The 206,199-nt window shown below is 34.6% G+C and overlaps 7 protein-coding genes across 12 annotated transcripts in view; 3 read left to right on the top strand and 4 right to left on the bottom strand.

Annotated features, from left to right (window-relative positions):
• The first annotated feature begins 3,376 nt into the window (after positions 1-3,376).
• On the top strand, positions 3,377-74,589 carry LOC128988579 (beta-arrestin-1). 3 transcript variants are annotated; one of them, XM_054409981.1, is made up of 14 exons: positions 3,377-3,683; positions 47,833-47,936; positions 48,787-48,817; positions 49,223-49,283; positions 51,081-51,274; positions 54,767-54,945; positions 65,442-65,577; positions 66,061-66,145; positions 67,065-67,137; positions 67,908-68,051; positions 68,716-68,859; positions 70,646-70,732; positions 71,563-71,706; positions 72,196-74,589. In XM_054409981.1, exons 2-14 carry the CDS (start codon positions 47,896-47,898, stop codon positions 72,281-72,283), a joined length of 1,407 nt encoding a protein of 468 aa, XP_054265956.1. In that variant the 5' UTR covers positions 3,377-3,683; positions 47,833-47,895; the 3' UTR covers positions 72,284-74,589. The 3 variants fall into 3 exon arrangements, with proteins under 3 accessions (XP_054265956.1, XP_054265957.1, XP_054265958.1); XM_054409982.1 differs by lacking the exon at positions 67,908-68,051; XM_054409983.1 differs by lacking the exon at positions 68,716-68,859.
• A 9,193-nt stretch (positions 74,590-83,782) lies between these two features.
• On the bottom strand, positions 83,783-94,750 carry LOC128990563 (viral IAP-associated factor homolog). 4 transcript variants are annotated; one of them, XM_054412988.1, is made up of 6 exons: positions 94,687-94,750; positions 91,741-91,780; positions 90,334-90,463; positions 89,512-89,740; positions 86,554-86,762; positions 83,783-85,821 (listed from the first exon to the last, which is right to left on the bottom strand). In XM_054412988.1, exons 2-6 carry the CDS (start codon positions 91,744-91,746, stop codon positions 85,697-85,699), a joined length of 699 nt encoding a protein of 232 aa, XP_054268963.1. In that variant the 5' UTR covers positions 91,747-91,780; positions 94,687-94,750; the 3' UTR covers positions 83,783-85,696. The 4 variants fall into 4 exon arrangements, with proteins under 4 accessions (XP_054268963.1, XP_054268965.1, XP_054268966.1 ...); XM_054412990.1 differs by lacking the exon at positions 94,687-94,750 and adding an exon at positions 94,588-94,670; XM_054412991.1 differs by lacking the exon at positions 94,687-94,750 and adding an exon at positions 94,573-94,642.
• A 1,959-nt stretch (positions 94,751-96,709) lies between these two features.
• Positions 96,710-119,195, top strand: LOC128989955 (probable actin-related protein 2/3 complex subunit 2). Its single transcript, XM_054412127.1, has 7 exons — positions 96,710-96,903; positions 105,301-105,394; positions 107,820-107,919; positions 109,799-109,985; positions 111,622-111,842; positions 114,973-115,174; positions 116,090-119,195. Exons 1-7 carry the CDS (start codon positions 96,830-96,832, stop codon positions 116,115-116,117), a joined length of 906 nt encoding a protein of 301 aa, XP_054268102.1. The 5' UTR covers positions 96,710-96,829; the 3' UTR covers positions 116,118-119,195.
• A 3,432-nt stretch (positions 119,196-122,627) lies between these two features.
• LOC128991058 (tubulin gamma-2 chain-like) lies at positions 122,628-143,164 on the top strand. Its single transcript, XM_054413780.1, has 11 exons — positions 122,628-122,763; positions 127,225-127,337; positions 127,932-128,021; positions 128,657-128,803; positions 129,637-129,773; positions 130,393-130,587; positions 131,273-131,384; positions 132,540-132,671; positions 134,802-134,984; positions 137,738-137,932; positions 141,706-143,164. Exons 1-11 carry the CDS (start codon positions 122,715-122,717, stop codon positions 141,730-141,732), a joined length of 1,380 nt encoding a protein of 459 aa, XP_054269755.1. The 5' UTR covers positions 122,628-122,714; the 3' UTR covers positions 141,733-143,164.
• Positions 142,702-180,676, bottom strand: LOC128991057 (fatty-acid amide hydrolase 2-like). The gene is made up of 11 exons (XM_054413779.1): positions 180,583-180,676; positions 164,184-164,362; positions 152,611-152,830; positions 151,616-151,833; positions 151,017-151,128; positions 150,239-150,396; positions 149,645-149,788; positions 147,646-147,747; positions 146,716-146,883; positions 144,720-144,902; positions 142,702-143,468 (listed from the first exon to the last, which is right to left on the bottom strand). The coding sequence occupies exons 2-11, from the start codon at positions 164,352-164,354 to the stop codon at positions 143,379-143,381; spliced, it is 1,566 nt and encodes a 521-aa protein (XP_054269754.1). The 5' UTR covers positions 164,355-164,362; positions 180,583-180,676; the 3' UTR covers positions 142,702-143,378.
• Positions 180,677-183,460: 2,784 nt separating this feature from the next.
• LOC128989081 (uncharacterized) lies at positions 183,461-185,842 on the bottom strand. The gene has a single exon (XM_054410938.1). It carries the CDS (start codon positions 185,840-185,842, stop codon positions 183,461-183,463), a length of 2,382 nt encoding a protein of 793 aa, XP_054266913.1.
• An 11,124-nt stretch (positions 185,843-196,966) lies between these two features.
• The window catches only part of LOC128989080 (E3 SUMO-protein ligase NSE2-like), a 12,893-nt gene continuing 3,660 nt past the window's right edge, over positions 196,967-206,199 (bottom strand). The window contains exons 2-7 of the mRNA XM_054410937.1: positions 206,025-206,171; positions 202,609-202,715; positions 201,352-201,500; positions 199,709-199,808; positions 198,709-198,868; positions 196,967-197,961 (exon numbers count right to left, since the gene is read on the bottom strand). Coding sequence (XP_054266912.1) covers positions 197,859-197,961; positions 198,709-198,868; positions 199,709-199,808; positions 201,352-201,500; positions 202,609-202,715; positions 206,025-206,171 — 766 coding nt within the window. The 3' untranslated portion in view covers positions 196,967-197,858. The remainder of the gene's footprint in view (positions 197,962-198,708; positions 198,869-199,708; positions 199,809-201,351; positions 201,501-202,608; positions 202,716-206,024; positions 206,172-206,199) is intronic.

Genomic DNA, 206,199 nt, shown 5'->3' with positions numbered 1-206,199 from the left:
GAATTAAAATTGTAATGCTTCGAACGTCAACTAATCAGCTGATCAGCTGATCAGTTGACCAATTTAATTGTTGATCCGACTTGTTCATGTTGATACTCACGTATTCTTAATTAAGTTGGTGGAAGTCCAAAAATAAATGAAATATTTGCCGAATTGTACCCGATACAATATTATTTATGGTAAGAATGCTGCTAGCAATGTAATATTTAACGAAGTTTAACAAACACGTAATTACAGGAAATCAGCTGATTATACAACAAGTCGTTGCATCACTTTCAGTGGCAATGACAATACACGAAAACATAACCTCTCTAAAAAGTTATCATTAGTGATTGTTAGTAATTAAATCCAGATTGATAGTAATTAAAAAACGGTCGTAGGTAAAGTAGTGTACGCAACTCGCGTTAATAGTCTTTACGACACTCGTAGAAATTTTCTACTCGTGTCGTAAAGACCCACTTAACGCAATCGTTGCGTAAACTACTATTACCTACGACCGTTTTTTAAAGTAGCCATTTCAGTCCAGTTCTTAGAATTGAAAAGTTTCACTTTACAGCTGTTTACTTTCATATCCGCATAGTTTCATTTCATATCCGCATAGTTTTCTCATATCCACACAGGTAACGGACCAATGAGGTTCAAGTATTGAGAGAAAAGAATTAAAATTGTAATGCTTCGAACGTCAACTAATCAGCTGATCAGCTGATCAGTTGACCAATTTAATTGTTGATCCGACTTGTTCATGTTGATACTCGCGTATTCTTAATTAAGTTGGTGGAAGTCCAAAAATAAATGAAATATTTGCCGAATTGTACCTGATAAAATATTATTTATGGTAAGAATGCTGCTAGCAATGTAATATTTAACGAAGTTTAACAAACACGTAATTGCAGGAAATGAGCTGATTATACAACAAGTCGTTGCATCACTTTCAGTGGCAATGACAATACACGAAAACATAACCTCTCTAAAAAGTTATCAGTAGTGATTGTTAGTAATTAAATCCAGATTGATAGTAATTAAAAAACGGTCGTAGGTAAAGTAGTGTACGCAACTCGCGTTAATAGTCTTTACGACACTCGTAGAAGTTTTTAAGGCACTCGCCAATGCTCGTGCCTTAAATTTTCTACTCGTGTCGTAAAGACTCACTTAACGCAATCGTTGCGTAAACTACTATTTCCTTCCACCATGGGCTCTACCATAGTTATTGGCAACTTTATTTCAGAGCCTTGTACACCTAAATTCAAAAGTCAGTGGAAGAGGGAAGTTAGTTGCTGAAATGCCCACATGAGTTCTCTGTACTTCAGTGTGTGTTTGGTTATTTCAGAGGCCATGCTAACCTGCACAGAAAATTTTGTTCAAAAGCTAAGCAGATTTTTATTGATTCTTCTCATTCCCTTAAGAATCTGACAAGGACTTAAATACCTGTTCATTGTTTACTGTTCAAACTGAACGTTAAAAAATAAGTTTTCATCATTTCATTATTAGTATTAGCATTGAGAATAAGTGGTATTAGGAAGGACTGATCTGTCTATTCCCGCCACCTATATAACTTAAAATTACCAAATATATGAAGGCGCCAACAACTGTGTCTAAAATATGTACTGATTTTGTTATTGACGGAACGCTTTGGGGCAGTTGGATTAATAAGTATCTATAAAGTTAAAGTATTGAAATGCTATGGGAAGGGAGGGAAACAGGTCCACGACATAGGAAGTGGTGAATGAAGTAGTAAAGGCTAGCAGTGCATGCAGAGTGTGGGAACGCTGTATGACAGTTACATCAATGTATCTACAATACTAAAATGTTATGGGAAGGGAGGTAAACAGGTCCAAGACGTAGGAAGTGGTAAAGGAAGTAGTAAAGGCTAGCAAGTGCAGAGTGTGGGAACATTTGAATTTTGTATTATATCTAAGATATATTTTCATTTATTGCTTTAACACCATGAAACATGATTGCTCCGCTCAACTGGCCTTCATTGCTATGAAAGCAATCCTAGTCCTACTTAATCCTACTAATATTATAAATGAGAAAGTTTGGATGTATGGATGTATGGATGTATGTTTGTGACAAGTGAACACGAAAAATACTGGTCGGATTGGGCTGAAATTTGGCATGATGATAGCTCACATTCCCGATTAACATATAGGCATATTATTATTTCAAAAATCCTTTCGGGCTCCGCCCCAGTGGCTCTGGAGTTTCCCATGTTAACCTTATGAGAAATTGAATTATTGAATCTTAACAGCTGTTTCAATTAAACAAGTTGGTTCTGTTCTATGATGTTCAATAGCATTAAAGTTACAAGGATTACCAACAGGGTGCAGCACTATTATTTCTTTTACATTTATGACAACAGCTAATTTGCAACCAAAAGGTGAGTGAGCGTAGCGAACGAACTTCAACCTGGAGGCGAGTTAGCGTAGCGAACGAGCTAACCTGAAGGCAAGTGAGCGCAGCGAACGAGCTCCAACCTAAAGGTGAGTGAGCGTAGCGAACAAACTTCAACCAGGACGTGATTGAGCCATGCGAACGAGATAATCTTGAAAATTAAGAAGTTAAACGGGGCAAAGCCCGCGGGTTACAGCTAGTAATATTATAAATGAGAAAGTTTGGATGTTTGTGACAAGTGAACGCGAAAAATACTGGTCGGATTGGGCTGAAATTTGGCATGATGATAGCTCACATTCCCGATTAACATATAGGCATATTCTTATTTCAAAAATCCTTTCGGGCTCCGCCCCAGTGGCTCTGGAGTTTCCCATGTTAACCTTATGAGAAAAGGAATTATTGAATCTTAACAGCTGTTTCAATTAAAAAAGTTGGTTCTGTTCTATGATGTTCAATAGCATTAAAGTTACAAGGATTACCAACAGGGTGCATCACTATTATTTCTTTTACATTTATGAAAACAGCTAATTTGCAACCAAAAGGTGAGTGAGCGTAGCGAACGAACTTTAACCTCGAGGCGAGTTAGCGTAACGAACGAGCTAACCTGAAGGCAAGTGAGCGCATTGAACGAGCTCAAACCTAAAGGTGAGTGAGCGTAGCGAACGAGATCCAACCTAAAGGTGAGTGAGCGTAGCGAACAAACTTCAACCAGGACGTGATTGAGCCATGCGAACGAGATAATCTTGAAAATTAAGAAGTTAAACGGGGCAAAGCCCGCGGGTTACAGCTAGTTAGCATATAATTTGGGCCAGCGACGTAATTTGTTTATATCTAAGATACATACAGTTTCTGTTCTAATATTCGTGCGCCTTACTCAACTTTGACTTTGACTTTGACCACCGCCACCACGATCGTCGATTACGCATCATGATGCACACAGCACACACCACACACCACCGACGAGTCTTGTCATGGACCACCACCACTCCGCCAGTAAACTAGTGAAGTGAATAGAAGAGAAGTGAGGAGAACGGATTAGTTGAATAGTCTGCTTCATTGTCTTAGCTTTCTGCTGTGTTGTGATTGTAGATTTCGAAATGTGATTGTGTTAAAAATCTTGCAATTATTTGTTTATATGCAAGTTCTGCAGTGTATAAGTCCACATTTGTTTGTATATGTAGCGTAGATAAACTGAATCTTAATGTCAATCGGCACCGAAGAAAACGTGATTATTGTTGTTTGGATTTAACTTCAGGGTTGAATTCTACCAATTCCCACACAACTTGAATCAGGTATGTCAAACTTTATCCTTTGATTCTATAGGCTACTAGGCTTATTTTCCTTCTGTAAATTAACTTTTTCCATGCTGCTGAAAATGTAATGTATTGTGTTGACAAATATGATCTCCCTAGGCTAGGCTAGGCTACTGTACTGTAGTCTATCTTTAACTTAGTATCTTTTGGTAACTTACAGGCTAAGGAAGGTTTTGAAATATTTTACTGTTGATTAGGCCTATGAATATTTTCAATTCTATGTAAGTTAACGTTCAGAACCGTGAATGTGTTAAGTGCACACAGTTCGCTAATAAGTTAAATCAGTTGTAGGGTAATTCTATTCATTTCACTTAAAGTTCTGATTGAATGAATTAGGCTATGCCTACATACTAGGCTTGGTAGGTCTTAGGTCTAGGGAACTAATTTACAAACAGCGATACACCAATACAAATATTACAAATCTGATTATAATTGAAGTAGGCCTTACTGTGCCGGTAACAACATAAAAATTACTACCGTAGGGGTAATCTTACAAAATACTATATCTTAACAAAACAATTGCCTAGTTTCCCATAGCAGTGAGACTGATTGAATCTTATACCTTATCATTTTAAGTGATATGCAATTAAAGGAAAGGTCATCATTTCAATTTTAACCATTAACATTACTGGAAAAATGGTTATCGGGTTGCATAAACTACCGGTACTTGTGACGCTCGTAAAGGTGATTATATTCTATTTAAAATCAATTATGTTAAAGTAGATTACATATGTTGGTAATTTTTACTTATTTCTGACATTTTTTGCCTTTTTGAGGTTGAAATGTTGAAACTAACTTAGTTGCCAGAAAGCAACAAAGGAGTAGGTAGCTACTATATGCAGGTAGGTGTTGTAACTTTTAAACCATTTTAAGTTTGACATTTCGACTTAATGATTAACTTAGATTTTGACTTTGACAACTTAAAGTGGTCAAAATCAGCTTAGGCCTAGTTTAAATAACATTTTGGAAAAGAGTAGAAAGTTTTGAAGCGTTTTGCAATTTGTGATTATTTAGGACGGTTAGGCCTAGTGTTGCTTAAACTGTTCAACTTAAATTTGAAATACTGTAGGCCTACTGTAACATGGCTACTGTGCAGTCAGTCAACTGTGGATGGATTCAAATTTAAGAATCCTAGTAGACGTCGGTAATCTAGTGACTAGGATATCATGAAAAGTAAACACCTTGAAAAAGCTTAAAATCCAGGGAGTTTAGGATCTATCAGCATTTTTAGCACAGTAGGCCTAGGCCTCATTGATCAAATACTAAGATCACAGCCCAGCCCCTAGGCCAACTCTTGCCCAATGTGCTAAGCTTTCGTGCGTAGGCCTACTTCGCTTGCTGACGTTGTCTGTACAATCCATCCTGCTGAACCAGGCTAACGTTTGGGCCCACATTTCATAGAAGCGTTGCTATCGAGACCCACTCTCCAGATATTTAGCAACGAGGTGCTTTGCATGTCTGCTGCATGATATTGGAATCTGTAGCGGTTTTGATTGCCAGGGTTCCTGCATTCCCATTTCATCTTTCTGCCGACGAGAGACAGGATATTTACGGTACCGACAGAGGACCGATGTTAGATCTTAGCGTTGTTCACTGGCAGCACGAATGAGATGCTGAATTGAGAAGATGTTGGACCTACCGGCTCATTCCTTAGATACAATTGTGGAAAAGTCGATTAGGCTTACTTTGTGGTCCAGTTTCTTTTGGGTCAGTGGTTGGCTCCCAGGATTATATTGTTGTGTTCCTGGGTCGATTTAGGAACTACACCAGCTGTTTTTTATTGTCCTGGTACAACAGTCACTGTTGAGCATGTCTTATTTGCTTGTTAAAGGTGGCGGTACTTTCCTGTGAAAGGGAACATTCATCATTATCGATGATTTCTTATCGATATATAGCTATTTTATTTTTTATTCAATAGGCTATATTGATATTAACAAATTGGTACTTTCCTGTTAAGGGGAACATTCATTATCATCGATGATTTCTTTACGATATATATCAATATTTTTGTTTTCCTTTACGATTTATATTCCATCTGTTTTAATATCTTCAAACGCATTAAAATTACAGAGAGACAAACAGACATAGCATGTCTAAGTTATAGCATTGTTATACTTGGTTCAGTAACCGAGTTATTGAGTTATACCCTAGCTCGTAAGTTATTAGAGAATAGGATTAAGAACTAATCTTGTTTAGGTAAAAATAATCTAGCCTATATTGGATTAAGAAATGAAACTATTCTAAACTAACCTAACATAACTAACCAAACTTTCTGTAGTACAGTTTCAAAATTACGTTTGATAATAGAAAAGGCATATTGGGAATAGGCTATCAAACGGAATTTTGAAATGTTGCAGGAAGTTTGGTTAGTTTAGAACAGTATACTATCAATTTAATAGGCCTATTGTTTTTATTGTTTGTTGATACTGACCAATATTTATTTATCGTAGTTGTCAGCTGATAAGTTTCAATTTGTTAATTCAATAAAAAAAATATTGATATAGCCTATATAGAAAATAAATCATCGATAATAATGAATATTCCCTTAAACAGGAAAGTACCAAGGTGGCACACCCATCAATCTCCAGTTGTGAGAAGATGGAAGTTGTCTCACAACATCATCATGTTGTGTGTCATCTTCATGTTGGAGTAAATCAACTGCCTCCTGAGTCCTGCCTGAAAGAGGACACTTACAGTTAGTTAAGAAGTGTTTTTAGCGAATTTCCTATATAGGGAATAAGCTATTACCGTAGGTCTCATGGTAAGACCTAGGCCCGGGACCGATTTACTTTTTCGTTTTGAGGTCCCCAGAGGCCAAAAACACCATCCGTTCAAATTCATATATATATATATACATATATATATATATATATTTATATATGTGTCCTTTGCGCGATAACTCGAGCAAAAATGATCCGATTTTGATGAAATTTGGTATAAACGTGTAAACCTACATTTATTCGAACGAGTTCGCGAACCAGCATGATCGGACAATTGGAACAGGGATTTATGGGGTAAAAAATGGGTTTCTCATTTTTCACCCTGAAAACATAAAATTTTGCTATTTCTTTCCAAACCATTTTGTAGAGCTCAAAAAAAGAAATAATTTGGTATATTGAAGCATTGTTGCATGCCTAACGGTTACAAAAAAAATCCCAAAATAGTGTAAATTTAAAATTACCATGTTATCCTTATGGAGAATAAATACACTGTTGTAGCTTGCTTGTCTATAGACATATTTTAATGAAATTTTGATTACGTTATACTCAGCTATCAATATTTGAATAAAAACTCCCTATTTTCTTCCCTGTAGCAGCAAACCTAAGTACTCAATTAATATTAATGATATTTAAATAGGAAATAAATCTGCCAATATTAAGGAAATAATTTAGTGGAATTCCAGCCAGGTAGATGGAAATTCGCTTAGTCTGCAGGTTTGCTGCGGCGGGGGTATTTAGTCCATAATATAGCGTAAAAAGTCTATCATGGTCAGTTTTTCTCAGCATACCCCTTCATGGAAAGCCATCAAAGTGGCTTTATTTAAAGAAGTATTGTGCTGAAGGGCTTCATAATAGTTTCCTTTTCTCAGGAGATGAGGGTGGGGTTAGTGGATAGGACTTTGGCAACTCGTCCGTAAAAGGATTCCTACCTTCTACAAGTAGTCTACATTTTAGCAGGTTAAATTGTGTGACTGATCTTGATGAAAGATAAAACCTAAATTAAACATTGTGCTATTTAGATAGAATTTTGAAGGAAAGATGGTAGGCCTAGATATATTCTATGTAAGTCATGTCTTTAATTGGGCACTTGTCAATTGTAAAATCTTTTTCTTTACCCTACTGTTTGCCTCGCCCATCAAAAACTTGTTTTTCTCAAAAATGTTATTTTTTCTTTATGAGATCAACTTTACTGTCATTAAAAGCTCTACTAACATTCCTTTTATCTAAATGACTTTCTTCTCTGCGAGGGACCAGAAACCAGCTGTTTACCGTGAAGTGTTGTGAAAGGCCTATTGCTTAAATTCTGATTTAAATGTTAAATTCTATTTTTGTTTGGTTTCAAATCTATAAACATAGCCTATTCCTAAGTTACCGGTACTTATAGCATAGAATAAATAAACACCATAATTTATATTACTTCATCTATGCTTATAGTACGGTATATTTTTGTATCGTTAAAATATATTTTCAATCCCATAAAATTGATTAAGCTGTTGCTGGTATTGCTTGTGAAATTAAAACTTTGTGTTTAAGTTATTAGTAATTATTGATACAAATTTGATTACACAGTAAAACCACAATATAGGGAAATATCCTCAAAATTGATTACCTACTGTCAGCCAAAGCTCACTGCTCTCATACATATTTATCATGCGGATGAACGTCATTGATTGTTCATCTGGAATTCATTGGGAAGGCTAATGAAATGTGCAAGCTAATTGAGAAAACAAAGTCATAAAATGTATACGGGTGACTGATTTGGCCAGTGAATATATCTGGCTAGTGATAATTAGGTAGGAAAGGATTCTATTGTATAAAAAATGTATTGAGCTTGGAGGTTTGATTGATTTTCCATCAAACGTGTCATACTTAATTGCTTTTATCTAGTTTAAGTTATTCCTCGTTCAACTAATAGGCCTAACCTTTTTGGCCAGAATAAGGATTATTTTGCTTCATATCTTTTACTCTATACTTTGTCAATCCTTTGAAAGATATTTTATATCAACAGCTAATAACAGGTTAAATGTGTTAAGTCATTGTTGATGCTGACTCTTAAAAATGTGCAAGTTATCTCATTATTTTGTCACTTTATTAAACCTTTAACTTATAGATGGGCTATTATATGACAGTGCGTATTTACACTTGCTCAATTGTACCCCAAATAATAGTGTTGTAAAGTGGTTTGTATTTTATGAGTAAATAAGTATAAATAAATTGGCAATTCTCAAAAAATAGGGCTATAACCAACATATATGTATTTAAAAGTACTTTTATAACACTTAAAAATAAATACTATTTAAGTTAGGTACTCAAATGTTTTCAGTGTGATATTAGTATTTAGGACTACAAATTTTTTGGGGGTAAGTCTGAAATGTCCGCCTTATTAAAACTTGTACCTAAAGTTTAAAATGAATTTTCTGTTTTGTTGTGATTTATTTATTTAAATTTTAACCGTGTAACACCAATTTACAATTGAAAGCAAACTTAGATGGCTAACAAGAGAAGTTGAAAATAACATACAATGCTAATACAAAACTATGACTAATATGGACTGTTCAGGAATATTGAAATGAAAACATGCAGTAACAACTATGCCGCAGTGACAGTTCATGCATAACACGATGACAAGATATGTGAGACGGTTTCACAAAATGATTTGAAAGAACATGGGTGTAAGCTAATAATAAATGCAAAAAATGACAATGTTAACAAAACATTAATGATGACAGGACTGTATGATCTAGTGTGACAGCAATGTATGTAATAAGGCAACAGACTAAACTAAAAAATATTGATTTAAACACTTGAATTACAAAAATAGCTCTACAGAACTTTACAACAAATGTATTACTAGCACAGGTTACAGCAACAGCTATTATATCCCCACAAGGAGTACTAAGTCAAGAGGAAAGCTGCCTTCAGACTTCTGCTGATGTTGTGGAAGAAGTCGTAGTCCTCCGAGATCGGGTTTCCGAGCCTGTGCAGACGCGGTATGGTGCTATTTAAGTTGTGGTTTGTAGAGCACGAGGGATGGCAGAAGAGATCAGTGGAGCGGGTTCGGCCAGGAACTCTAAGGTTGAGCAGTTGAGGAGAATCTTCCAAAGAAAGACCAAGTCGTACAGCTGCCTTCTTACCAAGAGGTGACTCAGGCCCAGGGACTCCTCTACATGCTGAAGCGGTACATTCAGGTAGTCGTAGCCAATCTTCACTCCCACGACACACACAAATCTGTCCAGGATCTTTTGAAGTCTCTGGATCAGTCCAAGTTGGTAGGGGAACCACTTGACACTTCCAAATTCCAGCACAGATCGAACCGTCTTCATGGCTTCAACACTTAAACCTCTCCTTGAAGTTCTTATGATGAATCCCAGCATCCGAGACGTCTTGAACAATTAAATTTATGTGATCGCCAGGGCTGAGGTTGCTTGTCAGGATTACTCCCAGATCGCGGAACAATTCAACCCTCTCCAATGTAGATCGAAGCAGATGCATGAAGACGAACGATGAAAGATGATTATCTGAAACTTTTTTGGGTTCAACTTCATGCAGTTCTAGGCGCACAAATCACAGATCCTCTGCAAGCAGGTTTGCAGTCTATGGCAGTCTTCGATGGAAGCGACAGAGGAGTAGATCTTGATATCATCGGCAAAAAGCAGACATTCAGCATCAGGGATGATTCTATCAATGATATCGTTTAAGAAGATACAGAAGAGAAATGGACCAAGATGGGAATCTTGTGACATTGACTAATATAACTACAAGTATTTTGAAGGGAGTTAATATTCACTCACTGTTTTATAACAGTAATCCACTTTTGTAAAATGCCTGAGGATAAAACTGTACCAGGTGTCCTGAACAAATTAGATGATACATTCAATAAGCCTACAGGTGAAAGGCTTGAGTAATCATTTGTGAGTACATATAACTTCCCCTCTTTCTGCTACAGAAATAGCTGCCAACATAGTCAAGGGAATAAGTAGTAAAAGTCCTTAATTGTATACAAAGGCTTTTAATTGATTTCCCCTTTTACTGAAATATAAACTTACACATTAGGAGAAATTACATGAAATAGACAGTGTCTTAAAAGAATTAATTTATATTGCAGTTTTTCCCGTAAGTCTGGGTTTGATGATAGGCAGGATTGCTCATTAAACTTGCCTGAATCAATGGAAATGTCTGAAACCTGTTGACAAATTTACTTTGATTACGGTAAGTTAAGATTACGGAAGTTTTAGTGATGTGATAGAACTCTTACTAGGAAACTTACTAGGTAAATTATATTCTCCAGTACGGTTTAGCCACTTTACCATTTTAAATCATCTTTCAGTCGATATATAGAAATTTTTTTTACCAACTACAATTGTAATACCAAAATAGTCTTTCCTCTCTAACTAGTACTGTATAAGACAGTGCTATTATGTCCCTGTAGGCCTACAGGATAACTCCTGATATTTTAATCCTTAAATGTGTTATTTTAGAGACTTGTAAAGGTGTGACATACAGGGTGAGGCAATGAGAACGCCACAATTTGTTTTAGCTGTCACATGTTAATTGTTGCAACAATGAATGATCAGCTGTGCTTATAACATCAATTGAACTATGCCATTTTAGTAAATATTATGCCTGAGGCTATTAACACTGAGATTTTGATGTGGAAACCTATTTTAAAAATAGTGATTCTTATGCAAAACCCCAGAGATTGTTTGGTTCACATTCCATCCTTGGTCAACATGGTGCTGTTCCAGATTGGAAAACAATGGTCCTGTTAAGGATTAACGCTTAAACCTTAAAAATAATCGGTGGGTGCCGCAAAACTCTTTGTACACCAGCAAATGTTGAAAGAGTGCGAGTCGCAGTAACTCAAAGTCCAAAGGGATTTGCCAGGAAGCTTTTGTTGTTGACAGCTTTACGCTGGCCCCTTTTTTGGGAGGGAGGAGGGGGTTGTTCTAATAAGCTATTTGAAGTTCGAGGTTTTTCAAAGTCGCCCTACAGATTTGCTTGAACTGAAGCTAAGAATCGTCCAAAAACTAAAGTGAACCGTGAACCTGAAGAAATGCTGGAGGAGTATTTGATAGAGTTTTCAAGTCCCTTAAAAGGAATGTCAAGTAGGTCAAGGACGTCACTTACAGGATTTTGTTCTCAAGAAATGGAAAAATGACTTTGTTAAGTTAAAATGGCAAAAGATAAGCTGTGTTTTGATGTGCTATTTACATCTATAGGGTGAATATTATTGAGTTTGTACAGCTTATAAATTGGGGTGCTTTCATTGCCCCACCCTGTATAAGTTACATTGCAAATAATTTTACACTGTTTCTTATAATCAATTAACGATTCCCGAAGTATTTAAATATTCTTTTACAACTAAGCATTGACTATTGGATACTGAAGTAGACATCCCATCTATATGGACCAGCGTAAAACCAAATCAAATTGTCAGAAAAATTGGATAGATAGGCTATATTTAAAAAAACTACTTAGGGAACATTTGGAACTACTTTAACCTTATTCAGTTAAAGAATTATTTTTGTAACGTTCTAACGTCACTCTTTTTTATTATATTTTTTAACTTCTGACCTAATTTTTAATAAATAACAAAAAAATAAAATGTATAATAGGCCTATACCTAATGTTTTTTGTTGTAAAAAACTTAAGTATCATGTTTATTAGTGATGTATAATCATTATTTAAATTCCATGTGACGAATCAACTTTTCATTTCAGTTATGTGAACCAGTCACAGAATGCGCTAGTGTCAAAAATTCTATTTTCTACCTTATTTTTTTTTTTGCAGATCCAAGTAACGGGTCACAACAGTTGCAAACTCACAATAAGTTATTCCATTAGTTTGACTAAGTTAAAAAGTCAGTTTATTTTAAACAAATCTATCTATATTATTAATACGATACCTACATGAAACTTTATAAAAAAATAGGATTTTTTTTAAATTTTTAACCCCACATATTATATACCGGTACCAAAATGTTCGTCTAGGTGTGTAGATTTGCAAACTGACCTTACATTAAAAAAAGTCCCTTGGAATCTGCCCCAGTGGCTTTTAAAGTTCCCATGTTATCCTTATGAAGAACATATTTGTTTACATTATGATCAGCTGGATAATTTAATTGCTGTTAATATTTTAGGTCGCAATTTAAGGAAACGTGTGATACAAAGAATATTTAACATATTTCTGGATTTAATAGTACCAAGATAGGTGCACATCTATTTAAACAGAAAAAAATTAATTCTACGAATCACTTATTGTACATTGTATAATTTTATCCGGGCAAAGCCGGGTTCTGCTGCTATAGTTCGGCCGCTTAGAAAGCGACCTCCTCTAGCATTGGTTTAGCCTTAGCGCGCAGGTCGCTTTCTAAGCGGCCGAACTATAGTTAGTGATTTAGATTAGTAAATCTGTTAGTGTTTCACATCAACTGCAACGATTTTGATTCAAATTGGGATAACTTTAACATGGGGATGGGAATGTCTAGTTGTATTAATAGTCAAAGACCTAAGTCGCTTATTTCAAACCACTCCTTAACATACAAGTAGCTCTAAGCAGTTTGTTTAATGCTGCATTTTCATTAAATGTCACATTCTTTGTTAAACTTATAATCTTAGAGAGTTTGGTTTGTGTTTGCTGAATGCTTATCATACATCTGCCTGAATCAAATCAGCAGTTTGAGTTTATGGGAGAGAGCTGTGATTGGACAATTTCCCCTTGTTTCCCCCCCCCCACACACACACACACACACACATGAACACATGACAGATACAGGCTGAAGCAACAAATAACTCTATCACTCTGTTGTTTATCATTTCTTACAGATACAGGTTTCTAAGTTTTTTATTTATAAATTATTTTCTACTTTTTAGTTTTTAATGTGTGTGGATGTTAAATTTATTTCAATCATCGATATCAGGTTAAGACAGAGGCATGTGGGAAATCTAAGGTTTATTTGAGTTTCTTTTCATATAAGTATGTATTAGATTGAATGTATGAATGACCTACCTTCTAACTATAAATATACCAATCTATTTAATTTATTGTTTACTTTATAGAATCTATCTATACTCTATACTTACTATTATATAAAAATCTAATGGTATCTGTCTGTATGTGTATTACTAATAGGTGCAAAAACTACTGAACCAACTGGGTTTAAATTTTACAAAAATATAGCTACCATACCAAGGACCATTATAGGACTATTCACGTTTCGATGACCGTGGGCTTCGCCCCTTTGGCTTTAAAAGTTCCGAGTTGAGGATTTTAAAAGTAAATATTGATTGGTTTGGAGAGCCTTGGAGGGCTGCAATAAGAATACTCACAATGTTTACATTTAGATTTGCTTTGACATTTCAATGTAAACAAGAAGTACTACCAAATTGCATATTTTATTTTACAATTTAAGACAGCTGATCCAATGAAGTTAAATATAATAGTTCACACAATTATGTGGTTGAGTTATTTAATCTAAAAATTTATCAAAGATGATTTATTCAAAAACTACGTCAATGATTATAGAAATAAAAAATATATTCTAAAAGCATTGCTGTATCAACACAGGCTCTGCTTTCGATTTTTAAACTGTCTTAAGTGTTATGAAAATAATGTTATTGATATATTGTCATGGAAACAGTAAGAAAATAAAAATGTATAGATGTTTTGTATGAATTTGGAGGCTACTTTAAATAAATTCGAACTGCTTAACATAAGTTAGATTAAACTAACATAACTTGCACAACACATTGTTTTTTTTATATGTATATTTAGGTAAATTTAGGTATTGTGTTTTGCTAAACCTATGCTTAAATTAAACTCAAAAATATCATCAATAACTAACTCACCGGGAACTTGGTATAAAATTGATTGCTAAATTTGTACCGGACAAGAAAGTGAGTTAATAAAAATGTTTTAAAAATGTATAGCCCCTTATGTCTTTGCTTTTTAGTGGGGAGGAAGAATTACAATTTTATTATCTTAATTTTATTTTATCTGCCGCTTTACAATCAACAAAATATTTTCCAACCTCTAAATTGGCTTTAAAAATAATAGGAATAAATTGTTTAGTACCACGTTAGAAAACTATGATGAATATTGAAATTCCCCAAATAAAATAATAAATATAAAATAAATTAACAATAAATTATTTTTGTAAGATTATTTATATATTAATTAATAGTAATTTGTTTCCTACCGCGTTTGAACTCTATGATGCATTATTATTTGTATTGGATACTAGCAGAATACCCGTTCTTCGTACGGGGTTGGCGAAATGCTTATTGCAGTTATACTCTATCTTTCCATTTGCAATGGGGAGTATAAGAATTGAGAGAATTTGGTTCTTTAATTTTACGGTATGCTGTAGTAATACAGGTATAGTATAGTATTACACATCTACCATAGCCATTCAGTTCTACCACTGCAACACCTCGTTTTGTATTAAATTAAAAACATAAAAAAATTAATGTAAACAATCCTACTTTGACAGTTCTCATTGTGTATCACAGCTTTTTGATGCTGCTTACATCAAATTAGCTGTTGTTTATTGCAAAAAATATAATAGTGCTGCACCTTGTTGGTAAACCTTATAACTTTTTAATGCTATTGCATATCATAGAACCAACTTGTTTGTCGAATCAGCTGACAGAATCAATTAATTCCTTTTAAATTTGAATACCCATAAAATTTACATGGGAAACTCCAGAGCCACTGGGGCAGAGCCTGAAAGGAGTTTTGAGATAACAATATGCCTATATGTTAATCGGGAATGTGAGCTATCATCACCCCAAATTTCAGCCCAATCCGACCAGTACTTTTCACGTTTACTTGTCACAAACATACATCCAAACTTTCTCATTTATAATATTACTAGCTGTTGTACCCGTGCTTTGCAACGGGAAGAGAACACGAAATGGAAACATTTTGATCTTTACATCTGTTGATAAAATAGTTACACATAAGACTTTTAAAAACAAAATTTTACTTTTATGGCATTAATAGGATAGCTGTTGTCATATATGTAAACAAATAATAGTACTGCACCCTGTTGGTAAACCTTGTAACTTTTTAATGCTATTCAATATCATAGAACCAACTTGTGTAGCTGAAACAGCTGACAAAATTCTTTTATTCCTTTTAAATACGATTACTCATAAGGTTAACATGGGAATCTCTAGAGCCACTGGGGCGGAAAGAGCCCCGAAAGGACTTTTAAGATAAGAATGCGTCTATATGTTAATCGGGAATGTGAGCTATCATTACACCAAATTTCAGCCCAATCCAACCAGTATTTTTCGCGTTTACTTGTCACAAACATAGGCCTACATCCATCCATCCATACATCCAAACTTTCTCATTTATAATATTATGTAGTAGGATAGTAGGATGCTACATGGTTTCTTAACATTGTAGCAAGTACCTTACTGTATAACACTACAAGTTGATTTTGGAAAAACAATGCGAATACTTTACTCTCACAATTCAAATGTTATCCTGGAAAGTATGTTCAAAATAGTCATATAATTGGTAAGATGTTTTTGATGTGGGAAAGCACAGAGACGGCGGAACTCAGTAAATTGTCAATATCCTTTATGTTTGTCGCACAGCGTTGCCGACAAATACCTGTCTATCTATACGTTCTCTAGTCCTTTATGTATAATTCATGTAATATAATTGGGAAATATCTAGCTTTAGTGTGACTATATGGAGGGTTTTCAACTGATTTTGGTCTATCTACATTTCTTTTCCAAAAGGTATAATTTGTTGACCAGTTGTCATCCGCGACGATGCAAATTGCTGAAAATAAACATAGTTATTGCTTATCAAACGTTGTTATTTCACCTGTGACCTCATAAAAGTGCTTGAGCATAAGAACCCCTTGTGAATCAAAGCTTCCCTAACTGTTTGAATATTCTGCAGTGTCCTAACAGTTTTTTGACAAGCGGCTTCTTTAACAAATAGATCCAATTACTCTCAAATTTTTAATTCAGCTGAGAATCGTATTTTTACTGGAAACGAAATCATGGCACAAAATTGAACTAAGCAAAAATCGTTTCCCTGCCGTAGTAGGTTCGTCATTTTGCACACTCATTATACAGTGTTGTATCGTCTAATGCTCTATGGTAGCTAAAATGGCATAAAATGAAGCAAAAGAAAAACACCCGTCCCCTATCGCTGCAAAAGATAAAACGTGTGTGCTACCCATTAAAAAAAACATCTTGTTTCTGTCGGTCACCCTTTATACAGGATGGCTGAAAAGTAACTTGGCCCACTAATAACAAAATGGTGCCCTAAAACGTATCGAATCTAAATAACCATGAAGGTGGCTGAAAATTAGCTTGCACCCCCCTTATCTTTTTAACTATTTGATATATTTATAATCGGTTTGCAGGAACCTGTTTGGATATGAAGAGCTACAATAATGATGGTTAATTTTAAAAATTTTGCCCGTGGGGGTTGGGGATTAGCTTAACATTTTCAAACGGGAAGTATGGTCGAGTTTGGTGTAATTTTACAGGTCTTGACATAACTAAACTATGAACATAAAGAAAATAGAAATCGGACCATTAATAACAAAATGGTAGCTAAAAATGGTTAAGACAATGGTCATTGAAAATAATTTTTAACTGACATTTGGTTTTTAGTGGTCCAATTTCTATTTTCTTTATGTTAGTTGTTTAGTTTTGTCAAGACCTGTAAAATGATACCAAACTCGACCATACTTCCTATTTGAAAATTTGTTGCTACACCCCCACCCTCACTACCCCTAAAGGCAACAATTTTAAAATTTACCATTATTATTGTAGCCCCTCATATCTAAACAGGTTGCCGCAAACCTATTTCCAATATCTCAAAAAGTTAAAAAGTTAAAGAGGGTAAAAGTTAATTTTCAGCCACTCTCTTGGTTATTTGGATTTGAAACGTTTTAGGGCAACCATTTTGTTATTAGTGGGCCGCTTTATGTCAATTGTTTTGTTTCGTCAAGACCTGTAAAATGATACCAAACTCGACCATACTTGCCATTTTAAAATTTTGAGCTACCCCTATCCCCGCTATCCCTAAGGGCGAAATTTTCAAAATTGACCATAATTAATTAATTATTGTAGCCCCTCATGTCTAAGAAGGTTGCCGCAAACCGATTTCAAATATCTCAAATCGTTGAACATTTAAGGGGGGTTGCAAGTTACTTTTCAGCCACCCTGTATGTTGATATTGTTTTTATCACAGGCCTAAACAAAATGTAAACTATGGCGAAATTTAAGCTTTATGGCTGACTTAGAGTCAAACCTTTTGTTCCCACTACTAGACAAAATTGTCTTACTGAAATTTGAGGTATTTTAATCTCTTGGTTCATAAATTTGTCCAATCATTTAAGAGCTTTATTCCCTCGTGCAACTTGTAAAAAGTCGATGATAAGCAGGAGTAAGATCAAACAGCGATTGCCGCAAGTTTCGGGATCCTTCAAAGTTTTGAGTCTAACTACATGGTTGTCACGAGAAAAGCGAAGAAGCAAAAGTAAATTCTGTAGCTTGAGGCAACAGATCCGATAACTCAATACAGTGCATCTCCCCTCCATCGTGTTAGTGTGAGTGGTTTGTGGAACCTCCGTCAAGTCTCATATGAGCATGAGTGAATATTGTATAGCCTAAGGAAAACTTAATTAAGAAATCCAAGCATCAGTTCACTTACAGTTTATAAAAACGTTTGGAAAATGTTGTGTTCATACGTTAGGCTAAAGGTATATTCTACATAATTATATTTCTACGTTTTCATGTCGATCTACGTTTATTCGAAAGAGTTCGCTGGCATGACCGGACTGTGGAAACGGGGTTATGCAATAAACAATAGTTTTACTCAATATTTACTATCAAAATGTACTTTTTCACCAATTTATTTTGTAGAGCTTAAAAACTAACAATTTACTACATTGAAGTGTTCTAGTAAGCTTAACTGTCATGGAAAAAACGAAAAAAAAACCTATATACCTAAATTTAAAATTATCATGTTATCCTTACGCAGGGGTCTATAGAGAATTAGTAAACTGTTGTAGTTTGCTTGTTTATGACTATATTGATCAAATGTAACAAATTTAGATGATCCATTCTATATTATTTAATATTTCTGTAAAAAAAAAAACACACTTTATTACCTTCCATGTAGGATCAAATCTAAATACTGCTCTTGTTAAACCTATTGTAGATCGGGAAACAACGCTGATTTGCATAACGAAATATTTAAGTGAGAATTTGCTTAATCTGCAGGTTTGATGCAGTGGAGGTATTACTGTACCTCGTATTTCATTATTTACCGCGACTAACGTAATTTGTCAGATGTTTCCAAAGTTTTTTCCCTTCAATTACACGTAGTAGAATGTTGAAATATTTTTATTCAGTATTATAACGATTTTTTAAAATAAATATGACAAAGTACATTTTAAATAGTCGCCTTAGCTTAAAAAAATATAATAAAGAGGTTGTTTAAAAGTTTGAGCTGTCTAGTCATCCACATTTATAAATTATATTCGCACTAGGATAAGAAGCGTTCGTGATATATGTTTGAGGAAAAATATTTATTTAAAGGAAGAATTCATATGGTCAAACTTCTATCTAAACATTTTTTACGAGGCTTAATTAATATATTTTTTCAAGGTTATTTAAATAACAAGATTCCGGTGAACACCAGACCGCAGTTAACAACGTAATTTCCGTCTTCTGAAATAATAAATACCAGCATTTACATAATCCACGAGGAAGTTGTTATGAGCCAACGACTGTACAGCGTAAACAAATACAGCTATGCTAAAAAGAATGTTAGGAAGGAAAGTGTCTTTATGTAATGTTTTCCATCTCTAAAAGTTTGGCGCCGTCAATGTATACGATTCTTTCATATCCCCGTTAAAACGTAGCCTCTTCTAACACAAGGCCGCGGCGTTGGCGTTTGGCAACGTCGCACCGGCCGGCCTATATCCATGGAAATCGGTAATAGCAAACGTGTAAACATAAACATTGCGCAGACGCAGTGTAACAGCTGTTTCGGCCGGGACTGGGGTGTTGCTACTTTTGGCCTCGCCGCGGCCTTGTATCAGGTCACGCTAACAAGCGGCTTGTACTTACACAGCTATACAACAGCTGTTGTGCGTGACGATATAATGATGACGTCACCAAGATGTGACACTAACTAGGCCTAATCAGAAAGGTTTGGTCGACACGTTGGTTTTCCTCGTAGCATTGCCATAAATCGTTCTTGGCATGGGAATGTTAATTGGCGCGTGAATTCTTCGTATCATTTAACTATAATTGATGTGACCAATGGATTTTGAGAAAGGAAGTTGTGTCTAATTGGCTTTGTTGGTTTTAAGTAATATGAATCTTTGTTGTTCATTGTAATAATTCGCATCTCGCCTATTGTTATATGGATGGTATACTGTGGAGATAACATTCGACAGGGATGAGATCTATGTAGATTGGGCTTCAATCCGAGACAATCACGCGGGAGGCTTCAATCATCGCTGGAAATAGATTTGTAACATTCCATTGCGAGTAATCAAAGTCGTCGGCGTGCATCAAAACATCACAACAGAGATTCACATTCTGGTACTTCTACCGTTGGTCGTTCATAAGGGTTCCTTCAGTTTGAGGAAATAAATAAAATAAAAGTACAAAGTATGTGACGAGGGTAGTAAAATAATAGGCAAGAGGTTTTCCCATTCCCAAATGATGATCCTAAGGTACGTGGATTTTTACACCCAAAACCATATAATTATAGCTATAGAATGATTTAAAATGTATATTCTTGTGTGACAGTTCCATACTGTCAGATACTCAGTCAATACTGAGAGGAGTCAATTGTTTTAAAATGAGGTAGTATTTATTGTTATGTTCACTTGGTCTATTAATGTGCGTACAATTTGTATTTCCCCTATCTGCTTGGTAGCAAACGCAGAGTTCGTCTAAATATAAAGATATACACGTCACCGAATTTCTACGAAATGTTGGCGAGTCAGTCGATATAATTTTCTTATTCGTGTCACGTTTACATTAGGGCGTACACAAATATCATGCTATCATTAATTATGATTTTTATTATTCAACGATGACAACTCACTGCACGCAAAAGCTTTTTGTAATGAATAAATTAAATATTCATAAATAGTGGCGAGATTAAAAATATAACGCCACCGGCGATGACCACGTTACAGTCTAACGAACCAACAACTTTCATTTTCCTCGATAAAGTGTCGACTTTTTAAGCTTAACTTTTTTGCTGGCTAACCTGATACTTCGGGGTTGAGCATTAGTTGTTTTGTTTAAATTAATCTAACGTATAAAATATTCATAATTTGTACGTACATAATTACTCATCATTTAGCCAGTTTGTTAGTTATTATTTGTTAAAATGTTGTAGGCGTTTTGTGCTGCATTAGTTATAAACTATTTTTGTGTATATTCTCTTATCTCTCTACAAAGGAGGGGTTTTGCCGAAGTCACATTGCCTACATTAACACAGCAAAGTGGTGTTTACAATGCGAATATCGACGTAGAAGAATGAAATTTGCTTGGAATGAGAACGAGGGGATTGAGTGGAAGAGATGAGCATTTGTGACAGTTTTAGCATTTAATGCGAATCGGACCAAACACGTTGTAATCACGTATATTGCAACGTTAAAAAGGTATATCACAAGATCTGTAAAAGGCTACGTCTATTTTAGCTAATTTACAATTCCCATATAATGAGCTTAACAAGAGTTAATTCCAACTTGCCTTCTTGGAGTGGGTAACAAAAATAACTATCGCAGTAGATTAGTTTATTCTTGGCTTTGTAGCAACATTTGTATGTTTAGTTACTTTGCATTGTAACTCGTGATGAGTAGATTTACCAATGACGTCATATGAGTGTATCATTGACCAACCTATTCTAGGGAACCGTACTCGCGATATTTATTTTGTCTACTTGCTGCATTTTTACCCAAAGAGACGGCATTTGATGTTGTGGAGTGGAGGATGTTATGTTTATGTTAACTTCGATTGTTGGTTAAAATAATATTGTGCATGATTATTTCAAACAGAACTTGTATCCTTATTACCTCGTTTTGTATAGTTGGCCCAGCTGTGTTGTAACGTTTGAATTATGATCCCACTAATAGTATATTTCTTCACTAGGGCCTAAATTGACTCTCATTTAAAAAGATACTCTCAAAACTACTAGTTTGTTTTCAAAATAATTTGCTATTGAAAACAAGCAGCTGTTTAGTAAGTGATTTAATATCGTTTCGTCTATTACGAATGTGTTAGTGTACATCTTATCATACAATCGGTATGCCGAACTATTTACAATAAGACAACAATAATTAACTACACTCAATTAAACAATCGATACGTACTTTCCACACATGAAACATTTACAATCGAAATTTACAACTGAGTTGACAACAGCTTATTATAATCCCTAGGGGCTAAAAACGATTGAGGGAGTAAAAATGCTTCTTTAGACCCGCAACGCATGCATTTAAAACGCCCATTTGTGCCGCAGTATGACGACAACTCCTTTAAAAAGAGAGACGTAACTGAATTTTCTGTCGTTGGTCATCTTAAAATTTTCCGATTTCAAACATTTGTCCGAAAATACGTGTGAAAACTCACGTACTACATAAATGTTGACGATTTTTGTGAAATGTTAGCGAATAAATCGCATTTTGTGCAACAGTAAACAGTTTAAATGTAGCGTTTAGAGAGAGAACCGGTGAAAAGTAGCGGACAGTTGAGGATGTTCTTTTAACTAACGGGAAACAATTTGTCGCGTAATTATGTTTTGGTCAAGGCAAACTGCTCCGTCGTGTTATACATGTACCTCATTATCTCAGTGGCTCTAGACAGTCTAATGTATAACCGATTACATTGTGTGTGGTTACGCATTTAGGTTTTAGCACGGTGTTGTAACTATTTATTCGGTGACTTTAGTAGGAACAGGTTCGGTGAAAAACTATTTCATCTCCTAGCTAAGGGCGTATAGTAGGTATGCTTGAACCAACGATATAAACGAATATAAACGACTCAGTTGTTGTAGTTCTTTACATCGTTGGATTGAACTTGTTTCCTGATGTTCCGTCTATCTGGTAACTAACTGGCCAATGGTTTTTAAAGCTCGGACCAGTCCCAGGAGGGCCAGGAGACAAGTTCCATCATGCAGACTATAGTCACGTGTAACTTCTTTCAAATCGGCTCTTCATATACACAGCTTTATTTATTGGAATTGAGTAAATTTATTTTTATGTTTGATAAAAAATAAACTTGTGTTACTGTGGTAAATCGCAACCTGTGGAAACTAGAAACAGTTTTCAGGTTGTAAAAATTGTGTAATTGTATTACAATTTTTGTTGTCTCTTTCGCAAACAGGCAAAAAAAATTATACAGGTACATTTTTTATTAACTCTATCAATTTCTTTATTGAGGTTTCTTAGAGAAATACAATATTGGTATATACAAATTGTAATTTGAATTTTCATCTTGATTAACAATTTTGATCGAAGAATTCCTTTTAGTGAGTAGTATGGTTAATCCATAAGCCAGAATTTAAGCTTTATCTTCAGGTCTTGATTTCTTGGGGTCTTCAAATGGTTGTTGGGCAGGCTATTGAAAATCCTTCGTCCCATGAAGGAAGGCTTCCGGGTGTATTGAGTTGTATGGCGGCCCTTTATAGGAAACATAAGTGGAAAAAATGGTTGACCCTTATCTATTACAAATATGTTAATTTTTGCAACTTTCTTTCAGATCGATTCAGTTGTCTGAATCGACAAAATTCTGTTGTCAGATTTTGTTCAAATTCTGTTGTCTGTGTCTTTTCACATCGCATTAATTCACGACGGTACGGGATCTAGAATCTGGCTCCAAAACGTTGTTAAACTTGTGGGTATCGGCCTATTAACAGTTTTTCCTAAGGGAACGGTCCAAACCCTGGTCTTGTCACTCCGGTGACGTGTACGTGGACGTCCTCGTTCGTCACAACCATCCCATATCCGGAGAATCTCCTCCGCACACGCTCATCTGCATCGAGCAACATGACTATCTAGTTTAAGTAATAAAGTGGCGATACTATTACCTTCTTAACCTTTAAAACATTCAGTGAGTCCCAACTCTAGATTATTACGGTATCGAGGTGAAACAAGTTATTTATTGGTTGTGGTATAAAGGACCACAGTGAAGCTAAAATCATGTTGACGTTTGTAAAAGAATTTATTTCATTCTTGGACTATAATTATTTACTAGCTAGTTTAGTGTTGGATCGAAGCCGAGCATTTTAGCTGCGTTTACTGGTTTAAAAATAAGTATAATTTTCCTTCACTATCCTCATTGGCACGGTATCAAGTTTTGAACACGGTTTAATAATTAAATGCCATACTTTAAACTCACCTAGTTAACGAAGCAGCGTCAATAAGTTCATTAAATACGTATTTGACGTCGAAGTATGTAGGTGTTTTTTGTTTGTTTTGGTAGGTGGAAAAAAACAATTGTGTTTATAACTGTAGTAGGAGATTATCCGTTGAGATTTGTCTTGTTTGCTAGAGGGCGGTTCCAACCCCGCCTCCCGGTGAAAATGTGCAAACAGGCTTAGCTGGAAACGGTGAAAATCGTATTTCTTCAACACACATACTATATCACGTGTTTTCCATTTTCACATCCCAGGATGATAGGTTCTAGCCTGGAACGGTTTTACACATCACTTCAGTTTAGTCCTAGAGGGTTGGGGCGTTATTAGCATGTCATAGATAAAATTCATTGGTGATTGGCAGGATTTGAACCAATGACCTCTGGCTCCGAAGCCCCCATCTCTACCACTAGACCAGCTCGCTATCTATTCAGACTACTTATACCACACATACCACGTATATACTACAGTACTATACTCTTAGCAAAATGGGAGTGCTCCTGAACGTAAAATCCTACGTAAATGTTCAGAAACACTCCCGTATAGCTAAGTTATAGTACATAGATGTGTTGCTCGAAAACGGAGAAAAGCTCTAGTTCAGGAACTATGTCAGTAATTATTGGTCACATAACCAGTAGCAAGCCGTATTGAACCAGTAGGTCCCTGGTTCAACGCTGTGAAAAGTCAGAAGTTCGTCTTTGATCAGCTGACATTTTAATAAATGGTCCTTTCTAAATACATAGTGTAGTGAGTAAGATCGCGTATTTAGATTAAAACTAGCCGTTACCCACGGGCTTCACCCCGATTGACTTCAAAAGTATTAATAAAACTATTGATTGGTTAAGTTAAGCTGAAATAAACAAAACAGAATACAGTAATACAAACAAATAATCACACGATTTTAATCATACTATCATCTAAATATATAAAAGGCAAAGCCCTCACTGACTCACTGACTCACTCACTCATCACTAATTCTCCCACTTCCCATTAACTTAGGAGGCTGAAATTCGGTACACCAATTCTTTGGGCATTAAATAGGAAAACTAAGTAGTTTTTATTCTGATTGGGTTTTCGGGCTCCGCCCCAGTGGCTCTGGAGTTTCCCATGTTAACCTTATGATTTTTCATATTTAAAAGGAATTTCTTAACAGCTGCTTCAATTAAACAAGTTGGTTCTGTTCTATGATGTTCAATAGCATTTAAGTTACAAGGATTACCAACAGGGTGCAGCACTATTATTTCTTTTACATTTATGACAACAGCTAATTTGCAACCAAAAGGTGAGTGAGCGAAGCGAACGAACTTCAACCTGGAGGCGAGTTAGCGTAGCGAACGAGCTAACCTGAAGGCAAGTGAGCGCAGCGAACGAGCTCCAACCTAAAAGTGAGTAAGGGTAGCGAACGAACTTCAACCAGGACGTGATTGAGCCATGCGAACGAGCTCACTTATGAAGTTAAACGGGGCAAAGCCCGCGGGTACAGCTAGTCATATTATAAATGTGAAAGTTTGTGTGTTTGTTTTTTTGTTTGAAGTTTAAATCACGCTTTAACTACTGGACGGATTGGACTGAAATATGGTATTATGATAGCTCACATTCCCGATTAACATATAGGCCTATTCTTATCTCAAAAATCCTTTCGGGCTCCGCCCCAGTGGCTCTGTAGTTCCCCTATGAGTATTCATATTTAAAAGGAATTGAAGAACTTAGTCCCTATTTGCCTTCCCGTCTCATCTATAAGAGTGAGTCGTAGCGCACTGGCACGTCTCATAACTTATGCTAATTTAGTCTAAACTTTACTCTAGAACGGCTGTAGGAAATAAAGTATCAAAGTTTAGTTTCAAGACTAGCGTTTCAAAATACCAGCGCATTTGAAAAGCCTCGGTTTTTTGTAAACGATCCTCGTAGAATATTATCTTGCTTAAACGTGATCTGCTCTATTTTTTGCAGTAGTATCTTCATGAACTATTACACTTGCTGAGGAAATTATTTGTTTAAGATTACCTTACGAAATTCAGCTATATAAATACTAGGCCTACTTATGATATGCTTTGTTGTTACTAATCCACTATAATTCGTTATATGAATATATTCAATTTGTCAACAGCATTGTTATTGGTACTTCATTGTCCCTTGTCATGTAAACTCACTAAACTCAGTATCTCACCTCACAACAAATGTCGTTGATGTTGTTTTCTAATTTACTCGGTAAGTAGTGTTGTTTTGCAAACAGGTTTGAGTTATTTGTTAATCATTTCTTTGAAGAATGGATGCATACTCTGTATGATACATTTATTCAGATTATATTATTTTGTGTCTGTAATGGAAATATAAACGGTATCAGCAAAACGACACTGACACATACTTTCTCCCATTAGTCTGATATTAAAATTGAAAATTCTATTACTTTTATGAAGAAAAACAACTACTCTAATGCATAAGTGGAGGGTGTAAATATTGGTTTTTACGGGGGGAATTCCAACAAGATCAATGATTTTAACTGTAATTTTACAGAATTGGGGATTGGGGGTTTTGCCATTTTGTTTAAGATAAAGGTACTGTAAAGTACTAAATTTTAATCAAAATCCGTTTGGGCCGTTATTTAGGAAATCATATTTTCTTTAAATATATGGTTTTATAGGAAATCACCATTAAAAAATTCAAATAAATTAAAAATACCTGGTGATACTATATATTGTACCCTTACACCAAATTTCATCAAAATCGGACTATAGGTTAAGTCTACTGACCTGTCTCTATACATGCACACAAACACACTTTTTTGTTCAGTTGAACTAAAAACGGATATTTCCATCAAAAACTCAAAAATGTTTACGCAAACATGATTTTCTCCAAATACTATGTTCAGGGAGAGAAATTAAAAATGGAAATTAATAAAGTAGAAATAGTTATTTGTGCAACTAGTGAGAAAAGTGAGCAATTGACTCACTTGAGAGAAATCCTTACTCACGGCAGGAATGGTTTCTCGAGTGAGGCAATTGTACTTTGAACTCGAGTTGCACATTATACTTTTCCTACAGTTACCATAAAACAAATAAATTTGTGAAGAAACATAACCTATTTTTACACAGCAGTGAACTTTTAATTTAACATTTAATGTGAAGTGACAAATACAACAGTACAACAGCTGACCAGCTGATTTACAGCCAGTGCTGCCAACGTATTTCGCGCGCGTACGACGTTGCCTGCATGTTACGCGCTCACTATTTCGTGCCTTCACGTTGCAAATCTGGAGTGAGACAAAGTAATTAGAGTGAGACAATGTTAACATTGTCTCACTGATGAGCGAATTGGCCACTTTGCTTTCTCAAATCAGTGAGAGAACATGTACATTGTTAGGTAACTGTAGGAAAAGAACCTTTTTTACCCTAATCGCGTTGAGAGAACAACGCTCGTTGCACTCACTCGTCAAGGCACGGCAAATCTGAAAGAGATCGCGCTATTTAATTATTTATCCGACTGTCGAATTGAAAAGGAGGGGAGGATTGAGATCAAAGTGACAATAAAACAAAGATGAACTTGGAATAAAGGACAAGTACAGGCGAGCTTGGCCCTTGGGCGGCGAGCGACGAGTCTTTTGTCTCGCTGCACGGCACGGGGAGGGATTCTGTTTTGTGTTGTTTCGAGTTTAGAAACTTCCCCCAACTCTGTTTCGTCAACCCTGGCGGTTGTAAGGTGGTTAGTGAACTAAACCAACCACTGAGGTTAACGGTTCATGATAGGGTTTGAGTGGATTTGGAGGGGGGGGGGGGGGTAGAATTTTAGTTACCAGTCTTGGAGTTATTAAATGTATGTCTGGTAGTATTTTTAATAAGTATACATATATTTTGCAAACATATAGATGTAATAAAAGTTTTGTGTTATACAATTTCTGATCGATAATTAAGTAAAATTGTGCTATAGCATTGGATATTAATTGGATACTGAATTAGACACGCATCTTTATGGACCAGCTGCCACAAAATTTTAAAAAAGAACACAGTTCTGTGAGCCAGTCACAGAATACGCTAGTGTCTAAAATTCTATTTCCTACTATTTTGTTGCTGACCTAATGGGTCTTAACAGCAGTTCAAAATAAGTCGGTCCATCAGTTTAACTTGGTAAAAAAATGTGTTTATTCGACAGAAATTTGTAGGCCTAAATTAGATCAGCACAATCAACTACGACGATTTTGGTTTTAAAAACTGGCGACAACTTTAACTTGGGGACGGGATAGCCAAAGGTAATAGTTCACCCACAGTCGTATAATTAGTTTATTTTTATTCAGCAACCAGGAAGTTTTTATATGTAGTCGTGGTTATTTTTTGTATAATTTATTAACCGGTTTGTTGTTGACCTTGTCTGTAAACGTGCTGTTATTCAGTTTAGTGAAATTAACTAAAAACGGATTGTATTGATTTATGTCTAGAAACTAATGATGCTTGTCGGTTTTTACTGGAACGAACAAAAATGGAGATTCATTAACTATTTATTATCATGTTTTATTATTAACTTGTTTTCCGACTTTTTTGTATTTTGATTCCAAGGACAATAAATATTATTTAACTAAATATTTATAATCATAATATATATATAGTATTTTCAAAATCTATTTAATGATATTGTTGTCAACGGGTTTATGATAAAACCTCAGCTATGGATGTTGACGTCTACGACGAACGTCATGAAAGGAACGTCAAAATAACGTTATCTGTACCTAGTGTATGTCAAGGCTACTTACTAAGTTTGCGATTTTACAGTGTACTTAAACAATTAACATCCTGGTTGTGCTGTAACAAAAGTACAGTATAGTGTTTCATTCATGGGTTGTCTTCGAAGGATACAAAACGCAGCGTTTTATGAGGCATGGGAATAATTTTTAGATCAGAGTTGAAGCGGAGTGGCTAACAAAGAAATTACAAAAAATGTTTGCAAAATCTATTTATTTCCTTCGCTATTTTATTGGCTTCACTCTAGAAGTTGAGTAATATTTTGCTCAAAGCAGAGCTAAAAGATAAATCGTCTAGCATAGGCTACATTATGGTGTTCTTACCTTTTACACATGATCGATCAAAATTCAACACTGGTAAACCGTTTTCTAAGATACAAACCTGTTTTTCACTCAAGTGTTTTAAATTATTTTTAATTCACCCTGTATAAAGTAAATGGTGGAAGTATTGTTTTCTTCAACATTTTTGAGTTTGAACTTCAGGTTGAAATATCCGTTTTGGGTCCCCCTGAACCCAAAAAGTGCTTTTAAGCCAGTCATGAGAACGTTATTAAGCAAAAATTAACAAAACGTGAACTAAAAAATCTCGTATGCCCATTAAAAACTATGATGCTATATTTGTCACTACCAGTTCTAGGACAATGAAATTCACGAACACTGTAAAAAGGTAATATTGGTAATACAAAGCAAAAGATTCTTGGGCTTTTCTGATATTTATTTTCGGAGTAATGTCTATGTGTGTGTTTCTGTGTGTGGCTGTTTGTGTAGCTACACCAGTGGTTCGATTTTGATGAAACTCAATATGTGTGTACTAATCATGTAAAACATGTATCCCCGGGCATTTTTCATTTATTCAAAAATTTAATTTTGACGATAAAAACCGGACAATCGGATTTTTACCAAATGATTTTGATTCAAATATATAAAAATATATGGTCCTTCTCTTAACAAAATGAAGAACCAATCCCCAAAGCTGTAAAATTACGGATCAAAAGCTATTGCATTTTGTGATTTTAACCATAAAATATCACAGTACTCACGCTTACATTTTTGCCATTGTTTTTGTGAAAAGTTAATGGGTGAAGGTATGTGTCAGTTTGCTGATACCGGTTGTTTTGAAGATCTACAGAAAACCTTTTTAACGTTAGTTAAATGCGCTGTCAGAATCAGATTGTTTAGTTCTGAGAGTAGTGTCTCACTAGAGAGAGGTAGAGTACAAGAAGTGATAACACAACCAAAGCTAATCTCCTGTAGTAATGAAGCTCGCCTCACGTGTCCCAGAGCGTTGATACTTTTCATTATTTTGTTTTCAATTTACTCGTGACCTCACTCAAAACCTTGAAAATACGTTTACTGTCCAAACCTGACGTGATATACAGTAAAATCTCGCTGATCAAATTAGTAAGATTAAATTTTGCTCTAACAACCTAGGCCTATTTAAAAGATTTTTTATTATATTGTGAAATCGCTCTTATACAAATTAAATCGTATCAGACTACTAAAGTACACAATAGAACAATCCTCTCATAAAATGCCCTTTTCTCTTACAAAATAGTTTGACCTGCAGTTGTTTCGTGGTCTCTGAACCACGTGATTTCAACAGAGGTCAAAGCCATCCCCGTGGCAGTTGGCAGGGTTTACACCTGGCAAGGTTGACAGTTGGCAGGGTTAGAGTTGAGTTGCACCTTTCGAAGAAAACCCTCTTCACATGAGGATATATGAAAGAAAACCCTATTAAAACGGGTAAACGTGTACAATTAGGCCCATATTGATCCCATAGTATTTTGTACCAGTGAGTTGAATTGATTGAATGAATACAAGCGCAAACTATGGATAATCAATTAAGTTATTGCTGATAAACAAGCCAATTGCACACTTAAAACTCTGACAGAATGTAACAGAAATTAGCGCTGACATCGCGCTTCGCATCATTCTTGTCAAAAGAAGTTTTGATGGAAATTTCACGGCAAAGTTGCGTTAAATTATGGAAATGTCAAAGTTGTTATCTTCTTTAACTAGTTACATCATATACTATGTGACTTATCGTGATTGCTTTCATATTTATTTTCCTTAAAGGCTAAGTTTGTAAGGTATATTGTTACTAATTATCCTCTGATTCAGGAGTTGGTCTAACTTTTTCGTTGTTTTGGAAAGACAAATTAATAATTAGATTTTGGTTCAAAATAATTACAAACGTTTAGAAACGTAATAACTCTCTGAAAGTCTAAGTAAATAACCTACACTGTTACAATTAATCCCCTGATTTGCTAGTTGACTAAACGTTTTCGTTGATTTGGAAAGACAAACAAAATAATGTTTGTTTGAAATCAATGCAAACGTTTTGAAACTATATCGCTCTATCGGGAATCCATTATTTATTGCATTTCTAATCGGTGAAGTGAATATGTTTGTTGCACCGATCGAGCTTAATTAAACGCATGTTATTGAAATGAAACCGCTATACGAGGCTTCAACGACCTAAAGGCACTTGTGGAGTGATTCAGTGATTGGCAATACTGTATTAAAAACAGATCGCACTAACATTTATTAGCTTTGGAATAATAAACCCATGGCCATTGTTCGTGGAATATTGTAGATTAACTGGATGATTGATTTTTAATTAGGCCAATTAAATACTTATCAACCAACAACCCTGCCATGTTTGAACATTGTTTGGACATTGTTGTTGTTTGGACATTGTTTGAGCCCTTGGAGGCTAGCGGCCATTTTAGATAATTTCAAACAGTTGCTGAAGAGTTACTTATCGTCCAAAAATTTTGTTTTCAAATACCAAAGTGATTGTGATTTAAATATCTAGTTAAGTGTGAGATTAATGTTCTTTGTAGTTTTTAATTGTTCTCTAAGGGAGTCCATGGAAGTTAACGGCCATCTTGGATTTTCAAGACCATAAGAGCAATGTTAATTTCGCTATTTTCAAATAGCTGCTGAAGAGTTATTGACCATCTCAAAACAGTTTTTCTAACACCAGAGTGTGTTTAATTTAAATATCTATTAAACTGTGAGAATAGAAGTTTTCTTTGTAGTTTTTTTACATTGTTTTACGAGTAAGAACGTCTTGGCCCCAAGGACTCTTCAAGTCAGCTGACTTTTTTGTTTTGTTTTCTATTAGCGAATTTCCTTTATAGGGAATAAGCTATTGACCATGAGGTTTATTAAGTGTATTAAAAATGGACTTTATTACCCTGCCTGTAGTATCAAACCTACGTACCCGTTAAACCTAATGTTATTAATATAGATTTAATTGAAAATCAAATCAGGCAAATGTAAATTTGCTTAGTCTGCAAGTTTTCTGCGGCGGTGGTATATATTTTGTTTTATAGGTTTTCACCTATTAATGAGTTCAGTTATATTTTATTAGACTAATTCACCTAACAATTTCTGTATTTTTCAAACTAAAAAATACTTAAAAGCTGAAAATACGTAATCTAACTTTTTTAAACATTTTTGTGTCTATAAATTCCAGTAATTCCAAAATGTGTGGTTTAATGCATGAATCATGACTTGCAATTGCACAAGTCTTGCAGGGTACAGTCCAATTAAATTTCACAAACCTTGTTATAGCAAGCACCCGTGGCCGAATAACTCTGGCGCCAAACTTCACATACAAGCTCTATACATCTTGAAAGTATGCTTAGTGAATTCTCTTTTTAGTTATATTAGTTGTACCGGTGCATATAACAAACTGAACCTTAACATAAACGGAATACATTTATTTATTTCCCACAGTAAACATATCAATATATTCATCGTTGCCCTTAAGAAATCTAAACTGATCACTTTAATAAGTAGTGTGACCAGTACAGAGTTGATAATCTATTACTGTAGTAGATTTATTTTTGGACTTAATACAAGTGTCTGTCCATTTTATACTTGTATACATCTTAGTCAAGTAAAATTATTCTTTTCTTTCTTCAATAAATCATCTAAAAAGACACAAACTGTGTTTCCGTATTAAATAATCTATTGTACTGGGTAGGCCTATCATAAATTGCGTTGTACCTCAACTTAAATTACGATTTTAAGAATAAATCCACGGCGGGAATATGACAAGCAGTGTAACGCCGTTACCGCATAATCCAATAAAAGTTGTATCCGAGCGGAAAAATTCAATTATGTGCAACTCTGAAAGAGAGCGTGAAATTAAATTAATAGGCCCACAACCCCGCGCTGGTGCGGCCATGTCAATGAATATATCTGTCCGCGACAACGAAAGTCAATAACTGTATTAATTTCACTTTTGAGACCAAACTGTATTATTTATTGTTTACCAGTTGTGACGTGTCCATAGACATCAAATCGTTGAATATATTTGTCCCTGTGTTGATAGAACGGCGACAACGAAAGTCAATATTTTAACTTTTCAAAGTGAAATGTATATTATTTATCGTTTACCAGTTGTGAACTCTTGTCTATAGACATCACATCGTTGAATATCCCTGTGTTGATAGAACGGCGACAACGAAAGTCAATATTTTAACTTTTCAAAGTGAAATGTATATTATTTATCGTTTACCAGTTGTGAACTCTTGTCTATAGACATCACATCGTTAAATACCCCTGTGTTGATAGAACGGCAACAACGAAAGTCAATATTTTCACTTTTCAAAGTGAAATGTATGTTATTTGTCGTTTACCAGTTGTGAACTCTTGTCTATAGGCATCACATCGTTGAATACCCCTTTGATGATAGAACGGCAACAACGAAAGTCAATATTTTATGTTATTTATCGTTTACCAGTTGTGAACTCTTGTCTATAGACATCACATTGTTGAATATCCCTGTGTTGATAAAACGGTGACAACGAAAGTCAATATTTTAACTTTTTAAAGTGAAATGTATATTATTTATCGTTTACCAGTTGTGAACTCTTGTCTATAGACATCACATTGTTGAATATCCCTGTGTTGATAGAACGGCGACAACGAAAGTCAATATTTTAACTTTTCAAAGTGAAATGTATATTATTTATCGTTTACCAGTTTTGAACTCTTGTCTATAGACAACACATCGTTGAATATCCCTGTGTTGATAGAACCGTAATAACGAAAGTTAATATTTTAACTTTTCAAAGTGAAATGTATATTATTTATCGTTTACCAGTTTTGAACTCTTGTCTATAGACATCACATTGTTGAATATCCCTGTGTTGATAGAACGGCGACAACGAAAGTCATTATTTTAACTTTTCAAAGTGAAATGTATATTATTTATCGTTTACCAGTTGTGAACTCTTGTCTATAGACATCACATTGTTGAATACCCCTGTGTTGATAGAACGGCGACAACGAAAGTCAATATTTTAACTTTTCAAAGTGGAATGTATATTATTTATCGTTTACCAGTTGTGAACTCTTGTCTATAGACATCACATTGTTGAATATCCCTGTGTTGATAGAACGGCAACAACGAAAGTCAATATTTTAACTTTTCAAAGTGAAATTTATATTATTTATCGTTTACCAGTTGTGAACTCTTGTCTATAGACATCACATCGTTGAATATCCCTGTGTTGATAGAACGGCAACAACGAAAGTCAATATTTTATTTTTTCAAAGTGAAATGTATATTATTTATCGTTTACCAGTTGTGACTATAGACCTCAAATCGTTGAATATCCCTGTGTTGATAGAACGGCAACAACAAAAGTCAATATTTTAACTTTTCAAAGTGAAATGTATATTATTTATCGTTTACCAGTTGTGAACTCTTGTCTATAGACATCACATTGTTGAATATCCCTGTGTTGATAGAACCGTAATAACGAAAGTTAATATTTCACTTTTGAAACTGAATGGTATTATATTTTGTACGTTACCAGTTGTGTCCTCGTTATTTTATGTTTATGATAAGACATTTTAGTGACTTTGGTGATTAAAACTTGAGTGTAGATAATGTTCCTTTACTACTGCAATATACGGTCGTTTTACCCCTCCTGTATTGCCAAGTGTACTTAATACAACACAAATTATATAGTTCTAGAACTATAACATTAATTGTCCTTGTGTATAATGAATTAATACCTTTTTGCTCATCTGCACAAAATACCTATAATGTTGTAAAGAAGATTGTACAGCTGAATTCCCACCTCGATCCTAATTATATTTTCAATTTCAAATATACAAATTCCTCTCAAAGATAATATTGTTGCTTAAGTTAAATTACCTCTTTATATGAAATCTGATTAAAGATACCGTAAATAGTTATTATCAAATTATAACTCGAAACTAAAATTTTGCCAATAGTTTTCCATATAGGCAAGACTATATATAATGATTATCTACCAGTATCACATACTTATGGTTGGTTTAGTTTTTATACTTCAAAAATGTTTACACAACTCCACGTATAATGCTGGTTATGGGTAAAACCATCATTTAGAGACTTGAGTAAGATTCTAAATAACAACAAATCGATTGCAAATAAACTTACATATGATAATTTAATCTTGAATTTGGTATTCGTACTAGGTACCGTACTTGCTTTTCCACCTGGGCCACTCACGACACAAATATCATAACTAAACAGGAACACAACACTTGAAAACACTCGACTGCTCTCGAGTTGTTAAAACGTTTTGTTTTCAACACAGATTAAAGTTTAATTGTTAAACAAGGTAGTTTAAAACTGCCAGATGCATCTCTTCATTAAATACACGTTGGGTAAAACATGTATGTACAATGTTGTTAAGTATGTTATTGTTTATACTAATCGCATTCTACTGCATTTTAAAACATCTAAATACAACACGTCATCTACTACGGGTTTTCAAATAGTATATATTTTTTCATTTTTTGTGGTGTTCAAGTTCCATTTACAGAGTATATGAAAAATAAAAAGGATAAAATACCTTTTGATGATTTGTGGTGTGTTTTTTGTTTATAGCCGAATTTTACAATGTGTTACCATAGATTAGACAAAATCCCTAATGACGTAGATACTTGGGTTTTTTTCATAAAACAAAACTGTAATCTTCTTCACTCTTCCTATTATTTATCATTCATTTACTAGCATGTTATTAGACCTAAGTGTGATCGAATGTCTGTTTCCCTTTAAGCATAATCGAACGTCAATTTAATCGTTTTCACGGTTTTACAATGATTCTTTATTAATATTATGAATTCTCTGATACACTTTTTTACTTAAAAATTATCGTATGATTATACTTAAAGAGATATTTAAGAGAGAGATAATAGAGACAACTACTGTCGTTGACTACGAGACTTATTGAAAGTCAGAACTACACCAGTATAAGCTTCGGCCACCAGATTCCAACGTACTGTAAATCTATATAAATAAAATTAGAGTTTTGTCTGTACATTGCTTAGAATAATGAACTTTTTGGTTATTTTTACATTTCATAGGTCAGAGAAACCGAATCAAACCTTATCTCAATTTCTGTCTGTCTGTCTGTCTGTCTGTCTGTCTGTCTATCTGTCATTCTCTTGGTAACGCTAAAATACGCACTTTATTACAACTACTCCTCAATAACTATAGCACTGTCCCGCCTGAAACTTATTTTCCAAATACTATACATATATGAGATGGTTTTAGACGTATTTCATCGAATATGAGACAGTTAGATATTTAACAGTAAACCCTTGAAAATCAAGTTTTTGTCGATTTTTGACGTGGAATTTCTGGAAGCCCATGTTAACCTTATGAGAAATGAAATTATTGAATCTTAACAGCTGTTTCAATTAAACAAGTTGGTTCTGTTCTGTGATGTTCAATAGCATTAAAGTTACAAGGATTACCAACAGGGTGCAGCACTAGCACTATTATTTCTTTTACATTTATGACAACAGCTAATTTGCAACATGGAGGCGAGTGAGCGTAGCGAACGAGCTAACCTGAAGGCAAGTGAGCGTAGCGAACGAGCTAACCTGAAGGAAAGTGAGCGCAGCGAACGAGCTCCAACATACAGGTGAGTGAGCGTAGCGAACGAACTTCAACCAGGACGTGATTGAGCCATGCAAACGAGATCAGATAGTAAAAATAAAAGTAAGCCTACCGTTATAGGATCGACCGGCAGACACAGAGGTAATTTAACCTTTTATTGATTGTCATACCGATCCGGAACAACAAAAAACAACATAAAATGAAGCTATGTATAATAGTTTGGCCAGCATATCTTAAAATATGCAAACCAACTGCTGTTCGTTATATAAGAAGGTTTCAACTGAATATTATAAGATCCCCGTGCGTAGAACGGGTACACAGCTAGTGCATTATAAAATGCTATTGGCGATTGACTGTATTTAAACTCGCGCCCTAAATTGACCAGCCGCGTGTTTACTGTTAACAGCTGGTTTGCTGTAAATTTTAACAAAATACTACAATATCACAATAACAACCCCCAGGCAGATAAAAACTAAGTACAGATCGTGTCTTTGGGTTCGATGTTTTTTAATCTTTACGGGAACATCCAAGTATTGTAGCATGTTAGAACCACTAGTTTGTTGGAAAAAATAGGATAAAATTGAGTAAGAAAACATTTTGGATGAGTATTTTTAACAATGATCTGTGATGATTATATATTACCTCCTGAGATATTACTATGCTGTGATTTCGATCACTAATTGTCATTATCGTCGACCAAACTTGTTTAAATGGGCTGTAAAAAAGTAAAAATACCCCCGCCGCAGCAAACCTGCAGACTAAGCGAATTTCCATTTCCCTAAATGGATTTACACTAAAATGTCTCCTTAAAAATATCACATTTATTCCCTATTTAAATAGAATCAGTTTAAAACATACTTAGGTTTGCTGCAACAGGGAGGGTAAAAGTGTTTTTTTATGTAAAATGTTAATAGTTAGTAAGAAATAAAAACATTTTCCAAATTTGGGCAAAATATGTTTATAAACAAGCAAACTACAACAGTTTACTTATTCTCCATAAGAATAACATGGGAATTTTAAATTTACAATTTTTTGGAATTTTCTCCGTAACCATTAGGCGCATTATAACGCTTCAATATACTAAATTATTTGTTTTTTTAAGCTCTACAAAATAGTTTCGAAAGAAATTGCAAAATTTTATGTTTTTTGGGTCAAAAATGGGAAAAACCCATTTTTACCCCATAAAAGCCCCCATAAACCCCCGTTCCCATGGTCCGATCATGCTGGTTCGCGAACTCGTTCGAATAAACGTAGGTTTACACGTTTGTACCAAATTTCATCAAAATCGGATCATTTTTGCTCGAGTTATCGCGCTAACGGACACACATATATATATATATATAAATATATATATATATATATATATATATATATATATATAAATATATATATATATATATATATATATATATATAAATATATATATATATATATATGAATTTGAACGGATGGTGTTTTTGACCTCTAGGGACCTCAAAACGAAAAAAAAAATCGGTCCCGGGTCCAGGTCTTACCGTGAGTACTACGGTAATAGCTTATTCCCTTTATGGGAAATTCGCTAACAGTGTGACAAACTTTAAAGAACGGCAAACCAAACAAATATTTGTTTTTGACATCTTAAACATAAAGGGTTAAATTTTGTTATTAGTTGCAAGACAACAATTTCACACCTTTACATCGGACGTTCTTCAATAAAATAGTTGCATCACAATAGTGATTTGCTTTTTAATTCCCAAGTATTATTTAGCTATAAAGTCACCCGTGTTCGACGTCGCCCCACTGATGGCTTAACAGGTGTTAATCATGTTTAGGTATGTTATGGGGATGAAGGGACGGTTCGCCAGACAAGGTGTTGGCTATGGTATCGATCTCTGCCCCCCCCCCCCCCGCTGCAATACTACTGTGGGGGCATGGACCCCCGCCCCAGACGTTCTCATAACATACACACCAAATGTATACAGACACCCGTGGCTATGTATTGAAATTTAGATTGTGTTTTCTAACAAAATATTGAAAATTATTTTCTCCGGATCTTGCGATTTTGCCTCATTTTGTTGTGTTGCGTGTGTATTTTCTCTTATAGTTGTGTTGGCATGAATAATAATCATCTTTTGCTAAACTGATATAATCTTTTCCTTAGTTATAACTTGGAGATTTTTATTAAGTTTATGTTGTTGCTAAAAGATTTTTCATTAGGCTGTTTTAATGTCTTTCAGAAAGGTTGGACTTGAAATTAAATCGGTTACACACATTTTATATGTGTTTATCAACCATCTACGCAATCAGCATTTTGTTAACGCTCTGAAAGAGAGCGTTCCAAACCCTGGTCCTGTTACTTTCTAACGTCGTCTTCTGTTGTACATTTCGGGAGTAATAACATACAGGGTGATTGATATAAGTGTGCCAGCCGTTTTATTCGGAAACTATAAGAGATACAAAAAAAAGTTAAATAGTAAGTGCCTTGGATTTTTTATTTTAAAAATTGTAGTCAAGTCAAAAAAAATATTTTAGCCGCCATTTTTCCAATATGGCCGCCAACTTTGATTTTTCTTATGGAACATCCTGTATTTTATGATGTATTCCGGTAGAAAATGTAATTTTAAGACGATTTTATTCTTGTAATTTTTTTCATAAACCGAACCGTTTCAAAGATAATAATGGTTAAAGTTTTGAAATTTCTGCATGAAAAAGAGTTTCGATAAAGGCCTGAGCATTGAGCAAGCATGCCAGCTGTTTTATTCGAAAACCATTCAAAATTTCACAACTTAAACCATTATTATCTTTGAAACGGTTAGGTTTATGAAAGAAAACACAAGAATAAAATCGTCTTAAAATTACATTTTCTACCAGAATACATCATAAAATACAGGGTGTTCCGTAAGAAAAATCAAAGTTGGCGGCCATATTGGAAAAATGGCGGCTAAAATAATTTTTTTTGACTTTGCTACAATTTTTTAAATGAAAAGTCCAAGGCACTTATCATTTAACTTTTTTTGAAATCTCTTATGGTTTTCGAATAAAACGGCTGGCACACTTATATCAGTCACCCTGTATTTAGAACTTAAACGTATCAGTGTTGTTTTACTCCTTTTTTCTATTATAAAAAATGTTGTTGCTTTATCTAAACATTTGCCAATAATTTGTGATTTTTTAAATGTTAAATTACATCTTTGTATGTCACAAATTTTACCATGTTCTAGAACGTTGACTTTCATTGATGCCACAAACTGGCTATACTTTTTTACATTAATAAGATTTTGAATACAATTTTCTATTGCTTTCAGTGGTTTTTGCATTTTTAGTCTTAAATTATTCGATCTTAGTTGTAGTGGTATCCCGTATAATTTGCACTGTAATTAAGAATTTTATGTCAATACTGTAGTAAATTACCTTATTTTGTTTTGAATGATTCATATTTAAGAAGGAGTATTTCTTTTAGTAAGGTTTAAGGGAAATGGAAAATTAGTTCATAAAACATCCTAATCGTGTACTAGGCCCTTATACATTTCTTGAAGAGTACATAAATAACTTTTACTGTTATACCGTGTTATGTAAACGAACCATTTCTACTGATCAAATGATGACTTTTATAAGGTATAATATAAGTTGTACGTAATATATAATATAATATAAGTTGTATAAGATATCATCAATGAATGCATACTTAGTTATATAGAACAAATCTACCCAAGACATGCAAGTTTTAATATACGGTTATGAAAAATAGTATAATGTTTACTTAAGACAACGTCAAGAAATTTACATTTCAGGTTAACGAATATAAGATTTAACGTCTTTTGCTTTTACTTCACCGTTCCGCCGCGTAAAACTAACAGGATTTTCTTGTACTTGGTCGGAATATAATACAGTATTGCCAAACTGGTGCGAAGACTCTTTTAAGACTGAATCTAAATCTAAATGAATAAAAGATATAGTACGTAGCACATTGCGTTTATAGTGTGTACAATTTTTTATTTTGTTTATCTTTTGATGAAAGGGGGCTGCTGATAAAACCAGCAATGTCAGCAAGCCAACTTCGCCGCGTCGTGAAAAAGATGTTTGGCGTTTCAAATAAACAAATACGCGCGGATGTGGTGAAGCTGATAAGCTCACTACGGGCGTAACTCGCCACTGATAACAGGATGTGGATCTGTTGGTCACCAACAACCCTGTAAATAGGGGATTGGCGGTGTGTTTATAAAATCCCCCGCCTCAGCAAACCTGTAGACCGCGAATTTACAATTGTCTGATTGGATTTTCATGGAAAAAATTTCTCGAACATATCAGATTCATTCCATATTTAAAATACATTAAGTATAATGAGTATGTAGGATTGCTGATAAAGGGAAGGAATTAAAGTCAGTCATCAGTGAAATGTTAATAGTTTAACATAAAACAAATAAATTGGCCAAATTTCGTTAAAATATCCCCGTGAACAAACAATCTACAACTAACAGTTCACATATCCTTTGCTAGAATAACATGAATATTTTAAATTTGAACTGGCAAAAATTCGAGGAAAACTAACTGGTGTGATCGCTACCTATGAAACAGAATATATTGACTTTCCCTTTGAATTCACATTTTGGGAGGGAGCCAGAATGTCGGAGCGCAAATTCAACTAATCTGGAAACTCTGAAACTCGAGAAACTGTTCTAAAAACTTACTCAAAATACTTATCACATATCAAGTACAATATGGATTTTGTTTATTGAGAACGCTCGAATGACATGCAAAGAACTTGGAACTAAACTTACGTGAGTTATTGAGATTATTTGTTTGTTACTCGTCGATTATTTTACTTAAAGCAGTTTATCTTCAACTCGATCACAGTTTTCTAAAACCATTCGTAAAAACTTACCTATTATTTCTGAATTATTTAATAAATTTACAATAAAACAAAAATTACAATATAAAATATATTTTCATGAATCAACAAAATAATTTAAAGACACAAATTGTATAACTGATGTGTTTGTACTCAGTTTTTCTACAGTGTTCAGTCAGTCAATCTCGCCGCTGTATTGAAATGTGTCCCCCTCGGCTTGCTGATTGGCCTTGAAATCTCAATTGACTCTGTTTACATTCACGACTGATGCAGAAATAGTACTCATGTACAATACAACGACGTCACTGAGTACAAACACAACAAACAACAACAAACCCCACATACAACAATACAAACACGCAATACAATAACATACAAAAATTATATGTAATGTTTCTTTTTCTGAATAAGTTAAATTGAATTGAATTTTCTAGGTGACCTATTACGGTATTTTTAAGTGGTGCTGATGCGTGTTTTAATCACTTAAACTATATGATTTAATTTGAAAAGATACGATTATAAAGTACTTCATTTTTTAAACCTTCTTATATTTGAAGCACCATCACAAAACTCGTACTGGAGACACAACAAAGATAAATCAGCTGTTGTATATTTATCATGTTTGACGCAAGACAAACAGTTTGGACAGTGTATTTGTTACCAGCCCTTCCTTCCCCACTGTTGTGACCCTTCTTTATCTTTGGTTATGAATTAGGAGGGTGTTTTCCTCTCTGAGGCGGTATCTAACTAGCCATATTTTTCGTCCCATTAACGATTCCCTTTTTGTTTTTATGAGTTAATTTTGATATTGCTGGAATTTAGAGTTTGATTTTAAATAATAATATTATTTCTGCTACCAGTTGAATGTTTTTAAAATGACACTCCTATTGTAATATTGGTTAAGTGGGGCGGGGTTTTAAGGCATGTTACAGGGAAAACGCTATTAAGTATACAGGCTGACATGTCGAGAAAATAATTTTCGATTATTAATTAAAGCAACATGATTATGTATACATGAAATATAGCACAGAATTGTGTGCTACAAAAACAGGTCAAACAATATATCATGACTAGGGTTGTGGCAGTTTATAAAACCCGCTTGAATTACTAGGGCTTAAAATGCAAATGATGACAGACAAGATACAATTCTACAAAATAGAAAATTGTTTTTTATAGTCTGTCAATCAAGGCCTAACATCTGGCAGTGTGCAATATGATTCACTGCTGTCGTGTTAGTAAATGTTGCCCTATCACTCTGATATCGGCATTTATAGTGGTTATAAAATACTATTGCAAAACTCCAATTTGTAATCTATCAGCGGATGTGTACACTTAATGTTTCTAAGTTTACCAAAATCCATTTGGAAGATTTTATAATTTTTCAAACTAACAACCACTGCAATTTTTAATAGGTTATTTTGATTATTATACCGAAGAATAATACAAAAGAATAAACTAACCTCAGTTAGCTGTTATGTTTTTTATATATGTTCAGTATAAAATAGCTTCTTTCATCATCGTCCTAATGTTGATTGATTTTGGTTCACCCTGATTTTTTAAGTTGATTTCATCTTATTTGTACTTTGTGTCCCATTATGAATCTAAGACCTTTGCCACAGGAATCAGGTGTAACTATTTCAAGTTTCCAATTAGCACTAGATTTTTTTTCTTTTTTTAACTTTTGTGTTTATTTTCTTTCTATCGTTTTAGCGAATTTCCCTATAGGGTAGTAGCTATTACCATAGGGGGCACGATAAGACCTGGAGCCAGGACGATATACTTTTTTATTTTGATGTACCTAGAGGACAAAAACACTATTCATTCAAATGTATAAAAAAAATATACTTATCACCAGATACTGTGATCATGGCCTTAGTGTCAAAATACGTATAAGTTTAAATAAAAATGAATTTCAGGGTACTCTAGTTTTTATTATTTTGCTTATTAATTGAAAAAGTAGCCCTAAAAAGTGAACAGAACTATAATATATATATATATATATATATACATATATATATATAAATCCAATAACTTGAGTAATTTTTTTCCGTTCTTGATAAAATTTGGTTTGAAGGTGTAAGGCAGGATAAACTTGAATAAATTCGCTAACCAGCTTGATCGAACCATGGGAACAGGGTTTTACGGGGGGTTTTATGGGGTAAAAACTGGTTTTTCTAATTATTGACCCTCAAAAAACAACATTTCCCGATTTCTCTCTTTAGACCATTTTAAAGAGCTTAAAAAACAAATAATTTACTATATCAAAGTGTTTCTGTACGGTTATTGGTTACGGAGAAAATTCAAAAAAGTGCAAATTAAAATTCCCTTGTTATTCTTATAAGAAATATTATAAAATGTTGTAGTTTGCTTATTTGCGGAAATATTTTTATAGAGTTTTGCAAATTTATTTATTTATTTTATAATTATTTATTATTTATTTTATATTAAGCTACTAATATATCATTAAAAAGTGTTTAGCCTCCCTGTAGCAGCAAACCTAGATAGGTACTTGTTAAACCTAATGATATTTAAATAGATTGAATTTAAAATAAATTCAGGCAAATGGAAATTCGCTTAGTCTGCAGGTTTGCTGCGGCGGGGTCATTTTGTGTATTGGCCATACATAGAAATTTAGTTTAAATGGTTAAAAATCGTATAATAGAGGGATATATCTATTATTTACAGAAAGTAATAAAAATAAATCTAATGACACTTTTAACATATATTTATACTTACAGTGTTAACTCAGAACTCACAAGTAAATATATAAGTTGGTAATTGGTGATTGTTTTTATGGGACACTCCAAATAGGCACAGGTGGGTCTGATGATGATTGGAGTGTCCAATCGAAATCGATCACCATATATAACCTCATATATATTTACCGTCTTGAGAATTAACAGTATAAGGGTTAATATGTTTCATGTGTTAGTAGACATATTTTAATTTACTTTCTGTAAATTTAATAACACGTACCTACAATACTAATTAAGAAGTTGTATATTAGTTATTGTGACCTGTTTTGCTGAACTCTGAAAAATATATAAAAGTTTTTTAGTACACACTATTCTTGCTACGTTAGTTGTTGCTATTAAGGGATCTGTAAGCCTTCTGAGTAAAGTTTTTCCAATGTTTATAACCTACATTATTAAAAATATACTGTATCTAGAACATTAAACTAATATTTAAAACTTGTTGTCCTTGTCAGCATTCAACTCTATTGTGCTAAAACAACAGAAACTCTAAAAGCTGAAGTTGTAGAAGGGACTATGGTACAATAAATTGGAAGCTTAGGATGAAGTTTGAACATAATTTCTGGTTGAGGCATTTAATTATACAATGTGATACCAGAAGTAATAAAGGGTAACAAGCGATAAATTTAGGTCACCATAATTACATCAGTTGGGGCTAATGCATCAAAGTAAATAATGCTTGGCTCAGAACTTGATATGGGACATAATGTCAAAGTGGCTCTCTGTCTAAAGCCTATACAGGCTTTTGTCTGAAGTAATATACAAAATTATTTTATTAAATGCATAATGTATTACATGAAATGAAGAGGATCTGTGTTGTTTCAAATAAATCCAACTAATGTAAATAATTAACCAGAAAAACATGGAAATATTCATAAACTTTTCTTAAAATTTTATTCCTAAGTGAAGAAAAATAATACCGGTGTTTGATTGATAAAAACATAAACTATTTTAATACTTTTTACTAATTTATTTAATAATTAATTATATCATTGTGCTGTTGCTAAAAATATTATCATAGTAGGGGGCTTAAGCTAATCCATGTGCTGAATATTCTGCCCAAAATGTTTACCACTAAATATGCATGTTACATGTACCAAAAGACTAAGTATTTTAAAGAATCTTCCTTGAATAAAAAATTGATATTTGAAAACCTATGTCGTAAAACTACAGTAATGTTTAAAAAATGCCAAATAACACTCTGATGGATCACATAGCCATGTTAAATCTTACTTTGTAAAATAAGATAAATGTATTTTGCTAAAGATCAATGTAGTTCAAATTGTTTACCATGGAACAATTAACATACTTCTCCTCGGGACCTTTTTTTAACTGAAAAAAAAAAAATTCAATACGTTATTTAATGACATTGGCTTAAAACACTACTGTTTTGATAGTTACTTACTTACTTTCCGTGTCCGGAAATCAGACTTTACTTTTCCAAAAATTAGCTACCGATATGGCTTTGTCATTCGCATGTAAAAGATCATCTAATGTGCAAGACTGGTCTAGGCGTGGGCAGATCAGCAGATGGCCAGGATCCTGAACAGCACCACACGCGCACAAGATGTTTCCTTCGTCTGGTAAGAGACCCCATTTCTGCATGTTTGTCTTTGGTTGTGCATTTTGGTACCTCGACCCTAATTCGATTTAGGGTCTTCCACACCGTGTAGTGAAGGCCTCCACCAGGAGCCAGTTCCTCCCTGGCTGGTATGGGAGGGTTAGTCAACAAGCCTCCCACCTTGCCACCCGAATGCTTGAGAGTGATCCATCCAAGACTCGTGTCCGTGATAAAAAGCTCTTTCTGGACCGAAGCCGTAGCTCTGCAGGTTGGTGGCCGTGTAATGGGTGACGAGGGTCTGTCTCTTGCTTAGTCCTTTCTGCGTCAGCAGCGACATCACGTCGGATTGATGGAGGGGCGATCCCTATGATAGGATAGAGTTTGTGTACTGGGGTTGGTTTCAAACACCCAGTTACAATCCGAGCCATGTCATTGACTGCAATGTCAACCTTTTTTGCATGTGACGATGCATTCCATACTGGTGCAGCGTACTCCGCAGCCGACACACTGAGCGCTAAAGCTGAGGTTCGGAGGACATTAGGGTTAGCACCCCAGCATCTGCTGGTGAGCTTCCTGATAATATTATTATTCCTCGCTGAGACTTTCTCTTGCCGCAATACAATGCGCCTTAAATGTCAGTGTGCGGTCCAGTATGACACCAAGATGTTTGGGTGTAGGACAATGCTGAAGACGGTCTCCCCGCCACCTTACATTCAACTCACGGCCTGCTTCTCTATTGTTTAGGTGAAAGGCACAAACTTGGGTCTTAGCAGGGTTCGGGTTGAGGTGATTTGTGTCATAGTACTGCAGCTTCTGTTCCACCTCTTCAAAACTCCTACCTTGTGCCGCCACCGCCGTATCATCGGCATATATATACTGACGTGTAGCGTTTGGCAACGGTTGGTCGTTAGTGTAAATGTTATAAAGAGCTGGGGCTAAGACGCTACCCTGAGGCAATCCATTTCTTTAATTTCTCCATCTACTTTTCTTGCCTTGAAGGGACACGAAAAACCGCCTGTTATGAAGAAAAGTGCCTATCAGTGAAGTCAGCTGATAGTCTTTGGTAATACTGTACACTTTTCCCAAGAGTCTTCGATGGTTTACGGTATCGTAGGCAGCTGTTAAATCTACAAAAGCGACACCCGTGATCTGTTTTCTCTCAAACTCATCCTCAATGTGCTGGGTCAGGTTTAAAACTTGGCCACAACAAGACTTGCCTGATTGAAAGCCTGCCTGTTGTGGAATGATCTTTTGTTCCAGAAAATCGCCGATTCGATTGAGTATCAGTTTTGATAGTTAAAAACCAGTTTGTGGTTGGATTGTAGTAAACTAAGCAAAATCCTTCTCAGGTGTTGAGAAAGAGTTTTCGCAACTTGCAACAATAGACAGTAAAGTTTGCTTTTACATAGATGACAAGATTCACTGCGGCACCTTGATTACCACAATAAACTGAAATTATTAAACTTGCAGGTCATTGAATAATTTTGTGTCTTGAAAAAGGAAATATCTTTGTCTTATAAAAATAAAGGCAAGTTTTGAATCACTCTAAAATTGGCATTTTTGTCTGATGGTTCTACTGCATAATACATAATTTTTGCCATCTTTTAACTATTCTTTTCTAATTTAAAATGCCTCGTTCATTATAATAAATTGATTGGCAGAAAATATTAATTTTCTGTTTTAATTAAATACGCTTTAGTACATTTGGAAAATATTGTTTTTGTGTAATCGCAAGACGTAAAAATAGTACCTAGGTTTTTTCACTGCAAACTAACGAAGTTTATCATCACCATTCAGCACCCAAGCATTTTTTTTTTTTACTCCTAAGCAAACATTGCTAAATGAATCTATGTACTCTAGTCTCTCACAACGTCAAAATTGATTTTTCTCTACAAGTTTTCTGAACGATAAAATATGTTGTAGTTCACACCATAATAATTCGTTCTTTCATTTTTTAGTTGTAGTAGTTATTTAGTCTTGGCGATAAAAAATTGTGAGGCCTATATAAGACCAAAAACCGGATTTAACAGCAGCGTATTCTGTCTTTGGCTCAATTTACCTACTTTGTGATGTATTATAATAAAAAACTACTGTGTATTGTATACTTCAAAAGACAGTTTATGTCTACTTCACAAATCCTCTATGAAGATTGTGCTAACTGCTGTGTGGCTGATGTATAAATTTGTTTACAGATAGAGTGAAGGGGGTTGAGACCCCCCTCGACAGTGTAACATCATTTGTTCATTTCCCACACCATGGAGGGAGAAGACGCTAGCGGTAAACGACAAGCAACGAGGTTAGTCTAGTTTGACTAATATTGATTTTGTTTTAATCTTTTATGTGCATTCGAGGTTTCCGTGTGCAATTTGCACATTTAAATAGGTATGGAAACTTGATTCAAAAGCAAAATCAATAATGGAATACCGATTTACTTTGATTATGTCGGTTTCAGATAGTTATTAGGTGAATAATACTAACTACAAATTTACACTATACTTTATTGAATTTGTTGCTTTTAAATCTACACCTTGTAACGCGTGATTTACTTATCTGAGTCAGGTCAATTATCGAAAACTTGTCTATTTAAAATCCATTTTCATTAACTGTTTTTTTACAATTTGACTGTGGTTAAACATTCAACTGAAGGGTCTGCTGTTCACGTTCAAATTCATCAATTATCAATCAATCAATCAATTATTTAAGATGGGACACATACTCAAACTATCATAAAGAACCAGGTCATCATCACTGAATCTTTGAAAGTGAACACTAGAAATAAATCAAATGCTAGGGAGGCTAAGCCCTAAAGGAAATTAGAAATTATCTTTTTAGTTACCAATCGTCATTCTGCTAGATCATAAGCTTGTGAAAATGACACGTCAATTGTAAAAATCGCTAAAGTAAAACAGCTGAAAAAGGGATGTAACTGAGAAAACCTTTATTGTATTTAGTTTCATAGAAGTTATGTTGATGATAACAAAACTACGTTTATTCTTGCTCATTGCACCTCTCAAGCCTATATCACTGTTGTATTGGGTTTTTATGAAGTATCAAATTTAGAAATAATGATTTCGTTCAATCAATGTCATAAATGTGACAAATATTCTCTTGATATTTTTGATTTAAATATGTGTTTATTTTTGCAGGGTATTCAAGAAAAGCTCACCTAATGGAAAGGTAAATGTTTTATTTTTATGTTTCGACAGTCTTAGACTTAGTTGATTGTGAAGAGCTACACATTTGTTTAACAACACAAACTTATAACAGTTATATCATCTGTAAAAAAATATTGTTAGGTACTGAAATTTTATTTGGATTCAAATGTGTTAAAATTGTCTACCTGCATAATTTTTGACAAAGAAATCTTTCTAATTGAGGCATATGATTTAATTTAATATATCTGAACTTAATTCTAAAAGCATATTTTTTACTAATGGAGTAAACCTACGTCAGCATATGATAGGGAAGGTCTTCAGGTTTCTCTATTAATACAAATTTTAATATTTAAAATTTGTCAAAAACTATTTTTTTTAATACCTCAACTGATTTTGAAATTCTTATGACCTAAATTTTTTTTTACAGATAACCGTTTATTTAGGGAAAAGAGACTTCGTAGACCACATAAGCAATGTGGATCCAATTGGTGAGTGTTTCTTTTTTAAATTTAAATTAAAAGTTAATGTTCTTAAGCATTGCACAATAAGCTTTGGTGGACATGCCTAAACCCAGAGTCGACCTATTTCCTTCAATCCATCAATCATAAACATCAGAGTATACCTCTTCTACTAAATGAAAAATATTCTGAATTGTTTGTAGCATTTTCTTGTTTAAACCGTGTGAGTGAAATAGAGTCCTTGATTTGTCCCACCATAAGGGCAATGTTAATTTCGGTGTCCTGTAAATCGTGACCAGTGAAAATTGCGCCCAGCACAGTCTCTATCTAGAGTTCAAAAAGTTCGACCACACCTAAAACATGTGAAAAATAAAAACCTCTAAGTATATGAATACATTTTATTTTCATGAACATTGTTGAGTGTGCTGGTTTGCCGCAATGGGATATTTATGTAGAAGTTAAACAAACTTCTACATACTTCTACATGCCTATATCAGTCGGTAGCGTCGCGGACTTCGGGCCCAAGGCAGCGATGTCGTGGGTTCGGATCCTGGTCACTGCCGATTTTATCACATTTTATCAGTACAGTTCACCTTTGTACTGTACCAGCTCACTCCTTGCTTTGCTGTAAACGATCCACGCACGGGCGCTTAGTCTATGTGGACGGGCAAATGCAAGGTTTAAAGAGGCCGCCAACCTCTTTAAAAACGAAAAAAAAAAAAAAAAAAAACTGATTCCCATCACACTTTTTTCATGCTTTGGGCTGGCTAAATGACAAACGTAATCTTTTGACATTTAGGCGTGTTTAAAATCAGCTTAAAAGCATTGTCAATATTTTGTTTTTCTTTTTTATATTTTTTTTTTAAATTTTGTCACATTTTTACCTTAAGATAAAGATTTTTATCTAGTTTTTGGATGTGGGAGATCATTTTTAAACAAGCCCTGATGTCACCATCTTCCTTGAACTATTTTACTGTTTTTTTTTCAGTCAAGTTTCATATACTTTGCCTTCCATATTCAATTCTGATGTTATAGACACACTCGGTGAGTTTTATGATTCTTTCTTCATACAGTCGATCACATCTTTGATTTTAGGGTTTGGTTTCCTCCCAAAGAGTTTTGTTAATCTTGATGTGCCAGTCTCGAAAGGTAGACACCGGTTGCAATTTGCACACATTCCTGAGTTGATTTTCACTGGGCGCTATTTTCACTAGGCACGATTTTCGTATAACCGTTAATTTCATTCTGGTACTGAAGAGCTCCATCCCAAAATATTTATTATAAATTCCAAAATTACTGTAATTTAAATATTTAGGGCGGTGTGAGATAAGAAATTTGTTTGTTGTTTTATTAAAATTCATTGTTGAGCCCCTGAGCTGTAGATAATTATTGTAAGAATATATTACTTACGTCAATTCAGCTGATTTCACCATTCATAATTTTGAGCTGAATTGAGGTAAGTAATATATTCTTGTTGTTTTGTAATTTTTATTGGTTTATGATTTGACACGGCTTTGCTCCAAGGGAAACCTTGAAGGCTAACGGCCATTTTGGATTCACCCGCTTTAAGAAAAATGTTAATTTTAAACAGCTAGAATAGTAATTGATAAAGTTAGGAAAACAACATTGGTTTCAGATTTAATCTGCCTGGCTTGTTTGCAACCAAAGCTTGATGGAGACCTTAATTTACTGACAACCCTAATTTTCTTTTTTAATTTGCTTTTCAATCTGACTAATCTCTGCTACAACTACAGATAAATCTAGAAAAACTAGTCGATTGCAGAAGTACAGACATTTCTGATTATCAAACAAATATTTGTTTTCCAGATGGAGTGGTCCTGATAGACCCAGACTATGTGAAGGAGAGGAAGGTGTTCGGCCATGTGTTGGCTGCGTTCCGCTACGGCCGCGAGGACTTGGATGTTCTTGGACTGACGTTCAGAAAGGACTTGTACTTGGCCGCCGAGCAGATCTTTCCTCAGGACACCACCACCTCTAAGAGGCCACTCACTAGACTACAGGTAGTGATAACTTCTTCAACTTACTCTCTGCAGAAGTCCTATATCAGTAAAAAAAAGTCAGTAGAACTCCCAAGTATCAAGATCAATCTGGAGAGTAAAAAAATATAAAGTGTAATGACACTAGACAGATGACTCATTGCCCCCTGCAAGTTACGACACTTTCTATAGAATCGACCAATCATGCATTGAAATATGTAAGGGGTTACTGAAAACTGCAATGAACCCTATTTACATGGCCAAATTGATTTATTTTTTGCTCCTAAAGGTATCTGGGAAAATGGCTATCTAGATGATTGGAGTTCTACTATATCAGTTGTATACTATATTTAAATTACATAGATTTTAATCGAAGTAATATTCATTTGTAAATATTTTTGTGGCCTTCACTCACCATTATAGAGTAGAACCTCGCTAATTCGAACCTCGTTAATCTGAAAACCTCTATAGTTAGAAATGATTGTCTGCTCCCCTCAGAAAACCAATAAAATTCAAAAAATAATATACCGATAATTCAAAGTGATTTTTACGCTTTATGCAGCCTCTACAATTTGAATTTTGTTGCCGTAATTCGCACTGTTACCTCCAAAATTCAAAGTCAACCTCTACAATACGAACTGCCTTACCGTAAGCCTCTGTAGTTTTAATTCAGGAAAAAATACGCCTGTTAAAACATGAACTGGCGCTCTTATTGATGTTCATTAGTCTCCGTTCTCTCAAACACTCTACACTCCATAATTCAAATTGTATTTATTCTGACCTCTATAAATCAAACTTCCCACTAACTACTAAACTATATTTCAAACTTCCCATAATTCGAAATATGTTGTTTTTGAAATATATTGTTGAAATATATTGTGTGTGTATATTGTTGAAAAAAAATATATATCTATATATATAACTAGCTGTGTACCCGTTCTACGCACGGGGATCTTATAATATTCAGTTGAAACCTTCTTATATAACGAACAGCAGTTGGTTTGCATATTTTAAGATATGCTGGCCAAACTATTATACATAGCTTCATTTTATGTTGTTTTTTGTTGTTCCGGATCGGTATGACAATCAATAAAAGGTTAAATTACCTCTGTGTCTGCCGGTCGATCCTATAACGGTAGGCTTACTTTTATTTTTACTATCTGATCTCGTTTGCATGGCTCAATCACGTCCTGGTTGAAGTTCGTTCGCTACGCTCACTCACCTGTATGTTGGAGCTCGTTCGCTGCGCTCACTTTCCTTCAGGTTAGCTCGTTCGCTACGCTCACTTGCCTTCAGGTTAGCTCGTTCGCTACGCTCACTCGCCTCCAGGTTGCAAATTAGCTGTTGTCATAAATGTAAAAGAAATAATAGTGCTAGTGCTGCACCCTGTTGGTAATCCTTGTAACTTTAATGCTATTGAACATCACAGAACAGAACCAACTTGTTTAATTGAAACAGCTGTTAAGATTCAATAATTTCATTTCTCATAAGGTTAACATGGGCTTCCAGAAATTCCACGTCAAAAATCGACAAAAACTTGATTTTCAAGGGTTTACTGTTAAATATCTAACTGTCTCATATTCGATGAAATACGTCTAAAACCATCTCATATATGTATAGTATTTGGAAAATAAGTTTCAGGCGGGACAGTGTTATAGTTATTGAGGAGTAGTTGTAATAAAGTGCGTATTTTAGCGTTACCAAGAGAATGACAGATAGACAGACAGACAGACAGACAGACAGACAGACAGAAATTGAGATAAGGTTTGATTCGGTTTCTCTGACCTATGAAATGTAAAAATAACCAAAAAGTTCATTATTCTAAGCAATGTACAGACAAAACTCTAATTTTATTTATATAGATTCTGTAAGACCAAGTTTTTACCAGAAAATTGTGGACGTCTGGTAAGTCGCAGAAAAGTGGGAGGGGTCTTAAATTAAAGGTCTTGACCCCAGGGACTCGGGAAAAATAGCAGAATTCCCATAAAGTTACCAGAAAACGAGATATAACGTAAAATATCCACCATAAGAAATGCATGGGGGCTGAAAAAAGTCTGCATTCTATCAGCTGTTACTTATTTACTTGCAATGTTTACATTTATTCCGAAAGTCAATGTTGGTAAATAATGTTTAAAATGAATTGTGATTATTTTTTTATTTTTTTCCGTTTTATAATGAGTGAAGTAACTAGACAGGGTATGGGAAGACCTGCAAGACGTGGAAGAGTGTCCAGGAATTCAACAGACTTAAGAAATGCAAAAGAGAATGTCATGTAGGGCCTAACTGTGAAAGAAATCCAGAAGCTGTTTTAAATACAACCTGTCTTTTGAAGAACGCTGGAAAATGACTTGAGTGTTGTTTCTCACAATCTAGGTCCTCTTAAAGCACTTGCATGCATTGTGGCACATTTCAATTCGCAGAGAAGGCCACAATGGACATGCCACAACCACAAGTAAATGACGTACTAAAAGAACTGTTTTTACATGATTCGAACTTCATAAAAAACATAAGGCAAGACAACAGTGCAATGGCTTTTGCATCGCTTTCCGCTACACAAAAAGAGATTCCGGGAAATGGGCTTTACTGTTTTAAAATTCAGGGACAAATTCATAGATATATTTCTGACTTACTACCGTGAAATGGGGAGTTGCCTTCATAATAATTAATAATAATTTTAACCTTTACATTTGCATTTGGTTCTTAATGGAAACTATAACAGAATTCGTAAGATCACAAAACAAATCTTCAATTTTAAACTAGAAAAGATGTGCAATGTTTGGCTGTATGATTTCAGCTCTGATTCGTCGTTCTCCGGGCTCAGGCCAAACCGTGTGCACGTTTCCTTTGTTAATATGTTGTGTTATTGATTTTATCATTATTTTACAATTGTATTTCATTGACACATCAGAATCAACTAATATACGACTCCAACGGAAGGAAAACCAAAATATAAAACAAGAAACACCGTTAATTTTAAGTAAACATAAAATTGATAATTTTAAAAACATATTTCGAACACCTATTTGTCTTTTTATATACGGTTTTTTTTATTGTATGTAGTCTAAATTAGGGGCTATGGCCCCTACAGGCCACTAGTATATATATATATATATTGTCTTTCCTCTGAAATTTAAATTCTACTGCCTAACTTATTATCTGGGAGTTACTCAGTCAATAGCAAGATTGAAATCTGGTCAAATATAAGTCTTTGACTCTATTTCAAGTAGGTGTTTGATGTATAAAACAGAATACAAATGTTTTGATTGATTAATTAATTAAAAAATTTGAAATTAAAAAAAATTCTAGTCAAATATTTATAAATTTTCAATATATACAATTGGTAAGTCACACAACGCTATAGTACAATGTGCAGGTATTAGTTTACCGAGACTGGTGGCTGACTAATGTCCACAAGTAGCGCAGCGTTATCTATCAAGGGTGAAACTTGAACCTAAACAAACTTGTTTAGCTAGTAAACAATTAATCAGACTGTTGAAATAATGTTTGATAACACAGGAACGACTGATGAAGAAGCTAGGGCCTAACGCTTACCCGTTCTACTTTGAGCTGCCTCCTCACTGTCCGGCCTCCGTGACGCTACAACCGGCCCCCGGAGACACGGGTAAACCTTGCGGAGTGGACTACGAACTGAAGGCATTTGTCGGCGAAACCCAGGACGACAAGCCACATAAAAGGTATCTGTGTTTATAAGATTAATTTTAATTACTTTGTAGAATGAATTTTTGTTAGTTTTATTTTGTAATAGATTTGTACTAAGGTTGTGTGGATCAAAATACAAACAAACTAAGGCTGCAATTTTGGTGTGGAATAACACCACCAAAGGGTGGAATTCTTCTTGGGGAAATAAATATTAAAACATTTAAAAAATAAACGTCTTTTATTTTGTCTCAAAATACCTGTTAATCTATTAACAGGAAAGAATTAAATTAAAATTGCTGTTCATGGCACTCAATTTCATTTTATTTACAAGCTGTTACCCAAAGTATATGATTTATCATAAAAATGACATTTACAGGATTACGTTAACATTAATCGTAGATCCTTACTACTTACATTATGAGTCCATTTACACACGAGTAAATTTTGTATGATGGAACCTCTCTCCTGACCTATCTTATCAAGTAGGTTCAGAATCAGAATCCATTTATTGTCATTTGTCAACATTACATTGCTACATACAATGTCAAAGAATATAAGAAATAAAGTAATATGCAGTATAAAGAGAAATAGTACAATGTACTTGTCAGACTAACAGATATAACAGAATAAAGCATAACAAAGAAATAACATTCAGCAACAAATTAATATAAACTATGAAAATAACAATAAATTAACAACTTCTCACCAAAGCAGTTTAATATTAAGGTCCACCCCTTAAATCATTGGCCAGTCCACAGGTGGGTCAGGAGACAGGTTTCATCATACAGAGTGTAGGCCCAAGGGTAGAACCATAGACTAAAGCCCCGTTCACACAGGGCGAGTTTACAAGCTACACGCCGGCTTTTTTACACGTGGCTAGTAAAATAGCTCAGTGTGAAGGACGTACTCGCTCAAAAGCTGCTTGTAAAAAAGCTCTGGAAAAAGTTGACGCTGCCGCTACTTTACACGCCAACTCGCCAGCTTTTGAGCGAGTAGGCGTGTAAATTAGCCCAGTGTGAACACAGTTGCTTGTGCTTGTGCGCGTGTTACTCAAAGATGTTGGAGGATTTGGTTCAAGCCAGCTACTGAGCGAGTGGAAAAAGCATCGTGTGAACGACTACAAGCGCACTCGCCGACTCACCGGCGTCTTTCTACACTTCTGCGAGTTGGCGAGTGGACAAGCTCCGTGTGAACGAATACAAGCACACTCGCCAACTCGCCGGCTTCTTACACGCTGGCGTGTAGCTTGTAAACTCGCCCCGTGTGAACGGGCCTTAACTAATACAAGTAGACTTCTCATCCCATTGTAAATTTTGAAGCTTGTTTTTCGTGTCTAGTTCATGTACGTGACACTGGGCACTAGTGTCGTCAAAATTTTGATTCTTTTATTTCAGGAATAATTTCTTAACTTGTGCTTTACTGTTAGGTTATATAACTAGGAGACGAGTCATTGTTTATGATTAGATTGTTTTATTTGGTTAAACAAGGTTTTAAATTACTAAAATAACAAAAAACAAATTGTAAACAAAACACAACCTCTTTAGTACACCGTACAGAACTAACAATAAAATCGTCTTCAGCTGTTTCACAAGGATAAAAAATCTACTAAGGGAGTACCTATGTTTTATCTATGGTAGAACTTACACTTGCAATTAAATTTGTCAATCCAATAATTTTAATATTGGTAGTGTGTGGGTAAGATAAGAAGAAAAATAAGAAAAAAAGGAGAAAATAATTATAATATTACCTGCTTTGCTTCATAATAAATGCTGTACCATTAAATTGTTAGTTGCTAAACAATTTAGATAGGTCAGATTAGATAGTAATTCAGATCACGGTTGAAAAATCCGTCAAATAGGAGCATTTGCTTATGAAAATGTTTATTGTTTGAACTTGGACCTATGACTACAAACTATCTGTACAAAATATGGACGTGTAGCAACCCTAATTTTTATGGTTTCTTTAAGAATGTGGTTTTCTTTTAGACAGTAAAATTAGACAATTGATGTTAAGGCTGTAAACAACCTACTACAGTCAGAAACTTGTTTTTTTGTTTAAGATCCGGGGTTAAATGCCAGTACTGTACATCTGTGGATCTAACAGAAGTTTTAAGTAGTACATCTATGATAAATGATTATTTCGTAAATTTTGTTAATGTTCTAAAACCAATCAACAGAGAGCCTAACATTAGTAGGTCTATTAACCTGGATACAAGCGGCAGTATTAAAACTGCAAGTTTAGAATTGTTCGGTTGATAACTAAAAGTTACTAACTCACTTGTTAGTATTTTACAGTACGGAATAGAGTTTTGGGGCGTCACATCTGATGGGAGTGTTGCACGACGTCCAAGTGCCACGACGTCCAATAATATTTTTCCAGTGCCACGACGTCCAAAACATAATTTTTGAGTTGTTGCACGACGTCCAAGTGCCACGACGTCCAAAAGTACAGTAACTGCCAAAAATATAGTCTTTCTACAAGCTTTGGACGTCGTGAAACAGCGCACTGTAGAATTGTAAAGAAGTATCATTTGCACCACGTCCAAAGCCTCTGCCAGTTGCACGACGTCCAATCAATATTTCACTGTTGCACGACGTCCAATCAATATTTCACTGTTGCACGACGTCCAAGTGCCACGACGTCCAAAGTGCCTGCACACTGTGAACACTGTTTGCCGACCTCAGTGCATACAGTTCGCATTGCAATTATTGAAGGCAACTAGTCCTAGTCAACTGTTTGAAAGTTGTCAACCGCTTTGTCTTAGATTAATGTTTAAATTATTCAATATTCAATGGTTCTAATTGAACTAATTATTGTGTTAGCTTAAATTTTTTATATGTAAAATAAATACTATGTCACTGTAAAATGTAATGATGCAGTATTTCTGTTGTTATGATTGCATAATTGATTTCTACAAAATAGAGCTATGTCATAGAAACGAAATAAATAAATGACTACACTATTCACTATATTGTATGATTAATACAATAAATTAATCACTAGCCCAAAAGTAAATATGGTTGGTTTAATGTGAGTAGTGGTAGAATTCTAAGTACTGCAGTAGAATAGAATTGTCATACTATATCAATTGGTAGCAAATTTACTCGTAAGATAAAATGTATGCACAGTTTTATAACAGCTGTAAGACTTCCCATTTAAGTACCGGTATCATTGAAATTGTATAACTTCCATTGAACAGAAATGAGATAAGTAGATATTGATACACAGATATATGAATTTTCATACACTTATAATATGATGAATTCAAAAAAGTTTTATCCGTAAAATGTGCTAAATATTATCTAAACTATCAACTTTTTAAGCTTTAATGATGTTACTACAATGGTTAAAAATGTTTCCTGTGAAACAGTGGGAATAATTCGTTTTAAAAGAAATCATTCATCATGGATATAGGAAATAATTAAGATTCTATAATCATTGCCCTATCAACCTAGGCCCTTTTCCTGAGTGTTATGAGGTTTATGTTTTGATTTATTTTTGTGTAAACCGTAATATAATCCCCCTACCACAGCAAATCTGTAGACTGAATTTCCATTTGCCTGATTATATAATTTCACTAAAATATGTTAGAAAATTACCCTATTTTCCATATTTATTTATATTTTCCTATTTTTCCTATTTGTCGGTTTGAAACTATTGTGGTAGCTTTTTGTATACAGTGCAAACCATGGATGTATGGATGGACGGATGGATGTTTGTGACAAGCAAACGCGAAAAATACTAAACCGACAAGGTTGAAATTTGGTATGATGATAGATGACATCCCCGATTAAAATATTCTTACATCAAAAATTCTTTCAGTCTCCGCCCCGGTGGCTCTGGCTCTGGACTTTCTCTAGTTAACCTTATGAGAATTCATATTAAAAGAAATTAAAGAATATTGTCAGCCGTTTCAACTGTACAAGTTGGTTCTATGATATTAAACAGCATTAAAAGTTATAAGGCTTGCCAAACAGGATGCAGCACTATTATGTTGTTCGTTTGCATTAATGACCACAGCTAATTTGAACCAACTAGCAAAAAAAAGTTGTGGTACACAATGAGAACTTTACTTTTTTCCATGGTCTAGGTGCAGTGGTAGAACATCAGGACTTTGGTAGATGTGTGCTACTCAATAGGATACCGTATAAATTAAAAGACCAGTTTTTTTTTGTTTTTTTTTATCGTGTCCTCTCCCATAACTGCAATAAGCATTTATACTTATATGTCAACCCCGTACGAAGGACGGGTACTCTGCTAGTAACACAATAATACAAATACAGTATACTAATACAATAATACTGTAGGTTTCCGTAGTCTGTGGCCATAGGTTCATCTGAACTGTCAATCAATTCTGAGAAATTCACAGTTGTAAATTCTTACTAGTCTTTTTCTAAGTTCACGTCGCACTCGCAATTAGTTCGCATGTTTTATCTAGGAAAGCAGGTATGCCCTAAGTCAGCATTTGTAGGTTAAGTATAATAATAACAAACATGCTTATCGTAGGTTTGTAGGCATACTTGTTCAAGAATATGTCTTGGTAGGTTTTGTTTATAAATTTTATTCTTTAATTCTTGTCTAATGACGATATTGATTTGTATTAGTGCGAAAATGTTAATTTATTTGTCAAGGGCATGAGCGGCCCTCTGGTCTATGTATGTTACATGAAGCACAACATGAAAAAGAATAAATTAAAGGAAGGTAAAAAACGGATTAGTTGCTGAAGGTCTAAATCTCGGAAGGTCTAATCAGACCTTCGACACACATTTTGCAGTTTGTACTTGATGCTGAGGATCCCATGAATCCTGTACAAAATTAAAAAAATGTTTCATTCAAACTACAAGTTTATTACTTTTCCGAGAACCAGCCTTTATCAGGACTTCCGCTCCCACGCTAGTTGGCAACATCAACTGTGCTATATGAAAACAATAAATCTTGAGTAAATATATTGTAATGTTAAATGTTGAGGTTGTGGTGTTCCTTCGTAAACACATTCAATTATAATCTTGGAATATGTAAATTTATTGTTATACGTTAACTTTGTTGATATTCGATTCACTACAGTACTATTAAACCTATAACATTTTCAATTCATGTGCGTTGTATTTTAGAGTTGGGGAAACAAAAGAACCCTGTGTACAACTTATTTATATGATACTAGCTGTGTGCCCGTTCTACGCACGGGGATCTTAAAGTAGTCAGTTGAAACCTTCTTATATTAAGAAAAGCAGTTGGTTTGCATATTTTCAGATATGCTGGCAAAACTATTATATATAAACCTTTGCAAATACAGTATCTGACAGTTTAAAGCCAAAACAAATGCTTCGCAATTAAATGTCACCCGGATCGTGTTGGTCCATATGTTAAATCCAATGATTAAACTAAAAAAAAGCTTTATAGGCCTAGATCTATGAGGCATAGCCCTAAGGCCTATAGTTGAAAGTTGCTTCCCACAATGGTTAAAGGTATTTATTTAAAGTACTACCTCAACCTCACCATTTAACACTTTATTCGGGTTGACATTTTCATTATCAAGTGCTCTTGTCCTTTTCGTGACACTGAGAAATAAGTACATAAATGCGTTACCAACAGACATACACACAAAAATACAGAACTTAATTAGGGAATTTGCTACGTTTTAAGCATAACAAAGTACATATAAAATTAGAATTTGAAATCTTTGTCAATGTCATCAAATTTTATCATAACAATTTATATTTGCTTGGACCGAAGATGACGCGAAATGCTGACGAAATGACGGATTACTTTATAAAATGAAGTACTATAGACAATTTAGATTGGTAATTTAACCTATAATAAAAATTACCAAAATAGGCCATGAACTATTGATACATAAACCAGGGGCGGACTGGCCCGCCGGCCCACCGGCCAGTGGGCCGATACGCCTTCTCAAAAGTCCCATATTTGCGCCCTCGTTAAAGGAAAAATTCATATTAAAAAAAAAAAATGAGACGAGACGTATTTTTGGAAAGCAAGAGTAAAAACTTCGAGTAAAAGTTTCAGCAGTAAATAGGAAAACATAAAGTCGGGTGTGAGACCTGAATAGACACTGTCGACAAGCGAGAGCAAAGCAGCTCTTCTCTCTCGTACGTGTGGCCTACTCCGAGTGGAAGGCACTTTAATCTGTGCTGTGGTCTGAGCTACTTAAAAACAGCTGTCCTCTTCCCGCGTCATTTTACGCCGAACCCGAAAAAAAACTGCACTGGGACTGCATCCGACATCGGTCTCGGTCGGTGTCACGATGTATTGTCGTCTGTGGTAAACAACTAGTGAAGATAATTTAATATTATTTCATATTTGTTATAATATTTAATTATTGCTCACACTTTATCTATTTCACTTTAAGCACAGAAAACATACTACTAGTATGTTTTCTGTGCTTTAAGTCACATTCAATTTTTATCAATGTCAACTCAACTCTTTTGTAAAATGGCGTTTGCCGTGCATGTAATAAATAAATAAAGAGTGTGAGCTGCCAATTAAAATGTGTCTCTCTTTAGTGAGTGTCTAATTTGTGTATCTGTGTCGAAAGCTTCAATTTATTTTTATATTCTTTACCTACACGGGAAACATGAACGAATGTAGTATTGTAGAATCACTACTTTTACAAAATTAAAATTAGATTTAGTGACAGTGTATTTGTTAACTTAACCATTACACAGTAAAGGTTAAACAGTAAACAGTATTTTAATATGTGGCTACCGCCTATTAATTAATGATTTGAATATGCACTATGGCACTAATTTGGTCAACTTTCCTATTTTACTCACACATAGCCAGCCCAAAATACCTTCGTAGTTCTCTCTAGGCTATGGCTTCCATTTCGTTTGTAGAAATGGCTTAGGTAGGCCTACTTTAGGGTTACAGTTTTGACTTAATGTAATGCTAAAACAGTTTTAGTCAATAAATTGGGTTTTTTTCACAGTGAAAGCATATATTGTTTGTGTTAAAATAATTTCATAGAAATCTGAAATATATAACTTCTGTTATTTACAGTGCCAAAAAATACATCAGTTGCAGGTTCGGGTTGTAAACAGGAAGCACATGATTTATATTGTATGCATGCAGCAAAGTCATGCAAGGGAAAATAGTGAAAATACACAAATATAATACGAAAGAACCTAAGAAAATCGTTTGTATTTTTATTTTTGTTAGGATATTTACTGTCAGAATAGCGCCAAGTCGTGTGGGTAAATAGTCTAAATTTTGTAAACCAAACATTGACCAATAGTGTCAGTGATCAGATTTCTGATTTCCACTGTTAATGACTCTAGATTGCCTAAAAATGCGAGATTACAGGTATAATTTTTAAAAAATTTCCCCTCTGTACAGGGGGGTATTCCATACCCCCCAGACCCCCCGGTTGGCGCCTTCGGGCTAGTCAAGGTTTACGCCCTAAAAGAGTACCCAGTCCGCCCCTGACATAAACAACGTAAATCGTAAACAATTCATAATGGTTTGCTAAAAAAACGTTTTACTTAAATGAGTTATCATTTTCTTAGCATAAACTAACATTTTGGAATCCAGACAGAAAAAGCAAAACTTATACAGTTAAGACATCAATTAAATTGAATAAGGCTGTAATACCACTGTATAAATAAGGTGCAACACCAACGATAACTAATTTGTAAATTACAGTGATGTGTTGGTACGTAAAAATGATTCTTGCTGCTACCAACGGTTCTAAGGGAAAAAACCAGTACCAAAAACCAACGTTTACAGTTAAGAATTACGTCCGACAAATAAAATGCGTTAATCAAGTCCCAAGGTTATTGATTTCTTGGTTTTGGATTTTTTCGTGAAAAGTTATCGGCAATCAAAATTATTTCCCATTAATTGCTTTATTCGTAAACAACTTTTAATGTAAACTTATTGGTGTCAGTTTGAAAAAAAAAACAACTGTTTGTTATTTAATAGATTACGCAGGCCTATTCTCTAAACAATGATTGGTATATCTTTTAACATTAGAATGAAATGTGACCAATGCTGTGACCAATCACGCAATGCTGGGTTTTTGGACGTTTGTAATTTTATTTCTTAAGTAGGGAGGCCGTGTATTCTAGGGAAAAGTACCGGTATCAAGGATCGTCGTCGAAAAGGTTGTTATGAATAATTGGGTAGGCGTAAGTACCCAAGAGATGGGCTATGGGCCTATTGGCTGTATCGTCCAGCGATTGCATCATACGGTGAATAGGAACAGAAAGTAACACATTGGAAAAGCGAGTTTAGCATCATCCATAAACCGTAAACCTCTGTTACAATCACCCACTGTAGTTGTGATTTTTTGCTTTACACTTTACACTTTACACAACCACCATTGAAGCGCCGTCAATGAGTTAGTAAGCTATTGGCGACGATCATTAATAAATTCAAGTTTCCCAGCCCTATACAACACTGATTCAAGGTTATCAAAACTCAAGAACAATTTTATATACAAAGAATCTCTGGTTCCTAACCTGGATGATGTTATTAAATTTCATTTACGGTTACACTATATTATTCCACTTGCGATTAATTAAATCCGTTATGTAAGACAACGATTTTAATCTCACTTGGATGGGCTTTGCCTTGAAAACGTGATCGGAAATGGTTGTGGTATTTGTAAACATATCAGTGACAGCGAGAAAAAAATATCTTGATCCGAACAGCTGTTCGTTATTTCATAGATCATTATGTGATAAAAATTGGAAGAAAACTTGACAAAAATCGCACAAAACTGCATTTTTGAACGTCCGTAATGTTATTTACTAATTATTGAGGCCATATTTTAATGGCTAAAGACACTCTCGCCAATCCAGTGAATACATTAAAATGACTTGGATCTTGATAGGTACTCTCGTTTTCCTGGAGAAGATTGTGTAAAATGCCATCTTGAGTGTTACAGAAAGACAGAAAGACAGACAGACAGACAGGAATTTAGATGAGACTTGTTTCGGCTTCTTTAAGTATAAAACGTAAAAATAACCTACAAATGAATGATTATGAGCAATGTACAGACAAAACTCTAATTTTATTTATATAGATTCTCATTGGTTGCAATTTAATAAGTGGTGTAGCAAAACACAAACACAAAATTTATTGAAATGAAATTAAGTCAATGTTAAGTGAATACTATTAATAAACATATTTACGACATAAAGACATTTAATTGAAGCCTAAAAAACCGTTCGAAAAGGCATTCTATTCTTTATACTAGTAAAAATTAAAATGAGGGGATAAAAAATAGTTTTCAAAGATCATGTTGATCAATGTACCTATCAATGTATCTAGTCTTGAAAAAATAAGTAGGCTATTTAAAAGCAGACTCCAAACATAATGAAGTTGATCGGTTGTTAACAAAATGTCATCATTTTTCAAACCATGTAAACCTTATAGTTTTCCAACTGTTGCCTTGTTTATTTTTTTCTTTTTATGTTTTTTTTTACTTTGTCATGTTTCAATTAATGGTTCAAATATTCATAGTATATATATTTCTGAACAAGAACATATACCCATGTATATATAACTAATAAACGTTCCATAAGCATTTTACACGAGAGAACACTATTCGGCAAGTAGCCGGTCATCATGAAGGAGCTTGGACGTCGTGCAACAGCGCTGAGCTATATTGGAAGTCGTGCAACAGTCAAATATTTATTGTACGTCGTGGCACTTGGACGTCGTGCAACTGGCAGCGACTTTGGACGTCGTGCAACACTCCCGCAAATGTTACTTTTTTACAATTATATAGTGCACTGTTTCACGACGTCCAAGTGCCACGACGTCCAAAGCTTGTAGAAAGACTATATTTTTGGCAGTTACTGTACTTTTGGACGTCGTGGCACTTGGACGTCGTGCAACAACTCAAAAATTATGTTTTGGACGTCGTGGCACTGAATAAATATTATTGGACGTCGTGGCACTTGGACGTCGTGCAATGCATCCCATCTGATTCGTATCAACTTTTTAAACTTCAAAAAAGAATACTTAGAATTATGACTTTTAAACCCGTAAAACATTCTTGCAAACAACTTTTTAAAGAACTAAAGATTCTAACCGTCCCTAATTTGTATATTCTTAAATGTTTATTGTATGTGAAATCAAATTTTGAAAAACTCCACAGTGAAAATAATTGGCACAATTATAACACTAGATTTCATACAGATTTTCAATATCCTATACACAGATTAAATCTTGTGGAAAGGACACCTTCTTATATGGGTAAAAGATTTTTTAACAATTTGCCTGGGTACTACAAATCTATAATAGGATTAGTATCTTTCAAAGAAAAATTTTTTGAATTTTTATTGGAAAAGAATTATTATAGTATTGGTCAGTTTCTTGAAGATAAATCAATGTGAATTGTTTGTTTTGTTACCTACTATGTATTTATTTTTACCAATATAAGCTAGTTTATTTTTTAGTATAGTTTGACAATGTCACCTGTTTTGTCTGGCTGTGCCAGAGCATAAAAAAAAAACGTTTTGTGACAATAAAGATGACTTTGACTTTGACTTTGTTTCGTTTACAGGAATTCAGTGAGATTAGCAATAAGAAAAATAATGTACGCTCCGAGCAAACAAGGGGAACAACCTTCTGTGGAGGTTAGCAAGGAGTTCATGATGAGTCCAAACAAACTACATCTTGAGGCTTCATTAGACAAAGAAGTGAGTGCTAGGTTATGATAAGGCTAGAGGGCTCTTTAGGACTAATCTGTAATAGAGGGATTGACATTTTCTGAAATTGATTTGGTACACTGATTTTGGATTATTCTTAAAATGTGGTTCCTTTTGCCTTAATAATCAAGACAATCTATTGTTTTAATTTTACGTTAAACATGTTTTAAAATTGGGGTTTCCTATTAAAAGTAGTCATTGGTTTTCAACTTTAGTAAATAATCACATTAAGTACAGTAGAAGTAATACAATTTTATTTAGTACAACTAAATTACTATACTATAACACTACTAAATCCTGTTCAGCCTGTTCAATAATTTTTTCTTTCCATGTTACTTTGTGATGCAAACTTATTTGTTCAGTAAAAGATTTATCTGTAAGAAATATTACTATTCAAACTATTCTTAAAACTAATATACTAATGTCAGAATAAATAGTTTTAAAAAGTTTAGTTACTTAACATGTGTTTTTCAGTTGTACCATCATGGCGAGAGTATTGCAGTGAACGTTCATATAGCAAACAATTCCAATAGAACGGTGAAGAAGATCAAAGTTTCAGGTAGTTTTTTTATTTGTCTTTAATTTTGTGACAAACATCAATAGAATTAATTTTTTAAATGGCATTTACTAAAATCTTGAATTTTGATACTGAAGTTGAAGTACCATCTGAAGTAACTGTTGACAATTTGTTATACAAGAAGAGCATATTTGAAAGAACCACTCATAGAGGGTGGTAACAGTCTGAAACGCTTCTATTTATTTGCCTGTGTTTTCTTTACTATGGTGGTTTATATAACATATAAAATCGGCTATAGCTTACAATAAGTTGACCTATTAGTTTGGTTTAGTTAAAAAGGTGGTGTAATCGATATAAGTCAGTACTTAACAATAACATCAGGTTGGTTGATGGCTCAGTCAATGACGTCACGTCCAATTGTTTAACTTTGACTTGCTGAAAAGATCATAGCCTAACCAGGATAAAATTAACGATGAATAAAGTCCTAACATTTTAGAAACTATTCACTTTTAGCACATACATATTTTCAAATCATTGTTAATTTTGAGAATGGCAATAGATTAACTCTCATATCTGAAAAAAACGTTGAATCAACTATTTTTAAAACAAACGTATATTAGTAACATTCAAGTCAGTATAGAAAAAAACCTGTTAACATTCCAAAACAACCAATATTTATTAATAGTAGTTGACTCAGCCCCCAATTATAATTCAAAAACTTAGTTTACCTATAATCTATAATATAGTAGAGGAAGAGTTTCAATTTTTAACTCACTGGTGAAAAACTATTTAAAATCTATCAGAAATTGCAAAGCCACAATTTTTTACCCCAGTTTGTAATCAAAACTAGATTCATACAAACACGTCAGAAAATAAAACTTATTCTACCAGATTTTATGACTGGCAGTTCTTGTTTGTCTGTATGCACATGTTATTTATTTACTGTAATTGTGTTTTCCAGTTCGCCAGTTTGCAGACATCTGCTTGTTCTCGACAGCTCAGTACAAGTGTACAGTAGCAGAAGCGGAGAGCGAGTGAGTTACTAGGATAGTCTTAATAAAATAAACAAAATAGTCTTACTATGAAAGAATTAGCGTTTGGAAGGAAAATGAAAATTTTGAAATAGGAAACCATGATCAGAAGTCAATCCTCTAAAGAAAGAAGTCCTTGACATAATAATGTTATAGTAACAGTCTCCTACTAATGATGTTTCTCACAAATTCAAACATTTCTAAAACTTTTTTTATTTAAAATATGTACGGTACAAAAATTAGAGAGGGTTTTCTAATTTTTAATTAAAAATATAAATATTTCTTACAACTGTTTTGATATTTTTTCGGAGTGTTCTGTATCAACGCAGATGATACAGACAAGATCTTTCAACATTTAAAAACTGTAATTAAGGATGTACTTATTGTGTTCATTTACCAAACAGTTGGTAACCTATGTACGGTAAAGTACTCCTAGCCATTTGATTTCCTATGATATGTTCAAATATGGCAGATTCAGTAGTGATTAACAATAGCTTTAATCTTTATCTTTGGGTTGCGTGGTATAGTGGTAGAACGCTGGACTCGGTCTCCGAGGTCCCGGGTTATAATCCTACTAAACAATGGATTTGATCAAAATGAATACCACTACCTCCTCTAGACCTAGCCTGAAGTAATGTGGAGACCAATTTAGGGTTAAAACCTAGAGGGGAAAAATCATTTTTGCCCCTAATATCTGTGCACTATGTGTTATTTGTATATTACAAGATAGTTGCAGTTGTAGTGGTGATTATGTTGCTGTTGTTGTTATTCAGAGCAGGGTGTCCGGTAGGACCGGGTTTCACTTTGTCTAAGGTTTACACAGTGACGCCAACATTGCAGAGCAACAAAGACAAGCGAGGGTTGGCACTGGACGGCCAGCTCAAACACGAGGATACCAACCTCGCGTCGTCGACAATGTGAGTTGTAACGTAGCCGCTAGCCGCTGTTGACGCCAGCATGTGGGACTAGAGAGGCGGTGGTTGGGTCTCTTCAGTGTGGGGCAAACTTAGCAGCAATGAAAAGTGTAAAATTATCGGTGAAACATTTCGGACCCCGATGGTGTGCTTCATTAACCACTAACAAAGAATGGGTACTAACTATGATGCAGGTCAAAATTAATTTTGGAGGTTATTCGTTAACTTTTTTTTAGAAAATATGTGGTGAATTAAAAGAAATCTTGTAAAAATAATTATTTTTGCAAATAAGACCCTGTAAAGGGGTTTTATGATTTTTTATATAGCAGCTGACTTTTCTCCAATGATGAGGCCTAAATGTAGATAAATATACACCAATACATTCCAATATTAGGATTCTTAAAAACTTGTTATGAAGAAAACAAAAAAGATGTAAGAAGTATTATTGTTTTCACTGGCAAAGGTTTTTAAAATTTTAAGTAATCAAAATCTTAGAACTTTTGATGTTTTTTTTTATAAACGCCTACATTGTTATCAATATCAACCAGCTGTTTCTTTAAATTAAAAGTTTGATTACTCAGTTTGTCCCACCTGAGAGTGGCCGCTGCGGTATTTGGCTTTTCGCACTAAGTAGTGACGTTCCAGTATTGTTTGTGGTGTGTTCTAGAGAGGGTTGCCCTATTGGTCCGGGATTCACTTTATCTAAGGTATTCACACTAACTCCTCTACTGGCCAATAACAAAGACAAGTGGGGCTTGGCGTTGGACGGTCAACTCAAACACGAGGACACCAACTTGGCGTCGAGCACGTTGTGAGTGGTGTTTGGTGTTAGACCCTTCGACATCACTTTGCATCTACAGTAGAGAGTCGATTATCCAAAACGATCGGAGATTAGGGGTGTTCAGATACTGATTTTCACGATAACCAACTGTTGACAGAAAAAATTTGATTAAATTAACTTTGATAACATTAAAATTTGTATTATATTTTCTAATGACAAATCTAAGATAATATTATATCTTTACTCTCAAACTAATATAAACGTTTTGTGATATAGTCACAGTTCTTTTTGATGCCAGATAACTCACAGCATTTCAACTTCCTTAGTCTGAGTTGAACTCGATTAATTTGCACATTTTTTTTTTGCTTCAATATCTTAAGTTTGTCTACAAACACATGTGTTTATGTTTAGACAATAAAGTCAGTTAGATTCAAAGACAACATAATTGCTTACAAACTGTCAAAGAAAAATACCCATAAATAACAGGAAATGAGTGAAAGTGGCGGGAACGGCCTCAACTCGAGGGTATTCATTGACCTAAGCATCACTTGAGCAGCGATCGCTCGCTGGTCTTGTGATTGGCACGTTTTAGATTTGTTGTTTCTTTCTCCCTTTTGGTTTACCGACATTTGAGATGACTGGGCTTTGGATAATCAATGCTCTACTGTGTAAATTTTGTCACCCTTTAACATCTTAGCGAGTCAAACAATAAAATCACATATGTTGAACCTTTAAATAAGTGCAAGAAATTAGGATAAATAGATCATTTCTGAAAGATAAAAACTGTGTGCAACTGTAGAGTATACCTCTAAACTAATGTAAATCAAAATATCCGTTTGATCCAAACTAGTAAAAACTTTTAACACAAAATTTAAATGGATTAGAAACCATAAAGAACCAAAAACTTCCTCGACAAATCTATTCAAATTAGCTAAAGGGAATATTTTTTTAATTATTCTAGTTTTCTGCTATATTGCCTATATACAGTGGTGTACTACAGTTATATTATAACTCTAAGGTATTATTTTAGTGAAATATTACCTAAGTCTTTATGCTTGCTTGTACCTGTAGAAATAGCAAATATTGTCAAACCATTTTCCTCGACTCCAACTGTTTTTATGGTAGCAGTGGTCTTAAAAGTAATTTCCTCTGTTTCATTGTCATATTTTCATTCTCAGATCTTACAATACTAACTTTCTCTTTACATTGTGATAGACCTGGGAAGCTTTGCTTTTAAAAACAAGTTTAACCATCATTAGTAAATTGGTTCAACTATGAAAAATTATGCAGTTCAGATGGTGCTAGAACAGATAAATAACTAGCTAAAATCAATAAATAATTAAAATGTAGTAATTTCTGTTCTTTTAATAAAAAATATGTAGGTATTATAATTACATCGTATCGTGGCAGTATGTTCAGGTATGGCCATCAATCTTGCCAGTAAAGTGGAGTTCAGTTAGGGTTAGGATTTATTAATAAAAATTTTTACTAAACGATTTTGGATTTAGTTAATAATTTCCTTTCTTACACGTCCATTAGAGTTGTAATTTGGTAATTTGCATGTCTTTGGGTTGAAGGTTCCAACAAATTGTTTGGATAAGGTTTTTAATAGTTGTGCATGGGTATACCATTAGAAATATGCATGGCGTGAAATGAAACAAGATGCTCACTTTTGTTAAAAATAGTTATAGTGAAGATTTAAAACATTAAACAATTCAAGATTAGACGTTTTTAAATGCTTATATGTTTATATTATTGATGGTTTGGATTGTAAAATGTAATTTGAGTGTTATTAATTACTTGCTTTGATTTTCAGAGTGGCAGATCCATCTCAGAAGGAAAACCTAGGCATTATTGTTCAGTATAAAGTGAAAGTAAAACTTTGCCTTGGCCCGCTGGGAGGGTAAGTTGAATATCTTTTGCCATAATACTTTATTTTTTTAAAGTGATTTAGTTTATAAGTTAGTTTTAGTGGTTTTCTAAAGTGATTTTGAAGAGTTTTCAGTTTTAATTTAATTGGATCAAATAAAAAATTCATTCAGAGAAAAAGTTGGATTAGGCCTACGGCTTTTAAATATAACTCTGTAAATATCAACAAGCTATTATTGGTTTGATTGACTCATTACATTTGATTGACATTATAAGCATTATTTTTTTTTTACTCAAAATTAAGCCTCTCATAAAGTTATCGTCTTAACACATTAGGTATCTTTTCAATAAATAGTACTGTAATACCCTCATAGCTTTAAGTTACAGTTAATATCGATGTAATTCATGTATTAATATACTTAGGGTTGAATTGAAACCTTTTTATATTATGTATAGGTACTGTAATGAAATCATCTTAGATATTTTAAATAGATTTAAAAAATAAAATCTAAATTATCCTTCCTCATAAACCTGTCACAATCAACAAGGAAAATATAGATAGGGTTAAGTTATCTAGGGGGATTAGAGTTCAAGGGCCTAGAAATACTCATGGGTATTTATTTATTCAACACAACTTTGACATTTTCCTCTAGTGAAGAATTTAATCAGAGGATAAATTTAAGACAAATGTCAGTTAGGTCTTTTTTAAGAACTCCTACTACAAGAACAAATTGTGTTGTGTAAAGTATCTTGAAGCCCCTAAACTCTTTGTTGTTTCAGGTAAGCAGGCTAAACTGTATTTTTCTATCTTGTTAAAAATTTACTTGACTTTTACATAAAATGTAACCAAAGTGGGTGATGCAGGGACCTTGTGGCTGAGTTGCCGTTTATCTTGATGCATCCCAAGCCAGAAGACGAGCCTTCGCTGCCTCCCACGGGGAGAGGTTCTCCCTCCAAGGCTTCCGGGGACAATGTTCCAGTTGACACCAACCTTATTCAGCTGGACACGTCAGTATTTATTCACTTCTACTATTGTTTAGATGGGTCCAAGTTTAAGTATGTAAATCTCCATTCAGCCCCAGGCGATATGATTTGAGAAAGTATGGGTTATAGTGTTTGCCTACCATTTGGTAATTGCTGGGGTCTTGAGGATCTGAAGCTTTTTGATTCTAAAAAAAGCTAAAATTTTAAGCCATTCTATGTTTTAATTTCATTACATACAAATAGTAATGTTTCTCACTGAGTAATATTGGGGGTTTTGTAAAGTATACTAGGTAACAAAACCTGCAAATTCTCAATCATCAGAATCATTAGTGTTTACAATGCTTGTGAAACACCATCATAGCATGTTTCTCAATGAACTGTAGCTGCTATGATGGTCTTATTTCGGACAGTGATGCACTAAAATGTGTAATTTAAAAACAATTATTTAAGGTTTAATGGTTTATTAAAATTTTTGCTAAAAAAAATTTGTGATTGAAGTTTATCAATTTGCAGAGATGCGAGCGCTGGAGACGGTGATGATGATATTATCTTCGAGGACTTTGCACGGCTCCGTCTCAAGGCTGGGGAAAGTGACGCCTGAGGGAGTGCGGTGGGACTACGTGTCCTACGCACTCACATCTACGTCACCTGCGAATAGCCAGAGTATTAGTAAAGAAATATTTAATGTACAATTTATAGCTTGTATTCTAATTTATACTCGATTGAACGTTTTAAGAGAGAGCATAATTTATATATATATATATTTCAGGGTAAGATGTATACTACGAGTCGTGTACCAACTATTCCACTGAGGTTTTTTTGATTATCGTAACTACTTCGTGTTGTGTTTTTCGAGAGACGGTGCTTGTGATATATTTTGTACTACGGTCTTGATTGTATTTTTTTTCTTCCATCTGTTTTATAGATCCGCTGAGCGGTTTTTTATGCATTTTATAAATAGTTCCTCATTTTGAGGCTGGGTTTGAAACCCACCAAGCAGAAATCTTGTTGGCACAAATGAGAAAGAGGTGCAAAATGTATATTTTATTTGTATCAGGTGCAGGTCAACTTCCGAATTTTTTATACTCAAAATATGGATGACTACTTAACTGATGAAAAGTGCGGTTTTGTGTAGCTTTGACCCTTGTGTCATTCCTGTCCTTGTTTTATGGATTTATTCCTCTACTAAAGGTATGTTTCCCTTGCTAATTGAGTCAAGGACATGAGCTGAGTGTAAATCAGTTAAAGGCCTGTCCAAGACACATATCCCAAATGTTCCAGGGATCTTGTATAAAAGGAAACATACCTAAGTTATCATTTTTGATATTCTTAAATATGCATTTGTATATCTCAAAAAAGCCTGAAACGTCCAGTTAGTCTAATCCTATCCCTATGAAAATATTCATTTTGATCTGTATTCATTTTACAATTTATATACTCAAGTCGACAAAGATGAATGAATGTATAACATAAAAAATAGAATCGTCTTTTAATTTTTGCTTGAAATTTGTTAAGTTTTATTTTGTTGTAAAAAATGGCTATTGTATCTGTATAAGAATATTCGTCTATATGAATTGAATTACTGAATGTAAATATAAGTGTAAAGCTGAATATAAAATTAATCTAATGAAAATAATAATTTTTGTAAGACTTTGTACACAGTGTTTGTAAATTTATTCTGTCATGTTATCAGATTAGTATTTCTCTGTGCTTTGAATCAACCATAGTTTTTCACTGCTTCTCTGTTTGTACCATCCATGAACTGAAATGTAAGCTCCCAAATGATATGGTCTTCGTGTCTCACAACTTTAACCTTGATGAAATAAAATTAGCTAAGTATCGAACATTCACTTTAAAACAGTTCATGAATGTTTATTGGATTGTGCCAAGTAATAAAATTCCTTTTTGGCTGCAACACTGAGCTAGAAAAGAACACTTTTGACTGACTAAACATGATAGATGTTATGGTACGAACAGTGTGAAGTAACTTAAATATTTTATGTTTGCTATCTCAAAAATGTACAAGAGTTCAAATTATACCCCATCCTTTAGGTCTACTGTCAACTCAAAAATATATTAAAGTTATAACCTTGAAATTGAATTTGGTCGAATTTTATTGCCAGTAGACTAAAACGCAAAATTGTGGATGACAATTTTGTTTGTCATAATCCACTATCTCAGGGCCATTTTATGCTAATGTTTTCTTGTGTAAAAACATTTTGGTCATCAGAGTCAATATTGAAATCCATGCATGTATATTCGTGCTCTATTTATGCACAATAAAAAAAACCTTTCATTGCATTTGAAATTTAGGAAATTTAGTAAAATTACAATGTTATGTATGCCCTACTCATTTTGAGATAGCAATTCAATACGTTATACTTTCTATCTACATTTACTGTTTTTATTTAATGTTTGTATAACTAACGTCAGTGTGCTCAATACCGTATTGCACTTTTCTAGTTGTTATGCCAAAGCGTTCTGTTCATTCTACAACTAATCATTCCAGTGTCAGTTTTCCATTCACGTTTTTGTGAAATTTTGTTTAAAAGTAACTTTTTTTCAGCATTTCAAAAGGTATTATTTAGTAAATGTTTTGTCGGACCGCTACTTTGCTATATGGTTTAGTGTGTCAAAAGCTTAATTTATGTATCGTGATGTAATTTACAAGATTTATTATCGTTTCACTTATTTAAATATTAAGGCACAAATATTGTACCCATTCTCAGGTTATATCTGTTTCAAAGGACAAAGGAAGCCTGACATCTAAAGAATTGACAGTACAAATTAGAATAGAACAGAAGAAACAGAAATGCGAAGAACTGCGTACACCACTATAAATGTTATTGTGTATTGTCTTTATTGTTGTTGGCAACGATGTCCAATAAATCAGATGTGACCATCCTCTGCAAGCCTTTCTATGACACCTGTGTTATAAAATAACTTCTTGTTTTGCCTGTCATGTAGGCATAACCAAACTAATAAGTTTCTATTATCGCATAACACAATATAATCAAAAATGGCATAGTTAAAATACTGTAGTTTCGGACTGTTATAGTCTTTAATAGTTTTTTAGAAAGAAAATTAGTAAAGAGACCGCAGATCCAAAGCCTCAATTAAAAACAGAATTCGTCTCAGTTGAATATGGAGAAAAAATCACCCACACTTTAAAAAATGAATTGAAAAAACACGGAAAAACTGTGGCGTTTAGAACATCTAATAAAGTCCAAAATCTTCTTAAACCTAGAGCCCAACAAAACCTGAGTGATAAATCCGGAGTGTACAAAATAACATGCAGTGACTGTAATAAATTCTATATTGGACAGACTGGCAGACCATTTATTAAGAGGTTCAAAGAACACCTTCCCAAAAATAGTTTTAACACAACAATCCAATTTTGCCGAACACCTAATTGACAGCAATCACAGTTATTCCAGCCTGAATGAAAATTTAAAACCTTTACACATTTGTAGAAAAAGTCGAGTAATGACATCACTAGAACAATATGAAATTTATAGTGCATCTAAAACAACCCCCCATAGCCTCCTGAATGATAAAAGCACACTACAATCCAACATATTATTCGAAGCATCGTTAAAGTTGAATGAAACGCCACCTGTAGCTACAAAGGACAGAGACAGGACAAAGGTCAACACTGCAAGTAACGTATGACCCCAGTCGAGACTCGACACACGACCGACGCGCGTCTACATGTCCGTCATAGCTCAAATAAAAGTAGGCCTACCGTGTATTTTTATGTTTTAATCGTGATGTATTTAAGTGTAAAGTTCGTGTACGTGTTTCAAAACTTCAAGACGCACCCAATGGGGAAGATCAAGAACTTATATTAGGACTGATGATGGCAATTTATTCTGCCGAAATGCATCTCCTGTAATAGGACACAGCAATATTAGGATCGACCGGCGGACACAGGTAATTTAACCTTTTATTGAATGTTATAGTCCATCTTAGGTGAGACGGTGGCTCAGTCAGTAGCGCTACGGACTTCAAGCCCAAGGCAGGGGTGTTCTGGGTTTTGATCCTGGTACCTGTCACCATGGTGTAACTAACTAACCAGTGCCAATGCAACAATGGAAAATGTTTAACAACAAAGTATGTTAACTCCCTGCAGCTTACCGAAAATAAATGTAAAATACTCCCGCCGCAGCAAACCTGCTGTCTAAGCGAATTTCCAATTGTCTGAATAGATTTTCAATTAAATCTATTTAAATAACATTAGGTTTAACGAGTATCTAGGTTTGCTGCTACAAAGTAACTAATAAAGTGTTTTTTTAGTAAAGTATTAATAGCTTAGTATGATATAAATAAATTTGCCAAGTTTTATCAAAATATATCCATAAACAAGCAAACTACAACAATTTACAATATTCTCCATAAGAATATCATGGGAATTTTAAATTTACAATTTTTTTTAATTTTCTCCGTTACCAACTACCATAAAAAAAAACGTTGATATACTAAATTATTTGTTTTTTAAGCTCTTTAAAATGCTTTAGAGAGAAATTGGGAAATTTTATGTTTTAAGAGTCAAAATTTAGAAAACCCAATTTGCACAGCACATTGCAGTGAGAAGACACATTGGAAAAAGCGAGTTGAGCATAATCTATAAACCTTAGTTACAATCACCCACTGCAGTTGTCACTTTACACAACCGCCATTGAAGTGCTGTCAATGAGTTGAAACCTTATTTTGTAAACTATTAGTAACGCTTGTTTAAAAAATGTAAGTTTCCCTTGTTGTAAGTTGTATGAGTTCACTTCCATTTTAAAGTTTAGATTTGCAAGTTTTCTTGCAAGTAGAAAGCTAATAATACTTGCGCAAGCTCTATATGCTAGTGTAAACGGGGCTTAACAACGACATTTCTCCGTACTTCCACACTTCCTGGATACTATTTCACTACAAGCTCTATAGAATTAGAGAAAGATTATTCAAAGAAATATAATTTATTATATACAGTAATTTTAAGTTAATAATACAAAAAAAATATATATTTTTCACAAATTAATTAAAAGTAAAATTAAGTTACTAAACCTTTTCAAATACCATTAACATAACTGAAGTACGGATTACATAACTAATATGATGCCTTTCATTCTGTGTTTTCTTATGCATTTGAAACAACTTTTCCTAAATTATTAAGGGCTGAAAAAATTAATAACAATAAAAATGCTTGGATTTCCTATGATATAAAACATAAAAAAGGATATATAGCGGATTTGGAAAAGCAATACAGAAATCTAAAAACGGATTCCCTAAAACATAGAGTCACACAGTTAAAAAAAGAACTGAAATTCCAAATATTAAACGAGATAAAACAATATTTTGACAGAAAAATATCTGATTCAACCAACAAGTCTAAATCAACATGGAAAATTATCAATTCTGAGATTAACAACAAAACAAAACAAGTAAAGAACATTAAAGTAGTATTAAATGGCAAGTGTGAATCGGACCCCACATGTGTAGGAAACATATTCAATGATTTCTTCACAAACCTTGTGGAAGATCAAGTTCTTCCTAATATTAACATAAATACAACTTCACAATCAAACTTAATAAATTTACAAAAGCCTAAGAGTAGTTTCAAATTTAAAGAAGTCAATGAAAATGATATTGAAAAGATAGTTAAATTACTTAAAAATAAATTTTCAACAGAAGTAGATGATATTCCAATTACCCTTGTTAAGCGTGTTTTCCCAATTATTTCAAGACCATTAACACACATTATTAATTCATCTTTAATTAGCAGTATCTTTCCTTCTAAACTAAAAATTGCTAAAATAATACCGGTCTTTAAAAAGGGGGATGCCAATGATCCTTCTAGTTACAGACCAATATCATTGCTACCAGTTTTTTTTTTAAAAATCCTTGAAAAAGTTGTATACAACCAGTTGTTGGATTTTTTGGAATCAAACCAGTTGCTGGATCAAGAGCAATATGGTTTTCGACCAGGAAGATCCACAACCACTGCTAGCATTAACTTCATTGAATCAGTTATCAACTCAATTAACAACAATGAAAAAGTTGTTGGAATATTTTTGGATTTTTTTAAAGCTTTTGATAGTGTCTCACATGATAAATTACTTGAAATTCTTCATGGCCTAAACATAAATAATAAAGAATATAATTGGTTCAGATCATATTTAAACAATCGGAAACAATGTGTTCAAATTCGACATACCTCATACTATCCAAATTGCAAATATGCATACACCCAAAATGTCTTGTCCAACTTTAAAACAGTAAAGTATGGTGTCCCACAGGGATCTATACTGGGTCCCTTGTTGTTTCTTTGCTACATAAGGGGGTTTCCAGGAGTTGTAAATGCTGGAGGATCTGTATGTCTGTATGCAGATGATACAAACATAACAATTACAGGTAAATCTCAAGAAGAAGTGGAACTAAAGTCTTTTTTAAATTTATTGTCAGTAAATGAATTCACAAATAACAAAAATCTACTAATAAATTAAAATAAAATCAAATATTTTATCTTTCTCCACAAGGCAATCAAGATTAAAATTACAACCAGATATATATCTTAATGGTTCAAAATTAAATCAAGTGGAGCACACTAAATTCCTTGGTCTAATATTAGACCAGCATTTAACCTGGGATGAGCATGTGAAACACGTGGTAAAAAAATCTACAGCTGGTATTTATGCTTTGCGACAAATGTCCCGTGTCTCAAGCATTGAACCTCTTAAAACTATTTATTTTGCTTTAATAAATTCACATATAGCTTATGGAATAGCTTTATATGGTGGTACCACAAAAAAAAACCTAGACAAAATTCTACGTCAACAGGAAAAAGCTCTTAGAATTATCTTTAGTATAAAAAACAGAGAATCAGTAAAAAAATATTTTTCTAAATTGGGTATAATGACCATCTATGATTTATACATTTTTGAAACTATTCTACATGTAAAAAGTTCAAATTATCAAACTAAAAATTTCCACAGTTACAATTTACGAAACACCAGGCATGTAGAACAACACAGATTGAAGTTATTTGAGAAAAAAAACCAGTTTCATTGGCAAAAAATTTTTATTTAGCCTACTCAAAAATATTTTCAATGAACATAATTACAGTAGCTTTAAAAAACTACTGAAAAACTATTTGCAATCTAAATCATTATATTCAATAGAAGAGTTTTGGAATTTAAATGATTAGAAATAATATGTTATGTTATGATTTATGTTTGTAATCTATTATTTAGGATCCTTGTATACCTAATTTTTTGCTTATCTTTTCCTTTCTGTGACGCAATTCATGTATTTGCTGTAAAATACTTGATGAATAAAAAGATGATTTGTATTGTATTGTATTGTAACTAATTAAAATTAATTAAAGTACTTTTTAGGACAATAAAAATATAGACTACTTCTTACTTTACTTAACATTTTATATTTATTCACGGCCCTATACATGATATCACAAGCTGCAATATAATGTCCATGTTCCGTTTCTCAAAATGTTATTAATTCTTACATTCTTACAGTCAGAGCTGAGGCCAGTGGCGGTTCCAAGGGGGGGGGGGGGGGGCTACAGGGGCTAAAGCCCCCCCTTGGACCCTGGAAATTGTTATTTGTGTAACTAGTGGGCAAAGTGGCACAGTGCTGTAACAATTGGATGATTTATTCGTTGTGCTATTGTCCACAAAGTTGATCTACTACCCCTGCCATCTCTTATTGATAAAAACTACATTGATGTCTGTTTTATGACATTGCGTGTTTTAAGGACAAAATGTACGTTTAAATTTATTTTTCCAGGGTCCAAGGGGAGGCAAGCCCCTGTAGCCCCCCCCCCCCCCCTTGGAACCGCCACAGGCCTCAGCTCTTTGACTGTAAGAGTGTAAGAATAAGCTAAAGACGGTCACTAGAAACCGTAGGGGCTTTGTCAGGGAATAGGAATTAACGTACAGTGTTGTAACTAAGAGCTGCCTCAGCTCTTTGACTGTAAGAATGTAAGAATGAGCTAAAGACGGTCACTAGAAACCGTAGGGGCTTTGTCAGGGAATAGGAATTAACGTACAGTGTTGTAACTATGAGCTGCCTCAGCTCTTTGACTGTAAGAATGTAAGAATGAGCTAAAGACGGTCACCAGAAACCGTAGGGGCTTTGTCAGGGAATAGGAATTAACGTACAGTGTTGTAACTATGAGCTGCCTCAGCTCTTTGACTGTAAGAATGTAAGAATTAATAACATTTTGAGAAACGGAACATGGACATTATATTGCAGCTTGTGATATCATGTATAGGTACCCTATAGGGCCGTGAATAAATATAAGTAAAGTAAGAAGTAGTTTATATTTTTATTGTCCTAAAAAGTACATGAATTAATTTAATTGGTTATGTAATCCGTACTTCAGTTATGTTAATGGTGTTTGAAAAGGTTTAGTAACCTAATTTCACTTTTAATTAATTTGTTAAACATATTTTTTTTAATTATTAACTTAAAATTGCTGTATCTAATAAATTATATTTCTTTGAATCATCTTTCTCTAATTCTATAGAGCTTGTACAACGTCGTGTGTAGTGAAATAGTATCCAGGAAGTGTGGAAGTACGGAGAAATGTCGTTGTTAAGCCCCGTTTACACTAGCATATAGAGCTTGCGCAAGTATTATTAGCTTTCTACTTGCAAGAAAACTTGCAAATCTAAACTTTAAAATGGAAGTGAACTCATACAACTTACAACAAGGGAAACTTACATTTTTAAATAAGCGTTACTAATAGTTTACAATATAAGGTTTCAACTCATTGATAGCCCAAGCAAATTAGGAAAAATAGAGGAACAAGGGAGTTAAAAGTGGTTTTCTGATTAACGTTTTTCGCAACTTTGCGCCCCCACCCCTATGTTGTTGACCACCCCTGGAGGCGACGACATGGGTTTTTACACTCACCTAGGTCCCCATTACCAAAATCAAAAGTCAAAATCTTTGACTCTTTTCATGCATACTCAACTGCACCTAAGCGTCTGTACTAAGAGGCTTACGGATTATGCTCAACTCGCTTTTCCAATGTGTCTTCTCACCGCAATGTGCTGCAATCGCTGGACCATAGAGCCTTGGGTTTGTAGGCCTAAACAATTATTCATAACTAAATTTCGATGACGATCCTTGATACCAGTACATTTACCTACAATACGTAACTACTTAGGAAACAAATTTAAAAACGCTCAAAACCCCAACATTGTGTGATTTTTTCACATTTCCTTCTAGAATCAATCAATCAAGAATCAAGAATTTTTATTCATCGTTAACGCTATGTACAACACATGCAATGGATGAACGTCATAATAGTAGCCTAAAGTTTACAGGCAATAAGGCTAAATAAATATAGACAATAAAATATAAACAAGTGCAGAGTACATGCAAAAAGTATCACAGTCATCTTAAAAATAAAATACTGAAGTTTATAAAAAACATAGGTATGCAAAGACTAGAGCAAACATGAAAACAGGTGCAATGTGTATACAATAAATGCAGTGTGTTTAAAATAAGTTAGAAAAAAAACATAGCAGGGGCAAGAAAAGAGTATAAAATTTAAAGACAATACTAACAAACAGACAGATAAATAACTTATAAAACAACTCAGCCCTTGGCTATATCACAGACAGACAGAATTTAAAATTGAATATCAACAGGCAATACAAAGAATTCATCGAGCTTGTAAAATGGCCTTGCAACCAACCAATTGTAAACAGACAACTTAAACTTAGTGAAAGATACATTATGTGCAGAAACAGGCAACTTATTAAATAGATTAATGTACATAGTGCGATGCTGGGATTGTGATTTACTCAAACGAACATAAGGCTGATTGAGTGAGGACATGCTTCTAGTGCAATAACCATGCACACTACTTCTGAGTGGATACTCATGCAGATGTTGCTTAACATGCAACAGGCAAACATAAATATACTGGTTAATCACTGTCAAAATTCCTTCGCTGACAAAGAGTGGTTTACAGTGTGCTTTAAAAGCTGAGTGTGTGATTATACGCATCGCCTTTTTTTGTAAGCGCAAGACTTTATCAATACTGTGGCCATTCCCCCACAGACGAATGCCATAAGAAATTATTCCATTAAACAAAGCATAATACACATTTTTCAGGTACACTTTAGGGATCAGCTTCTTTAAATGCCACAAAAGAGAAATCACTCTAGATAGTCTGGTACAAACATTCTGTATGTGAGAATCCCATGTAAGTTTGGTGTCAACAGTAATACCTAAGAGCTTAACGACAGAATCTACAACTACATCAGATTGAACATCAAACTGGCACAAGGAAAAACATATTTGTTGAGTTTTATTGGTATTCAAAAGGAGGCCATTTGCTTCAAACCAGATTGTGCCATCTGCCATCACATCAGACATAATGTTACAGAGCTCAGCTTCTAATGTTTACTAGATATACCAAACATGGTTTATAGATCTTCAAGAAGAACTGGTAACATTTGGATGAATATACCTTGGTGAAGTTTTTATTTCAAATGTATATGGTTTATAGAATGCATCTTCTATTTAGTAACAAAAAGTTGTTGGGATAAGGTTGTTTTTCAAACTGTCACCGATTTGTTTATATTAAAAGTTGTTTACAAATAATGCAATTAATGGGAAATAACTTTGATTTTCGATAACTTTTTGTGAGAAAATCCAAAACCAAGAGAGATAAATAACATCGGGACTTGATTTACGCATTAAGTTGGTCGGATGTACAAATTAGTTATTGTTGGTGTTGCACCTTATTTGTTGCAGTTGTATTCAATTTAATTGATGTCTTACTGTATAAATTTGCTTTATCTGTCTGGATTCCAAAATGTTAGTTTGTGCTAAGATAATGAAAACGCATGGTGAGCAAACCATCAAGAATTGTTTACGCTTTACGTTGTTTATGAATCAACAATTTAGTGGCCTGTGTGTTGTAAATTACTAAACTAAATCGTATTTAGTACTTCATTTCATATAGTAAGCCGTCATTTCGACATCATTTTTTTGTGTCATCTTCGGACTAAGCAAATATAAATTGTTATGATTATGTTTGGTGACACTAAAGTATATGTACTTTGCTTTGGTTAAATCGTAGCAAATTCCCTAATTAAATTCTGTATTTTTGTGGGTATATATGTTGGTAGCGCATATTTCTCAGTGTTCCGTACGGACACGACAAGAGCACATTTGATAGTGAAAATTTCAACCGGAATGTTTAATGGTGAGGTTGAGGTAGTATTTTAACTACTTTTTACCATTGTGGAAAGTAGCTTTCAATTATAGGCATACTTAAGGGCTATGCCACATAGACCTATAAAGCATTTTTTTTACTTGAAACTTTCAGATACTGTATTTGTTTATATAATAGTTTGGCCAGCATATCTAAAAATAAGCAAACCAACTGCTGTTCTTTACGTGCGTAGAACGGTCACACAGCTAGTGACCGCTGAAACTAACATAATAACTAACAAAAAAACTAACAATAATAAATTTGTTTTTTTCAAATATAAACATTAATCTATTGTTAGGTATATTAAAAAATTCACGTATTTTACAAAATGGACTGACTTTTAAGCAAGTTCTCCTTGCAAAGGTAAGTGTAGTGTAAACCTTTACTTGAATGCAAGTATAGTTTGCATCAACTTGCAAGTCCTACATGCTAGTGTAAACGAGGCTTTAGTTTCATTGGAGGTTATAGGGGGGGGGAAATGATTCTACGAATAGGGGCGCACGAGGAATGCTTGCATTTTGGCACAGTCAGACTAGTACGTCACTGCCTGTCACTACTTTTTATCAAACAGACAGTTTACCCTTGTACTGTACCGACTCACACTTTACTTTGAAATGGTTTAATGATTTCAGTTTTTCACTTTTTGGTTGTGCATAGGTTGAGAAGAGGACAAAACCACTTGATTTGGATAAGCTAAACCTCAACCCTGGATTAAAAGTGGAATTTTCAAATGCCCTCAATTTTATATTAAAAGGTTCTACTGTAATAGACTTAAAACTGAATATAATCAGTGAAAGTTAAACCTGTTTTTGTGTTGAGTAGGGTATAACATACAATAAAATAGTTATTAAAAATAGTAAAAACTATTTATTTTTAAACTTTCTCGTAGATCTTTTGTAATCAAACAAAAATAATATATCAATAAAAATATAAAAGTAAATAACAGAAAATAATACTCTTTCTTTAGTAATAATTTAGTGATTGTCAGCTAATGTTTGTTGTAGATACAGTAATACATTGTACAGGTTTTGTGAATTGTGTATTGCTGTATTTTGATTACTACTACAACAATATTATAATGATGACTATAGTGATTTTATAATTTTTCATTTTAATCAAGAAATTTGTAGATTCGTTACTTTTTCCTATCGCCTAGTTTTGCATTAGGCAGAAAATATTGAGAAGGCTAAAACATGTGTATTTGAGACTGACTCTTCCTAAAGATTAGCACCAACATTTTATAGTTCTTAACCAAATACAAGAATTCTCTGGGTTGACACTGTAAGTTACAAGTTACGTTTTAAAAAATAGGAAGCAGTAGTTACACATACTTCAACAGAAAGTAATATGTTTTTATCAAAATAAAGTTTAACTTTAAAAGTTTCAATATTTCTGAAAATTACCTTGGGCCAAAAAAATGTTTTCTGATACAAAATGATTTAAACTTGTAGTTAATTTAAAATTAAATGCTGTTTGAAACCCATTCATTGATCTGTTAGAATATACAATATATATAACTACCATCATCCGTAAAAAACTACAACAATGAAATGCTTTTGAGCATACTTTAGAGCTACAGAACCTCGCTAATCCGTCACCTACGGAACCGTAGCATGGTCTGAACAGCAAAAAGGTCAGATTATCAGAGGAACGCATTTATTGACATAAAAACATAGTAAAACTGTATTTTGAACGGACAATGGAGACAGTAACAAACTGTAAATCATGGTTAATCCAACATGACATAAAACAGTCATTACTAACTTATAAACAACGCCTAAAACTGTATAAATATACTTTAACACGTTCGCTGCGGCCCATCAAACACCGCAGGTGTAACCCGGTCTGACTAATAGCAAATAAGGTGAGGACGACGAGAGTCGACGTAGTTCAATAAAGCACCCACAGATAGCAGCACTGCTTGTAATGTAGCCGGTCACATTGTATTGCCGATTGGAGGGAGAAAGACTGGACAACAAGTTGATTGCTTGCCAGATGGGGAAATTCATCCACCTGTTCCAACAAGTTACCATGGTTACTATACTAATCACCCAATCGCAGGCTACTAAAGTTGTCATGGTTACCAAATACCCAGTCACAAAATGTTGTGACATAGCAAGCACACAGCAGACAGATGTGAGGGCTTAAAGAGCAGACGATTTCAGTGCAAACGACAGCTTGACCTTGAAACTCTGACAAAATTTTTTGTTTTGCTTCCATTTTATTTTTGTCAAATGCCTGTGATTTTTCAAAAACAATAATGTGTGAGCGTACTGCGTATAATTGATAGGAATAGTTTAATATACAATGAATTTCAACACATTACCCTAAAGAAACACAATTTATAAAATTTTCTTGGGATTTTTCATGGATAATGAGGTTATGTTAGCGGAAGCTTATTGTGTCGGCAGCACGGTCGGACCAAGCGAGGAGTCCGACCATCCGAGGTCGGATTAGTGAGGTTCTACTGTATATAAATAAATAATAAATATTTCAAACTTAAGCCCTCCATACACAGTCTGACATGTCTGGTCCGCGGTCTGTCTGTCAAGTCTGGCTGTTACCACACACGATCCGACTAGCGTTCCGACAGCATAATCTTTGTGTAGCTTCCATTGTATTCTGTCAGCATCGGGCCCGTCACTTCAGTTTGAGACAGAATGGCTGTAAGAAGTACGCAGACCAAGTCGGTTGAGCCCATAAGCGGTCGGAGTCGGATGAGTCGGCAGACATATCGGATCGTGTCTGGGGGGCTATAGTCATGAAATGAATCTATAAGTCCCAGTCATTGTTGTCAGATTTCAACGTAGAGAAAAGTACATCCTTTGGCTTTGGCCGAGGGTCTTCTGTGATGTCCGTTTTGAAGGCCCCAGTTTGTCCAAGAAGATATTCCAGTTCTGAAAAAAATTATATTTTGGAATATATTTATTTTTTCAAATCAACTTTCAGATATTCCATTTATTTGCTAAAAGACATAAAGGTGACCTTTAAGTTTTGTCAATCGTAAGGTAATGTAAAGGCCGTGTAAAGGATCGTGGGACACAATGATGGTGTCAACACCATTGCGAGACATGTTTAGGACAATTTTGCCGCGATGATAGCATCTGCCTTTTTTAATAAAAATTCTTATTACCGTGGTTTTAAATTTTTAAATTATTTCTATAAGCAATTCGGATAGTTAGAGTTTGGATAATCAGAGTTCTACTGTAGGATTACTGAGAATATCATATTATTTTTGTAATGTCTGAACCGTTAGAACGAGAAAGTGAAATAACACTGATTGGGTCTGTCCTATTAACAGCGACTGGGTGAAATGTAAATTTATAAAGGCAAATTTATGTCTCTGATCTGATCCAAATCAAAGCAGTTATCTGGCTTGAGGAGTTGACCTAACCTCCTAGATAGTATTTGTGAAGGGTAATAATTGTTCAAAAGACTCAATGTATGAGTTCAGCCCCGAAGTAACATGATCAGGAACCTTTCTTGAATAAGTCCCGACTTACTTCCCCATCTCAATGATTGATAATTGAATTGATACTTACCAGGCACTTTCCCTTTGGCACAGAAATTGATACCACATATTTTAAATGTTGGAAACTGGTTTTAACACTTTATATGTTTTATTGTACCTTCAATAGAGATATCAGCTCTTCTAAACGATGCTGGGCCAATCAGTTGTGCCTTCATATCTCCTTCAAAATAGACGAAGATGGTGGGTAAGTTCCTATCAGGATAGTTGGGCACACAAGTTGTAGATATACTCTTCAAAAACTTGGTTGCTTTGAACTTTGTCGCCAATTCGCTCAAGTGTTGGTTTATGAGTGCACACAGGGGAATCCTGCAATACAAAAAATAATTGGGATGGTTTTTGTTTAACATTTGATCAGGAAAATAATTACCTTTAAAAATTAGTTAGCTTACACAAGTAAATATAAAATCACTAGCTGGCCCGACAGACGTCGTCCTGTCCTATGTGGTTTTATGTCAAATGCTCGTTCATTTTCAAGATGAGCTCGTTCGCTTGGCTCAATGACGTCCTGGTCGAATTTTGTTCGCTACGCTCACTCACCTTTAGGTAGGAGCTCGTTCGCTGCGCTCACTTGCCTTCAGGTTAGCTCGTTCGCTACGCTAACTCGCCTCCAGGTTGAAGTTCGTTCGGTACGCTCACTCACCTTTTGGTTGCAAATTAGCAATTGTCATAAAATAAAAAAGAAAATAATAGTGCTGTACCCTATTGGTAAACCTATTAACTTTTTAATGCTATTGAACATCACAGAATCAAATTGTTTAGTTGAACTGGCTGTTAAGATTCTTTAATTCCATTTAAATATGAGTTCTCATAAGGTTAACATGGGAAACTCCAGAGCCACTGGGGCGGAGCCCTTTTGACGGATCTGCACCAAACTTCACACAAACCATCCTTGAATAATGCTTAATAATGCCTGAAAGTTTCATTACAATCTGTCGAGTGGTTTCGGAGTCCATAAAGGACAAACAAACAAACATACATTGGATTTTATATATATAGATTATCCTGGGTTTGTCTGGGTAGCCGGGTGGTTTTAGTGTTTGTATTAAACTTTGAACGAAGGTCGCTGGTCCAATTTCAAGCAAGATTAATACATCATACAGATACCATTTTTAATTTTTTGTCATTGGCAGGGCCTCTTTAATAAATGGGCCTGGTGGGCCCGGTTGCAGGAGATTTCAGGTGTGTTGGGGATGCAAGGACAATTAAATTCCTCTACAATGTAGGGTGGAGAGAGGCGCAAGTATCTCTTGAGCCCACAGCGCATCACATTCAAACAGCGGCTGGTCGTTGGGCTATTAATCATTTGTGCTATCTAACTTACAAATGTTCAAAGTTAGATATAGGAATAACAAGACTGCTTGTTCCTTTACAAAAAATGTTAGATGCAAATAGCGTCACAGATGAACAAAAAACAAATTGTACTTAAAATACGGGGTGTTTTTAAAAGAATGTCGGGATTTTAAACGGTCGTTGCTCGGGGACTATTTAAGATAATTAAACAACTTAAACGTCAAATTGAAGGGAAAAGAATAAAGTTTTTTTCTCATTCTTTCATACAATTCGGAATGATTGATTAAATTCAAATTTTAATCAATCTTATATGAGCGTAAAACTGGCAAAGTCTGTACGCGTAGGGCGATCGGCAGATCTGATATCTTTCCATCTTTCTGATGGATTAAGGATCTGATATCTTAACTGAATCTTTTTCGGCACAAAGGCTCTAGATTTTATAGATAACATCATAGAGTAACCAATTTAGGTTCGTTAAACTGAAGACTTCGTCGGGTAATCGATTTTTTCGGGCTTCTGATGCAGAATTGTCGGATTTCTTCGACTATGTCATCGCTTGTTTTTAGCCGGCCAGGTGAATGTCTTTTCAAAACATTTTGGTGCCACAAAACTCATTAAACCAGCTTCAAGTTTCTTTATCATCAAGTAGATTTAAATTTAGTTTAATTTAGCAATGGATATAAACTCTGCGAACTACAGATTACAATCTGTGCCTTCTGTTGCGCCGTAAATGTCGTACTGGCGACTGGCGTATGAGCCACAATAGCGGCCTGTGACCCCGTACCTGTTTTACGCATACCAAGGTCAAAGTTTCCTCCCTTGCTACAAGGGAAACAAAACTTAGTTATTTTAGCTTCAATTTGACAAATAAAACGTTTAGTTACCTTGAATAGTATCCAAGCAATTACCATTTAAAATCCCGGCATTCTTTTAAAAACACCCTGTATTAAGGGATACCTAGTTATATGGTTTTAAAAACAATAATCTTCATTCTTCAGTTTTTAGTGAGTTTTCAAAGTAAAATATTTAAAGGGTTTCAACATGTAGAAGAACATTTCCAACAATTATAGGGCCCTAACTTTGTCTGTGTTCATCATGATTGATTTGTAGCAAACGGATTGATGTTTGAATTAACAATTGTAACTTACGTCAATCAATCCAGTTGTGTATTGGAGGGACGTACGTTTCGACCTTTAGGCCATCTTCAGCCCCGCTGTTACACTAAGTTCAATCCTTAGTTGCATTGTTGGTATAGCAACCGCGTCAAATATTTACAATTAAGAACATAAAAAACACGAAAACACGACATTGACGAAGACGAACACATATTAACAAAACTATCACCGTGCGCACGGCTGAACGGGCTCGGGACTGCGGCGGCAAACTGAATCTGCAGGGGCAAACTGAGTGCCGCCGCAGTCCCGAGCCCGTTCAGCCGTGCGCACGGTGATAGTTTTGTTAATATGTGTTCGTCTTCGTCAATGTCGTGTTTTCGTGTTTTTTATGTTCTTAATTGTAAATATTTGACGCGGTTGCTATACCAACAATGCAACTAAGGATTGAACTTAGTGTAACAGCGGGGCTGAAGATGGCCTAAAGGTCGAAACGTACGTCCCTCCAATACACAACTGGATTGATTGACGTAAGTTACAATTGTTAATTTGTCTGTGTAAATAAAAAATATTTCATTTCATTTCTACGTTCAAAGTTTCTGAAACTTCAATAGACATACATTTAACCTCAAAAGGCTTTTATCAGTACTGACCCTTGCTTGTAAAGGTGCAGGACGACCCACACCCCTTCGCCAGCTTTGTTAACTTGCTCGACGTAATCTTCCCCACTGATTTCCCGAACCTCTCCATACTTTGCCTTTTCAGATAACGCTCTCATCTCAGCTATTCTTTTATTTCTGTATTCCAGCAATACTTTTTCATCCTCTTCATCTTCTAATTCATCCAAGTCATCCAAATCTAGCTCGTCCAAAGATTTCTTCCCTAGATAACAATTGAAAAATTAAAAATATTTTGTTATTGACAAGAATAATTTCAAAGGCAAATACAGTGGCGGATCCAGAGGTGGGGCGAAGGGAGCGACCGCCCCCCCCCCTCAGGCATACATGTATATATTTTTTTACTGCATGTAATACAGTAGTGAATACACATTGTGTAAAATAATTTGTCACACTAACTTTGGACAAAGAAATTGTATAAAACTGCCATTTTGGAGACTATCTTATGACTGTTCTAGATCCGCCACTGGGTAGATAAGTGTCAGTTCATTCGTAAGAAAGCCACTTTTTACATTGAGAGAGGGTGCCAAGAAAGCTTTCTCATGGAATTATTACACACCTGAATCATGGTTACAATTTGGGCTTGTAGGCTAAATCCACTACGATCAAGGACATACACCGAAAATAAGGAGAAGGCCTAACTTGTTTTGAGGGTGATAGGACTTCATGCTGTTATTACATGTTACAAGGTGTTTGTGCAGTAAAATTAAAATTGTAAAAAAATCAATACATTACTTTGGTTAAATATATAGGCCTAATCTATTTTTGCAAATTATTTTTTCTTAGATGCTTGGATACCTGTTGTTTTTTCCTGTACTGTAGATTCTAGTATATTTACAATGTCGTCTTCTGTCACTTCCTTTTCTTTTTGAGGTAAAATACCTTTGGCTCTGAGAATATCATTCCATTCAGTATCTTCATTTGGATTCTAAAAAGATACAGAATTGTACAGAATACCATGAACCTGTCAGTGCTTTTACAGGGGGCATCCAGTAGATTGACAAATTACTTTGTCAGGCCACTAGACCTTCTTTTTAAATTAAATATATAAATACGAAATACCCTCCCGGCAGAAAACCTGCCGACTAAGTGAATTTCCATTTGCCTGAATTGATTTTAAATTAAATCTATTAAATTAACATGTGTAGGTTTAACAAGTATACCACAGTTTGCTGCAACAGGGAGAACTAATAAAGTGTGTTTTTAGTAAAATATTAATAGCTTAAAAGTAAAAATATATAAATTTGCCAAGTTTGGTCAAAATATATTCATAAACAAGCAAACTAACTTACAACATTTTACAATATTCTCTATATGAATAACATGGGAATTTTTAATGCACATTTTTTTTAAATTTTCTCTGTAACCAATAACCCTAAAAAAAAAAAAAAAACACTTTGATATACTAAATTATTTGGTTTGTAAGCTCTTTAAAAAGGTCTGGAGAGAAATTGGGAAATTTTGGGTTTTGAGGGTAAAAAATGAGAAAAACCCCATAATACCCTATTAGCCTACCCCATAAATACCCAGTTCCCATGGTCCGATCATGCTGGTTTGCAAAGTTCAAGTTTATCCTGCCTTACACCTTTAAACAAAATTTCATCAAAATCGGACAAGAATTATTCAAGTTATCGTGTTCACAGTGATAAAACTTTAAGGAAGTAAATAAGTACTATACAAAATGAACAGTGTTATATTATCCACAGTGAGTAATATTTTAAGGTTTTAGGGTTCCATTTCCTAGTTGTCGAAGCCAATATTGACAGTTGACACGAAAAATCTTTGGTTTGGTTTTCAAAAAGTCTCAATTAAGTTAGGCCTATAGATAACGTTATCCCTGGTTTTATTATGTTTTTTTCCTAGGACGCTAGGCACGAGCCTGGGATTGTTTTTCACATTACTTTAGGCTAGACCTAGGGGTTGTGGCATTATCACTTAGATAATCCGGTTTTAATATAGTATACAGTGCATTGCAGAATTAACTGGCTAAGAAGAAAACCAACTGCGTGTATAGAATACTGGCTTGGAAATATAGCGCGGTCAACTATATTAAAGTACGGTAAAAAAAAATCAGCTGTATATGGCTTCCAATGCTGTTATGGGAAACATTTTACGTTAGGCCTATATCTTTCATATTTTCAATTAAATTTTCTATATCACAAAGAATCGACTTAGGCTACGTAATTAATATATAGATTATCTTACCTGCATTCTTCCCAATACTAGCCTACAGCGGATTTCTTAGCTGAAACATAAAAACAATTATTATTAAATTTAAATGGACAAGCAACATAAGAATTCTATGTTAAATTTTTTATTTACCTAGTGTTTTGTTGTTTGCCTCGAGTTCTTGAAGTTCAATTTTAAAATAGGTACACTGATCAGTTACATATTTCGCCAAAGGGTGTGGCATCTTTGGAGTTGTACTAAAACTATAAAGCTAGAGTTAAGTTACATTCTACTATTTACAATATGTTCTAACTCTGTTCTTTCACATCAGTTATCACTAATATACGTCGCGCTCATGCCCAAGATACGGGAACTTAAGCATAGCAAACTGGTTTACCGATTACTATAATAAAATTTGGTACTTTCCTGTTATCTGGTATACCTGCGAAAAAATTCTTTAACCACAAGTACAACTTCGTCGATCCAGAGTCCGGAGCACATACTACCATTTAGGTTAGGTTTGGTTAGGTTAGGTTAGGTTCGTTTACTTACAATACTCATGTTATTGATAAACTAACCTAACCTAACCTAACCAAAGTACAACTTCGTCGATCCAGAGTCCGGAGCACATACTCACACCGTCGAACGCATGTGGGGGTCAGCGAAGTGGCGCAACAAGAAGCACCGAGGCACTGCAAGTCATCATTTAGAGTCTTATTTGGCAGAGTTTATGTGGAGCAAGATGGTCGGTGATTGCGATGTTTTCGACGCACTGTTAGAAGTAATTTGTTACTTCTGGCCACCCGAAACTCAGATGGAATCATTGTTTGTTGTTTTTGTTTGATTAATAAATGCAGGTACCAGATAACAGGAAAGAATTTTTTCGCAGATGTACCAGATAACAGGAAAGTACCGTACCTAAAATTTACTGTAGTAAATAAAAAAATGGAAATATATAGATAGTAGTAGGCCTATAATAAATATATTAGAAAATGGAAGTTTAATAACACTAGACAGCGACCTTGTTTAATCATTGGGTTACCAATAGCCTAGACAGCAAATTGCCTTTTGTAAATTACTGTAAAATGGTGAATGCTGTGGAGATAAGTTAATAGAAAAAGAAATAAAAAAACATTTTAAGGACATTGACTGGTTTAATTAAGTCTATAAAAAATTGTAATAACATATAAATATATAAATATGGCAATATTTAATACATTTATCATAACTCTGCGATGGATAAACATCCACAACAACCGCTGTTTTATCCTTGGCTTCCAGAATAACCGGCACCTTTGAATCTGGGAACTCACTGGCTCTCACCCTCTGATTTGAGTCGTGCGTTTGATTGCATGCCACACGACATACTGCTCAGATGCTAATATCATAACGGGGTTGAATGCACCACGCTCCAAACAATCTCCAGTTATCTAGCAAATAGGAGGCAAATTGTATCCCTGGAGGGAGCAAATTTGGCCAGTAAGAAAATCTCTTACGGTGTTCCTCAGGGCCTGATATTAATCAATGACCTAGGAAAAGACGGACAGGCATTACTATTTGCTGATTACACAACATTGGTTACGGAAGGTAGATGTGTTGAACGGGTGAAGAGAGAGGCAAGTGCATTGCTGGAGACACCAGCAATGGAGTGGTTCGCTTCTAACAAGTAAAAACTAAACGAGGACAAGGCCCAACTCCTGATCTGCACTCATGGAAGACAAATTGCTGCTGAAGAAAATCAACCAGTAAAGCTGCTTGGTTTCTGGCTTGACCAGAAATTAAACTGGGATCACCATGTAGCCCAGATATGCACCAAATTGTCTAGAGTGATCTTCCTCCTCAGAAAGCTATTTGATGTGGTTACAGAGCAGTACCTTGTTACTGTTTACTTCTCGCTGTTTCACAGCTATATCGCGTATGGTATCCTCCTTTGGGGTCACACTTCCACATGCAGTAGATTGTTTATAGCTTACTCCAAAATGTTGAGAGTGATGACCTGTACTGAAATTAGGGGCAGAGATTATTATCGTAGGCCTATCTTTCAACGTCAAGGCATCCTGACTGTTTATGGACAATATGTCCTTAACTGTCTAATATAACTACACCACAACATCTCTATGTATGGAAGAAGATAAGAAGATATCCATCAGCATACAGTAACACCAGGAATGCTAGAAACCTCAAACTCCCTCAATGCAGACTGTCCAAATCCCTGAATAGCTTTCCAGGGACCGCAATCAAACTCTTCAATAGTCTAGGTACCTTTAAGAAGTCAGAAGTATGGATGTGGCCAAATTAAAAACCTAAGAGCGGGAAAAACTTTAGAATAGGCCTATCTAAGTTACTCATTCAAAGAATTAGATAACGTGCCACTTTTTTAACTCTTCGCCATCTCAGTTCAGTAACGGTATTAGTTTGACGCAGTCTATCAGGACAAACTTGGGGTTTAGGATAAACTGGGGAACAGTCTATCAGGTCAGAGACGAAGCCTTTAAGTATTCAAGTACTGTAATAGCAATCTAAAACTGTACTATTACTACACCCTTGTGGTGATTTAATCCTTCAATAATTAAGAATGATTAATTTTAAAATCAACTTAGGTCTTTGTTTGGTTAAAAGCATTCCTTGATCTGCTTCTAATCATTATGTCATATTATGTGATTATAAGCAGATCAAGGAATACTTTAACCAAACATTCCAGCTCATTAATAAAGATACTTTTGTTAAATATGGAAATTAGTAAATTCTAAGTTATTAAACAGTCTTAGCTAAGGTTAGAGTTAAGTTTGACCTGCAACCACTCTTATTTACAACTTGAAGTTACAGGTATGAAAATAAAAAAATTTTAATTTGAAAACAAGAACATACAAATCCTTTAATTACATTTGTATGAAAGATTAAAACCAACATAAATAGAATAGATAGATAGGTATCTAAGTTGTAGCCTATATAAAATGTTGTATTGAGAAAGTTGATAGTTACCTTTTAAGGTTATGTAGGCCAGCGACAGCGGAGCGAGCCTAGGAGGATTAAACATTAAGGAGAGGACACGCTGTAGTTTCGTTGAAGCCAGCGTACTGAGGAGGGGGGGAGGCAGCGCTACTCTCCTGCCCCCCTCTCATACTGCGTTGTATGCGTTACTGGAAGATTTGGTAACAGAAATATCAATTGACTATTTAAAAATTAGACTTCATCATGGTACGAAAATTAAAAAGTTAAATTCTAACCGTAATATTAGGAACCTATTAAGAGGAAAGTCATATTTATGAACCAATAGTACGTTCAAAGGTGAGTAATTTACACAAGGACGACTTGTATTTTAGAATTCGTTGTCCTTGTTTTTATTTTTTGCCATACTTGTATTGTGTATTATTTATACCTAATACTCTAACCAGAGCGCGGGACTCCGGTTCATGGGGTCCCGGGTTCAAATCCCGCCATATCACCAATGGATTTTACTGTTCATAAATTAAAACTCAAATCATAAGTAGTACTGTATGTGTATTTGAACATTTTCTTAAAGAGAAATAAAATAGGTTTTAATCCTTTAAAAGAATGATAAACGCACTTTGGCGTCAGAAGACGCGATGATTGTTGAACATTTACACTTTTTACTCGAAGTTTCTTTGGGCAAACAGATCAAATATAGTTCAATATGATATTAAAAAATCAAGAATTTGATTACCAAGAAATTGTTTTACTTTTTATGATTGTAATTTAATTGTAACGGCTGTTGGTGTAAAAAAAGTTAGAGTGGCTTTGCATTTTTTCTTAACTTTGGCTATTTAAAATCACCTGTCTAGCACATCAATGACTTAAAACTATTAAAAAATTATATTAACAAATCGAGAAAACTATGAAAAATGCCAATTTAAAATGTATTTCACCACCCGAATTAAAATTTTCATTTTAACCTATTATTAGTAAGATTGTTTTATAAACTGGAAAAATAAAAAAAAACTTTATTGTAATTATTTTTATAAATACCACTTTTAAATATAGGTAAATATATATTTTTTATTTCGAGAAACTCTTAAGGAACATGAATAAATTGTTAATTTGTGTAGATACATCATATTTTTTTCAAAAACGTAATTATAGTAATCATATGTTCAAAGTCCAGGTCAATTCATTCAACTTTGATCTTCAATAATAAATAATAAATAATAGTTTTTATAGGAATGATTGACACCGTTCGATAGGAAATTTAATTTACTTTAAGAATGCCATCGGTGAATAACACGGGTGTTTTAGTTTAGCGGCAATTTTAATTCGAAACAGCGCGCGTCGCGTTTTTCCCTATCTCTCCCATGTTATAGCCGAGGCTTTTTGCCACTCTACGGCTCCGCGTGCCCCTCTAGTGTTCTGCTAAAGCTGGCTTCACCGCAACACGTGTATTCCTATTCGCGTGCCCTCTCCTTAATGTTTAATCCTCCTAGGAGCGAGCAGAGTGGAGCAGGGGCGTGATTGTTATTTCTTGAAACTACTTAGGTTTTTTTTGTGCTTTTGAGATGGCTTAGACTATTTCATGAAGTTTTGAAGTTCAGAAGAAGTACTGTTGTATACCGATATGACCGATCCAGTACTCCGAATCACATTTAGCTGCAAAAGTTCCGAATTATTTTGACCTAGGCCTATTTAAAGTTGTTTTAATTCTTGTTAAATATTGGTGATACACTTTCAGCTAAACTTTTAAAGTAGTCAAACTTTAAACTCGTGCTACCATTACATTAATTGCAGTGCATTTAATTGATTGCTTTTCGTTATATTTCTGCTAGATGCTTTTTTAAGCAGCAAAATTACCGATAAATAAATCCAAATTTGCATAAGTAGTGTTTTGTTGTATTTTGCAGATTTAAATTTTAATTGCTCGTTTATAAAATAATTTTGTTCTTTATACTACATACTAATTCTTTGAATCATAAGTATTGACGAGATCAAGATGGCTACCCTTGATACGTGTCACGTGGCCTGTTTATCCAATCACAGGCCAATTACGATTTTCATGGCTGAAGTTGAAGTTAGTCATATTCTAGTTTCCGGTTGCTTACACCCAGTTTTTGTAGGATAGGGTTATTTTTAATAATATGTTTGTGTACTTGTAAGTTATAATAGAGACAAAATTATGATCTTGTTAGAGATCAATAACCGTATTGTGGAAGAAACGCTCACATTAAAATTTAAGAATGCTTTGGCTGGGTGAGTAGTTTTGTCGTCTTACCTCCTAGACCGGTTAGGGGTAGTGATGGGAGAATCGAATACTTTAAAGAATCGAATACCGTGAATTCGTAGCCTCCCCTGTATTCGAATACTTTTACGAATACTTGTATTCGAACACCTTTGAGTATGCAAAGCATGGAAAATGAGTGTGTAATTCTTTTTTCCCGTTCTTTTGGCCACTGTTATTTAGTTTTAAAGTAATTAATTCATTAATATAATTTATTCTATGTAATTTTAAATTATATGATTTATAAAAGGTACATTTATTTTGACTTATAATTATTTCATGGTCAGTTACAGTCTTATTAATGTATTATTTTCTATTATATTAACTAATTAATATCTTAAATAATATGTCTTATTCATTTTTATGGATAATTTACATCAGATATGCATGTTATTTTGCCATGTAACTATATAAATCGGTTGTAGTTATAATAAATTCTATTCAATTGCCCTCTACCAGTAGTAACCTAATATTTTAAATATCCAATATATTCTAAATGTTAACGATTAATAATAATCTTATGTAAATTATAGGGCTAATGGTAAAACAAATGCTGCAATAAAAACATTAAATACTCTTACGAATGCTACGGATTCGTAAGATATTCAAAAGGGAATTCAGTAGTTGAAAAAGTGTTGAATACATTTTTGAATCCCCCGAATTCGCTTTCTAGATGCAAGAAATCCTGCAAAATCTGAGGTCAAGAGTATTCACAAAAAAGTATTCGTACGAATCTGAAGTATTCGAATCTACGAATACTCGGGCTGTATTCGAATACTATTCGATTCTGTATTCGATTCTCCCATCACTAGTTAGGGGTGGAGTGCCCTTCTTTAAACGTCTTATTTTGGTTGTGAGAATTTGAAAAAACTAATGTTTTCAACGGTTAAAAAACATTAATAATGAACCATGTAGTTATATCTTTAGTCTATTATTTAAATAAACCGTTAATCTAATGCAGCGTAGTCTCAATAATTCATGTTTTTTCAAATCCTTACTCAAGAGAAACTAGCCTATTGGACATACATAGGTCTACCAATGACCTTATTTGGTTGTGACATTTTGCATTCTGCAGTTACTGCATTTCTTCAAGAAAGCTTTATCTTTAACTGAACCATCATTGAAGCTTAAATGCCCAATTAAGTATGTAGGCCTATCTTCAGTTTTTACCTAGCTTGGGCACAAGTTATAAGCATTGGCTAGCCTTTGCGAGTTTCATTTCCTTTTGTAAGGCTGGAGCAAACCTTTGAAAATTGCTGTCACAGATACTTATCATTTATAGGCTAGCCCATCATAGGCTGGAATAATCTGGGCCTAGGCCTACTTAAGTTTTTAAACTTTAACCCTAGGAGTGGCGAGACCGATTTTCAGTATGTGCTTTGTGGCGTGGCACGCTCATTTTGATGAATTTGTAAGGGAGTTCTTCAAAAATCTGTATAAAATTAGTATGTAGAGATAAACTATTGAACCGTATATTCATTTTGTTCGTAATAGTCAGTAGAATTCAAAAATGGTAATACAAACCAATTTTAGAAAGGTAGATTTTTAGAAAAAAGTAAAAAAAAAGAAAATTTATAAATTTTTCAAATTTTATTTCGAAAGCAAACACGTGTCACATGTAACGTAATTTTTTATTGCACAATTCAAAATATGCATTTTGTTTAGAATTTATTCCTCTACATAGACATAAGGTAAACATACCAAATACCGAACACCTGCCAAATACCGAACGCGCCGGGTTTCGTCTCAAATAATAAGCATATGCTTCATCTGATCAACACCTACTTAAGATTAAAGCATTCGTTGGCTTTTAATCTGTCTGCAGACAAATGGTGATGTAGATCGTCATTGGCCACTAGATCCAGTAAGCCGTGATTGGTAATGCTGTACACAGTTTTTGCAAATTTTTAAAATCTCTTGTTTATTTCCTTAGGAAAGTGGTTGAGATTCTTAGGCTTTAAATAACTATACCGGCCAATTTGTGATAAAGTACAGTTGTTAAAATGCAAATTTAAATATTTTCTGTCATTTTAAGCCATAATAAAGACCCAGAAACTATTTTAAAATTAATTTTCTAGCCGTTCGGAATTAGGATGGCGAAATGTACACTAAGCCTAAGTTCCGAACGCATGTTCGGAATTAGGCAGCGGTACTTCCTAATTTTGGATTGTTACGTTTTTCGTGATTATATTTACTGATTTTGACTTATTATTAATTGCAAATACCTATATAAACCATATTAGTTATAAATAAAATCATATATTTGCCAAATTTTATAAAAGTAGAGTACTTTAAAAGAATATTTTTAGCAGAAAATGGTCTTTTTAGGCCCACTGAAGTAGGCTAGTTTTAAACTACCGAGCGTTGTTACGTTTTTCGTAGCATAATTTTAGTTATAAATTAATTGTAAATGGCTATAAAATACATAATTATAACAAGTTAAAATTATAAATTTTCCAAAAATTACGAAAATGTATACTTTGAAACAATTTTAGATAAATGGTTTTCATAGGCCTACTGAAGCAGTTCCGAACCTTACGTTTTTAGTGTTATATATACACATTATGAACTGTAAACAGCTAACAATCGGTAATTATTACCTTTTATAATTATATATATTTTCAAAATTCACAAATATTTAATACTTTGGAATGTTATTCTTATCAGAAAGTAGTGTTAGGCCTACTGAAGCAGTTCCAAACTTCCGAGAATGTTACGTTTTTTTCTGTTATATTTACAAATTATTAACTTAGGGTACCCTAACTGTAAACAGCTAATATCATAATAGTTAGCCTATATATTTTTAAAATTCACAAAAACGTAGTAGCTTTCTTACTTATTAAATGTTATTTAGCAAAATAACAAACCAGAGCCAACACACCCTCATCACCCCTTATGACTCAGATTCTTGGGAATGCCAATCCCAAAATACCATCTGAACTGCCATGATTAGCCCCTCTACATTCCTACATTATATAACCATGACATCATTCTGTCCTTGTTTATATTGAAATATGCAAAAAACATACCAGAGGTCAACTCACCCCATCTCCACTTACATGCCTCACATTCCAGAGAATGTCTAACCAATACCAGCTGATGTAATGAGATCATCCCCTTCACAACCATGTTTTAACTCAACTCTAGTTATTTTTTATTTGCTAAATCTTGTATGAGATATAATTTAAGAATTAAATGAGAATAAAAATTACTTCAATACGTTTTTGGGCTTCCTGGGCGCCGGCGGAATTGCCGTTCGGTATTAGGCGGCACAAATTCGGTATTAGGAAATTCGAATTCGGTATTAGGCAGTTTCAAAATTTTTGGTATTGGTTGAAAAAAACACAATTTTTGGTAATAAATATTATTATTATTGACTTCAAACGCTGAAAATTAAATCTGGAAATATAAGCAATCATTTTAATAACAACAAATAAAGCTTACTTTATACCTATAAATATATTTTACAGATTAATTCATAACCTAACCTTGACCGTTCGGTATTTGGTATGTTTACCTTATCATAATATACACAAAAGAATTATTTTTATAAATTTACTAGCAATAATACGGAAAAATTGGGAAACGTCAATTTCTTCAACTACACGTTGATAGATCCACAAATGCCCTCTACTAATAAATCAATATGATAAAACCATACATTTTTTGAAGCCAATAATATCATTCTATATAAGAATAACTAAATAAGATAAGTAATAGAATATTTGGTTTTCACAAAAGCAAAAATGTAAACAAAACAACTGATCAGCTGTTATAGCCCACAAAACTTCACTAACTTTTTATCCTATTTTGGATCACACATGTATAAATATTTATGCAAAATAATGCATAAATATTTCGCCTAATACAAAATAAAAACCTAAAACGAACATTACACTGTAAAATTAGGGATAAAACCCACACTTCGTCTTTGTTATCGGACAAAAACTCACGACGACGCCGCCATTTTAGGTTAGACGATGACAAGTGTTCTGTTCCTTTAGCTTTGAAAAATCCAAAGCTTCTATTTGTGTGACCAGCCTAACAACATTGAATTCTACTGCCCTTCGTCTACAAGAGCGTATATAAAACAATGTTTTTGTACTTTTCACATTGTATATATATGCGATTTAGAAATCGACATTTTATGTCGATCCGCCACATGAACAATACGTAAAAATAGGCTATTTACAAAAATTGTTCATCAGCTGTTGGAATGTATTATGACGTTATACTTTATACAGAATAAAAGATTTCTTCATGCTTGTTACAGTGGTACCACTTGCTTTTGTCACAGACAAAAATTACGTCTGCTATTTAGTTTTGAAATGACTCATCATTGACGGTTGCGCAACAAAACATGGCGTTCGCGAGTTCGCGCGTATTTTTCGTTTAAATGTAACTCATTATAAGATCGATGTATTTATGTTATAAGGTTTATTCTTATAATAAAATGAAACTTCGGAATCTTATCTTTCCATTGGTATAAGAGTTATGTCATTTCATTTCACCGACTTTAAATGTGCTTAACATGCAACTGAAAAAAATGTTACATAAATCGACATATTCTGTCGCCCGCCACTCCAGCGGCACATTTTGAAATCGACATTTTCTGTCGATCTGCCACTCCTAGGGTTAAACCCTAGAACAGCCGTTAGATATTCTAAATAGGCCTACCTTCTATATTTTGCAAAAATATGAATAATTAAGTTTAATTAGAACTGGAATGAAATTAACCCTCCGAGCGTCACACTTTGTGTAGTGTCACGCGTCGATTTTTCGACGCACGAACATCGTTTACGGCGAAGGCTCTATGACTGACTGAATCGGATTGAACTGGATCGAGTTAGGTATCGTTCTTTTCGTTATATTCTACGCTTTCTCCAGAGGTCTGTCTCTAAGTGCTTTATGTTCTCCAAGCCGATCGTAATTGTAGCAGACAGCTGACGTGCGTATTTGTAAATAGCTAGGTTACCCTCGGACCGATGACTGATGTGTTTTATTACGTTTATCATTGTTTTAGTGTTAAAAATCAAAAGTAGTGATATACGTGGTGCATTATAAGAAGATTTAAGTGATTTTGAAGGGCTGGTTGATGATCCTGAAGAAGAAGGTAGTGATATTGATGTAAATTACATATCAGCCAGATTCCTAGCTATGGTTAGGCTATGTACTGAAATCTGTTTTTTGCCCATAACTTATTTATTTGCAAATCTACTTCCTTATATTATTATATATTTGTAATCCTCATAAAATTTAGAACAAAGTGGCTATTTTCAAATATTTATAGGCCTATAATTTATACAATTTCATTGAGCGCAAACTTTTTTTTTGAAAATTTTCCAAAATATTTTTTTTTACCTAAAAAATTTTTTTGAAACAAATGTTCCTTATGTTTTATGTATTAATATTGAAGCCCATGATTTTCCAAACAAAATGGTACTATATATAGAACAGTAGAATTAACATTGTTTTAAGCTTCTCAGATCCGTTTTAATAAAACCTTGCAAATGCGCCAAAAATAGGCGGACATTAAGGCCTAAACTATGGACACTCGTAGGGTTAAAATAATCTATGGCTTTCTGAGTTGGTACAAAATAATTTCACTAACTTACTTCTTGTGATTCTGTAAGTTATGAGTTGTCCCATCAAATTAGTGCTGGTAGCACTCGTAAGTATCAAATAAGTAGGCCTAAGTAAGATTAAGTTACATTACTGACTAGTGACTACGCTATGCTGGTGACGTTGTGTACAAAAAACTGTGATAACGCCCCTTCCTTACTCTAGGGCAAAGACCCAGGCCTACGCTTAGTTTTGCATTTTATTCCTGGTTCTTATTGAAGACTTCTTTATCAGCATCGTAAGTTACGTGTTTATTAAATTACCTGAAAGCACAAAATATATAACAATATTTTTAAGCCTACAATTAGGGCCTATTCTGTTTACTCGAACAAGACGGTTACAAAGATCCTAACACCTAAGTAAGTTTGTGGAAAATTCACCTAGATAAGTTTATTGGGTCTGATGATGATTGGAGTGTCCAACCGAAATCGATCACCACTGAAGTTGCCATCTTTAACTTTTTTATGTATTTACCGTCTTGTGAGAAAACAGTGTATGTGTAAATATTCTATATATAATACGAGTAAAGTTTGAATACTTGTCAACTCGATCTGGGAATCGGCTCTAACAAAAACGTTTATATTTACGGAATAACTAAGTTCTGTGTCAAAAATAAGTTCTAGACCAGTGGTATAGCCAGAAAAAATTTATTTTCGCCATAATATGAGTACAAACTTTTGAAAATTTAACATGGACCTTATGAGAAAACATTCCGCCATTATTGTCATTTTGTTTACATTTTAAGACATAACGTGACGTTCTGTACCCACGGGCACCTCAGCTTGCGCATGCACATATGGCCTATTTACAAAAGACAGTACAAAAGAAAAGGAGTCCGATGAGTACCATTAAGCGTTGATTAACAATACACCGATTCGCATAATTTCTGGTGGCCTTACTGAATTATTCCAAGCAGATTATTTCGTTTAGTTGTTGTTATTAGTTTTGTGGTAAGAAGTAGTAAAGGCTGGCATCGCAGAGTGGGGGAATGATTTTCCCCGAGCAAAGCTCGGTCTCCAGGTACTAGGCTATTATTAGGCCTACAAGTGTTATTTGACATAGTTATTGTGCTTTCAGATTTTCTTCAATTAATATGTTTAGGCTAGCTTCATTTCACCTTAAACTTCTTGATATCACTTGTTCAAGTAATTACTTAGCATCCTTGACATTTTGTCTCATGGTTACAGTACTGTCGGCATGTCCGATAGTTGCACAAAGAAACAAATAGGTAGGCCTATTTCAAATGTTAGGTCAGGTCCCACCAATAATAACCAATCAAATACTTAGCATTAATCCCGACCATCCAAACGCTTTATGAAGACCTGTGCTAGGATCTTTGAGGACACCAATAAGTTTGATATGCTGGTCAATAAAGGCTCACCCATGGAGTTTTTGGTCTGATAGGACATTCAATAAAATGCCTTTCAAGATATAACCCCCCCCCCCCTCCCTATGTCTTTTGAAGATCAGTATAGCAAAAATGCTATCTTATATAAGTTAAGTGGTATTATTTTCAATTGAGGTGATTTTTTTACTAAGGTATAGGTCTAAGACTGGGACAGTGGCATCGTCTTGTAATTCAGCTAAGTTACTAGGAGGTCACGAATTGTGGATATTTATAGGTAGGTATGCGCTGTGGATGTGATACTCCCATGCGTGTATTGACGTCCCCACTAAGTTTAGTGAGTACTAAGACTATCCACAGTACTATCCTGATAATTACACCATTCGTCGATTACTAGGCATAAATGTGGTTCAGATTCCACTATAAACTATAGTTGCCATCATTATTATGGGCTATTAGGCTAATTAACAGCTGTGTCCAAAAAGAACAAGTTGGACTAGGTCACTTTACTTAATACTTAACTATCTTATGAAATGATGGATCATACAAAGTAACTTAGGTTTTAAGCCAAGTATGATTGGAGATGAGTAGTGCGATCTTGTAGTCTTGTTAGTGACTAAGGCCGACATATTCCTTAGTCACAGCTGTTAATTAATAGCCCATACAGCTAATGGCAACTAAATAGGCCTAAGGGGGTTTGTAGTGCAATCCGAACCTCATATTTTTGTCTTGGTATTAACAAATTGGTTTAATTATCAGGCTAGTACTGCGGATAGTTGTAGTACTCACTTAATAGTACTTGTTAATGCACACCAGGGATTATTGCATCCGTAGTGCATGCCTATAAATATCCACAATTCGTGACCTTCTAGTAGCTGGATTACGGGACGACTAATTAGAAGATCGTACCACTCATCTGCATTAATACTTGACTTTAAGATTATCGGCCATCGAAGGAGGTTGTAAGTTATGTATGTTCTGTGCAGCAAATTCATAGCATCATGGTGCTTAGTGAGTGTAGGCCTGACTTAGTAGCTGTAGGCACATTCCTAAGTTATGTCATTTTAATGTGCAGCCTAATTCTTCTATAGTAGGCCTATCCTATACGTCAATATCTAAACAATCCTGCATCCTTCTGTAACTTACTGGTAAACCCACTTTGTCACTATGTTTAAGATAGGCCTACTGTTCTGCTTTTATGTAAGTTAGGTTAGGCCCTCAATAGAATTTCGTAGTAGGCCTAGGCTAAGTTTAGAGTGATTATGTATAGGCCTACAATCTTGTTCAGTAAGTTACTTTTTAATAGTGTAAACCAGATGTGATTAAGTAACTCCTAACTATATCTTTGCTCTTCATGTTTAACGTATGCCTACGCGTATTGTACAAATTTTGTTTGTTTCAGCCATAAACCAGAATCGATAGATATCAGTATTGCTGACTTTGATGGAGCGTTATTCCACATTTCCAATGTGGGAGGAGATAAAACCAAAGTTCGGGTAAGAGATAATATTTGTTTCTATTAGTTAGTGCAAGACATATTAGCCTACTCAAACTTCTAGTTTTGTTTGGATATTGTTTTATCTATTATTGTTCTTTATCCTACCAGGGCCGGATTTATCACATTTGCGCCCCTAGGCCCAATGATTTTTCCGGCCCTAAATCTGGTTAAAGTTAATTTCCTACAAACCTTTAGTAAAAACTAGATCAGGCACATAAGTTGCATAGTCACCACTCCAAAATGCAATTCCATCATTGCAAGTTTTTGAGGAATTAACTTGGTTCAGGCCTTAAATAACGTCATCTTAACCACTTTAGCAAATGTTCCGTATTAAATATAGTCAGCTCACGTTTGTGGGACTGAAACAAATATGACCCGCAGAACATTCATGCAACAAAGCATTGCCATAGCTGATGTTGTGGCGGCTTAAAATTGCAGGCACAACAAAATATGAACTCCTTACATTAAGTCTGTAAGTGATATAATAGATTAAACATATCTCCTAAGCTAAATAAAATTTTCATTTTTATGAATCAGGAAGACAATTGTTGTTATTTCAGTTATTATAAACCATGTATTTCAGTTGTTTTAAACCTTGTTTAACCAAATAAGACAATCTAATCATAAACAGTAGCTCATTCATAGTTTAAAAAAAAAAAACTCGTTAGCAGCTTGCGTTCCTCGTAGATTTATCATTATTGTTTTGTTGTTCTTGTCCGTGTTATGCTTCATTGTTACTTTTTATATTTATATTTACATTGTTATTTACTATATTTTGTTATATTTATTTCCTATTTACACTGTTGTTGCTTGTTATATCGTTATATCATCTTGTTATATCTATATCTTGTTATATCTATACCTTGTTATTTCTTATATCTTTATATCTTATATCTTTCTGTTATCATTGTTAATCTATTTATTGAATGTACTTCAAGTTGGCTAAAATTTCATCAAAAATGTCTATTTTTTTAGTCTTATATAAGTTTTGTCATATTTATGTATTGGTTTGACCGTTGGTATAAATAAATAAATAAATAAATTCCCTGGTTATATAACAAGAAAGAAAAGCACAACTCGTGAACTTAACCCTTAAATCGTAGATTTATAAGTAATTTCCTGTCTGTAGTAATCTTTATTTACGAAATGTGTGTCATATAAGTCTGACCATGTTAACGTAAACATTGCGGTTTATCATTTAATTTTCCTTTTGCGAGGTTATGGTGGTAAGTGTGTTTCGACAATAACATTGGCATGCGCCCGTAATCACTCCGAGCAGTAGCCCCGACCATTGAGCCAGCATAGTGGCAGTGGCAATACCATTATTTTGTTTTAATAAACTTGAGTTTGAACTCCACTAGCCTGATAAAAAAAAATCAATTTGCATGATGTCTTAATTTAAGGCTATTTATGTTGATTTCTAGATATTCAAAAAATAATTTTCCCCTCGGCCTTGCGCCCCCTGGGAGCTTGCGCCCATAGGCTTGGGCCTATTGGGAAATCCGGCCCTGTATCCTACTACTCAATTAGGATTTATAGAACCTGTATTAGTAATTTTCGAACATCTTTTTATTTTATCAAGGTACATCAGAAAATAGTTGGTTTTTAGAGATTTTTAATTTTATATATTACAGTATTATCACTTGGGATATGGACGCTGCCACATATGTGTGTATTTAAAACCCAAATATGAGTGAAGCTGGTGAATGTAGAATGGAGTGTATCTTTGTTACTGAAGACCATCTGTTTCATTAGGGAGGACCATTTATTATAAACCCAATGATCAAGGACAGCTGGGTCCAGTTTCGAAACAACACAAAGCTACACACTTTTCTCAGGATTTATTTATTTCAACGGACATCTCCATTTTAAAACCATACAAATCAAATCAGTACAACTCAGGATAGCTTATACCGTAGGCCTACATATAACAAATACGACGGAAAACAGTTTGAAATGATGAATAAGTTCATTGTAACTAAAAGAAACTTAGCTTAGGATTGAAACTGTTGACCTTTGGTTAGGGCCTACTAGGCAAGCACTATAACCACTGATGTCAGTGTTTTAGGATTACAGATATTTAAACTCTTGGCTGTTAAGGAAACCTAAACAAGATATTTTCAGGAATTTTACTGATCTCCATCACTGTGTATGCCTACAGGCTGGGTTTTGAATCATGGTTGGAATACCTTTGGAGTTTTATATTAAGCCTATGCATTACTTCGGGGTGTTAAATACTAGGCCATCTAGTTCCCATCTGAATAGTAATTCAGATATGTTGTTTAAATGTTCCTTTGTTTGCAGTAGGTACATATGACTGTTAATAAAACACTAAAACAAGATGAATACAATTTTAAATCTAAGGTTAAACTTTCTAAATAATTTGATTTCTCATCGAAACCAATTTCATTTATCCTTTGTAGACAAGCATTTCACTCAAGTTCTACAAACAACTGCAAGAGCATGGAGCGGATGAACTTTTGAGGAGAGAATACGCCTCCTTGCTGATTGAACCTGAAGATGGTGAGTTATTCAAATCAAATCAAATCAAATCAAATATGCTTTATTCATAAAGTACAGTGTTGTACATTGAGTGGTGTCAACTAAATCTATCTTAAATTAATAGTTTACAGATTTGCATATCTTGGATCATTATCTAAATCAAAAACCAAGAACCAGGAAATGAAAATATTCAAAACTGAATCAATTATGTACTAACGCTAAGAGGGGAGGTGGAAAAATACTCTTCCAGGGAATAGAATGCTTTCTCTACTAAATATAGTTTTAGTTTTCTCATGAAATTCTTCCTGCTTTGTTCATTTCTGATTTCATTAGGAAGATGCTTAAAAAATTTTAATCCTATATAGGATGGTTTTTTTTCATAGAATTTTAATTTATGTTTACTTGAAATAAGGAATTTTTTATGCCGAGTGTTGTATGGTTGATAATTTGTCTCGGAAGTGCTCAAGCAGTTTTTTACTAGAATAATTGTGTCGTAAATATATTGGCCATATACCGTTAAAATTTTCAGTTCTTTGAATTTGTTTTTGGTTGTTTCATTGTGTTCTAATTTCAAAATTATTCTCATTGCTATTTTTTGAAGTTTAAGTATCCTATCCAAATTTGCTATTGTAGTTGAACCATAAAGGCACAAACCATAGGATAAATGCGAATGGACATTAGCATAATATATGTTTTTTAATGTTTTATGGTTACAAAAATAAGACATTCTAGAGAGTGAATATAGTCCTGAACATAATTTTGAAAGGAGTTTATCAACATGTTCATCCCAGTTTAAATTTTGGTCCACAGTTAGACCTATAAATTGTGTACTGTGTTTATGTTCAATTTCTTCTGCATTATACATGATATTTGGTTTAATTAACTTTTTATTTTGATTTGTTTTAAAAGTTAAAAAATTAGTTTTTTTTAGGATTAAGCTTCAATTTATTTTGCTCTAGAAAGTTTCCAATGTTTGCCAATTCAACAAAACTTAAAATTTCAACTTGTTGCACTGACTCAGCCGATACTTTGAGATTTGTATCGTCTGCATAAAAACAAAGATTGTTCTGAGGTAAACATGAGAGTGCACCACCAGCATCATTTATATAACATAAAAATTCACATTATAATAACTGTCGTATTACTACGACAGTTGTATTTATCAACTAACTTACATTTCTTAAGTTAAAATTTTTTATTTATTCACAGTTTCTCCACTACAGTATAGGTGGATAGGCCAAACAAGATTAACAAAATGGCAAAGGCTGAAAGCCAATTCAAAACAAGTTAGGCGAAAATCATCTTAAGTTATTATCAGTGATAACCGAAATCTATCGTTCAAAATGTTCCTATACATAAGTGTTGGGCTGATTCCTGAATTGGTCGATACCGATTCTACAACTTGGTTTTGATTCTTGATTCCGCACTCGATACCGATACCTGTTAAAAATTAATTTAATAACACATATAGGCTAACCTATGAACCTATGATATAACTTTTTTAAATCTTTATACCTACAATAAGATAACTGCATCGTATTGATTCAGGTTACATAGATTAGGTTAGCCAATAAGGAAACTTATATAGGTAGGCTATTTCAAGAAGACATGAATTTTAACATATTTTATTAAATTTAATTTTATCTAAAACATTTTGAGGATTATGTATTCTCATTATCCCAGGAAGCTAGGTATCAAATGACTAAAGATTGTAAATTTAGATGTTATTTGCCAATATATATAATTTATACATTTTCTCCATAGTCATTAGGACTGTAAATTTATAGTAACAAACATTTTTCTCAATTCTTTCAAATATTCTCAAGAATATTTGTCTTAAATTTCCTTTGTTAATTGTGATTATATTATACTGAGTATAATTGTTTAACAATCATTACAGGTTACAATGTTTCGGTGCTAATAAGTTTAGACAACATACCTACCAATTGGGAAGAAGTTGTGAAAAAGATCGGCCTTTTGAAAAGGAATTGTTTTGCTTCAGTTTTTGAAAAATATTTTGACTTCCAAGAAAGAGGAGAGGAGGGACACAAACAAGCAGTTATCAATTATAGAAATGAAGAAACTATGTAAGTATTTAATTTGTAAGCAGCAATTTTAATTTTTTCAACATAGGCTAAATATTTGCAAAAATCATTAGAAGCTTAAGAAAGAGTAGGCCTTTGTTAAGAGTGTAAGATAGAGAGATACTTGTAATATTTACACACTGATAAAATCCAAGGAGTGGTACGGGCTAGGTGTCGTCACTTCAGTAGGATTTATAGTCAGATTGCTGATATACTGATATGTACTTAACTCACTTCTTACTTTTTTTTAACTATTCACCGATTCAATACTTCAAGTGCCTCATAAGAACTACTTCCCCTTATATTTTATTTACACTTAACAACTAACTAATTAAGTTTATCTAGGGGACCATAGCAGCAATTGCTGCTTTTTAGCTATGTATACAAAGTAAAATTAAATACACATTTTTTTACACATTTAGTCGCAGTCTTCCCCTAACACGATACATGTCAAAACTGTATTACCATTCTAACCTAAAAACAGAACACTAAAATCAATAAACACACAAATATGCAACGTTTACATCAGTTGGTATATTTAAAACACTGTATGGGTACTTCCATTCGAAAATGACTGGATCTTTGACGGCCTGTGGGGCAGAGCAGGGGTAATTTTTAATTTTTGACACTTCTGATATTTTTCCCACCGTCCTTGGACCTTAAGCTTAAAAATGAATCCTCAACAGCCATGCTACCTTTTTCCGAGCTCGAGATATTTCGTGGTGACCGATTTGCTTACGAAATTAAATATATAGATATTATGTCTCACAAACTACAAGTTGAAATTCTTCTTGTAGTTTCATACTCGCTATAAGAATTTAATTTTACGAAAACTGTAACAAAAAGTCTAGAGAGCTGAAACATAATATGAATGTTACTTGTATCATTTTTTTTATAAAGAAACTTGTATTCATCATTACTCTAGTATTAATTTGATTCATGATTATTTATGACATGTAATAAATAGGTTTACGTACCTTAACAATTCTACAGTCTCAGGTTGTGACAGAATTTAAAAATATTACGGCTACTTGTTTACGCCATGTCTTATAAAATTACTTAAATGTATTTTTAATTATTTGTTTTGGTCAAAACCAAATAATTGACATCCAGACTATTTTTCTTGATTTTGGTTAGAATAAGAACATAAAACATAACATAACACATATGAACACAGGTACATTAAGAACATTAAACAAATGTGTGGTAGACCATAACACACAATCACAATGACATACAACAAGGTCATAGACTTAGTTGTGCCCGTCCCATTTATGTCAATTGATCAAGGGTTTGCTGTATCTTATCGTTCAGTATCCATGCAAAGAACGGGCCACCAGCTAGGTTTGTCATAGTCGTCGATTTATTTTTAATTGAGAGATGATTTTTTCTTATCTATTAGCAAAACTGTGAAATAAATCGGAGCTTTTCCCTCGTAATACCCTAAGGGGGTGTAACTGACTTTGCAACAGTAAATCCTCTAGATTATATGTTTATACTATAATGTTTATCATATGTTACTTTAAAATGGCCCCCCTGCCTTTATATGCATTCTGTAGTGGCATTACATAATTACAACTCTCCAAATATCAACACAGTGTCCCTAATAATATTCTTAATAATTATGTTTTCTTTCCAGGTATGTCGAAGCAAAGTCTGACAGAGTAACGGTAGTATTTAGCACAATATTTAAGGATGAAAATGACATAGTGATAGGGAAAGTGTTTATGCAAGAGTTCAAAGAAGGGCGCAGGGCGAGTCACACGGCGCCGCAAGTCCTCTTCAGCCATAGAGAGCCGCCACTGGAGTTGCAGAACTCAAACGCTCTGGTGGGAGAGAATATAGGATATATCACATTTGGTGAGTTCATTTGATTTGAACACTATAAATTGTATGCTGGTTTTACGTCAGAGGTGAAACAAAATGTTTCCACCTTTTATATTAGTAAAATTTCCAGATTACTTACACAACGTGTATACTACTTGATATGTCATATGCCATAAAGAATTAACTTGATTAAAGTATGAGAGTTGTCTGTGGATTAATGTCCCCATTGAGCTCCCATCATGCTAAAGTTTGAGCAAGCTTAAATACGAGACCAAGCCCCCCCCCCCATACAAGACCATGAAAGGATTATTTACTTCATTCGCTACAATTCTAGCCACTTCCTACCCTTATGCAGCGATTAGTCTTTTTACAATTCCTGAAATATATGTTAAAGAAAATTGCTCCAATGAAGCATAATATTCTGTGATAAGATTTCTGCAACAGGGAGGCAACCTCCATAGAAATCCGTTCTTAGTTGGCATATGTATATGCAGGAAGGTGTTTACACTCACTCACCACTCCCATGGTCGTTTATGCCCAAGGCGGGATTTGGCCGCATCAACAACTGCTCTCCATCTCTCTCTATCTTCTGCCTCTTCCACTGCTGCCCCCACTTCCCTGAGGTCTAGACACTATCCCACCATCTCTTCTTGGGCCTTCCTAATGGTCTTTTCCCTTCTGGCTTTCCTATGCTTGCTTCTTTTAGTGAACGGTAGTGTTATTCACCCCCGTTCTCTCTGTAGTGTGTGTTCTGCCCACCTTATTCTCCTTGCTTTCACCTGTGCTACTACATCATAATCATTGTACATATTCCTTATCTCCCTAATTATGCATTTTTCTCCAATATCCATTTTCTTGTGTTGGGCCATATATCATTCTTAAACATTTTGTTTTCAAAAACAAAAATTTTGTGCTTTTTTTCTAAATCCAAGTTTTAGATCCATATGTTCAAACTGGTCGATTTACAGTATGATATATTTTTATTCTATGCGAGAGAATCTTTGAAGTCAACAATATCTTTCAAGTAGCGGACATGCATTTATTGGCCTGAGCAATCCTATAATTTGTTTCTATTTCTTCACTATTACTGCTTGATATAATTACCCCTAGATATTCAAATTGTTCAATAACTTCAAAATTATGTCCTATACGTAGGCTATAATAATTTCATTTGCCCTAATTTAATTTGGCTGTCTCATGAAGTGCATTTATTTTGTCTCCTCATCATTGATTCTACACCTAGAAAAGTGTTTAGGTTTAGTAAATGTGCTAATGTGGCTCATGGAATTGGTGGATGGCCGTAGACATTTACAATAGTCCGTCAACAAGAGTTTATTAGTTTTCATCAAGACATTGATTAAAGTTGTAGTAAATTCACTTGTATGCATGTTTAAGACTACTAGAGAATACTTTAGTCCCAGAGATATAAGTTTGGCAGTATCATTCATTCCCATCGCGATCTATATGCAAAATCTCTCTCTAACTTTGGTCACTATAGTTCGGCCACTTAGAAAACGACCTGCGCGCTAATGCTAAACCAATGCTGGAGGAGGTCGCAAGCGGCCGAACTATAGCTAAGCATTGTGCAAATTTTGCAACCAACACCTACAAACTCCCTTTGTACCTTGTGTGCATGTTCTGCTTCTGAACACCTCACTTCGTTTATGTCCTTCCACAATGGTGGATTCAAATAGCGGTTTATGCCTCAGATTTTAAAAATATATTCGTGAAACATGGTGGAGAGTGTTGATTTTCCTTTACATCATGTTTACATATAACGTTTATTTTTGTGTCAATAAATGATTTTATTTGATTACTACTATAAATTTGGGTCCAATCATCGCATATGCTTGAAAACCACTAAGAAATGTAAAGAATGAAGTAAAGAACTTCTGTCAGACTGTATTGATGTAGTTGACTGTTGACTGTAGCTCGCTTTGATGCGATAGAAGCTCAGTGAAGACCTTAATTTACTGACAACCCTCAAAATTTCTGTAAATAAGTGTTTGCTTCTAAAGTTTAAATTTGTGAATCGGATGTCATTTTCAAATTGCAATGCAACCTTGATATAACGAATCACATGGAACAAAACCAAAGAGTCGTTATATAAAATATTTTGTTACAACGAGGCTCGTTGAGTTTAGATAAGCTATTTCTTTCTGCATAATGTTATCAAAACATGTAGGCCTAAGTTACTTTTGACATCGTTTAATCATTGTAAAATAGTTAGCCTAAATTTAAAATAATGTAATAAATAATAAAATGTAGCACAATGATAATTCTACACAGAAAATGACAGCTTGTAAGTAAACAATACAGTTAAAAAGAAAACTTAAAAATCTCAATGCACAGACTATAAAATCATACTTAAAGAGTACTCCTACTTTTTAAAACACACACAATTAAGCCCCCCACACACTATCCAACATGTTGGACGGACACGTCGGGATCCAACGTTTTGTCAAACATATTGGACAGTCTGTGGGTTCCAACCCGACATGCTCGACGGATAAGTCAGGTCGGCGTCGGTTGCTCTGTCCGGTAGCACCACCTGACTCAAGCCGTCCGCCTGACATGTTGGAACGTGTGTGGGAAACCGTCGAGCCGCTCGCCCGACTAGCCACAGTTGACTTGTATTTTTATGAGTGAGTTGTGCTGTGAAGTTATTGTCCCATTTTTCCATAATGTCATTTAATGATAATCAAACAGTTCTGGTCAGAATTTATTGAACTCTACAGAGACCAGAAGGCGTTGTGGGATGTCAAAAGTAAACTCTATTGTAACAAACATGCGCATAAAGAGGGGTACGATATCCTGATGGAAAAGTGCAACAAATGGATGGATGCAGTGATAACTGATGGAAGTAATGTGGCTAAACTGGTTTCGATCTAACAACCACGGTTTTGACCAACATCGCCTATTTTTCTTCTTTTTGCGCAAACACAAAAATCCCGCACAAACAGCTACAGTGGTCTCAAAATCCATTTCAAAACTGATATTTAACACCTGACTTGTTGGATGTTGGGTCCGATGTCAGATCAGGTCCGGCGGCATGTTTGATATTGTGTGGGGGGCTTTAGAGAATAGCTTTATACCCAAAAATTTAAACCGAGCTGAATTTAATTTGAACTAACTGATTTTAATTTTTGATTCATTGTTTCAGTTTTATTTCCAAGGCATACAAATCGGACTGCAAGAGAGAACACTATCAACCTCATACACATGTTTCGGCATTACTTGCACTACCATATTAAATGTTCAAAAGCGTACATTCATTCTCGGATGCGTGCTAAGACATCAGACTTCCTGAAAGTGCTCAATCGTGCAAGGCCTGAACCCAAGAACGTCGAGAAGAAAACCATTACGTGAGTATTAAACTATGTTTTTTCATTTGATGAAATCTCTTCTATTTTTTTCAAAGATTATACTTTATCATGAACACTCTGGTTGATTATCTTTCTTTGACAATAACAAAGACATATAATATACACTAGTAGAAATAGTCTACTAATGAAGAAGGAGCTAGTTAGCTCCAAAAAATTGTTTTGATTTATTTGTGTAATTTATTTTAATTTATTGTAATCTATTTTCGTCAGTAAGGTGAGCTTGCTGTTAAATCTCATATCAAAATCTTATTCCTGGCCTAAAGCTATTTTTACCAAAAAACTTCATCACCTTTTAGACATCATGTTATTTTTTTGGACATAAGTGTTTAGTGAGTTCATAAAAAGTGAATGTCTTGTAATCTGTACTATGGTAATTTACACTCATTTTAAACTGGGGATTTCATCTTCAATGAGTTTTGTCAGCTGTAAAAATTTTCTTTTTCGCAGTCCTGTTTATCTGATTGTTATTGTAATATTTCATGAATTTTTGAAACCGTTTGCATCAATTTCAATGCCAATACAGCTAATAACACGTAACAGTAATTTATACAAATATCATGCTTTTAATAATTTTTGTAGGTTTTAAAAGGTCAAATTTTAACTTGTTTGTTTTATTAACTGCGTACTTTATGTTTAGGGCACACTCTTATTTTTTATAGTCAGGCTAACAGTAGTATTAGGGGAGCAAGCTGGTCTTGGTAGTGCGATGCTTCAATCCCAGAGGTCCCGCCAATCACCAATGGAGTTTATTATTTGGAAATTCCACAATCCTAAAAGGTATAGCCTGAAGTGTTGTGTATACACAGTTCCAGGCAAAAAAAAACATAGAAAAAAGTACAGTACCATAGTGTTTCATTCAAGAAACAGTTAACATTTGCTTATCTTGTGTTGTAGGGGTCGCACGTTCATCAGGAAGGAATGATTACTTGCTGCCAGTAGGTAAATGTGTACAAACGGAGGCCGTGGAGCCACTACACTGCCACACGGACACTCGACTGGAGTGCCTATACAGTACCATCACCAAACATGTAAACAACTTGGTTTGTCTAAAATAATATTGTAATAAGGTTTTCTGCTTTTAAAATCATATTTGAGTTGGTTTATTAGAGATGGTTACCATTATTTAGAATAAGGATGTGAGTTCGGATAGCTTATTTGACAAAATTAGAGTGCAAGTTTACAGATGGAATGAGTCGAGCATAACTACGTTTGACTTTAATTATTTATATTAGGCTCTTAGTTGGTTTTGTTGATACTAATCATTTAGTGTTGTTAATAATCACAAATAACGTTTTATTTAAGAGCAATTTTATAGGCTTTTAATTGCTTTTATTTCCAAGTAGGCCTACAACCAATTGCTTGTAATTTTTTTGTAAGGCAAATAATATCCTAGTCGAAATAAATCAAGACTGGTCTTTATGCTAGATTACTTATCTTCTGATAAAAACTAGTTCTCTTAAATGATTAATTTATGTTCTTAGATTGTATTGCGAAACAAAATAGTTGACACTGATTAAATTAAAATAGCATACTATAATTGTTTGGTTTAATGGAACAAACTTCACACATGCACATAAAAACCTTGTTTTAATACTTAAAAGTTTATCCAACTTTTAATAAACTTGAGGATTTTGGATGGTGATCAGCTTTGCAGAGTATCGCATTGTAGCTCAATTAAAATTGTTGACCTAGTTGTAAGAGTGTTTAACTGTGTGGCAGTGGTTTATGTATATGTTTGTTATTATTATAACTCATGTAAAGACTTGTGAATATGCAAGAAAATCCCTGTGATTAATTATGATAGATCAGCTGAATGGATTCTTCGATTTCTACGCAATACTATTTTTAACGCCAATGATCAGTTTTGTTAGCATTATTTAAATTATGATTAGTGTTTTATAATAAAGCCATACACTTTTTAACAATCAAAGTAGATCAAGTTTAGTTGTAAAAGGTTGGCTATGGAAGGAATATTGACTTGAGACACACCTCTATGAATTTTCTTTGATTACAGTACTTTAATAATAGTTGTTTTTTTTTTTTTGGTACTCATTAGTTATTGCAATCCCTGTTTTTTCTTAAGCCTGGCAGCCATTTAATTACATGTTTTTGTGGATTTCTTGTAAAGTCAGAATTTGTCAACTGGCTGGGTAGCTGAGTGGTTATAGTGCTCGCCTAACAATAGAAAGGTTGCTGCATCGATCCTGAGAAAAGTCAGTAGCTTCTTGATGGTTCGAAACTGGACTCTGTCTCTGATTATTGGGCTTTGAATAAAATGATCCTGGCTAATGAATCAGCTGATCTTGGTAAATAAAAAGTTACACAGATCATGTCACACCATTCTATGCTCATCCTTCACTCATATTTGGGTAAAATACGCACAAAGGTGGCGTCCCCATCTCGATGGATAATGCCTAAAAAGAATCTGACAAAATTGATGTTTCAAAAAAGCTGAAATACTTTTATAACAAACACTGAAAACAATCGCTGGTCTTCTCAATTTTATATTTCAGTTTAAGCACAGTTATTGATTATAAATTTTACTACAGTGTGAACTGAAATAGATGTTGCAATACAACAAGATTGCTTTTCAAAAGCAATAGCTTTGTTGTATCAATCACCAGAGACCAGCGGTCTATAATGGTTTCTTGGAGTTTTTGTTTGTTGTAGCAATCAGATGCGTCATAATGAGGTCATTGTGATCTCACTCGTATGCACACTGACTCACACTTGTGGCATTAATTGTTTAATCTATCTCTACCCAAATGTTAAATTGATTATTAAAACATTGCCATTGGTTGGATCCCACAAGTTCTTAATTCAGATATTACAATATTTTATCATAACTTTTTGCAACAAATTTGTTCTGCTTAAGTTGTTTGTGGGGAAAAAAACTTATTTGAGTTAAATCTTAGAGGATGTGTCCCAGTCCCAGTTTTGGCTGTTCCTCTCTATAACACCAACACCAGTGTTGTCAACAAAAACATTGTGCAGATTTTACTATAAAATTGTAAATATATCAAGTTTTTCAACCATACCATTTCAATTTTGGCCTCAAAATTCCTCTTTATGTTGAATATATGTTTACATACATACGTATAATTCACTCTTTATGGACCTTTTGTATTAAATGCACAATTGACATCATATTTACAAAACACTTACAAAACTTGTTTGTATTTTTTATAAAGTAGCCTACATTTCTTTAATATTTTGTTAGACACATACAATTAAAATGTACATTAAAATTAAATCTGAATAATTAGTTTAGAATACTTTTTTATATCTTATTATAAGCATATTCTGTTCTTTATCATAAGAATCGTGATCTGCTGAATTTTACATGAGTTGTATTTTTTAAGGTAAAAACTGCACAATACCAAGTTTTATTATAAAACTACTAGGAAAAAATGTGTTATATATAAGTTATTTTTGTATTTGTCAATGTATTGATGAGGGATGTTATAGTATGCTGTATCCAGCATTTGTCCAACATGGGTAATCACAATGTTGTGTCAACATAACATGTTGCCGCACAGTCTGTTAGTACTTGTGCTAAGAGTTTTCCAGTATATTTCAGCTTCCATGTTGGTAAATCTACATTCTCTTTCTCCTTATACATCCCAATATTGCGTTCATGGTGCATACACTTAATTTAGGAAATTTTAGCCTGTTTGTATAATGAAGTATTTATTCGTGAGCAGTAGTGGCTGCTTATATTGTTATTTTATCATATATCGAATACCTCTGTTCAAAATCTTTTAGACTTGTACAGAATAATGTAAAATTTGATTCTTGTTTTCAAAGTTATTGTAATTAATGACAAAATATTATTTTTAATGCATTTATTCGGTTATGTTATTTTGTATATATTTTTATACTTAATATTATGGAAATAATTTTCCTGAAGTAACTCTATTGTTGTATTTTTTATTTCATGTAATTTATAGTTAATTTTCAAAGTATTTTCAATAGTTATTTTATTGTAAATATTAAACAATTGTATTAATAATGTTTTGTTTATTGAATTAGTTCCCCACACAGTTTCCCACACATTCTTCAATAAACATGTCACATTCAAGAGGTTTAATAATTAAAGACTCACTGATTTTCAAGGGTTATGTACAATTTAGATTTTAGTATTCTTCTACTTGATTGAATATTAAAGAGTAACTTATTGCCAGACTAGCACAAAAGGTTTTTGTTGCAGTGAATTAATTCAATATTTCATCCCCAAAACATAGGAAAATAACTTGAAATATGTATAAAAAAGTGGAACAGACAAAATATTCTCACCTCAGGTGTTAACTGTTGGGGTGGGAGTGTCTCACTGGTATTCCAGTCAATTGTAGGATTGTTTTCATTGATTCAGCACATTAAAAATACCCAATAACTTGTGAAGGAAGAGGGCTAGTTTCTAATGATGAAATCATATTTCAATTTGTCATTAGTTAGGACCACAGACATAATGCACTAGAAACGTGAACTTACCAAGATGAGGTTTGTTATCTAGGTCAAAATTAGGTAGTGAAATTCCAACCCCCAGGCACTAAGGCTAGCAACCTGTGAGATCTCGTTTTTGCGGGATGGGATTCTACGGCATTGCCTTGATAAACATTGCTCATATACAAGTTAATACAAAATATTCATATATAGTATTGTATTAATCAGCTATAGAAATTTGGATCTTGACATCTCAAAAACTGTATGGCACGGAATTCCACCCTCAGAATCGTACTCTGCTGTAGCACTACTTTTGTTTTAAATTGAAACAATTTAAGGTAATGTAAGTTTTTCTAAAAAAATATATAAAGGTAGGCCTAATAATTTGTAAATACCATATCAAGAGACCTAAGCCAGGAGTAAAAAATGGTAACATAGTTATTTATCATGTAACTAATGGTTATTTAGTTTAAAAATTCCCAATTTTGAACTAACTAGAAAGAAAGTTTAAACTCAAATAACCAACTTGAACAGAAATAAATGATCTGTTCATAACAAACTACAGTAGTAATATTCGTGCAGTAATTAATATGTTTCAACCAGATGTGTGGAATGGAAATGTGAAATCAACAGTTACTTTCCTACAATCACCTGACAAAGCTGGATTCCTTGTACTGTTTATAGTACAGAAAGCTGCTAATTGCTGCATATTTATACTTTGTCGTACGGTTTATACTTTGGCGCACATCAGGATTCCAACGAAACAACACAAAAACAGCGTGGTTGTATTATACACGTAATCCATGTACGCTTGGAAATAGGTTGGCAACACTTAAAGATAATAATAATACCATAGGCCAGGCTAAGCAACACAAGATAATACTATGAGCAGCTGATTGACAATAGTTTCGGTATTTCTGAACTTTCTGGACTTTTCTTTTAAACGTTTTTAAAACATTCCTACGATCTTAATAAACGAGAAAATACCTTTAAAGCATTTTTTAGGTGCGGAAACCACTTCAAATTACAAAAACATACGGAACTATTTTCTCAAGTCGCGGAGCACATTTCTTGTCGAGGAAAAATAGCGGAGTGATACGGACCGGGTACTACTTTCTCTAGGGCACCTATTTGTGTTGCCAGCTGAACCTAAAAACGTGTTGTATAGTGTTTGAAAGACTAATTATTTATATGCTTTTTAGTGACTGTAGGAAAAATATAATGTGTAACACGAGTGCAAAAGGCCTTTGCCCACTAACACAAATAACTATTGTCGACTGTCGTATGGTTTATACTTTGGCGCAGATCAGGATTCCAACTAAACAACACAAAACAGCGTGGTTTTATTATGCACGTAATCCGTGTACCGTACGCTTAAAAATAGGCTGGCAACACTTAAAAGATAATAATACTATGATCAGCTGATTGACTATTATAACTACGATCAAAGAAAATAGAAAATAGAAACCTAAAGGTTCTATATTCTGTGCTACGATCTACGATATAACCTCGCCTGCAGGTCGTGCGTAAACATTGCTCTCGTGTGCAGCAAAGTGCAACTTTGCTCACTAGTCACACAATAATAACTATTGACACTCCTGCTTGTTTACATTTAAACTTAGTGTGTTTGCTCTTTGTTATCATGGAGACCAATCAATTAACTTTTAAAACTCTCACCTCAGAACTTTTGAAAGCCCGCGGGGCAGAGTCCTATGTCAATATTGAAGTGGGAATAGTTATATGTATCCTCGCCGAAAAAAATCCTCCGGAGCTTTATTTTTGTCCAATTTAAGCTCAGTCAGTACAGTAATTTTTGAGTTTATCTCATACAGCCAGACAGACACCACCTCTTCTTTATAATAGTATAGATAGTAAACCTTATTAGTAGCTTTTCTTTGGGGTCGCCGGAATTGTACCCCCCACCAATCGTTGACCTAGGGGAGAACAATTCCACCCCACTTTGTTTTGAAATGAAAAATGCCATTATTTAAGAGGCGAAGTTAGGACGTAAGTCATATCTACCACTTAACCTCTAAAACATAAATAAATAAAAACTTATTCACTTATTGTTTTTAACGAAATCTAAATCTAATATATTTTATGTGGGCAAGTGATTTGAACTGGATACTTATATTATAAATTAAAAAGAGCAGGAGATGTACGGCCCGGAATTGTACCCCCTGCCAGCATCAAATTATTTATGTACGGGGTCGAATTGTACTCCCCATCAGATAGCCAAATGTGTACGGGGTGGAATTGTACCCCCCTCTTGAACAGATAGCTTGGCTTGTGTACGGACTAGAATTAATTGTACCCCCTGTAAATAAAAAGTCAACCCCCCTCTAATATGTTTCTAAGTAGATATATAGAGATATCCTTTTAGTGGTCGTGCACTTAGCAGGAAGTTTCATTTTATGATTTTTACATAATAGATGATGTTTAGTAAAAAACAACAAACAAAACAAAAAACAATCACACACGCAGCAGACAGACACCACCTCTTCTTTTATAATAGTAAAGATTATGAAATAGTGTTCAAATTGTCTACGGCTCTGCTTTAGTTACGCCATAGTTACGCTTTTGACAAAATTTGAATGAACATCCAACCGATTATTGAATCAATTTTATTTTAAGACGCCACTATTTTGCTTTCGTTTACCAATCATTATCTTGGGTGCAGTTTCTTGTCCAAACTATTCTCTAAATTTGAATTGATTGATTACACTGTCATATTTTATTATGCATCGAAACTTCATTTCCTCAGTAAGTGCAAACAAAGGTGCAAACTTTGTTAGTTCTCTTTGTACTGTCTAGTTTTTGGAGGGAAATTGATTTGTTCTCTGAAAATCTCCACCCTCCCTGGACCTGGAACCTACTAACTACTGACTGAAGCGAAGCGAAGCCGCGGAAGCAAAGCTAGTAAACTAAACTGAACTGAAATGCCGAAATGGTTGTCAGCTGTTTGAGGTTATGTTGTTAACTGAAGTAGAGCTGGATTATACAAAACTTACCTATTTTTTCAATTAACTTAGTTATTTCTTTAATACCGTAAGTGTGTGGTCCTTATCAAAACAAAATGCCATGTGAAATGATAACATTGCAACTTGGCCAGTGTGGTAATCAAAGTGAGTATGAGACTCTAGCCTAGGGTTTGATGTAAGTTAGGCCTATAATTTAATGTCTTCGAAGATTTTTAGGTCTGACGCCAAGCCATTATATAGGTAACAGTAGTACAAATTTAACATAGCCTATTGTCAAACAAAAAGTTGTTTAATCTGTATTGTTCCTGGGGAGATTCATTGTTTTAATTATGTTGAGTTTTACCAAATTCTCATGAAAATATGTTATGGTGTACACACCCACACCAAGCTCTGCTGCAGGACCGTTGAATTCCTAATAAGTTACACACCAGCCTGACTGAGACGTGATTCAAACCCTCAATCTATGATGTCTCCTGGCCAGAGGGACGCCATTATATTATTTTACAAACTGATCAACCTTTTAGTTTACCACACTAACAATAGGCCTAGTAAACCCAAATCCAAAGTATATCTTGTTCTAACTTAATCTTGACTTTCTGCTTACAGTGTATGTCGTTAGGTACATTAACTTACTTACAGCTCCTAACATAGCACAAGAATCAATGTGAGTCAAGATTGAATCAAGCAATGTGGTTCTGATTCCACTATAAACTGTAGGTCCCTTAGTTGTCATTGTATAGGCCGTTAATTAACAGCTGTGTCTAAGGAATATGTCAGCCTTAGTCACTAACAAGACTACAACATCGCGCCACTCATCCTTCACTCATATTTGGGTTATAATACGCACATAGTGGCGTCCCTATCTTAAAAAATTGATATAGCCTAATTGAATTGATATCTTCGCTTAGCTTAGTAACTTTTTTCTGTGATAAGTCCATGGGGAAGTTATCTGTGGTTTGAATAAAATTACCCCTGATGTACCCAGTCAACACATTGACTTACTACACAGTTTATTTGATATAGGTAGGCTATTCTTACTTACCTATTTTTCTTGAATTATTCTCACAAGTGGTATGATACTTCTTTAGCAACAATTTCAAATTGTGAACGAAGTTGCTCGATAAATAAGTCCATTTTAGTCTGAATAGTCATGACAAAATATCTTCATCATAGCTGTGACTAATCTGTCATTGACATAGGGTGCAACAATGATTTTTCCAGCAGGGATAGGACAAATGTAGACACAGGGATCTTCACGGCAGTGTTAAAATCCTTTCATGAAGTCATCAAACCGTTTATTTCAGCACCGAGGTGCCTGTTTCAGGCCGTATAAGCTGCGTTTGAGACAACAAACACACGATTTCTCCCACCTGAATATCCTTCAGGCTGCTTCATAAAAATCTCTTCTTCCACGTCCCCCTACAAGAACGCAGACGTCATAGAACCAACTTCTCAACAGCTCTACGATGGACAGTATTGATCGAACGACCTCCAGACGAGCAACCAGGCTGAAGGTTTCAGCATAATCAATACCAAGTCTTTGCGCACATCCTTTGATGACCAATCTTGCCCGATATATGTCAACACTTCCATCAGGGTTGCACTTTATTCGGTAGACCCACTTGTTGTTGATAGTCTTCTTTCTCAGAGGGAGTTTGGTCAATTCCCATGCACCGTGTATATGCATAGATGCAATTTCTTTGTCCATTGCCGTTTTCCATTCAGCACTATCCTCTGAACTGATGGCTTCAGTATAAGACTTTGGTTCATTGTCAACAAGAAGATCTTCGGCAAAGTTTGACGAGATGTAATTGTTTAGCCACTCAGGTTGCCTTCTTTCTTGAGTCGAGTGCCTGGTTGCAGGATCATTGGATAGCTCTGCATCTTCACTACCTCTGCTACTTGATTCGTTTGTGTCCTCAGTTTGTGTAGGCTCATCATCACCCTTCACTGGAGAACTAGGCTCGTCAATAGTCTCTTTTAACTTCTTTGATGTGATTGGTTTTCTCAATCTTGATGGGCCACTCAACTTTCTTGTCACAATCTCCGACGATTTTGTGAAAAAAGATGTCACGTGAAACTACAACATCTCTCCTCTCTGGAACATAGATCCAATATCGTTCATCGCCGTCGTATCCAACCAGGTAACCAACCTCAGCTTTCCTGTCCATTTTCCGCCTCTTTTGCACAGAAAAATGGACGTAGCACTTTAAGCTGACGACTCGCAGATGTTTGATCCTCGGCTTTTGACCGAACCAGAGCTCAAAGGGTGATTTGTTAGCAACTGCTGACTTTCCCACTCGATTCAAAACTTAGCCAGCAGTGATGACAAGTTCCGCCCAGATTGCAGGAAATGTCACATTTGGATTGGCGTACTTGAAGGTCCGGGCTATTTCGACGATTGTTCTGTTCTCTCTCTCCACAGCACCATTTTGTTTGGATGTATATGGCGTTGTCAGATGTTGGTTTAAGTTACACCATATTCTCTGAGAATTTGATGAACTTCGGCATTGTCAAACTCACCACCGTTGTCAGTTGTCACTAAGAATCTCTCTGACGTGATGACCAATTGTGCGAACTTTAGCCTAACCAACACTTCACGCAACGCTTCCTTGACAGCAGTTTTTTCCCTTGGGACAAAACAGTATCATTACCCTGAAAAGTGGTCTTTTATCAAGTATCGGCGACCTCTGAAGTATGGGTCAAACAGGCCACAAACATCACCGGATAACAACTCACCTGGGGCTGAGGGGCGTTCTCGTGTTCCAATTGGTGGACGGTGTGCATTTCCGAACTAACACGGTTCGCAGATCTCGTAGTTGGCTGGCACTTTGATACCCATTTCGGATTCGAGCTTTGATCGGACGTTTCGTTTATCAATGTGACCCCAGCGCGTCTTCTGCTGCATTAGCCCAAACCTCAGACAGTTGAACTGTGTGAAATGAGGCACGATACAAAGTTCCACCACAGTTTCAAGTACCTTTGAATACAGTTTGTTAGTTAATAGTGAACCGACACTCGGTATTAGTCGATTCAAACTTGCTAATTAGGATTTCGATCATTGGCTGGGAGAATGGACACCAAGTTCCGAGAAGTTCGCTACCTACCTTAACGACTCTACTGCCAAGAGCTATTATAACTTCCTTTCCCGCCGCCTTAACTGTTGCGTTCGAGTTTGCTGGAAAACGTTTGTTTTCAGTGAACCAACTTAGACTTGACGTAATGTAAGCACCATTGTCGATCCACCACTGGTCGTTCGTAGTCATGATATCCATATCACTGCTGATGGAAATCAGCGCACTTTGGTTTTCGGTCACGATAACTTGTGAGCCCTTCGCTTTCTTCTGATCAGTGGAGTGTCACTCGTTTTTAAGCTAGTGCTAATGCCGTTAGCGGGAGCTGAATACGCAGGCTTGCCGTCAGCTTTCCATTTAGTACACTGGCAAATCCAATGACCTTTCCCCGAACAGTATTTGCACAAAGTTTCACCTTTTGGTTTCCCATTCTTCTGACCACCGCTGTTTGTGGCTCTAAGAATCTCACCAGCTTTTGACGTAGGAGCAACATTACGCTCATGAAGGATCAATGCAGATGAAACATCTTGAAGTTTCTTGCTCTTTTTGACTTCATAAGCAAGTAGCTAGACTAATAGATTTAAAGGGCTTCGACAAAATGTGTAACACCTTTGACACAAACAGGAGCTCAAGAAAATCTTCGACTGTTTGGATGTTGTGTGTTATGAGGCCAGCTGCAAATTCTCGGTTTTGATTCTGCAATCTTGAAAGCACGTTTGGGCATCCTCGGTATCATCCCAATGCCTACTGAAGAAATTCAAACACTGACGAAACAACTGATCTTCTGCCTTGTTATAGAAACTGCTCGACCAAAATGTCCCACGCTTCCTTAGCTGATAATCTTCCGGAAATACGTTGATGTAGATCATCACTAACACACTGAGAAATTACTATTTTTGCCTGAGTCGTGGATTTGTTGAATTTCTCAAGTTCTTCCTTTTCGGCTGTAGTCGGAGGCTCAGAGAGGGTAGGCTTTTCTCTTTTTCCCTCGACGATATCAACCGCGTCGAACAACTCTAGAATGCCCAACACTTGATCTTTCCACATCGGCCAATCTTCTACTCCTTTCAATGGTTTTATACCTTTCACGTAGGTATTTCATTTGTGGAGCTGGACGAACTCGATCGAAAGATATTTTAAAGAAATACTCGTGAGACAGAAAATCGCGTCAGAATAAATAGTTTTTACCATGTACGTAGTAGACTATATTTCCCAACACTGTTATGTACATAAAACGATGCTGGCGACCATAATCTCTTGAATTATTCTCCCAAGTGGAGGTGTTTAGGAAAAATCTAAGTTATAACGACGATAAAAAAACGAATTTAAACTATAAAACAAGCAAATGTATTTCTCATCAATGTTTACAAGATACATAACAAATTTGAACAACAAACAGACAGCTGATAATTAATTTAAAAAATGGTACACTAGTGGAACCCTAGGTAACTAGGCAGGCATTTTCAACAATTTTAACTTAACCACCTATTGGAGTTATAATTAAGGATTTATAATCTTAATACTTTTCTAGTTGGCTTTGAATTTTGGAAGAAATTATGTGCTGAACATGGAATTAATCCGGAAGGGATTCTTGAAGATTATACAACCGAGGGAGTGGACAGAAAAGATGTATTCTTTTACCAGGTGGGCCTTCATTAACAGGATTACTTGGAAGTCTTTTATGATTTTATGCAGGCTCGGAAAAGTTTTATTCACTGTTTCCCCATATTTATTTTACTGTGCTATCTACAATTAGGCCCTATTGTTACAACTTGCAATTTTGATGTTTGTTCCCAAGAAAACTATGTTGCCGCTTAAGACTTTAAAGCTAAGTTGACATATAGGATAATAAAATCAAATACCTTATAGTAGGTACTTTTTCCTTTTAATTCTTTTTCTTTTCTTAAGATTTAACTTAACATAGGCTACAAGTTACTTTAGAAACTTATTACTAAGTGTTGCAGGTTGGTGTTGAAATAAATCATTTCCCTCTTTCTTAAACATGTTAGGGCCAATATACATTTCCAGCTATCTTTTTGTTAGAATACAGTGCAGTAAAATTCCAAATTTCAGATGGTAACACTTGCAAGTTTTGTAAATAGACTAAAGTGAACTCTATCAAAAATAAAATATTTAATTTAATTTTGCTTTTAAGTTGATTTTTTCAAGTTTAAGAAAACTCAAACATTTGTTGCTTGGTTATAATCTAAAACTGTTTATACTTTATATGTGGTACAGGCAGATGATGATCACTACATTCCTCGAGCCGTCCTTCTTGACTTGGAACCCCGAGTGATACACACGATTATGAATTCTCCATATGCAAAGGTAGTACTTCATTAGAATTATTCAAACGTAGAGACATCTAAACATGGATCAGGTATAGCCATTTTCCTAGCAGCCAAATTTAGCATGGGCTATACAGGGTGTCCCTGTAAATAGGGATAAGAATAATTCAAACATTTTCCCACTAAAATACTCAGGGATTAAAATGGGGACCTTTAATACTCAGGGGCCTTTAAAATGAGGTATAACACGACCCCCCTTTACATTTGAAAATCTCCCAAGAACCACCCCCATCCCCCGTAATCTGCCCTTTTGGGTGCTTTTTTGAGTTTAAAAATAATTTTGCTGAATTCTTTCTTCTTGAATTCTTACCCTAAATACTGATAAACGCTAGCTCTAAGACATTTACACAACTCAGCAGTTGAGTTTGGCGGATAGGATTACCCGCCTCAACTAAAGCAATTAATTGTTGTGTAGGCCTATAGAAGTTACGTTCATGAATATTGAATTTGGTAAACTGTCAAATTTATACTTGATTTTACTTAGGATGATAGTTTAATCAGAAAATGAGGAACTCAGTGGATATTAGTTTGGTTAATAAAATACGTTAATGGTTTGCTGCATCGGTCATAGTTAATACAAGGGCCTACTCATACAATCTATTTATGTTGTTACAGTTGTACAACCCAGAGAATGTGTATCTGTCAAAGCACGGGGGCGGAGCAGGTAACAACTGGGCATCTGGTTACAGCCAGGGTGAGAGACTTCATGAAGAGATCTTTGATATCATTGACCGAGAAGCCGACGGCAGCGATAGTCTTGAGGTAACAAAAAATTGCTTCCCTATCAACAGTTTAGTATCACACAGTCCTTTTTACATAGTAAAATAATCATAGTTTAAGCAAATAATCTTTGACTAATCCGTAGTTAAACACATAGGTAGTATTTAAAAAGGATAGCAGTGCAATCAGGTATATATTATTTGTTCAAAACTTTATAATGTTTTCTTCTGGGAAGGCCCATATAACATTGTTGTACTGTATCCTCCATCAAATTAGACCCTGTGTAAAGCCACATGAGTAGTTAGCAAATTAACAATACAACTCTGTATCACCCAATTTGTTTTTCCTACAGTTACCTAACAATGTACATGTTCTCTCACTGATTTGAGAAAGCAAAGTGGCCAATTCGCTCATCAGTGAGACAATGTTAACATTGTCTCACTCTAATTACTTTGTCTCACTCCAGATTTGCAACGTGAATGCACGAAATAGTGAGCGCGTAACATGCAGGCAACGTCGTATGTGCGCGAAATACGTTGGCAGCACTGGCTGTAAATCAGCTGGTCAGCTGTTGTACTGTTGTATTTGTCACTTCACGTTCATGTTATATTAAAAGTTCAGTTCTGTGTAAAAATAGGTTATGTTTCTTCACCAATTTATTTGTTTTATGGTAACTGTAGGAAAAGTATAATGTGCAACTCGAGTTCAAAGTACAATTGCCTCACTCAAGAAACCATTCCTCACTCGCCTACGGCTCGTGAGTAAGGATTTCTCTCGAGTGAGTCAATTGCTCACTTTTCTCACTAGTTGCACAAATAACTATTTTCTAACATAATTCAATTTTAACCAAGTTACAATATTGTTCACTTTTCTAGGGATTTGTTTTATGCCATTCTATTGCTGGAGGAACAGGATCAGGAATGGGTTCGTATCTACTTGAGAGGCTCACCGACAGATATCCCAAAAAGATAATAGAAACATATAGCGTATTTCCCAACCAAGATGAAATTAGGTAAGTACCCATTGATTGATAATTTAAATTTTTTGTTGCGGGGGGGGGGGGCAGGAGGCTATTTTGACCTGTTGATATTTGTAGCACCCCTCAGCTCACTCTGACAGACCAAGGCTTTTGGTATAGCCTCAATGTCTACTATCTGATTTAGCCACTCCTCATGCAAGCTTTAAAAGTACTTAGCCCTCATAAGTAATGTGTTTTAATTTTTTTTTTTTTATTATGTCTGCCTATTAGGCTACTTTAGATTCTCACATTATTGTCATTTGACCTATACTATAATTTCACTTATTACTAGGCCTACTATTATCATTTGAGAATTTCCCTTAACATACCCAAGATGAAGTCCAAGTGTACTAGTGGTAAGCTTCATATCTCTCAGGCATTATTATCATTACATGTTAAGGTGTGTTGTTTGGGTGGGAAATAGCAGGTGGTCCAGTTTTATGGGGCCCAGGGTCCAATCCGCCAACTGATAAAGTTATAATACTGTGACCCAATGGTCAGAAGCCATTAATTGTGCAAAATGGATATATAACTTATATATCTTTTTGATAAAGGAATGACCACTTATTAAAGATGGCTTAACATGTATGATAACTATTGTTGAACTGTGTAGTGATGTGGTCGTGCAGCCATACAACTCTCTGTTGACACTCAAGAGGCTGACCAAGAGTGCGGACTGTGTGGTAGTACTGGACAACACTGCACTCAACAGAATAGCCACAGACAGACTACACATACAGAACCCTTCCTTCACTCAGATCAACTCTCTTGTGTCTACAATAATGTCTGTCAGCACTACAACTCTCAGGTAAACGCAAATTAAAAACAAACAAATTAAATACAAGCAAGCCTGGCTTGGTCTCTTGGTTTTTCATACAATGAACACAACTTTTTAAAACCAACTGACATCATTCACACACAAATTCAGACAGTCATTCACACATTAATTCAGAGTTTGCCGTGACCTTGGTAGTTGTAAACAATTTTGCTGTGATCACAGAAGATGTCCTTGATTTCCCGTGACCGTGGAAGACTTTCATGATTTCCCTGTAACTGTGTAAGACGTTCACAATATTCAGCTAAGCATAGAAAATATTCTAGATTTTACCATGACCTTGAAGATGTCCACAATGTGACCGCAGAAAATATTCATAATTTCTCCGTGACTGTAGAAGATGTTCACTATTTCACAGTGACCATGGACGATGTTCATGATTTTACCGTGATATGGAGAGATTATGTACACTATTTTTTATAAACTTATTGTAGTATGACAAATGACAATTATTATTTTTTTAAATTATTGATACTTTCAAAAGCAACCCGATTTTTGCCCAAGCCAGAGGACCTAAATTTTGACCCAATCTAAATAAAAATGTCTGGCCTGCACACCCCTACTTGATGGTGTATGCTTTTTACTCTTTAAAAAAGTTACCATTCAGTTGCATAACAGTGACACCATTGCCTTGGTTATCTCTCTACTTGCGTTACAGATACCCTTCCTACATGAACAATGATCTTATTGGATTGATTGGTCCTCTCATTCCAACTCCAAGACTTCACTTTCTGATGACAGGCTACACACCACTGGCCAACGAACACGAGGTATTGATGTTCTCAGACTCAATAGGTAGCCGTTATAGAACTTAAATTATGAAATTCCATAATTTAATTTGTACAAATTACAAATATATTATATACGGTTAACCTCCTCTTATTCAAACACCTAGCTGTTCCTAATCATTGAGTCCTAAATAAATGATCCTGGCTAATGAAACAGCTGATCTTAGTCAGTGACAAAGCTGAACAGATCATCTCACTCCATTCTTAACTCATAATTGGATTATAGCTATTTACCTTACAAGTGTAGTAAGAGCGTTTTTACATCATGCAGGTGAATGTTGTGCAACGAGCGGAAGCGAGTTGCATAATTTACCTAAGTGATGTAAACACGCTCTTGCGTAACGTGTAACGTACAAGATTTTACCTGACCCGACAATATACAGAAGGTTACGAACAATATTTTTCATTATCCATTTCACTCATCTTCTAACAGTAACGTTCATTTACAAACAAAAGCTAGGTTAGGAAAATTCTTCAAAACATAACAATAACATTCAAGCGCACAGCTTATTTCTAGCGTTAAACGTCGTTGGCTCCATAGAGGTATGTTTTTTTAAGTTAGGCACTCAATGTTATTTAAATGGGTTTCATTACCTCACCGAGTGAGTTTTTTTTTTAACTTTACATCACTCGAGAAGTAAAGAAGTTGTATACATCACGCTTGGGATAGGGAAGTTTAACATGGCGGGTTAGGTAAAAATTTAAAATATACACCTAGGTTGTGTCCCCATCTCAAGTGATAATGATAATAATGATAAACAACAAAAGTTTAAAATCATAAGAGTACTAGATGGATACATTCCAGACATATGTTAAAAAAGGTAAACTACATCACTTACCATGCTTAACGCACGATAAAAAAATACATCCATAGGTGCAAAGCATCAGTAAATAACATGTGATTTGTATGTTTATGTGGCTATGGACAAAATGGGGTGTTGTGTAAGTGAGAAATTCATATATAATATTTTAGTGAAAAATTTCAATCAGGCAAGTTATAAATTCGCTTAGTCTGCCAGTTTGCTGTGGCGGGGTATTTTTAAATCTTGGTGATTTAAGCGTTAAGCAGCGGGGAAGAAAATATTGACCCATGTACCTTGTGAAAGACAAATAAAATAATTGATTTCCCATTGGTAGGCTACTTCTATTCGCAAGACTACAGTACTGGATGTGATGAGGAGACTGCTTCAGCCCAAGAACATGATGGTGTCAACAGCACTGGACCGAAACTCAGATCATTGCTACCTCTCAATACTAAACATCATACAGGTGAGGAAAACATGTTATTCAATCCAAGCCTATCAGGAAAGAAGGTTGTTAATTGCTTAAGGTGAGTCGTCATTTATAAAAAAATATACTAGTGGTCGTCCAGTGGTCGAAAACTCCACCAAAAATATGTAATGTACAGGCTTCTTTATTTTTACCCCACACTGTAAAAAAACATGTGATTGTAATTTCTTTCATTTGTTTTGATTTTATATTTTATGTTTTTATGTTTATATGTTTTTATGTTTATATTTTTTTGTTATTTCGTCACCAGCATGTCAACCCATAAGGCCCGTGTTATTTTTTTATTTCAAATTCATTTTTGTCCTTTTTTTTACCTATTTTATTAAAGGGATTCTTCATTCTTTAGTTAGATATCTTTCTAACAGTATGCGTAGATTTTCCCTGCGATGCACACAAGCTGAGGAAAAAGGTTTTAAAGAAACATGCTTGCCTATTAATATATAGATAGATTGCATATATTTTCATCTTATACCTGCGCAGGTAAAACGTTGCAGTCAAGTTGTTGCGTGTAGACAGTAAAACTGTGCATTTTTTGAGAACTGTGCGGAAACGCACAAAACTATTGAAGAGAGCATAGTTTTGACGTTTTCACTGTTTTCAGACAAGTCGTTGCGTGTTTACACTGTCATCAGTTTAGACTCCAATCTCCAGTGTTGTCTTCACGTGCTGTCAGAGAGATAAGTGTTTTTTACGATGGCAGATCTTTGCCAAAGTTCCCGTGAGTTTATTGCCAAATTCATCAAACTGTACAAAAGTTTTCCTTGTTTATGGAAGATCAAGAGTAAGGAATATAGTGACTGTGATAAGAAGAATCAGGCTTAGAGTCTTTTCTAAAAATACAAAGCAGTAGATTCAAATGTGAACAGAGAAACGATTATGAAAATGTTTGTCGATTTAGTAACCAAGGTCTTGACCATATTGAGCGTTGTCATCGCTCAGACTTATTTCTTTGCTTTCTTGCAACACTGACTGCAAAAATTGACCACAATAACACATCTTCAATTATTATATGCACATACACTGAAAGTTATCACAAAACTACATTAAAAATTTGTGCTGAAACCTGTACTGTGTGTACCCATTTCTTTGCAATGACTTGACTGCAACTGCAACGTTTTACCTGCGCAGGTAAAACGTACACGAAATCCTTTAAAAGCGTGTGGACCGGCCTTAACAAATTTTTACTTTTTGATGTCCATGATTTGTTTTGGAGTCATAGCTAGGTTTTTAACAATGTTTTTTGTTCTTTCTTGGTAATGTCTCGCTTGAGAAGAGAATCGGATTGATGGTACCAAAAATTTGTTAAAATTAGCCAATTTTAACTTATTCGTGAGGAAAATGTCTGCAAAACTATAGTAAAATTTCACTACAGTAGAGCCACGCTAATCCGACCTCAGCTAGACTGACTCCTTGCTTAATCCGACAGTGCCATCGCTCATCAATGACAATGTTATTGGGGTAATATCGTGGCCATTTCCCCAGGCGTGTGAAAATGATAACCGTCTCCCGCAGTCACGGAAATATAGTCATCGTCATTACGAGCACAAAAACGTTTGTTATCCCCCAAAATTACGTCCAAATGTAGGACCTCTCCTGCTTTAGCGGAAACATTGTCATCATCTACCGCGATCCTGGTAATATATTGAACAACTCCAGAACTTGCGAATACATTATTATCGTCTCCCGTGATTACAGAAATTTTAAAGTTGTTACCTACAATCGCAGCAAACTCCTAATTATCTCCTGTGGTATGAGAAACATTATCACCGTCTACCGCAATCGTAGCAAAATATTGCACGGCTCCATGCATACCCTATGCAAAATCCTGCATACCTTCTGCGGTGATGGAATCATCATCATCATCTGCCGCGATCCCATAAAAATCCTGAACATGCTGCTGGCGCTGCACATCTGACCTTTTCTTTGTTCCGGCCATTGTCCTGGTCTCTACATGACCAGGCAGTACTGTATATGTTTTTACCAAAGTTGAATATTTTAAAAGTTCATCCCAGGATGATCGAAGTTTAATTATTTTTAACAGGTTGAGAAAAAGGGTTTTTTTTAAACAAGTAGTCTGTAACTTGAATTACAAAATGTGTTGATTTACAGGGAGAGTTAGACCCGACCCAGGTACACAAGTCACTTCAGAGGATCAGAGAGCGTAAGCTGGTACAGTTTATCCCGTGGGGTCCTGCCAGTATACAGGTGGCTCTCTCCCGTAAATCACCTTACGTCCCCACCACCCACAAGGTCTCCGGTCTCATGCTTGCCAACCACACAAACATATCTTCCGTGAGTACCTATTAAAGTATAAATAAAAGATGGGCGTGTTTTGAGTCAACTTTGTTTGCCGAGACAAATTCAATTTTTAAAACCCCAATGATACAAAAAAACTGTGCCAAATAAGAAACAGCTTAATTTTTTTCTTAGGTGAACTTTTGTCAATGTTCTGATTAGTTAAAAAAATTATTACAATTGTGCTTCAATTTTACCTATGTGGTTTTGTGATTGATGTTAATTTTTATGTAACAAAAAAACTAAAAGAAGTGTTTGTTGATTTTATGATTAAAATTTGTTTGATGGTGATTATAATACTACTAGTGTCCCTGTTGCTCGAAATCGAGCAATTGCTAAGTATTACAGGCGTTATTTTAAACGAATAACAGTCATAATTTTTGATGACTTTTAATAAGAATCGACTCAAAGATAATGGAATACTCAAGATGTACATACCAGATCGATACAATCAACATTTCTTCTAATTATCTTATCATTTTTCAACTGCTGATCTGTTTTTTTAGTGTTTTCTACAAATATCCTAACTCATAGCCGCTTTAGGTTGTCCATAATAACGATTATAAATATAAAATACCCCCGCCGCAGCAAACCTGCCGTCTAAGCGAATTTCCATTTGGCTGAATTGATTTTCAATTTATCTATTTAAATAACATTAGGTTTAACGAGTACCTAGGTTTGCTGCTACAAGGAAACTAATAAAGTACGTGCTTTAAGTAAAATAATTATTGCTTCGTATAAAATGAATATATTTGCCAAGTTTGATCAAAAGATATCCATAAACAAGCAAACTACAACATTTTACAATATTCTCCATAAGAATAACATGGGAATTTTAAATTTACCATTTTTTTTTATTTTCTCCGTAACCAATTACTGTACAAAAACACTTTGATATACTGAATTGTTTGTTTTTTAAAGCTCTTTAAGAAGGTTTAGAGAAAAATTGGGAAATTTTGTGTATTGAGGGTCAAAAGTGAGAAAAACCAATTTTTACCCCATAAAACCCCCCATAAAACCCTGTTCCCATGATCCGATCATGCTGGATCGCGAACTCATTCAAGTTTATCCCGCCTTACACCTTCAAACCAAATTTCATCAAAATCGGATAAAAATTACTCAAGTTATCGTGTTCACGGACACATATATATATATATACATATATAAAAATTTGAACGAATGGTGTTTTTGGCCTCTGGGGACACCAAAATGAAAAAGTAAATCGGTCCCGGGCCTAAGTCTTACCATGAGACCTACGGTAATAGCTACTTCCCTATAGGGAAATTCGCTAAAAAAAACACATTATTTCTATTTCTTCTCCTTGGTGGTGTTCTATGACTTTCTTATGTTTCCATAGTTTGCAAATCGGCTCTTTCAATGATTACTAAGAAATGCAGCATAGTGTTAATTCAGTTTTCTTTTTAGTACCTATATAAATCTATCCAGGCTCTCGTTTTTTTCCATTGCAATATTTATGCCAACCCAAATTCAAATAGTAACTATTTCATTTCAACCAAATAAGTAAATGTTTGTAGCTAACTAACTGTTAAATTAGCAAATTTATTGACTGTTTACAATTACCATATGTTCTTCTTCTCACTTTTAATTTCTGACAACAGCTGGAGTTTCAAAACATTTTTTGTTTCCCATGTTAATCTTATGGAGAAATGTGAACTTTTAAAGGGCCCCAGGGCCTCACCCTCTAATTATTTCCAAAAAAAGAAAGTTTCCTGCACAACTTCACGTTAAGCTCTTTCCAATGACACCAAGAACATGTAAATCGGTTCAGTAGTTTCGGAGGAGTAATTGTCTCCAAAAACCTGCTTGCGTATTAAATAAGTATAGATAATTTAAAGATGAATGTATTTCTGATCATCATTGGTAAAAAGTACTACTAACTAATTTACATTTATTTATTCAGCTTTTTTTCATAGTCATTAATTCAATTTGTTTATAGACTTACCACTTACCACCACTAAAACTAGATTGGCAGAGGATACGCGTCCGGTAACCGGACGTGGATTAGACGTCCGGCAATTACTGTCATAACCTAACCTAACCAACCAAACTTGCTGATAATGAAAAAATCGAATTAAGGTTAAATTCTTTCTCTATTAGAAAATTATAAATGCCAAAAATTCTAATTAAAGATGTACAGTTAAGAATAAATGGTATTCAATGCAAAATCTTCGACAAAAAGTTAATGTCACCAATGGGACTCGAACCCTGGACCTCTTGCATATCAGCCGAGCATCTTATCCACTACACCACGACCACCGATGGTTGGCGATGGTATTGTTGTAGTAAAGGCGTTCCAGGTTCCCGCAACCCCATGACGTCATTGCCGTACGCCTTATCCACGCCCGGTTACCGGACGCGTATCCTCTATGAACTAGATTATTTAAGAACAAAATATGTTTACAAATACTAGTTTATTTCCCTTAGTCCAGAGATTGCCTGGATATCTTATTTGTAAAATCTTTGGTTATTTGGATATGCTGTTTGTACAGTGCAGCTGTGGAAAGCTTATGGTAATGAATAATATCAATAACAACAACCTTAATCATTAATTTAGGTATGGTGCTAAAAAAAAAAAAAAAAAAATAGAAAATATCAAAATTTAAACTGTGAGATTTTAATATTACCAAGCAGTATTCTTAAATGTTGTTAAAATAGTATCTTGCCATGCATTAAGAACCTCTGGTACTATCACTAGTCATCCTGAAACTACACTTGCTCTTCTCTTGCAGCTGTTTGATCGAGCTCTTCAACAGTACGACAAGCTTAGGAAGAGAGAAGCCTTCTTGGAGCAATTCCGTAAGGAAGCCATGTTTAAGGACAACCTAGATGAGCTGGATCACTCCAGGGAGGTTGTACAGGAGCTGGTAGATGAGTACTGGGCGGCTACCAAGTCTGACTATCTCACCTGGACCAGCAGTCGTTCTGTGAGTCATCCATAGGAACGTTGAGACTCTAAAATATACCAATTTAACTTTTAGAAGAGACCATCCTCTGTGGTTATTTTGATATCAAGAACATCTTCCACAGTCATCATCGCTTCCTACGATCGAGGCAAAATTGTGAATCCTGGGATCAGTGCAACAAAAGTGTCATATTTTGATAGTGCATCTTCTCAAGCATCTTCTTAGACGCTTTTGTGATCGAGAAAATAAACATTCAGCTCTGCTCAAACAGATTCAAGCTTGGCCCAAAAACTATTTCCGACCCAAACTGATCCCTTGGGCCAACCGTGTGAAAAAAAAGTAAATTTCCAAGTACCGATCCCTGAAGGGAACCAAGTTATTTTGTTCAGAAAGTGACTTTTGTGATGTATGGTTTGTTCTTAGTGATGACAATATTTTTCAGATGTCACAAGGAACCCAACCATGTAATATTGAAAGTAAATTTTACAGTGAAATCTAACAAACTCTGCATCTGATAACCATCAGCTGTCCAGATGTTTTGGCAAACCCATAATCAATGTTTATAAAATTTTTAAAAATACATTATATTTACGACCCTAAACTACGGAACTTATTCAAAAGTTACACTTGCCTTTGCTATTTAAACTTACAGACATTAAGACTGGGACATGTGAGTCGCACATTCCTGACAAACGGAGCACTACAAATAATGATGATTTTTTTATAAGCTCTAACCTACATTTACTATCATTTAAATAGGTTGTAGTTTGTACTGGATAAATTAGTTCAAACTGACTAAGTATATTCATGTCCAATTCTAACTCAGATAGCATTAGTTGATTTTGGCAACAACCTTTTAAAACTTAAGCACACAACTACTATTGCTGATTGCTTAAATCTCTTTTATATATTTATATATTTTTTCCCCTTCCACATGGTCGTGTACTATAACTAAATTGGAAAGAACTGTATTGGTAAAACAGTTATTTTAGAGGCGTAAACTGTATTTCTATTCTAAATATACTAGAAATCTTTCTTAACAATAAGATTAGTCAATTGTAATATGAAATATCCCCGCCGCAACAAATCTGCCGACTAAGCGAATTTCCATTTGTCTGAATTGATTTTCCATCAAATGTATTTAAATAACATTAGGTTTAACCCTTTGGATCCCAATAATTTTACCTAGATTTAGTTGAGTAGTCCCGTGCACTTTGGCTTGCGTTGGCTGGGGCGGCCCAGCCATTTGATGCCAGCTGTTACTCAAGAATCCCAAGCCAATAATACCTGTTTTACACATGTTATGAAGAAACATTTATAACTCCCTTATTATTGCAGTTAGAAATACAATTTTTTTTTATTTTGAAGGCATTTGTATGTACGTTGCGACTGTGTAAATTGTAATAGTGTAATTTTTTTTTTTGTTGCAAAAAAAAAATTTTAATAATTTTTTTAATAATTTTATAAAAAAGTACCAATGAAATATGCGTGCTTCTTGACACTAATACTGAAACCCCGGTCTGACAGACCCACGGGAATTTTCACAAATGCATTATGGCAACACTGTTTACTTGGGAGATTCCATTCCCCCAATACCTTCCCCTAGAACCTTCCTTAGAAAGTTTTGAATTTTCTAACAAATTTAGTTCAAAAGGTATCAAACCGTTTCCAGACTTTTTTGTCACCCTGTATATAGATTATATTTATGTTTTCTGCAAATATTTCCTCAGACAATGTCTTTATCTGTCCTTTGATGTATTATTTGGGCATTTATTACGAGGATTAACAGAATTGCATAACAAATACTAAAAGCCGATGACATCGGCCCTCGGTTCTTTTCACGGCTAATTACAAAGCCGATCAGATCGGCCTGTGGGCATTTTAAAACCTATTGACAGAGCCGATGTAATCGGCCCTTGGGACCCAAAGGGTTAACGAGTACCTAGGTTTGCTACTACAAGGAAACTAATAAAATGTGTTTTTTAGTGAAATATTAATAACTTATAATAAATTAGCCAAGTTTGATCAAAATATATCCATAAACAACAAAACTACAACATTTTACAATATTCTCCATAAGAATAACATGGAAATTTTAAGTTTACAATTTTTTTTTAAATTTTCTCCGTTACCAATAACCGTATAAAAACTACTTACTATACTAAATTATTGGGGTTCTTAAGCTTGTTTGTTTTGTTGTGATTGAACTTCTTGAAATAAATATTTGATAGAAATAATGTATATTAAATGAAAAACACTGTGATGTGAACAAGAATGTCTATTGAATTACTGAAACTGTTTACAAAATTAATAATGAATATAACATGTGTTAACAACATCTGTTAAACAAAGTGCAAGAGAAAAAATTTATTTACAGACCAAGGGATAAAATAAAATTAAAAAGGCTTTAAAAAATTAAAAAGCTTTAACATTAAAAAGGTCTAGAGAGAAATTGAGAAATTTTGTGTTTTGAGTGTCATAAATGAGAAAAACCATTTTTTACCCCATAAAACCCCCCGTAAAACCCTGTTCCTATGGTCCGATCATGCTGGTTCGTGAACTCATCCAAGTTTACCCTGCCTTACACCTTTAAACCAAATTTCATCAAAATCGGACGAAAATTACTCAAGTTAAGGTTCACGGACGTATATATATATATATATATAAGTCCATATATACATCAGAATCAATAATCTTTATTCGGTCTGTATGTACATACATGAATAGAGTCAATACATACATATAAACCAATTTTAACGAATGGTGTTTTGGCCTCTGGGGACATCAAAATGAAAAAGTAAATCGGCCCCGGACCTAGGTCTTACCGTGCCACCTACGTTAATAGCTACTCCCCTATAGGGAAATTCGCGAAAGATTATGTATTGTAACATGTCTCATTTTGTGTAGTTAGCTATATTAGCGAATTTCCCTATAGGGAAGTAGCTATTACCGTAGGTCTCATGGTAAGACCTAAGCCCGGGACCGATTTACTTTTTCATTTTGATGTCCCCAGAGGCCAAAAACACCATTCGTTCAAATTTGTATATATCTATATATATATATATATGTCCATCCGCACGATAACTTGAGTAATTTTTGTCCGATTTTGATAAAATTTGGTTTGAAGGTGTAAGGCGGGATAAACTTGAATGAGTTCGCGAACCAGCATGATCGGACTATGGGAACGGGGGTTTATGGGGTAAAAATAGGTTTTTCCCATTTTTGACCCTAAAAACACGAAATTTCACAATTTCTTTTAAAACCATTTTGCAGAGCTTAAAAAAACAAATAATTTAGTATATTGAAGCGTTATTATGCGCCTATTTGTTAAGGAGAAAATTTAAAAAAATTGTAATTTTGAAATTCCCATATTATTCTTATGGAGAATAAGTCAACTGTTGTAGTTTGCTTGTTTATGAACATATTTTGATCGATTTTGGAAAATACTTTTATTTCTTACTAAACTATTATCAATTTATTAAAAAAAATCTTTTTCATCCTCCCTAATGCAGCAAACCTAAGTACTCGTTAAACTTATTCTATTTAAATAGGAAATTAATGTGCTATTTTTATGGAGGCATTTTAGTGTAAATCCAATCAGGTTAATGGAAATTCGCTTAGTCTGCAGGTTTGCTGCGGCGGGGGTATTTTATTCATTAACTGACTATGCTTTAATTTTAGCTGTTTCATGACATTGTCAATAATTTGTAAAAATTCTTAAGGCAATAAACATATTTAATATACTTCTTATTTCAAGTACAAATTATTGTAATAATTTGTTTGCTTTTCCACAGAAGGGCCAAGGTGACGCAGGAGAATGAAGATAAAAGAAGCTTGAGTCTAGATCCTCAACAACTACAGATCTGCCATCTAGGTCTATATTTATTTTTGTACATAATTTTGTATTGATATGTTTTACTAGTTAGTCTGTAAAATAAGTTTTCACTTTTTGATGAGTAATGTATAACAGATTTTTGTAAAATTATTTTGTTACCACCGTTATAAATATTGTTAGATATATAATCTTAAACTTAATTTTTGATAACTGAAAAGTCATCGTATATCTTTCATCTCCGTTAACTGTACTATTCAACATGTTAATGACTATTTAAATATTAATTTTTTAATAACTGAAATGTTATCTGTATCTTTCACCTACATTAACTGCACTAATTAATCGTGTCGTGTTGATGACTATTTGAACGTTTGTTTCGTAACCAACCATGACAGGTTGTGCTGTTGTTATTCCTCAAATGTAGAGATATAAAAAGTGCCATCTGTAGTATTCTAAAAAAATGATGTCTTCCTTTTATATGTTAAACAATTTCTTGACGACAAACCTTTTCCAACATGGAATCAAGAAAATATCTCAAGTAATTATTTTATATTCTTGAGTGTGGCAGATTGCGTGAAAATATAATAATAATATCTATGGTTCTTACCGTCAACGCAATCAGGGGTAATATTCCACTACGACCGTTTCGGAGATGACTCCATCGTCAGGTGCGTAGTGGTACACTAAACTATAGTCTTGTCACATTTAACACGAATTGTCTTCATTTGCATTGCGTCAAGGGTTGAATAAATAATACACATATAAGCACAGGACGGACACACGAAAACACGAATACGCGAAAACATTTAGAGCGTGTGCACGGCTTGAAAACTGACGACCGACTGTTCAATCCTGGTCACTGCAGGAGTTACATGGATGACTGGTAAGAACGTGCGTTGACGGTAAGAACCATAGATGTTATTATTATAATAATTTTATTTACATTTTGTCTAAAACATTGTTGTTTGTTACATGTCTAAAACTGTGGAATAAGACATCACAATTTTTGATTGAAAAATAATTTCTTGTAAAATGTTTTAGCTATACTTTTATTAGGTAAGGTATAAAACTTATTTTTTTTAACATTCCGTTTTGCACGTGTTGTTTTTCTAACAAAAATCACAATTTTATTACTTACCTTTTAATTAATTGTTATGCTTTATTTTCATTTTTAACAGCTTTATTGTTTCTCATAAACAAGTAAAGAGTGACATGAATTCATGGAACATAGAGTCTCAATAAACATAGTATTTTACCTGACTAGTACACATATTAACAGGAAGTAGAATTTGAGGTTTTAACTCAATCCAATGAATTGGCATTATAATTTTTTTTTTATAATCTTGTTATTTATGTGGTAATACAGTGTTATATGAGCTATAACTATCTACTAATAAATGTTTCAACTTTTAAATACATTATGTTATGTCTCCTTTTTCCATCTGGTTTTCACACTTCTCTGGTTTAATGTCACTTACACAATTAAATGACACACAAGTTGAATAATAAATTAATTTGTACAATTGAGCTAACAAACTAATTTGATTTTCTTGGAATTTACGCTTTTGATTGTCTTGCAACATTGACAAATGCATTTAAAATATCACAGTGGAAACAACTGTCATGATGTATTTATGAGGGTGGAATCCAACCCCCAAACTTCTCTCCGAGTTCCTTTGCGACGGCAAGACACAGCCTATCTTGGTTTGGTGCTGCAACTACCTGAAATTTCATAAAATCGATTACTTAAGAGAAAATTGTTTTTTTTTTTTACAATAAAACACGCTAGTTAGCAATACAAGTTCTTGTGTTTTGATCACGATTTTTAAGAGATACCTTTAAAATTACTATAACGTTTGTTTGTAATTACATAATAACAATTTAGCAGTCCAGTAATAGTGTAAAATAGAACCAATCATATCCAATCTCGGCATAACCGACTCCTCGCGATATCCAACCAAGACGGGTGATGCTGTAATCACGGCAGACGATTACCGCTATCGCCGAGGCCGCAAGATGTGCTCGTGGGTGGTTCAGCAACGGTGATAATTACCGGTGTCACAGAGACTGCAAGATATGCTCATGGGTGTTGCCGTGGTTGTTAGAGACGATTACAGGTGTTTACAGTGGTCGCAGAAAACGATTACCGAGACTGCAAGTTATTCATCTCCCAATACCGACCTTTTGGCTGTTCCGACCATGGCTCGGTTATATATGAGGGGTTCTAGTTCTACTCTACTGTAGTCATAAAGTTTTGAAAATGAATACGGTTCAAACTGTTCATGTATAATTTATTCCGCTGCTATAATTTGTACCTACAAAGAGTTTTAAATAACCAGTAAAGTAACAAAACAATGATTGGTTTTTAATGTGCTCAATAAAAGTATCTACTATTTTTTATGATTGGTTAGCTACTAATTAGCTTAGAAAATGTTTCATAGTTTAACAGAAAAGCCGTTTGTACTAAATTGTATAATGCCATTTCACATTATACCAATGCAAGACAAAACATTGCTTAGTTAATATTTACATTTTTGCAGGAAACACAGTTGCATTCTACACATTGGAACATTGCCTCAATTATTATTTAATTACGATTATGACCGCATTGGTGGTGTGATTTATTGAATTGTATGAAACAAAAATACAGAAAAAATTATGAACCACAGATAAAACTAAACTACCGGCTGAGCAGTACAGCATACTGTTGGCTAAATGTGCCATGTAAATTATAAGTCTGAAGAAGTGTGTAGAATATGAGGAAAAAATACATTTAATATGCCTATGGTTATAGATCTCCAATAAATATTGGTATTTGATTTGAATAGAATTTCCATGAGTCAGTCCAAACGCAATTTAACCATTGAGCTCGAGACATGATTGCTAATATCTTAAATTTCATTTGACAAGATTTCTTCCAGACGAACAGTATTGTCAATAAACATTGTTTGTCTGTTGAAGGAAAGTTTATACCTGTACTCCAATGGGGAGCCCATCTTTGTTCAAGCCCATAGGCACGTGGGTTGCTGGCATCTCTAAGGTGTTGAATATCATTGTAAATCCAACCCCAGCAGTCTTCATAGTGAACTGGCCGTGGTAGTAGGCTGGGATAGGGTGTGTGGGTAGAATAAAAACACCATCGTCACCTAAAATATCCTGCAAAACAACAAAAACCTTAAGTCAACATTTTTAATATATATCAAACAAATTCGACAGAAAGAGGTTAGGAATTTTTAGGTGATGCTAGCCTAGGACATAATAATTATCATAACAGGCTTGGGTGCATGAAGCCGGGTTTGATTCATACAACAATTTAAGGTTTTAAACGACTTCCCCTTTATCAAGTCCAGAATGGTATGGAAAAGATGAGACTAGTAGAGGAAGATTCAGAGGACCGAGAGAACTGGCGACAACGTGTTGGTGAGGCCAAGTAACAGCTTGGGTACAAGTGGCCATGGCAGTAAGTAAGTAAACGACTTCCCCTAAATATTACCATAAGTATAATTGTTAACTTTATCAGAAACATTTCTGAAAGACAGAAAAGGACGCCCAAGTACTAGAAACTGTTGGATCCTAGTTTTTCCCCCCAAGATTGTTTATCACATTTCTTCAGGTTAGACCTAGGGGTTGCGCCATTATAACTTGAAACCCATTAGTCATTTGGCAGGATTTGAGCTTGGGACCAAAGTCCCTTACTCCATCACTAGACCAGCTCGCTCCTTTGTTGGGCCCTAATACTGAATGATCTGGCCACTTCACAAACTATCTTGAAAATACTGAATCATATTCAAGGACTGATCCAATCTAAATATCTAACTCAAGTGTTCATATTATAGTACTAAATTCCTCCAAACGAAAATAGTTATTTAAAACATAACCTTAGTAACTAGAACAGTACTATAATATTGTTGTCTTAAAAATAAAATTTTGTTATGGTCAGGTAACTTTTTAGCTGAAGTTTCAGTCTTGTTACTGATTGCCATATTCAGGGTAGCAACAGAATAATAACAGCTCAAGTTACCTTTAATTTATATGACAAGGTTTTACACCCAAGACTAGATATTCTAGTCAAGTGTGACTCTTTCCTAAAGGCCACTCACATTAGGACACCCGGTCGCTTATCAACAGGAGATCTGGTTGAAGAGTGACTAAGTTGATGATTTCAAAATTCTGTGGTTATATATAAGATGTGTTTTGTTCTGGTTCGAGCTTAGTTGCACTTGGGCCTAAAGTGTGTACAACACCAAGCCCGCCGTTGAAGAGGAAATAGTTGCCAAAGTTATGATTGTATTTAATTGTGGGAAGCATAGAAGAAGAAATAAATTGTTTATAAGATTGTGGGCTAAAGAGTGGCTTCAACGTAGAAATATAGCCACATGGCATTCCTACGAGCTCTGTGACTTGAAAATCCTCAGGATTTTAAGAATTATTTACAGATGTCAAATGTCAGTTTCCATCATATTAGCAACCAGTGACGCCCGTGACACCTCACATTGAAAAAAGGACGCCAGAGATTGAGATTTTAGCATGGTTTTGTTTTGTCAGTTTATTTTTAGTGGTATTGCACATGCCCAAGCCGTATTTAGTTGATCAACTTAGTCGCTGAACCCTACACACTCTAGTTTTTTTTAGAAATCTCATTGTCCGGTGATAAAATGGTTGATCGGAAACCCCCAGGTTTTCAGTACATGTCTGAAAACCAAAATGTCGACTGGCAACCTACAAATCGCCATCAATCAAATTGACAGACCCACACACACGGCGATATTTGTGCAATTTGGTCACTCGTCAACCAGATTGCCGGTTGATAAGCGACCGGTTGTCCTAGTATGCCTTAAGAGCCTTACTTCTAGAATTAACTAATAGTTCATTCTGGTACTATATAAAATTCATTATAACTGCACTGGTAAATTATTCTTTCCCTTAACATAGTTTACATAATGTAAGATATTACTTTTTCCACACTTACCAAAAACTTTTTCTTCAGAGACGTGTGCATCGCTTGATACGTTTCACTCTTGCTGGGAGGAACAAATCCGTTCAGTTTGTAAATGACGGAAAATATAAGACCAGGAAGTGAAAACTGACTTGCTCCAAAGAGTGATTTTACAAATTCAATCAATAGATTCTTCTTTGCCTGGAAAATAAGACTCGTAAACAATTTGCCAAGTGGCATTATTTTTCTTAAGGATTTACTGTATATGCATTTTACTTTCTCCTTCTACACTAGTACAGTATATTGGAAATACAGTATTGTTTTTGTAAAAGTTATTAAGTTTTAGTTTTGGGTGGAAATATCCGTTTTGAGCCCCTTAATCCCAAAAAAGTGGTTTCAAAGTGATGTCAGTGTGTGGATATGTACAGAGCTACAGACATCACTTTTGGTCCGATTTTTTATGATATTTGGCATCCACTCATTAGTATATCCTCATTATTAATTTTTATGACATTTGGTCATTTCCCCATAAAACAACAGAAAAACCTTATTTTCACAAAAAACAACTAACGATCTTAACGATTTTGATTGAAATTTAGTATGTTATAGTCCTTTTAACCCTGAAAAATAGCACAACTAATGGGGTGGGTAAATCTACGGTTCAAAAGATATTGCAGTTTTTGCAATTTTCCTCATAAAACCCATGAAGATAAAATTTTATAAAAAAATAGCCTAGTCATGTCTGTACTAGGTATCTTCTATTTAAATTTAAATGTTTTGCTTGCAAAATTAGTACAATGTTCAATTTTAATTATCAAGCTGATAGGAGAAAGTATACATATCAAGTTTTTCAGTACCATTTATTCAAGATAGTATCAAATTTTAGTTACAGTATTAATCTCAACTAATTTCACATCAATAAAGTAGCTTGTGTAAAATATATACATTTGTATATTTTGTTACCTTTGGATCATCAGAAAGTGTCATCAGATCAGGAATGCCTTTCATTTGGAAGAAAACCGATGAACTTATCTCAACAGTATCATTTAGTTCTTCGATTCGAGGCTAAAACATAAACATGGAGGAGATAAGGCACAGAATTAGTTGCAATTTTAATTGTAAATTAATAACAAAGAAAGTTAAATAAATTCAAATTTTATTAACTCCACTAATACATAATCAGGATGTTTACTAACCTTGAGTGAATACAAACTTCTCACTAAAGTGTAGAAAGTAGTATATTGTTTCATCACTAGCACATAAAGTGACTCTTTTCAACCCGAGTTCAAGTTTTATGATCAAGGCAAGCCGAGGTCGGAAAATGAGCGAGAGTTGAAAAGAAACTTTTTGCCTGTGTGATGAACTACATTTTTCGTATTGCACCATTATTTGAACAAACTATATTTTACTACAAAACTAAAATAGTTTTCATTAAAAAGTTAACCTCTCAAAACTACTTTTAACTGGTTTTCAATTTAATTTGCTAATGGAAACAAGCAGCTGTTTAGTAAGTGATTCAATCGTTTCCTCAATTACGATTGTGTTAGTGTACATTTTTTTTTAGGTCTCCTACTAGAAGCACTTTTGCACTGTGGTTGTTAATGGTGATAGGCCAATGTTCATGGGTTTATATACCGGTAATCATCAACAGAGTATACCGGCCCTTTCTTGAAGTTTGTTCTTGAAGCTGGAGATATTATCAATTCTGATTTTAAGTGGAATTTTGTTACACATTTTTCCTAAGGTGAATCTTGGTCCACTCTGAGCCAGGCTGGAATTTACTTGAGTAACAAGTACGTTGTTTTTTTGTCTTGTACTGCAGTTACGTATTTCATTATTATTTTTAAAAATCTCAGGCTTTCTTTTAGCTATTATTGCTTCAAGAATAAACAATGCAGGAAGTGTAAGAAAATTTAGCTCTGTAATGAGTGGTTTACAGTGGGCACGATAAGGAGTCAAACTGTCGAAACTCCGTGACTATTACAGCTGAACATTAGTGTAAAATTCAGCTGATTTTAACTTTGTTGATGTCAGGCAAAGTATTATTTGTGTAGGGAAAGCAATGTTTATGTACCAAAAGTATAATGTTTATAATGTTTACGTGTTAGTTGATCACTATTTTTTTTTTGTATGGAAATTGAAGATTATCATAGATCTCAGCTGTATGGAAATGGGCTATTTTCGGATACAGAGTGATGAAATAGTATACAGTGGAACCTTGATAAGAATACCCTCGATAACAAGTTGCCCTTGATAACAAGTGTCATTTTCAAATCCCCTTAAAATTATTTTACCCCTAATCACATGTTATTACAAACCTCGATAAGAAGTAAACCTTGATAACAAATCTTATTTTACAATCCCCATGAGAGTCTTGTTATCAAGGTTCTACTGTATTTCATAACAAGAGTAGAAAGTGAGTCATTACATATTTGAGACCATGTTTGAAAAGCGAGATTTATCGAACACTTTAAATGGTCGAGAATATGTATAGACCCACTTTCACTCGTGTTTTGAACGTTACTTTTTGCTACACTACAAAGGATAATTATTTTCTTCATTACAAAACTCATAGAATTATTCAGGTTATGCCTTCAATTTAAAGTTAATATTTACTTTAGTTGTTGAAAATTGAAACAGTTGATAAAACAATATCAAATATTTGAAGTGGTTGACCCTGGAAAATTTTCCGTTGTAAACAATGTTACTTTCGGTAGTAAACTATAGACAGCTGTTGAAAATATGGTGTTTCGCAGGCTGTAAACACATAATGAAAACAGCTCAACTCATAGTAGTGTAGTGAAATAGTACATGAATAATTTGGTAATAATCCATAAAACACATGACTTAACTTATAATAGCTCTAAGAAGTATGCTCAGATTTTATCAAATTATTTTGCTTATTTATGTGTTGCCAAATTTAATGACTTCAATGTATCAGCCTAATGATAGATAATTTTACCTTTTCAACGCTGCAGCCATGTTTAGTTTTGAAATGTGTTGCTGCGTTCTCCACAGCCTGTTTGATTTCTTCGTCCGTTGGAATCATCACCATAGATTCTCCAAGATCTGTTAGGTATTTTATTCTAAGCTTTTTTAAGTCTACCTAAACACAATAAGTACACTGTTAATGAACCAGATTTTTCTCAAGTGGTAACAGTAATTTGTAATCATAAACTTTAGAAACAGACTAATTATGAAAATTAAATACTTTTAATCTTATTAATTAAATCTTTTGTAGGCTAATATTTTTACTACGGTATGTATTATTTATTTGTACTGTTACTATTGACTTATATAGATAATATGTGTGTGATTGTTAGTCAGCCTGTGCTAACGGGAGACTCAGTAGCTAGGAAGGGAACCTTGGTTATTTACTAGTAGTAGTGAAAATAACTCCTAATAAGTCCTAATATCATTTCAACTAATTTTTTCTACATGTATTTTCTATTTTTACCAAGCATAAAAATTGTGTAAAATTTGTTATACCACTGGACTAACAATTAGAGCTGTAAATATAGCTATAGTGCTTTTGAGATACAGTGACACAACTTACTTCTTCGTTTAGCCTCAGTAGTGGTGCCTTATCTCCAACCATAACCTTAAACAAAGGTAGCAGATCCTCGACATATCGAACCATTGGTCCAACTGTGAGGAATTTGTTGAAATTTTTATCATCTGAATTTGGAAAATGACCTTCCAGTGCAACAAAGCCTGAAACAAAAGGTTGAGTTTTTTTTTTAAGCAACAACTTCAAAAAGTTTACAAGTTCAAATATCTTTTTAGAGGCCATATTTCTTATACTGTACTGTCATAACCAGCACTAGGTTGTATTAAATTCTTCACAGGCATTAAAGAAATTCTTTCAATCAGTTCAACATTCTACAGTCTGTGATGTCAGTGAGAGTGTATAAAAAAGGTTATGTCTTCATAGCAATGAACATGTAAATTTTAAATTTGTTTATTAACTTTTTTAAATTAATTACCTATACTATATAGATTTATCTGATTCATCCAAAGTTAAGTTGTTTTCACAAAATTTCTTTTATGACACATCAAACAAATTAATAATTTTCAACAGTCTTGGTACCATGTTGTCTCTATAATACCATAAATAACTGAATTAGACTTGCCCTACATAAGTGAACATATGTATTGATTTGCATATTTTCATTGTTTTATTAAAGTTTCAACTCATGAAATGAAAAGGAAATCAACTCATGCAATAGAATGAATGAGTTTCAATCATATTTCAACACGTTGTGGTATTTTCCACTGTGTAAAATAAAAGTTCAACAAAAAGTTTGACGTAAAAGCTAACGTTAAATGGTTACCTGGAGTAGGTTTGTGTCCAAAGACGCCAGTAAACGCAGCTGGCAGTCGAATGGAACCAGCAATGTCAGAGGCAACGCTGCATACTGATGCTCCGGAAGACAGGAGAGCAGCCTGTAAAATCACATTTTTAATACAAATATAAACCAAACTAATAGCATCGTTTCAACAAACGTGACGAGAGCATTTTTTACCACAGTATTAATAATTGCCCCAGGAAATTGAAATTGAAAAATTAGAGTTGGCCCTTTTCATTAAATGAAAATTTTATGAGATCACAAGTACAGCCGATATGAGTTTTTTGTATGTCCCACCTTCACATCCTAGGACGCTATGCTCTAGTCCGGAACTGTTTTACACATTACTTCGAGCTAGTACTAGAGGGTCGCAGCATTAGCACAAAGATAACCCGGGACCTTGTGTTCCAAAGCCTATCACCAGACCAGCTCGCTCCCCAATGGATATGAGAATTTGGTGCATCCGCTTAGTTTCAATTTCATCAAACTTAGTTACAGAATGTAATACTATGCTATTGGTATTACTCAATATAATGCGTTACAGAAGACAACGTCTCTGAAGTAATGATGCGACGGAGCCTTACCTCTCCCCCAGAAGACCCTCCAGGGGTGCGGTTAAGATCGTAGGGATTGTTGGTTCGTCCAGTCACCAGATTGGTTGTCTCCCAGCACAGGCACAGTTCTGGTGTGTTGGTGACTGCTATGGGAATACCCCCAGCTTTCTTGAGGCTCTGAACAGCTGATCCATCCATCTTGGCCTTCTCGCCATGACGAGGCAGACATCCGACACTCTGACTCATTCCTGAGGTACAAATTATAGTTAGTTGTAATACTCTAGTATCCTTTTAACCAATGCCTTAAGCAGTTTTGAATAAAAATGTATTATGTTTACATTTGAAACATAGAACACTAGGGGTTGGGTTTCTAGGATTTTTTGTGAGGATGGCAAGCTTACCTAAATGAAAATGAGTCCAGTGCAAGCTAGCACAAAAAACACAAAATGAGCCCTATACACAAAAATTAGATAATTTTACTGACACTGACAGCATTTTAAACTAAGGAAGATTTAAGTAGGAGAGAAGACAATTGTGTATCCAGCTCAAACCTTCTTTAGTTGAAAATGCTGTCTGCACACAACATCTCCTTTATTCATTTAATTAGGAGATTTTCAGCAAACCACCATACAGACCAGGCATTTCCTACTAAAAATCCCCAGTCACTACACATATTGTTTCAACAATTTAGACTTAAAAAATTTATAACTTTAACTCCTACCCTCTCTTTTACAGCGAAAGTAACTCCCAAAAATATATACCTTTACCTCCTATGCTCTCTTTATAGTGAATGGAACTCCCAAAAATGTATACCTTTAACTCCTATGCTCTCTTTTACAGTGAATGGAACACCCAAAAATGTATACCTTTAACTCCTATGCTCTCTTTTACAGTGAACGGAACTCCTAAAAATGTATACCTTTAACTCCTATACTCTCTTTTGCAGTGAACGGAACTCCCAAAAATGTATACCTTTAACTCCTATGCTCTCTTTTACAGTGAATGGAACTCCCAAAAATGTATACCTTTTACTCCTATGCTTTCTTTTACTGTGAACGGAACTCCCAAAAATGGTGTATTCTTCTCCATTTGTTCCACCGTCAATTCCTTATTGTAAATCTTCTGATCTATTGAGTGAGCTTCGTCTAATGCTTTGATAAAGCGTTCCTCCACAATAGCATTCAGAGTTGGGTTCACTTCTCGACACCTCAGTATGAACGCTCTCACCACTTGTTCACAGGTGTACTGAAAACATTAGATTCAGGATAACAAACATTATTAATCATTATTAACATTATTTCTCATCATATCTTCTTTATTTGCATTGTGTGACTTATATTATTTTCATTGCGTGCGCGATCTCTTCGAGGCATCTAAGGCCGGGTCTATCCGTTTTCAACGGTCCCGTTGAACAGGAGCGTTTTTGAAGGAAGGAGCAACACATTGTATTGAATTGTCCGATCAAAACCAGACGTGAAAACGCTACCGTTACCTACTATCAAAGGGATGGTGCTTCCGTAAGGCATTCCTTAGAAAAATTACAAATACTAATGAAACATACTATGAAAACACAAAATCTAACGCAATTAATTTTCTTCTTTACAGCATAAAACAAATAACCTTATAATATTTTACTTGAATTCACTAAAACGTCAATAAAACATACTACAGTAGACTCCCTCTTATCCGGACACCTTTTTAACCTGACATCGATTTAACCGGACTAAACTCGGCGGAAATTACACATCTCTTTAACCGGACAACTTTTATCAGCGCACTGGTTTAATTGGACTAGATCGGCAGGAAGTGGGCGGTACTGAAACGACTGTTCTCGTGGGAAATATTTGAGACCAGTGATCACGTGTCTAAATACAATGCTCTGCTAAATTTAAGTCAAATATGTATACAGTATGCATTTAAACGGTCCGTTTTGACGAGTTTTTGGGGAAGTTTGTTTAACCGGGAAACTGTTATCCAGACTGGCCTCTGTCCTGAGGAGTCCGGATAAGAGGGAGTCTACTGTATAAGAACACAAAATCTAATGTAATTAATTTTCTTCTTTACATTTCAAACAAATAACATTAAAATATTTTACTTGAATTCACTAAAACATCCACAATTGTAACGATAACCCCATTTTCGGGTGAATGTAAAAAAAATTGTATCATGACCATCTATTTTGATGTAAACAAATCAACAAATGTAAACTGGAAAAAGTTCAGATGATTTACAACAGAATTCAGCACTAACACTGAAATTTTAAAAGCCTATAGGACAAAAGGCTTTCAGGGGATTTCATCCCAACCTGCAAAAGGCCCATATAGAGGATAAGAGCTTTAAATTGATACCCAGTATGCCCATAAAATAAATATTTAGGGGTCGATTTGCTGCACACAAAAATCCAACAAATTCTTTTAATAATATGGATAAGACCATTACAGCTGATGGTGGAAAAAAACGGAAAGTGTACATACACCATAAAACTACAACAGAAAAGTAAACGGTTTTAACCTCAACAGAAAAAAAGTAAATTCAACTTTTCATTCACATCTTGACTTAGTTATCAAATACAATACTATACAAAACATAACCATTCTTGTCACCTCTCATCTTTCTACTTGATAAAAGTTATCAAAATAATTCCACAAGTTTCTAAAAAAAAAACTTACCAATATTCTTGATGCCATAAGGTTGCAATTTATTGGACGAAAGGTCTTGCATTTTCTAAACTTTTCAAACAATAAAATATTTCCTCTTTTTCAAAATCAAGTATGACATTTAAGTATCACCAAAGTTATCAAATCATTTACACAATTTTAGTTTTTTACTAGGTACGTCCGAAAAGTGCCAGGCTTGCCGCAGGGGCGAAGCGTAGTGCGCAAGAATAAAAATCGGTAAAAGTATAAATTTTCATCCCAAAAGTGCCATGGAACGATATGTCGTGCCTCGATCGTATGAAATATCGATTGAAATCATTGTTGTTATATAATAACAACCGAGTCAACCGATATGCCCATTAAAACTCACATGATCGAAAGTCGCGCCGGCCCGATATATCGTTGCAATGTATTTTTCGGTAAGACATATCATTGTGAAGTATTTTTCAGATGGGTTGTGCAAAACGATATATCGTTGCGTGGCACTCAAAGGGTTAAACAGTTTTCATAAGATCACAGTGTAAACATTTCCTGGTAAACTATTTTTTATCTGTTTTGTTTCACTAGAAAACCATTCTTAATCTTATTTCAACGCCAATCTTACAAACATGTGTAAAACATTAAGAGTTGATTGTACACCCTGTTTAATATGACTGAAAATATGATGTTTAATATTGTGGCTACATGGTTTTGCCATTAATTTGAATCTGCTAATTACTGTCTCAACTATACTTTGAATGTTAAAATTATAATATATCAGCTGACTGTTTGTAAACTTTATATTTGATTTTATTGTAGTTCTTTCTTAATACAAAAGTGTTTCAATGTTATAATCTCTTCTTTTAATTAACTTATTTTGTGTTAGTATATTTATATAAGGCACAAGCCATATTTGGTGACCCCTTACTGTACTTTTTATTGTCATTAATTCAATTGGACCATAATGAATAATCAAGATTCTACTCCAACTCCTAGTACACCAGAGGCTTCACAAATCTCACCAATTCAAGTGAAAATTCCACCATTTTGGTCAAAAAATGTTTCACTTTGGTTTCATCAAATTGAATGTCAGTTTTCTCTTCATGGAATTTCAAAGGAAAGAACTAAATACAATTATGTAATGAGCTCACTGGACAATGAAGTTGCAAGTCACCTTTCGGATTTTATTACCAAACCTTTGTCTCAAACTCCCTACTCTGACTTAAAAGAAAGGCTCTGCTCAGAATACGAAATTTCAGAAAATGCCAAACTAAAACAACTGACAACAGAAGTTTTTCTCGGAGATAAGAAGCCGACAACTCTTCTTCGTGAAATGAGAACCTTAGCAGGCACACAGGTAACTGACAGTTTTTTGAAAGTTATTTTTCTACAACGTCTACCTAGTCACATTCGTACTGCTCTAGCTGCTTCTCAAACCAATTCTCTTGATGACTTAGCTAAATTAGGTGACCAAATAGCTGAACTATCAGCTGTCGACAACTACGTTTGTGCTCAAGGAGATGTTGCGCAATCTAGTGATCGGATTGCCAACTTAGAAAAACAAGTCAGCGAACTAACTCAGTCTATTGATGGACTTCTTAAGTTAAGTAAAGGGCATTTCCATAGAAACGTCACCTTCTGATGTAAAATAAAAATGTTTAATAACCTTATACAACTATACATTTTTGGAAAGCCAATAAACCACTGATTTAGAAAATACAACTCTAATAAAGAATAAAAAATAAAAAATAAAATTATTCAAGGCCAAATCAAACATATTTTCACAGTTTCATTTCTTCACATTGCGGGCGTTAACCAAACTGATAAAAAAAAACCATACCATGAGGAATTTACTCAAATTTGTTGTGGTTAGATTGCCATTGAAACAAGGAACATTTTAATATGTAATAACTTAAAAAAAATGTAGCTTGATCATTTTTTAAGAATTTATTGTTTTCTCCAAATTAAAATTTTACGTCCGACACTAAAAACTTACATTTAGTTTTATAACAAGACTTATGATTTTTTTTGAAAAGTGAAACTTGGTTTCCAAAGCAAGTTCATTATTTACTTTGTTAATGCAAAGTTTCAACAAATTATCTTCCTTAGTTTTTCTAAAAACATGGTGTCGGACGTAAATATTCTGTTTACGTCCGACACTTACGTCCGACCCCTGGTATAGTAAATGTAGCCAACTACTTTAATAGAAGTATTAAGCACATATTAACTTAATTGGCCTTGCATCTACATTAAAATAAAATGAACTATCTCAATATGTAGGCCTAGTTAAGGCATACAAATAAATTAAAAACCTATACATTTTTAACCGTATTCTATGGTTTATTTTTCTTCTAGTCTGTCTCCAACACATGTTTTTGGGTTTTTCAATATTTACATGTTATTATTGTTGGTTTAAAAAATAAAATGTTCTAAATGTTCAAGAAATACATCTTTAAGTTTTGTATTTAATAATGTTTACTTTCATTTATTAGTGATTTTCTCTACAGTATTTAAGTATCTTATTAAGTTATAAGGATTTCTCTCTCTTCAATACTAATACATTTGTTATATCTCAAGACAAGTAATCAAGGTTAGAAAGAATTAATACGAGGTACCTAACTCTCTATTCCTATTCCATTACTCAAGCCTAAAGCTAAATGCTCTCCTCTCTAAATTCCCTAATCATTTCACCTAAACAATAAAATAATTTGTAAAAAAATAAGTAACTTTCTAAGAATATTTAGTTTTAAGAAACATACACACTAGCCCACTAGTAGGCCTACAAAAGTTTTCCCAGATTAATGGAACTTTGAAAAAATACTGCCCTGGTTGTTTCAATGTGATTTGTTTTTTTAAAACAGGTGAACTTGGTTGTTTTTTTCAGTCAGTTCAGTTTAGTTCCAGTCAGTTTCAGTTGTCTGATTGCTTTGACAATAGGCTAGTTGAAAGTTAGTAATCTTTTGATTGAGGTTTTGTACTTAACTAACTTATTTCCAACTCTTCAGTCTCAGATTACATGGTTTAAACATTCCAAGTTACATAAATTAAACATTCCCTGAAGCTTTTTTGTACGTAGGGGTCCTAGGCCTATATACTTATGTTACCTACTGTAACCATATAACGTAAATGGTCAATTTAGGCTATTTTTGTATTTTTTCAGTTTAAAAAAATCAGTAAACAAAGTTTCTGTCTTTTACAATGTTGTATCTTGTTGTTTTAGACCCCAATCGAAGATAACTTTGGACGTTTTACGTCCGACACCAAAAATTTTACGTCCAACACCAAATCTAAAAATAAAAATAAAAATAAATATACACTCTATAAATTTGAGATTGGAATTATTTCAAAGCAAATTATCCCCTTTTTAAGCAAAAAAATTGTTTTGGAGTTATCTTAAAACAATTCACAGAGTTTTCAACATAAGTGTAGAAAAGTTCGAATTTGTTATTTTAACATTTTACGTCCGACACCTCCCATGTAGCACAGATGGTTGGGCCAACGTTGGCCAACTGTGGGACAGATGGTTGATGGTTGGTTGGAGCCTCCACAACCAACCAACCGTTGTCCAACTGTATATCTCGTAGTTGGGCCAACCAATATTTACAACTGTGGACCAACATTGGTTCATTGTTAATGAAATACATTAATATGCATTGCTGGGTATCATACATCAAGCCAACCGTTGTCCAACCGTTTTCACTCCGTTGGACCAACAAAAGATACTTTTGTTGGACCAACGATGGTCCATAGTTGAGATTACACGACTTTCATTCTCTGGGTCTAGCTTTCACAACATAATTATAATAAAATATCTGGTTTTACAATACCTTTATCAGTTCCAAAAGTTTCCAACAGTTTTTGGAACTGATAAAGGTATTGTAAAACCAAATATTTTATATATTACAGTTCCGGGGCTACAACAATGAATTTTAATAATTATAAAAATGCAAATATTTTTTAAATTAATATTCTTTAACTTATTTGCAACAATTTAAAGGCAAAGAGTAATTAATCATATAACAGGCAATTATAATAGCATTAATAATCTAACGGTAATTAATTAATCTATATTCAAATACCAGTATCCTCTCTAACTCCAAAAAAAAAAACTACTTTTGATGCCTTAACAGATTAACAGAATCATATTATACTGTGTAGTATCAAAAATGTTTGAAGTATTGCGACCATTGCAACTGTCGGCTACTCTTTCACCACTTGAAAACTCTCTAGCCTATATCAACAATTACAGATAGCTCAGTGGTAAAGTAAGAGGCTCATAAGTCGAAGGACCCGGGTTCGAGACCCGTTTGGGCCAAAAAATTTTGTTCTAGCTTTTTTTCAAAATTTGTTTATATGAACTATTTAATCAATTTACTCAACTAATAATTATGCTTTTCGTACTAAATATTTATTATTTTGTGTGAAATAAAACGGTTGGACAATGGTTGGCTGGAAAACAGTTTAAAGAGGTGACATTTCTACCGTTGGCCAACTGTGTGGCTCCACAATTTACCAATGTTGGCCCAACCATCTGTGCTACATGGGCTTCAAGATTTGTTTTTTTAAACCTAAAAAATAATGTCTTTAAACATGTTTTATACACTAAAATGTTCACAAGAGCCAGGCCTTTCATTTTAAACTATTGTAAAAGAGTTCACAACTGTTTAAAGTTAATTATAATTTTGAAAAGTGAAAATTCTTGTCTGATTTTTACGTCCGACACCGTGGAATTGCCCTAAACGCAACTTCCCAGTCAAACATAAGAACAATTACTATCCTAAAGAGAGAAATGATCAAGGTGAAATTTGCTGGTATCATAACAAATTTGGTGAAAATGCTAGAAAATGTGTTCAACCTTGTTTGTTCACACCAAAAAAGAATGCACAACAGGAAAACTTCCTGCCCCGTCACTAAATGCGGCTCAGGATGACAGGGGCTTTCAATCTCGCCGCTTATTTGTAACCAACTTACCCTGTGGTCGTAAGTTTCTCGTGGATTCTGGAGCAGACATATCTGTTTTGCCTCTCACAAACAAAGACAAATGTGCTGTGAGTAATAGACAATTATATGCTGCCAATGGTTCTGTTATCAAAACGTACGGTAAACAAGACATAAAACTTGATCTAGGCTTGAAAAGAAAGTTTGTCTGGTCTTTCATAGTTGCAGACGTAACCCAACCCATAATTGGCGCAGACTTTTTATCACATTATGGTTTACTTGTTGATATCAAAAATAAAAGACTAATCGATAACAGGACTCAATTATCTGTTATTGGAATTCAAAAACTTTCAAATCAACAATCTGTATTTGTTCTTGACCCAAAAGGTAAATACTCAAAACTTATCAACCAATATCCTAATTTACTGAAAGAAAATCCTAATTTTAAAGTTTCACAGGACACAGTTTTTCACTCAATTCAGACAACAGGTCAGCCTGTGAACTTTAGAGCTAGACGTTTACCTCCAGAAAAACTTGCGGTAGCTAAAAAGGAGTTTCACAAGATGGTTGAGTTAGGCATTTGCAGACCTTCAAAAAGCTGTTGGTCCAGTCCACTTCATTTAGTTCCTAAAACTGATGGTACATGGAGACCTTGTGGGGATTACCGTGCCCTAAATGCAAAAACAGTTCCTGACAGATATCCTATACCTTATTTGCATGATTTTAACAGCCAGTTAAATGGAAAAACTATATTTTCTAAAATTGATCTTGTTCGGGCTTTTCATCACATTCCAGTAGCTCCTGATGACATTCCAAAAACTGCTGTCATAACGCCTTTTGGATTATTTGAATTTCTAAAAATGCCATTTGGATTAAGGAATGCTGCACAAACTTTCCAGAGATATATTAATTCTCTTTTGCATGATCTAGAGTTTACCTTTTGTTACTTAGATGATATTCTAGTAGCATCCTCCTCAGAAGATGAACATATTAGAGTGAAAATTTAAAAACGTACGTTTTCAGGAAAAGCACTTTGCAAATTCTTTTCCCCTTTTTTCAAAACTTTTATTATTTTTTTTATTTCATTAACATTTGAAGTTTCATAAAATTTCCATGGTAACGCAATATCTTTGGTAGTTTCTTTTTAAAAGAGCATCTTTAGTTGAAAAACACAAAATCCTGTCACGACCATAACGGACGTTTAAATGAATATTAAAAATAGTTAATATTATTTTTATAACTATGTTTTGCTATAAACTAATTTACTTTTATGACCATTATACAATAAAAAGGTCACTGAGCTTTTGATATATTTGGTCTTTCTAGAAAAAAATAAAAAAACTCAAAAAATTTAAAAAAAGCTAATAAAATCTTTTTAAGTTTGTATAACTCCGAAGAAACTTACCTGAGATCCGAAAAATCGTCATATTTGTATAGAGGTGTGCTTCTTTTGTGTATAAAACATTAAAATATGACGATATTTAAATTTTTGAAATTTTTATGATAGAAATCATAAACGTGATGGTCAGGGACAAGCGGTACGGTCGTGAATTGTCTGGAATAATCTAAATCTTTCTAAACAATCCTTCAATTATCCTGTTAGTTATAATAAAAATATGTGTTTCAATTGAACTAAACTGTTCAATTTACAATTATATTAAAGTTATTGTCACGACCAAACACACTATAATCCATAATGCTGGATTGGTCGTGAAAAAACCCGCGATGGTCGTGAAACTTTGGTCGTGAAATTACGTGTTATTTGGCTCTGTTCTGGCGGTAGCCCTGCACCTCATGTTCGAGGATACAAAGTGGACTTCTACGTTAATCTAGCAATTGAAATATCTTATAAACAAAAATTAACACCATGTCTACTTCATCGAATGACTACGTACGGTCATGGACACACCAAAATTACAAAAAACACAATCTTTCCTTTATTAATCTTGTAATTCCTCCTTTCAACTCGAAACGACCGGCACTACAATCCTGACGTACACCCCGAACTAGTCTCTAAAACCAACTGACTCCATCGACGCCAGGCTTGCCACTGTCGTGCTCCAAAGTTGAAAATTTTTCCCAAATGGTCGTGACGCCAAATCGAGGGACAGACTTATTTTGTCATGGTAGTCAGTTTGTAATGACAATAAAATTATAATATGCTCCTTTTTTGTAAGTTTAATAACCATTGATGACATATAAATATGGCTTTATATATTTCGGCATGAACAATTAGTCTAAAAACAGCATGAATGTTGGAAAATGTACCCTAGGGACACGTCATGGTCGTGAATTTCGTGACTTTAAAAATACGAAAAAAATACCTAGAACCTATTTAAAACCAAATAAATGTGTGTAACATGTTGCCCCCGTCCCAAAAAATATTAAAACACATAATAATAAACTAAAAATCCAGTATCTACGAAGTAAAAGGCCAGGGACATGAAAACGTACGTTTTTAAATTTTCACTCATTAATCACTTGCAAACTGTTTTTGATAGACTTAATAAGCATCACATTAATATTAATACGTCAAAGAGCGTATTTGGCGTGACTGAGATCTCTTTTCTTGGTTACACAGTTTCGAAACAAGGAATTTCTCCTCTTCCTGATAAAGTTTAAGCTATTGTTAGTTGCAAACTTCCTGAAACCATTCTTGAGCTTCGTAGATTCCTTGGACTTATAAACTTTTACAGAAGTTCACTTCCTAACGCAGCTGCTATTCAGCAACAACTATTTGATTTGTGTAAGGGTACACATAAGTCTGATAAACGAAAAATAATTTGGACTTCAGAATCTAAAAAAGCTTTTGAGGATGCAAAGGGCCAGCTAGTCAATGCCACACTTCTAGCACACCCATCTCCTGATGCTCCTTTAGCTCTCATGGTCGATGCATCAAACTTCGCTATAGGTTCGTCTCTCCACCAGATTTGTAATGGAAACTTTGAACCTCTTGGGTTTTTCTCTAAATCCCTTACAACAACTCAAAAAAAATACAGTACCTATGACAGGGAACTCCTGGCTGCATACCTATCTGTGAAGCACTTCCGTTATCTCCTTGAAGGGCGAAGTTTTGTTATATATACAGATCACAAACCTCTATCTTTTGCCTTCAATAAACCCTCTGATACATCTAGTCCAAGGCAATTGCGTCATCTAGACTTCATTGGACAGTTCACTACTGACATAAGGTATCTTCCAGGAAAACAAAACATTCCTGCTGATTTCATGTCAAGAATAAGTGCTATTGACCTACCTTCATCTATATCATTTGAACAAATTTCTGAAACTCAATCTCAAGATGCTGAACTTAAAAACCTTAAGTACTCAAACACAACTTCTTTGATATTAAAAAATATTTTACTTCCTAATGGCTCAGAGCTGTGTTGTGACACAAGTACTGGAAGACTACGACCATTTATTCCTCAGCAGTTCAGAAAACAGTTATTTGACTCCCTTCACAACCTGGCACATCCTGGAATCAAAGGATCTCTGGACCTTATTAAACAACGTTTTGTTTGGCCTTCCATGAATAAAGATGTCAGACTTTGGGCCAAAGCATGTGTAGCTTGCCAGAAATCAAAGGTTTGGAAACATACTACTTCTGAGATTGGAGCTTACAACAACATTAATGGACGTTTTTCTCACATTAATGTGGACATAGTTGGACCCTTGCCACCTTCTCAAGGATTTACGTACTTGCTAACTATCATAGATCGCTTTACACGATGGGTCGAAGCAACGCCTATCAAGGATATTACTGCTGGAACAGTTGCAGAAGCTCTTCTTTCTACCTGGATTGCTAGATTTGGAGTTCCTCAAAACATTACTACAGATAGAGGAAGACAATTTGACTGCAATTTATTTCAGGAATTAACAAAACATCTCGGTATCCATCACATTAAAACTACAGCGTATCACCCTGAAGCTAATGGAAAGATCGAGAGATGGCACCGACATCTGAAATCTGCATTAACGGCTCAACTCACATCTAACTGGACACAGACGTTACCAATGGTTCTACTGGGACTAAGATCTTATATTATTCCAGAACACAATGTTACTGCTGCAGAAATGACACTAGGTCAGTCCATCAGATTGCCATGCGATCTTTTTCAAACTACAGAAGATACCTCATCAAATGTTCCTGATTTAGTGTACAATCTGAAAAGAAAAATGAATGATCTCAAACCAATAGAAGCCAAATACCATTCTTCTAAGAAGGTCTTTGTTCATCCAGAATTAAGAACATCCAACCATGTTTTTGTTCGTCACGATTCATCCCGAAGACCGTTGCAAGCTGTCTATGATGGCCCTTACCAAGTGGTTTCGCGATCTGACAAGTGGTTTACTATTCTTACTCCACGAGGACCTACGTCGATTTCTATTGACCGACTCAAACCGGCATTCCTCCTTCAAGATTCTATGAACGATACGACCATTAACGTAAGAAAAAATGACATGCAACCTAGAGAAACTCAAGTAGACAAGACCAAAGACAGAAATGAAGATGTTGACCTTAAAAAAACACTGATTTTTACAAGATCAGGTCGTAGTGTTCACCCCCCGCATCGTTACGTTCCTCGTTGACACTGGGAGGGGAGTATGTGGCTACATGGTTTTGCCATTAATTTGAATCTGCTAATTACTGTCTCAACTATACTTTGAATGTTAAAATTATAATATGATCAGCTGACTGTTTGTAAACTTTATATTTGATTTTATTGTAGTTCTTTCTTAATACAAAAGTGTTTCAATGTTATAATCTCTTCTTTTAATTACCTAACTTATTTTGTGTTGGTATATTTATATAAGGCACAAGCCATAATATGTTTGTTTAAGAGGAAAATCTTGAGATAAAAACGGAGCCACCGACTCACACAATTGGCATGGTACTGCATTATGGGTTCTACACAAGGTATTATGAAGTATGTACATATTATCTTGACCATCATTGTTGACCTTCAGGTGATATTAAAGATTGTGTCTTCATCTTCTATCCTAAAAATATCTTTTATCATTACCTCTTCCATCCTGATTTTCCTGGCCAGCTCAGATGCACTGTGCAGTATTATCGGGTTTTGTATAGGAGGTATATACTTTTTCTTGGTGAATCGTAGTAGGAAGTAGTAGGGAGCTGTGAGCCAGCAGAGTATTATCTCCAAGGCTCCTACAGTCCTGAGTAGGATCTCCATTGTGGAAACTGAAAACATTAAAACAATTAGTGGAAGGCTTTAATTGGAGGAAGGTAGATAATAGCGTAGACAAAAAGAATAAAATATAGACCGTCAGCCATGCTGAGGTTACCATAGGTTCTGGCGCACACTGCTGGGAGCGCCATGTAGTTACGTACGTGCTACGTACCTACACGGCGCTCCCAGCGGTGTGTGCTAGAACCTATGGTAACCGCAGCACAGGTTTCAGTCTATGTTTAATTCTTTTTGTCTATGATAATAGATACCTAGGTAGGTTGGGGACAGTTGACCGGCTCATGGGACCCATCCTGAATTTTCCTATTGTAGATTGATCATCATTATCATTTGAGACAAGAACATTGGGTTGTATATTTTTATTTTCAACCAACCTAAATACTTTAAGTGAAACAGTCAGAGTGCTCCTATCTATGCATTTAATAAATCGTAACATTTCATCTAATGTATTAGCCTATTCTGTTATTCAATTTTTTTGAACTTGGTGATGTTTGATAGGAAATTTTAAATACTGGTTTAGTGTTCTCATGATTCTTTCACAAAATCAGCCATTATTTTGTGTATTTTTTTGTATGACTACCATTTAGAAATTTAAAATCAGACAGAGGTAATTTTCTCAGAATTTAGGCTTATTTCACCTTAAAATTAACTAGTTAAGATGAAAATGTTGTAGTTTAATAAAGATATGTTGGAAAAATTCCAAGATAAAAATGTTCACGTAGAATTAAGAAAATATATGGATTCAGTTAGTGTATACTCAATGGTTTTAGGCAATCAAAAATATGTATTTTTTACAGCTAAAATTGAACTTTCAATTTGTATTATGGGCAATTATAAACGATATTTTTTTTCAACATTATTAGAATGTAAACAAATAAAAATATTGATAACATTTAAAATTATATACACAGATTAGATGATATTTAGCCAATTTCTGTTTTGTTTCTGGTATAAAATAACCATCACTTTTACAGCCTCTGTTTTTGCTGAAATGCGAGTGTTAATTTTGTTTCTTGAAAATATTCCTTTAATGGTAAGTTACAAAATATAAAAAAAATGTTTAATAGTTTTATATTTTAATATTTGATTAAACCAATTTAATCAATTAATTAGTTTTAACCAATTAAATGTATCCATTTTAAATTTATACCTTAAAAAATAACTTAATTTATATTTTTCTTAACATCATGTTTCTAAAATATTAATGAAACACTATTTAACCTGTCTGTATATCGTGAGCCCAGTTCCGCCATTGCGTCTGCTATATTCAAGAAACACTCTGTTTTTACAACAAAATACGAAATAAGGAAAACCATTTTTACACTCAGCGATTGACCATTTATTCACCCTAAAAGATCTTTTACAACACTAGCAATATACTGGACAGCTTAATGACTTTATGATATTACTTTTACCATCCACGCCGCTTAGCAACCATAATAAAACCAAACAGTTTCCTCTACGAAACCATTTCACGTCGGTTTCTTTACCAACTCGACCTTTAAACATCTGAGTGTCTATACAGGTTACGTTAGTGTAGGCGAAAGAAAGTTGCTCCGAGTGAGTATCCCTCTGTATCTCGCGTGCTTGAGAAGTGAACCAGTTGTTATGTAACTAAGCTGCGGACTTCCTACAGTGTCTCAGGCCGCTGGCTTCACTTCCTCAACTGCAGAAACTTTAGTGGATGCGGACGAGGAGTTTCATTGTAGTGGCGAAATAATCTGTTAGTCTGTGCACCTGGGGAAGGTGAATAAGAGATTAATTCTCCCAACAATAGCTACTGTATATTATAGGCCGGCCACCCTCGCTAATGAAGTGTAAATTGAACTGCACTCTAACAAATTAACTCATTAAATTTAAACTAGGCTATATTTGTAACTTTTTGGTGCTATTTAAATGAGTATCATTTTAGCCTATATATTTCCTTATGTTTGATGTTTGATGGTATTAAATAAAACAAAATTCAATAAGATGAAAACAATTTTTTGTCATAATCAAGTCGATAAATTTAATTTACCTCACTAAATTTTAACTGATTATTTTGAATTGGGTCGGTGTTCATGAATGTGGTAAAGTAAATTTAAACGATAGATTAACGTCCTCATAGTAGGTATTCGGATTGTATGAAGTAGCCTCTACAATAAAAATTTACTTTACAAGTGAAGAAATACTTTCCAAATATGTCGAATTTTTACAATATACTGTTTTAACTATACATTGAAGTACGAATGATGAAGCTTTTAAAAGTTTAGTTTTTACAGCTAAACCAACGGATTTACAGCTTTATAGATGTTGAACGTTGGATGTTTATCTTCGAGACACAAACACAATTTTAATTATAGAGTAGGGTTGAGATGAAAACACTTTTAGGAAACGTTTACATTTCTTATCAAGGCAGATACATTCTGTTTTTATCCAGTAACAAACAGTAAACACGACTTGATAGGGGTTTTGTTTGACGACCGGGTTAGTTGTTGTTATGATCTCGGTATTGAATTACCCTGTACAAATGGAAAAACATAACCATTCTACATTTTAACGTGAACATGTATATGATTTAAAAGTAAAACGTTCTCCAGTTGTAAATTGCTTGTTTGCATAGCAGAAAGCGATTCTAAACTATCAACATCGCACCTAATACAATACTTTCTCCGTATCCTTAGAAGGGCAAGCTTGAGACAGGTGGTGATTGGTTTCCTCCTTTCCTTAGGGTAAAAACAGGAAATCGACGACATCGTCTGGAGATGCGAGATTGTAGATTATCGCACGAGCTTGCCGAATAGACAATAATTACGTGAGGAAGCCTTGTGACCTTAGGTTACGTCGAGGACTTGTGTTACACAACTAGAAAGTCCTTACCGGAGCTGGATGACCGTGTTGACCCGGCACGACCACGGCAAAGACACGGTAGGACAACAGCAAGACACGGCACGAAACGACCACGGCAAGACACGGCACGAAACGACTACGGCAAGACACGGCACGGTTGAGTTTTGGACGGGGACAGAAGTTGGAGAAAGGCACACATTTTGATGAATTTTTCTTCCAGGTTCGTCGTCACTAAACTTAATCGACTTGGTCGCCATAAGACTTTGTCGTCATCAGACTTCGTCATTATCAGATTTTGTCACTTTCAGGCGTTGTTGCCATCGGGATTTATCGTCATCAGGCGTTGTCGTCATCAGGCTTTGTCGCCATCAGACTTCGTCATTATTAGATTTGGTCACTTTCGGGTGTTGTTGTCATCGGGCTTTATCATCATCAGGCTTTGTCGTCATCAGGCTCTGTCATCATCAGACTTGGTCGTAATTTATCATCACCAAAATTTGTCATCATCAGAATGAGCTTTCATCATCATCATCATCAGCAGTAATGACTTTGTCGTTACTGTACTAGACTTAGCTTTAACATTTTAAAGTGAATATTAAAGTTAATGCTCTTGTATACCGAAGTGTTACGGTTTACTTATTTTTTACGTGTACGCAAGACACCTTTCACACATTTTATCGTGATCCTAGTTTATCGTGCAATGCGTTTGGTTGATTAACGAGTTTTTTTTAGAATAAGTGCATACGTGTCTGTCGAAAGCTCTGACTTTTAAATGCATTACAAACCGATTACTGAGTTCTATATTGGAAAGAGGTAATATATATTGTATATTGTTGACAACAATTAACACTCGCGTGAGTTCGAAGTTCAAATCAAATAAAAGCTCTTGATCACAAAGTAATAATCCGTGACCACAGAAATATGTCAGCCATACTCACATTTATACATTTGGATTTTAACATCCTCGAAATATTGCGGAATTTTACGTTAAAAACACTTCGTTGTTAAATTCCAACTTGTTTTACTTTCACCAAATAATTTCCCACGATCAGACAAACAAGAGTCTTACCTTGATCAGACAAATAAAATATATTGGCCCTGAAAGTAGTAAACATTTGTTTCATTTGCTCTAATTATTGCTTCGGTGCAGAACAAACATATTACAATGACTAGCAACAGAGCCCGTTGTAGTTAAATACAACGGTCCCTAGAAAGTACAGTAGTACATAATATATGCCCTTGTAAGTACCTGAACATTTTTTTAAGAATGAAATTGTATAGAAAATAAACTGATTTTTTAAAAGAGTAAAATAATGAAAAACAAATAAAATTTTACAAAAATATTTTATTTACAGTATTTTTTTGTAAACAACATTCTTTGTAAAGACTTCATCTGATTGTTTTAATAATCTTCCTTGTTCTTTGCCAGGGATAATTTTAATTTGTATGTCTTCAAACCTTTTAACCCTTGATATTGCAACATACCATTGTCCATGGCTGAATACTGGTGCTGGAAGGTATATCCCAACTTTATCCAATGTCTGGCCTTGCGCTATGTTTATTGTAATAGCAAACGCTAATTTTAAAGGAAATTGCCGTCTTTTTAAAACAAATGGTAAATCTGTGTCCGTCTGTGCTAAGTCAATCCTTGGAATGAATACAATTTCACGTGCTGCTGATCCAATTAAAACCTCAGCAATTATTAAATTGGGCTTGAGTTCTTTAACAATTAATCGTGTGCCATTACATAATCCCCGTTTTGTGTTAAGATTTCGTAGCAACATTATTACAGCTCCAATTTTTAAATTTAATTTGTGTATTGGCATTCCCAATACACAAATTAAGGAGGTTGAGGAAGTTGCATCATCTCTGAGTGAAGTGTTGGTCAGACTATCTTGTTCTGTTTCTTTTTCATTTTCTGGGTCTCCATCCTTTTGATTGCTTGATAAACACTTTTTTACCCCTTGGAGTAAATCTTTATCTATACTATAATTTGGTTTCTTCAATTTATTTTTATGAGCTGTTGATTCACGTCTGCCAGAACATGTTTTACTTTTTCTATTTTTTGATGCACGGCCACGTTTTGATTTTGGTAAGATTATATCCTCTTGATTCTCAGGCATACTATTGTTTATCAAAACATCGTAATGCCCAGCATCCACATTTCCTGAGAATCGTAGTTTATAGATCGTTGTGCCTTCACCAACCGTTACAAAATAATCCAATTTCTCAGCATATATTTTGAATTGGCAGTCAAAAACTCTGGCTGCAGCTTCGATTTCGACATTAACGGCGTATTCCCCATCTTTGGTCATCAAATTTCTGTAATCCGTCGCGTTTTTTACTTCTAGTCTATATGTCTTATCCCCAACAATCAAAGGACAATAGTAGTCCCAGTTATTGACGACTTCATCAACTACCGTGGATCGTATATCACTGTATCTGGATTGAGATTTATGGCATAGAAATGAGACACTTCTAAAGAAACAGTTTCCATCACCAACCATGTAGTGAAGAGTAAAGTTATTCATTTTTCAACTAATGTAAAATATTGAGTTTATAATTAACAGTTCAAAATAACGAATATTAAATACTATTTTAAACTGTGAATTATAAATTAAATTTGAATAATTTATAATTGACAGTTTAAAATAATAATTTTTGGTTATGAAATCCATACATCACTTAACTTACCAATACTTTTTAATGGTACAGATTAAAAACATCAGAAACAAACTTTACGGACCTCAACCACCAATTCGAATAGTAAACAACTAAATGTAAACAAAGAAAATCAAGGAAATAACAATAAAACAATCAGCTGTTAAACTATAGGTTAATACATGTGTTCCATATGATCAGATGATGCATACTGGCTAACCCATTATTACTACCATAAAATTTTTTAGATTATTCATACCGGCAAACGCGTTACTACCATAAATAAATAAAACTCAAACTTTACTAATTATTTGGAAATCTACACAGATTTTATTGACCTATTAATTAATAAAATCGGTCCAGTAGAACAGTAGATTTAGTTGTAGAAAGTTAACAAAAATCTCTCCAATTCAATATTTTCTCACCACAATAAATTAGGAGGTTGCTAAGTTTTTTTGCAAATAACTCTTAAACGGTGAGGAAATCGACCAAAGTGGAAGGTGATATTCTGAAAGAGAATAAAATTTGCTACTAAGTACTCTTAGGCGTTTTTTGAAAATATTCAAAAAAGGCAACCTAAAGTTAACTATAAATTGAAATTTTAAAATATTAACTATAAAAAAAAAAACAGTTTTTAATGTTTTTTTGCTATTTATTCTTTATTCACCACAAATATTTAATAAAATCAAACTTTCATAATTATTTGCAAATCTACACAAATTAGGCTTTCCAACGATACATTTGATAAAAACAACAACAACTAACAATAACAACTAAAAATTTGGAGGTCACTTATCTAATTTGACAATAACTTTTAAATGGTGAGTAAATCGTAGAAAATGCACGTGATATTCTGAAAGAAGATAAAATTTCCTACAAATAACTTCTGTGTATTTCTTGAAATTATTTAATAAAGGCAGCCAAAAGCTGACTACAAATATAAACTTGAAAATAAAAACCTGAAAAAACAGTTTTTAATGTATTTTTGTTATTTTTATTTTTCCACCACAAATATTAAATAAAATCAAACTTTCATAATTATTTGCAAATCTACATGAGTAAGGCTTTCCAATGACTCATTAATTAACAAAATCGGTCCGGTAGAAGTCTAGATTTAGTTGTACAAAGTTTAAGAAAAATATCCCAAACTCAATATTTTCTCATTATTATAAATTCGGAGGTTGCTTAGCTTTTTTGCAAATAACTTTTAAATGGTGAGGAAATCGACCAAAGTGGAAGGTGATATTCTGAAAGAGAATAAAATTTCCTACAAATTGATACCATACACTTCTTGGAAACACTAAAAAAAGGCAGCTAAAAGTCGCACCAAAATCAAAAGTGTGAAAAACACCGTTTTCAATGTATTTCTTATGGAAATCATGTTTTTTTGAAATTTTTCACCATAAATCATAATAAAAACAAACTTTCATAATTATTTGCAAATCTACACGACCTAAGCTTTCCAACGACCCATTAATTAATAAAATCGGTCCAGTAGAACTCTAGATTTAGTTGTACAAAGATTTTTAAAACTGAATTATATATAGAATAGATTTAACGTCAACACACATCTATACTATTATATAAAAATCTAATGGTGTCTGTCTGTATGTGTATTACTAATAGGCTCAAAAACTACTGAACCGATTGGGCTTAAATTTTACAATAATATAGCTACCATACCAAGGACCATTATAGGACTATTCACACTTTGATACTGACAATGGGCTTTGCCCCTTTGGCTTTAAAACTTCTGAGGTGAGGATTTTAAAAGTAAATATTGATTTGTCTCCATGGCTGCGATGAGAACACTAATAATGTTTGTTTACATTTGCTTTGAAATTTCAATTTAAACAAGAAGAACTGCTAAATTGCATATTTCACAATTTCAGACAGCTGATACAAAGAAATTGATTATAATATTTTCCATAACTATATATGATGTATATTTTAATTTTAAGTTTTATCATGGATTATTTATTCTAAAACTATGTCAATGATTATAAAAAAAGATTCTATAACCGTTGCTGTATCAACTCCGGCTCTGCTTTGGATTTTTTAAAGTGTCTTAAGTTATGAAAATAATGTTATTGGTATGTTTTCATGGAAACAGTATGAAAATTACAGTGTATAGATGGTTTGTATAAATTTGGAGGATTTTTTTATGAATTCCAACTGCTTAAAATGTGTTGGATAAACAACTTGAACTTCACATAGATTTTTTTATATTTAGGTAAATTTAGTAGTTGTGTTTCACTACACCACTGATTAAATCAAACTAAGGAAAATATCATAAAACTTAGCTGTACACAGTGTTCTTTTGTTTCTAAAATCAATAAAATATTTGTTATTATGTTTACTTAATGGTAAGTGTGAAAATGTAAAGGCAGTAGACTATGGAACTAAATAAAAGAACTGGATTCTATATTATGTTGTTCGTTGAATTTTTTTTTAGAGAAAAATAATAGATGCAATGAAACATATACCTAATGCCTATTACTATTAATGTTTTTGTCCTCTGATGTTTTGATAATAATTAGTTTTGTCTGCCATCTTAAACGCTCAATTTCATTTGTTAATTAAATAATATGTACTAAAGATATAAAACAAATGTGTTAAGAATGTGGATGGGTTTGTTTACTTTGGGGCAGAGCTGAATAGCAAAAACACTGTTGCACAAAAAATCACAAACTGAATCATGGCTGGTAACAGAGCATATTACGCTAACCTCAAATCCAATCTGATGACCCCCAAGACAAAGATGAAGGTATTCAAAACTCTAATTAGGTCTGTTGTTATGTACAGTGCAGAAACCTGGTCCCTTTCCACGTTGAGCACAAAGGCCATTAGGGTTGAATTTTGTTTGTAAAAGCGTTGGCGGATGTGTATATTTTATACAACAGATTTTAAGATCAAAATGTTTCTATTTCAGGTCCTCTTCCCGTTGCAAAGCACGGGTACAAAAGCTAGTTTTCAATAAAGACATTTCCAATTAAGATATCCTATTTTGTTATTTACAACTAAAAGGCAAGTGAGTAGTAGCATTGACTATATATACCTACTGTAGGTATATATAGTCAATGGTAGTAGTAATAATTGCTTACAAAATCCGAACTTGGTACGGTCAAATAAAGTTGGTTTAACAATTTTATGAATATAATCTTGTCAATTGTGGATATACTTGTCTGGTATTGTTTAGAACAGCTGCAACAAGGAAGCGAGTAAAGAACTGGAGCATGAACACACATGCGTGCTGGAGCAGAGCAAATGACCTCTGTACAGACCTAGTTGCAGATAGAGGACACACCTTCGGAAAGGAATATAGAATAATCGCCAATATAAGATCTGGAATAGAGCCACACTGTCCTGGTGATCAAAGAAACCGTTAAGACATTTTTGGAGGGTCAAGGAGTCCTTGTAGGAAGACGTTGGTGGAAAATTTGAAGATGGAAGCTTTGATCATGGAACTAGACATCACGTTAAAAGTTTGTCGCCAGCTGTTATCAAAATGGATTTAAACTCAAAATTTGACATGTATGAACACATGATCGCAATACACTACAGCCAAAAAGGTTCATCTTCAAAGATATTCCACCACACCTTAACCGCTTCTAGCTAACAAAATCAAACTGTAGTTGAATTAAGCCAACGACAGGTTGCAATCGTGTAAATTATGTAGGTACTAATTTCTATCGACCTTACCGAGAATTCGGCAAAGTCAAACTTATAGACCGACTAATTGTAAGCTATAGCGTCTTTTATAACAACTACGGTATCTAAGTGAAAAAAGGAAAGAAAATAGAACTAGACACTAGCGCAATGTTTGACTGGCTAATTCAATGTTCTTTTTTTTAATAAAATCTGGTGACAGCTGATCTGTATTTAGATGCGATGTCTACTTCAGTATCCCAAGGGCATTGATGGAAGGCAAAGCGTGTGAATGTGAGTAGCCAGCAACAAAGTGAAGTAAAAAGGCCAGAGAGTACTCCAAAAAAAGTCTGTGGGACTGAGTGAGTGTGAAAACTACTATAATTTCAATTAAAAACTCGACAGTTAGTTCACAATATCCATCCATTCGCTGCCTTGGAGATACGTTAATTTCGAACAAGGCCACTTTTGCGTCCTTGAAATCAGCTGTAAATCCTTGACTGTAATCATCATGAAACAGCTGATCATAACTTGTAACTTACACATGAGGTGCGAGAGTCATCATCAGGATCCCTGACATATAAAACAGTCACTCACTTGATGGGGAGTCTGAAATAGTGAAACGTAGGATTTAGTGGTCGCATGATAGAGATAAACAGCTGGTTTGAACTTCAGTTATTTTTTTTAAGATTCGACCTAGTTTGATTCAAGATTTTTTTGGATCTTCAGAAACCGACCTTAGATGTAACAAGACCAGGATTGTTGCTTGAATAGTACCATAGCTTTTTATCTATGATAGGACGTAGGATGCAGTAAGCTCAACCCAAAGCGTTGATAACAACCATCGATCAAAGATACATGCTTATTGTTTACTATGCTATTACTTTTTTAGCACATACGACCAAATACACCGATGTTGGATTTTTTTAGCTAGAAGCTGTCAAGGTGTAGTGGAATATCTTTGAAGATGAACCTTTTTTGGCAGTAATGAAATGAAACCCCTTTATTTCAACAGGCAGTAGTGTGATCATGTGTTAATACCTGTCAAATTTTGGAATTGAATACCTGCCTTTCTTGGAATTGACAATAGTTAAATTAACTTACTTACTTACTCTACTTACCCTACTGCCTACTTTTATAAACGTACTTGGCAATTTAGAGAATATTTACTGTGAAATTGGGACGTGATTCCTTATTTCAAATTAACTTATGGATGAGTTGTTATTTAATTATTAATTGTCTCCAAATTATAAGTGATGGTTGCTTTGAAAATAGTTAATTATATGAGCAAATATTAAAATATTGAATCTTCTTGCATAATTTCGATCATTATATTAATAGAATAATGTGGTTGCTGTGACTGGGATACACAAAAAATATCTGTTGGGACTTACATAGTAATGATGATTTACGTTTTGTTATGAAAAATCCCTTACATCAAGATTAGACTCGCCTTTTGGGTGTTTCAAGTTAGGGTCCAGAATTAAATACTCTTGAGATGACGAGATAAACCTTTACAGACTAACGTTTTGGCCCATTTAAATTATAATCAACAGCTAATTAATTGTATTGCTGGAATTGCGATTGGCTGGTTGCGACTAATTTTTCGGTCGGTTTTGCGCGAATCGTTGGTCGTTAAACTGTAAAATCCGTTTTAAACGAGGAAATAAAACATTTAATAGACATTTAATCAAGTGACCGGTCTTTCAACTCACATAAAAACATGCTATAGATCTTACATTAAGATGAGATTTATACTTGCATTTAATTAAACTAGTCATGGCACAACTGACTTCAATGAAATTAACCATGGATTAACCATGAAATTAACCATTTATAGATTGTGATTATTCGACTTTTTGGAACTTATTTTTGGCAAAAGTATGCTATGAACATATGCTCTTCATGCTTAGAACATGAGTTCATTACCAACACAATGCTATTCTTATAGAATTTTTATAGATCAAAGAGTTATTTTATGTACTAAACTCCCATCATAACCTTTTGGCGAATTTTGGTCATAGTTACCAACATTTCCATTATAAACAGAATTGTAGCTTCATAAGATATAATAGTGAACCACTCGTCTTGGAATTCATCAATTAATAGTTGTCGATGCGAAATCAAGATCAATAACCAAACTATGCTACCTAATACCTGTAATTTATAATTTTTTTTTCATGTTTTAAAGCTATTCAAAATTTCAATAACATTCTATAGCTGATGTATAGCTACGCAACTTCTCTCTAATGGAGTATAAGGAATGATATACTGTATAGCATAGCCTCGACATATGACTATAGATGACCGATGACAGACAATATTAGCAGTTACAGACCTTGGCCAGGCTGTGACGTTATGACAGCCTGTCTGTCAATATTATATCCAAACACTTTTAGCGAGAACGGACAAACAAAGGTACGGCTGTTGTGTGCCTTGGTCTAACCGTGAGAAAAAAATCCCTGATTTGTTGAGAAGTTTACTCCTTCTCCAAGTCCAAAAATCTATTGAGGACGGTAAACGTTTGATTAAAATCTGTCCAAATATACAGACAACATTCCAAAATAGAAGTTTAACATACACTACCTAATACATTTTTAATTATTTTTGATACAATGTATTAGATTTATACAACACCAAAACACCAGGGTCTATTGTATTGTGAAGGTCTGTCGAACGAATGATGTCATTGCATTGTTGCTGACTAGGATCAGCTGATTCTTCTAGACAGGGTAATTTATTTTAGCCTGACGATGAATTAATGAAAATCCTTCTTTATTGAGGCGAACTTAGGACCTCATGGTCTTTATTACATTTAACCTTTAAAAAAGTAATAATAAAAAAAAAATACATGAAGTACGTGAATTCCAACAATTATTTTTGATTATTATTGTCAGTTAGAATCCTGATTCTAACTCCTCACCTACTGGGTGAATTTTAAACCAGGTATGTAAGACAGGTGAGTCTAGAAGGGAGTGAAATGTCTGTGTAGCTTTGTTGCTGACTTGGACTAGTTGATTCCTAGCCAAGGCTGTTTGCCGTTTATTAAAACCTAATGATCAAGGACAACTTGGCCCAGTTTCGAAGCATTAAAAGACAAAAACAAGTAGCTTTTCTATGGACCGAACCGGCAACTTTCAATTTTCAAAACACCCATGTTTGGATTTGTAAAACAAGCAAGAAGATACATTTCAACGTTTTTAATGGTACATTGCAAAAAATGTTTAGGACCTTATTATTACAATTTACTTAATCGCACCTTGTATAACTCAAGATGAAATTCAACCGTCGGCGTGGCGCGGCACCCAATGGTAATTTAGCGAGTGAAAACTACGGCTTGTAAAATGTGAAAGCAACCGGAATAAGGACCTCAATCTTATGATAATTCGGCCTGATGTCGTTTCCTTAATAATTCATCCGACAGTTACGTATCCGGGGCCTGCGCTTGTGAAACAACTTGACCAAGACAACTACAGCAGCGCGCATGACAGAAGGTAAGGCTGGCCTAGCGCTTGTGAAACAACTTGACCGAGACAACTACAGCAGCGCGCATGACAGAAGGTAAGGCTGGCCACTATAGCTTAGCGCTTGGGCAACTGCGGACACTGCGAAGTCACATGTACGTGCAAACTGATGACTCAAGTTTCCCGAACTATTCTAAGAACATGGTTTATTGTTGGGTGGAAGTTTTCTGGCTGTTCCGGCGAAGAGGTTAGCTCTGTAGTATACCGCACGACCCACTGAGAATTGGTAATGAGGTTTTGAAGGCTTCAGATGTTGGGTGGTTATAACAATCTAATCAGTTGGGTGGCTTGAATAGTAATAAAAAGGTCGCCAGTTTTTTCCTAAAAAATTCTGTAGGTCTTCGATGCTTCGATACTGGGCTCAGTTGTACTTGATTCGCCAAGCAACCGACAACAATATTTCAAGTCATCATAATATGGTCCCAGGTTTAAATGTTATTTACATAAGCTGAAGACATCATCTTCTAACTCACGACTAGTAATATTATCACTAATCTGGGTTTGAGACCTACCGAACATATTGAGAGTTTGTTTTATTCAATTAAATAAATCAACAGCTGATTTTCGCCTCTCGATGTCAGAGGCTAAGGTTGGGACGAAAGTAATTCGAATTCGTTAAAAGTAATCAATAATCGTGCGGTTATCAAGAAACGTTAAAAACAGCTGAGCACACTTGTGGGTATGGTATATTAGTATAGTACATGCGATGCGGTAAATCAATGACACGGAAAGTATAAGTATATTTTCTTGAAAGTGCATGTGTATTGCCTCACATATATCGAAACTTGGAGATTGTTAAACATTAATCTGAATAAGTAGCCTAATAAAAACATATTTATGCTGATTTCGCCACATGAGGTAACTTGAAGAACTGTAAAAATAATAGTTTATATAGTTCACATATAATAAATAAGATTACTGTACCAAGTCTTAAATTAATCTTATATACCTTACTAAAAAACTTTTGCAAAACTTATGACAGCTAGCCCGACCATTCTAGCACAAAAATGAATTTAAAATTTAAAATAAGTAACATGGATCTTATGGGTTGCCATGTTGGGGACAAAATAACAACAAAATATAACAGAAAATAAAAACTAATGTTAATTGGGTCAAAAATGGAAATTAAACTTTTCTTGTGGAAATTTAACATGGGGCTGATTTTTAAGCTTACGACAGCCACCCTGACCATACTACTGGACCAATTTACACGCGGTTGGTACCGAATGAAAAGTATAATCGTCTGTATATTTGCCCTTTTTTTCTCAATTTCAGATATTACTTGATTTAATGTTATGAAAAGGGAAATTAAAATCTCCATTGACAATTTTACTTGGGGTAAAACTTTAAGTCTATTAAGAGTGAGATCTGGAGTTCAATTGGACCGATTTAAATGCAGGTTGTGTTAAATGAAAGGTAATTAACATTTCCCATTAAATTTTCCTATGTGTCTGAAAAGTTTACTATCCCTTTCTTTAATCTTTAGTGAGTCGGTGGCTCAGTCGGTAGCGTCGCGGACTTCGGGCCCAAGGCAGCGATGTCGTGGGTTCGGATCCTGGTCACTGCCGATAACATTTTATCAGTACAGTTCACCTTTGTACTGTACCGGCTCACTCCTTGCTTTGCTGCAAACGATCCACGCACGGGCGCTTAGTCTATGTGGACGGGCAAATGCAAGGTTAAAAGAGGCCGCCAACCTCTTAAAAAAAAAAAAAATCTTCTAAAAATCTTATATATTAAACAAGCATGTTTATTGAAAACCTTTTTCTCAGCTCCTGTGCATGGCAGGGAAAATCTACACATACTGTTAAAAAGACATTTGCCTGTAGATGTGCAGAATCCCCTTATAAATTAAAATAGGCTCAGAAAATAAGCAAAGAAATTCCAATCGCATGTTTTATTTACAGCGTGGGGAGAAAATAGCAAAGTTTGCACAATGCATACTTTTGGTCGAGTTTTCGTCCACAGGGCAGGTTCTAATTCATTACTAAAAATCTTTTAGTTTACAATCGTAATTGCGAATTTAATTGGCAACTACGATTACCCTGATGTTACCAAGTAACTAGTTGTTTACATATGTACACAATACTATTCAAATTGAAAACTATTCTAATATCGAACAATTTCGTCTCTGCAAAACCAGATCAAAGTAATTACTATTATGACAGGATTCAAATAGTGGCTAAGTTACTGCTATTGAACATGCTGTTTTGACACCCTTCAGTGACAAACCGACATAAAATATTTGATAATTTTAATATTTCATTTACTGTTAACTTAATTGATATGCCATTTGTTGTTGGCAAAGGAATATGTCTAGCAAGTACAGCAGGGTGGTAATTTTTTCAATCTATTTTTATTTCTAAAAGAGAAATTCAATCAATTACATGCACGCACTTCTTTACTGCGGAGGACTTATTACTGAGAATTAATAATCCATTTCTTTCGTCGGTGTAATCTGTTGATGATCCATGCTATACAAAAGTCACAAGGACTCTACACTACACTATCCTGATGTACAGCAATCCTGCTGTACGAAATTAAATGTCGTCCATTTTAATTATAGCTCGCAACGATGCCAAATTTAAGCTTGCATATTGAATCAATCTAAATTACGAAAGCTATTTCCACAAAAAAAAAAATAAAAAATAATAATAAACATATGTTATATGCTGTAAATAAACAGAAGGTAAAATGAGTACCGTTAACTGATAAAAGTATCGCTATTCTTATAAATAATTGAATTTTGATCTAAATGGTTGCCAGGCACCGACAACAATGTAGATAATAAATAACAACTAATCTATGGTCGAATCCTGAAGAATATTGTTATTTCGTGTTTTATGTGCTCGCTGGTGTTAACAATGAGTTTTATTACTAAAGAAATTAAAAGCTGATTCACCAGCCAAAACAATATTTTCGTTCACTAAATTACATTCCGAAAACTTCTAATAACATATTAGTGTGACGAATCAGTGTTTTTAATGCTTAAGGCGAACGACCACATCAACTAATTTATAGATTCCATTGTAAACATGATATTTTAAAATCGTAAATCTTTTATATAATGAATGTTAACCCAAACTAACTACGCATATACATATTATAACATGTTAGCGCAATATTACTCTAATACAAATCTGTGATTAACATACTTTTGTGTTGTAAAATGTATCGTATTGATAATTGTATCGTATTTCGGTTTGTAACGTTTTCCATGTGAAATAAAACTACACTTAAAAATCGAATAGAATCAACATTCAACAACTTTTTCTGTTTTTTTTATTATGCAATCAACAAGATGGCAGCGGCTTAAATTCTGACTAAGGGATTGCTAATTCAAACAAAATGAAGCGAAAACAAATAAGTTATTATCAGTGATAACAGACATTACAATAACAATAATAGTAATAAGCCAAAAATAAACAGGCTTAGACAGACCTAAGAACAAGAACTACAATAAATAACAACAAAATAGACCGATGTTCAACTGTGTTTTAATTTAGTCTACGACAAGTTAGCTACAAAACAGTGAAAATACAATAAATTACCTCTTTGGTCGAGTGAGTGGTGATCAGACTGTATTGCCACTCAGAATATAAAGTAGTCTACTACTGTACGCGCGTCCACTGAGATAATACTGATACTGACCGAGCTTGAGACAGAGCCCCCCCCCCCGCCCCCCTCCCCACGATGTGTGTACCTACTGTCCGGGGGAAACGTTTGGACACGAGTTTGCAGCTCAACAGAAAAGTAAACAAACTACTTAGAAAAACACGGAATATATCCAAATTTTCGTAGTTTTATTCTACGTATTCCTGTGAAAACAAAATATTTTTTAGCTCGTTTATAAAATTTTATGACATCCGGAAGGTAAAAAACCCTTGTATTTTCAGTTCCAAAACCCATCTTATGATGAAAATTCGCACAATGTAGACTAAACGTCAGAACTTCATCAAACTTTCATACAATATGGACAAATAATAAATTAATTTGCAAGTTTTCAAAATTTCTTTACCCAAAAAAAGTTGTTGTTAATTAGGTAAATAAACTTTTTTTCTAAAAATCGGCAAACACTAGAAAAAAAATTGATTCGTAAATGTCATAGTAATTGGAATATTCATAATGCCCAACCATTAACGCATATTATTTAAATAAATTAATATAAAATTGTAAAATCTTTCGCTTACAAGGGGGTGGAACTCCGGTGACTCACACAGTGTGTGTCACTGACGACTAATTCACAGGACACATAATGTTTTTCATTCTTTCAAAGGGTCCAAAGTATTACCACCCTAAACCTATGCTATAATATTGGTGGCAGTCTGAAAGTGCCGTACTCGTACTCGGCCGCTGCATCATCCGAATTAAATGTTAATTGATTTAAATAATATCCGTATGGTTGAGCGTTGAAAACAAGCTTGCTTTAAAAATTTTTTGGCGTAAACTATTTTTTTTTTTAGTTAATTCACATAATTAACAAATATTTTGGGTTACCGGTAAGTAAAAATCTGGGAATCCTACAAATGAATTCTATATACATTTACCTCTAAGTTCGATGAAGCTCTGACGTTTACTTTACATTGTTCGAATTTTCAAAGTCATAGGATGGGTTTTAAAACTCTAAAACAAGGGTATTATTAATTTGTCAATTATCAAAGTCAAAAATAAGAGAATAGTCAATTTCAGTACATTTCAACAACTATTTATTTACTCATTATAACAATATTAAAACATGTGATAGTTAATCTTCACAAATAAGTTATAGCACAAATATAAGGATTAATCAATGGTCATTGGTCATACATATGTATGAAATTAGTCATTAACATCTTTCCCCTCCTCAGGTAGAATGGCAATTTTTGTCATCGGACGCCGAAAAGTACCCTTTGGTGTTGTGATGTCAACAACTCTTACTTGTCCATCTCGACCGGGGTATAGGGCAGATATTCTTCCAAGGGGCCAGGTGTTACGTGCATTGTCTTCGTCTATGATTATTGCCAAGTCGTCGACTTCAGGCGGAACAGTTCTTTTATGCCATTTGCACCTCCTTGTCAAGCAGGGTAAATACTCGTGAATCCACCTTTTCCAAAAGTTGTCCAAAAGGGTCTTAACTCGAGTTAGCTGCCTTCTGCAAAGTTTGTCTTCATTGATATCTATTTTGAAGGCTTCTCTAAGAAAATGGTTTGGAGTGAGCGGGTCCGGATCGAGTGGGTCAATTGGTACATTAGTCAGTGGTCTTGAATTGAGGATAAATTCTATTCGAACAAGAAAGGTTCGAAGTTCTTCATCCTTAGGATACTGGGAATGCATGACAAATTTTAATGCGGTTTTAACTGATCTGATGAGTCTCTCCCAGCATCCGCCCATATGTGGGGCTCGAGGAGGAATAAAGTTCCATTTGATACCTTGTCTGGATATGATCCTCTGAATGTGGACATTGTTTAAACACTTAGTAGCATTCCTGAGCTCTTTGTCACTGCCAACAAAGTTTGTCCCATTGTCCGAGAACATCTCCGATGGACAGGGTCTTCGGCTAATGAAACGTTGGATTGCCATGATACAACTTTCTGTGTTCAAAGAATGTGCAACTTCCAAGTGGACAGCTCTAGTTGTCAAACATGTGAACAAAACTCCCCAACGTTTCTCGTGTCTCCTCCCTACAGTTACTTCTATCGGTCCGAAGTAATCTACTCCAGTGTAGAAGAACGGGTGGCTAGTTCTTGTTACTCTGAATGCTGGTAGAGGGGCCATTTGAGGGGGAACAGGCTTCGCACAATTCAATCTGCACCTCATGCATTCTTTCTTAATTTTCTTTAGAAGTGGTCGTAGATTTGTTATCCAGAATTTTTCTCTTATCTTGCACCCAACTGTCTCGAGACCTTGATGGAAACATTCGTTATGATACATTTGTCCTATCAATCTCGAAGTAAAGTGTCGGCCATCCAATATTATAAGATTTTTCTGATCTTCTGTCAGTTCGGGTGAGTTTGAGGTTCTTGATGACATTCTTAAAATGTTGTTACAATCCAAATATGGAGAGAATGAATAAATGCGGCTTGACTTCGGAATAGACTTCTTTCTCATCAAAAGTTTCCTTTCTTCACCAAAGGTTTCATCCTGTGCAGATTTTAAAAGAATTTCTTCGGCAGCTTTCAGTCCTTTAGGTTCCAGCTCAACGATGCTGTTGTAGTCTATTGGTCCAAATCGAAGTTGAGTTTTGTCGTTTGATTTGCACCTCGATTTTAAGTTATTGACATATCTCAAAATCCAAGCAACAATTCTAGTCGGTTTCTCCCATGATGAAAACTTTGAAATGTCAATTAGTTTTGCTTCGACATCTGCATGTAAGCCGGTAAACTGGCGTTTCGCTTCATGGTCTTCTTTTACTTGTAGGTTCGGTGGTTGTGCGGGCCAGTGTTCACAGTTTTAAGATAGAAATTGGGGACCATGGAGCCATGTGTTTTGAATGTCAGAATTGAACCTTTTCATGCTTCTAGTCGCATAGTCGGCAGGGTTCAATTTTGTCGGGACCCATTTCCAGTCTTCTGCCGAAGAAAGTTCTTGGATTTCTCCAATTCTATTATAGACAAACTGTTTATAGTTTTTTGGATCTGACTTAATCCAGTGTAGGACTGTTTGAGAATCAGACCAATACGTTTTCTTTTGGATTGAAACGCCCAAATCTTGCTCGGCAGCAGAAGCTACTCTACACCCTAAAACGGCAGCTTGGAGTTCCAGTCTAGGTATAGTCAGGTTCTTGATGGGTGCCACTTTGGCACGTGACATGATCAATGTCGTTTCGTAAGTGTCTTTGTTCTCCTGACGCAGATATGCAGTTGCAGCAAAAGCTTCTTCACTTGCGTCAACAAATATGTGAAGTTCAACTGAGTCACTGACTCGTGTGTTGAAGTAGCACCTTTGTATTTTCAGTGTTCGAAGACTTTTGACCTCATCCATCCAAGCTTTCCACTTCAGACTAAGTTCAGGTGTCACAACATCATCCCAACCTAGTTTTGTTCTCCATATATCTTGAACCAGTAGTCTCCCTTTAACTGTGGTAGGGGCAATGAGACCTAGAGGATCAAAAATTGACATAGCTGCTTTAAGAATCTCTCGTTTCGTCGGATACTCGGATTCGAGAAATTCAAGTTTTTCGACATTGCGATGAAACACAAAGCAGTCAGATTCAGCGTCCCACCATAATCCAAGTACTCGTTCTGTAGGAAGTCGAGTATCGGGCATCAAATGTTTGGCTTGGCTGGCTTTCAGGTTTTCAGGAATTTTCGAAAGTACTTGTTTTGAATTAGACATCCAGTTACAAATTTGGAATCCTCCAGCTCTATGTATCTCAATTATTTCTTGAACACGTCGTTTAGCTTCCTCTTCTGTGTCGGTTGAATCTAGCAGGTCGTCCATATATTCTTTAGTCAGTATGGAATTACTAGCTTCAGGATACAAAGATTGAAACTTTCTTGCATTGTGGTTTACAACAAACAGTGCAGAGCTTGGTGAACATGTTGCTCCGAAGGTCATCGCTTTCATTATGTAGGTATCTGGGGGTTTGGTTTTGTCTTTTCGCCACAGAAATCTTTGTGAGTCAACATCTTCATGTCTTATATTTACTTGGTGAAACATCTCCCTTATATCTCCCACGATGGCAAATTTCCCCAACCGGAATTTCAACAGCACAGATGGCAATGGATTCAAATAGTCAGGGCCGCTGAGTAGTGCATCATTGAACGAGACTCCGTGAGATTTAGCAGCAGCATCGAAAACCAATCTTATTTTGTTAGGTTTGTTCGGGTTCGATACTCCAAAGTGGGGTAGATAGTATGTTCGACCTGTTATGATAGCAGCTTTTTCAGGGCTGAGTTTTCTAATATAACCTTTTTCCATGTATTCGTCAATCTTGGTTGTGTAAGCTTCTTTAAATTCGAGATTTCTTTCCATTTTCTTTTCAAGAGTATTTAATCTTCTAAGAGCATTGTCATAGCTTGGAGGAAAATTAAATTCGTCATCTTTCCATAAAAGACCAACTTCGTAATGATCTCCTGTTTTCTTTATGGTATCCTCAAGGATCGATACTCCACGTTCTTCTTCTATGGACAATTTCAGGTTGTTTGATCTTGTTTCTCCATATTTCTCTAATTCAAAGGATTTCTTTACCATGTCATGAAGCGAAGATTCTTCATATGAGAGTAGGGTAAAATTCTCATCCACACGATCTCTGAATTGTGCACACTTCCCATGTAGAGTCCAACCAAGAAGGCACCATGACAGTACTGGGGCGTTAGTAGGACCTTCAATAATCTTACGGGTTAGAATAAGATTACAGTTGTCTTGGCCTATCAAGAGAGTGGGCCTGACACTCGCTATTGGAAGAGGTTGGTTGATAGAGTCTAAGTGTGGCCAGTTTTTCCTCAATTTGACACTGTCTATTTGTTGGTGTGGTAACTCTAAAGTGGACTGAGTTCTGACCCCTTTCAATGTAAAGATTTCATCCTCATAAAATCCTTTTATTTTTAAATCTATTCTCTTTGATTGAGATTCAAAGTGTCTTGTGTTGTTAGACCAACATGTTGTCAAAGGAAGAATCTCACCCTGGATACCAAGTTCATCGGCAATTGATGAATCCAGAAGTGATACAGTCGAGCCGTCGTCTAAAAGGGCATAAGTATCTACCTGGGACTTGGGACCGTACAACGTGACAGGACAAACACGAAGCAAAACACGGTTTGATATGTTATTCTCAAAATGATTACCGATTACTTCATCTCTAGATTTTAACTCTCCCTCATTTCTTTTCATTGGAGGTCTTTCAAGATTGGAGTTATGTAAGAGACGGTGATGGTACAGCTTACAACCGTTACGTTAAGTTGATGTCGTTTGAAACAAGAAAAGCATAGCTTTTTCTCACCTACCATTTTCCACCTTTCGGAAATATCAGCTTTCCGAAGTATAGAGCATTTGTCATTATCGTGCTTACCACCACAGAACACGCAGGTAAGTGGGCCAACTGCGGGAACTGCTGCTTTTGAAGAGTTGGTCAACACAGGTTTGAAGTCATTTTTCTTTCTAGTCGGGACGTCCTCGTTTGGATGAAAATAGATACTCATGATAGAACATTGTCTCTCTAACCAATCTGAAAAATCACTTAGGCTAGGTCTAGTTAAACACATACTGCTCACATGTTGAGCCCAATGGTACTTCATTTGATAAGGCAATTTTCCTAACAGTTCACTGAGTAGTTGGGGGTTTGTCATGTAGTACTCCATATGAAGAGACTCAGCTGTCGAGGTAAAGTTAAGAATGGTTGTAGAAAACTCAATGAGGCCAACAATATCATCTTCAGTTACAGGGGCTAGCATTCTAGTTTGGTTCATCATAGACTCAATGATAAACTCGGGCTTACCGAAACGCATCTGTAACGTTTTAATTATGGCATGCAAGTTTTTACTGGAAACAAAAAGAGGTTTCACCATTTTGAAGGCTTCGCCTTCAAGACAGTTTCTAAGTCTAGCTAGATTGTCATCATCAGAATACAATTTTATTGTATTTTCAAATGCAGAAAAGAACATTGGCCACTCATCTGGTCTACCACTAAAGTTTGGTAGTTGTTGGCGGCAAAGAGAGGTTGGTTGAATAACTTTTTTGACTGAATCTGCTAGTAATTGTGCAGCCGTGGTCATAGCGGTTGATGAACACTGATGAACTGTCGGTTCATTATCATTCAGCCACTTTACGACTTTACTCTCAGATTCTCTCTTCTCTCTCTGAGATATTAAGCTTTGACTTATGCTTACCTCAGATCCGCAGACTTGACTACCATTTGCCGATAGTGATTTCATAGAAGCCCTTATTTCCAGCATTTGTTTACGTCGCTCTAGTTCCCTCTCGTCTCTCAGCCGTTGTCGCTCCATTTCCTTCTCCATCCGTTGTCGCTCCATTTCCTTCTCCATCCGTTGTCGCTCCATTTCCTTCTCCTCCATCAGTCTTTGTCTTTCCAGCTCCTTTTCTTCATTTTCTCGTTCCAGTTTTTGTATTTCCTCCAACTTTTCAAGTTCTATTTCCATTTGTCTCCTGCTGCTTGATGTTGCTGATTTACTTTTTGTTTTCCTTGAACTACTAGAAGTAATGCTGGGTTGTCTCAATGCTACTCCTTGAGTGTCATTGTTTCCATTCTCAGAAACATTCTTTGATAATTTGTCTGTATCATGATTTTCATTCTGATCAGGGGTATACCTTTTTGGAGGTTTAACTTCTCTATTACTTTTTCTGTAAGACATGGTTCTTTTTTTAGTTTCGGCACCAATATTAAATTGTCAATTATCAAAGTCAAAAATAAGAGAATAGTCAATTTCAGTACATTTCAACAACTATTTATTTACTCATTATAACAATATTAAAACATGTGATAGTTAATCTTCACAAATAAGTTATAGCACAAATATAAGGATTAATCAATGGTCATTGGTCATACATATGTATGAAATTAGTCATTAACAGGTATTTTACCTTCCGACTGTCATTTTTTCCCAGGACGCTATAGGCAAGAAACGAGCCCAGGTTTCTTTTTACATTAGGCCTACTTCACATTACTTTAGGGTTTGCGGCATTATCACTGATAAAATCCATACAATGCAACGCGCAAATTGTTTTGTACATTACAATACAACAATCAATCCTTTGCAATTGCAAAGATCTCAATTTTATAAATTAAGATGCTCACCAATTCCAAGAAGGTGGATATACCGATATCATTCATACTTTTTGGATTTGGTTGAACCGTATCTCTAAGGCTGATATAGTTGTAACCAAGTGATTATAGCAATTTTTATCTTCAGAACGGTGGACAAATATGACATAGATCAGTTGTGGTGTCTTGGACAGATGAGTTAGACTTTGTTGGTTTGCACTATCTTGTTGCTGCGGACCACTGGATTGTACCATAGATTAGTGTGTCATCTCTTTGATATGTGATAGTACAAATCACTTATATCGTATCGATGCCCCACAGTCTTTAGTTCACAGTAAGTTTATGCTAACAGCAAGTTGAAAAAAAAAAAAAATTACAGCGTAAATTCGTTTGTTTAATTTTTAACCGTAACTGGAGAATCCCTGTCTCATCTACATTATTACGAATTAAGCTACGGTATTGTTTAAACGACGATTTCAATAGCAATAATAACAATTCAGCCGAAAAATGTTTCGATTAGGTAGTTGGTTTAACTTCAGGAGGCCTTATTTTACGCAATTCTTATGTTTAAATTACTAAAACAAAGTCAATAAACAAGCTTTCAAGAAAACCTTTTTACTGGTGACATAACATCAAAAGCATTAAATGAATGTAGCACCAGGTTAAAAGAAAAGAAAAACTTGCTTGAATTAAATGATGGATTTACGATTTAAATCCAATCTCACTATTTTCCGCCTTCAATGTTCCTCACGCGCTCTGACTCTAAACCGCCATGTAATGCGTGGACCTATACGGCATCACGGTGTTTGCAGGTGCAACCATAACAACTAATTAATTCGTACCGTTATGGCGTTAAAGTGTATACTGTGTCTGTATACTGTATATTACATTTACATTCAGGGTGGATGTGCCTTGGGCTGGTACAGATTTATTTAGGGATTTGGGAAACCAAACTGAACTAATAAGCCTTATCCAAAACACTTTAAAAACCACTAAAACCAGTACGTTTAGCCACTGGTCTGTAGTTTAGCTCTGTAAGTTGTCCGTTTTTGTCAAAAATAGCTACACAAGTCTCAAAATTGCAAATATTGTTTCATCTTGTGTGATTTACACACAACGAGCACATTACACACCACCGTTTTGTTTGGTTGTTACGCTTTTCATGCTAATATAATACAAAGAGAGTTTTTCAACCATAAGACTCATATTTCCCCCCTACTTTATAGATGGAGCTACAGCTTAAGGCTTTGTACAGTATCACAGGGGTGCCCATCCCCCCCTAGACTCATGACGCACCCCCCCCCCTATTGAGCAACAGCCCCCCCCCCACCATAAATGAGGTAGGTACACAACAAATGAGAAACATTATTCCCCCACCCAGCATTATTTGTAAAACTAAAAGAAGTTTTATAAATTTTTTTTAGACATTGAAAATTCAAACCTAGTTAATCTATATAAATAAAGTTATAGTTTTGTCTGTAGATTGCTCAGAATTATACATATTTTGGGTTATTTTTACGTTTTATACATTGAAGAAGTTGAAACATGTCTTATCCCAATTTATGTCTGTCTGTCTCAGCCCAGAAGTTATTTTACGTAGCCTACTCTAAAGAAAACTAGAGTACCGATTATGATTGTAATGGTTTAGAGTTGTATTCACAGGATTGGCGAGAGTGTCCTTAGCCATTAAAATATGGCCTCACTATTTTGGAAATAAAATAACGGACGATCAAAAACCCAATTTTGTGTGATTTTCCAAGTTTTTTTTCTCTATGTTTACTACATACGTCATTTATGAAATACTAATAACCTGATAAGAGAACACGTCATATATGAAATTACGAACAGCTGTTTTGATAAAGATTCATTTTTCTAGCTGTCACCGATATGCTTACATAAATGTTGTTTACGAATACTGTGTAGGCCCTAACTATTTTCGATCACGTTTGTAACCATTTCCGATCACGTTTGTAAGCAAACCCAAAAACAAGTGAGATTAATAACCGTGTGGCTTTGGCTTACATATCGGGTTTGATTTATCACGGGTACTAATATGTAACATTAAATTAAATAACTAGCCATCATCCAGGTCCGGAACCGGAGATTCTGTGTGTATCAAGTTGTACTTGAATTTTGATCACCGGGAAAAGTCCGTGAATCAGTGTTGTAGGACTGGAAAACTCATCTTTCTATATAAAATTAGAGCTTTAAAAGTCACCTCAATTTAAGGAATTTTTTATTGCCAGAATATCTATATAGCGTTATTAACCTCTGCTTATCGAATTGTCAGCGTCTTGATATAACGACCCCCTCTCCATCCCTTTGGAAACATCACAGCTCCTTTGATGAAAATGAAATGGAAACAACGCTTGTGCCAATCGTCTGCTCCGTTTTAAACTTCTGTCTGCGTTGCGCTATGTTACAACAGGTATCAGATACAACAGCTGGGGAATGATGACGATATAATGCTTAGTAAACTGTGATTGAGTGATTAGTAACCATGGTAACTTTAGTAAGGCTGTGATTGGGCAATGATAGGCCTAAATATGGCGACTTGTTGAATTTGTGTATGAATTGAAGAGAAACCTAATAAAGAACAGAAGAACAAAGAAAAATAAAAACAAGATTGTTCTCGTTACATCCTTTTTTAAGAGTATTTTTATTATCTCTAAATATAATTTTACACTTTTTTATTACTTATCTATTAATTCCTATGTTGTGATACAACACCTACCGGTAGCCCATCTGCCTATCATGAGCAGTAGCTTATAACGCTTTCTAATCTTTAATATTTTACGTTATTTATAGCAGTGCAAACAGTGTTTGGCTAGTTATTAGTTGAGTTTGAGTGAGCTATAATTTTAAACGTTGCCGTTTGTACAACTGAACCAAGATATATAATTTGAAATATCATTATTGCACAATAATAATGATTGTGCAATATTGAATTTCGTTTATAAAAATGCAAATCGTAACGTTAATGGCTGTTTACAGCGTTTTAATGGGATTGTCGTCTGTTTTTATACTATATTCGATTAACCGTATTTTTGATTACACCCTCCCTATTAACTCAGGTAATCGAGTATCTACACAATAGTGTAAAGTATTGTAGCATATGCTACTTGATTGTATTTTAACGAGCATATCAAAAAGCGTTCTGTGCTAAGTCGCGGTGTAGCTGGACGTGTCTGTACCACGCGTTATCTTTATCTATCACAGCAGTTGAGCCATTCCGTGCGCTCCCTCTTAGATCTCACGTCTTGCTAATCTTGAATAATAACTTCCTACACGAATCCTAAACTATCCTATTTTAACTAATTGAATTCAATAATATAACTATTGTCATTAATTAATCGACTTTCTATCTGGTGACTTCGTAATATATTTTTGATTGTAGTCACGTTGAACACTGTTGCTATTACCTTAGGCACCCCCCCCCAATTTGATTTTTTGCAACCCCCCCCAAGAATTTCAATGACGCAGTCTGCGTCACAGCCCCCCCCCCCCCTGTGGGCACCCCTGAGTATCACAAAGTTAATAGTAGCTCCCATTGTCTAGAGTTTCAACTTTAAACTAATATGAAAATACAAATAGTAGTCTCAAAAATTCAACCCATTTTCATTTCCATGGAGAGTACCAGTACAATATTCAAAATTTATTTAAGATAACGTTTGTTTTTTTTCAAAGGAAATTTTAGTAAGGAAGCTAAAATGCCACTCGTGAAGAATGTTTCTGACATAAGTTCCACAAGGAGATTAAACCCTGTAAGAAATATAAATAAGGGGAATTTGTCTTTTGGGGCTGTTCTTAATGAAGGTACAGTATACATTTTTTAGAAATAATAAAAATATCAATTCATCATGTTAACGAGTTTTGTTAACATTCATATTTGGATTTTTGACTCTAAATATATATAAAACTATCAGAACTTTATGTGGTTCTTGCCCTAAAAATTAAGTGTTAATAGCTTGAGTAGCACCAAAATATTGTGCACCTTGTGCAGGATTTGATTCAGTTTTTTCACTGTTGGAAAGAAATAGACATGTCTTTGCCATTATGTTAGGGGCTCCATGTATAATTTCTTTCTACAACTGATGATTTAAGTAGAACTAATTTTGACATAATATCAATGGTTACAAATGAAATGAATAATTAGCTTTTAGAGGATTTCCAAAACAGCAACATCTCTTCAACTAAGAGACATAATTTTCAATCCTTGATAGGTAGACCTTCTACAGAAACAACAGGAATTCGTTTAACTTACGCTTACAACCATTTTTCTACCCTAATGAAGACCGTACAAACTACAAAACTAATTAGCGAATTTCCCATATAGGGAATAAGCTATTACCGTAGTACTCATGGTAAGACCTGGACGCGGGACCGATTTTTTTTTTTCGTTTTGAGGTCCCTAGAGGCCAAAAACATCATCCGTTCAAATTCATATATATATATTTATATCTAATATATAAAATTCTCGTGTCACAGTGTTTGTCTGCAAACTCCTCCGGAACGACTTCACCGATCGTTATGAAATTTGGTGTGTAAATTCTGTAGGTATGCGAATAGAAAGTAAACTATTTCCCGTTTCGAAATTCTTAAAAGGGCTCCGCCCCAGTGGCTCTGGAGTTTCCCATGTTAACCTTATGAGAAATGGAATTAATGAATCTTAACAGCTGTTTCAATTAAACAAGTTGGTTCTGTTCTATGATGTTCAATACCATTAAAGTTACAAGGATTACCAACAGGTTGCAGCACTATTATTTCTTTTACATTTATGACAACAGCTAATTTGCAACCAAAAGGTAAGTGAGCGTAGCGAACGAACTTAAACCTGGAGGTGAGTTAGCGTAGCGAACGAGCTAACCTGAAGGCAAGTGAGCGCAGCGAACGAGCTCCAACCCAAAGGTGAGTGAGCGTAGCGAACGAACTTCAACCTGGAGGCGAGTTAGCGTAGCGAACGAGCTAACCTGAAGGCAAGTGAGCTCAGCGAACGAGCTCCAACCTAAAGGTGAGTGAGCGTAGCGAACGAGCTCCAACCCAAAGGTGAGTGAGCGTAGCGAACGAACTTCAACCTGGAGGCGAGTTAGCGTAGCGAACGAGCTAACCTGAAGGCAAGTGAGCGCAGCGAACGAGCTCCAACCTAAAGGTGAGTGAGCGTAGCGAACGAGCTCCAACCCAAAGGTGAGTGAGCGTAGCGAACGAACTTCAACCTGGAGGCGAGTTAGCGTAGCGAACGAGCTAACCTGAAGGCAAGTGAGCGCAGCGAACGAGCTCCAACCTAAAGGTGAGTGAGCGTAGCGAACGAGCTCCAACCCAAAGGTGAGTGAGCGTAGCGAACGAACTTCAACCAGGACGTGATTGAGCGATGCGAACGAGATCATCTTGAAAATTAAACGTAGCGGTACTTTCTTTCCATCGGTCTGTCTTAGGGGAAACCTATAACTTAGGCGATACGAAGTTCGCCGGGTCAGCTAGTATTTATATATATATATGTGTCCGTCAGCACGATAACTCGAGCAAAAATGATCCGATTTTGATGAAATTTGGTACAAACGTGTAAACGTACGTTTATTTGAACGAGTTCGCGATCCAGCATGATCGGACCATGGGAACGGGGTTTTATGGGGTAAAAATAGGTTTTTCCCATTTTTGACCCCAAAAACATAAAATTTAGCAATTTCTTTCCAAACCATTTTGTAGAGCTTAAAAAAACAAATAATTTAGTATATTGAAGCGTTATTATGCGCCTAATGGTTACGGAGAAAATTCCAAAAAATTGTAAATTTAAAATTCCCATGTTATTCTTAAGCTGGGTTTTCCTAGACGCGGAGTCGGCCAGCGGAGAGCGGACAACGGAGAGCGGAATTGAAATTAACATGGCATTCCGCTCCGCTGCTAGGAAAACAGTAACATTAAATTACCTAAGACAAGCTGAGTCCGCTCTCCGTTGTCCGCTCTCCGCTGGCCGACTCCGCGTCTAGGAAAACCCAGCTTTATGGAGAATAAGTAAACTGTTCTAGTTTGCTTGTTTGTGAACATATCTTGATCAAATTTGGAAAATGTTTTTATTTCTTACTAACTATTCACATTTTACAAAAAAAAGCAGTTTTACCCTCCCTGATGCAGCAAACCTAAGTACTTGTTAAACTAATTCTATTTAAATCAAGAATAAATATATTTAAGTAGACATTTCAGTGTAAATCCAATCAGTCAAATGGAAATTCGCTTAGTCTGCAGGTTTGCTGCGCCGGCGGGGGTATTTTGTACTTAAAGCTATTCCAAAAAGGCAATTTTATTTGAGCAGCCTATTAAATATCATTGTATTTAGTAAATATGTAGTATTCATAGTTAATTCCAAATACTGTTTCAGTTGAAAAAATGAAAGAAAATGCCCAAGAACTGAAAGAGAAACTCGACACTTGTGAGAAAACCATGGCCAATGTAGAAGACTCGATGGAGAAGTTACAGGAACGAGTTAAAGTTTTACAAAATTAAAATATTTCACCTTTATAGAATTTATGTGAAATATTTCTATCTACAAAATTAGATATTGTGGTCATTAAAAATATGTATTAAACTATATCTGATTATGATTCAATAGTCAAAAAGTGTTACTATTTACATCAAACTATATTTTATACAAATTTCTACTCTTGATCACACTAAACAAATCCAACATAACTCCAGGCCGGTTTGGAGCGCCCGGGAGCAGGGATGGCCCACGCCGCCCCCCAGTACCGGGGTATGGAAAAGTTTTGAAAAATAATAACTGTAAACTAGGGTTTTTGTGCAATCCAGACACAATAATGTTTAAAACATAAATTGGTATTTTAATTGGTTGCATTATATTTAACCTACTTGATTAGGAGGTTTGAAAACAAAAACATGAATTTAAATTAAGTTCATTGGACGGAACTTATCCTTACTTAGAAATCTCCTCAAAACAGGATAGCTTTAACAAGTGCACGTAAACAGTGGGAACTGAGCAAAGGACGCAAATTTAAAAACGGCTGGTAGATGTCGGTGACGTTTAAGCACTTGTAGTTAGAAGATAATGCCCGTTTGGGCATTACCTAAGACATAATTATCAAACAGTACAAAACATAAATCCTTTCTTACCTTTACAGGATTTTAAAACGGTTTTATTAGCTCGCTTTCTTGTCTGTTCGGTACAAATTTTGCAATCGATTTTAAACTAACTTCCCAATGTGCTAGACACTAGAAACTTGAAACATAAATCACAAATGGATGACAATGCAATATTATATCATTTTATTTTCATATTTTCCCTGAGCTACGCCCCATGGGCTTAAAAATTTTCAATGTTTAAATTTTGGAAGAATGTAAATATTAATTGAAGTCAGCTGTAAATACTTTAATTTGACAGTTTGTTCAAAGACCAGGTTAAGAGGTACAGGTTCTCCCACTGAGCTAAAATTATAACTGGAGGTAGCACTGCCATGGCAGAAGTCTGTCAAAAGCGAGTCGCTGATTTTGTTAGGTTGGTATAGCAGTAAGTTTTCTTACCATAGCAATAACATGGCTTCTTATAACTAGGTTGTATAGCAGTGAGTTTTTTTGTCATAGCAATAACATGGCTTCTTATGGACACCCACCTCACGCAAACATGGCGGCTGGCGACACGCATCTTTGACATTCAGTGCTACCTCCAGTTAGAATTATAGCTCAGTGGGTTCTCCCCTGAGAGATTCTAAAGTTTTAGATTATGAAAATAATAGCAACAACATCTGATTACAGTTAAAAGCGTTTGGTTATGTATTAACAGGCTATAAAAATAGATTTAATACATTTACACATTATTAAAGACCAAAAAGTAGAAAATAATTTATGGATAAAAACGTACCATTTTAAAGTTTTTTTTTATCCATAAATTACTTGACATTGTGTAATAACTAAATCGGGTTTTGGCGGGCCTAGCAGCTTTAACTCAACTCTCTGTTCAAAACTTACCACCTTAACCACCCACATACTTGTAGAAATATTTTTAACCAAATTCATAGTTTATTATTAGCACTAAACAACACTTCTAAAGAAACAGTGGTATATTAATAAATTAACAACTCGAATACCGGCGTGCGCGGCACGATAAACATAACCTCACAAATCACTACATTAATCACTAATTTGACTGATCAGTGATCTCATAATAATTGTGACAATGTGTTGAGAGATCGCAGCACTCAGCGCTTGTTGTGGCAATAGTTAAAACTACTGTTTGATCAGCGTCCCAAACGCCCTATATATATCTGTTGCATTAGAGCCTGATGCAGCACTGTGATTGGTAGAATATTTCCATGCAGTTTATATGGGATGGGAGTTTGGACTCGTATCCCCCCTCCCCTTCCTTCCACGCTTGACATGTAAAAAAAATCCTAGCCTGGTACCGACCCTGGAGCGTCTGCTCCACTGTCCCAATGCCACTGACATAACTTACTTCCTTGTTTGCCTTGGAGATGTTAAAGACAGGTACAAAAACACAGGAATTACGATAGAAAAATTATTTTAATTAGCACTAAAAATATAAAACTTATACACATTTTATAGAGCAACAAAACCATAGCACATGTTACTGAAGAACTTATCAGAAAGAACTATAATACTGGTCATATCTAGAAAATACTAGGTAATGTTTCTGGATTGATGGAGTATAGTCTTAGGAATTAGGGACGTTCCCAAGTAACAACTTTAAAGTAGAAAATTTCATTTCACTCTTGAAGGAAAAGTTGATTAACAAAGATGTAAACAGTTCACACAATGGTGTAGAGCCTGTTTTATTTTTCTACTTATTTAATCCATTATTTCAGTGTTTTGTAAATTTTGTAAAGGTCTGATTACCATTAATTTTCAAATAGTTGAAAACATGTCTGTCATATCAAACCAATGGTAAAGGTACATATTTACATATTTATATAGTTACATATTTATACTGATAATAATGGTGTTTAGAAAAACCAATTCTTAAGTGTAAAATGGTTCACTAGGTAGAGTATTTTAAACTTGCATATTTGTTGTAAGCTTTTGTTTTATATAGCCTACAGTTGAACCCTCATATCCAGTCTTGAACTAGTCTTAGACCAGAGCATAGGGCGGGTAATGATTTATAAAAAAATAACGCAGATTATTTTAAAAGATGCAACTTAACCACAATTCTTCTTAACGATTTTAAACAAACAAGACTCAGCTGTCCTTGACCATCGAAAAAAAAAAAAAAAAAAAAACCAGCAGATCTTAGTCAGCAACAATTAACAAAGTTGACGTTTCATTCAATCAACCCTCGCCACCCATACATCATCTTTGCTTTAAAATATGTGTCCTGGTGTGTTGGCATCATAAACCTAACCTAAAATCACTGTAGAATTTGTTGATTTAATCTAAAAGAAGCTAAAATGTTATATTAGGTTATTTGTTGGAACATTCATGACAGTAAAGCCACTGATTTACATTATGCCTAACAAGACTGCTATCTGCTTAAGTGAATCAGAGAGTTTGTTTACACAGTATAACAATAAATAACCAAAGAGGTGATTATAAATTAATCCACTGTGTACACTGAAAACAGATGGTCTGTCAGGAGTGCTTGACTTCCCATTATAAGTCGTCAGAAATAGCCTAATCACCCTTTTGAATTCCTTGAAGGGATTTAATTATTTACTATATATGTTTAACTTTCTAACTGGTCACACTACTTGAAAAAGTGACAACTTTAAATTTCTCAACTGTTATGATTGTAACTGTTTTGTTACATGGGAAATAAATTCATTTATTCATTTTAAGTGAGGGACCTTGAGACTGAATATGAGAGGTTCCACTGCATGCACTTTACTGTTTATATTTTAGTTTTATATTTGTTAGGCATACATTTATTTTACACTTTCTAATACATCCATTGTTTTGATAATTTATCTTTTACATGAAATAAAAAAAAAATACACTACTAGGACTACTGCAGAATATCCTTTTTCCTCTGTCCACACAACTAGATTTACAGGGCAGTACACTTTCCAACAATCAACATAACTTATCTGTAAAAAATTATGGAAAACGAACCATTTTCACTTCATTTGCTTTGACTGCATTTAACACACACGAGGACAAAAAGATGACTTATTTATTTTCCGAATTCTTCAATTGCCTCAGCATCTCTCTGTTAGGTTCTAGATGATGTTGGTTGAAAAATCCCTTGTAGGCACATCCGACCACAGGACACCTATCAGACAAGAGCACTTGATAAACACTCACACACTGTTTTAGCAAATATCAACGAGAATAACATTATTATTGTGGACTATCTATCACAATTAGTAAAAAACTAAACAAAGTTTTCACGCAAGCTTTAAACAACTGCCTGGGAACCTGAATGGTTTTAGTGATCTCCTTTAAAACTGAAGGATCTAATTTATCAATTCGCCACTTTGGATATGGAACTATTTACTGTTCCGAGAGCCCTTTTTAAAACGTTTTTATTAGCTCGCTTTCTTGTCCGGTACAAATTTTGCAATCAATTTTATACTAAGTTCCCGATGAGCTAGAGACTTGAAACTTGAAACATAGCTCACAAATGGATGACAATGCAATATTATATCATTTAATTTTCATATTTCCCTTGGGCTACGCCTCAGGGGCTTGTTTTTATTAACTCGCTTTCTTGCGAATAATGTATCAATATAATACATTAGTTCAATAGGTGAAGGTAATTGTAAATTATCTATTACATGCCCCCCACGTTTTTCGTTTTAAATCTTACAAGTATTTATACTCTCCACATATTTATAAATTATTTTCTACTTTTTAATGCGTTTAAAAACGTTTTGTTTTAAAAGTTATTTATTTATAAATTATTTGAAACACCAGGATACTTTTAGCACAAACAATAAGTGTTTTGGTTTTCTAGGATGTAAGGCAACCCTATTGCTTTTAGGCATGCATACCCTCAGACCTACACAACAAAACCCACCTGATTTCTTTTTTCGCTTTTAGCATTGTCAGTACAGATTCCTTCTCGTAACTATGAGAACAAAGTGTGTTCTTAACAGGGTCCTTCATCATGAGTTTTGTAAAGGGATCCAGGAAACTTTCTGTTGATCCTGTGTCCACAATGTCAATATCTGGATCATCTGTGAAAAATATGCTGACATTTTTAGAAACAAAGTTTTTGACACTTTGAAGAACTATGTTAATTGTAAGTGCAATAAGTTACACCATGTTACACATTCATCCGGTTGAAAACAGCTTTGGTAAATAAAGTACAATAAACATTTGTAAATACATCCAAACAATTACGGTTTAGTTTACTATTTGATTTGAATATGATACATCCACTATCGCAGGAGATGAATACGTTTTGCTGCGATTGCTACGTACCATAAACTGATTTTTACTGCCATTACAACTAACTACGAGTAACAATGATTCATTTACTTTGCAAGCAGTGCAATCTCAAATTATGTTCAAAATGATTTGGGATTAATTTTTAAAAAGTTGATTAGGCCTAATAAAAATTATGTCGTTATTATTATTATAACAATTACGATTGAAAAAATTATTAAAACAAGCCTAGTATGATTATTGAACATCTTTTGCGGTCACGTGGACATTATCGTCGTCTTCCGCAATGGCGGCAAAATTCTGATCATCTTCCATGGCCGTATGGACATCATCACCGTCTCCCTCTGACACGGATACGTCACCTTCGTCTTGCACGATCTGAAATTTTCCAATCACGCAATCTTTGCAGGCGTGTCGGGTATTTATATTAGAAACGACTTTGAGCGGTCGATTTTTTATTCAAAAGCCAAGAATTGGTTGAATCAAGAACTTTTGTAATCGACCCATCCCTAGATTAAATCCAACAAAGACCTAGTTTAAAACTTAATTTATCAAAACTCAAAACCTGTTCCACCAGCTAAGTCCTAAGTCTAAGAGACCTTCTCAATGATAAGCTAATAAATACTTGCCTCTAGCTAGCCATTGTTTGATTTTCCTCTCTAAGTTCAGATACCACTGGTGTTTGTGAGGGTCGGCATCACTTTGAATTTTCCTCACATTGGCGTAAGCCTGAAAAATGAAAAGAAAAATAATGTAAAAAAAAATAAAAAGTGAATTTTATTTAGCAATGAAAACGGTTGACATGCCTGGAGTCCGCCTCAACCCTTCAATCGTTCCAGCTTTTCTTAGATTCTGATTTGGCTTTTGTTTACTGTGACGGAGCGCTGTGAACTTTTATTACAGACTAATAACTCCGTAATATGCTTTCCAATTGACTTAAATTACTTTATATGCTGAGACATAGCCTATATCTATTTTATGCAAGGTCCATATTTCCAGTATTTTAAACAGCAAAGTTACATTTGCAACGTTGTTTCTGAATTTACTCATGTAATAAGGTTATCTTGTGTACAGTGCATCTTTTATTTATACTTTAAGAGCAGCCGCTCAGTGAATTTTCAAAGATCAAGTCACTGGTGATTGAATCTTATTGAGCTTGAATAGGTTTTACTTTTAATTAATTTCAAGGTTTTTTGTTATGTATTCAACATTGACGGCTACTGAAGAAATTAAAGGCAATGGGCTGAAGCACCTCTTTTAAGAATGGCAAAGCAAAATGTTCTCACTCCTTAAAAACCGGTTGGGTTGTTGGGAAGTTTCAATGGGCTGAAAACCTACTGTGGCCGTTTTAGGACTGTCCTCTTTAATTTAACAAAACCGGTAGCCTCAGACACCCTGAGTTTGGATGGGCAAAGAATCAGACAATAGATCACCGGACTTGGGCAGTTCAGATAGCATAGAATGGGTTTGTATGGTGGTGTCCCACTATGCTGGAAGTGTAGCAGGTCAGAGGAGCCTGTGAAGAGCTCCTTATGGAGAAGGACCACTGTTGGTAATCTGGTAAAAGCGAGTCACCTTCCTTAGTAGGAACTGATCGATAGAATGCAGGCAATTGTCATGGGCCTGGACATTGAAGGTATCAGAATTCATAAACTAACTACAGCGCACAACAATATGACAAATCTGGATGAAGAGCATTGAGGTCTCAGCCTGCCCTTCCAAATTAGATAACAAATTATGGACGGCTAGATTCATCTCGTACACAACACTCATACCCATTTTAACCATTAAAAGCCATTCTTTGACTGTAGGTTAGCTCTTATTATTGAATCGGGAATAATAAATTTTCATTGGGAAGATCAAGTAATAGTTCAGTAAAAACTTATAAGCCTGTTCCCCACCTACACCTACTCTCAATGAGAGATTAAGTCCTTACTGTAAGCTATTTGATGGTCCAAAAACTGAGGACAATCTCATAACAAAAATGTAATGCAATGTAAAAGGATAAACTGCACAAAAACAACCATAAAGAAGGTTTTTATCAGGACAGTTTTTACAGAACAACATTGGCTTGGTTATCACTCTGAAGTAAGAAAGCCTTATAGGCTGCTTTTTGTAGGGCTGATGATGACAAAATAAATTTAAAGATAAAAAAAAAACTGCCCCATTAAGCATAAAGAAACCTGCATTAAAGCAATGGATTAAATGTTAAACTGTATTATCGTTTCAACTACTGTTTCTATTTTCACAACCAAAAGGCCTAATAGCTTACCTCATCGATTTTATTGATATTGTTTTCTTCAGCCAAACTCCTATCGATTTCACTCAACATTTTTTTCTCTAACTTCCAATTGTTGTCAAGATCACAATATTCCAACATGACAGTTTTCAGCTCCTTTATCTGGGCTTTCCTTTCCTCGCCTGAAAGATAAGTTCATACTCAGGAAAGATTTTCATTTTGTAATTTATTGATGGAAGTACCCAATGCCTAATCCTAATCTATTAATAAACAAAGTTCAGTGCCTATGAGTAACTATCAACAAGGGGCAGGCACCAGTTTTCAGTGCCTGTACAAGGACCTTTTTGCCCTTACTATAAATACTGCACTCAGACGCCCTTAAAAACCAATGCACAAAAGAAATATGACTGGCGGCAACTTTTATTTTGTTATTTTTTGTATGTTTTCTAGGCCAATGGTATGTTATTTTACATTTTGAATGGACTTGTTATTATCTAACATTGAACTTTTTGTTAGATAGCATCATTAATTCTCAGTCCAATGACAAATACCCTAATCTAGGTCTGGAAAGGATCTTACTTGGAATCGAACCAGCGACCTTCAGATTTGAAGGCGAGAACAGTAACCACCTGGCTGCTCAGACAAAAGCTACTAACAGGCGAGATGTATTTGCGTTGTTGTTATATGCATTACGATGTTATCCTTTCCAAACTATTAACATTTAAGCTACGGGTAAAAAAAATATTCAAGGCTTGTTTAGTTGAGAATAACCGTTATAATATAAGTGTCAGTATTTAATGTTATCAAAACGCTAACACTTAACACCTCATAAATAATCATCTTAACTGTAGCCTGATCCCCTGAAAACAATAGGCTAACAACTTATACTGGTGCTTTATAGCCTACAGAATGCAACTGAACAAATTTACTTTGTTCACTACCCCCCTTGAACCATAAGCCCCATGTACGTGTTGCACGGCTCACAACTAAGTACAAAAACCCTTGAGTATCAGTGTGAAATTTGGTAGGTATTGTGTATGTGTGCACAATAGTAGCAAATGGATGATTGACAAAATATTCAACACCTGACAACAGCACAAGCGCATTAATTATAAAAATATCAATCAACCTAGAAAGGCCTGAGTAAATCATTAACATACGCCCAAGTAAAGTATTTAATGAGTTTGCTTTGTTAAATGCACATGAACATGTAGCTGAAATGTGATAGGCCGATAGGCCTACATTATGGAATTAGTGATGATGAGCCTTTTTTTAATGTAAGAGAATTACCTTCAAGCTGTTTTATGACCAATTCGGTACACTTTTCAAGACTTCTTACAGCATCAACAAACATAGCGCTCCTCTCATTTTCTGTTGAGTCTGTCATGATGCTAGGCCTAAGCAAAAGAAAATATAATTAATTAGTCTTCTAAAATTCTCATTTTTTAATAGGACAGTTGCATTCAAACATACTGTAGCTTAAGAGTCCTTGGAGGCTAGCGGCCATCTTGGATACTTTCAAACAGTTGTTTATCGTCCAAAAATATTTTTTCAAACACCAAAGTGATTATAATTAAAATATCTAGTACTAAAATAAAAATTAAAACAACAGATCCGTCAAAAGGGCTCCGCCAGAAGGTTTAAAGAGGTCCATTGTCAGAATTTTGGAACTACAATGTTTACGAATAAATATAACTAGCAGTTACCCGGCGTGCGTTGCTGCGCTAACAACAATTATTTTTTTAAGGGTAATTTGTTCTTTACAATCTATATCTTTTTATATATTTATTAGGTGTACAAATATATAAGTTTTTACTTTTATAAAGGTTTTTACGTTTTATCGTTGACTATATATACCTATATATATAGTCAAAATGGTTTTATGTTTACATATTTAATACAGTAGGGGAGAATTTAAACGTTGTTGAGTGCACAGGTGTGCTGTGATTGGGGTTTAATAATTGGACTCATCTAAAAGTTAAATAGTTTTCTGTGCTGCATTCTGTGGAAACATTGTGGCACTATTCCAAATCACGACTAATACAATGCTAATACATAGGCCTACTGTTGTGATTATTCAAACCAACAGTTGGTGAAAGTAAACATCTGCTTACAAATTATATTTATTTGTAAACATTGTAGTTCCTAACTTCTGACATTGGACCCCTTGAAACCCTCTGGGGCGGAGCCCTTTTGACGGATCTGTACCAAACTTCACACAAACCATCCTTGAATAATGCTTAATAATGCCTGAAAGTCTCATTACAATCTGTCAAGTCCATAAGGTAGGCTACATACATATATAAAAACATACCCTTGAATAATGCTTAATAATGCCTGAAAGTCTCATTACAATCTGTAAAGTCCATAAGGTAGGCTACATACATATATAAAAACATACATACATAGTTCCTCTTTTATAGATATAGATAGATAGGTAGATTTAAAAGCAGATTATACAAATTGCCATTTAAAATAATAGTTAGCGCAGCAACGCACACCAGGTTAGTATATACTGTATGTATATATGTGTCCGTTAGGACGATAACTCGAGCAAAAATAATCCGATTTTGATGAAATATGGTACGAAACATGTAAACCTACATTTATTCGAACGAGTTCGCAAACCAGCATGATCGGACAATGGGAATAGGGGTTTATGAGGGTGTTTTATGGGTTAAAAGTGGGGTTTTCTCATTTTCCACCCTGAAAACATAAAATTTTGTAATTTATTTCCAAACCATTTTGTAGAGCTCAAAAAAACAAATAATTTAGTACATTGAAGCATTGTTGTATGCCTAACGGTTACGGAAAAAATCCCAAAAAGTGTAAATTTAAAATTACTATGTTATTCTTATGGCTCAATAAACTGTTGTAGTTTGCTTATGGACATATTTTAATGAAATTTTGTTTACTTCATACTAAGCTATCAATATTTCAATAAAAAAACCCAATTTTCTTCCCTGTAGCAGCAAACATAAGTAGGCCTACTCATTAAATTAATGATATTTAAATAGGAAATAAATCTGACAATTTTTAAGAGAATAATTTAACTTAGTGGAATTCCAGCCAGGTAGATGGAAATTCGCTTAGTCTCCAGGTTTGCTGCGGCGGGGGCAATTTGAATGTTTTACGGGTTAGAACGTCTAGGCTCTAAGGACTCATAGGGACCGGTAGTTACTTTAACTGTTTTTATCCATAAAAATTGGTACAGGATAAGTAAGTTTATTAATTACCTTTCTTTCATTTATGTTTAGGATTGTGTTTAATAATATAACTAATTTAAATTATAGGAAAGAGCTAGAATTATACTTTAAGAGGCGGTTTGGGAGCTCGGTATTAGCGCTAGTCCGCGACTAAAAGCGGATATTTCTGGTATTTTAAGCTGCCGCCTCAAAAACGGGTTTGTGAGCTCGGGATCAGTTAGGCGTGCGCCTAACTTGTGCAGGAATAATCTAGTGCCTAAATATTGTTTTTCAAGTAGACTTAGGCACCAGCCTAAGAGATAGTCTCGGTGGGTTTGGGAGACCGATTTCGGGACTAAGAGTTATATTTTGGTCATTAAAATTAGTGAGTTTAGTCCCTAACTTAAGTCATGCCAGGGGGCAGGTCTAAGTCGACATCATGCCAGTATTACCTCATTAGCAAGTTAATTGTTTACATATTAACTAAAAGAATGTTATATTGGAATTCGTTATTAAATTCCGAACAATTTCATTAGGTACTCTCAAAGTATATTGATAAAAGTTTTTTTAGGTTTCTGTTGTTCAAAATAAAACAAAAATCTTGCAGGAAGTAGGCCTACTTATTGCTGATTTTACCCCCTCTAACCTACTCCCCAGGTACATAATGTTGATACTGTCGTGTCCGTTAAAGTGTCCTCTATCTGTTGGCATCATCAGTAATATGGATCGCGGACGTATTTTTCCGCAAAATGGCCAGCAATAGATTTTAACGGGCGCACGCACAACTTATTGCTGATTTTACCCCCCCTAACCTACTCCCCAGGTACATGATGTTGATACTGTCGTGTCCGTTAAAGTGTCCTTTATCTGTTGGCATCATCGGTAATATGCATCACGGACGTATTTTGCCGCAGAACGGCCAGCAATATATTTTTTGTGGCGCGTGCACTACTTATTGCTGATTTTACCCCCCCTAACCTACTCCCCAGGTACATGATGTTGATACTGCCGTGTCCGTTAAAGTGTCCTCTATCTGTTGGCATCATCGGTAATATAGATCGCGGACGTATTTTGCCGCAAAACTGTACCCGCCTACTACTCTCGGTAGGTATGTTATACATACTTGAGAAACACTAATGTAAAAGCTTTGACTATTAACAATAGTCAATTACAGTGTATAATTATAAGTTAATTTTCGGCTGCAGTAGTTTACGTCCCACATTTACTCACATAAGTTACCTACTGCAGTTTGGTTAAGGTTAGGTTTAGTTTTTGATAATCAGCTGGTAGTTAATGTATTATGTATAAGTATAATAGTATAGTAAATGTAGGTAGGACGTAAACTAAAGTGCAACCAAGAAATCAACTAGTAGGGCTATCAGGTAGGTAAAAATAGAGGAAATAATTTTATAATTTACCTGAAAATAAAGGCTCTACTATTCAAACCAGGCCTATATAGTTGCTGATATTTGTTTGTAGCCTATTGTATATTATTAATTGACCTGTAGGTTAGGTACTAACCAACTTGGTTCTGTAGCTCGCTCAAGCTGAGCTCCTGAAGTGAAGTGAAGTCCTCCTGACTCTTCTTCTAGTCTTCTTGCTCTTGCTTGTCTGCTTTGCTTGACTTGAGTCTTGTCTTGACTCTTGAGTCCTCCTCCTAGTCCTGAGCTGCTTGCTTATGCTTATGCTTACTGAA

The sequence above is a fragment of the Macrosteles quadrilineatus genome, unplaced genomic scaffold (genome assembly GCF_028750875.1).
Source record: "Macrosteles quadrilineatus isolate MER2022 unplaced genomic scaffold, UCM_ALF_1.0 Scaffold_3__2_contigs__length_128488019, whole genome shotgun sequence".
NCBI classification, from domain to species: domain Eukaryota; kingdom Metazoa; phylum Arthropoda; class Insecta; order Hemiptera; family Cicadellidae; genus Macrosteles; species Macrosteles quadrilineatus.
This window is presented reverse-complemented; position numbering and strand designations above follow the sequence as displayed.

Coding starts and splice junctions, on each gene's coding strand:
- LOC128989955 (XM_054412127.1), top strand. CDS start 96,830: ATGATCTTGTTAGAGATCAATAACCGTATTGTGGAAGAAACGCTCACA. Junction 107,920..109,798: donor GCTGATTGAACCTGAAGATG/GTGAGTTATTCA, acceptor CAATCATTACAG/GTTACAATGTTTCGGTGCTA. Junction 109,986..111,621: donor TATAGAAATGAAGAAACTAT/GTAAGTATTTAA, acceptor TTTTCTTTCCAG/GTATGTCGAAGCAAAGTCTG.
- LOC128990563 (XM_054412988.1), bottom strand. Junction 86,763..89,511: donor CTGCACCTTTACAAGCAAGG/GTCAGTACTGAT, acceptor TTTGTATTGCAG/GATTCCCCTGTGTGCACTCA. Junction 85,822..86,553: donor AGCTGATATCTCTATTGAAG/GTACAATAAAAC, acceptor AATTTTTTTCAG/AACTGGAATATCTTCTTGGA.
- LOC128988579 (XM_054409981.1), top strand. CDS start 47,896: ATGGAGGGAGAAGACGCTAGCGGTAAACGACAAGCAACGAG. Junction 54,946..65,441: donor GACGACAAGCCACATAAAAG/GTATCTGTGTTT, acceptor TTTCGTTTACAG/GAATTCAGTGAGATTAGCAA. Junction 70,733..71,562: donor TGCCTTGGCCCGCTGGGAGG/GTAAGTTGAATA, acceptor TGGGTGATGCAG/GGACCTTGTGGCTGAGTTGC.
- LOC128991057 (XM_054413779.1), bottom strand. CDS start 164,354: ATGGAGATCCTACTCAGGACTGTAGGAGCCTTGGAGATAATACTCTGC. Junction 152,831..164,183: donor GGAAAATCAGGATGGAAGAG/GTAATGATAAAA, acceptor TAATGTTTTCAG/TACACCTGTGAACAAGTGGT. Junction 150,397..151,016: donor TGGACACAAACCTACTCCAG/GTAACCATTTAA, acceptor CTTTTGTTTCAG/GCTTTGTTGCACTGGAAGGT.
- LOC128989081 (XM_054410938.1), bottom strand. CDS start 185,842: ATGAAAAGAAATGAGGGAGAGTTAAAATCTAGAGATGAAGTAATCGGT.
- LOC128991058 (XM_054413780.1), top strand. CDS start 122,715: ATGCCATGTGAAATGATAACATTGCAACTTGGCCAGTGTGGTAATCAA. Junction 129,774..130,392: donor CCCAACCAAGATGAAATTAG/GTAAGTACCCAT, acceptor TGAACTGTGTAG/TGATGTGGTCGTGCAGCCAT. Junction 137,933..141,705: donor CCTGGACCAGCAGTCGTTCT/GTGAGTCATCCA, acceptor GCTTTTCCACAG/AAGGGCCAAGGTGACGCAGG.